Source organism: Dermacentor albipictus, chromosome 1 (assembly GCF_038994185.2).
Source record: "Dermacentor albipictus isolate Rhodes 1998 colony chromosome 1, USDA_Dalb.pri_finalv2, whole genome shotgun sequence".
NCBI classification, from domain to species: domain Eukaryota; kingdom Metazoa; phylum Arthropoda; class Arachnida; order Ixodida; family Ixodidae; genus Dermacentor; species Dermacentor albipictus.
In genome coordinates this window covers 187,705,694-187,972,962 of record NC_091821.1, presented here as the reverse complement: position 1 = coordinate 187,972,962, position 267,269 = coordinate 187,705,694, and the positions used below count along the sequence as shown (strand labels likewise).

At 45.5% G+C, this 267,269-nt stretch overlaps 5 protein-coding genes and 1 pseudogene across 18 annotated transcripts; 4 read left to right on the top strand and 2 right to left on the bottom strand.

Annotated features, from left to right (window-relative positions):
* Positions 1 to 2,501: 2,501 nt before the first annotated feature.
* Caper (RNA-binding protein 39-like protein Caper) lies at positions 2,502 to 87,080 on the top strand. Of its 12 annotated transcripts, none has more exons than XM_070530657.1 (14): positions 2,502 to 2,632; positions 7,235 to 7,290; positions 7,625 to 7,683; positions 9,155 to 9,194; positions 9,589 to 9,674; positions 11,147 to 11,338; positions 21,971 to 22,021; positions 52,748 to 52,862; positions 62,696 to 62,788; positions 65,582 to 66,065; positions 66,166 to 66,180; positions 66,612 to 66,718; positions 68,352 to 68,512; positions 84,038 to 84,210. In XM_070530657.1, the coding sequence occupies exons 1-14, from the start codon at positions 2,524 to 2,526 to the stop codon at positions 84,069 to 84,071; spliced, it is 1,602 nt and encodes a 533-aa protein (XP_070386758.1). In that variant the 5' UTR covers positions 2,502 to 2,523; the 3' UTR covers positions 84,072 to 84,210. The 12 variants fall into 12 exon arrangements, 11 of the variants coding, with proteins under 11 accessions (XP_070386758.1, XP_070386761.1, XP_070386760.1 ...); XM_070530660.1 differs by lacking the exon at positions 84,038 to 84,210 and adding an exon at positions 71,618 to 71,642 and having other exon boundaries at positions 2,503 to 2,632; XM_070530659.1 differs by lacking the exon at positions 66,166 to 66,180 and having other exon boundaries at positions 2,504 to 2,632.
* LOC139054934 (uncharacterized) lies at positions 25,424 to 27,586 on the top strand (annotated as a pseudogene).
* An 11,609-nt stretch (positions 87,081 to 98,689) lies between the features above and the next one.
* Positions 98,690 to 102,241, bottom strand: LOC139060424 (uncharacterized). The gene is made up of 2 exons (XM_070539571.1): positions 100,808 to 102,241; positions 98,690 to 98,944 (listed from the first exon to the last, which is right to left on the bottom strand). Exons 1-2 carry the CDS (start codon positions 102,239 to 102,241, stop codon positions 98,690 to 98,692), a joined length of 1,689 nt encoding a protein of 562 aa, XP_070395672.1.
* Positions 102,242 to 125,300: 23,059 nt separating this feature from the next.
* dpa (disc proliferation abnormal) lies at positions 125,301 to 259,278 on the bottom strand. Of its 3 annotated transcripts, none has more exons than XM_070530649.1 (22): positions 259,142 to 259,278; positions 257,314 to 257,395; positions 254,750 to 254,773; positions 234,049 to 234,066; positions 233,058 to 233,081; positions 229,165 to 229,290; positions 224,792 to 224,870; positions 224,197 to 224,278; positions 221,921 to 222,130; positions 206,813 to 207,047; positions 197,197 to 197,439; positions 193,454 to 193,538; positions 192,099 to 192,245; positions 179,854 to 179,945; positions 179,686 to 179,788; positions 164,401 to 164,577; positions 158,197 to 158,290; positions 157,961 to 158,115; positions 145,971 to 146,088; positions 141,649 to 141,890; positions 128,006 to 128,216; positions 125,301 to 125,587 (listed from the first exon to the last, which is right to left on the bottom strand). In XM_070530649.1, exons 2-22 carry the CDS (start codon positions 257,375 to 257,377, stop codon positions 125,492 to 125,494), a joined length of 2,625 nt encoding a protein of 874 aa, XP_070386750.1. In that variant the 5' UTR covers positions 257,378 to 257,395; positions 259,142 to 259,278; the 3' UTR covers positions 125,301 to 125,491. The 3 variants fall into 3 exon arrangements, with proteins under 3 accessions (XP_070386750.1, XP_070386749.1, XP_070386751.1); XM_070530648.1 differs by lacking the exon at positions 259,142 to 259,278 and adding an exon at positions 257,624 to 257,726; XM_070530650.1 differs by lacking the exon at positions 259,142 to 259,278 and adding an exon at positions 257,540 to 257,559.
* On the top strand, positions 211,623 to 212,654 carry LOC139054933 (tigger transposable element-derived protein 6-like). The gene has a single exon (XM_070532664.1). It carries the CDS (start codon positions 211,656 to 211,658, stop codon positions 212,652 to 212,654), a length of 999 nt encoding a protein of 332 aa, XP_070388765.1. The 5' UTR covers positions 211,623 to 211,655.
* Positions 258,635 to 266,531, top strand: LOC139054107 (uncharacterized). Its single transcript, XM_070530651.1, has one exon. The coding sequence runs from the start codon at positions 258,936 to 258,938 to the stop codon at positions 260,301 to 260,303; it is 1,368 nt and encodes a 455-aa protein (XP_070386752.1). The 5' UTR covers positions 258,635 to 258,935; the 3' UTR covers positions 260,304 to 266,531.
* Positions 266,532 to 267,269: the final 738 nt, after the last annotated feature.

Sequence of the window (267,269 nt, the reverse complement as noted above, 5' to 3'; positions counted from 1 at the left end):
TAGCGGGCTCGCCGCGTTAGAGAAAGGAAACGCAGGGAAGACGGATGACGATTATTGTTGTGGGACATGATACACTCTTAAAACGGTTGCACCCTTTGGGGTGTATATTTGTCCCACAACGATAATCGTCATCTGCCTTGCTGGCGTTTCCTTTCTCGAAACTCGGCGCTCGCTAAGCCCCAAAGGGTGTAAATTTTTCTAAGAGTGTGAGGAAAGTACACTCTTAGAAAAATATACACCCTTTGGGGCGTATCTTGTCCCACAACAATAATCGTCATCCGTGTTGCCCGCGTTTCCTATCTTTAACGCTGCGAGCCCGGCACTTTCCAGTCACGAATGGCATGCGCGTTATCAGTGTGACGCAGCATTCTCGACAGGAAAGTAGCGAGCGCCGAGTTTTCAGGAAAGGAAACTCAAGCAGGGCAGATGACGATTATTGTTGTGGGACAAATATACACCCCAAAGGGTGCAACCGTTTTAAGAGTGTACACTCTAAAAACAGTTGCACCCTTTGGGGTGTAAATTTGTCCCACAACAATAATCGTCATCTGCCTTGCTTGCGTTTCCTTTCCTGAAAACTCGGCGCTCGCTACTTTCCTGTCGAGAATGCTGCGTCACACTGATAACGCGCATGCCGTTCGTGACTGGGAAGTACCGGGTTCGCCGCATTAGAGAAAGGAAACGCGGCCAAGACGGATGACGATTATTGTTGTGGGACAAGATAAGCCCCAAAGGGTGTAAATTTTTCTAAGAGTGTAGCGAACGCCGAGTTTTCAGGAAAGGAAACGCAAGCTGGGCAGATGACGATTATTGTTGGGGGACGAATATACACCCCAAAGGGTGCAACCGTTTTTAGAGTGTGTATGGTATGGGCGCCGGTGTCACACGGCGCATGCACTTTTGAATACGAACAAGCCCGATCCGGATTGAATTTCTTGGTCGTGATCGGCTCGCAAGCTGCGTGAGGGAGCCAATCGCAGTTGAGAATTTCGGTGCGATCAAAGTGGTCGTGGGACACCGGTATGACCGCTCGATCACTTAATCACTACCTCACAATCTACACTCTTAGAAAAAATTACACCCTTTGAGGCGTATCTTGTCCCACAACAATAATCGTCATCCGTGCTGCCCGCGTTTCCTCTCTTTAACGCTGCGAGCCCGGTACTTCCCAGTCACGAACGGCATGCGCGTTATCAGTGTGACGCAGCATTCTCGACAGGAAAGTAGCGAGCGCCGAGTTTTCAAGAAAGGAAACGCAAGGCAGATGACGATTATCGTTGTGGGACAAATATACACCCCAAAGGGTGCAAACTGTTTATAGAGTGTATTTTCCGCTGCAGTCTTTTTTTTTTCATTTAACCCTTGCACCGCGCCCGATCCTTGGCCGATCCCCCAATTAAGTTGGTTGCGCCGGGTCAACAGTTCTGTCCCTCTGGCACTGTAAATTGGGGTTCGGCATGCGCGATTGCATACTTTTCAGCTAATTGCTATTGTCAGCTAGGAGAGCGCGCGTTCTCACTTTTATCTGAACTTTTCTTAGAGTGTACACTCTTACACTCTTAGAAAAGTTTACACCCTTTGGGGCTTATCTTGTCCCTCAACAATAATCGTCATCCGTCTTGCCCGCGTTTCCTTTCTCTATAACGCGGCGAGCCCGGTACTTCCCAGTCACGAACGGCATGCGCGTTATCAGTGTGACGCAGCATTCTCGACAGGAAAGTAGCGAGCGCCGAGTTTTCAGGAAAGGAAACGCAAGCAAGGCAGATGACGATTATTGTTGTGGGACAAATTTACACCCCAAAGGGTGCAACAGTTTTAAGAGTGCAGGCAAAGTTACACCCTTTGGAATGTATCTCTGCCACACAGTAATCGTCATCTGCGTTGCTTGCGTTTCCTTTCTTGAAAACGCCGCGCCCGCTACTTTCCTGCCGAGAATGCTGCGTCACACTGATAACGCGCATGCCGTTCGTTACTGGAAAGTACCGGGCTCGCAGCGTTAAAAAAAGCAAACGCATCAAGGCAGATGACGATTATCGTTGTGTGCACTCTAAGAACAGTTTACACCCTTTGGCTTGCCCCTTCTGCCACACAAAAATAATCGTCATCTGCCTTGATGCGTTTCCTTTCTTTATCGCTGCAAGCCCGGAACTTTCCAGTGACGAACGGTACGCGCGTTATCAGAAGAGGCACTCCAAAGAGTATAAACTGTTCTATGCTGATAACGCGCGTGCCGTTCGTTACTGGAAAGTTCCGGGCTCGCAGCGATAAAGAAAGGAAACGCATCAAGGCAGATGACGATTATTTTTGTGTGGCAGAAGGGGCAAGCCAAAGGGTGTAAACTGTTCTTAGAGTGTGGCAGAAGGGGCACGCCAAAGGGTGTAAACTGTTCTTAGAGTGACATTAAATTGCCATTTTCTAGCACTGATTGAAAATAAGAGCTGCGATGGAAAGGCCATATGCTCAGAGGGATCTATCTTGCGTTTTCTACATGAACTAAATTGAGCACTAGCGAGACATGTTCGCATGAAAGTTATTGACTTGCTATCAGGTGCACTTAAAGTTGAGGTCATCAGCGCTTCTTCAGCCAATGCTTCAGCTTTCCTCGCTCGTCGTTGGTGTCGTCGTCGTCGAGGTTTGTCTGTTTGTCCCCTTCTGCCACATGGAGAGACCCCGTCGATTTCGCTGGCGGCCGCCATTTTGTTTGGTTGTTTGTGAGCTGCAGTGAACGCCGTGCTTTGCACCTAACTACTATTCTGCCCATATTCCTAAATCAATCTTTTGTGGGAGGTATGAAAGAAAACCTTCATTCAATTCCCGTTTGCAAGTGTGCTGTGTAGAGAATTCTATCTTCTAAATGAGATCGATAGCTCGTGACGGGATTTGTGATGTGCCGTGAAAACTTTATTACTGTTGCTAGTACCAATCTTTCTGGTATTTTTTGTTCATTGAAACTGGCAAATCAAGGATATTAGCTTCCACTTAAACCTGTGTAACCTGTGAAGGTAACCATAAAGAGCCAACAGCTTTGTAAAACTGTTGCTCGGTGACTACCCGAAGAAGTACGCAATACCTGAACTTGATTCATGATTGTACTGCTCATATGCGGTGTCGACCATTTTGTAATAGGAATATCATGTGTGTAGTGGACTTGCTAATTTCATCACTGTCATCGAAATGTGATGAACTTGGCATATATTTGTGCATTTGGCGGTACGACTGCATGTATGAGCCGCAGAGTGAAATATCCAAATTTGACGGTGAAGTAATAGATACGTGTCAAAGTTCGTTTGCTTGCGCTGCTGGTAATATTTGCAATTTCACTGCCAGCAGTCGTGCCCCTTCATGTCATATGACTTGTCATAGTATGTGAAACGCTTTGTTCCATCAAGTGACTTAGCGCGTCCTTTTTCCCCTCTAAATCGCGATGCTTTCTTAACCAGTCTCAAAAGCACGTGTTCAAACATTATTCGTGGTGGTGACCAGTGAACTGCTTTTTTAGTGAAAATGCTTTTTGAGGGTACCTCCAGCACAGAAAGTAAAAGAAATCGCAAAAAAAAACAATCAGTCTTCATTGAATACTGAAGTAAAAATATGAAAAACTGTGTAATGGGACACCCACAATATGTTCAAAAGCTTTTGATATGTTACTGCTTGATAAGGTAGTTGCTGCAAAAATACTTGCTCGTAAACCTTGCCAATCACACTACTTGCAACTGAACTATTAATAGCAGTATGCTATTTATACAGCAGCTAATGCATCAGCCAAACATTGCACTTAAAAAATCTGGAAATTACATTCTTTTTTTCACTGAAATGTAAGGGCACTAATAGAGCTTGTACCCTTTTTTGAGACTAGTCAGGCTTATAATTACTTTTGTGCTCTATCTGCAGTAGTGTCCTCCAGTGTGTGATTGACAGTGGCTTGATATCACATTTGTGACAGTGCACCAACTCCTACCATAACTGTGTTTTGCTTTGGGGCAGGATGCAAGATATCAAATCATTAGTCCAATAGTTTATTATTGAGATGTCTGCAGGCTGTTAATAAGGCTGCTACATAATAAGCTTAAAGGGCACTGACAACCAATGCTCATGGTACTTTTTTTTCGTCCGTGTAATGCACTGATTTTGTCCAGGGTGACCAATCTTTCAGCATTTATGCTGTAGAACAATTTCTCATTACAAATTCTCGGATGTCTGCTTACCATATGCCAAAAACAGTTGTAAGTTAGTGTGATGGCACTTATACGACAGAGCGTAAAGAAAAAGTGTGGCCCTAGCTTTGAAAAATTGATAATTTATTTGATGAAGGCGATCCTCGTGTGCTTTCAGAACTGTTAGATAACAGTGCAGTTTGGCAGCATTTTGTATGTCGCAGGCAGGCTACAGGATGTTGGTGAACTCATAAGCTCACACACATACAAAAGTGCTTAAGCACAACGCCAGGCATTGAGGGATGCCAATGTTCTGCCATTCCACTTGTTGCCATGAACACAGTACTAGTTATAAATGTGAATGTTCCTTACATCTTATTAGGTGTATAAGATGTAACAAATGGTTCTCTAAACTAAGTTCGGCGCAGTTTAGGAGGGCTAACCTAAGTGCTCCAATTTTTATGATCCCATGAGTGGGCTGTATCTACAGTACCAGTTTCACCATATAGTGTCATGGCATGCAGTTTAGTGCAACATGGTGTCAGTTTAAAATTATAATTATTCTTTAAACCACTAACGTTCTCATATCTGCCAACTTTTATGATTTTATTGTGAAACGCCCGATTTTTAGAGCTCCTTTATGATTGCTGTATTGACACCAATAATTTTTCATTTGCATTCCATTCAGGGTAACATGTACTTTAAACAATACAGGACAGTCCCCAGCCGAGTTACTAGCATGTCTTCTTTTTACCTGCTGGCATATACGAACCTACCCACATCAGTACCACTCACTCATTGAATCAGTGCACAGGGGCAACTGAATTTTTAGCTGCCACCATGTGAATGTTTATGAATAAGTGTTTGTTTTTGTCTGTAGTACAGACCATGAAAAGTGCCTGTGAATAGTGCCCCTGCTGAACAAACTCCATTTTTTTAAATAAACAGACAGTACCATGAGTAATAAAACAATGTTTTGTATTTTTTGCCATATTGCAGTATTTTTTTGCTTAGACTGTAGTATTTCTAACTGTAAATGTTAGCAGGTCTGCATCCTGTTTGAGTCTAGTGATATAAAGCAAATTTTCAGTGCTACCATAATCTGGTGGCACAGTTTAGTCAGTTATTCATTCCTTTAATATATAACTTTGCGTTCATGCACTATGCCCACTATATGCCTTTAGCACATTTTGCAGTTGCTCTTGTGAACATATTGCAGTAAAAAGAACACTAGACTAACATAGTTTAGTGCAGTGGATAAGCCTAAATGTGCGATAGGAATAAGCTCTCTCAGCAGCTAAGCCACATTTTACATTCCGGAGGATAAGTCATGTGGTTCCCTATACGTGCTGTGAAGGCAGTATGTACATTTCTCACTATACTAGGTTTTCATAAGGGCATTGCTTGATAGGCTTGTGTTTTCCTGTAGTTGTCAACATGTGGCATGCACCATGCACAATATTCTGAATGTGTATCAAGGGCCCTGAAGTGCAGTGTCACTTGTGTGTGGATGTGTGCACAAGCTAGCACAGGTTGAGGCTTGTGCTAAGGTAATCTTTAAGCTTGGATTTTTATGGGAGCAGTTGCATGAATGTTGCCCTGGGGCTTGTCAGACGAGTTTAATGAGATGCCTTGGATTGAACACTCATGCAGGATGTAATGCTCGTGTAGCCCTTGGCGAATGGTTGAATTCTAGGGTTTTGCGTGCTAAAGCCATGATTTGATTATGAGGCATGCCATAGTGGGGGACTGTGGGTTAATTTTGACCGCCAGGGGACCTTTAAGGTGGCCCCATTGCACAGCACACGGGTGTTTTTGCATTTTGCCCCCGTCGAAATGCGGCTGCCGTGGCCTATGACCCTTGGTACTGAGCCAGTGATGGTACAAATGATGCATGTTGAATGCAAACAAAGACGGGGATACCAAAGGGAGCACTTTTCATTGTGTTCTGTGCACCTCTTTAGTTGTTCACATTTCAATGGGGGTGAAATGAAAAAAATGCTCAATTCTGTTGGGTGCATTTTAAAAAACCCCAGGTGGTCAAAATTAATTTGGAGTCTCCCACTAGTGAGCCTCATTATCATATTGTGGTTTGGCACGTAAAGCCCCAGTATTGAATTGCTGTCATTCGTAGCACATTCCAGTACATGTAGACAAAGACAACGGTAAGCGCAGTCACCTCAGTGGCTGTGGCAGCCTGCTAAGTAGCCACATTCTGATGGTTGTGGAAAGCAAGAAAGCTTGTGTATTTAATTTATGTGTTCATTTATGTGCTTATATTTATGTACTTATGTTTACGTGCTCGGAGGAGGGATGAAATCTAAAGCTACACGACAGTGCTCTTGCATCGTGCTTCCTTATTTGCACTCACTGTATATTCATTGTCATCATTGTTCTCATGTTTACTGTTCTTTTTCATCATCAGGGTGTGTATTTTTAGTTTACATTGGTGTTCATAGATTCTTCAGTCAAGATACTGTTTTCAATTGTGAGAGACGATTTAGTTTCCAGTTTGACAGGGGGGTGCCAAGTTTTCATTATATGGTGATCTCCGATTGTCTTGTTTCTTGTGTGTGAAATCATGCAAGGACTTCCTTAGGGGTGACGCTCGGCACCTTAATGATGCTGCCTAGCCTATCTTGTTTGAGGCATGAGTGTGTAGTTTTACCCGATATACAGCTGTACATGACCTGTGTAATTGGGTAGCTGCCATTGCCCCCTGGGGGGTGGGGGCCATGTCATCTCTTGTCCCTCGTACTTGCATCAAGCTTGGGGTGCGCATGTGTGGGAGTAAACAGCAGCGTGTTGCTTGTCATTTATTGAGCATTGTCTTTTTGTCAAAGTCCATGCTTCTCAACCCTATAAATTTGAACTGGACACTGAAGTAGTCGCAACACCATGTTGTCCAGCTTTGGTTTTGTTTATTCTTGTCGCTTCAATTCTATACAAGGCTTCAAACATATTTTTAGCTCTGCTGAAGAAAATGTGTATGCTTATATTCTTGTGAATATAGTGCCTATGCATGCAATCTGTGCGACTCATCGATCAAAATAAGTCTCTTCTTAAAATGTGTTCAACAGGTATCATGGCAGATGACCTTGACGTGGAGGCCTTGCTGGAGGCACCTTATCGAAAGGTGATTTTTCCTTCCATTGCTTTATGTTTGGGAAAGCAGAAACAGCCATATGTTTGAACGCTGATATGTTGCTAAAGCCTTTTAGATACTAAATTTGTGCAGATAACATGTGTCTAATATTGTCAAGTTAAGGTTAACTGTCAGATCATTGCAGTTAGAGTACTCTTACAAATTTTAGTCCTTGTTAAGCATGACACTAGCTTATGCCAACATGTGTTGTCATAATTACCTAGTATGATACACATTCTTTGTCAGGCATTATTCTCGATGTTTGCTGTTGAAACTGCCACTGGGGCGTCGCCTCTACATAATGTGTCCGCTTTGTGTCTTATAGACCCCCCACACTAGACACCAGCACTTCTTCCCTAGCTACCATTGGGACACTGCAAGAAGGTAGTAACCTCTGAAGGGCATCATCACTTGACCTGTTCTTTTATTTTATTTTATTTTTTGATTATTCTTATTTTTGTTATTTTACTTTGCTTTGATCTAAGAGCACATTTTAACTAATTTAGAATAAAAGTGCTTAGCATATTTTTGCTAATGCAAATGCATATGTAAAGTACTGATAGTGATAGTAATGTCAGTATAATGCATATAACGTAATGTGCAGTTCATGTCAGGACAGGCCCAAGTCTTGTCCGTAGTCACTGTGAACTACTGCTATGCTACATTTTGTCATGATTTGACGCAAGGATCATTTCCTTGTTATCAGGCAGTGTGAGGCTTTTGGCGCGCCTGTTGCACAGCCGACGTCGACCAGGGTCACGCTTCTGAAATGGTGTACCATTCCTCTTGTCTCAGGGATGGCTGGGAAAAGATGGCTGCCGCCCCTCCCCCACGTTTGAAACTCTTCAGCGAAGCCATTTTCCTTGGAGGCTGATTTCTCGCAAAACAAAACGAAAGCATTTGTGAACAAAGACATTCGCGACTTTTTCTCCTTTGGAGACTTTTTTTTTTTTCTCTTCTCTCCCTCTAGGTCATTTCAAGAACAGATTATTCTCCTTCTCTCTCTGTCTCTCTCTCTTTGTGTAAATGTGCTTGTATGTATGTGGACTGATTGTATGTATGTTTGCGCAGATCTTGTAGGCTTGGCTCCCTTATGCTGCAAGCTATTCTGTCATCTTGTGGACAGATGTTTTGCTTACAAAAGTACAGATCTGAAGCTAATGAAGCTATTGTGAGAGTGAGAAGGCTGTAGTTCAAGTATTGCAAAAAGTGTGCAGCAAAGGAAGTTCAATGCAAGCCTTACTCATTACCAAACCTTACCTTTTATTGTGGTGTTTAAAAAAGTTTCAAATGCATTCCCTTCACAAGCGTAGCACCGATTTCTGTTTTGCATAGCTTTAAAGGAAAAATGTGCATTTGTTTAAGGTGATGGTGCAGCACAGCAACATTTGTAGAATAAAATTACTTTTGAGGCTATGCAAGTATTTTATTCTTCATGAATAAGTCTATATCAGATAAGCCTCACTCAGTGTAAGCACTGGTTTATAGCACTGTTCATTTGGTTTAGCGTGATCCACTTGCATGTCACACACATATCAAATGTGAAGTAATATTAAAATAATACATTACCTAAATGTAATTGCAAGCTGGCGTAATGCACACTCAAGGTCTATTGCATTTTGCCTCATGGTGCACAGGAAGTATTTGCATGTAGCTGAAAATATCCAGATTGTGTGGTTGGGCTGAATGTGCATGAATGGGTGTGGATGGCATGAGTGTGTTTGGTCCCATCTTTTGCAGGTATTCCAGGATGATGTATCAGGTAATATTGAAAAATTGTAGTGTCTTTGTATTTTCGTTCATTTTTAAAGGTGGTACTGCATTATATTTTGTGATTCTTGAACATCTGATGCAGGGCTGAGCTGAATGGTGGCGCTGCAAGTTGGTTACAGTCGGTGATTGTGCCTTGTGATACTCTTTGCTGATTTTACCCCTTAGCCTCCCTTCTTACCTTAGCATTAATAAAGAAAAAGCTTTTTTTACACGTAAGGAAGGGGCTTGCCTACTTGTTGGCCTGTTCAAAAAAGGAAGCCGAATAGCTCCACCAGCTTCTGAGCATTGTCTCCATGCTTTAGACTGGTGGCAGGGTGCTCCTTTTCTTTGCCCCTTGTAAGATAGTTCTTGCTCATTTTGTGCTCTTCCCCCCTTTTTTGCCCTCACCCCTGCCCCTTCACTGTTGAACAACGTACACATCAACGGCCCTGACCAATCGACTTCTGGCCTGGCGGATACGGCGGGTGTCTTGGTGCTGCTTTTTTGATCCTCTCCGTGCTCACAAAATCTCAACAGGAGGAGGTGAATGGTGCAGGAAGCCTTCATCAAGCAAGTTCATCTGGAGAAGGCGCTAAGGGCTCAGCTGACAAGGAGAACAGGCAGTAAGTATTGTGTGCATTGGCGTAACATGCTACTGGCTTCCTTGCATATAGAGAATAGTTGCATACCATTGTCGACCAGTTGATCCTTTAGGTTTGGTTTATAGACTGTTGGGATAATTGGGAGCCACTATTTTTGGACATCGTACAGAGACTGGCTCACCTTTGCAGGTAATTTGGGACCATAGATGAGAACTGCCACACTACGTTTTGTAGCGGTATGGTGCAGTAAGGCCACAGCTCGTCATGAGTAATTGTCACTTTTGGCGCATGACAAGCTGTGGTTGTGGTGCCAAACATCAAATGACATTTTTTTCTTTTGCACAACATAGAAGGTGGTAAACATCCTGTCATCATTTTATTAAGATTTTCCACACTAAATGGTGATAAGTGTTCCTTGTCTGTAGAGAGCCTTCATTTGCACACTTGCTCTACCACTGTGGGCTAGCGTAAGAAGGCTCCCTACTTATGCAAGATAACTCCAAAATCAGAATTTGTCTGCTTCAATCTGTTCCAGAATTAAATTTGTATCTGCTACAAAAATTGCTTCAAAGTGACTGAACATTCCCACTATTGCAAGACTTGCATTGTCCTTGCGACTTCGGCAAGCTTACGTTTGGGCTCCTCGAATTCAGTGTGGGTGAACAGCTTCTTGTAGTGGAGCATTTTGGTGAGAAGTTTTGGTGGACACTCAGCGAGAATAGCTTCAGCATGAAATGCTGACAAAACATGCTGAGCTGGTGGGAATCTAGTGACTAAGTAAGCACATTGTTGTTTCAAGACGGTGATAGGAAACCGAGACGAAATTGAGCTGGTGGACAACACCAAAATATGATGCCAGGATGCCGCCAGAGCGAAACATGGCGCTCATTTTGCACCACCTGAAGCAGGGAACACAAGTGCATTTGGGTGATAGCCTATTAAATGTGTGCAGTGTCCTTGCTACGTCGCATGTGCTGTGAAACAGGTGAAGATGCTTATTGCAATGGATTAGTGGTGATAGCTGTGAATGGTGACAAGTGATCCGCAAGGAGATTTGCTGGTACCAAAATAGGAAACAGTGCGTGGCGGCATTTTCATGTTACACGAAAGGGGAGTTCGGCAGGGAAGCTGCTGTTGCAGGCTCATGCTGTTCGCAATTATGACTGCCTTGCACCTTTTCTTGTTTGCATGGGATCTAGTGGGCGGAAAACATATCATACAATTGTAATTTGGCGATATATTGAATGTTCGTTCTGAGAGGTGTTTTTTGGGAACATATTAACCGGTAAAAGTGAAGCATAACTGTATTGGGTCACTTTTGCGTTGTTGATTGCAAACGTAGGCACCAGGAAATCGTATGAAACAGGGTCGTATCAAAGAGGTTCTGCTGTACGTCATGAATGCTTTGTCTCCAAATAAACTTGGGAGGTATGTTTTATACAGCAGCCACAACATTTTTTAAACATGTCTCGGCTGTCTTTTGTTGTCTGCAGTGGCAGCAGCAGCAGCAAGAAAAGGCGCAGTCGGAGCCGCAGCCGGAGCCGAGGTCATGGACGTCACAGGAGCCGAAGCCGTGGCAGGGAGAAGCGCCGTTCCCGGTCCCGGTCCCGAGAGCGAAGAAGGCGGCGTTCGCGCAGTCCTGGACGTCGACGAGGACCACCCCTGCCTCCCCGGCCACGGAGCCGGTTAGCATTTGGTTATTTTTTGTACTGGTGAAACGAATGAGATCTGACGTCCGCCCGTGTGGTCATTTGTTAAAAGTTTTTTTTCTTGAAAACAAAATGGCGCTTTCAAGCACCCGTAAATTTTGTCTATTGCTGTTTACAAGGATTTTGTGCCATCTGGCTGAGTTTGGGCCAAAAGAGGGCCTTACTGGGTGCGCTGCTAAGGGAAGTTGAGGGTGGCAGAAAACTAGGTGAGGTGTTTAAATGAGGAAATTTGCAGGTGCAACTTGGAATCAGCTAGCGCGAGACAAGGGTAATTGGAGATCGCAGGAAGAGGCTTTTGTCCTGCAGTGGACATAAAAATATGCTGCTGATGATGATGAGCTTCCTGATGTCATTGCGAAATGGAAATTGGAGCGTCCAGACGTTTTACGTCATACACCCACATGATTATCCCCGTTACATTCTTCACATGATTTGCAGATCAGCTAAAGACATCACAATGTGTCATTAATTAAAGGAACAAAGGCAAATGCGAATTGTTTGTTTGGTAGATCACACAAGTGGCTTTTTTTTACTACCGAGTAAATGTGTGTATCCACGATGGTGGACATTGGGGCTCTTAAAGTAGTGCCTCTGAATTTGATTTTGGTATGCATTAGCTGACTGGCTGCTCAGTTTGCTGCTAAAGGGGGACACAGGCTGTGGTGACGATGACGTTCCAGGCCCCCCCCCTCCCCGAAAAAAAGAAGCTGATTCCAAGTACACTAATCCGAACGTTGAAAGCCCTACATTTACTTATAATTGACATCAGGAGCACTACAGGCTACCATAACCCTGGCTGCTCCAAAAAGACACAACAACAACACATTAAACATTGTGTGTTGTGCATCTCTGCATTCAGATTGATTGTTGTTCTTTACTAAAATTAACTTGAAATGATGACAATAATGATAATAAGAATGTAAGCCCCACCATGTTTTACTTTGAAACCTGTTTTATCTAAAGTAACAAAAGATAGAATATTTACATAAAACTGTGGAAAAGATGGTAATTTGTGTGCAGCAAAATTATTCGATTTTCTTCTGATCTACTTATTTAGAGTCCCAGTGTCCACTTGGATGTACATTAATTTTTATTTGAACCAGAAGCACATAAAAACATTGCTTCATAAATAGTTCGAGTCCCTGCAATGAGTTCTCGTGACACAAACTCGCTCTTTGTTAGCATCTACATTATGATACGTCCACTGCTAAAAAGAACACCTAACAAGTAATAAACACAATGTAACTGGTAACGGCGTAAACTCTTTCCCAACTGTGGGGAAAATGCCTGTATTTTTGTAGGTTGCATTGCTTTTTTTTTTTCCCGAAGAAACTATTGCACTTTGTTTTATGCAATACGTGAAAGCAAAGCAGAATGAATGCGCTCTTCAGGCATACAACTTTTATTAACAAGATTTATGTAATAAAGAAATATAAATTACCGAGAAATGCTAAAAATGTTTTAATATGTACGAAAATGTTTTCCTACGTAATAGCCACTATATGCAAAGAAATCAATCTTTTTCCTTGAAAAACCTTGCAGTACTAGATTTCAACTGGAAGCCCTACAGTTGGGCATGCCGTGCAGCAAAGCAGTTCCTCAATCTGAAACATGGGGAATGTGGCAAGTCTTGCAGTTTTGCTGCTGTAGCATTGCAGTTTCGGTAAATCTCTGTGTTAGCTGCATAGTACTGAGTGGCTTCACTTGGTGGAGAAGCACGAACTAGCAGTGCATCCTCAAGTTCCGGGTTCATTTATGTTGTTGTTCTCAAAACAAAGTAGATGAAGAGCTTATCGACAGCTTGCTGTTGGCTGAGCTGTCGATAAAATCAGCCACAAAAGCACTGGAGTCGTGAGATCTACAATGTTTTGGAACGCGCTTGCTGCTCCTGGAGGCAGATGTTTTCACTGTCAACTCTGATGAGCTTGCGCACATCTTTCGAACTCATTCCATAGATGCGCCAGTGGCGTGGTGGTGGGAAAGTTAAAAGGATCACACTACTGTTTATTGTGGGACTTTAAGTACAGGTGCCCTGACTTACTAGTAGCAAAGCTGCTATCATTGCCTCCATAGAGGCTTATCAATCGAAGACTTTAGCTACAAAAACAGACCAGAGGTCACTGCGTTTACAGTGGAACATATGCGTACGTAGCTGGTGGAACCACAGCATAAGTACAGTCGCCGACCGATTTTCCGGACTCCAAAAATTCGGACATGCCCGATTATTCGGTCAGCTTCGCGGCACCGCCATTCTCCCCATAGACCATAATGTATAACAACTGCCGAAAGTTCAGACACCTTGCAACCCCTCGTCTGATTTTTCGGACACTCCTTGAGCCTACTCGATCGAGGGCATCATGCACCGACTCTGACCGGCGCATAGTTTGACTTGCTGAACGCCATTTTTGTTTTGAACGGAGCCTCCTTGCTGCTCCACGAAGTGGCGCTACTGGAAATCCCCGCTCATCATCATCGTTTCTGCCTGGTTTGATAGAGTGGTTGTACAGCAGTTTCGGTTTCAGCTTAGTAAGCCACGTCAAGACAATCCAGCAGCTGGTTTCTTTCTTTCGCGCACGACGCTGCGAGCAGCACGTTTTTTGTTTGTGCGACTGGTGTCGGCACGGTGGTGTTTGCGTTGTGTGCTGTATCAAGGTTTCGGTGATCCAACGCGGCGTACGGAAACATCGCGTTAAGTGTCTAATGGCGCCGACAGTGCCCGCGCAGACTGCGCTGGGGAATGCCGGCTAGCGGGTGCCGGGAGGCCCAAGATTTGTCTCCTTCCGATGTGCTTCCTACTGATGCGGAAAATATTCTGCTGAGACCTGCGCAGTGGTTGCATTGCGATTCCGGACACCGTCTCATTTGACAGTTTCACAAGTGCTGACACTGCTGTACTGACATGCGCAGAACTCGACAACGGCGAGATCGTTCGTCAGGTTTCTGCTGCTCCGCCGGACGAGTACTCCGAGTCAAAAGATGACGCACCATGTGCTACGCTGCCGTCGCATGCGGAGTGTGCACAAGCAGTGACTGTGCTTTCAGCCGCCTATAGTGACCGTTCGACCCTCTCCGAGATTCAGGCTTATCTGATTGCACGTAAACTGAACAGCGTGCAACGGCGCATTCACGATTTCTTCAAGCCTACTGCCGAGCCCGAATAAGTGCGTGCAAATAAAGGATTTCATTTTTTTTTCTTAATCTGCTTTTTCGGACACCTGTTGATTCGGACATTTCCGCGGTCCGCGTGAGGTCCGAATAAACGGTCGGCGACTGTATACACTAAAAGGTAGTACAGTCAAGGCTTGTTACAACAACTTGCAATTCAACTAGAATGGTCTGTTACATTCAAAGTCCAAAATCAGGCGCTGCACGCTTGCCCGATCTTGGAGATTGTGTGTATGGGTGCGCACATGATACTTTTTAAATTGGAGCTGTCTTTGCTTCTTCTCCCGACTTTAATGGTGCTGGCTGCTGGTTCTTGCTGTGTTGCCGATTATACGACACCTTGTGCCACTGGGCATTTTTCCTAATAGGCAAATAGAACAAAAGGCAAGAGGTGAAGGATTCGACAAGAAAAGCAGAGTGTGGAGAAAGAAGTAAAGGGAACAAAATTGTACCAGAATGCAGGCATGGCGTGAGGAGTGTTGTACTACATAGAAACACAGAAGTGGAGTGAAGACACTTCAGTAAATGTCAAAGAAAGCTTTGTTTTTCACTTATTGACGTTTATGCATGGTATCCAATAATTCTTTCCCCAAATTTTCATGCTCTAAAGTGGGGGTGCAGGTGTTACACATAAGTAAATACGATACATATTTATATTGAAGCTTCCCTGCCCCCGCACTGCCTGAACTGTACATGGGTGCTATTTACTCGCATTCCATTCATGTATTGCATGAAACCCTGGCAGTTTTTGTCATTATGCAACCTAAGGGATGGCTCTAGGTACAAGCCACCACTGGGGACGGCTTCACCTTTGGACAGTGTGCTTCCAGTGTATTAGACTTCGGTTGCTCCAGTACCGTGGTTATGGTCCAGTGACAACAAATGAGGCAATAGATAAAGATTAACAAGGCTTCCCAAGGTCGTCACATTATTTGGAGACCACATGTTTTTAAAAGCAGATACACATTTTAGCTGAACCACAATATGATTAACATAGGTAAAGTCTACTCCTGTTAATTTGACCCTTGCGGGACCACGAGATTTGGTTGAATTAACAAAAACGAGGCAAAATGAACTGCAGTCGAACTCATAACGATACTGGTTTTAACAATATACATGTATCAGTTATAACAATGAGAAGCTGCTGCACCGTCAACATTTGTATGTTTTCCATGATGAAATAACCCGCTTACTACAATGCCCAGTTGCCGCATTATCGGCTATAATGATGAAGTGTGGCTGCTGGGTGTCAGAGCCAAAAGGTAGTGAAATGCGAAATCCTCGAAGTGAAAAAAAAAAGAACACGAGAAATTTGAGCTGCTGCACGACGGGCCGCTGCTTCAACAGGCGCCGCATGGCCATTTTCCAGCACGTATTTCAGCCATCTCCACGCGCTTCTCTCCCGTCGCCTTTCCACCCCTCCGAACACGAATGGACTGTGTCCATAGCTCTAAGCTGCCCGACCCTCCGAAACAAGAATGCACCGCGCCAACTGCGCTGCTCGCAGATTGCTTGCATGTTGTTCGCTGGCTCCTCATTCAGCGCTGTTCTGCAAACAGCTTAATTGCTCGCATTCGTCTGTGTTGGTTACGTCGAAATCGTTCCTGGCCACGTAGTTTCTCAGCCTTGTTTGGTGAACAGTTTGACTTGTCACCGAAACGGAAGATGGCTGATGCGCCTGCTGATCATTGGAAATGTGCGACATTGCCCGTGAAAAGAAAGCGCACAGCTGTAGATTTGGAAACTAAGTGCTTCTAGCTGAGGTGATAGTCGCGAACGTGCTTGCGTCAGATAGCGGCGGCTACGCCAGGAGCGATGACGTGGTAGGGCAAGCTGCCTGCGTTGTTCTTAGAGGAGGCCCAGTAGATGATTCAGTCTCTCTGAAGTTTTGTTATCGCGAGGAACCATCCGCTGCACTATGTGGAGCATCTAGAAGCCTTGGAGAATGATGTTGGCAAGCTTCACATAAAGTATGCAAGGCTGACGGACCTCTGGTTTTCTTGTGCAAGCTAGTGAGAAGTACATGGCGAGATGCTTGTGGTGATCCCGCCTCAGCATTTCTTCTGGATTTATCAAGCTGACAGGCTGCCGCGGCAGCCTTCTCACAATTTTTAGAAGTCCCCTTTGAGGCCACTAAAGCGATGCCTCGGCGGTGCTCGCATATCGCTTGCCACCCGTGACACCTCTTTGCAGTTGTTACAGCAGTGCCATTCTTTAACGCCAACAGCCGCTGCTTGTTACACGCGATCGGAGCGCCCAGGAAGCAGTTAAATGAGTGAACACAATCAGCAGCCAGATGGAGGAAGATGGTGGGGAGGAGAACTGGCCTCCCCGCCATTATAGTTTTCACACATCAGGTCTGCCATCCGCCTATTTTGATTTTTTCATGCAAATGGGTTGTAACAATTATCGGTTCTAACAATGGAATTGTCGTGGCACTTGAATACAGTCGCCGACTGATTTTCCGGACTCCAAAAATTCGGACATGCCCAATTATTCGGTCAGCTTCGCGGCACTGCCATTCTCCCCATAGACCATAATGTGTAACAACTGCTGAAAGTTCGGACACCTTGCAACCTCTCGTCCGATTTTTCGGACACTCCTTGAGCCAACTCGGTCGAGAGCACCATGCACCGACTCTGACTGGTGCATGGTTCGACTTGCTGAACGCCATTTTTGACGTTCAGCAAGTTTGGCGTTCAGTTTTGCTGTACGCCAAACGACGCTGCGAGCAGGCCACGTTTTTTTGTTTGTGTGACTGGTGTCGGCACGGTGGTGTTTGCTTTGTGTGCTGTGTCGAGGTTTCGGTGATCCAACACGGCATATGGAAACATCGCGTCAAGTCTCTAATGGCGCCGACAGTGCCCGCGCAGACTGCGCTGGGGAATGCCGGCAAGCGGGTGCCAGGAGGCTAGGATTTGTCGCCTTCCGATGTGCACGCTACGGATGCCGAAAATGTTCTGCCGAGGCCTGCGCAGTGGTTCCGGACACCGTCTCATTTGACAGTTTCACAGGTGCTCACGCTCCTGTACTGACATGCGCAGAATTCGATGACGGCGAGATCATTCGTCAGGTTTCTGCTACACCGCCGGACGATGACTCTTGAGTCGGAAGATGACGCATCATGTGCTACGCTACCGTCGCATGCAGAGCGTGTACAAGCAGTGACTGTGCTTTCAGCCGCCTATAGTGACCGTATGACCCTCTCCGAGATTCAGGCATATCTGATTGCGCGTAAATGGAACAGCGTGCAACGGCGCATTCACGATTTCTTCAAGCCTACTGCCGAGCCCGAATAAATAAAGGATTTCATTTTTTTTCTTAATCTGCTTTTTCGGACACTTGTTTATTCGGACATTTCCGCAGTCCCCGTGAAGTCCGAATAAACGGTCGGCGACTGTATTGTTATAAGTAGGTTCGACTGTATTTCACTTCTGTTTTATTGCCTGAAGTAGCTTGTAGTGTCTTTTTTGCCTCTTGCTCTTCGAGTGAGACTCAACCACCATGTGGCAAAAAGCACCAGCATATTTAAATGCTTCTCCACCGTTGGACTGAAAATAAAGTTTCACAGCGTAAAGCCCAGCCTCACCATCAGCTTGGCTATGGTGTTGGGCTGCTGAGCACGAGGTCGCGGGATCGAATACCGGCCACGGCGGCCGCATTTCGATGGGGGCGAAATGTGAAAACACCCGTGTGCTTAGATTTAGGTGCACGTTAAAGAACCCCAGGTAGTCAAAATTTCCGGAGTCCTCCACTACGGCGTGCCTCATAATCAGAAAGTGGTTTTGGCACGTAAAACCCCAAATATTATTATTATTATTCACCATCAGCTTCACTCAGTGGCTCCAGTGGGTTGTAGTCAGTAACATCGTCAGAGTTGCTCTCGTTGTTGGTCAGTGTCCCATAAACCTTAAAACTGCCGTTGGTGCTCACAAAATCTTGAAAAAAGACATTGGGACATCGCGGAAGTCGTCATCACCACTGCAGGACAGGTTTCTGCTGTCCTTTGCAAAAAAACAGGCTTCACGCCTAAGGAGGCAGTAAGCACACTCTGCTGAATTTCTTGTGCTTTCAAGCTTTTAGTAACTGATGCGTGCATGAGGGGGCACCACGGGAGGTTGAATTAATCAAAGTGGCATGCTTTCCTGTAGTACTAAACAAGTTCTCCTTCCATAGCCGATGTAGTGTTTCTTGCTGGGACGTTTTAGTGCATTCGAGTTAAGTGAAATGTCAAATTTATCAAGGTTGAATTAATAGGAGTTAACTTTATAAGGAAGGATCAGATATAAAAGAGTAAATATTATATTTTAATGAGTATTTATACTGCTATAACAACGCCATAAAAGCAAAATTTGTGACTATATTGTCCCTGGTGAATCAAATTTTGTGCACATGGCTCAAAATGGGTCAAATACAGGCACCAATGCATTTTTAAATCGCCTGATTTTTGAGCTGTGCGATTATTCTATCTTCCTGCCGGGCTGCCACCTACGCCTAGAGCTCATATACAGTCAAACCCACTTATAATGATCCCAGATATAACAATCTATCAGTTATAATGACCACATTTCGATGCACTTATGATTTTCCAACCCTGCTTATTGAAACTGCTCCCATATATAAGGAACTTTCTTTAAATCGCCGTACTGTTACAACGAATGTTTCGAACTTAGTGATGGTAAAAAGAGGGCGCATGCGAAGTACGAAAGCATGGAAGCGCGACCAAACTGGGTGCATGGCAGTGTAAAGTTTGGTCTGCGACGATGTTGCAGCCTTCGAGGTGAGTGAGTGACGGCCGCACACGGGCTTTGGAAGCCCGAAAGAAGGGCCCTCAGTTTGAGGCACTCCTCAAGGGAGGAGGAGGAGGAGACAGACAGCATAAACAGCATGATGCATGCGCTGGTGCGATATTGGATGCCACGACGACAGCACTCTTATTTCTGTGCAATTGTCTGTGCGGCACCTCGTGCATTATGCCTATTTCAATTATTAGGAACGATCATCTATGTCCTTCCACTATAGGAACAATGACTGCTCAAGTATTCGTGTTGTTGCTGTTGATATTCACATGGCCCTCAATGTTACAAAGGATCGGCAGTTACTATGTCGCCATCAAGAATCACGGTTTGGTGACACTTCATTTACGCGTTGCTAATTGTTGATAACGGTTTGCAGTGACATTCTAACTTTTGAATATAGAATTTTCTTTTTGCCCGAAGCAACATAGATAACATTATTTAACGGTTCTTGTGTGGCTGATGCGCAGTCATAATGCCAAGACAACGATGCCCAAGACTTTCGCAGAATGGCGGCATGCTGCAGTATTTTCTGAAGTTAACATTCTGGCCATCTAGAATGCTTCGATCTCATATGCAGAATATGGTCATGTCCCACTAGTAGTGATCCCAGGTGGTCGAATCCCAGGTCGTCTATCTCAGGTGGTCGAAATTTCCGGAGTTCTCCACTACGGCGTGCCTCATTATCAAAAAGTGGTTTTGGCACGTAAAACCCTATAATTTATTTATATTTTAATAGTGAAATATATCACAAGCTCTCGAATAAAGAGTGTTGGCTGTGCTTGCAGTATTGAAATGGCAGGTGATCGCAACCGGGCGCTGTTTTGAAAGAGCTATGCGGCACCGCATTTTGTTTTTTAAATAGATGTTTCGAATGGAAATTTGCAGCTAGATGCGGGAACAGACCAGGAACAAAAATGGCACTAAAAATATGGTTTTCAGACCAAAGTGCTGCCAATGTGTAACTACTGATGCCAGCTTTAGTGCAGTCACTTTTTGAGCGTTTTCAAGGCCGAGGCTATATAGGGGGTGAGGACTTGCGGAGTCACCATCTGTCGGAAGCGCCTCCCTTGTGTTCTCTCAAAGCTAGGAAAGTTTTTACTGTCGAAGTAATAATCTTGAGCAAACTGAAAGCACAGAATTGTTTACACATGTTATCTATTTACAGAATATGTACAGTGAATGCCACTGCGTGTGGTCGCCACGATCGAATCTCCCGAACCAGCTTCTTGCGTGAAAAGCAGGCAGATGCTGAGAGTAAACTATGTGGCGTATGTTCTTATAGTGCGCGGTCTGGCACATAACAGAACGAAGCCTCAATGCATGCAGCGATCGCATGGGTTCGCGGCGACTGACTGTGCGTCTACATGCATGTCCGCGCACAGTATTTCGTTTTCACTGAGTGTTTTCGTACCGTGCTGTAAGCTTTAGGCCGCAGCATGTAAGCATTTGACAGTCCACAAGAAACCATTGTTGCGTGAGCGATATCAGAGCTGGTCAGAGACAATTTCGTTTTAACAAGGGACTTCAGCGCCTACGGCGACTGTTATGTGCCGTCGCGAAGATTCTTGGATGTTTTATTATGATTTCTAACGTTGCGTCGCACTGTATGCAGTCAGCAGGCGATTTCGCGCTGCTTCTTTTTTGTAATCCAGTGCGTTAATTCATAACACGAACATGACCATATGCCATGCCTTTTTTTAATGTGCGTGTTACCGCTCCCTTAAGTTCCAGTGAACTTGGCAGTATCTAGCATCAACAAGTTCATTGACTAAACCGTCATGACAGTAGTCGAGCAGTGGGCCTGGGCGAGCGTCTCGGTGTGCGTTTTCTGTTACTCACTGAACATCGCACAGTCCCGGCGTTGTAGCAGAAATGTTACTCGCGTCTGTGCTTGCTGCATACCCGAGTTGTAGCCAATGGCTGTTTGCCGGTTCTAAGTTTCGCCAGCCAAGCTTCACGCAGCTCCTTGCATTGCAGCTACGTGTGAATAAGGCTGACACCGAGCTCCGTTGTGTGCGTCCGGCACTGCAGCACCGAGCAGTAGCCTACCATGCTGCACGCCTCCAAAGGCAGCCACTACCTATTATAGTGATTTCAAATTTTGTGAAGCAGATACCCAAGGCGGAAAAGCCTCACCACTTAATCAGAACCGCGATGCAGGTGGGACTTTAAACTTTCGTTTTCAGCTCGCTTCGGCACTTCCGAAGCAGCCTCTGTGTCCACGTGATCCCTCATGCCACGTCACGCCGGCGGTGGCGCCAGCTTTTCCAGTGGTGGAGCTCGCCCCCAATATATAACGAACTACTGATAGAACGACTACTTTTCACGGAGCTATTGAGTTCGCTATAAATGGGTTTGACTGTATAACAGCCGCCAAAATTTTGAATACCACACAGCATGCCTATAAATTTTCCGCACATATATGCACGTGTTCCTTGCCAACATGACGACATGGCACCAAATTGTAACCTGATGAACAGCTGCTGTTTAGGCCTAGCAGGGCCTGGCAAAGCCACTGTTTAGGAGCTGCATTTTGTGGCCAAGTTCCTGTGAAACTTAGTCATGATTATACAACAACTTGAAATCTGCAGAAAAAAAGTAACCATAAATGACGGTGACCATAAATGAGGCACCTTTGTTTCAGGAGTCGCAGCCGAGACAGGCGGAGACGGCGTTCTATTTCACCCAGGCGAAGGTGCGTTCACTCTTCTCTTCTCTCAGCAATGGAGATACCGTATTTACTCGCATAATGATCGCACTTTCTTGTCAGAAAAATTCAAGCAAGATCAGGGGTGCGATTATTACGCGGGTTAAATTTTCCACGAAAAGAAAAAAAAAAATTTTTTCGTCCCACGCTAGCTGCGGGACACCAAAACAAAAATTGCATCCGGCGGAGCAAGCCGAACGTGCCGAACACAATTTTTTTTTTCTCGTAGTACATTACGTGCATTGAAACAGTTTCTTCCGTATCAGTAATGAATAAAATCGTTAATATCGGTAAGTTTTCGGCAATAACGTAGCCATGTCCACTTTGAGGGGACAGAAACAGATGGGCGTGCTTAGCTGCCAGTGACATAGAAACACACGGCCGGCATGCTGTGGAAACTGCAGCATCTGTCTTCACTACTATCCTAATGCGGCACGTTTCCGCTAAGGGTGGGTGAATATCTTAGCTGTGTTACAAGCGCCGGCGTATGAATAGGGCACACTTTTAGTGTATCAGTGTAAACGTGGCTACTATCATTGCTGCTCGCAATTTGTTGCGTGCCCACGATTGCAGATGAGAAGAATCGAAAGGCGCCTTTTTGTTTTTGTTGAGCACAACCCTTATAATGCCTACACATAATAAAGGCAAGTTTTGTTGCAGCTTTTTTTAGTCATGGAAGTGCGGAAAGTGATGAAAGTAATGAAATGAGGCATCTACTTAAGAATGTTTGGTGTGTGCAGACCGCTTGGTTTGTTTTGAAGAGTCGTTCGCGTAGCATTAGACAGATGGTACACGCGATCAATATTAGCTAGACTTGGCACACGACATATCGCTGCGGCAAGTTCGGGGTGCGATCATTAGACGGGAAATAAAAAAAATCGAATTTTGACGACAAAATTCAGGGGTGCGATCATTACGCGAGGGCGATCATTATGCGAGTAAATACGGTAGCTGTGGTGCTGAAATGCAAGCTGCTCTAGTGGGTAGGGTTGTACGCACACCAGAGATATTGTCATCCATTATTTCCAGTGCCATCTTTCTCATATTGTTGCCCTTGTAAGATACCAACCACAGCTGTTTTGGAGTTGGCTCCAGCATTTGAAGATGCAATGTATACAGGGAATCATTCCCAGGCAATTAATATGAGCATTGTACTCCTGCAGAAAGCTATGATATTCTTTTATAGAATGGGTAATTTTGATTTCCTTGTGGAGATCATATCTGGTATTAAAGCGTTGATGCTTACTATAACAGGAGCAGACCGGAAAGCTCAACTGTAAGTAGTCATTATGAAGGTTGTTTTCCTTTCTTTTACAAGCGTCAAGCAGTGGCATCAAGGATGCCACTGTTTTAGGATAGAATAGATGCTTGTAGGCTGCTTGGGGAAGGCATAGGATGTGTGCAAAGCCTGATGAATGTAGTCAAAAGCAACAAACTTTGGAATTAACTGCAAAGGAAGGCATTTTCCTGGGACATGCAGCTTCACACATCCGAACAGTTTTCGGCTGCCGCTTTTCTTGCATGTTGTGGTCTACAGTCCCTTGGTATTTCTCCATCACACATTTGCATCTGTGTAAAAGTGGCTTGCACTCTGACTTTTTGAGAGAGTGATGCAGCATCTTGTTCCCAGACACCAGATGTGTCTGTTTGGCAAGCTTTGTTTGGTGTTTCAAACAGCTACAGCAGTGGCATCTATAAATTTAAATGCTGGACAAAAGTGATTCAAGAATACTTGAGAAATTTAGCACTGCTTCTGGCACACACATGGCATAATGTTTGGGAAAAAAGCTTCAAAGAATGCACGTCCAGGGTGACAGCAAATGCAGCAGTGTGTGCAAAAGTGTATGCTCTAAACGTCTATTCTGATTTTTATGAATGACACCTTCGGAGGGTTGTTTTTGAGCACTCTAAAGCACTCCCAAATGAACAATACTCTTCAAATGGTCGAAAACGGGCGCTCTGGCTACATTCAGATGGTTCTTTCTGATGGCTCGATTCCAGATAAGAGTGTTGACAGGTGCTCCCAGTATTGCCATCGGAGCAGCTGAGGAGACTGGTCACTTTTCAATAACATTATCCCGTCCTTTTCTGTGGTTAGGCCGAGGAAGACGACTTTCGCTCCTCTTATAGGGACGACGATTATTGGTGATGATAATCATTGGCAGCGCCATGCAGCCTGTATCCATAGCTTGCTCCCCTTTCACTGCTCCAAACTGCAGCCAGCTGTTCAGCTGGCGCAAGATATCTATCTCCTCCTTAGATTCAGAGTGCAGCCAGCTGTTCAGCTGGTGCAAGATATCTATCTCCTCCTTGGATTCAGAGTGCTTCCAGAATCAGTCCGCTCAGATTCGGACGATGACAGCGACCATCCGAAGGTGCCATAAAATTGAGCCAGTGGTTAAAAAAAGTTGCAGTTTCGCCCCAAAGGCGAAGCATTGATTGCGATAGCAAATTAGTAGATTGCTATACGAAGTAAGGATAGTAGCTTTATTGGCCGTATAAACTTGGAAACATTCGCTCACTATCATATTTACTTGCATAATGATCGCACCGCTGAATTTGTCATCAAAATTCGATTTCTTTTCTTTCCCGTGTAATGATTGCACCCTGAACTTGCCGCAGCGATATTTTGTGTGCCAAGTCTAGCTAATGATTATCGCACTTTCCATCTGTCGAATGCTGTTGAATGCTACGCGAACGACTTTTCAAGACATACCAAGCGGTCTGCACGCACCACAAAACCACCAAAATTGTGAAAAAGTCGATTTTTGGAAAACCACATATTCGAGCAGTATGTCTTATAAACTACCATTTCTGTAAATGTCAACATCTAATTCATCGCAAAACTATTTCAAATAAAGCTTATAACGAGCTGCGGCAACCCTCGAGCGGCGAGCGAGCGCTCCAAATACACTTCTTTGGCGCGAACGGCATTTCTCCTCTGCTCGCCTGAGCGCCGACATTTTCGTGTTGTTTTATTCGTGCATTCTTGTGCTTTTTTTTTTTCTCACCACCTGTGGCGGCGGCGGCGTGGGAGAGGCGTAAATCTCTCATGTTTGGAGGGCTCGCGAGAGCTTTCAAGTTTCCCACGGCTGAGACTCGAAGCTGAGAATGGGCGAAGAGTGCGGTCCTCAAGGATGCGGGGGAGCCCGCCACTCCCATTGGCTGCTGCACGCGATGACATAGTGGTCTTCTGCATAATGCATCTGGCTGTCATCTGCTTCGGTTCCTCCATCGCCAGCGCCCTTTGTGTGTTTCGCTTGTCATCGTCTGTCTGTGTAGCCGTTCGCATATTCTCCAAATTTCTACCGTCTTTACGAGACGATTTTCAACCGTCTTTACTAGACCGTTGTTGCATTTTGCCTGCCGATTGTTGTGTGTTTGGCCACGATGCGCCCAAAGAAACTCAAGACGCTACACGCGTTTGGTGCAAGGAACCGTTCTATGAAGCTTGCCCGCATGGCAAAGCTCGCCGCTCGCCCGCGTGCCAACGATGATCGCACCAATGGTTCCTGTGGGGCAGCTTCTGCTTCATCTACGCAAGAGCGTGGTTGCATTGACGCTTCTAACAACGTGGCTCCTGCTCCTCCGGTGAAAGAATTTGTCTTGACGAGTGCGCCAGGTGTCTCGTGATTATCGACAGCGGCTTCCACATCCTCTCTTTAATCAGCCTCGGACAGTGCGATCACGTCGTCCACTGTGCACTTAAAAACACGTTTCCTGATGTGTGAGGAGAAAGAGGCGACGGATAAAAAACTCGCTGCTGTGCAATAAGGACTTCGTGCTATGTCAGCAACGGAGCGAAACTTTCAAGCAATGGAGCGCGATCCTGAAGCTGCCACCGTTACAAGTGAAGGCGAAAAATTTCTGCTTGTGCAAATGGATGCCCTAGGTGACTTGCTATCCGGGACCTCATGCCAGCGGTGCTTCGCAACTGGGATGAAGGTTCAAGGAGGCACCCAACTTGGACTTGCAACAAAGCTTGAACTGCTATGTTTACATAGTGGAGTAGTTGCAAGCTCGTGGAGTTCTGCTCGTCAGGATGACTCAATGGACTTTGACGTGAATATAAGAGCCATTGTGGCAACAAAACAGATAGCAAAGGGACGAACAGCCCTCAATGACTTTTGGGCAGCGATGAACGTGCCCCACCGTGGCCTGCATCATAAGACTTTTCAGAAGCGCTTGAAGAAATTCAGAGAACCGCAGACACAGTGCATGGACAAGTTCTATGCAGAATCTGCTTCTGCTGTGAAAACCACCTACAAGGAAATGGATCCATACTACAGCAGAGATATAGTGGAACATGATGGAACATGGCACAAGCGTGGCCACACGCCCCATACTGGAGTTGGTGCAGTAATTGAATATCATACGGGCGTAATCTTTGATGCCATTGTTTTATCGAACAGGTGCCTTGGTTTCCAAGTAGGACCAAAGCCTGGAGACCTAGGCTACGCAAGCTGGCAGGAGGATCATGTGTGCCAGAAAAACACTGACTCTAAGTCTGGGAGGATGGAGGTTGAGACAGCTGTCATCCTTTTTTCACGTTCGGTGCCAAAGTACAACCTCTGTTACACAACACTAGTGTCTGACGAAGATACTGCCACTTTCTCTGCCCTTGTGCAAGAAAATGTTTATGGACTGGTCCCCATTCTGAAAGAGCAACGCCTGAACTACGTCCAGAAGAGGATGGGGACAGCACTGCGCAACCTTGTGCAGAAAAGTGACAAGGCTTTAGGAGGAAGGGCAGGCTGACAAAGGCCCTGATGGACAAGTTGACCGACCATTATGGCTGCGCCCTATGGAACAATTCCGATGTGGCTGCAATGCAGCGTGCAGTGAAGGCATAGTACCACGACGTGACATCAACGGACGAGGATCCTCACCACGACTTGTGCCGTGAGGGTGCGGACTCGTGGTGTCGTCATAACGCCAGCAAGAGTGATGGTGTGCCACCTCCGAAGCATCAGTACGGTCTTCCAGGCTATGTTGCAGAAGCACTGCTACCTGTTTATGAGCGCCTCTCACAGGCTTCTCTTCTGCAACGCTGCCTGGGAGCAAAGACCCAGAACGCATCAGAATCATTTCACTCCATGCTGAGGTCCCTGATGGCCAAAGAGCAGCATGCATTGCTGATTGCTATGGAGACAGCACTGCATGAGGCAGTTTTAAGATATAATGCTGGCTGCAACAGGGCCACCCAAGAGCTATGTTCACGAGTAGGGCTAACACCTGGCCACCTGGCGATTGAATGGGCAGCTGAGAAAGATTATCTGCGCTTGAAAAAGGCCAAGAAGCGATCGCAAGAGAAGGTGGAAAGGTGGAAAAAGAAGAAATTGCCTAAGTACATCTCCAGTTAAGCTGCAGGGTCATTTTAGACCAATATATGTGCTCAAAACTTTCAAAGCTCATTTTCTCAATATGACTTTTTTGGCTGGTGAGGCTGCTTGTTCCAGCCATATCTCTTTAACTGCTCATCAGATTTCCATGTTTCTTTTTTATTGTGTATCTGAATAAATTTCTGAGGGCAGGACAAGCCCATTTCATTTATATATTGTCTTTGATTTGTTATATTTAATAAAAATTTGATTGATAAAATCTTAATCACCAACACTAAATTCAGTGGTCTGCTCGAATTTTTCAGCAAGGAAATAAAAAATAAAGGGCTCTGTCTTGCCCTGGGGTATCCATCTGGGAATCATCGTACTGAATTTCACAGTTGCAGCACCTTTTGAAAATTCTCCAGGCCGGGAATGAGAAAACCATGTGCACTATTCTGCCATATTGCTGCAACTTAAGAATCAGTGAACATAACTGCATGAACTTTTGTAGTTCTACTAATGCTTTTGCTATGAGTCTATCCTGAAAATTTCATTAAGATATCTCAATAAACAAAAAAGTTCGCATCTGAGGGTAGCCTCCCCCCATTTCGTGCCCCCCATGGGGCAGATGCCCCATTTCATTTCTTTCATCACTTTCTGCACTCTCATGAAAAAAAAAAGCAACAACCAAACTTGCCTTGACTTTATTATATGTAGGCTTTATAATGGTTGTGGTCAACAACAACAACAAAAAAGGCGCCTTTCGATTCTTCTCGTCTGTACTTGTGGACACGCAACAAATCGTGAGCGCCAACGATAGTAGCCACGTTTACACCGATACATTACAAGTCTACCCCATTCATATGCCGACGCTTGTAACACAGCTAAGATATTCGCCCTCCCTTAGCGGAAACGTGCCTTATTAGGATAGCAGTGAAGACAAATGCCACAGTTTCTGCAGCATGCCCGCCATGTGTTTCTGTGTCACTGGCAGCTAAGCATGCCCATCTCCGTTTCTGTCCCCTCTAAGTGGACATGGCTACGTTATTGCCGAAAACTTGCCGATATTAACGATTTTATTCATTACTGTTACGGAAGAAATTTTCAATGCACATAATGCACTCGCGAGAAGAAAAAAAAATCCTGTTCAGTGTGTTCAGCTTGTTCTGCCGGCTCCCTGTCACGAATTTCAGCTCTCCAGAAATGGACAGACACACAAATGAAATATGGTAAAGAACATTTATCTCGAAGAAAAAAAATAACAAAAGAAAAAAAGGACTAACTATTCTGGCACACTATAAACACAATATACACCAGACACACTCCAAGAACTAGCTACAATGAAACCTTGTTAAACCGTAGTTGACCTGAGCTCGGATTTAAAAGAATGTACTAAACTGTAGTACTGCTTAACCGAAATAGCATGAGATCACCCACTTACCTGTCAAAAACAGAACTCGGAGAGACTGCGATGAACGGCGAAAAAAGATGCAGTATTTATTCAGTTCGCGCGACAAAAGGGTTATTTTCGTTTGATGCCACAGCGGCCTAGCACCGAAGACAGCGGCCTCAAACTTACTGATTTTCAGCCAGCCCCCTCTTCTCGGCAAACACTCGCATGGCAGATTTTTCGTTAGTGTTACGTATTCTCTGTGCACGTGCGCGGTAGCACTGCAGAAGTTGCGGGGCACAGTTTTTATTGTGGGATGCTGTTCTCGTCGCGACGATTGCATTCGTGAGGCTGGCGTAACGCGCAGTTTCTGCCACTGTTGGCCCTGAATCACCCGTACTGTCCCTTTCTGTGTCGTCCTCATCAATGTCCCTAGTTGACACTTTGGCAACGACAGAGGCAACGATGGCAAAAAGTCGAAGCTTGTAGCCGACATCTCTTCGCGGTTGCCACAGTGCCGGCGAGCAACTTCTTCGTATTTCAAATGCCACACACTGTAGTCAACAGTAGATCCTGGTTGCGTGCCAGCGCCGACTTCTTAGTGTCACGTTCGATAGTACGAACATTGCACGAACAATGGCTAATTTTTCTTCTATGCTGAGCATAGAGCTGAGCTGAGTCAGGCCTGAATCACCCGTGCTGTCCCTTTCTGTGTCGTCCTCATCACTGTCGCTAGTCGACACTTAGCAACGACAGAGGCAACGATGGCAAAAAGTTGAAGCTCGTAGCCGACATCTCTTCACGGTCGCCATCGTGCCGGCGAGCAACTTCTTTGCATTCCAAATGCCACACACCGTAGTCAACAGCAGATCCCGGTTGCGTGCCAGCGCCTACTTCTTAGTGTCACGTTCGATAGTACGAACATTGCATGAAAAATGTCGAATTTTTTTTCTATGCTGAGCACCCGGCGTCTTCTTTATGCGAGCTTCAGCTTGACGTGAGTCCTTGATTGCACGACGCCACAACGCTCTCTGGCACGGTGCCGAAATGATGTTGATGTTGATGTGACTTCATGCACAAACGCACAGGGTGGAGGCCGTTGTTCCGATCTCTGAGGCTTGTTCTGCTGGGCCGCCCGAAGGAGACTACGCACTGCCGTGTTTGCGCGACGAAAAGTGGAAATGCCATGTGTTAACCGAAACGTACGCAGTAAGCTGGTACGGTTTATGCAGATACAGAACACAATATTTTCAATGGCCGCTGAGTCGGGGATTTGACTTTACTACTTTTGAAACGAAACTACTCTTTATGCGGGTACGGTTTAATGAGGTTTTACTGTATACAGATCAAAAACAAACAAGCCCTCAACTACATGTTGTTCCTCCACTCGACTAACCAAAGCGACGTCACGTGCAAACGAACGTTCTGACCATTGCCAGTCGTGTCAGACTCCAGCCCAGCATAGCAAAAGGACGTTGGCCAGCATGGTTCCGACGCAGCCTGGGCGTTGACCTCCAATGAGAGTGATGAGGTTGTAGTCTTCCGCAGAGACCCGCGTGGCACCCAACGCGATCTGGGCCAGTTGGTCATTGTGCCGCTGACGTGGCCAGGTGATTGCCTTCGTGTCATGGGACAGCAACTGGTTACGGCAGTGTAAGGTTGGACTGGGGCCGCGGAACACAGCCACAGTGATGCAGTCGAGGCTCAGGAGCTGGAGTTGTCGCTGGCCAACTCACGAACGTCTCCTCTCCGGTCCGTGGTCCCCGCAGCTGCTATCTCCCGTCTTCAGAGCACAGCTGGAGAAGCCACTGTCTTGCTTCTCGATCACGTCAGCAATGCCAGCTCATCTCTGCCTGCGTCTCCTTTTTCTTCATTTCTTCTTTCGCGCTTCACGTGCTTCTCACCTGCGGGTCCCTTCTTCATTTCGTCGACAGGTGTCTTCGTCTTTTTCACATTGTCATACAGGTCTTGCCGGTGACTCGTGTCACCACCATTATTGTTTTGGTGTCCCGCACTGTTACAGCAGCAGCCGGCGGTTTTGTTGACCTGTTGTCATCCCTCAGCAATTGTGGGGTGAAAAAAATTTTTGTTCTTTTCGCCGGAAATTTAATCCGTGTAATGATTGCACCCCTGAATTTGCGTCAATTTTTATTTTACAAGAAAGTGCAATCATTATGCGAGTAAATATGGTAAGTGAATGAACAAGCATGGTGTCAGCTTGGACAAACAAACATGAACACATTACACTCAATGAGCGCAGACGCTCGCTGTGAAAACGCTGGTGTGAGGAAGTGCAGCAGCAGCAGCGAGTGAAGTGACCTATGTGCGGTCTGTCACTTCGATGCAAGAGCGGCGAGAACACAAAGTGTACAAAGGTATGACCTGTTTGTAGATTCCTTTCAAGATATGGCGCGCGCTACTGTGTAAAATATGCGCTTGTTGGCAGAGTCGAAGCCACCCCCACCCCCCCCTCCCTCTTGCGCTGCCTCCCCAGTTTCCTCCATATATGGTGTGATCCTCAGTTTCCCTTATGCCTGGTTGCGAAATGCATAGTTGCTGCCGGAGCATATTGCCGCCCGCCCTCCCCCCCTCTCCCCCCCCCCCCCTCCGCCTTTCGTGTGACTTAATGTAAGTGGCATTGTGTGTCGAACCCTTTCTGTACCATAATGTGTGCAAGAGAAAGGAATTTCAAATGGCGGTTGGTACCTAAAGGAATACAATCATATGGTTAAATTACAAGTGACTACTTGTGAATGAATGCACCTCAAATTGCGCACTGTGAGACCAAGAACTGCCAAAGCAGAGCAGCGTCATGTTCCGTATAAAGTCCAATTGCAATAAGATCATGTCATGCCCTGCGAGCTGTGTGTTTTGGGTGCGAGTGAAAGCATGCGAGGGTGAACCAAGAAGGATTGTGGCTTGATCAGAGCAATCTTCCTACAGGAGAAAGGGGGAGGGGAGGGGGGGCATCTCTGTCAGCACGGCTGAGCACACACGAGTGTAAAGAGTTGCATGCCGAGATGACGTGGCATCATGTGTGCTGTCTTCCCGCGCATTTAGTATTGGAGGTTGCATAATCAAGAGTTTCAGATACACATTAAAGTGAGAGGCAGACAAATCATTCGCTCCCTGCTGCTGGCGCTTTTCATGATAGCGTTGTCCCACATTAGGCGGACACTATCACCCAGGATGGCAAAGTGGACGTGAAAGCATAGCTGGCTTTGCTTCGTACCGCCAATGTGAAGACATCGTCGACACTGCATGACATTGTATCTTTTGTCGCCGACACTCAAAAAAAAAAGAAAAAGTCCTGATTAAAATTTACGGTCTCTCCCATGTGAGAATATCGATCGCCAACTGTACTTATTTGCATAAAGCTTTGAATTTCAATGTAACGAAATTTTGATGCAGCAAGGCAAATTGCTGATTTTAACAACTTCATTACATCAAGGTTTAACTGTGGTTGATCAGTCTTATAAGAGCCCTGGCCTGCAAGTCAAGACTGTCGCTTTAGTGTACTGTACCTTTAGGTTAACACAAGCATTCTCATTGACCTCAGTGTCGGAAGCCTTATTTTAACTCTTGTAGTGAGTCACTGATTGAACAAAGAATAATTGTTCATTTACTGTTATGAATTGCCCACTTCACTCCTTGCAACATCGTGGAAAAGATTGCTTTGATTCTAGTGCTCCTCTACTAGCACTGTGCAAAGTACTGCAGTCTACCACCGGCATGATAACCCTCAAAACACTGTACTCTAAGTGGTCTTTCTCACACTACCTATACCAAATCCTTGTTTTCATGCAAATGCTCTTCCTGCTGCTGTCTTATTTCAAGCAGCAGACGGTACAACAGCATGTCCGTGCCGGGATCACTAGCTATCATGTATACTCTGTTTCATACATAGCAGGCAACACTACGACCAAAAAATAGAGCGCCACATATGAAAGATAGTTGTACGTGCCATTTTAATGTAAAAGGATTGTATTTTTTTGTGTATAGCCCACGTCCCCAATGACAACACCCTGAAAAAAAAAAAAAAGTACTGCACGTGTAACTCCAGAAAATAATTGCATACAACAATGCTCATGTCTTTTTAAAAACAGTCTATATTAAAAGCTTGGTAATTCGAATTCTACGGGTATGCTACGAAAATTCAAATTATACAAAATTCGAACTAATGAAAGTCAGAAAAAATAGTAGTTTTATCGGCCGTATAAACGTGTAAACATTCACTTACTAACTAAATTAACAAGGTATCATGCGCGCATAAGTAAACTTGAACACATCAAGCTCGTTGACCGTGGAAACTCGCTGAAAAATGCTGGAGTGAGGAATCGCGAGTAGCAACGAGCGAATTGACCTTTGTACAGCTCTCGCTTCAACGCGAACGAAATAGAAATCACATCGCATACGAAGATACCGGCACTATTCGCACTCTGCGAACGTCGCAGATTGCTTTGAAGATTAGCCAATCCCCCCACCTCTTGCCTGCCCCCCTACCCTAGCCCATCCCTCATCCACCCTTACCGAGCAATGGGAGACCTTGCTGACCAGCCCCGCCCTGGAAGACCAGCTCGTCCTGATCTCCAGGGGCCAGGTGGCTAGGGAAGCATATGGGTCCCGTGAAGAGGGAACCACTTCCATTGACGGCGTCTAAGAAGATGTCGAGCTTGGCTCATTAAAGTTGTTTCTCTCTCATTCTTTCCACGTGGGCGTGTACTTTGGCCACGTTGCAGACCGCTTTCAAGATACGGCGCCTGCATGGCCCCGCCGTAAGCAGCAGCCGCAGGAGAACTTCTCCCCCTCTCTCCCTCCCTCTGCCTCACCCCAACGCCACCTAGACTGAATTTCCTCTAGGTGGCATTGCTCACCCCCGTGTCTCGCACATGACAGGAGAGGGCACGCATCCGCCCACCTTCCTCACCCACGCACGTGAGATTGAGCCGCATTCACTGACTCGCCTTCGGACGCTTTCGCTCGCACATACAGCATACGGCGCAGGGCGACGATTTTATCGCCCTTGAGCTTGTAGGGACCCTCATGGGAGAGAAGTGACCTGTAACAGAGGCATTGGCCATGCCATGGCCAGGCGCAAATGCCTCTCTCCCCAGTCAGGCCTAAGCAAAGGGCCACATATGGGAAAAGCAAAGCTGCGTGGCTCGTGTGGCGACGCCAGCATTGCCAACATGCTCCTGCATATGAGCACTCTCCCCATCCACGATGGCGCGGAGTTCAAATTATCGGTGGCGGTGTGAATTTCAGTGTGGATTAGCTGGATGTGTTGCATATTGCTTTCAATACATTGCTGGACGGACCGCAGTGGCTATTTCGAATTAATGAGTTGTGAGTTAACGAGGTTTTACTGTATTTGCAGATTGACAAATTGTACATATCATATTTTCGGCGAGTAACTGTCTTCCCAACCTCTTCAATGACACTGATAATCCCCTGCTTCTGCTGTGCTGTGAAGGTGCCATTGGCACTATTTGCTTAGTCATAGGCCAAATAACAGTTATACAATGGAGTGGTGGGAGGTACAGCTCACCTGCTCTGAACTGGCAAGACAAAAGTCCTTAAGACAGTGCGTTTGCTTTCCGCTTTCTTCGTTTGTGCATGCCAGATTGAGCTGCAATCATTGGCTTCCCTCGCATGCTTTCACTCGCACATACAGCATACGATGCGCGGCAACAGTGTTATTGCCTTTGGACTTTCTATGGAACATCATGGCGACGTCGGCGACAATGGCAGAAATGCATCTGGAGTGTCCATATATTTCCTGTCACAGTAAAATTGACATACATAGGCTGTGTCTTGGTGTGCAAATACATGGTAAATTGTTGAGATCAAATCAAAACAGATGGATGAGTGGCAGAATCTAATATCACATTGAGTGTTTTTGATTAATATGCAGCCTTTTTCACCATTATAATGATGTTCACATCCTAGTATTTCGCAGATCAAATTTCTGTCATTACACTGCACATGATGAAGCATGCTTTACCAAATGCACATGTGAAGCATAAGGAGCAAACAAGTAGTTTCTTTAAACATGTCGTCGTGCTTTGTCATTCAACTTCAAAAGGCAATCTTGTGAGGCCATTAAGACTAGAACAAATTCACGTCATCTACAGTGATAGTAGGGCGAAAAGGGCACTTTTTCTCAGGTTTAGAATAACTACAGAAAATGGTGTCACCATCTCTGTTATGTCTCACTTAACTGCACTGTAGAACCTCGTTGATGCGATGCTGTTACATATGATTTCCCTGCTCTACCGTTCACTACTAAGAACACAAAAAGTTGCCCAATACCGATAGGCTCTCTTTTTACTGATTTATATGTTTCTGGAAAAAACACTTCTTCGGTACCAATGTTCGTTACATTGCCACACTGCGAGCATGTGATGCGTTTCTGGCCACTAGATCTCTTATGTAACCAAGAAAAGGTTCAACGCACGTGCAATGAGAACCTTAGCAGCCCGCTGCAACAGTTTCCCTGCAATACTTAGATGCCCATCTTGCATGAAAATGTGGGTGTGCACTTGTTTTTTTATACTAGTACCAGGAAATTGTCTGCTTTTTCTTCCCATGTCGCATTCACAGCTATCACCACCAACCCTACTGCAATAAGCATCTTCACCTATCTGTTTCACAGCATGTGGGGTATAGTGCTGTTCGAAGCGTACTGCATGCTTTCAGTATGTGATAACCCAAACTCACTGCAGTTCCCTGCTGCATGCATCATGAAGTGAGCATTATGTTTCACTCTGGCACATCACATGCATCGTTTTCCGGCGTCGCCAACCAGTTCGATTTCATTTCGGTTTCTCACTGCTATGAAAACGTGCATCTCGGGGTCGCTTGGGCATCGCTGGCTTATGCGTCGTGGGCATCTGGCCTGTGCTGCAATAATTCCTGCTGAGTGGGCACGTCAAAACTGCACTTCCTTCTGAAGTGCCTCACTCGAAGAAGCTCCTGACACAGGTCGAATTCGAGTAGTGCAAACAAAAGTTGCTGAAGCTGCAAGGATGACAACTTGCCTCTCAAGCCGCTCAGACCCCACCAGCTTGGTGCACAAGGGCATTTTGTGCTGCAGTGATTCGCGAAACGTCTCGCATTATGTAGATGTCAACTACAGACGAGTTTGTGAAGTTTTTAAAAGACTTTGGATCATACGTTTGCCCAGTTAGCACATTTTTTCTTGCATTTTTTTAAAAGACACATTGTTACGAAGAGAGGTTTAAAATATATTTACAGGGTAGTTACAACACGTCCACTAGGATACAAGGCATGCAATACGGAAGCCAGTTCATGCGACATCAGCAAATGTTGTCGTCTTCTGTACTGTCCTCAGCTTCGGCTCTGGCATTGCTTGGTAACATGACCCCTGGCAGTGAAGGCATCGTCCCAGCGCTTGCTAGAGCTTCGGGAGTGGTACCGCTTGAGGCGGGTCATGTGGACAAAATCGGTGGAAGGTCGAGACATGGTGGAATCAAGAGGTATGATTTCATATGTGATGTCGGTTACTTGGCGCAAGACACATTATGGGCCAGAGTAAGGTGAAATCAACTTTTCGTGAAGGCCAACTTGCGGTGGTGGTGTCTACTAAAGAAGGACCATATCATCAGGGTATCAGGGCATCGTGATGGTGGGCATCATTGAAGTGTCGTTGCTTTTCCTGTGAAGCGGTGAGGCGCAGGTGTGCAATCAAGTGCGCCTCTACAGCTCTGAAGATGGTGTCACGGCCGTATTTTGACAACGTGTGAAGAAAGGCGGGAAGGTGTGTGTCAAATGGCAGTTAGGGATTTCTTCCGTACAAGAGATAGAACGGCGAAAAACCTACAGAGTCATGTAGGGAGGAATTGTAGGCAAATGTTACCGCAGGCAGAATGGCGTCCCAGTCATGATGGTTGGCAGAAACGCATAGCAAGCATGTCGTTGATAGTTATAATAAAGGGATAGACAACTACTCAAAACATGAATCGAGATAACCCTGCTGATGGAATGACTCCCTATCGTAGTGGCTAAAACGAGCCATGTTTTTCTCATTAAATGTGAATTTGTATATTTACTTCATTACTAAAAGTTGCGAAAAATTACCTTTGGCGCCTCACGTGGCAAAAACATGAAGCTGCATAAGAGGCCTACCATGTGACCTTTTACTAGTATACGGGGCTCCTGGTCATTTTATTAGTATTGAAATGCAGTGTGCTTTATATTTAAGTTCTTCCTGACTTACAGTGTACAGATAAGTGAGCAGAAAAGTGACGCTGCCTTCACCTTCATTATCGATAAGTTGGCTTGGCTCGTCTATCGACAGAACAACGTTGACGGGGGCCAGTCAGCCATGATGTAAGTGCGGTACAAATATAAGAAATGTCTGCACAGCAGCATGAACTTATTGCACCAGCTTTTTATTTTCAAAAGTGGTTGAAAAGGTCGAAATGCAGGTGGTTAACCACATTTACACTCACTCCTGTGAAAGCAGAATGATGGGTGGCTTTGACAATTTGCGAGGTGGGCTATCGACATCGCTCTCGCTTCTCAGCGTTGCTGGAGGAGGGACTCTTACTTTTTTTAGACGCTGCTCAGATTGAAAAATTCTGTTAAATATCCACGCTCTTTTGAAGGTAACCGCTGTAGATGTAAACACTACTGAGGGTGAGCTTTGCATTGTTTCATAAAAACTAAGTCCTTAAATATCAGTTGTCAGTCCCTTTAAGACGCTCTGTGAGGCCATTGGTCTGAGGGTGGTACGCCGTTGTCAATTTGTGTTTTGTAGCGCAGGAGTGCAAGAGATCTTGGACAACCTTTGATGTCAAATAGCAGCCCCAATATGTGAGGAGCTGTCAAGGAGAGCACCATGGTGAAGTATAACGTCTTTGAAAAGGAAGCCGGCGATGTCAGTTGTGCAGCTGGTTGGGAGAGCTTGAGTGGTTGCGTACCGGGTCGTGTAGTCGGTAGCAATTGCTATCCACTTATTGCCGCAGGCAGGTAGTGGATGACCACGCTGAATCTGGGCAAAGAAAGCGCCAATGCCGTGACCACTAGCATGTGTACGGATTTCAGGGGGTGCTGAAGGGTCAAAATTGGCTAAAATTGGGGAGCTTGTCAAAAGTCTGACGAGTGCTGTGAAGGCTATGTTCGGCCTGCCGCTGTCCCCACGCGAAAGCGACATCATTCTTTAAAAGCTCGGTGAGAGGGCGCATAATGTCAGCCAAATTTTGAGCAAAGCAATGAAAGTATGAGCATAATCCTATGAAGCTGTGAATGTCCTTAACTGAGCACGGAACAGTGAAGTCTTGCACGGCTTGAACTTTAGCCAGGTCAGGTTGAATTTCATTGGCGTTTACAAGTTGCCCGAGAATGGTTAGTTCACCATGACTGAAGTGACACTTTGACGAGTTGAGCTGAAGTTTTGCAGCGCGATACACAGCAAGGGCAGTCGTGAGACGCTCAATGTGGATTTCAGAGGTTGAAGCAAACACTATTACGTTGTCGAGATAACGTAGGCAGATAGTCCACATCAAGCCTCGGAGAAAGGTGTCCATCATTCTCTCGATCGTTGTTGGGGCATTGCAAAACCCAAAGGGCATGACTGAATTGAAAAAGTCCATCCGACGTAATAAAGGCCATCTTCTCGCGATCCTTCTAAGCAATAGCGATCTGCCAGTAGCCCGGGCGGGGATCAATCAGTGAAAAATATTTCGCCCCATGTAGACAGTCAAGTGGGTCATCGATACAAGGCAGTGGATACACATCCTTCTTGGTGATTTTGTTCAGGTGGTGATAATCAACACTAAATCTGCAGGTTTTGTCTTTTTTCTTGACCGGAACAACTGGTGAGGCTAACGGGCTAGTGGAAGACTCGATGATGTTCTTCAGCATCATTGCAACTTCGCTTTGAATGATAATGCTCTCTGCAGTAGCCACGCAGTAGGGGCGGCGATGGACGGGACTTGCGTCACTGGTGTGGATCTGATGAGTGACTATGGCTGTCTGGCCGAGTGGGCGGTCATCGAAATAAATGATATTGCGATAACTAAACAGAATACACCTAAGGTCTTCAGTTTGAGCTGGAGAGAGGTCGGTAGCAATCTTTTTATCGAAGTTGGGGTAGGGTGACAAAACTAAACAGGAACATGTGATAATGGGGCTGACAGAGGCAGCAATAGTGGGCGTGAGTGAAAATATCTGGTACTTGTGCACAGGTGTCAGACGAGCCACTGCCACATTACCGGGAAGAACATGTGCAACCGGCCCAAAGTTGAGAAAGAGAAGCCAAGTAAAATTATCAACAATGGTTACCACGGTACGTAGGAGCAAGATGCCATGTTGTAGAACGTCGACAAGCGGAGAGACGATGTAGTCGCCATCAGGAACATGTGGTCGAGCATTAAAAGGTACAGCAGTAGCGGCTTGAGGCGGCTACCGAGAGAATTCAGCAGAAGACAGGGACCGATGATGTGCATCAGAAACAAAGTAGCTGTTGGAAGGTACAACTGCATGACATCTGTAGTGTAGTCTATTAGGGCAGAATGGGTCGAAAGAAAGTCCAGCCCTAAAATCAGGTCGTGTGGACAATGCTCTAACACAATAAATAAGATGGTGGTTTGATAGCCTGCAATCATTACTCATGCTGTACACATGCTGACAACCGGTGGCTTACTGCCATTGGCAACTCGTACTGTGCACGGTGTGGCAGGCATGAGGTCTTTCCAAGTCTTTTGTGAAGGGCGGCAATCATTACAGACATCTGCACACCGGTGTCGACAAGGGACTTGAGTGGGACTCCATCCACCTCAACGTCTAATATACTTCCAAGGGTAGGCAATGGGATCAGAGGATTTGCATGCTGGGTCGTTGATGCAGCGTCATGTCTGGGAGCCGCACCGATTAGTTTTCCTGTGGCACGAACGCGGGGGAAGAACAACAGCGGGCCTGTGGTGAATGAGACCGATGACTAATACCCCTGTCACGCGGGAAGCTTTAATGTCATTCGAATCAAATGGCATTCGGTGCATCAAATGCCATTCTGTCTCTTGCGGTGCTACACAGTAAAATATAATGGCATTCACAAATGATAGCAATGACGATCTGGAACCAAATTTGTGAAATTCAAAAAAATTTTGTGCCTATTAAACGCGTTTGAGAACTTTTGCGAGTACTTTTAAAACGGGCGATAACATTTTGACACCAATTACTCACAGCTAAAAGCACTTCGATCAACACATTCAATGTGGCTGACCACCACGACAAACTCCTGATGCAAAGAGTAATAACGCTTGAGCACAGCCTGTGGTGAAAATATCATCACGGCAAAAATAATTATTCCTTTTTATAAGTCTAAAAAAATATCTTCTGACTTTGCTGATGCACGCATTATTTTTTCGTGTCGCGTGTTGCTGTTGTCTATCTGGGGTCAAGAGTATACATTCGGTTCGAAATCGAATGCGAATGAGTTCCCCTAATTCATTCGATGGCAAATGTGATCCTATTCGAATGACATTAAACTTTCCTGTGTAAATCCTGATTAGTGGGATTATATGCGAATGCCATTCCATTTGAATGACATTAAATCTTCCCGTGTGACAGGGGGGGGTATGGGCGATGGTGACCTGCTGGTTCAGAAGGTCATAGGTACGTTGTCGGTATTCATAGGGGGAGGCACAAAGAAACGGGGGGCACCTTGATCTGGACGGTCAGACGGGAAGCTCCACCTAGGGAGCGTTGACCAACGATTGTGGCAATGACAAGCGATATGCCCAACACGCGAGCAATTGAAACAGTTTGTTCTGTCGTCCAGTGTTCTCCAGTCAGCCAGGTTACGACGGCGAGTTGTAACCGCTGAAAACGTGGAAGCAGTGGCTGGGCGGAGCTGGACCTGACTGACAGCGGCATCACAAATGGGGCAGAGATAGGAGAACTAAATTTGCCATCTCTTGTCTGAGAACAGCCTGTGTAAGCGAGATATAAGATGCATTGTCTAGGAAATGCCGATGAGGAACAGCTAGAGGCGTAGCTTCGAGCTCGTGATGAGTTAACCACGTCAATTTTTCTTGTCTGGACAGAGGAGGTCCACGGGGCTGTTTCTCACACGAAAACATCGAAGCTGTATTTGGTAGCCTGTTGAACTGCTGCATAATGCGGCGACTCTGCATCAGTTCAAAATTGCGGCACACTCGATGATCGCATCCACATACCTGCCAACCCTCCCGATTTGCCTGGCAGACCCCCGATTTTTTACTGAACTTTCCGATTGTACGATCACTGTCTTATATCTCCTGAAAAGTGGTCTCTGTTCGTGCAATAATGGTTTTTGCGAAACCAGCACCGTGGAATGTACAGACACATCGTAATCGTCAGCATCACCAACAACAGCTGCACTAGCACCATCGGTATCATAGACTAAACAGCCGATTATGGTGCCTAGTAAGCTGACCAAAGCCAGAGCCAATGTAACTCCTGTATTTCATGCAAGCCGTCCTCCATGGCGCATCTTATTGCTGCTGCTTGTGTGTATGATTAGTGTTGGCTAGGCTATGTGTGTGCAGTACACCGTGTAAAGTTACAATCCTCGTGTGGTGCTTGATGCCATGGCGCTATCAAAGCCCAAGATAAGGTATTTGCAGAAGTTTTTGCGATGTTACACATATGAATTTCCGTGCTTTTGGACATCAAGAAAAGAACATTTTGCATTTTGTACGTGTGCATGCGACGTCAGCGTGTCTCACGATGGCAAAGGTGACTTGAAACTGCATGTTTCCATGGCGAACCATGAAAGCGGTGCGAATATAGTATGACAACTGCGACAACAGTGTCATACGTCTGGAATGCCTGTTTACGGGATTCCTCGTCGAACACAACCTACCCCCTTAATGCCAGCTACCATGTTGGGCCTCTTCTACGGAAAATGTTTCCGAAATGTGACGAGGCGAAGCATTATGAATGTGGATGCAACTCTGAAACGCAACTCTGAAGAATGCGGAGGTGGCCAACCTGAAATTTATTTCACAGGCAACGCTCTTGAGTCTTCGTTTATTCAGAGTTTCCCTCAGCTGCTGCGCCGAGATTCCAATGAGTCTGCTGAAGATGCTTTAGATGCTCTTAAAGCTGAGTTTGCCACACTACAGGCGTACAGTCTTCAAGAGGACATTCTGAATGAAAAAAGGTGGGACATGCAGTGGTCTATGGTTGGGAAAATTAAAAATACTGATGGAAACATGTCTCATCAAGTTGCTAAGGGGATGCTCGATTTACTCGTGATACCGCATAGCAAGGCAGATGGTGAGAGGATTTTTAGCACAGTGCAACCCTCCAACATCTGCTGCTAGTGAAGGGCAGTCAGTCTGGGCCATGTTTTAAGCAAAGCTACTCCGACAACTTTTTAAAGTGAGCAAAGTCTGGTACTGCAAAGTCTCTGCAAAAGGACTCATCGAACACCGCCTGACAGTTGAACGAAACAACCCCGGTCCCACCGGAAATTAAAACAGTGACTGCACCCCCCCCCCCCCCACCTTGCGTTGGCGCGAATAAAAAGGCCCCAGATTTTTTATCTCGCCAGGTTGGCAGGTATGCATCCACCGAGTCATAGTTCTTGCCAATAAGCAGGTTGAATGCATCATCTGCTATGCCCTTCAGGATGTGTCTAATCTTGTTATGTCTTGTTCGTGTCTTTGTCATCTTTACAACAGAGCGCGAGGACATCTTGAATATATGCCACGTAAGATTCTGTCAATGTTTGAGCACAGGTCGATAGCTCCTTCTTTGCTGCCAGCTGACAGCCTAAAGGCTTTCCAAAGAGGCCTAGAAGCTTCTGCTTGCAGACGTCCCAACTCGTTATGTTGTGTTTGTGGGTCTTGTACCATGATAGTGCTGTGTCTCAGAGATAGAATATCACATTCGCTAGCGTTAGTGTTGGGTCCCACCGATTATTTTTGCTTACATGCTCATACCAGGAAACCCAGTCTTCAATGTCCGTACCATCTATGCCATTGAAGGTCCCAGCGTCTCCCAGCTGGGACAACACGATGGAAGTCATAATCTGCGGCACCATAGGTGGGCGGTCGGTCATTGTGGTGCTTTGGCTGTTGATCATCGTGTCAGAGCTCATGCAGGGACTGCTGCAGAGCTCCGTGTTGGTACCCCGCACGTCCACCAAAATGTTGCGAGGTGGAGACAAGCACGAATGTTGTTTATGCAAGGCGAATGCTGAAGGCACCAGCTGACACTAGAACACGGTGGCTGAAGCTCCCCAGCAACAACACTTCTTCGTCATCATCTCTTGTCTCCATGTCCTGTTCTGCATCGCGGCAATATTATGTTGGAAATAAATTTTTTTATTGGAAAAAAAATTGACCGACGAGTATGATACTTCCTAATGAAAATTTTGAGCACAGCTGTGTACATGTTTTGAAATCGCGATGTATTGTGGCAGACAACTTGATTCTGAATGACAGGGTCCTCTAACAGCAGCACTGAGCCTCTGTGACAGACGAAGCACTTCCACCAGTTGTGTCGCTCATTGTTCAGAAAGAACTGCCTTTGTATTATGATTTATATTGTCGTATGGTAGTGGTAGTGGTAATATTCACAACAGAGTTGCGGAGTGGGGTTCTCCGTTCCATTCCAACTCCATTCCGGAGAGTGGAGAGCCTTTGTAATTCCACTCCTTTTAACTCCTTGAAATGGTGAGAGTTGGACGGCACCCACTCTTGTAGTCACTTATCTGGAACATTCCATTTTTCTAATTCCAGTGAAGGAAATGCTTACTCTATAATTGTTTACTTCTTGAGCTTGCATACTTCATAACAAGAAAACTCGAGGTGGGAGAATATAGACTTTTTCGAATACGAATAGTAAGTATTGAATATAGAATAGTGAAACAGATATGCTTATATTTAGAGCACAAATATTTATTTCAGCATAGGTAATTCCATAACACACTTGCAGTTACCAGCGAAAAATAAACTGCTGATTATATCATAGGCAATAAATAAGCACACAATACAGTCTACACTCGTTACAACAGACTCGCGTACAACAGACTTTCGGATACAACATACCATATATCAGCCTTAATTTTTTCTACATATTTTATCAATGCAACGAAGTTCGCTTTTAACGGACTGTGCTACAACGGACTATCGGCTATAGCGGACGAAATTAGCGTCAATTTTTTTCAAAATCTGGCATATAAAACGGACTTTGGTCGTGTCGACATGGGCTGATAACTGACTTGCGAAGGTCAGCCAATGATCGCGGCTCAACATTACATGGGCGAGAGAGGAAGGCGGGGCAAAAATTCGGCACACTGTCTTCTTTCGCGCACAAGGCACAGGCACAGCGAGATCGAGAGAGAGCAGGTTATACTCCGGTGGCTGCTGCTTATGACGTGGCTGCGGTATCTTGAAAGTGATCTGCGATGTAAACAAAGTGTGTGCCCGTGCGGGCCTCATCTTCAAGATGATCTGTGATGTGGACAAAGTGCGCCCAGTGCTGGTAGCTTCGTATGCGCTGTGTTTTTGACGTTCAGTTCGTGTTGATCCGATAGACAGCACGAAGGTCAATTCACTTGCTGCTGCCCTTATCTTTCTTAATTTGCTATCGTAATCGATGCTTCGCCTTTCGGCCGAAACTGTGACTTTTTTGTTTGTTTTTTTACTGGGGGTGTCATCACTCACTCTTTGCAATAAAGTTGTTAGACATCGCAACAAAAGCCGGGGAAGTGAGGTGTTTTGGACATTACGGACTTCAGATAAAACGGACATTTTTTGTCGCATTATCAGGGGCCGTTGTAGCCAGAGTGTCGGGTTCGTCGGACGATCCTACCGCTGTCAAGCAGATATAGGACTCGTCGGACTACCTCGCCGCTGCCACCATTTGAAGGAGTCGGAGGTCGTAGATGAGGAACTCGGTTAACAGGATTTATTTACTGGATTAACATATTTTAAGACAAGATACATAGGCAGTCTAGCGCGACTCCCATATGGAGCCCGCAAGATTAACATTCAGCAAAACAGCATTCGAGCACACAGCTCACTACTACATTTTGGCATAACATCGAGCACTCAGCTCCTTACGACGAGCACGACATGAGCACGAGCACGCTCTAGCCGTCGGCAAACGCTGCTTATAAGCCTCCGCTTGACGTCATAGTTCGACGTCATCGTTCGGCGTGGACGGAGCACGAATGGTCGGGAATGTGCGTCCAATCATGGTAAACTTGCCGCCGCCCCGCAGTACAGCCCACACACACAAAGGCTAACACGTTCGAGCCTACACACACAAAGGCTAACGCGTTCGAGGGCTTTGTAGAACTCTCGGTACAGCATAGCCCGCGGTGTCGTCGACCGAGGCCCTCGCAGAACTTTGCGCCGTCCCGGGTGGCGCGGCGGCGCACCACATTCCAGAGCTGACCGCGCGCCACGTGGCCGCCTGTCATCCGTAGTTCTCAGAAGGCGCCTCGTCTGGGGGGGTTGGAACACGCGCAGCGGGCTGAAAGCTGGCACGTCGCCACCCCCGTACGGCCATTCCTAACAGCTCCTCCATGGCCCGGAAAATCTCGCCTGGCCAGTGCTGGCAACCGCTGGGCAGGAAGAGAATGGCTGGCGAGCAAGATGACGGCTTTGCTCTCTGCAACCCCTGCGTACTTGGAATGCCTTCAACCATCTCACAACAACTGGCACAGAAGAGTCGACCCGGCAACACAATACCGCTCAGCGTTCAAACGCCCGGAATTAGCTGCTAACCCACCAGGCCTCCTATCACAATTTTCATGCAAGTCACTCAACTGGGAATCCCAAATTTTGCCCCAAAATTTCGTGCCACCAAAGCGAGCGTTCACGTTCCTCCTGAGTTCGACCAAACCCGGCCGTCGCGCTGCTCAAGAGTAAAGGGTTACGCAGAATTAAACCGAATGCTTTCAAACACCAATACTCAAACATAACTCCAGCAGCCTAACTTCGCGAACAGCCTGTTACTACCCTATCACAGTGGCGTACTTATCTCATGTACTGCTGCCACTGAACCGTCTGGCCAACTCTACAGGTACGTCATCACAAACGCGCTAAGTTTGAGGTCCCTATTCCGAACTCGTGCTTGCATCTTACAAAGTTTTCATCACGCTGACTCACATTTGTTCCTTTAATCCACACAGGACACGTTCCTTAAACAACCACTCTTGCGTAACTTACGCAACACAGAGGAACCTTTGAACAAATGTGTCTTTTACTAACTAGCTCTTCGCACGCGTACTAGAGAAGTCAGAATACGGCTGCCCTCGACACACACGAGCAACCCAGTCAAAAACCTTCTGCTTCCTTCCGTCCGCACAGGACACGCGCTAATAGACCTAAGAGCTTTTCTCAGTGCAAATCACGCACTTACTGAAAATTTACGCGCTTAACCTTAAAATTCAAAAAAACACTTAAAAAGAAAGAAGGTTAAATAACACACACGCACGTTACGATAGGCCTCTCAACGATAACCTTGACCTTCAGGTTACTCACATACACACAAAAAAAGAAAGCCTATATACTTATTAGTGAACATCTCGCGAGACTACAGGTTTACATAAAACGCGTCTTTCAAATCACGGAGCTTCTCAAACGAAAACACAAAGCTCAAACCTTACATATTGAAAGAACTCCTAGTCCCAAATCGCGAAAATTTGCAAATGTTCAAAAATAAAACAAAACACGTTTCACTTCTGTGGAAGCTCTCTTGGCTTCCCGTTCCCGATGGCTTGCGACTGACTCATACTTTCAGCCGGACCCGTGGTGGTCGCACTTTACAAGTTACTCTGGCTACGGAGGAACAACAAAAGGGCTGACTCACTATGAGCTCCCCCAAGACGTTACGGTCTCCGGCCAATTTGCGTCCTCCCGCCCCGCTTTCAACAGGACCTCGACTGACCGCGTCGCTACTCCCCACCTGGTCCCGTCTTGCCACCTTGCGCTTCTTTGAACTGCACGCTGAGCTTCGAAGAGAACGACGGAACGACGAGGAATTTGACTGCCCCGTGCCCTTTGTCCGCGTCCGTGCAGAACAAGCTTCTCGGTCCCCCTTTGACCGGTGGCTCGAACTTGTTCGATGCGTCAACATCGTCCGTGACGACCGCACCTTTCTTTTCTCCGCGCCCTGCCTTCTCGCGCTTGTCGCCGTCTTTGGCTTCGCTACATTAGTCACCGCATTCCGATCTTTTCGGCGCTTCTTTCTGCGGCGCTTTCTCCTCGAACTCTCTTTCATGCCGTCATCTCGCGCCTCGTGCTGGCCGTTACACATCTCGTCGGCCCAGATCGGTCTCTTACCCGCACAGTCTGATTGATTTTCATTTAAATCAACATTATCTCTGCCTCGACTGGCGGACAGCTCAACCGACTCTGGCACAATGCAGCAGGCTTTACTCGAGTTAGACAACTCGCACTCTTGCGAACTGCCCTCTACTACATTGCCCAGCGCACGCTGTGCATCGGCACACAGCCCGTCGGTATCGATCGCTGTCTCACGCGCACAGTCCGAATGATTAATAACTGAATCATCCCTCTCTAGGCTACCTAGACTGGCGGAGAGCCGCACCGATCCCTGGACAATGCAGTTGTTCTCTAGTGAGCTACGGGGCTCGCCATCCCGAGAACTACTCTCAACTGCACCGTCCAGCTGGCACTTCTCTTCTGCACGCAGATCTGACTCGACATGGGTGCTCGCGTCTGTCAAGTCAACAGTACCCTGTACCTCGCTAACGACCTCGATACCATGAGATGCGACGCACACACGCGGTAACTGTGTCAATTTGTTCGCAGCTGGCCTAGCTGTCTCTACAGTCCTCTGTTGGCACAGCACCTCGTCGCTCTCACTCTGGCCTTTAACGGCCTCTGCTGCCACTAAGGCATCGTTAGCTGCTAGCACTTCGAGTTCACCTATGAACATGCTGCTATTCTCACAGGTACTACTACTCTCGGCTTTCGACTGAAATCTGCTGTCGACATCCTGCCACTTTCGCTGCGTCCAGCCTACAGATTTTTCAAGCCGCTGTTGACTTTGTTCGATTAACTGCTCGAAACCTTCAATCTTTATGGTCAATGCCTCAATGTACTGCCTTCTTACTTCTGTTAGGCCTTTTTCCTGTGAAATGCTTTTCAGTTCCTGCCTAGCTTCTTCCTGTTCTTGCTTAAATTCTTCCTGTTCCTGGCTAATTGCTTCCTGTTCCCGCTTTTTGCTTAGAATTCGTTTGCCCATTTGTTCTATGAATTTTGAATCATTGTTGCTTTCTAGAATTGCCTTACGAATTTCTGCTTCCGTCAAGTCCTCCTCTACGTTTACCTCGATCTCCTCACACAACCACAACAGGTCAGCTCTCGTCAAACACATTGGGACCATGGTCGCTACTTTAAGCTTTGGTTCTGCTGTCACACAATACTTGTTGCGATACCCACGCAAATCAAAATACAAGTAAAAGATCCCCAGCGAATCAAATCCAAAAACACAGTGAAATTGAAGCCTGGTAAATCTTACAGCCAAAACCAAACGCTTACCCACTGAAGCAGCACCATATCACCAGTCCTTCCCCGCCGTATCCAGTCAGTTGCAAGAGGTGGTCGCCCAAGTCGCCTCCAACTTGATCAGGATGCCGGTCGGTCACCATGTGCCAACGTCCGTCAGCTGCCGTTGTTGTCTCCCGAGTCGTAGGCCGATCTAGGAGCCGTAGTCGGATCCCTCCGCTGCCATTCAGTTGTCGGAGTTGTCGGAGGTCGTAGATGAGGAACTCGGTTAACAGGATTTATTTACTGGATTAACATATTTTAAGACAAGATACATAGGCAGTCTAGCGCGACTCCCATATGGAGCCCGCAAGATTAACATTCAGCAAAACAGCATTCGAGCACACAGCTCACTACTACATTTTGGCATAACATCGAGCACTCAGCTCCTTACGACGAGCACGACACGAGCACGAGCACGCTCTAGCCGTCGGCAAACGCTGCTTATAAGCCTCCGCTTGACGTCATAGTTCGACGTCATCGTTCGGCGTGGACGGAGCACGAATGGTCGGGAATGTGCGTCCAATCATGGTAAACTTGCCGCCGCCCCGCAGTACAGCCCACACACACAAAGGCTAACACGTTCGAGCCTACACACACAAAGGCTAACGCGTTCGAGGGCTTTGTAGAACTCTCGGTACAGCATAGCCCGCGGTGTCGTCGACCGAGGCCCTCGCAGAACTTTGCGCCGTCCCGGGTGGCGCGGCGGCGCACCACATTCCAGAGCTGACCGCGCGCCGCGTGGCCGCCTGTCATCCGTAGTTCTCAGAAGGCGCCTCGTCTGGGGGGGTTGGAACACGCGCAGCGGGCTGAAAGCTGGCACGTCGCCACCCCCGTACGGCCATTCCTAACAAGAGTCAACTTTATAATTGCCTTAAGAGAACTGCATGAATAGCTGCTGAACATCTTCAGAGCCTGATTGCAAACAAGCTGTCCTATAATGACAGGCTGCTGTATGATGTACTTTTCAAAACGCCCAGTAAATGGTTGTTTAAAAAATGAGAAGTTGAAAAAATAAAGAAAAGGCTGCTCAAGTATTTATGTGCCATGGACACAATAAAGGGCCTGTTATAAGGAAAACATCACTTTTTGTAGCGTAAAAGACAATAGTGCTACCTGGCTAGGCTGCAAGGAACACTAATTGGCAAACCAGAAGAAAGAATAACTGGTTGTTATGTAATGGGTGAGAAGAAGGGGAACCGGGTGACCCGATTTTTGTTGGTCACAGTCATACAAAGCAAACAGGTAATGTAAAAAAGTAAAGCACACGAAAAAATATTTATAGTATTCAATTGAAGTGTAGAAATTTTGAGCTAGAAGGAAACGAAAGTGTAAGAAAAGACATGTTGTCACTGGTGGGAACGGAACCCAAAACCTCCGCATTCCGCACTCGTTGCACTACCGATTGTGCTATGGCATAGCGTTTCCCACGGCCACATTCTTGGGTATTTATGTATGTGTACAAGATCTAGCCCAAAGAGTGTTAGCCAGGTCCACGCTTCTGACACGAAACTGAAAACAAAGCTAAATGATTTTGTTTCTGCATTGCTATGAAAACTTGTTTTTCTTATGATAATTTGGATACTTTGTGGGTGCAGGGGAGAACAGTGACCCGAGTTTAACAGCTTGTTGCAAAATATTTTGTTAGTTTCGATATTCGAAAATTAAGAATGGTTAATTTTTAAATATTAATCGTATTACACACTAACTGCAGTCAATGGCCAATTTTTCAGACTCCCTAGAGAACGTGAAAATGTCTGGAAAATTTGGCAGTTCAAAAGAACGAATGCATGCCTTTAACTGCCCTCAAGGGCTCAAATCTCCACAACAATGTCTGAAATAGCTTTAAAGGCCTACCAGTACAATTATTAGGTATTACAGTGCTCATACTGTAACAGGAGACAACAGGTGCGCATGTGTATAATTAGGAACACGTGTTATGTCCCGTAACAGTGGCCCCTTTGCAGTCTTGGTATGCATTGTTGCAATACATTGTATATACTTGACCGATAACAAAGCTGTATTGCAACAAAGCTGATTTTCAGGAACCGACATGCAACGCTTCTAGGCCCTTGCTGTGCTTTCTACAATTTGATGACGAAGGCAGTGTTGGCGCCATTGTCATTATCAACACCGGCGCATCCTTTAAATGGAAAACTCTGCACCAAACAGTAGGAAGCTTGATAGCGAACATCAAAGCAGCTAGGTGTACTGACTAGCCAGCATATTGGTGTTCGATAACGTCAGTTCAAGGCTGCGAGATAATCAAAATGGCGCCGGTGGTGGCTTCAACGAATGCAGTTTTGTACCTGCGGTCATGATAAAAAGTCGAAGCGAAGGGTTTCAGTGTCCCGTGACTTCAGACATGCTTGTACATTGGCTCTAAGGGGTACATCGCAATGCTGAAAAATGGTCCGAATTATTAAGGTTGTCCAAAAACTCCGTCATTGAGTGTATTCATATTGGAAACTTCGAATATCCGCCCGTCCTGTCAAAAAAACTTTATTTTTTTTTACATTACAAACAAAGTTATGTACAGTTCTTTTGCACAAGAAACATACTTTGTGGTCTGTTAATTTGCCTGCGCATTGTTGCCTGTAACATCTCTAATATCTACTGTTTTTAAAGAAACTATTTCCTTATTATGGTTTCGGCAAAAATTTGCTCAGCTTATGTGCTGTGAAAGCGATCATGAGCCCACAAAAGCTTTGTGCAAATTCTTCAATGGTATAACATGTGCCTGGTCAGTTTAGTAGTCGGTTAAGGGACCTTATTTCACAAACACATATAGAAGATGAGTAATCAAGACAATTGCACACATAACTAGACAACGAAACACAAAAACAACCTAACATGAATTTTATTTATTTATTTTTTTCCTAATAGCTTTAACAAAGGTATGTTAGCTTGTTCGGAGTAACAAATACGTGACGTGATTGCCAAATGCGAGGGGCATCCAAAAGAAACCGGAATAGTGCTGCGCTGGGTGGAGCTACCGTAGTGCATATTTATGATGAGGCAAGCGTTGCGCCATTCATTTTGAGTTCATTGCATTCACTCGGTGGCTTCTCTTCTCCCAGGAAGGTTTTCTCCAGGTACAATGAGTTTTTTTTCATGAAATCAGTTTCGCACGTTCTTCATTTCTTCTCTGATGGTCCACCTAAGTGAACAGCATATGGCTATGAAATGTTGTTTCTTGGTCGGGAAAGATACCGTACAAACTGTTGAGACTTACAAGGATGGTGCTATGGGAAAACTTCAATGTACGAGTGGTTTTCTTGGTTCAAAAAAGGCTAAATGTTCATTCATGACAAACCTCGTTCTGGACGTCTGACAACTTCACGAATGGGTGAAAATGTCGAAAAGGTTCGGGCGCTTGCGTTTGAAGACCGATGATGAACCATTGAAGAGTTTGAGAAGTTATCAAGTATACCTTCGAGCTCAGTTCAACGAACTTTAGCAGAAGATTTGGAAATTAAAAGGGTCGCTGCGAAGTTTGTGCCTAGAATTTTGATAGACGAGCAAAAAGATTGTCAAGTGGAAGCATGCCGTGCTTTGAAAGAACAGCTCCAAAGCAGTCCAGACTTTTTTTCCAAGGTTGTTATTGGTGACGTGACATGGTGACCAAACATCAATCAAGCCAGTGCAGGACGCCATTGTCACTTTGCTCCAAAAAACATGCCATGTGAAGCCAAACAAGACCATGCTCTTTTTTTTTTTTTTTTTGATGTGAAAGGGGTAGTGCATTCAGAGTTTGTTCCACCAGGTCAGACTGTTCATCAAGCTTTTTATTTAGAAGTACTGAAGAGATTGCGTAACAGTGTGTGACAAAAGGTGCCTGATTGGTGGAAGTCGGAGTACTGGTTTTTCTACCACAATGCACCAGGTCACACAGCCATCTCAGCGGGCCAGATTTTGGCAAAAGAAATAGCATGACTTCCTTGACCCCTTATTCACCTGACACCGCTTCCTGCAACTTTTTTTTTTTTAGTCAAATGAGCATGAAAGGACTGAATGCTAGGACAATGAAGTGAAATTATATTTTCACGGTGGGCGGTGGGGGAACCCTTGTTCTGATGTAATTCTATGTTTCTTCGTTTATTGGATCTAACTGCTAGTACATTTAGATGGAATATTTAATACTGTAAAACAGAAAGTGGGCACCTGAAATAGTCAACACTGCATAAAAGTAAGTTACCACCTCATTATAATCAGCTGTTGAGTGTAATTATTACAAGTTGGTTGCGGAATCTAGGTAGTACAACATTCACTTGCTTTTGAGGACTGAAGCAAGTAGAGTCAAAACTATGTCCTATATGTAGACTTGGCCAGGATGTCCTAGAATTACCCTTTTTGGCTAGCTTTGTATTGTTGTAATCTTTCTTTCTTTAACCAAAGGTAGTAAGCCTAAAAATGTGCAGTAATTCAGATAAACTTAATTTTTATTTGATGTATGTAGGGGCTTGGATGACATCACACCTGAGGAGCGAGACATGCGGACGGTCTTCTGCATGCAGCTTTCTCAACGCATTCGTGCACGGGACTTGGAGGAGTTTTTTTCAGCTGTAGGCAAGGTGAGGCAGTTTTCATATCTTCTGCATATCTTCTGGAATTCACTCTTGTCTTATATGTGCTCCTGGAATGCAATGTTATGGTGAATATTGCCTGTTGTGGACATGACCATAACAAGTGACATTTCTTGGGATGGCAAGGTGTGGCTGATCTTACGGAAACTGCTGTATGTGTGAAACCAATTTCTTTATGTACAGTCGCCGACCGTTTATTCGGACCTCACGGGGACTGCGAAAATGTCCGAATAAACAGGTGTCCGAAAAAGCAGATTAAGAAAAAAAATTAAATCCTTTATTTCCACGCACTTATTCAGGCGTGGCAGTAGGCTTGGAAGAAATAGTGAATGCGCCGTTGCACGCTGTTCTGTCTACGCCCACTCGGATAAGCCTGAATCTCGGAGAGAGTCGTACGGTCACTATTAGCCGCTAAAACCACAGTCACTGCTTGTACACGCTCCGCATGCCACGGCAGCGCAGCACATGGTGCGTCATCTTCCGACTCTGAGTCATCGTCCGGCGGTGCAGCAGAAACCGGACGAATGAGCTTGCCGTCGTCGAGTTCTGCGCATGTCAATACAGCAGTGTCAGCACCTATGAAACTGTCAAATGAGACGGTGTCCAGAATCGCAATGCAACCACTGCGCAGGTCTCGGCAGAACATTTTCCGCGTCAGTAGGGAGCACATCGGAAGTCGACAAGTCTTGGGCCTCCCGGCAACCGCTTGCCGGCATTGCCCAGCGCAGTCTGCGCGGGCACTGTCTGCGCCATTAGACCCTGGACGCGATGTTTACGTGTGCCGCGTTGGATCACCGAAACCTCGGCACAGAACACAAAGCAAACACCACCGTGCCGACACCAGTCGCACAAACGAAAAACTCGGCCTGCTCGCAGCGCCTTGCGCGAAGAAACAAATCAGCTGCTGGATTGTCTTGACATGGCTTACTAAGCTGAAACCGGAACTGCTGCAGAGCCACTCTATCTAACCAGGCAGAAACGATGATGATGAGCGGGGATTTCCAGTAGCGCCACTTCGTGGGACAGCAAGGAAGCTCCGTTCAAAACAAAAATGGCGTTCAACAAGTCGAACCATGCACCGGTCAGAGTCAGTGCATGGTGCTCTCGACCGAGTTGGCTCAGGGAGTGTCCGAAAAATCAGACGAGAGGTTGCAAGGTGTCTGAACTTTCGGCAGTTGTTATACATTATGGTCTATGGGGAGAATGGCGGTGCCGCGAAGCTGACCGAATAATCGGGCATGTCCGAATTTTTGGAGTCCGGAAAATCGGTCGGCGACTGTACTCCACAATCCTATCTTAGGAACTTCTTTTACGTTGGCAAACCTATTTTCAGATTTCTTGAATGTGCGTACATGCCTGCCAACTCTCCGGAATTTTTCTCATAGCACAATTTTACTAATGTTGCGTCAAGCTTTATGAGAAATAGGTTGTTTGCAAAAAGGTTTTGAAAATGTTTTAAGGTGAAGCTTCCAAAGATTGCAAGTAGGCAAAATCGGCAGCAGCAGTGTTGCTGTGATCTGAAGGCAGTGTATTGCTTTTCAGTTTCTACTGTTGTTCTGGTACAGCCTATGCTCATGGACAAGCGTACAACAGACTTTCAGATATAACGAAACATATTTCAGCCTTGGCTTGTCCTACCTGTTTTATGAATGCAACGAAGTTTGCTTTTAACGGACCGCGCTACAACGGACTATCGGCTAAGCGGACGAAACCTGTGGCAATTTTTTTCAAAATTGGGTGTATAAAACAAACTTTGGCCATGTCGACATGTGCCGACAACTGACTTGCGAGGGTCAGCTGACGATCGCGGCTCAATATTGCGCACGCAAGTCAAGAAAGCAGGGTGAAAACGCGCCGCCTTTGAGGTGAGAGAGAGGGTGTTCTACTCTGGCAGCTGCTGCTTACGGAACCGCCACCGTGTCTTGGAAAGCGATCTGCAGTGTGGACAAAGTGCTTGCCCACGCGAGCACCGTATCTTGAAAGCAATCTGCGACGTGGACAGAGTGCACGCCTGTGCGGGCGCCATATCTTGAAAGCGATCTGCGATGTGGAGAAAGTACGCCCAGTGCCAGTAGCTTTGCGTGCTCTGTGCTTTGGACGTTTAATCAATTTGCTCGCTGCTGTTGCTGCGTTTATATTGCTTAATTTGCTGCCGCAATCTATGCTTCGCCTTTCGGATGAAACTGCGATATTTTTTGTTTTGTTTTTTACTTTGGAAGTTCTTCACTCACTCATTGCAATAGAATTGTTAGACATCGCGACGAAAGTTTTGGAAGTGAGGCGTTTTGGATATTACGGACTTCAGATAAAACGGATGTTTTTTGTTGAAATTATCCGGGTATATTGTAACGAGAGTCTATTGTATTTTGATAACTGATGACTATGTCCATAAGTATCCCACAAAATGTATGAGCTAATAGCAAGCTTTGATGAAATGCAGGCTACAGAAAACTTTGCTATAACGAAGTTGAGAAATGCTTCATTGGGTCCATTATTACATGTAGTGCAATATGAATCCCTTTAAGAATTTCAAGGGGACTTTCACTTACTTCGTTATATCGATTATTTTGTTGTATCCCATTTTGTCATGATGAGGTTTTAAATGTATTATGTCCTCCCTCCCCCCCTTATAATGTCCACAGATTTGATTTTTATGAATTTTAAAGTTCGTAGATTGGCAGGTATGAGGTATGTAAAGGATGTTGCCAAAGGCATGGACGCTGAAAGGTCATTTCCCTTCCTAGAATTGTGGGAGGTCGCCGTTTTCGGGCTTAGCCGAGAGTAAAGCCAGCTGGGCGCTTTGGTAATGAGTCGGGAGACGCTCTTTGACGGCAGATAGCCCGCGCCGACGCGTCGGGACATTTTAACCTGTCACGCGTGCGGGCAAAGCGTCGTTAGGGCGTCAATGGTCATGCCGGGGGGGTACAAAGCGGCAGCTTAAAACCCGAGGGATCGGTGACCCGACGTGCAGTCTCTTGAAAGGTAGGCTGGCACCACCGAGACAAATCCATTGGTGCACTTAGCTTTACGGGCCCGCCGGACGAGACGAACAATGCACAAGACAGCATTGTGAATCGGCGGGCGCACGTCGGCAGGGGTGTCCTTTGCGGCACGCAGTGCGCGATGGGATTAGTTAAGGCGCAAGGACGGGGCGACGCAGATGGCCGTTCCCCGTAAGTGTTTTTCAAAGTGTCGGGAGACTTTTCCATATATGTCGCGGAGGCGAAACGGTTGGGATGTTATTTGTTTATTTGTTGTTTGGTGGTTACTTTCTCTCCCTCTATCTCTCTGAATGTTCCGAGGAACGCAGGGAGAGGGTAAGAGAGAGAGTGCCCAATGAGTGACAGCCCAGTTGACCCAATCAGGTCACTGGGGTGTCGTGATTTGCCGTGAGGGGATTCGGGAGGGGCAACCGAAGGTTTAAAACCTGGCTCCCGACCTCTCACAGGGGTTCCGGGCGCAGGAAAGGTCTCTGCACTTTCGGCTCTGCCGAGTTAAGGCGCCGGTCCCAGTGTAACCCAAGGGTCTTGACGTACGAACGGTGCTATGTACTATCGGCTATGTCGAGTTGATACGTCAGACCCACTGTAAATAGCTGTCAATGTATATAATGTGTACATAAAGTCTATTCTCCAAGTGCAACGTCTATGGCGTCCCATCTCTGATGGAAGAGGAGAAACGACGACAGCTGAAGCAAAGTTTTCTCTACCAAGTAAGCTGGTTACGCCAGCTTGGAGGCACTCTGTGCCACGAAAGTAAGAAGAGAAGGTAAAGAAAATTTACTAGGTATATAACTTTTTCACAACACCACTTCGGGCTTCATGAACTGGAGTCTCCTAATGAGCCAAATCAAGTCAAGCAAAATTTTCAGACATGCCAAAAGAAACTAAAGGGCTCAGTTGGTTCTCCATAAACACAATGTTTGAAAAAATTGTGTGAATTTCTTCATTTCAGTCTGTTGTTTAACCTGAAGGCTCACTGCAACTGCTCTCACTGGTGATTCTTAAACGTAGCACCCTTAAGCAGCCACTATTGCTAGAGTGCTTCATTCTGATGCTGTCTACCTTCTGTGATTGCCTTTTGTGTAGTATGAAAAAAAAATTCGTGCAGTTATGCAGGTTCATGATAACAATGCGGTGAGATGAGAACTTTGTGCTCTTGCAAATTAGGAATGGAGATAAAAAGTTGCTGAACTTTGACATGCCTTGAAACAAGACAGTTCAGAAGAAAGGCCAGCATGCTAATAAGGTCAACGGGCACAAAGAAGCAAATGGTAAGAGTTGTGGGTGTGGTGACTGTGGAAGGGCTCTGTTGTCCTTTTCATACGAAAGACTCTGCCATGGCTAACCTTTCCTTGTGGAATCTATGTTTGGGTGCAATAAGAGAGCTGCATGATCACCGAGTTTATACTGGACTGGATCACCACCAGGAGCACTTCTTCCCATCGCTGCCTGTTCTGGACAATGTTCTCGGGCATCTTATGGAAGCTGTCGGGAAGGAACTGAAAGAACTATGCATGTGCATTGCATCAATTCTGGCCAACCTTACATCAACGCTGCAGCCACTGGACATTTCCTTAAATAAGCCATTCAAGGACAACATTAAGAGGCTGTAAGCCAACTGGATGCATGAGGTTGATCATCCTCTGGCAAGGCAAGATTAAGAGCTTGCCGAAGGGATTGTAATGTGCATGGATACTAGAGGTGTGAAGGATGACTTCTGATGATGACTTCTCATGACATTTGCATCAAAAGCATTTAGAGTGCTGACATCTCAAACTCGCCTGACGCCACTGAGGACTACCTGTTATAGAATAACACTATAGAAATTGAAGTGGCCGTAGAGGCATTTGGAAGTGTGGATTCCTTGTTGACAGATTGTGATTTTGAATGAATGTCTTCAAGATGAGAAAATAAAGGACTGGGCTTGTCATAACTTACGCCTATGTTTCATTTATTGGTAGATCGCATTTGGATGCAATCTTAGTGCACTGTAGGTTAGGCTTAGTGGTGGCCGCAGAAAAAATACCAAATATTGAATGTACCCCCCAACTTTGCATCAATGTCTTATGGAAAAAATAAGTGTGTGTGTTTATTATGCAAGTAAATATGGCATTCGTGCATTTGTAGTTGGAGCCGAAAACCACTCGTGCAACTGTCTGAACTGTTGGGATTCTCATCTAAGCATGGCCGCAGCCGGTCCATAGGCATCCTTGGGCTACTGCTGGCCATTCACTTGCTGTACTGCTTTGTACCACACTGTACCAGCTGGTTTTTTAGGCAGACCAGTGTCTCCCGACCCCAGCCCACTACAGTCAAACGCACTCATAATGATCCCAGGTATAACAATCTGTCGGTTATAACAACCACATTTCACGGCATTTAAAATTTTTTCACCCTGTCTATTGAAACTGCGTCAGATATAATGAACATTTTGAAAAGCGTCGTACTGTTACAACAAACGCTGCAAACCCGGTCGCTCTAAAAGGAGCCATCGATATTCATAAAGCCTGAGCCAGTGTGAATGCTGCATGATGTGCCACTGCCATGCAAAGCTTTCAAGAGTCGACTGTTGCGGTTCATCGACACTTTGTTTATCTTCGTATTTTTTTCTCTAAAGCAACATAAAAAACAACTTCGTGGCTCTCGACACATTTTTTGCTGGCATGCCACAGTAGTTTCCGTTTCCAGCCAACCAGAATGCTTCGCTGTTGTATACACAATCCACGAATATCTCGTTGATAGTAAAATAATACCACCAGCTATGGAAAAACAAAAAACAGCCTTTAAATAAAGCCCAAGCAGATGACAAGTGCATTTAGTGGTGAGTGGTACTGATGCATATATGGCGAAATTCCCAGAATCGTACACGATGCTGATCTCTCAGTTTTGCCTAGGCGCCCAGACACTTCACTTGCTCAACATTTGCAAGTTCATGGGCATCTCTCTCGGCATGCTTTCTCGTTCCGCATGTGATTTGAGCTGTTCAAGAAAGCCGTAGTGTTGCATGGCCGTCGGCTGCTCGAACACATACTCAAACACGAGCGATGGCTGTGCCATACACAACGCTGCACAGAAAAAGGCAGAACAAATTTTTATTTTCCCAGCATTTGGGGCGCAAGCATGCACCACACTGCAGTAAGCAAGTGCGATGCGAACCAACCAACGCACATAAAGCATGTAAACTGCATGTGACGAAGTTACAGAGACCACATTTTGTGAGCACACTTTCCTGTGGAAGATATGCTTGTCAAATACGTTCTTGAGATGACTATAAGCACTGTAGGCTGCGATGGAGCACAAAAAGTAAGTGTAAGGATGCGTCGAAGTAGGCGAATGAAAGCCTTTCTGACACAGCACCAGAAACACTGTCGGCAGGAAACGACACGCTGCATTTCTTGTGAAGGACAATGCAATGTGGTGCCGATGGTGTAGATGCTGCAGCGAACAATGCCCAAATATGATGCGGCCAACACGAAACTTTTCCACAGCTGGGCACCGGCCGTGACTTTAATGTGCACTTTGCTCCGAGCCTCACCTACTTGTCATTCTTACTACAGATGGCAGTAGTTGCCCACTTGGTCGACTGTGTCTAAGGTAGCTAAGGTGTAAGGTGAAATATAATTTGGTGTTTCTGGCTGTGATGGAATAAAGGCGCACTCACACTAGCGGGAGACTTTCCGCAGCGGCACAGCGTCAACGTCAACGCTGCGTCATAGCTCCTCCGAATGATGCTCACACTGCGTGCGTTTCCTCACTGTGGTTGTCTTGGAATGTAGAGAGAGGAGGCGTTGAGAGAGGACCCTAACGAGCAGAGAGAGAAAGGGATAGTCACGTGACACCAGAGAAGACTGGAAAGCGCGCTCTTGCGTCGTCGTCTTGATCGCCTGCTAGCTCTCCTCCCGTCGCCCTTTTTGTCACGAGGATGGCTGGTTCGAACGATGAGCTGTTGGCTACGGTAAACGTACTCATACTTGCTTGTTCACTGCTTCTGCACCGTCGCCTCAAGTCGCATGTTCATGCTGGCAAAGCAACCGCCGAGTGTTCTGCAGCATGCGCGCAGCCTCCGCCTCCGCTGACGGGGTCACTGAACTGGCACCGACGTCACGGTTCACGGTCGGCCCCCATAGGCTGTTCTCGTCAGCGGCGCGGGAAAAATAGCTACCGGACCCATTGCTCTGCGGGACGGCACAGCAGCGTGTCTGCGGGAGAAAAACCGGTTTGTGCGGGAAGCGGCGCGCGGAATACGTTCTGCGTTGCGCGTTTTCCCGCCACTGTGAACGCGCCTTAAGAGAGGTTTGGGACCAGGACCCGCTCCAAGGATCGCAGTCTACACCCGGGTGCATACACAACACAGAAACTACTGTATTTACTCGCATAATGACCCCACTTTTTTGTCAAAAAAATTGGTGAAAATTCAGTGGTGCAATCATTACACAGTTAAATTTTCCGTGAAAAGAAAAAACAAACATTTTATTTCATCCCACATTTGCTGCGGGATGACAACAGGTCAACAAACAGCCGGCTACCGCTGTAACAGTGTGGGACACCAAAATGAAAATGGCGGCCAGCGGAGGAAGCCGAACACAATTTTTTGTTCTTCTCGTGAGTACATTACGTGCATTGAACAGTTTATTCCGTATCAGTAATGAATAATATTGTTAATATTGGCAAGTTTGCAGCAATAACGCAGCCATGTCCACTTTGAGGGGACAGAAAGAGATGGGCGTGCTTAGCTTCCAGTGACATAGAAACACATGGCGGGCGTGCTGCAAAAAATGCAGAATCTTCACTACTATGCTAATACGGCACGTTTCTGCTAGGGGTGGGCCAATATCTTAGCTGTGTTACAAGCTTCGGCACATGAATAGGGTACACCCCTAACGTATCAGTGTAAACATGGCTACTGTCGTTGTTGCTCGCGATTTGTTGCATGCCCACGAGTGCAGATGAGAAGAACCGAAAGGTGCCCTTTATGTTGTTGCTGTTGACCAAAACCATTATGAAGCCTACAAATGATAAAGCCGAGGCAAGTTTGGTTGTAGTTTTTTTTTTTTTCATGGAAGTGTGGAAAGTGATGAAAGGAATGAAATGGGCTATCTGCCTAAGCATGTTTGGTGCGTGCAGACCACTTGGTATGTCTTAAAGAGTCGTTTGCGTAGCATTGGACAGATGGTAAGCGCGATCATCATTAGCTAGACTTGGCACACGAAATATAGCTGCAGCAAGTTCGGGGTGCGATCGTTACACGGGAAAGAAAAAAAATTAATTTTTATGACAAAATTCAGGGGTGCAATCATTCGCAAGTAAATTCCATACCTGCCAACCCTCCCGATTCACCCGGGAGACTCCCGATTTTTTACTGAACTTTCCGATTGTACGATCGCTGTCTTTTATCTCCCGAAAAGTGGTCTCTGTTCACGCAGTAATGGTTTTTGCGAAACCGGCACTGCGAAATCTGCAGCCACATCGCAATCGTCAGCATCACCGACAACGGCAGCACTAGCACCATCGGTATCATCGACTAAGCAGCTGACTACGGTGCCTAGTAAGCCGACCAAAGCCAGAGCCAATGTAGCTCTTGCATTTCATGCAGACCTTCCTCCATGGTGCATCTTGTTGCTGTTGCTTGCAAGGCGTTGCTGCTTGTGTGTATGATTAGTGTTGGCTAGGCTGTGTGTATGTGGTGCACTGTGTAAAGTTACAATCCTCGTGTGCTTGATGCCATGGGCCTATCAAAGCCCAAGAAAAGGTATTTGCAGAAATAGCGTGCCCGACGCAAAACCCAAATGCAGTTTGCGTCTCGTGCATGCGCAGTGGCTGCGACGCTGTTTCTTAGGGGCCCAAAACATCTGGGGCCCCTATTCTAAAACTCTCTAATAAATCTTTTATGAGTGAGAAGCACATTCATTTTGCTTTTTCTTTATGTATTACATAAAATATTGAGTTAATAGGGGGAGTATTTTGAAGGCGACCACATTGAGGTACCTGGTAGTTCATAAAATGAATTTTTGTAAATGTATTGCACAAACTTTTGGGACAAACTTTATAGTCAGAAATTATGCCAGTGTGCTAAGCTAGCGGCACCTTGTCTTAACGTGGCAATAAATAGGTCTGTGGACAGCATACTTACGTGTGCATCAAAAGAGCGAAATATGGAAGGTTTGTGTGTCACTACAAGCTCTCGTCTGAATTTATGGAGTGCCATCAGTGTGCATTTTGACATAATAGTTTCTACTAGTATAACAAGGCAGCGCGGAAAAACAAGGACAAAGAAGGGACATGTAAATGGTATAGGCGTGTTTTCTCGCACTGCCTGTCTATATTAAAAGAATGAACCAACCAGCACAAACCAAAGTTTTATTCCAACAAGTTTCTAGGAATGTGCATTGAAATGCGATTGTAGTTAATTTCATTGTGGTCAATAAAGGTATTTGTGCATCGAGCAATCGTTTGCTTGTTTTCCACTGGTAGTGTGCAGCACTCCACATAAGCACACACAACGTTACCGTCATTCTGCTTCTTTTCATTAGTTGATACCCTAGAACTCTTGAACGGTGCCTAAGTGACCTATACAATGTGGTCTTCTACAACATGCATTCTAAATTAAAATTCGCTGTCCCCCAAGAATACTGATGCATTGAAACTGCACAAATTTTTTCCATGAGTAGCCAGGCTATTGGCTGAGGCATGCGTCCAAGATGCAGTCATTCTACTCTTACATATTTGCTGACTGCTGTTTGCAAGTAATTTTGTCTTTAGAACACTTCTTCAAACGTTCCAAGAAATTGTATTCATTTCTTATTTTTATGTTGCATGCAGGTTCGAGATGTACGGCTGATCATGGACAACAAGACACGGAGGTCCAAGGGCATTGCATATGTTGAATTTCAAGATGTAGAGTCTGTACCATTGGTGAGTTGCCATTAGTGTGTATTTTTAGTGTTCTCGTATTAAGAAAAAGCATTCACACAGAGGACAGAATGGTCAACTGGTGACTAAAGAGAAGGTGCACAAATGCGTGCTCTCCTTTTAGCAACTGATTAGAGAGTGCAACAGGCTTCAACTATGTAGTTGCTGCCTGTTGATTGATTGATTTGGCTTTTACAGCTGTCTCCTAATAAACCCAACCCGGGTAAACTAAAGTTTCAGTTTCGGATATGCAAAAAGATAGAGCGCTGTTGGTTCTTCACAAACACAGTGTTTAAAATAGTATGAACACCCCTTTAGTTTTTTTTGCCATATGCCACCCCCCAGGGTCGAATTTTATTATTGCAGATTTTGAAATCTTTAGATGGACCTACCGTATTTACTCGAATCTAATGCGCACTTATTTTCCTATAAAATGGGTACAAAAGTTGCGTGTGCGTTAGAATTGAGTACGACCCGAAATCTGCATTACCATATTGCCATTGGCATTTCAAAATGGCCGCCTTGTACGCATTTCAAGCCTAGCTGCTGTAGCTTCCTCCATGTGCAGTAGTACGTGTGCTTAGGCAATGCTTCCTTTGGCTTACGTTAGTCCACCATCCGTCTTCCCGTTTTCTGCGTCTGCTCTATCAGCATGGAAGTGCCGACTGCAAAGACATGCCGAGTTGGTCACGATGCCGCGATTAAAAGGAAAGCGATCACGTGTGCGGAGATGGATGGAAATTGGGCTGCATCACGGGTGTTCGGAGTTCCCGAAACTTGCGTGTGGGACTGGCACAAGCAGGACAGGCGTTCTACATGGGTGGCTGCTACATACGGCCGCCTGGCCCCTATCGTTAAAGTGATCTGCGACGGAGACAAGAGTCTACGCATCTAGGCACACTGTGATGTGTTCTCCTCGCTTAGCTCACGTTGAAGCGAGAGGCCGCACAAAGGTCATTTCCCTCGCTCCTGCTACCGCACTTCTTCACTCTAGTGTGTTGATAAAGACTTTTCGTGGTCATTGAGTGAGATAGGTTCACGTTTGCTTGTGCACGCGTGACACCATGCTTGTTAATTTAGTTAGTAAGTGAATGTTTATGCGGCTAATAAAACTACTATCCTTACTTTTCATATGGCTATGTAATCGATACTTTGCCTTTCAGGCGAAACTGGAACTTTTTTTATTTATCGCAACTTTAGTGCATTGCAGGTAAATCTGTTTTTTCCAAATGAGAGAAAGTTTTATTTCTGTATGAAAGAATGAGGACTTTTATTTTTTTTAGGTCACGGCAAACGGGTGTGCGTTACAATCGACGGTGGTTTTTTTTCCCCCCTTTTTTTTTTGGTCATGGAAAACGGGTGCGCGTGACAATTGAGGGCGTGTTAGAATCGAGTAAATATGGTATTTTTAACATTTAATGCAATTTTATGAGCGACCATAAAGTGACAAAAATATTTTCTGTAGGTAAACCTGCATTGTTTATTCATGAATACAGATGGGCTTCCGTAAATAATACCTATAAGAATAAAAAAGTAGATACATTGAAATAGATATATTGTCTGATTCTCCACTTGGGTTGTCCGCAGCCGAGTAATCATAGCTTGACTCACTCGCAGCAGAGCAGCCAATGTGCATGCACGTGCCCATAGTGTAATCGAACAGTCTATGTGAGCGCACATAAGGAAACTCTATGGTTGTGTGCCCGTCAGGAAAACTAAAGGAGTCAGAAATTCGCTGTAATCCTTTCTACTATCACCAATGAGGGGCAACCAGTTTTCGTGGGTTAAGTCTCGAAAAGGGAAATGCAGGCATGGCAGCTAGCATCGTTTGTATACGGTGGCATCATTTGTATATAGCAGCACCCGCCTGTAAACATATGTAATCACACCCCTGTGAGCAATAGACAAGTGAGCATCTAGAGGTGACGCTTTGAAAGATTAGAAACCAGATAGACATCAGTTTTTAGGAGCGCAGCGAATGGAAACAGCCCACCAGACGAAACCAAAACTAACCACTGCTTCCTCTCTCACACACGGATGCGTGAGTAGTCGCTGAAATACCATTGTAAAAAAAGCCGTGGAATGGAAACCATGAAACTATGTAGAAAAAAAAATAATTAGATTCACATAGGGTGGCAGCACTTGCTAGGCAAAAAATAGTTGAAAAATTGGCACATTTCTCAAACATACAGACTGCAACGTCAATATATAGCATTGACCACTTGGGATATGTTTGCGGTGCCACATATTTACGCTCTTAACCCTCAAAGGGTTAAATGTATCCACTCTGAGCACTCACTGTTGCTAGAGTGCAGCATTCTGGTGCCGTGCACGGTCTTTGAGGTTGAAAGCATATTATTCGAGTGAAGTTCTTCAAAGGAAAAAAAAGAGATCTATTTAGTGGCACTTTGTGTATGCTGCTAATAAAAACAAGGATGGGCAAAAGTACAGACACGTCAGTTTGAGTGGAAGCTTTACTATGGCAAGTAACATTAGACTCGCAGCCCAACCGATCAGTCATCAGCTCACAAGAGGGCATTGCATAAGTTGCTGTGAGGTCGTTGAGAATTCCTACAGATATAAACCTGATTAGTACAAACCTTTGTGTTTATCTCTTTTGTGCTTGTAACTGAAGACACCTATGTCAGTCCTTGTGCATTTATCAGTTAAGTTCAAAATTTTTTCCATCAGGTTGACCATGAAAAATGGCTGCACTTGCGGTTTTTTTTTTCTGCGTTTTTGTAAATGCTAATTGTAATTTTGTAGTTCAAGAATTGTTTTCTTATTTTAATGCAGGCCATGGGATTGAATGGGCAGAAGTTGTTTGGCATCCCCATAGTGGTCCAGCCAACACAAGCAGAGAGGAACCGGGCTGCTGCACAAAATGCCAGCACAAGCAGCAGCACTTTGCAACGAGGAAATGTTGGGCCAATGCGCCTTTATGTTGGCTCATTGCATTTCAACATCACTGAAGACATGCTCAAGGGCATCTTTGAACCATTTGGCAAAATTGACAAGATAGAGCTCATCAAGGATATGGAGACCAACCGCTCCAAGGGCTATGGTTTCATAACATTCCATGACTCGGAAGATGCAAAAAAGGCTTTGGAGCAGTTGAATGGCTTTGAACTGGCAGGCCGACCCATGAAAGTGGGTCATGTGACAGAGCGCACTGATGTGTCTCAGGCACCCAGCTTCTTGGACAGTGAGGAGCTGGACCGAAGTGGCATTGACCTTGGTGCTACTGGACGTCTGCAGCTGATGGCGAAACTAGCAGAAGGTGAGCCTTATGCCATATGATTTCGATACTGTGTACACCTCTTTGGCAGTGGATGCTTTAGTGAACAGTACGCTGCTGGCTATTTTATTTACTCCTGCAGTTTTATCGATAGCACGTAAGTAATAAGAAAATTGAATTTGGACATTTTTCCTGACCTAGTATTGTTGATTTCTTTTATATGCATCACCTCCATCTGAAATAGCAAGCCCTGAATGTAACAGTGCTGTCATGAACTTTCATTATTCCAGCGACTGACCTTGAGCCCTAGTTGAATAGCCACTTCATTGTTAAGGCAGCAGGGCAGAAGCCACTGTTTTGTCAGTGCAATAATTTGGGCAAGTTGCGTTCCATGGTATGTTTGCGAACTGACCTTTTTGAAAAGATGTAATACATTGGGTGGGTTAGCATACATTTTCTTCGTCCCTCTTTTACATAATTCGTCCTGCAGCTTCTTTTCATGCATTTATAATGAAGCCTGATGTGAATGCTGTCATACAGAGTATATGGTGTGGAAGGTTAAATTAAAAGAAAAAAAAATCTTCATAGGAGCTGTGCTGGGCTATGCTACTCTGGAGCCAACCCAACTTTTGCCAATCACCCAGCTCGTCTTTGTCGTCCTTTTCCTTCACTTCGTCTTGTGCACTGCATGCAGTGTGAGTTCTTCACTGCCCACTTATGCCTTTTTATGTCTAGTCTTACGGCGTCCCTCATAACTTACTGTGGAGTTTTTGGATATGAAACTTTACTGTGTTATTTCCAGGCAATCGTACCTAAAATGTACTGGCTACCATAGGGCTAGGCACCCGGCCTCAGCAATGTGTCAACCACAATTGATCCACTCCAGTGTTTTTGCAACTTTCTGGGACTGGTCAATATCTTGCTTTATTTTAGTGGTTGTTTCGTCATTTTATTTTTTGGAAATGCATTCCTCGAAGGTCACATTCTTTTATTGCACATTTAAATTCTTCAGGGCAACTCGTTTAAAGAAAAACAAGGAAATAACTTTTTAGGTAACGATAAAGCGACAAAAATATTTTAAGGTGTGCAGTCTTATACATGGTTTATTGTTGCATGCAACTATAAACTAGTGTAATTTTTTACAAATGTGATAATATTCACACAACTTATTTGTATGTTTTAAAAAGGTTTTGCACAACTAGAGCCCACATTTTCAATTGTTCCACGTCATTTTTTATATTTGTGTCTTGCTGAGGGTGCCATCCCAGCAAACATAGAGATGCAGCGGCCTTCGATCTACATCCAAACCATTAACGAAGGGTCAGAAAAAAGGAAACTAACATGAATCATTAGAGAATGTGGCCCCAGAGACGCACGGCCATAGCAAAAGTGAGACATGCCATGTGAGCGCCTGCTAGCATGCTCAGTGGTGTGCGCCCATCCAAAAAAAAATGAAGCGAGAAACTTGCTGTAATGAAATGCTAGATTGCTATTAGACTAGATTTTATAAGCCCTCATGTACTTCGCAAAAAAAGGTCGCACCCATGGCAATATCACCGATTTGCAAGTATCTGCTTTTAAACCTAGTACAATCGCAGCCTGTGGGGAGAGCCATGCGGTCGAGCACCTTGCGGTAGTGCTGCAGTAGTACTTCGAATGATAAGAAGTGAGATAAAAATCTGTTTTCTCAATGCCATTAACAGGAAATGTATGCGCGAGAATGCGGATTACAGTAGAACCTAATTTATACGATCCCGTTTTGTAAGATTTCCTGGCACCAATGTTTACGATCGAGAACACTGAAAATGACCCAGGACGGTTATGGTGCTTTTTATCGTTCGATACATTCCCAGAAAACAGCCCTCTATCACCAACGTTCAGATCACCACCAAAAAGCGATCATATGATATGTTTCCCAGCCACTGGACCCCATGTAAACAAGGAAAGGTGCGATCGAGAGCAGTAGCTTCCTCGCAGTACTTGCCTGCCCTTGTCGTAAAAACACCAGCGTGTGCTCACTTTTCTGTTTCAGTACGAGCAAATCACACAGGTCGTAGCATGGTGCATTCGCCACTTCGCTGCCAACCTTGTCACGATAAGCATCTTCACTTATCTGTTTGACAGTGCATGTGGCGCAGTGCTGTTGGTGCCGTGGGAAGCATACTGCACGCATTTAATAGGTGATAACCCGAACACGCTGCCGTTCCTTACTGTAGGCGACATGGAGTGATTGTCAGTTTTAGCTCTGTTGGCATCATATTCCGGTGCCGCCCGCCAGCTTGATTTTGTTTTGGTTTCCTGCCGCCTTCTTAAAACACTACACAATAGGAAAGCGCCAATGGGCATCTCGAGCTGCTTGGGCCCCACCAGCTCAGCAAGCGTCAGCGTCTCGTGCCACATTTCTCAGCGAGTGGCCATGTTAAAACTTCCCTCCAAAATGCCCTGCCCGAAGAAGCTGCTGACCTTGACCAAGTTCGAGGAGCACAAACGTAAGCTCGCCGAGGCCACAAAAACAAAAATGCGCATTTTGGTACCGCTCAGGGCACCACCGGCTTGATGCACATCGGCGTCTCGTACTGCAACAATTCGCTTCGTATTGCTTGGATGTCAACTGAACTTGAGTCTGCCAGATTTTTTAGTGACTGTGGATAACACGTTTTCCTGGTTAGTAGGTTTTCTCGCACATTTTTTTTCATGACGTACGAACGAGATTTTACTGTAATAATTATGCAAGCACGAGCTTGAACACATGGCAGTAAGCTTGACTAATTGGAAATAAATACTGCCAAATTACTGTGGTGGCTGACACCTTAGAGTGAAGCGATAAGTCAGTTTTGACGGAAGCCGAGGGCTGGCTGCAGGGTATGGATTTTTAGTAGAAGTCGCCGAAGGTTGCAGCACCTCCATACCTATGTTATAGACTGCACTTCACACTGAAACAACGCATTTGAATGTTTTGACCCTGAGAGGGTTAATGCCCATCTTCTGTTCTCTGTTGGCTTGCTTGTTGGAATGGGAGGTTCAAGATTAAATGAAAAAGCTGCTTGCGTGATTTGTGAAAGGCAAAACCTCAGTGCAAAGAAAAGACATGTTTTGTGCTGATGTACGGAGCAGTTGCCAGTTCAACAGGGAATATGTCTCATTGCTGGACCATTTGATGCATTACGCTGCCCTGTCACTTGACCATGGCATAGATCATGAAGAATGCTGATCAGTAATTAGCTTTCCTAAAATCAGTTTGTGGATCCTGTGTATTTAAAAAAAAAAAATTGTTACCATACTGGTGGCAGCATGTAGCACACACTGAGCTCATTGGTCCAATCTATCAACATGTAGCATTGTTGTACGTGCTAATTTGGAATACATCCTAAGGGGCCCTGAAACACTTCTCAAACATAGTAAGTAGGCGTTGTCAGTCTGTCTTTGAGGCTGCTGTGAACATGTGAGCCAAATATTACCGCGCTGCATACAGCAGGGAATTTACAATCTCATGTCAAAAACAGCAAAAAATCATTTACTCTTGCTTCTGCATAGCCGTTATGCAGTGTCATCTAAAGCACCTGGCTCACCAGTGCTATTGGCTGATTTCGTGATCTCGAGGGTATACTCAGTAATGCATAATCACTAATTTTGTGTTAAATAAATGAAAAATATATGTCTGCGATTTCACAAAGACAGAAAAATAGTTTCATGTTTGCCATGTCTGTAGCCAGACGTGGACTTCGAGATGGCAGTGGTGTCCTGTTTAGCATAGCCTACCGCGGCCCGCATGGGATGCCACGACAAGACCTTTCACTGCTGCAGCCCTCAACTTTTGTCCGGGGCTTTGCCTTCTTGTCTTCTCTGCTTTGTAGCTTCCAGCGCTCTAGCAGAGACAAAAAAGAGAGAGAAAGTTGGGTGTTGTTGCATAAACTCCACTTCTGGTTGAAGGAATAGAAAATTTTTTAATGCGGGAGATTCATGAGATGTTTTCAATAGTGAGGCCATTTCATGATTAGCTAGAAAAGTGTTTCAAGGTGCCTTAAAGCGATAGCTTTTCTTTGAGGAATGTTAAGATGTATTAGCAGGTTATTCTTAATGGCAAAATAGTCACGCTTACTGTGAGAGGAGGAGACTTGGTTCGCTGTACCAGTGCGTTGATAGTCATACACGCTAACTTGCTTGCATGCAATATCTGTTTCTACCTCAACCTGAACGAAAACGCACCACAGGCATCTTGAAGCGCTCGAGGTGCACCGTCGTCTCGCGTCCGAGCAATGTGGGCTTTTAGGGTTAGCATTGCAATAGTATATCAACGACTAAAGCATGTGCGACTTGTGACATTTGAATGCTACAAAATAAGTAAAGTTTTGTCTGTTTGACACTGCCTTGAAGAAGCAAATCAATAAATTCTTGCTTTTCACGATTCTTGGGAAACTGCCCGAGATGTGCGGAAGCTTCAGATAAGAACTATTTCACAATCCCCTTGAAATTTTATATATCCAGGATTCATTGTACTACACGACTATGCTGGCCATGGTTAGTAACACAACAATTCTGATATGAGGCTTCTTCACGACAGGGGTTATTATTCAGTCATAGACAGTATGAATGCTGTATAAATGACGGTATGAATACCCATGTGTGACAGCACGCTTGTAAGTTCTCATAATTTTTATTAATTGTGAAAAACACATTTGTTAAGTTTTCAGCAAGCTACAATTTGAATGGTTGAAGCAACACTGTCAGTGTGCAGAAAAAGTTGCAGTTTCGCCCAAAAGGCGAAGCATCGATTGCAACAGCAAATTAGTGGACAGCTATACGAAGTAAGAACAGTAGTTCTATCGGCCAACTTGTAAATGCGTGCACAAGCAAACATGAACGCATCTCGCTTGATCGTGGAAACTTGCTGCCAAAGTGCTGGAGTAAGAAAGCACGGCAGCAGTAGCGACCGAATTGACCTTCGTGCTGCCTCTCGCAGCAATGCAAACTAAGACGTGAAAACGTAGCGCATGGCAGACTCTGCCCCCATCGCAGATGACTTTCAAGATACAGTGGACCAGGCGTGCACACGTGCGCAGCCACCCAGAGTAGAATGCGCCCTCCCCTCCCTAATCTGCCCCCGGAGCTTTGCGTGCGATTGAAGACGTCACACTTGCTCCCCGCTTTCCCCCATTGCGTGCTACACTTCTACTCGCACAAACAGCATACGGCGCGTGGCGACAATTTAATCGCCCGTGGACTTTATGCGGAATCTCCCAACAGCAATGGCCGAAATGCACCTGGAGTGTCCATATAATTGCTATCGCAATAAAATATTCAAGCCACACGCGAATGGAGCTGCCGGTCCACTACGGTGCTATCGTCGTGTGGTTCCTGCTGATATGCAGCACGGACAAATCCCTCTAGCATATTCCGGAACGTTAGCGTGACGCTCAACTGCATACAGTAAACTCAGTTGTACGAACGTCGGTTTATCAAATATTTCAGAATAACGAACTTTTTAAAAATCCCCGGCAGTTTTTTTATAGATTCTACGCAAAAATGTTTCACCTAAACGAATTTCGGAACAGTCAATATTTTAGTTTAACGAAGTTTTGCGCTCTGCACTGCAGGCGCAACTGATGCCCGCCCTCATGAAACTGCCGCTCCAGCGGCATTGTAATGTCGCTGGCGCTACAGCGTCCCTGGGGAAAAGCGGCGGCGCGGAAAATGAACGGCAACGAGGCACGGCCTCCGAGGTCGCCCGCACAAGATGAGCATGCATGTAATCTCGGAGGCCATAAACAAAGTAACATCGCTGGCGCTTACAATGCCGCCAGAGCAAAGTGGCGATCTGTCACACCACAAACCACATGGTGTGTGTTTTTTTCCGACCGGCTAGTCGTGGCATGGTCGTCGTCTTTTTCTTTCCAGTCTCGTCGGTTCCGCGAGTGCACGCAAAGGCAGCATTATAACTGTTATGAACCTTGTACTTGTTGATATGTACAAATTCTATTTCACACATTTCTAACACTATGGATGCCATGTCTTTTGCTCCATGAATTGCACTTCAAACTTTTGACTCTGTATGCCATGTCTTATGTTGGTCTAGTGAATATTCAGTTTAGTGAACTTTCAGTTAAGTGAACTATTTCCTTCGGTCCCTTGAAGTTCACTCAAATGAGAGTTCACTGTATAAGCATATAAAATTTGACACCCTAATGTAATGCTTCAAGCTTACAATGGTTCTTTTTTTTTTTTGTAAGAGGTAAGCAGGAACAGGGAATTTTGCTTGAATTAACAATATGAATAACCATGTAGTTGAGCAATTACCCGTTGCAGTATGTGTACAATGGATACGTCGCAATGCACATCCCACACAAGCCTTAGTGGATGCAGCAAGTCATAACAAAACTCATCCACTTCAATCGGCCCCCACCTCTCCGGAGACAAGGCTCCTCACAGAAAAAGAACACATTCGGCGCGCCACGCGAGCACTTCTCCCACCGTGTGGCACCGACCTCCCTGGCAGCCTAGCGCGCTGGGAAGAGGTCTTGCTATGAAGGTTACGCCTCCCTGTCGCCCTTACCCCTGCGGTAACCTGGTTGTGGTCGGCACAGTACCATGCCTTCATCAACGATTCCTGCCCCTTCTGCCCCACTCCTGTCTGCGAGGTGGACACTGGGCACCTCCTCTGGACTTGTCCCTCTCTACATGCCCTCCGCCAGAAACACCTGCTTCAGTGTTGACCACCCCCAGGTCGGTCACCAAATGTAGACAGTTGGATCTGTGGGCCCCACCACCGGACACTGCTGGACTTCCTCCGAGAATCCGGCGTGTATCTACATGTGTAAATAATTCTTTATGCCAGAAAGCACGCTGTCGCAATAAATTTTAAAAAATGTCCTTTCTCCATTGGAATGCATGCGGCTATGACGGGACCATAAAGTCAGTTATAATTAGAAATTGTCTTGATTCCACTGTCTCTGATAAGCACTAGAAATTGGAACGGAGCAGCTTTTTGCATCAACATCCTCTGTGTTTCACATTCTGCTACTGGGCAACCTTGTCTTTGTGGGTATATGTATTTATTTATGGTAAATCATTACTATTGTGCGGAACTTCGTTTTGTGATAGCAGGCAGCCTTAAAAACACAGCAGGAGACCAATCTAAAAGAAGTACTGTAGAATATATGCTACAAAAATGGTCATTCTTTATTTCATTAAATGCTCCAATATTGGGCTCATCTGCTCCAAAAGTGACATTTTTTTTTCCGCCATTATGATGCTTTAAAAACGCCTTTCTTCTTTGCTAACTTGCAGCAAGTTCAAAATTTTCAGTTCATAAACCTAGTTCTCCAAAAGCTGTTACAGCAATTGCACCCGTAATTAAACTATTGCAGAAGTACTTTACCAGTCTACGGTGACTTGTTTTTTAGAAATGCTCCTTGACTCCTTTAACTGAAGATGACAACGTAACTTGCCATCGAGCGTCCTCTGGTGCTGATGACGACTTAATTCATGGCACTTTGGCAATTTTTCCACATGTGTACGCGTTCAGTTACTTGTAATTTTGTCAAGAAAATATTACATAGTACACAACAACTTTTGCCAATTATTTTTGCGTTTCTAAAAAAAAATTTTGTTTTTCACGGCAGTTAAAAGGTTTGGATAGCCTGAACGGTGGTGCATGACATTGCAGACACCCACTAAGCAGCGCACGAACACATACTGTGTAGGCCTAACATGTCTTATAACAAAGGCACATTTTCCTTTGTTGCTCAGCAGCTATGGCATTCTGCTGCAGAGTGCAGGTTTGTGGGTTTACCAGGTGTAGACATTCTGAGTAGGGTAAAATGTGAAAAAACTTCCGCGCACATGTGGGTACTCCAAGTGGTTAATGTGGGAAACGTTTCTTTAAAAAATTGGCTTTTCAAGATCAGGGATGATGGTGTTTATGGGCTTGCCCTAATTGGGAACTTGTTGGCATGTAAATTGTGTTATTCTTAAATAAAATTTCTTACTCAAATTTCTTCCTGCAGCGTTGTAGAAAATTTGCTGAATAGTGTAGGATTCGGGGGTCGTTGCCTCAGAGTCTGGCGTGACACTGAGTGTTGCTCTCTAGCCTACGCCGCTGGTGCGGCTCATAACGAGTAGCTGGCCTATGCTACTGGGGCGTAACACAGAAGTTAAGTGGGCCCACGCCATTGTACGAGCTTCCTTTATGAGGCTTACTTCTTTAGTGAAGAGTACGAGGTCGAGATATTGAGGAACGGAACATGCAATTTATTTACATAGGAGAGGCACACTTATTTACAGAATAAGGGTTACTCGTGCTGGCTGGAGCACAGAGCGCACTACATTGTTCCCATAGTCTGAGCTGCATGTCAGAGCGGACTACATCTTTTCTGGGAGAGCACGTCGGGACACGTCAGCACTCACCCACTGCATCAAAGGTGTCCGCTTTTAAAATAGTTGTCTTCTCTAGGTGACTAGATTGGGGAATCTGCTGATTGTGTCTCGGCCAATCGTAATCATCGAATCTTTCACAAAATCCTTCCCATGACGTCGTACCGTTCTGCGGGAAGTTGCCACAAGTGTGGCACAATCGCCCCCGCATAAGGCGCATATATGTGGCAATCTAGGAACCTGATGTTCAAGCCATTCCCACGGAAGACGTTGGCCCCTTGCACCAATTAGTGGATTCTGCATGACGGTCAGCTTAAAGGGAGCTGATTTTTTGCAGGAGAGCAGGGGAGGCTTGAAGGTCGCTGCCCCCACTAGCCCATCATAACAACAGTTCTTCCTGAAATAATCACTCATAGTTTCTGCAGACAACAAGAAGTGTGCTAAAGGATGTCAAGGCGCTCAATTCTCTCGTGTTCTCTTGCATTCATCTTTCCCGCACGACTACCGTGACTGCGGATGTCTGGAATTCTTATGACACAGATGCGATAGGGGGAATTGGTGTCGTAGTTACGCAGTTATGAAGGCAGATGGCATAAATGTTCCAATGCCACTGCCACTTGATGGAATAGATAACTTGGTTTGAAAGGAACATGGTTCCTCCTCTTGGGCTGCGAGACTGTCTCACAAAAGGCTTCGCATTTAGGTTTCAGAGTGCTGCACAGGCATGTGCTAACACGACTACTCGGGTGCACTTTAGCGCACAAGGCTACACCCATGAACTGCCTCTACCTTGGAGCCTGGCATACGTCAACATTTGCTCGCTATCCTTGCATGGCGAGTCTAATTTCAATTCCTCAGCATGTCTCAATCAAAGAACCATTTCTTGTAGTATACTTTGGCTAGATGGCACTCTTATATAAAAAGAGCAATAAATGCCCTTCTTGCATGAGTGTACTACAATGTTGTTTACTCTTTTAGGACTTTTTTAACCCCACCAAAAGTATTCAGCAAGTTATGCATTGGAATCATGAAAATGTGGTATCTATTTTACCTTTTGCAATTTTATCATTTTGGGAGGAATGTTTGCTAACATTATTGCATTAATAAAGCTTCCAGCTTCTGAAGACAACAAGAATACTGTATTTACTCGCATAATGATCGCACCTCTAGATTTTGTAGTAAAAATTCATTTTTTTTCCTTTCCCGCCTAATGATCTCACCCCGAACTTGTCGCAGCGATATGTCGTGTGCAAAGTCTAGCTTATAATGATCGCGCTTACCATCTGTCGAATGCTGTCAAATGCTCCGCGAACGACTCTTGAAGACATACCGAGCGGTCTGCACGCACCAAACATTCTTAAGCAGATGCCCCATTTCATTCCTTACATCACTTTCCACACTTCCGTGACAAAAAAAAAAAAAAAGCTACAGCCAAACTTGCCTTGGCTTTATTACTTGTAGACTTCATAATGGTTTTGGCGAACAACAACATAAAAGGCGCCTTTCGATTCTTCTCGTCTGCGCTCGTGGGCACGCAACGAATCGCGAGCGGAAAATACCGTGGCCACGTTTACACAGATACATTAGGAGTGCGCCCTATTCATAGGCTGATGCTTGTAACACAGCTAAGATAGTCGCACCCACCCTTAGCGGAAACGTGCCGTATTAGGATAGTAATGAAGACAAATGCCGCAGTTTCCGCAGCATGCCTGCCTTGTGTTTCTATGTCACTGGCAGCTACGCGCGCCCATCTCTGTTTCTGTCCCGTGAAAGCAGACATGGGTCTGTTATTGTCGCAAACTTGCCGATATTAACAACATTATTTATTACTGATACGGAAGAAAGTGTTTCAGTGCGTGGAATGTACTCACGAGAAGAACAAAAATTCCGTTCGGCGCATTCGGCTTGCTACACCAGCGACCTGCTTGTTGACCTGCTGTCATCCCGCAACAAACGCGGGATGAAAAATATATATATATTTTTGCGGGAAATTTAACCCGCGTAATGATCGCACCCCTGAATTTGCTTCAATTTTTTTTACAGAAAAGTGCGGTCATTATGCGAGTAAATACGGTAGTTGAAATTAGTGCACAGAAGCTGAGAAAAGCGTGTCAGAAGATTGCAAGGCATCAAAAAACAAAAACAAATTCACAAGAAAAAAGCGAAATTTATTCAGCCATTCTTGCTGATAGGGAAAAAAAAAATGCTTATATTGTTGTTGTCGTCGACATTTTCCTGCCTGTAAATAAAATTGGCAATGGCTTAGCTCGGCTATTCCAGCATATATGTAGCGAAAGCTAGGGCATAGCATGGTTAGCCTTGGTTCATCTTGATTGCAAGTCCAGGTTAGCCTGGTGGTCTAGCTATGCTAGTGTTTAGCCAGTCGTTCGGCGCGCTGTTTGTCTGTTTACAGGGCGATTGGTTTCCTCTTCATCTCGTTCCGATGTCGATTCCAGGCCTCCACCTGCTTATCAAAATTGTTGCCGTTCATACTGCCGCCTCAACTGTGGTTGCGGCGCATGCGAGCTCTCCTTTTCAATCCTCCGACATGTTATCAGGCATGCGGCGCAGCTGGCGAAGCGAGCGGAGGCGAGCGCAACTACGAGGAACGCGTGTGACGTCAGGCGCGGCGCTGCGCAATGGCGGAACACCTGTGGCTGAGTGCTACTAGTGGCGCATGCGCAGTAGTGACTAGGGAGCGAGAGAGAGAGAAATATCTGCGGCGAGGTGCACATTGTGAGGTCATGTGCCTCCTCGGAGCACCGCCAGGGTGAAATCGCAAGTTTGCAGCCAGTAAAGTTTTCGCTTTAAAACTGCACGCAGCCTTTTGAAGCAACCTCATAACCACACATATCAACATCTTGCACTTGTGTGGGGGCGATACTACAGTTGACAGATTGTATCACCTGCCAGGCAAATTGGACATATTGTGTGTGCTCCCTGCACCATTTATGCTGTGATAGCAGGAAAAGAACATGATCAGCTAGTGCATTGAGGCTTCAGTAGAAGAGAAGAGAAAAATTTAACTAGGGGGCTTAAGCATAGAGCAACAATGTCTCATAGTTACCGTATCAGCTTTGTGTATGTAACCTTATCTGCACTTCATCAATTAGCTAGCAGCTAGGTGCAGCTTGGCACGTGATAAGACAACAATGTTAATGCACTTTTGCTTTGTTTATGTGTCCTAGCAAATGATGATGCAGAGCAGCACTTTTGTACATAGTGGTTGCCTGTACGCTAATTGCCCTTTCCACAACTTGCCAAACAAGCGCTGCTGTGTTACCCTTCCAACGTATGAGTTTTAATTATGTGACACGCATAAATTGTGGGGCTATACTCTGTTTCAGTAGTTCCTCTCGGCAGATCCAAAGCTGTCAGGACTGTGAGCACACATACTTACGCAGCGCAATGTAGTGCCATAGTTTAGAGCCAGCTGCTTGACTAAAGGGCCTTTACATGTGGTCTCATTGGCAGCTGTTAACAGATGCTACTCTTCAGGTCACAGCTGCGGTTTTCTGCAAGATTTTACTTCACGTCTTAATAAAATATTTATTGAGGCTGTACAATTGTGAAAATAGAGTTCTCCAATTCTTTAAGTGAAAATACACAAAGATCAAAAGAAATCAGTGCAATGCTGCCATATAGACATTAATTTGCATTTAATGAATACAAACCCTTAATTGCTTTGACACTGGTTAAATTCATATGTGTAGTCGGCACAGTCATAGCACTGTGGAGAGCTCCCACCTAGGAAGTGCTTTGTTTTTGCAAAAAATCCGCAGGCTTTCCTTTGCTAAGTATTGTTCCAAGCTGCTCTTTTATGCAAAAGAAACGAAGCAGCTGGCGTTAAATGTGCTTGGAACAATGTGGAAGGCGTGTGACAGAAATGCAAGCACAAACTGTAATTAAGAGAATGACTGCACTTATGAATGTCAGCGAGCAAACTTTGTACTATACTCGCGGACAACTTGGCTATGAAGCGAAAGCTATGGGGGCGGAGCTTCTGCACATGACTGTATTCGTACGCAATGTAGTCCGGGCAGGCTGGGCACCGGTTTCGGTTTTGCCAACCTCGCACTACCTCTTTACCTTAGTCAAGGCAGATAAAATTACATGGCGAGAATCAATGTTTGTTCTCACCCAATATGTGCCAAGTTCTAAACAGTGAGCATCTCAACCTGCGTCGGAGCTCCGAAGCAGCCGTATGGCATTGGTTAGGACGTGCTACTGACTCTGGCATCGGTAGAGGTGGCACCGCAGTCAGCTGGCTCACTCCTTTGTACATGCTGATGGTTGCGATTTCCAGATGGTTTCGCGTGGTTTCTGCACAGATGCTGGAAAACCTTTTTTTGTGTGCTTCAATAGTCTTTTGTTGCTAAAGTTGGCCAACAGCCGCTCAGGGGACTTGATTGATGGGACTGCAAGCGACGAACACTCACCAAAATACATGGGCATCATTTTGCGTTTGATGGTCGTGCCAAACGTGCAACGGTCTCAGGTGTGCTAAAACTTGAAAGAGCAAACTAAATATACAACAAAATACCAATAGCTGACTGGTGAATGTTACGTATTGTTTCAAATTAGGTGCTGTAAAAAACAAAAAAAGTATTGTTTTCTATTTCCCACTTAAAAAAAAAAAGATTGTGAGCAAAACTGTGGGGTTACTTTTAATGGTGGTCAAAGAGGCACGCTTAGTGTCCGTAGCCTTTGCTTCATAGCCAAGAAAAGTTGTCCACGAGTATGGTACCCACCATGGTGGCTTAACGGCTACGGTGTTGCACTGCTAAGCACGCGGTCTTGGGATCAAATCCTTGCTGCGGCAGCCATATTTCGATGGGGGCGAAATGGAAAAAAGCCCATGTCTCATGCATTGGGGGACACCCTGTTATACATTCAGCCTGTAACTTAGCACTATCCTGAACTTGTAATGGATCCATGCCAACTCACCAAAATGCCAGCCCAGCTACTGTTCAGGAATGCTGTGACGATCCATGCATGACACTGCCATCCACCAGAACTCAGTGCAGCACCGCATCGGTTACAAAAATCTCATTTACGAGCATATTCTTGGGCACTTTGCTTTCTGCTGCTTGTTTAGTGCTTTTCTATAAATTTGGCTTCTCCCTGCTCGATGTTAACAGGACAGCACCTCCATGGACGCTGATCCTCACAATAAAATTGCAACCAATAAAAAGCAACTGCATTGCTTTGCGGCAGCCAACAACTAATAGCGGAGCTGAATCATACCTTTTGTCTCTTTTTTGGTAAATCAGCCTCCTGTGCTCATCTGGCATGTGTGGAATCTGAGGCATTGCTTTTTCAAGTGAGACGGAAATGGCCATGCTATGTCATCTTTTTTCAATATCACAAGTGACACAATTTTTTTTTTCCCCCTCTCCTTGCTGTGAGCAATCTTGCTGGAAATGCTACTCTACCTGACAGTTTCTCAAAAGCCACTGGTTATTGAGCCAGCTTCCTATCATTTGGCAAAATTGAAACAATTTCTTTTTGCAGTTTTTTCCCTTCACTAACCTGGCTAATTTTAATATCAAATTGGATGTCTGCACAGTGACTATCTGAACTTCGTTATAGCTTTGCAATAGTGCTAGGCCTGTGCACTCAAATTGTGACATCACATGCGTAGGCTGATGCTCCCAACACCAACTCGGTAACCATAACCCTGTGCTCCACGCTTGGATGTTTCGAAGTGCATCAACAGCCCATACAAATGTGGGAGTGGTGTTCAGTGGCAATGCTCATCACATTCATGGATTAGTCATGGTGTGCTAACAAAGCAAATATTGATCCACTTGGACTATTGATTGTGCCTCGAATTGCACAAGCCTTGTGCTGTAAAGCTCCTGTTGTAAACTGTACTATGAAAAAATGATAGATGATCCAAGTGTCTGCAGTATCCTTTTTTGATTCCATTGACTGTCAGCCTACATATACGCAATTGTGGTTCTATATGCATGGCTATATCTATCTGGTTGGTCAAAGGCTATTGAAAGCAAGTTTACATGACAGTTTTGTAAGCTAGTCAGTAGATATTAATATGAAGGGCATGAAAAGCAGAGAAATGTTAAAGGGCTGCATAAAAATTTCTCTCAAATGCAACAAAGTGCTAGCTATTGCCTCTCATAATGCTTTAGAACTATGCTGCACAGCAGCAAAAGTGAAAGAGAAAAATGTGAATCAGACAAGCTGGAATGCTTGTCAGATTTGGCAATGCATTAGTACAAGAAACTTTTTTTTTTGTTCTTTTGCACCTCTTTTTGCATAAATCCAACACATGAGCCCTAAAGCTATGACTTACTGACAAATATGCTGTACGCTTTCCAGTACAGTCAGTAACATGATGCTTGCAAGAGACTTTCACACCTAAATGCTTTCATGCAGTGCTATGAACACTAGCCACTAGTGCTTTTTATTTAATGGTGTTGCAGTCAAACATCTGTAACAATTGTCAGTGCATTTGTAGATTTAAATGTTGTGCTCTTTACACAGTTCTTCATACCTGGCACATTAGAATTACCTTGTACCAGTTAGGAAAGAATGGTCAGGTAGCACCACTCCTGCAACTTGCTTTCATTTTAAAACCAAATAACTGTTCCCGTCTTTTTGTCTGCAATTTTCTTAGCCTTAAACTGAGTTTAGTGGTTTTTGCTGCCACAAGGACCTAATTTTCTATGGCTTTGGCTGCATTTAATCACATTTGTCATTGTTGTATTTGAAGTGCGAAACCATTTATCTTTTTTGGGGATGGCTGATAAGAGAAAAAGTGAACTTCCTGGCTGATGGGGTCGTTTAAAACATCAACTATAAGCAGGTTTAACATTGTTTTTTACATGGCACAACTATAAGCAGGTTTAACATTGTTTTTTGCATGGCAATTGAGTAAAGAACCATTTGGGGCTATAGAAGCTCACACTGTGTGCCAATTTTTTTAGGTATTCACAATGGTATGGACCAGTTCTCCAGAGCCAGCAGAAGAGGTCTTCACTCATTTGTAATTAACCACCATGCTGGGCATGCAAGGACTGAATTTGGAGTTGGTTCCACACCTGAAGCTGAGGCATCTTATAGTAATGAACAATGCTGAATATTTTAATCCAATTCCCATCTCTATAAGGATAGCCTCCGAGTTGCCTGCGCTGGTTTCCAGAAGCAGTGGAAGCAGATGGGCTGGTTAAATTACAAAGAAAAGTGCAGGCACCACAACCATCCTCTTTTTTGTTGTAGTAAAAGTGAGATAAGGGTAAAAGTTACGCATATCACTATGGTGTTACAGTAAGAATTCAAAAAACACTGTGTTGGCTCACCTTGATGGCTCGGTACCTGCAGTACTGTGCTGCTGTGGGCGCATGGTCACCAGTTTGATTGTTCACTGAATTGCTTGGTGCCTTAGTCATCAATCTTAGGTGCCTTATGTCATTGAAGTGGGCATAACTTAATTTGTAGTGTAGCATAGAGTCTATGCTCTCTCTGGTTGCAGAAGTGTAGCAGTGAAAATTGGTGTACATTGTTTGATCATGAAGGCCAGGTGAAGAAAGCATGATTGATTGAACTGGTGTCATTTCAGTCAGTCTACCAACACTTTTTGTTGCAAAGTCATGCCACTTTTGCTAGTTAATTTCTTTGCGTATACAGCTGAGAAAATGTCCTTACAAAGATGAAAATCGGGATGCAGGCCCTGGCTGCTTCTAAAATGTTCAAGTAGTGTATGCTGTTGAAAAGAAAAACATCTCTGTGTGTTCCAGTTGAGGCGCTGATAAACCAGTGTTGTACATTATATTCATTTAACAGTATTTTTCAGGTTCAATTTCAATTGCGGAAGAAGGGATTTCATGTGAAACATATTTTACATTAGCAAGTTAACCTGACACTGAGTGTAGTGTGCACTAAAAGTTCAAAGTATAATAACAAAATCTAGTAAGCCACAAAATGTCACCCACTGAGTGTCATATAGTTTTCTTACTTGCTACTTTTGCAGTAAATTTTAGACGTCACTTTTTGTATTTGTCGCATGGGCACATTCGAGTGTGCTCTAGTTAGTGCAGCCCAAGGCCAGCAAAAGTTTATTGTTGTTAATGACATTCTTAGTACAGTCAATTTCGAGTACCTTCTTTTCTGTGGCACAGTTGAAAGACGTGTTGAAAGTGGCTATACCTGCAGTAATTAGTATGGAAAGTGCAAACAAAAATAATTTGATGCCAGCAATATTCATAACTGAAAGTGATGGTGATAATGCATTGCAAAAATCGAAGAAATGGACCATTATCACAATGCTTCTTTTACTTAATGTATATGAAGCCAATAGACAATGAACTCAAAAGAACAGAAAAGACAGTGAACCCAAAGCAAAAATTCACTAGCTTTTCCCCCCATACTTGCAATCTGTGCATGGCGCATGCATTGTTCTGCTCATTGAGCTGCAGCGGCTGCTGTCCTGTGCACTTTTTTTGGGTATGTATATAAATGTATGTATAACGTTGCCCGAAGTATGTTTCCAGCATGACTCGCAGCCATGACGGGAGATATAGAATGCCCATAAAACAGCAGGTGTCATGTAATAGGTGATCTTACAACCAGGTGACTGGCGTCCAAGTCCTTGTATGCTACATCAAGGATGCCAGAGTCGATACTCATGCTATGCAATGAGTGAGAACAAGCCCCTCAGCTGCCTTGTTTTTTTCTGTGATTGGCAATTCCCACAATGTCTTGCTATCATGCCAATCCTTTATAATACATGACAGCTGACCAAAGTTGGGTCTTCAAGGAAATGAGTACGCGTGAGAAGTTTTGTGAAAATTGGGTCTTGACACAAGTGCAACTTTTTCAGCAAGGAAAGTAGTTGTGGTTGAACTACGCAAATGCATTGTATGCAAACATCTGAAATATGTAACTGGCCCCTCTGATAGCTTATGAGCTAATATGCAGACAGTTTTCTGTCTTTGTGATTCTGATGTTTATCGGGCACCTTAAGGCATGGTTACATCTGCTCCTTATTTGCTTGTTTTGGGTTTCCTGCCTAAAATGAATCAGAACTTTTCGTGCCAATATGCTTTAACCCCAGAGCCCAATGTATCATTTTTGAAACACTGTATGATGCCTCTTAATTCTATTAAATGCAGGAAACATGGCTGTAGCCCATAGTAACATTTCTGATATATGCTAGAGTGAAGTTTCAGTCAGTTGTGGATTGTTCAATAAATTATTAGCTTGTACTCAATTACCTTCTTTTGACGAATCTACTCTCCATGGTCAAAAATTAATGTGAACAAGTCATATAGTTTACCTTAATGTAGAATGTTCGAACTTCGTGGTGTTAAGTAAGAACTTTTTGTCATTTTACTAAGCTGAATTGTGAAGAGCTCGTCATTGGCTACAAATCTCCATTTGGCATTGACAGCCTAACAGTGATGATTACGAAGTTATTGAGGAAATATTCAGTAATCAACAAAATAAATAATCTGTGTAGGAATTCTTGTTAGTCTGCTGCAGCTGTGAATCTTGGCCAGCAAAAGCTATCATTGTGTCTGGAATCCCCTAATGTTAATAATTGCTCATTGCTGACACGCCTACTATGTACACAGTCATGCATTTGCAGCAGAGTCACTGAGATGAGTTGTTCTTACTTGTAGGCACAGGGTTCCAGATACCACAAGCTGCAGTTAATGCCCTTCAAATGAACCCCACTGTACTGCCAGGACAGCCCCAAGCAGCTGCTGTGGCAGCAGCAGCTGCACCAACAATAGCCACCCAGTGTTTCCTGCTGTCCAACATGTTTGACCCTTTGACGGAAACAAATCCTTCTTGGGATGAGGAGATTCGACGAGATGTGATTGAAGAGTGCCGCAAGCATGGTGGAGTTCTGCATGTCTACGTAGATCGGGCATCACCTGAGGGACATGTGTACGTCAAGTGCCCAACCATTGCCTCAGCAGTAGCCTCTGTCAATGCGCTGCATGGGCGCTGGTTTGCTGGTGAGTCCATCTTCCCTTCTTTGCATAACAGTTGGGCATGTGTGTCAGATTTTCATGTGATAGAAGTGTACAATTTAAACTTTGCCTTTGCCATTCTAGGAGACGTACAGTAAACCCTCGTTACAGGAACCACACTTTGTTTTAAGTGGTATTTCGTGAAATGCAGCGAGTTTCTAAAGGAGCCAGAGTATATAAGATGTGCACTCCAACAATGTGTGAGCTTGTAAAACATATGGAAACACATCCACACTCAGTAGTGGGCTCTTGAAGAAGAAATTCTTAAAACACCCATGGGGTGCTGCTGCCTTGTTTGTTGGTTATCATCATGTGATACAGTTAGGCTGGAGCTGCTGCCAGGTTGAGTGGCCTCAATGACGCTGTTTCATTCTCCAGGTCGATACAAAAGGTGACCGTGTATGCTGCACCATGCAGTCCCGAGCAGATTTTCTGCTTCACACTTAATACAAAGCAAACTTTGGGGCTGCTGCACTTTAAGTATTCCAGTCCAACATACACTGGTTAGAGCCCCGAAATTTTCGAATGAAGTGATATTTCGGATTAAGAAATGACATTGTTTATCCTTGGCACAAGAATTTACTGTAGGTTCTCAGTAGAGCAACTTGTGAGGTGAGAGCGCTGGAGCAGGGAAAGGAGGAGCAGTGGAGTGGTGTGATGTAAAAAGGCACAGTGGTTTCGTGGAAGTTCAGCAGGCGTGCTGGATTGCACAACCTCGCCACCAGAGTGTTGATCGGAAACTTTTTTTCATTTGTTCGTTTTCATTCTGACTGAGCAAAAACGGTTCAGTTTTGGCCCCTTAGGTGCCCAGGAGATCCTGTGCCGCCTGTTTTATTGTTATCGCAGGTGCTCTCCTGAGGCTTCCGTTTTCCGGTACTATTTTTGTTTTCGCATGCTATGCACTCCCCAGCAAGCATAGCAAAGGAGCTTCTACTAGGGATACTTGCAGTGTACTATGTACAGGGTGTATCTCTACAAGAAGCCCAAATCCCAAAGCACAGATACGCGATGGCAGTGTGTTTCACGTCCCTTCCGTGTGGCATCGCTGGAGTCTCGGCTGTACTGGGAGTAGGTTGACATATAAGCTTCATCGTACAATTACTGTTGATGACTGTGAAGATGTGAACTCCGCTGCTTAGCTCTTTACCGACCGCACCCATCGCACATTGTCAGCCCACTATCGATGCTTTGAAATGCCGCTTTTAAGACCTTCCACACCGCTCACAAGCACACTGTGCTATCAGACTTGAAGGAAGAGAATTAGTTTTTTTTCCCCCTATGCAGTTCGCTTTTTTCCCACCTGCCGGTAATTTTTGAATGCTCCTCAAAGTTTCGCGATCATCAAAGTAGAAAGCAAAAATGGCCACCTCCGGTAGCAGCGCACACGCTTCGAAATATAGCACGTTTCGCGATTCCACTGCGTCTGCGGCTGGTTTTATTGGTTGGTCGAGCAGCAGTGAATCTGAAGATGCTGACTTTTCGTCAGACTTTGACTCTGAGAGCGACGACGATGCAAACCAGCCCAGAACATCGGTGGCCACAGCCTGCCACGCCCAGCTGTAGTCCTTGCAGTTAAAGTTAATTAGGATTTTTTTCGGAGCTAGTGCCTATTAGACGGCAATGCATTTTGTGTATCTAATAATTCTTGTTATATTTTTTTCTTAGTAGATACAAGCATGTCTTTACAAACATTGTTCAGTTTTATCCTACAATCTTAATTCTGGCAATTTATGCCTTCTTTTTTATAAGATACATCTCGTTAATAAAACTTTTGTTTACGTATTACATAAAATATTGAGTGCAGTAGTTCCTTCAGAAAAAAAAAAATCTGGCATAACCTACAAAAAACGCTTATTTCCCCCATGGTAGGGAAAGATTCAGTTTCCATTGGATAATTACGCCGCTTTGTTGTTTATTTTATTTATTTATTTATTTATTTATTTATTTATTTATTTATTTATTTATTGCGGCACTCTGCATGTCCTGTGAATTCTCCTAATTAATCTGGTTTTGATACTATACATAACGCATACTTTTGCCTGGCCCAGAGGGCGAGTCCAAATTAACGAGGGTCGAAATAACGGTTTTTATATACCACAAATGCGAATTTTATTGAATGTGCCTTTTACCAATGCGTATTCCAATGCACAATGCATTACCAATGCACAGTAACTGGCTCTACCAGCTACTGTTCAGCTGAGTTTTAACTATACGTGACATATATATTTTAACTTCTGCATCAGAAGCACTTGTGAATGGACCAGTTATGTTTTCCTGCATAAAACGTCAAATTGCAGCTGTATTACTGACAATAAATGAGATGCTTGTAAAATTAGTTTGCTTATTTTTCAGAAACATAATTGCCATTTGTGCTGTTGGCTTCATTTCAGGTCGAATCATTACAGCTGCGTATGTCCCAGTCATGAGTTACCACACCCTCTTCCCGGACTCTGCAACGACAAATACCCTGTTGTGAATGAAAGAGGCCGACGGTTGTGCATGGACATCGTCGCCTCCATCTTTCCCGCCTCTTTTCTTTACACATAAGTTAGAAAACTTTGTCATTGCATAAGCTGCAATCTTTTGTTCACCCTCTTTGTTTTATGTTGCCCATTGTAAATGTACATAGCAGAGTACATGATGCTTTCAAGTGCACACAGTAATAAATCACTTGTGTATATATATATATGCAGACTGCAATTATTGCTAAAGCTGACAGGGAAAGATGGTACAGTACAATGATACCTGCTTGCAAGATTATCCATATTTAGTTCTTTGCCAACTGCAGTGGCTTAGCAGCAGTGGCAGTCAGATGCTCCCTCCAGTGAGATTGATTCGTGGCTGCATTTTTATGGAATCAGAATGCAGAAATGGCAGCACTAAGATTTCAGTGCACGTTAAAAGACCTAGTGGCCAAAATTATGGGGACCCTGCAGAATCCTTAGAGTGATGGTAAGTAAACGTGCCAAGTCATCATATGGTAGCATCTCTAACACATTAGCTAAATAGTGCTCCTCTTCATGAAGCACGAAACTTGCATTAGAGATATAAAACAAGCGGGTTTCATATGCTAGAAATGGCAGCAGTAGCACCAAATTTATATCTAATTTTGCTCAAAAAGCTGTCCTTTTCTGCAGCTCCTTGAAGTCCCTGCCATCCTTAGGTATTTGTGACATAAAAAATATTTAGAATTGAAGAACCATCACTTTGGATGTGCAATGAAATGGTAAACCACCACTGCACACGGGCAGAAAGCAAACCAGATATTGCCTTCGCACTTAAGCTCTGTGTCAAACTCAAAATAAATAGCATGTGTCCGGAAAACCAAAAGCCTTCATGGCAGCATAAATTACATCCAGGACTTGCCCATCTGTTTTCACATGCATTTAGAGATAGTTTTTCAAGCATCTAGGAGTGGGGCCTGAAGGAAAGTGGCTTAACTAGAGGAGATACTAGCTACATCAGTATATGTGCATCCCTTTGTGTCATCATTTTTCATCAGTATTTTTTACCCCTTTACTCCTTCCCCTATGCAGAGTAGCAGGCCAGAGTACACTAGCCCAGGCCAACTTCTCTGCCTTTTCTATAATAAATTGTCTATATATTTGGCGATGTTATGTCACCCATACTCGTCTCCCTTCTTCCCAACACATTACTCAAATGCCTTCATTGCATTCAGTTTCTATGATGAATTGTTTGATCTAAGGCTTGCAGTTGTGATGAATGGCTTGTAGTTAAGGAGAAAATGCATTATGCATGACACAAGGATGGCAGCACAGTACAAAGGGCAGTCAGGAGAAGTAACTGGTCAGTAACGTGGATCAGCCCTACACAGTTACATATTCAAGGATTACATGATAGATGTCTCAGATTTGACTACAGCTCCAGGCCAAGCATGACGCTATTGATACCATCAAACATCAGATACACATGTATTCCGATTCTTGGGAGTGCCATATTCAGCTCAAGTGAATAAAGGTTCATTGCTGTGTCAGAAAATAAGCTTCACAACTACTATGTACACCGTAAGAAAGCTCTGACCCTTTCAGTAACGTGGCAGATAAAAGAGACACCTAACATAAATACTCGTCAAATAAACAAGCAAGCGGCTGCATGAAGAGGAGGTCAATACAAGGCAAACCATAGGTGAAAGGTACGAGATCAAACAAATTGGCACAATGTCTATACAGCCTCCTCATTTCTCATCTATCTCGGAAATCGATACATAGTGCTGATGATGTAGCCCAGCCGCAAGCTGACCAGCTTTCACTTATCCTTTATGGTAGGTGACTTTGCTCAGAACCTCTTGAAAGAAATTGATGATTGATGAGAAAAAGACTGGTGTACTGTATTTCAAGAGTCAAACTTGCTTCGGGCTTGCAGTAAGCATTATGCAAACAACAATCCACAGAGAAGCTTCCAGGCATGGTACTATAGAGAACACATACACCGTCCAACCGCAGAAGTAGAAGCCTCAGCGACAATTGAAAGGATCATACTAACGCCCCTGGAAAGCAGTGGGGATAATACTATTAGGAAAACTTAGGGACAAAAAGAGAATGTTTGGAACATTGCGATAGACTGTGGGAACAGACAGCTACATATAACATAGCTCAGAACAACAACACTACCAATCAACAGTCTGCCATTTGCTGTGCATAAATATCCGGCAATATGGCACCGAGGTTAAAATTTCATTAATCTGCCAACAGCAGATAGATTATTCTTTCCTATCATTCTAGTTTGCAATGGTCACTCCAATGTGGTGTTGGCTCACTGCAAGTACAGCTGCATGCTTCCTCATTGATCAAGTTACCACCCTGTTGTACATACAGCTAAAAATGTTATCACGTCCTCTCCATTATGTTTCTAATTAACTGCATGCTGGACATGCTATTACAGGCCCGATATCAAAAGCAAGTGCTCCCACATGACAATGTCCCACCATTCTGCGCCCATGCGAAGATTTTGCAGTTCCTGTCCATGAACGTGCTGACCTGTTTTTCACACCAGAACTTTGTTTTGTCAATCTTTGCTTTCCGAACAATTGGGAAACATTTTTGTGTCGCAAAAGAAAAGGAACCGGAAAACCACGAGCATGCACGGACCCCGTATGTTGCAGCGGTGGTACCGTTTATTCAGTGAACAACTCGGCTTTACATTCTGTCATTGACAGTCAGCTCTGCCACACCCGACCGTTCACTCCACTTGTTCTGCCTTCACAAGGCACCTTATACCGCCATAACATGCATCCCGACAACCCTAAATGCCTCCTCCTCCTGTCTGCCCATCTGCAGTCGGCTGTCCTGTGCCAGCTTCACGATGAATCCACTGCTGGGCACCTTGGTGTCACCCGCACTTATGATCTCGTCAGGTTCCATTTTTTCTGGCCTGGCCTCTACCACTCCGTGCAACAATATGTTGCTAGCTGTGACCAATGCCAACGCTGCAACCGGCCAGCTATGCTACCTTCCGGTCTGCTGCACCCTATCGACGTTCCTGCTGAACCATTTTTTCTTTTGTGTTGGGCTCGACCTTCCTGGTCCCTTTCCAAGCTCAACATCAGGCAACAAGCGGGTTACCGTCGCAATCAACTACGCGACACGTTATGCCATTACCTGCACCCTGCCAACCAACCGTGCTATGGATGTCACAGACTTTCTTCATGACATCTTGCATCATGGTGCTCCTTGACAGCTTCTGACCGATCAAGGCAAGTACTTTTTGTCTTGCGTCATTGAAGGCATCCTTCGTTCATGCTTTACCGGCCGCAAGTGCACAACTGCTTTTTACCCACGAACGAATGGACTCGTAGAGCTCCTGAATTGAACTATGACTGATGTGCTTTCAATGTACGTCTACGCCAACCACCGTGATTGGGACGATACTTTGCCGTATGTCTCGCAGTGTCCCAGGCTTCCCAAAAAGTCCTGTATAACAGTCGCCATAGAGATGTTACTTCACAGATGCCCTTGTGCTACTGTGGTCTTCATACCACCATATCTGTCTCTCCGAAAAGCTGTTCTCCAGCTATGACAGTCCTTGCAGGGTGCTACGTCAAGTCACCGTCGTCACATACAAAATCGAATGAGTCGAGCCAGCGCTTTGTACACCACTGTGATGAGCATGTGACATCCCTTCGGCAAAATCTTCGTCAGCCCGCCAGGCTCGGAGGACAACATTGTTCACCGCGCAAAATAAACACCGATGAGCACAGCTGCTCGCGGTCAGTCATCGTTCACCACCACCACCACGCTGCGGAGCGTCTGGTGCCTCACATTGGCGTAGCCAGGGAGTTAGGGGGGGGTGAAATTTCGTGCCGGAACACCCCCCCCCCCTTTGCTGCAGAACAAACTTTCAGGAGGTGGGCTCCGAAAGAGCGGCGTGGTTGAAAGCGCAAGCTTGAAAGTGAAAGCAAGGCGAGGGCTAGTTGCGGTCTGAAGAGGGAGGAGGGGGTTGCATGTCATCATACATTAGCCTCTTGACAGCTGTAATTACCCGTGACCTCCCGCGAGACCACTGCAGAAATTGCAGCGCTTACCTGTTTACTATACCGAAGTCCAGAGGGAAGCTGGATAGAATTGTACAGAGTATGGGAGGGGGGGGGGGGGGGCAGGGAATGGGTATAACGGGCGCAGTCGTGAAATTAGTGAACAGCCTTGCCACTCCGCTCGCAGTTCCCATAGAAGGCGGGACGGGTGGAGGGGGAGGGGATAAGGAAAAGGTGATGCAAGAAGGCAAGGAAACGCTGCTACTATTTACATGACAGTGGTTGCGGGGAAACTGGATAAACATGGCGATCGACGGGGAGCTCCAGAGGGTATTGTACACCTTCGAGATAGTGCAAAAGTCAAAACTAGTTCCTCACATCTTTCCTCTCTGCCACACTCCTTCCCACCCCCGACACGAGCAAACATTCGGGGAAAAAAAATAACCTTTGCTATAAAAGAACGCTGAATTGCACGCGGCAAAATATATCAAGGACGGAGGTGCTGGGCCAGAGAAGCTAAGAGACCGCCACGACAAATATGTGGGAGGGCAGGTAGGAGAACGACCTCAAAGTCCACTCAAACAGAAATATAGGAATGTTAGCGGCCGCTGCGTCGTTCAATGCACCGGTAAATGTTCACGAATGTGACAATGCCTAACGGAAAAGAATCGTAAGAAGGGGAGCAGAATGATTTATGCGAGGGGAGGGCATGCATATAAGGCGTCAAGAACGAAGTTGGCATGGCCGCTTATTATAGACGTATGGAGAGCGTCTTGTCACTGCATGAATGCTCAACACCAGACAGCTGTGGCCAGTCGCCCAGCTGAAGCGCACCTACCCTGTCGCAACCCATGCTGCTTGCTGTGGAGAACCCATCCCAACTAAACGTCTCTGGAATTTTCAGAGTAGACTGGTGTGAGGCGACGCGACACTTTCAAATCTCTCGGAGCTTCAGGCCCTTATTTTACTGCGAACAACGGATGCCGTAATTTTCACAAAGGCTTCTAAATAGGAAGCAGCCCTGCTTCGGACTGTCTGCCTTGTCAGTTACTGAGTGTAACCAAACAATATGCGCCGCGTGACGACTACAATACTGTGATCGCAAGTTACTTCCAAACATCTCTTCAAACAAGTCAGACAGCAGCTCACAAAAAGTGAGTGAAACATTATCGGAAGTTTTAGCGTAAAGCTTCGTTCCTATAATATAGAATAATATAGCGTGCCCACAATGCTGAACGTGCGATTGGGTGATGGGAAACTTGCAAAATAGTGCCCGCCCTCCCCCATTAGTACCTGTGGCTGTACCATGGACTCGCTAGAAGGTCTGGCTGAAAAACAACGGTGATCGCCATTACCTGGTCTGCAACAAGTCTGGTCTCCAAACGAGAAGACGTGTGATACAGTGCGCTGTCTTGTTTTTGTTTAGCCCTGCTTTTAGCGCTGTTCATCTTACCAAGTAATGTACCAGCTAGGTCATCGACATACATTATATAAATGCATCAATTCGTAAACAAAATATTGTTTTTAAAACTAGCATAATGATGATAGCAAAATTAAAATTTGATGCAAAGTGGCTGCAAAATGTGCGTCCTCTTTGTTAAAGCATTCTTGTCCAGGGAGTGCTAGGAGTTTGCCTTTGCATGCGTACTGTACAACCTCTCCTCCCCCCATATCTCTCTCTCTCTCTCTCTCTCTCTCTCTCTCTCTCTCTCTCTCTCTATATATATATATATATATATATATATATATATATATATATATATATATATATATATATATATATATGTATATATATATATATGAGAAAAAGTGAAAAAGAGGAAGGTGTGGTAGTTGGCGCTTTAGAAGATCAACACCTGCCTGTGAAGTGCTACTTTGCATCGGGCCCTAATATACAGAGGTGTGTTGTCTATGGCATTGACCCAGAAGACACCCCTGAGATAATATGTTGTGAATTGACCTCCACGACACACAAGATGCTCGCAGCTAGATTCATGGGCAAAAGCCGTACATGCTTAGTGACGGTACAGGGCCCTCAATGTATCCCGGAACGGTTTTATTACTATGGTTGCATATTTCGACCTAAACCCTACCTCCCTCGAGCAATATTCTGCTACCGCTGCTTTCAACGTGGACACATGCAGGCATTTTGCCCACAGCGTACTATTGATCCAGAAAAGCTCACACCAGAAGGCCAACCACGATATCGATGTGGCTTATGTAAATCTGATGAGCACGATATGACAAGCACAAATTGTCCGACTAAACAGAAGGCCACAATACGGATACGAAAGGCTATACCAAAAACGACTATAGTAACAACACACAATCGTTATGAGGTTCTTGCAGAAGAGCCAGAGATGCTCCTGGCAGAAGAAGAAAAAGCCCCAGAAGCACAAGTGTATTCTTCTGTTCTTAAACGTGGCAAGCAGTCGCAGACAAAGAAACAAATTACCGGAACCTCTGCATCAGTCAGATGATGACCATGATGACATTGACGCTCGGATAGATGCACTGGCCAGAGAGATTGAGCGACTACGCAAACATAAAGAATTGGTAATTCTGCGTCGTCAGAAAATAGGACCGACACGTGACGCATCAACCACTGCGAATGCCACCGTTACGCCTGAATCCCGTCCCGCACCACAGGTCAACCAAGCTGTTTGGACAGCAGTTTTAGATCAACTTGCTCAACTAACGTTGCTCATTCAGAATTGCCTACATCATGGATAATTCTATGCAGCAGCTGTCACAGGATGGAATTCTACACTGGAATTGTCGGGGCCTAAACTCCAAGTTAGGAGAAATTAAAACCAAGCTTCAATACAATAAGCTACATGTATGGGCACTGCTTATTCAAGAGCATAATAAGCTATATATGCTCCTTATCCAATTTTAATGGGTATCATAACCCATCTATTATTGATAGACGTGCTACTACAATGGCTTCAGCTCCGGGAAAAGCTGCAGTTTAAATATCATCGCATATTGCTCACACAGTGATTGACCTGAAGCCATGGTGTAGTGGTAATCAAGAAGTTGTCGGGGTCCTGACACGACCAGTGAAGACTTCTGTCATTCTAGTGTCATTCTACGCCAGACCGCAGCGCACATGTTTGAACTTGGGGTGGATAGCCCATCTCCGGTCTACGTACCCGGGAATTCCTATTCTCGTGGGTGGAGACTTCAATGCCCCACATACAGAATGGGGGTACGAGTACAACTCCCGAAGAGGATACCAAGTTAAAAACATCATGAGCGATGCCACCTTTACACTGCTGAACCATCATGCTGTGGCTACCTGTGCTGTACCCGCAGTATCTAGAACAAACGCTCCAGACCTCACGTGGTGGTTGGGTCCTGGAATGCCGCAGTGGCGGGTGGAACCAGATACATGGGGCAGTGATCATATGGCAATAATGATTGGTTTGTACAGAACGTGCATAAAGAAAATTTGACGACGAGTAACAGTCACGCATTGGGATAAGTTTCGGGAATCATCGATTGATAAAGTACCCTCAGAGCCCTCAGAAATTCTTCCCGCTTTGAAAGAGCTGCTGCGGAGGAATACCACTGTAACCACAGTTAATTGACGAGGAACAACCTCAACCGGACCTCAACCGGACCTCAACCTTTTGCAACTTTGGGCAAAGCGACGTCAGGCAGAATTGTATGCGTCGAGGAATCCCGATGCACCAGGTAGCCGTGCACGTGCTAACCATATAGCGGCAAAGGCGCGTCAGCACGAAAAGCAGCTTTCTCGACGACGATGGTATGAGTGGTGCGAGAATCTTGGATCGGGCATTGGAAACAGAGCACTTTGGCCTACGTTCCGGTCAATGGAACGCGGTCACAAGCAACCTGACCCTGCAGCGAGCGTTAGGTTAGCGATGCAGAGTTCGCCGCATCAATTTGCAGAACACGCTGCTAGAGCGTTTTTCCCGAAATACGACCAAGCGTCACCTATAAACTGCCCCGAAATTGATGAGTCTGACACAACCTCCAAATCCGATATATCCAGCCCTTTCAGCATGGCCGAACTAATAGCGGCGATTGAAACTTCGAAGCAACGAACAACACCTGGTCCCGATGGTATTCCTTATGAGGTTTTCAAGAACATGGAAGGAGCAGCTCTCGACGCACTTCTTCAGGCTATTAATAAAGTATGGGAGACTGGAAACGTTCCACCTGATTGGAAGCATTCAATTGTTGTCGCGATTCCGAAACCAGGAAAGTCTCCAAATAGCCTGCAGTCTTTACGCCCAATTTCACTAACCTCAACTGTCTGCAAACTCGCTGAAAAGATGCCGGCCACACGAGTTTCCTGGTGGCTTGAACGCCACGATAAATATCATCCTGCTCAAATTGGATTCCGTTCTTACTTGGGAACTGAAGACGGACTTTCTATGTTATCAGACGATGTTTTACAGGTTTCTCCACACAGTCACGCTGTGCGCACGGTAGTAGCAACAGACATAACGAAAGCTTATGACAATATAGACCATGAAATCATTATAGCCAACCTCATCGACCTGGGACTTCCACCGCGGGTGATAAGATTCATCTACTCATTCCTTCAGAATCGCACATTTGCGATTAGAGTAGATGGAAGGCAAGAAGGATACTTCACATCGAACAGAGGAGTCCCACAAGGTTCGGTTCTGGCTCCTCTTCTCTTCAACGTTGCTCTAATACCTCTAGCCTGGCAACTACATCGGATTCCAGATGTGAGGTTCTTAATCTATGCGGATGACGTCACTTTGTGGTCCGTGCATAAAGATATATCTAGACAAACTCAACAGCTTCAAGAAGCCCTTGATGTGCTGAACAACTACGCTCGGAAAGCAGGATTGGACATTTCCGCCCAAAAATCAAGCTATGTTGTGGTGGCCAACAAGAAAGGACGCACAAGAATCACGCAGCACCCCTTTACATTTAGACTCGGCGCAGTGACAATCCCTGAGGCTTCTGAGGTCCGCATACTGGGTCTCGATATTCACCAATCCTGCAGTGGTGCACACTGGCTCCGTAAAACCAGACAGAGTTCGACAAAAACACTTCACCTGATTCGTCGCATTGCAGCAAAAGCAGCTGGAGCTCGTACTGACGTAGCTCGACGGTTGGTGCGTGCAGTCTTGCAGCCACGAATTTTATATCAAGCACAATTTCAACGGCTGACTTTGGCACAGCTGGCACAGTTGGAGACGATTAATCGCGATGCTTTGCGCACAATCACAGCACTGCCCCGCATCACTCCGATACCAACCTTACAGGAAGATGCCCAGCTCAACACAATTGCAGAGCTAATTTTGCAACGTGAAAAAGCACGTGAAATAAAAAAGCAACTTATTCCGGCTGTCGCTGCGTTGCATGCTCATTTTCACCGCGGCTCTCGGATTGACAGTCAGCCCTATCCAATTCCTCCCTGGGACTTCACCAGCATCACAACTAATAAGCCAACGAAGTTACGACGCAGCGATACAACAGGTACTATTGACGAACACAACATCGTCGATGCATCATGCGTTAACACCTGCAAAGTCTATACGGATGCTGCCATTCTCCCAGACGGCGGAAGGACATCATTCCTGAGTGCTACGCATAATTTCATCAGCGGCCACCAGCGCTACTTATCTACGGAAGCCAGCGCTCTAGTAATGGAACTTCAAGCCATCCACGACGCTGTGCAAGATGCGACATCTAAGCTGCCTACCATCAAGCAACTAGATATCTTCACTGATTCTTTAGCGGCTATTCAGGAACTCAAGAAGGTTGATAAGGCGATGGAAATCTGCGAGAGAATACACTCTATGAATAGTAAGACAGCTACTTGCGTCAAGGTACACTGGATTCAAGGCCATTCAGCGAACCCTCACAACATTTCTGCTGACCAGCAGGCACACTGCCCTCCTAATCCTGATCCTCCACCTATTCCCCTACCACCCCAACCCCGTAACACGCTGCGAGCCCGTAAAAATGTTCGCCGGCAGGACACACGCACTCTTATCCCACCGTGTGTCTGCTCCCTCCCCCTTCACCTTACTAGGGCGGAGGATGGTGGTGGTAGAAACATTTATTGCCAATGATATGAATGGTGGGGGCGAAGCCCCCTACATGGCACTTGAGTGCTCCCTTACTATGAGGGGGCACCCTTACAAAGCAAAGGAGAGTCCTTGAAGCGCAATCCTTCTTATTGCACTGGAGATGATCCGGCACTGGTCTTGAGCGGAAGTGCAGGTCAGAAGAGTCTCCCAGTAAGACACCGCCACGGCAGGTGATGGGGGATGAGGGAAGGTGGGGCACGTGAGGAGGGTGTGCAGGAAGTCTCCTGGTTTGTCGCAAAGTTTGCATGTTGAGGGGAATTGGTCTGGGTATCTGGCATGTAGTAGTATGGGGTATGGAGCAGTCCGAGTTTGTAGTCGACGCCAGTGTGCGGCCTGCTCTATGGTGAGGGATGGGGCTGGGGGTGTGTATTCCCTTCGTTTGTCCCGGTAGTACGAGAGAATATCACGGAAGGAGAGCAGGCACTCCCCGGCCCGTAGAGGGGGCTCGGCTCCCACTGCCCGGAATGTGAGACCTCGGGCGAAGGAGTGAGCCTCCTCGTTGCCGGGGAGGCCAGCATGTGCTGGCGTCCAGATTAGCGTTATGCGGCGCCGGGGCTGCCAGGAGCGTAGTAAGCGCGCAGCGGTGCGGGATATGTAGCCATTGGCATAGTTGAGAATGGCGGATTTGGAGTCAGTGATAATTTTGGTGGCAGATGAAGAGATGAGAGCAAGCGCGATGGCTGCCTCTTCTGCCTCTGTGGTGGAATTGGTGATGATTGAAATGGAGGTTAGAAGCTTTGCTCGATTGTCGGCTACCGCCAGGGCCATACGGGAGCCTGACGTATATTCCGCTGCGTCCACGTAGACCACCTCATGGTCCTCGCCATACTGTTTGTGGAGGGCCCGAGCCCTTGCTCTTCGGCGGTTCCCGTCTCGCTCAGGGTTCATGTTCTTGGGGACAGGGAGTATGTTGAGGTTAGAGCGGAGGATAGGTGAAAGGGGGACGCTCTCGGTAGGGTGTGTAATAGGGGTTAGGTTTAATTGGGATAACAGAGTGCGGCCAGGCTCTGAGTTAGACAGACGGGATATTTGTGCCGTAAAGGTGGCTTCTCTGAGTTCCTCAAAGGTGTTGTGGACACCGAGTTTGAGGAGTCGGTCATTGGATGTGCTGGGAGGAAGGCGTAGAGCTGCTTTCGTGCAACTCCGTAGGAGCGCGTTTACTCGATCTCTCTCCTTCTGTCGAAGGGGTAGGTAAGGAAGAGCATATGCGGTGCGGCTTATTATGTAAGCCTGGGTGAGGCGAAGCGTGTTTTCCTCGCGTAAGCCAGCCCGGCGGTTCGCTATGCGGCGAATCAGTCGGGTGGTCTGTTGAGCGTGTGCTTGGAGAGTTTTTATGACTTCTCCGTGCGCGCCATGAGAGTGGATAACTAGCCCTAGCACTCGGATTTTTGATACTAGTGGGATGGGGTGAGTACCTAGCGTAAGGGTGATGGGAGGAACGACTGAATCGTGTTGCTTGTGGCGGTATAGAAAGAGCTCCGATTTTGAGGGGGAGCAGGTCAGGCCACGCTCTCGTACATATGTGTCGATGGTGGTTAGTGCCAATTGTAGGTGTTGTTCTATTTCGGCGTTACTGCCTCGGTTTGTCCAGACAGTGATGTCGTCGGCGTAGAGGCTAAAATGGATGTCGGGGATTTTAGCTAGTTGTTGAGGTAGGTGAAGGAGTGCTATATTGAATAATATAGGGGAAAGGACGGCTCCCTAGGGCGTACCTCGAGCCCCGATTGTGATACCTGGGAGGCTGTGGTCACCGAAAGTAAGTGTGGCTGTGCGGTGGCTGAGGAAGTCTCGGATGTAGTTGTACATCCTGGCTCCGACTCCCAAGGTTGTAAGGTTTTGTAGGATAGCTGAGTGTGTAACGTTGTCAAATGCCTTAGTAAGATCCACACCTAGAATAGCTTTGGTGTCGTTGGTTTGAGAGTCTAGAATGTGATGTTTTAGCTGTAGGAAGACGTCCTGTGTGGAAAGTCCAGGACGAAATCCAAACATGCAGGTGGGCATCAGATCATTGCTTTCTAGGTAACGGCAGAGCCTGGTCTGGAGTACGTGTTCCATCAATTTGCCCACCGAAGATGTCAAAGAGATGGGTCTGAGGTTAGAGGTGAGCAGAGGTTTCCCGGGTTTAGGTATGAAGACGACTTTGGCCTCTTTCCATTGCGATGGGAGGGTGCCCTTTTGCCAGCACCCGTTAAAGTATTCGGTAAGGGCCGTAATGGATTCGGCGTCGAGATTCCGGAGTGCCTTGTTATGTACCCCGTCCGGACCGGGGGTTGAGCACGTGTTAAGTCTCTGGAGTTCAGCCTGAACTTCTGCTTCTGTAATAGGTTGGTCGATGAAGTCGTTAGGGGGGCCTGCATAGTCGGGGTGTGTTAAAGGAAGGTGTGTGGGGAAGTACAGATTTCGAAGTTCTTGAAGGAGTTCCAATGGAGGTGTATCGGAAGTATGTATGAGTTTGGTGAGGTTGTGTCTTTGTGTAGTCTTAGACTGTGTGGAGTCTATTAAGTGTCTAAAGAGGTTCCAGGTCTGAGGTAAACTCATATTGCCATCTAGCTTGTTGCATAGTGATTCCCAGTTTTGTCGTGAAAGAGTCGCTGCGTGTGTCTCTATCTCTTTATTGAGACGGGCGAGGCGGCGTCTAAGTGTCCGGTTCCAACGCTGCCTTTGCCAGCGTCGTTCTAGGCTTGCTTTAGCTTCCCATAAATGTAGAAGGTGGGAGTCAACTGTGTCGCTGGGGTAGTCCTCCCATAGGGGACGAGTTACGAGTCGGACATCACTTTGTAGTTGTTTGGACCATTCGGTGATGTCCTTGATGGGGGCGGAGGTGCGGGCTGCTCTACATGATCGGAAAGAGTCCCACTTCGTGAAAGTGGAGCCTCTGGGAGGTCTGCGGGGTAGTTGAATGTTTAAGAGAATTTCGATGATGCAATGGTCACTACCCAAATTCTCTTGTGTGTTGCACCATGTGGCGTGAGGGAGGCGATGTGCGAACGTAAGGTCTGGCGTAGTGTCTCTACAGACGCTGGTTCCCGTGCGTGTAGGAGAGGTAGGGTCGGTGAGTAGAGAGAGACCGGCTTGTTGCGCTGCTAACCACACACGACGGCCTTTCGGTGTGTCATGTGGGTAACCCCAAGCCGTATGCGGGGCATTAAAGTCTCCTACAACGAGTAAGGGGCACTTGTTTGCTATGCGCTTCGCAAGTGTAAAGAGGCGTTCGAAGTTGCTTTGTAGGCACTTTGGGTGGCTATATACATTTAGGATGAAGAGACTGTTCGCTCGAGCGTATTACGGCACAAGCTCAATTAGAAGGTGATCAATGTCTTGAATCGGTAGGGTATGGGAGATGGTGGTGATTGAGCGACTAACTAGAAATGCTACCCGGGAGGGTAGGGGAGATGTGGGCAAAATAGGAGTATAGCCAGGGAGGGTAAGTGGGTTGGAGGGTTCCTGCAGGGCAAGGATGTCGGGCCCCGTTGCACAGGACAGCAGTTGGTGGACCACATGACGCTTCTGGCGAAAGCCCCGGCAGTTCCACTGCCAGAGTGTAAGATTACGGTTTGGAGCTGCCATCATGAGAATCGATAGCAGGGGAAGGAATAACGGGGGGGGGGGGGAGTCGTGAGCTATGACAGGCATAGGGTTGTCGTTTCCCTCCGTTGCTTTAGCCTTCTTGCGTCTATTTGGGGTGGGGTCCCGCTTCGGGAGGGCGGTTGAGTAAGAATTGAGCTGGGACTCAAGATCGCTACATCGGTCAGAGAAGCCTTGGGTTAGCACGTCTAATCGTTGGTTAAAAGAAGTATTATCTTGCGTTAAGTGAATTACCGCGTTTTTGAGCGTTGCACATTCCTGGTTGATGTGAGTAATAGCGGCCTGCAATTTTGCCTCAAAGCGAGCAGCGAAGGACTCAAGCAGGGTTGGAATGTCGTCTCGTGAGGTAGCGGTGGGGGGAGTGGGTGCTGTGCATGCAGTTGAATTTACGGAGGGTTCGGTGTCAGCTTCCATTGCTAGCAAATCAGGAGAGGAAGTAGGGTTGGAGTGACTGGGTAAGGTATGGGCGGTGGGTGGGTTGGGGGTGGGAGGCTGGTATGCGGCAGGAGCGGGAGCAGGTGGAATGGGAGATCCAGAGGCAAGAGCACTTATCTGGGTTTCCAGTTTGGCGATATGTTGATGAAGGGCGGCGGCTTCTTTCCGGGCTGCTGTAGCTTCTGCTTTGGCCGCCGCTGCCTCCTCCTGGGATTTTGCAAGGGCGTGTTGCAGATTGGGAGTCGCCGTCATGGATGGCATGTGCTTGTGAGAAGAGAGGGGAGTGTCCCAGGCTTGCTTCAACGGCGCTGTCCAGGCTTGCTTGTGTTGATTGGGCGACAACTGGGGAAAATTGTCCCCGGATGTGATCAATTCTTGATGCCGCGTTTGTGGGTGGCTCGGCTGTTTCCGTGTCTGGTGAAGGTTTCGTCCCTTGCAGGATCCCGTGCCGGTAAGGTGAGGGCCCTCGCACAGAATGCAATTAGGCGTGCAAGGAGGTTCTTGTTGCGGATGTTGTATCCCACAGCGGGGGCAGAGATTGGTCTTGGGGCTTGGGCATACGTCATGGCGGTGACCCGGTCGGGCTGCTAATATGGTGTGCTCTGGATTTCTTCTGACCAGGTCTTGGTAGAGTTGCATTGGGGTCTCGTCGTCATAGGCGTTTGCGATGACTCCTCTGGTAGCCCCCGGTGGGGGTGCCACGTAAGCTGCGCACGGGTAGGTTCGGTCTCCAATGGTGAGGGAGGTCAGCGTCTTCAGAGTCTCGGCAGTTGGGAAATGTGTTGTTGCCATGGTGAAAGTATTGTTGGTGGGGTGGATGCGAAGGCAGAAGTCGTCCGGTAGAGTGATTTGGAGCTGGGTCTGCACTGCCTTACTGAGTCGAGGTGTTGGGATGTCAAGGAGTCGCACTTCACCTCGCGGGCGAACGACCACTCTAATAGCGTTGGGTGGGAGTGGCGGCAGTTGCCTGCTGCGTTGCACTGTGAGGCGAGCCTCCTTGGTTGCTGGTGGTAGGCGGGCCGGCGTCTTGCCGCTGCTAGTTGCGGCTGCTGCGTCGGGCGCCGCGTTCCTGGCGTTCGGGTTTGCTGCCTCGGAGGTAGCGTTGTCTGAGCGTTGAGGTGGTTTCGGCGAATTGGCCGGTCGGGAGGCATAGGCTTTATATATAACTGGTGTCCAATCGTCTGACTGGAGCTCTTGTGCGGTTACGGTGTGTCCTTCAACCGTTACTTCCATGTTAACGGCTGGCGTCGCAGGCGGAGTGGCGGAGTCCGAGTGAGGCTTAGGTCTCTCCGGAGCTGGGGAGCCGGAGTCCGGCACCTCGGGAGGCCCGGGCGGGGGGCGAGGGGCAAAGCTCGCGCCTCGGGAGGCCCGGGCAGGGGGCGACGGGCAAAGTACACGTCGGATAGGTTCGGAGTGCGCGCCGACGGCACGTACGCTCTCTTCGGGCAGATTTCGGGGTCCGGAGAGCGCCGACGGCACGTCCGCTCACTTCGGGTGGCTGTGGTCGACTCCCCGGGCGGAGGAAGTTGTGCTTAGGAGGCTTCGGGCCGGGGTGGCCCTTACACCGGCTGTTGTCTCAAGGTGGAACTGGTCGCATTTACCACTGGGTGCTACGTGTCCATACTGCTCCGTTCCTGTGGTGGAATCAGATGCACACCACCTAATATGGACATGTACGGGTTTACAATCGGAACGCTCGCGTCTCCTACTGCAAGCCGGCCTCCGCTACAGTGGGTCAACCAGCTATGACCGCTGGATACATGACAGCAGATTCCACAAAACACTGCTTCAATTCATACACAACACAGGCCTCACAGCACACATATAATACACATATACGCTCCAAGAATTATGCCTTAAGGGTAAGCCTTCATCGCATTAAAAAAAAAAAGTCTGCAAGGCAGCCGAAACATCGGCTCGCCGCCAAGAAACTTGGGAGCGAGGTCAAAAGCAAGTAGACACCATTCGCAATGTATGCTCGAATCCAAAAATGGCGCAAGCCGTACAGATGCTTCAAGTGCGGACGCACGCATCAGCCTAGAGACTGTCCCGCGTACGTACGAACGTGCAGAAAATGCCAAAGGAGAAACCACTTTGCGATTTGCTGCAGAGCCACCCAGCTGGTCGGTGAAATTCAAGATCACGAAGATGACTTCAGCGTCTTAGAGGTGTCTGCAAGAGCCGTCATAAGTGAACGCGACTGGATGGTTCGAATGAACGTCAATAACGTTTAGGTCGAACTAAAAGTCGATACAGCGGGTCTCAGGTCAATTTGATGCCCGTTGGAATATGCAAAAGGATGCGCCCAAGCCCTGAAAAGAAGCAAAGTAGCGTGGTGCTACATTCGTACGGTGGAGACACGATCAAACATCTTGGAGTCATCCAAACGGAAGTAACGCTGGGTGACCGAACTGTCCCTCTCGAATTTTTTGTAATGCGCAAAGGTCGCGCAATCCTAGGCCTACAAGCAACCGAGCGACTTGGACTGCTCTCGCGCGTCCACAGCGTACCACAGGACGACTGTGAAGAAATCGTGAAAGAATTTCGTCACATTTTCGCTGGGACAGGCTGCGTGAACAAAGTGTATCACATGGTTCTTCGAGACAACGCCGAGCCAGTCATTCAACCAGTTCGACGCGTACCGTTGGCCCTGACAGAACCATCACGGGGTGAACTTGAGAGGATGGAGCACGCCGGAATCATCACAAGTTCACCCCGTGATGGTTCTGTCAGGGCCAACGGTACGCTTCGAACTGGTTGAATGACTGGCTACTGATGACCGAGCCTACTGACTGGGTGAGTCCCTTGGTGATTGCTAGAAAAAAGAATGGGAAAATTCGTCTCTGCATTGACCCTCGGAAAATCGATGAGTGCATAAAGAGGGAGCACTACATGATGCTGCGACGAGAAGATATAGAAGCTGAGTTAGCTGGTGCACCTGTATTTTCCCGCTTAGACACTAACTCTGGATTCCACCAAATCTCCTTGGATGACTCGACATCGCGCGTTTGCACGTTCTCAACCCCATTTGGTCGTTACCCGCTTTTTACGATTACCCTTCGGCATATCGTCCGCCCCTGAGGTGTTCCAAAAAACGCTGAATGAAATTTTCGAAGGCCTTCCCGGCGTGAAAATATACGTGGACGACATTCTGGTATGGGGCTCGTCGGTAGAAGAGCACAATGAACGTCTGAAATCTGTGCTGCTAGCAGCAACACGCGCCGGCTTAACCTTCAATCCTGATAAGTGCAGTATCGGCGTCCATGAAATCGAGTTTCTTGGAGATGTCATCGATAAAGCAGGCATCAGGCCGAGCCAGGCGCTGATTAATTGCATGCTGCACATGCCGACCCCAGAAGACAAGCTCGCGGTGCAAAAGATGCTAGGTGTCGTCAATTATTTCGGTAAGTTTCTTCCATGTTTATCTCAAAGAACAGCTCTTCTGAGGAGCTTGATCAGACAAGACGTTGTCTTTGAATGGACCAATAACCACGAAAAGGAATGGCGAGAACTATGTGACTACCTCAGCACACAGCCCATGTTGTCGGTATTCGATCCGGCCAAAGCAAAAAAGTGTCATGCGATGCATCCCGAGACGGAATCGGAGCCGCTTTGTTGCAGTGTCACAACGACACATGGAAGCCCGTGGCATATGCATCGTGAGCGCTTACCGAAACGCAACAGCGTTATTCTCAAATTTAGAAAGAAGCTATGGCCGTGGTCTTTGGCTGCGAAAGATTTAATCATTTCGTCTATGGTCGACAATTTACTGCTGAAACAGACCACCGCCCTTTGATCGCTATCCCGCAGAAGGTGATTGGTGATATGCCGCCGAGGTTGCAAAGATTTTTTCTGAGATTGCTGCGGTATGACGTTCAATTAAAATTTGTTCCAGGTAAGCAGCTCCTCCTAGCCGACATGCTGTCCCGTGCCACAACCAAGACAACGGCCTGCGACCTCGACAGCAACGATGTAGAGGTGCATGCCGTGAGTACGGTTTCCTCACTTGTTAATGAGAACACATGGAGGCGGCTGGCTGCGGAAACGGCGCGTGACGAACAGCTAATAAGAAACGTGCTGCGAGATCTAGAAGCTGGAAAATGCTTGGAGGGGCTGTGGAAACGATTCGAAGGCGAATTATCACACGTGAAAGGAGTGTTGCTCAAAGACTGCAAAGTAAATATTCCGGCTAGCATGAAAAGACACTGGAAAGAATTCATCAAGGGCACTTGGGAATCAACTAGAGCAAAGCCAGGGCATGACAGTTATGTTTCTGGCCAGGAATGAACTCGGACATAGACTCTTTCGTGCACACATGTTCTATCTGCAAAACGTATGCATATAGCCAACCTCGAGAGCCTCTACTGATGCGCCCTGTGCCGGACCAACCTTGGTACCGTGTCGGCATTGACATTTTTGAATACGGCGGGAGGTCGTACCTGTGCGTTTACGACGCCCTGTCCAACTTTCCCGAAGTGGAACTACTCAAAGACACCACGGCCAAAACAGTGGTTGACGCAACAAGTTCGATCTTTGCTAGACACGGCATTCCCATAGAAGTTTGTTCTGACAATGGCCCTCAATTTTCATGTCGCGAATTCGCGTTATTCTCACAATTGTACGATTTTAGGCATGTCACGTCTACCCCGGGATACCCACGTTCTAATGGGTTGGCAGAAAAATGTGTTCAGATAACTAAGCGTATCCTCAAGAAAACGACTGAAGCGAAACAAAATTTCTGGTTGGGACTGCTCGCTTTCAGGACAACTCCACTCGAGTGCGGCGCATCGCCCGCTGAGCTGCTGATGGGGCGAAGGCTCCGCACAACAATTCCCAACGTTCAAGGCAACACCAGTCACGAGGTGATCCGGCGCCTTCAGACACACCACTCTAGGGGATCAGTGGCACGCCTGAGCCCTGGAGATACAATCCGGATCAAGAAAGGTGCATGGGGCACGAAAGCAAAGGTTCTCAAGCCTGCTGGTTACCCGAGGTCGTATACAGTCGTCACAGAAAACGGCACGGTGTTGAGGCGCAACCGACAGCACCTGCTACTGACCCGGCAGCCCTTCCGACGCAGCGTACAGGAAGACGACGACGATGACTTCGAGGGAAACTCGGGCCAAAGAAATGGATCGGCACCTAGCTACACAGAATGTACAGCCCCGTCTATTCCCTCTGAGCCCTGTGCCCCAATTAGTGTCTCGTCCACACCAGCCCCAAGGAGGTCGCTCAGACAACGTCGACCGCCTCAACGTCTGGCCTACGACGAGAACTTCGCGCAAGTGCCTTGAACTAAAGTGCCTGACACTTTTCATTAATGTTCTTTTCCCATTTCTTGTTTTGTTTTTCGTACAAAGGAAGATGTATCGTATCTTGGGCGCCGAGCGCCACACGTGTTCCGCGCAAGCGCATTGTATGTCAATACGCATGCACCATGTGCATGCTGTGCAAACAACTTATCTGTTCTTGATAAAAAGACACACCAGTTCCTAAAACCCATATATGTACACATGTTCAATAAATCGCAGTTCAATAATCGCAGTTCAATAATCGCAGTTCAATAAATCGACGCTGCTGGGCCGAAACTGGATTCACGCATTAGGCTTCGTCTGCCGCAGTACCAGCAAGCCGTCCTGCATCAGCATAGAACAGTTTACACCCTTTGGAGTGCCCCTTCTGATAACGCGCGTGCCGTTCGTTACTGGAAAGTTCCGGGCTCGCAGCGTTAAAGAAAGGAAGCGCATCAAGGCAGATGACGACTATCGTTGTTTGATAGAAGGGGCGCGCCAAAGGGTGTAAACTGTTCTATGCTGATGCAGGACGGCTTGCTGGTACTACGGCAGACGAATCCTAATGCGTGAATCCAGTTTTTTTGACGTCCGTCGGGCGTCAAAAACGGTGCGCCCTGCTCTCATGCCCGAAGAGGAAGCGCGCCGCCTTCTGTCACGCGCGATAAATCGGCGGGAGTTGGAAGAAAGTGGGGTGGGGGTCTTTGGATTCTGTGATCTGTGATTGCGCAACATGTTTATTTGCCTTGTTTGACGTATCATATACAGTGACTTTTTTAAAGATACGTAGATTTATTGGAGACTTGTATATATATATATATTGTTACGTAAGGAAGGGCAATGTCCCAGTCGTGGTGGTCCTTGGAAACATACTTGGCCAGCATATCGGTAAGAGTACGGTTTAACCGCTCTGTCAGGCCATTGGTTTGAGGATGGTATGAAGTAGTCAGTTTGTGTTGAATGGAGCAGGAACGCACAATGTCAGCGATAACTTTCGAGAGGAAGTTTCGACCACGGTCAGTAACCAGCTGTCGCGGGGCGCCATGAAGCAAGATAATGTCACGCAAGAGAAAGTCCGCGACGTCAGTGGCGCAGCTGGTAGGGAGAGCCCGAGTGATAGCGTATCGGGTGGCGTAATCAGTCGCGACGGCTACCCATTTGTTCCCAGAGGATGACGTGGGAAAGGGACCGAGCAGGTCTAATCCAACACGAAAGAACGGTTCCACAGGGACGGTGATCGGCTGGAGATAACCGGCAGGTAGCACCTGAGGTGTCTTCCGACGCTGGCAGGGATCACAGGCAGCACCATAGCGTCGAACGGAGCGAGCGAGACCAGGCCAATAGAAGCGGCGGCGGACGCGGTCGTACGTGCGGGTTACCCCAAGATGTCCTGCAGTGGGTGCGTCATGCATCTCAAAGAGCACAGTCTGTCGTAGATGTTTTGGCACGATTAAGAAGAAGATCAGGGCCATCAGGGAGGAAGCTCCTTCGGTACAGAATGCCGCCCTGGAGGACATATCGGCGAACGGATGCGTCGGTAGGTGTAGAGCGCAGACGCTCGATGAGTACTCGCAGCGATAGGTCTCTGTACTGCTCATCGGCGATGTTAGCGAAGGCAGACACAGAGAAAATGCCGTCGGCGGTACTACTGGTACTACTGTCGGCGTCGTCAGGCTCGTCTACCGGGTAGCGAGACAGGCAGTCAGCGTCCTTGTGTAGTCGGCCAGATTTGCAGGTGACAGAGAACGAATATTGACACGTGTATTTATATTTATCGGGCGACCAGGTTTCACCGCCTAACAAATCTTATCGCACAGCGCGGGACGCGCTTGCATGTATCCGAAGTTTCTGGAAAGTTATCGATGCTTCTATCCGCAGTCTGTTGTTGCCGAACCTTGTGTTATCTGATTTATTCGCCTGACGCGAATGATGTAGAACTTTATGGAAGGCACGCGGGTCCCAACGATTAGTCTGGAACATTCGACGATTGTGTATAAAAGCTGACGCGCTTGAACCGCTGATCAGATTTTCGACGATCGCCGACCGTGTTCGCCGCTATCGTTGTGCTATAAGTGTCGCCTGTTTTGTGGGCACAGGTTCGCCCAATAAAAGTTAGTTTTGTCTATCACAGTATTGCTACTGTGTTCTTAACGTCACCACCACGTGACAATATTCTTGGAGGCGTAAGGCCCAGCGACCAAGTCTTCCTGAAGGGTCTTTCAATGAGCATAACCAACAAAGCGCGTGATGGTCTGTGACAACGGAAAAGGATCGGCCGTATAAGTATGGGCGGAATTTCGCAACCGCCCAAACTAGGGCCAGACGCTCACGCTCAGTGATGGAATAGTTGCGCTCCGCGGGTGAGAGGAGCCTGCTGGCGTAAGCGATAACACGGTCGTGGCCACGCTGGGGTGTTGGGCATACGGGCAAACTGCTGGTAAATACGTCGGCTTTTGGCGAGTTCCAGGCGGCGGCACTCTTTTATAACAGCATCCACGGTGGCTACGTTGTTGCAAACGAGCAAGTTGAAGGCGTCATCGGCAATGCCTTTGAGGACGTGGGAAACCTTGTCTGACTCAGTCATGTGGGTGTCGACTTTGCGGCACAGAGCCAAGACGTCCTGAATGTACGTGACATAGGGCTCGGTTGACGTCTGCACACGGCCGGAAAGCGCCTTCTGCGCGGCAAGTTGTTGACCGTAGGGGTTGCCGAACAAGTCGCGAAGCTGTGTCTTAAGTGAATCCCAACTGGTGAGCTCATCTTCGTGCGAGCGATACCAAACTCGAGGTGTGCCACCGAGGTAAAAGACTACGTTGGCGAGCATAATAGTAGGGTCCCACCGGTTATTGCGGCTGACGTGTTCGTACAGGCTGATCCAGTCCTCGACGTCTTCACCATCTTTGCCCGAGAATATGCCAGGATCACCAGGAGCAAGGAGAGGGATGTAGGTCGTAGAAGTGGCAGCAGGTGTCGGAGGCGGCTGAGTCGAGTTGTCATTGCTGGGAGCTGTGGAGGAAGGCTTTACGTACCATCCACTGTGAAGCTCCGTGGCGAGGTACAGCGAACGTCCACCTCCACCAGATATGTTACGTAAGAAGACGCAGATGAAAAGCTATATACAAGTATATTTACAAGGAAAATACGCTGCGCTTGGCCAAGAGGCAGCAGCCCGCGCTCGCTTCTAATCGTCGTCGTCGTCTTCACACTGCTGGCCTTTCGTGATCGCACATATATTGTGCCGTAGCAACATATATATATATATATATATATATATATATATATATATATATATATATATATATATATATATATAATTGCGAGGTGTTGAGTATACGTGCAGTGAACTTTCTTTCCAGTGACACTTCTTTCCTTTAACAATTAGTTGTATTTTCGCATTTGTAATGTACGAGGGTGAGTCGAATGAAAGTGAGCCAACCCACCCCGTGCAATAATGTTTCAGTTCATCATCCGCGAGGCATGCGCACACATACATCTCCCATTTAGAAATGTGACCCGCAAGTGTGAGGATAAATGTTCTTTAATGTTCTCATACACTGGGCTGAACATGGTTGCGTGACATAATGGACGCTCCAAAAGTTGAACAGCGTGGTGTCGTGGGGTTATTGACAGCTGAAGGTGTTTCCCCCAAAAAATTAGTCGCCGCGGTATGGCTGCCGTGTACGTTGACCATTGCATTTTATAGGCCACTATGAAACATTTCATCTCCAACGGGTGTAGGTTTCCGTCGCCGCTTCCCTTCGCGGTCGCGCCCGCGTTCAGTTGGCGCTGCGCGCGAAACGTCTCTTGTTTGCGACGGCGCCTTTCGAATAACCGGAAATTATTATTGTGTTGTTAACTGTCACGACAGCAATGTAAACATGATATGGTTGATGCCACCAGTGAAATTCTGCCGATTCACAAGAAAATGGTACGAAAGAAGCAGACGACAGACATGGATTACTGCGGTGCGCCGAGCGAAGTAAACAACTGGCAAACGAAGCGAGCTTGTTCATTGATCACTCCTGAATGTATGACGGTTTCTATATGTAACCCACGTGAATTTAATAATTACTCGGTACATAATCCTTTTATTCATATAAAAACTTTAAGTTCAACGAGCGCTTGTCCTGTCTTCTTTCTCGTGTTTCGTTTGTGTGTGCGCTGCCCAAGAATGGAAACCACGTCTGTTGTATGCCTAGCAGTGGCCGAAGTTCACGCGTGCCGAGAAATTTAATATGTGCATGATGCATTGAACATGACCAGAGTTCATTCCCGCTTCACCACTGCACCGATCGATCGGGTTACTGGACGATACACACCCGCGTCGTGGTCGCGCCGGCATTGCTGAAGCAGGAATGATTAATAATACTGTCAACTTCCGTCTCTTGAGTACTGTTAAAAAATGGCCAAGCTGTCTACATTGCTGCCTCTATTCCATATTGTAGGAGACGTACTAGTTAAAGTTGTGTGCGCATGTCGTACTTGTGCTATGCAGCGATATATCTTGTTTATTTCCGCACAGTGTCGATAGAAGTCCGTTGACCGACGATTTTTCCGGCGGCACATACGATGTCGTTTCCAATTACCTGCTCAGCGTCAAGCAACATGGTCAAGCAGACGCTGCCCTTTCGCCGCATTGCAGCCATAAAAATAATCGTCAAGCGTACCGACCTTAATTCTTAAAGGCAAATATAGCGTGTGCAGTTTGTTTCACACTAAGGGGAAAACTCAGAACGTATTGCATCGCGATGCGGCAAGCAATGGAGTCGTGCGGCGGCAGCAGCTCGAGCAGGCGCACACGCTTGAGGGGCGGTGTCGTGATCTGCGTCGTCTGCTACGGCGGCGCGCGCTGGCCGCATTTTCGGGAAGCGTGGTACTGTCAGGGGCAGTGCACCGATTTCATCGGTACTGCGAGAACTGAGCTGATATTCTTTACTAAACGTTGTGCGTCACCCAACTCTGATCCTTCATTGGCGATAATGGAGTTCCACAAACTTCTTTTGACAGCATGGTTCATTTGTTCTTTCGAAAGGCCGGAGTACTGAGCGTGTGCACGTATATTTCTTCACTGTGTGTGCTACCGTAATGAGCAGCGACAAAACGCACCAAGATGTGCGCGCAACGTGCTCAGTCTTTGTTTGGCTCGAAAGGAAAACGGCACTCAACAATGGGAGTCGAACACGATGAAACAAACGGATACGATTAAATGAAAGTTTTAGGTTCAGACAATGAGCTGGAAGTGATTTTTCTCGACAATCATTCGCTACACCAGACAGACCCTCCCCGCCGGTGGGGAATTGGACACGTCACGCTCGGAACTTCAGTTAGTATCTCGTCATGTCCCCAGCGGCAGCGATGACAGCGCTCATCCTGGAAGGCAGTGAAGTGTAGAATGACTTGATCAGGGATGTGTTCATTCGCAGCACGTCTCAGTCGCTGACGATGGTGGATCGAAGCCTATCCTAGGGCGACTGATAGAGGGGATGTTGCGCCAGCGATACTTTCAACGAGCCCCAGACATTTTAAATGATGTTGGCGCCCGGGGATTGAGGCGGCCGCTCCAAGAGAGTGACTGCGCGCTCTTCTAGCAGTCCTTGCACAGCACGAGCTGTGTGGATCGGCGTCCTATCGCGTTAGAATATATAGTCGCCTTCCGGAAACGGGCCGTCAAGAATGTATGGAATCAGTACGTCGTCTATGACTGCCCTGCAGCGATGAACTTACATTCGAGGCGTATCAGTGGGCTTCGCGCAACGCTTAGCAAAGAATACCGGCTCATTTCACGCAGTAACGATGTGATCGGCGCCCTGCACCTGACAGTTGAACGTTTCCCGACAATGCGGCCAGCGTGCGCCGCCGTAGCAGACGACGCCGTTCAAGATCCCGCCCCTCGAACACCTGCGCGAGCTGCTGCCGCCGCCTGACTCAAGCGCTCGCCGCATCGCGATGCAATGCGCTTCGAGTTTTCCCCTAAATGTGAAACAGACTGTACACCGCCCTTCGAAAGAAATGTCCACGCGCACACACGTAGGCACACACGTCTATAGACCGCGCGCGGCACGAAACGTGCCCAAATACGCGCAGCGCAGGAGGCAATCAAGGCGGCGCGAACGAGAGATGGGAGAGGGGTACCACCCGCTAATAGAATTTTGCTTCGCATGCGGCGCTCTCAACGCCGGCGCAGCAGCGCCGCTCTCGGTGCCGTTCTTGTCTATATATTGGAACGAAGGACAACGTTATTGAAATTTTCCCCCGGCCGTTGCATATGTGCAAAAGTGTAAACAAGGTTCTTGAATGACAAAGTTTCATTAAAATATTTGTCCTGGAGAGCATTCAAGCTCAAGCATTGCGCACATGTTTGGGCCTCCCACGATGCACGTCAACCAATGGAACAATAGCGGAAGCTGGTGCTTGTCCTATTGGGGTATACTTGCTCTGCGAGCCTCTTCGAATGTACCTTCGCGTGTTGACCCGACACAGGCACCATCCTCTGTCATCGCTCCCTACCACCCACCCAGGTTCCAGCTTTTCAAGGACTATATCGCGCCATCAGAGTGTTTTGCCGTCAAGATTTTCTCCCGCCTGTATTCTGAGAATACCCCCGTGGGTTCTGCCTAAACCTGTCGTTATATTGCAGATCCCTGGAATTACTAAAGCCATCCGTTGCATCTATTGGCCTCAGGCAACTCACCCTGTTGCACATTTCTGCAGAGTACGGAGATACTGTACACGTGTATTGTTGGATCTGGAGGACAATCCCAATTGCTGTTCCCCAGATTTTTGACCTTGCAATTGGGTGCGGGAGTTGGCCGAGGTTGAGGAGGACTTTGAGATGAAAACTAGAGGTTTATTTACATTATTTACAGTGCAGAGTACAAAGAAATGAACAGTCATGAAGTCATTACGGGCCCGCAGCAACTCGGACGCTGCAGCCTGTGGCAAAAAGCTCGAAATAAATGAATGAAGGAATGCTCCTCGCTGCTCCCGGTCTCTGGCTTTTAACCCCTTCAATGTATCGAAGTCACGTCATTTTCGGCCAATGGTAGGCGCTCGTGCGAGTGCAAGTCACACCCGGCGCAGAGGGTTGCTCCATTGTCTCCACCTGTCCAAGGGATTACTTGTCTCCGGTATTGCCTTCTTGGTTTGCAACTGCCGTCACAAAGGCGGATGGGGGGGGGGGGGTTGCTGCCAGGGCTTCACGGTGCATTACAGCCGTCTTGCCTCGCGACTTGCAAGCGCTCAGAGGGGCCAGGTAGTATGTTCTCGAGCGACCCTTCAGAGCCGCAAAGCAGCTTTGCTCGGGACCTACGTTACCTGGAACCGTGCCAGGCTCCCGCTACACTTTTGGCAAGAGTCAAGTAGTGAATAGCTCCACATGCGGCGCACGAGGTGGGGGATGCCAACATGTTTGGGACGTGCCGCGCCTCGGGAACGTGGTAGATGTGCTTCTGCGCTCCTTAATTAGGTGTGACGCAATTCGATGTGGTCAGGTGAACTCGAAGGAGGCTCAGGAAAAGGTCCCGTATCTAACAGTATACCGATGGCTCTGTCACACCATATGCCTCCACTGCAGCCTTCGTCATTCCACATATGATCATCGCTCGGCGGTTTAAACTAGGCCATAGCTTAACATCAACTGCCGCAGAACTTGTTGCTATCCGGGAGGCACTTCGATTTCTCTCCGAAGAGCTTCCTCACGCATGGACGATATTCTGCGATTGCAAGCCAGCTCTTCAAACGACTGACTGTGTCCTCAGACGGGGCCCGTATTATTCTATGGCTATAGAAATTACAGAGCGTCTCGACCGCGCAACTAGAAATGGCCACAATGTCACCTTTCAGTGGATACCCTCACACTGTGGCCTGATCGGGAACGAACAGGCAGACGCTGAAGCAAAAACTGCTTTAGATAATGCTTGTGAAGTACGCATTCCGTTCTCACGAACAGACACAAACGCCCTACTTCGTCGCGTAAATCGCAACTCTACGTTGGAACACTGGACCCAACCAGATCGACGACAAAAGCGATTACACAAATGGGACCAAGAAATGAAATTTCATATGCCTCACAAGTTCAAAAGAAGCCACGCGAGAGCATGGTGCACCGGATTCGCTTTGGGTGTCGCATTCACCAACCGTTATAGACATATGATAGGTGCCAGTGATACTAGCCCAAACTGTGAATGCTGTGAGGTGCCAGAAACACTTGAACATATACTTTGCGTGTGTCCCGCGTATGCGCAAAAACGACAGCAACGTGTCTCTTCCATTGCAAAGATCCATGAGAGACCGCTATCAGCCGAGTTTCCTTTAGGTCCTTGGCCTAATGCAAACAGCGCAGCCCTGGTAACAAGAGCCGCTGTAGCTTTTCTCCAAGCCACTGGACTGGACGCACGGCTTTAGAGATGCCACAACTCTGTGAATTTGTATATACGCATCTCTTCCTTATACCATCATCATTCATAAGCCCTTTCCCTCCCCGTCCCTTTTCCCCAGTGTATATAGTAGCAGGCCAGAGCAAGTTATAGCTCAGGCCGACCTCTCTGCCTTCCTGTAAATAAATTTCTCTCTCTCTCTCTCTTGTCCTCAACTTCTTCACTTCACGGCCTTTACATTTTTCATATCAGCGGCATGCACTTCTTTGCTGGTTTCGAACTGATATTATTCCCATCGCTTTTATTCCCATCCCCTCCATCAATGTAATGGTGATGGAAATAAATCATTATATATATATATATATATATATATATATATATATATATATATATATATATATATATATATATATATAGTTCTAAATTTCGCGTGATATTTTCTTTACCTACTAAATATACAAGAGCACAGAAACACTGATATAAGTTACTTTGGGCAAAATTTTCGGGACATACAAGTACATTCTTTTATGAAAAAATACATATTTTACTTCTCTTTACAGTGCGTAGCGTTCAAGAATCTTTGCAGCACCTTTTGCAATGGCATTGCAGTTATTATTCATGTATTTGATCCCTCGACAAATTCTATAAGGAGGAGCCCGAGCTGTAACGTGAGCCCCCGAGCGAAATTTCTGGCTACGCCACTGGAGCACGCACGCACGCACGCACGCGCGCGCACACGCACACACACAAAGGTGCAGAAACCACCGTCGATGAATGTCAGTGCAAGTGAATAGCCCGAACGAGCGAGTGAACGAAAGAACGAGATAGAGCGAGCGAAATATAGCTGGCGAGAGAGCGAGCGAACAAACGAACGAAGGTCCTCCTTGCAGATCAACAATACGACTGACCATCGATCAACCATAAAAACAGCCGGAGACGGAAAGCTATTCGCTGTAATATTCCTGGAACTCAATGGTATGGGATCGCCACGCTTGGGTGCAACCGATCGTCTCTAAAAGGGCCCCTCGGCAGGTCACATAGCAAATTTTGGTTATACGCTGGAAGCTATTACGTTTCCTTCAGGGCGCGTTCTGCCGCAAAAATTTTTCAGATCGGCTCATTAATAGCCGACATAGAAATATTTCAGTGACGCGAACCGATGATTTCAGGAGGCGAGCTCCACTGCCATGCGAAACTCTCTCCAAGCTTCCGAGAGCGAAATTCAGTCCCTGCATTATTCCATAGCGGATGACCGGACCTCGACGATCGCACTACGCATACGTCACGGGCCCCGCCTTCATTTTTTTTCTCCTCGCATTTTTTTTTTTTTTTGCGGTACGGCGCACTGTCGCTGACGGCGTCGCACGCGAGATGTTGTCGTTTCGCGTAGCTCATGATTTTGCGCTCTGTGCACGAGGACACCTGATTATCGGTACAAGTCAGTGCTACACGAACACTGATGCAGACACAAGTGAATCACAGGGCATGATCGCGCGCAGGAACGCGATAGAAAGTGGCATAGTTTCGGTGTCAGCACGCGCGACTGCACGACATTGGAACGAGCAGACGAAACGGAAGTACATCTCTCTTGCTGCGGTGCGAAGTAAAACAAAAAACACGCAGACATTCGGTTTGTGTGTTTTAATATTTATCTATGCTTTAATTCGTCTATTCAAGCAACATATTACACAAATAACAGACGTTGCCTTGAATAATTCTCGAGGTCACGTGTTGCCACGAGCGACGTCACAGCGCACACACGTGCTAAAAATTATATTATGGGGTTTTATGTGCCAAAACCACTTTCCGATTATTAGGCACGCCGTAGTGGGGGATTCCAGAAATTTCGACCACCTGGGTTTCTTTAACGTGCACCTAAATCTAAGCACACGGGTGTTTTCGCATTTAACCCCCATCGAAATGCGACCGCAGTGGCCGGGATTCGATCCGGCGATCTCGTGCTTAGCAGCCCAACACCACAGCCACTAAGGAACCACGGCGGGTGCAAACACGTGTACGTAGACGAATTAGCATGTGTACGTTGCCCTCCGGCTTGGAGCGTGGCCGCCGTGAGCAGAAGGGCAAACGGCGTTCAGTTTGAAATTTCAGATCTTTCTGCGGCGCCCAGCTATGTAATACTTCACAGACATGATAGTTACCGCGCATTGTATACATATGCTCTGCACTTGTCATCTCAATATGGTCAGACATGGTGAGAGGTCCTTTAACACGCGGTAACCAAAATGATGCGGCACTGACGGCGTTCGAAATGAAAGGGGGAATTGAAAGGCCTGCGAAATACACAGTGGCAACTCCCAGTTCACCGCTGTTGCTTGAGACGGAGTGACACATTGAGCAAGCAAGCCAGCGCGCGAAAGAATAACGAAAGAGAGGGCGGCGTCTGGCTATGCGCGACATGGTTCACAGTCGATAAACAGAAACGCGCACGACACGCGTTTCATTGCAAGCTGCAAAAATTTGGAAGAGGGGCCTGCCCACTTATCTGGCAAACATAACGAGAGGAAGCACTTTAAGTTCAGTGGTATTAAGTGAAGAGTGACATGAGAACCATCTTGAAATGCAGCGCAACAGGACAGTACAACAGACAAGGAGACGAACACAGGCGCCTGTGTTCGTCTTCCTTTCCGTTGTGCCGTTCTGTTGCGCTGTATTTCAGGATGATTCTCATGCCAAAGTAGCAACTAGCCCTGCATTCAACTCGCTTAAAGTGAAGCGTGTGCGCCTACATGTGCCAGCGCTGGTATGAGGGCAAGTCGTTCAAGTGAAGCCACTGCATTCAAAGCATCTCAACTGCACATCGCGCCCCTTCCCCGCAATATGCACCCCGCAAACAACGTCGGCAGACGTCGGGCCAGGGGTACAGCTCTACTCGAGCATGCCCGCAATAACCACATTGAGGCAAGCTCAGTGGCGTAGCAACAGGGGGGGGGGGGGGGGGGGGGGGGCGTGGGCCCCGGGTGCAAGGGACCAGTGGGAGGGGGGAGTATCATATACGCCTGAAGACACCCGAAACTTGTTGATATCCTCGCCTTCCTCGACTACAGCCGCGGGGGGGGGGGGGGGTGACAGAAGACTTATGGGCCCCGGGTGCCAGACGACCTAGCTACGCCCCTGGGCAAGCTTCGTGGATGCCGCGGCATATGTCCATCAAGAGGCATTCGCCGTCTCCAATTCAAGGCTCACTTGCTGCGCTACGGTACGCACTTCGAGGCCCGTGGTAGCCGAACAGGTTGCAATCGCGCTGGCTGTGCTCGATGGTCGAAGATAGGCAATATATAGCGATTCCAAGGCAGCCATAAGGCCTACCAAACCGGTATGGTCCCCTCCCCCCCCCCCCCCCCACCCAGGCCCTCCGCATTCTCCAAAGCGCCAAAAGTATCTCTCCGCATTCTCTCACTTGGTTTGCCGCTCACTTGGGGTCGATTGACGAGGGCGCGCACGAGGCCGCGCGAGGACTCACTGACCGCGCCGCCTCAGCATTCCCCCTGCCCCGTGGGGAACCCTTGCTCACGTTTAAAGGGACCTGAAACGCTTTTGACGATTTTCTACAAACGTACTGAATCGTTAGAGTAGGTCCTTCTGATCATTAATTGACACATCTAAGTGCTCTGCGTAAAGCGTGTAATTTATTATAAGGTTTTGAAAATGCACATCGCTGCCGATCGCAGCGCACTGCTCGGCGGAATTTTAAGCCGCCCCTACCCATATGATGGAAATCACCCATATGACGTCAGTGGGGCGAGCTATCCGATTGGCTGACCAGGGGGCGTGATCGATAATTTTTCCAACTTTATGGTAAACAAATGATCTTCGTAATAGTTGGAATGTTAGTTAATTTGTTTTTATAAAAAGAAAGTAGCATAAAGAGAATGCACAAGAACAATTTTTCAGTACACTTGAGTACTTCCGGCACACAGCAAGTGTCGTCTGCTTGTGTTACAACGTACTCCATTTTGACGAGCTCCGCGGTCAGAGTTGGTCTCAGTCTTTTCGCGAGCACCATGATTCGACTTTGTTGCCTTGTGGACTGCAAGCGTACGTAGCGACTGGCAATATGTCAAGCTGCGACATCGTGTCCCTCTGCAAGGCAGCGTACGAGCGAACTGGCTGCTGCGCATCGGACTGCCGCTATACGATCGGCGCCAGGATTTGCGCGTTTGTGGCCGTCACTTTACACCGGAAGATTACTAACGCAATAGCGTTTCGCGAGTCCCGTATTAGAACAAACATAAGCGCAAGGGGTCAGGGTCTGGCCGCTTGACTGTGCCGTAACGGGATGAGCCGAGATGAGCAGAAGGGCAAATGTGAATGGTCTGCACGGTGCAGCCACCTGGTGGCATAGAGCTCAACCATACACAGTAGCAGCAACGAAGCGTATTCTTCTTTGGTACTGGTGCGTATTTTTCGCAGGAGTGTAATCATCAACACGTTGTTTTTATAAATGTTTAAAATGTTTTACACTTGGTTAGAGCAATATTAGCGCTTTGTTTGGCTGGTTAAGCGCTGCGCCAACAAGTGTCTGGACCGTGCAGACCGATCAGGCCGCTCACGTACGTCTACGCCAAAGTTCCTTCATCAGCTTGAGTTTATGCCTCCAGTCATTTGCCGAAATGACCAGCTTGCCTGTGGTTAACGGAATACCAGACACGTTCGGCGCTACGACAAAATGCTCGCAACGCACGCTGCTTCGATAGCTCTCGCTTGGGGTCGACAGCCAAGCGGCTAGCGGAGAAGTTTCGCGCGGGCGGGGGCGGGCTCCAAAACAACCGGAAGTGGACGATGTGACGTCGCATCGTGACGCAGGACCAGTGAAGGCGGAGCTTGGCCCCGCTAGCTCGGCGAACGAGTTAAGGAGGAAAAGCGTGGCTGGGGAGGAGGGCAACTTCTAATCGCTTGTAGCTCCATTAATACGTAACGCTTCACTTAAATTGTGGTGCGAATGTTCTACTTAAGCTGTACCCTACGCGTCTACAAAATTTGTCCGAACCGTTTCAGGGGCCCTGTAATGAAATCACCACACCCTACTATCTGTCAAGACGGGTATTCCCCCTCCCGCACCTCGCCTTATACAGGGCGCGGGCGGTGACCTTTCGACGTGTACAAGCCCGTGCGTACCCTAACCTCGCGGTTCTTCATGCAATACACCCTCAAAGATATCCCAGTGCGGACTGCCCTGCCTGTGGACTAAGGGCAACATTGGACCATGTGTTGTCGGAGTGTGAAGGCTCCTCCTTCAGCGAGGATAGGTGGGCTGCGCTCTTGTGCAGCCCCGAACTCAACGACCAAACCCTGGCCGTCCAGAGTGCCCGCGATCGCGCCGTCAAGTTCGGCTTGGCGGTCCCTACGTGGAACTATAGCCGGGTGGCGCGGAGTCTCCCCTGCGTCTTCTCTGGATCGAAATAAAGTTATTTCACTCACTCACTCACCAGCGTAGTGCAAAATACATCTCCACTTTGACGAAATGGAGCACCAGTGCAAATATCTGGGCATACTTGTCCAAGGCAGCAAGTGTGTCTAAATTGAAAACATTTCAAGAACCAGCATGTACGGCTGTTCCATTGCCAGCGGAACTGCAGAATACAAAGTATATGGTGTCTTCCAAGCTGTTCATCAATGGAACTCTGCCTGGACTGTGTGCCAAATATTGTTGCATGGGAAAGTGGGGGTGAACTGGTAAAGCATTTGCTCGGAGCTACATGGGTGAAAGATTTTTGTCATTCAGAGTGCTTTTTACAGCAAAGCTGTGCGCCCCTTGTTGGTCGGCATTTTTTGTGTCCGTGTCCGTTAGCAAAAATGTGGGCGATCGCGGCGGCAGTGCAGGGACAGAAGCAATGGCTAGTACCCCCGCAAGTCAGAGGCTTCAAGCACTTAGCGAAGTGAAGCGCACAGTGCATACATTCTTTCGAATCACGGATACAACATACCGAACAGTGTACCATTCAATAAACAAGCGCAAAGCAAGCATCCGAGCCACATAACTGATGATAATGTGCGTCTAGTAACAATGCAAAGCACGTAGCGTTCCCCGCATACCTCTTCCGGGAGCGATTAGTACTGCCGCTGCACCTTCTTCGAATTTCCACTGGTTACAAGGTACGCTCGAGGTGATGAGGCATTGCATATACAGGGTGGCCAGCTTTTCTAGAACAATCTTCCCACCATCCTTCAACAAATCTGCTGTTACCTGATCCCGTCTTCGACCTGCAGTTGTTCTTGCGCTTCGGAGAATGCAGGCAAGACCGACGGAACAGCGCTACGGGAAAGCATTGCTTTGAAAGGCACTCCACACGACTTCAGTAAGTCGGCGTTGAACGCGTAATCCTCTGGACGAAAGTGCAGCGAGCACACTATGCAATTTTTCGGCTCTTTTCCAACGCGCTGTGGCAGAGGTACGGCACTTTACTTCGAACGGAGAGGTTCACTCGTTGGCACAGAGTGATAAGTAACGTTGGATTCGCCACTGCAACTGCCCTTGGCCAAATTCCGCGAACCGTTCGCGCATCCCACGACATCACATGGACGTGGCATTCTCGCTGCTTGTTTCAAATTCAAGTTTCGCGAGCCAGCAGAACCAGCGCAGCACGACGCGATAACCAAACAGCTTAAAATCTAAGGCGCGCGCAGCGCAGAGTCGAGCGAAAACGAAACCTTTCGACCACCCATACTACTGAGGGGTAACGTCAAAATGTTTTTTCTTAGAATCGAACAGACGTAGACAAGTGGCATTTTCTTCCGTCTTATAACCTAATGAAAATATCTTTTTAATACGAGTATTTGAGTACTAGTGACATAAATTATGATGAGGAGTGCTTCGTCATCGGGATAGTACCGGAATGTTGCTGGAGGGGTCTCAAATCGTGTCATGCATTTGCCTCAATTTCTCGGTTACTAAAGCTCTGTTCACGATTATACTGACGCCTTAGACGTTCTAAAGCATTGTTTTATCACTTTAATTTGACTTCACAGTAACCTTTAGGGTCCCTTGAAGCTTTCAGGTCAAGGTACATATAATGTGGACCTGTGCCCTATTTCGAATTTGTTGCGACTAAGCTGTTAGTAGTCAACAAGTTTATGTAGAATTGTCTAGTCAGCAGTTGCACAAATGGTCAGGTCAGGCAATTCATTGGTGGTTCTTTGTCAATATAGAATGATCAAGGATTGATTTTCTGCTAGAGTATGTTTGTGGTCATGATGTGCTTATTCAAAGATAGGGCAGCCTGCTTATACTATTCTGAAAACTCTCCAACATTAAACAGTGTAATTAATTAAACTAGGAGATACTAAGAAATAATGTAATTACAGGTGTCATGGCTAAAATCTGAGAAAAGTTGCCATTCAAATCTTTACTGTCTGAGCCTAACACATTACTGCAGACAGTATTGTATTTGCAGAAACATTTCACCATCTCACAAGGCAATTATTCTCTGAAAGTTTTTACTAGTTTAGCAAAAGCAGTTTATTCCACGGCAAATAAGTTCTGCAGAATGCAGCAAGATGGAGGAAGGTTCATTAAAAAAAAAAAAACCTTATTATCCATCCGAATGTAGCACGAAGCCACAAAGGAAACCCAATACAGGTTTCAGAAAGAAAGCTTCACAATTGAAGAAAAATTCATTCCAGTCCATAAATTCGAACCCAGGACCAATGCTTTTCGGAGGCGGTTGTTCTACTATCTAAGCTAACCAGGCAACTAACAGATCGCAGTGAAAGTGCAAATTAATCGACAACTCGAACCATAGGGACACAGAATATTCAAATCAGTTCTTTTAAATTATGGGGTATTACGTGCCAAAACCACTTTCTGATTATGAGGCACGCCGTAGTGGAGTACTCCGGAAATTTTGACCACCTGGGGTTCTTTAACGTGCACCTAAATCTAAGTACACGGGTGTTTTCGCATTTCGCCCCCATCGAAATGCGGCCGCCATGGCCGGGATTCGATCCCGCGACCTCGTGCTCAGCAGCGCAAATCAGTTCTGTGGAATCCTGCAAGGCAGAGGAAGGTCCATGAAAGGGAATTGTCATTCACCCGAATGTAGCATGAAGCTACAAAAGAAGCCCAATACAGGTTTCCCGGAAAGGAAGTTCCACAGTTAAAAATTTGCCCTGGCTTGGGATTCAAACTCAGGACCAGCACCTTTCTGGGGCAATAGCCTACCATCTGAGCTAACTACGCGGCTAGTAGGTCACAGTGCAAGGGTGAACTAATGGACAACTCCATTTAATGGACAACTCCCATTGGTCCCAGGATTGATACCTGGACCAGGAGAAATCCTTCAACTTCAACACTTTCTGAGAAACCTGTATTGGATTTCCTTTTTTTACTTCGTGCAACATTCTGGATGAATGACAATTTCCTTTCAAGTTTATTTCATGCTGCAATACCTGTTGCAAGACCAGATGTTCTTGGAATTGGTAAACCTAATTTACAATTTCATGCTACACTTGATTAAATGACATATCGAAAAGTGAACAGCTACAAAAAAGCATTTACGAGGCAGAATATGATGTAATTGAAAAACTTCCTAGATACTGGTTTCTGTCAAACATGTACAATTGCGAAACAAGAAGGAAAGGCCAAACCAAAACTTAGAAGTGTACTTGCAGTTGAAATGGGGGAACTATTATGAGCAAAGTTGATTAATATATTTTATTGTAATGAGGTGTTACTTAAGCATATATGTGTGAAGTCAATTATTCGGATCCATAGTAAAGTTCAGCAGAAAGGTTCAGCAGAAGGTCATAAAAACATTGATTCCAAAATGCATCATTGAGCACCTCTTAATTCAGTGTCATAGTTGGAGGTGTTTTCTCGTCTCCTCAGAATGAAAGATAATCCCCAAACTAAGGCTTCGTTAAAACATTAAATGGCAATAGCAAATTAATAAAGAGTTGCTGTGATCTAAAGACAATGTGCTCATCAATCTTTCAGGATCGAAGTCTGCTGCTGCATGCGTGCTGCATCTAAAGGTAGGTCATCATTAATAAAGCCCGTATATATCTTAAATCACGTGTGCTTAGAGCAATGTTAGAAAAAAATTAAATGTGTGCTACGCTATGTCCAAATGCCTTTCCATTCATTTTGTCACAGAAAGCAATGGAGAATTCTCTACTGAGATGTCCTATCCATCTAGAGATATCCACAATTCAGTAATAGTAGCCTCTAAATGAGCGATTTTTCTATTGGTACAGGAAATTACACAAAATGACACAAGAAAAAACTGTGGCAGCCTCCGTGCAGACAAACTGAAACATGAATCGACTATTTGCCCAGCAATATCTGGCATGCTGCGCCATCATCTTCTTTTTCCCAGTGTATTTCATAGCAAGGGCAGTATAAACACACACAATGAGGACATACAATGCCACATTAGGTATTGTAGCAGCCTATGACGTATAGAATGTACTGCATAGACACAATCTAATTGTAGTACAGTCAAAACTCGATCTAATGAAACCCGATTTTATGAGGTCCCCATGTAACGAAATTTCCACTCCCCGGCAGGTACCCATTGGATTCAATGTTGTCACCCAAACGAATTAACGAAACTGAATTGGCCGAACTCGATTTAACAAAGTTTTTGCTGAAATAAATGAGTAAAAGAAGTGTTGATTTCCCTCTAATGTTGACACAGATGGTTGTTTTCTTGAGCGTGTGTTCTAAAGCTAATTACTGTAATGCGTTAAAACATGTAGGTGCACTAGTCATGGCCCTAGCTTTATTTTGGACGAGGCTGCACGCTGTGCCCTGCACGTAATAGTGGACTCAACACCACCTTAGTAGGGGTGCCTGCAGTGTTTGCTTTTGTTATTTAATGGTTTATGTAACAGATGGCTGAATTAGCGGCAAATACAATGCCGCGAAAGCTTTTGCATGTCGCTACGTTACAATTTTAGAATTTGAAGGACTGAAAAATTCCTTTCTCGATTTTACAAACTTCCCGATTTAACAAATTAATTCGAGTGTGATCATCACTTCGTTAAATTCAGTTACAACTGTATATCATTTTCTATAAACAAAGCATTTGTTTTTGTGCCACACTGCCTACTCTCCTTCATCAGAGTTTCCTCACCTACACACAACTTCGGGAAAACTTACTAAAAATAATTAACTTAAAAATTGGGCAGAGACTATTAGAGGACGAATGTCAGTCAAGCTATAGCTTCCTGGTGGATGCGCTGAGACAGGTTGCCGGGGAAACTTGCTGGTTATACAACTATTGTTTAATGCCTTGAGGCATGTGGGTGCTGCGACAATGTAATGCCTACAAGATTGGCTCATGTTACAAACCACATTAAAAAACCCTTGTGAAGACAAGCATTGTGCACTGGTACCAGCATTGGCCCACCTTTGCTTACACAGGCTCAAGGAATGGCCCAGTCTATTCAGTCACGCAGCTGTCCACGTAAAGTGGGGGGACGAACCAAACAAAGCTTTTATTCAAACTTTTCTTTTTCTTTCCTGTTTTCCATTCTATGCATATCAAAGTCATGCTTGTTCTGTCTGAATATGAAAGGTACAGGAATATGAATTAAACAGACATGGAAACTATTTTCTTTACATTGCATTTCAATTAGATGAACGGGAATAAAGCACCACAGCACTTTAACTCTAAAACTTTTATTAAACAAATGTACAAAGCCATGACATATATGAGAGGGGTATAGAGAAGTTATATCAATTAAGAAAAAAAATAAAATAAAAGGGACTGCCAGTGTAGAATGAGTTCCACCACTACAGAGGTGGCTACCATAGTGCACAGGGTTAAAATGTAACTCAGGTAAATAGCCATACACTAGCAAAGCTTAATAGACGTCTTCCCAACCACAACAAGAAAACCATCATCCTGCAAGTCCTTCAAGGTATCCTCAAACATCTCTCGTGTGATCATCTGCAAAAAAATTGCCATATTATAGAAGTACAACATCATGGACATGCACCATCACTTAGTCTAAGCCGTGCATGAGAACCTAAGTACAATAGTCGTATTAGCATTAACGTTTAGTTCAGCTGGCACTGCATACTAAGACCATCTTATTCAAGCACTTGCACTAAATTTAGAGCATGGTGCCAAATATGCATCACAATAGTGCAATTACAGCAGCATTGCTTTATTTTACCATATCATACCATTTACATTGCTGCTTGCCTTCTAGCAATACACATGTGCAAAAACAATTGTGCTGGACCCCTTTTGCACAGCAAGACCCTTTTGATTGATTGATGTATGGGGTTTTATGGTGCAAGGGCCAGATATGGCAAAAGGGCGCCACACACATGGTGATGGTTAATGGAGAATTGTACTTTGAATGGTATATGTAGTATGGCTGTAAATAGGCCTAAAATCAGTAGCTTTAAATTACGTAAAATATATGGGTATTAAAACAATGACCAGAGATGTGAACTATGACCATAAATGTTTTGTTATGCATGGATTACATAATAAAACATGTAGGTGAACATAGCACTACTGCCTCATCACAGCCCTTGAATGCAAGGGCCTGGAGACACGTGCTGTACTAGGTGTACCTAATGCAGCAGCAGCTTCTGGTAAGAGGCCATACTACTTAACTTTCGGACTGATAATGTACAATGTAAGAGTGTCATTTAAAAATTTAATACATATATGGTGTCAAATAATGGGTTTGTGTCAAGAAACTGTGCTGTATGTGAAGGGATATGCTGTCGATAAGCTAAAGGAAATTGCTTTTTCTTCTTGGTTTCCGTTTCCTGACAATCCACAAGGACGTGGTTGACGGTCAGTCTTTCACCACATTTACTACTTGTAGGAAGTTCGTCACCAGTCAGCAAGAAGTTGTGTCTACCGTATGTACGCCCTATTCTTAGTCAACAGAATAGGACATCAGTTTCTCGTGATTTTATTACCGATGGGGAAGTGCTTAACTGTGGCTTAATCAGATGAAGTTTATTTGAGGTCTGGGTGTCCCACAAGCATTGCCAGTAGTCTCTTCATTTTTTCCAAACAAAAGGTTTCAAATCTATGGTGGGGACAGCTATGAAAGTGTTCAAATCTTTTGTTGCTGCAGATGTGGCTATTTTGCTGGCGAGCACATTACTGTCAATGCCTGTGTGGCAAGACCATTTTAAACCCGTCCATAGTTAGAAAGGCCTGGCTTTTCAGTTGCTGTCTTTGCAGGTTGCCATCTTACCTAGTGTACACCCATGAAAAGCTAGGTGTACCTTTCTATTGCGACAGCAATTATATGGACACTCGGGGTGCATTTTTGCTGTTGTCATGATGTTCTGTGTAAAGTTCAAGGGCGATAACACCATCGCCGTGCGCCGTATGCTGTATGTGTGAGTGAAAGCATGCAAGGGTGAGCCGATGATCATGGCTCAATCTTGCATGCAAGGGAAAAAAGCGGGAAGGAAGCACACAATCTTCCATAGAGTGCAAGGCACCAAAGGCAGGGGAGGGAGGTAGGGCACTCTACTTTTATCTTGAAAGCAATCTGCTCTAGGGGCAGAGTCTAGGTGGGTCAACAGCTAGTAGCTTTGCGTGATGTGTTCTCGCCACTCAGTTTGCATTGAAGCGAGACAGCCCGCAGGTCACTTCACTCGCTGTTGCTCTTCCTCACACCAGCATTTTGATAGCAAGTGTCCATGGACATTGAGTGCGATGTGTGAATGTTTGCCTGTGCGCGGTGACACCCTGCTTGTTAATTTAGTTAGTAAGCAAATGTTTACAAGTCTATACGGTCAATAAAACTACTATCCTTACTTCAAATGACTGTCTACTAAGTTGCTATTGCAAATGATGTTTCGCCTATCACGTGAAACTGCAACTTTTCTTAATTGCAGCCACAAATTGAATGGTACAATGCACAGCACATGTTGAACGAATGCAGTGCATTTCCTAATTCTATTCTGCACTATCAAACGAGAAGGGAATGTAAATGTTTAGTTGAAGCAATAGCAGTTCCTCAAACTTTTGCTCAAATGGCACATGGTGCACACTGAACATTCTTAAGCAGCAAAACTGTTTCATTAGCCTTTGTGCTTAAATTTAAGCCTATTCTACATGTGCACTCATTGCTCACTCTTGATCTCTTCTATTTTCCCCTCCCTTACTCCCTGTGAAGGGTAGAAACTAGATGCTTGTCTGGTTGACCTCGCTGCCTTTCCTCCTGTTTTTTCTCTCCTTTTCCACACTGCTGTTAAGTGCTGAATTCACTGTGGAATTTTCCATGTCCTGTGGCAAACAGATAGCCCTGCACCCCGATCAGAACTAGTGGACCGCACTAGCACAAGCCCTCAAAAGTTAAGTAAGGAAAGCGTTATAACTTACCACATCTGACTGGTTCTTAAAATCTGCAAAGACCTTGTTGTATGGAAGGCTCTGAGCCTTGGTTCTGCTTTCAAGCATTTTGCGCAATGCAGACGCCATCTGCGCACGTCTCTGACGAGAGGAAGCACTAATTCCAGTTGTAAGAATAGAGATATCAATCTTCCCCGAGGCAGGATCAGTGGCTGATTGCTTGAGAGCTTCTCGATGCAGCCTGTCAATCAAATCAGAACATGATCACTAAATATGTCACTTAGGCATTTTTCTTTTATTTTAAGTGAAGGCCTAAATTCTGGTAAAAAATTCTGGAAAGCCTCAGAGCACCCTCGCTTACTCGGTTGTCCGTTATGCTACAACAGCGAGCCTCAAAATGAGTACCAGTATAGGATGCTACAGAATGAGCTGGAGTGAGTGCCATAACGCTGCAATCAAGGATGAAAGAAATAATTAGGAGAGAGCCTTGCACAACACGATTAAAGCCAAACGTACTGGCCTAATGTGTGATCATCATAGAGCCTGCTCTGACTTGATGATGAATTAAAAAAAAGAAATTTTTCACACAAGAAGAAAGAAAACACCAGACAAGTATGCAAACATGAGTGCTCCTGCTCGGCAGGCAGATCTATAGGGCAGGGCAGCCAAACAAGCGCACATAGATGAAAAACTACCGGGAACCAAACATTCCCAGCCAATGTGCCGAGTCTCGGAGGTCATGTGTTGCGCCGATACTGTGATGGATAAAGCTAAGGGAATGGCTTTGAAGAGAGTTCGGTTGCCAAGGCTGGCTGCGTGATGTTATGCTCTCTCCTAGTTTTATTTCCTTCCTCCATGGCTGCAATGTCCTGCTCCTATGTGACCACTTTCTGCATAATGACATAACGACATAGTCACAACAATGCATTGATTTGGGCGAGTTGGTTCATATAACAGCACTAAGGATGAGGACAAAAAGAACACATGTGATAAGTTGGGCGGCGCTGAACTTCCAACTTGCATTTATTTAAAAAATACGGCTATTTATACACACTGTATGTACAGTCGCGTTCATAAATTTGGAGACCATGCGAGCCCGTGGCCACGTGCATGCGCGCGCTGTCTGGCGGCTCGGTGCCTGCTGTCGAGAGTATCGCAGTGCGCATGCGCGTCTATCCTATCTCTCTGGCCTGCTCGCTCTCTTGCTGTGCACCCGCGAGAGACTGGCTGTAGAAAAGCTATCATATTAAATTATTTAGGACATTCTGAGGCTTGGCAGTATTTTTAAGAATGCCAATTTTTAAAACTTCTCCCTAAAGAGTGGTGCTACTAGCCCATGCCATTTCGGAGCAGCCTTTGGAGCAGCCAAAGATGCATTTTGAATGGCTTTTTGGAGCAGGTTCATCAGGCAATTAGAAACTATATATGGAGCTTTTACAGTGGGCAAACCATGAGAAGGCAGTAAGTGGTCGTTTGTTCATAAACTCAATCTGAAAAAAAAAGAAGAAAAAAAAAGGGAATGTTGAGAATACAGCAGAGCCCAATGTAATAGGCGCACTCTCCTTTGCCTCCCCAAATGAAATTAGCGATTATTTTTATTTTTGCATTGTTGTCACAACACTGTTATCTCCAGATTATACAAGTCCTCCAAACATGGGTAATTTTGATAAATCAATGGTTATCTAAGCAAATAATTGCTTGCGTAGATAGTTTGTCTGCTGTGGCATACACAGCTTCTGAAAACAAGCAGGGTCTTCCAATAATTATTTTTGTTAATTAGTTTGCTATTTGTTATACAGGTTGTTTCACATAACTTGAGCCAAGACTTCAAAAATGAAAGCCACTTCAAACATGAATCCAGCCAAACATAGAGTGTTGGCAATAGCATAGAGTAACTCAAGCTATTTTTATTTTTGCCACAAATAATTATTTAATTACATTTAGTTATTCAACCTTTTAATTAATGGCTTAAGACAGCAAGTGAGGACATTCAGAAACCGCCTAATAAATTGTTTTCTACCCAATAAATATGTCTAGCATTGTTTTTTTTTTCATATGTCAAAAAAAAGCTTGCGAAATACAAAAAATGCCACACGATGGGGCGCTTGCACACTGTCATTGGGCTGCGCTCAAGTGTGCAATGGGTGAACAAGCATGGCTGCAGCCTGATTATGGCTTTATCGCCGCTTTATCGCTTCAGCAGCCCTCGGCTAGTAGCATGCATTTGCACCGTAAAGTGACAAGAGCTGGAAGCCCAGATGCCTACAACCGGTGTAGCGGCCTCTCACTTCCCTGTGGCCACTTGCTTGTTCACCTATGGCATGGCTGAGCGCAGCACAATAGCACTGCGTAATATCCCTAGTTACTCCAGGCTATTGCCAACACTATATGCTCGGTTCAATTCGTTTCGCTTTTCGTTTTATTGTGAAAGCATTAAATGTCCCATGAGCCAGAAAATCCGGCGTGATCAAGCAATCGTACCGAAAATCATTGTCATCAGCGTCTTGTATGATGTCAGTAGTAATACAGAAGATAGCAAATGGTATAACAATGCAATTAGTAGTAATCATGGGTAATTCATGTGAATTGAAGTGAATTACGGTGAATTAGAGTGAAGTGCATTAAAGTTAGAACAAGTTAAAGTAAGGTGACTTCAGGTGGAGTAAAGTGAATGAAGGTGAAATAAAGTGGATTAAGGTTGGTACAAATTAAAGCAAGGTAGCTAAAGGTGGATGAAAGTTGACTAAGGTTTGTACAAATTAGAGCTAAGGGGATTGAGGTAGAGTTGTGAAGGACACGAGACACCGTATGACGTCACGTATCATGGACGTAACCAATTAATTAGAGATGTCATGATGCTTTTGCATCCAAAGCAAGTAAGGATACTTAAGTGACTAAATTTTTTGAAGTCTTAGCTCAAGTTACATGGGACAACCTGTATATGCTTAAATAAAGAACTTGAGTGATCAATTCGATGACAAATTCATTTTATTTGATGCTTCAAGAATGCTTCCATTCCAAGATACTCATCAAATTTGACACTCAGGTTAATTTCCCACTCATATATAGGCGGGGTCTAGGCAGACCCCCCTCCCCCAACCCCTTAATTGACCTCACTTATTGTGTGGAAATGTCAGCCATAGCGCAGCTGCCCTCAGCTCTGCCGGGCTTCTAGGCTGGTGTGCTAAATTGTTACCCAAGTCATATGGTGGCTTCATCTTTGTGTAGGGACTTTTGCTTTCGATGTGAAATTAGCATACTGCAGAGTGTCAAACTTGATGAAAACAGTCGCAGACAGATTTCCAAGTTTCTACCAAAAATGTTCGTATAATCACTCGGGCAGCTGAAAAATGATTTCATTGCTTTTTACAATGCCAGCAGTATGAAAAATTTACTGAATTTTGTGCTGTCCGCCACTGATATACCACCTACTTTAAATACTGCGATGGTCAACACCATGGGGCAGTGCTTTCGCTCATCACATAGCTTGAGGCACGACCTTTGACTGTGCAACACTGTCAGATTAGGCTGTGATGTGTGAATTCAGTTTGGAGATCTCTGCCTACACATGAGCTTTCACCATTCCGCCCAGTAAATGCAAAAACAAACTACTTCGGGAAAGCATTCGTGGTAGTTTCCGGTATGTCACTCGTGGACCCAATCTCGGCTTCCGGTGACCAGTTTAGCCCGTGATCTCACACCTGTAGCGCACTACGACGTGCCATTATGGTTTGGTCACAAAACATGATGACGACACGCCCAGCACGCTGACAGTGCCTGAGCAGTGAAATCGACGGAATTAGGCTGCCGCCTGACTGAGTGAGCTCGGCTAAGCTATAATTTGTGTGACGCCAGGCTCCAGCGTCTGCCTGGTTTTTCTTCACCCACAAATTGGTCACTCCGGACTTCGCGCTATCGCTCTCAGCTCTCGGTGCATCAGCCACTTCGCTGGGTTTACCACCGCATCGAGCTCCAGCACCGTCGCCTTCGCAGTACGCCTTCTATCTAGTCAGCCATAGCCTTGGATTCTACTGATTAAGTACTGCTGCAATCTACCACAATCCAGAGGTTTCCGCTCTCAAGCACCCGGAGTTCTGGTTGTCGGACTCGGAACTTTGGTTCATTATCATCTGATCCTTGTTCCGTCGCCACCGCCTAAGGTCACAGTTGACCATGTTTGACCCCGTCGTTGGAGCGCTTCCACCTACTACTGCTGCGATTGTTCTCGATGTTCTATGCTCCCCGCCTATCGACCACCCCTATGGGCATCTTGAGGCGACATTTATTCAGTGCACCATAGAAATGGAGCAGCATTGATTACAGCAACTTCTTACATTGGAGGAGCTCGGCGATTGCAAACCTACCGACTTATTGCGTCGCAAGCAAGTCCTGGCTGGAGATCTGGCTTTTTCAACTGACAGTGCACTTCTTCAAGAACTTTTCCTGCAGCACCTTCTACTGCAGGCGCGCATGATCCTGACCGCATCTTTATTCTCAACGTTGGAATCTCTGGGCCATATGGGCGACAAGATTATGGATGTCTATTTTCCCTCTGTGGCCACAGTTCATCGGCCTACTGACCTTTCGTCCCACGGTGCAGCCACTGGCGACAGCGATGTGTGTCTCCTTGAAGCTAACTAGGGGCTCACACAACAAGTAGCCCGACTGACAGCTATGGTCTCTGCCATCCAAACATGTTGGCCGCGTTTTTCATCACGACCTCGTCACCCCAGCCCGAGTTACTCTGAATGGCATTCTCCTCCTCCAGTTACGAATTGCTGGTACCACCGTCGCTATGACTCTCGTGCAAACCAGCGCCGCTAGCACTGCTTCTACGCTGGAAACGGCCACTGACAACGACTGCTGTTCCCGGCCCAAGGTCCAGTCCCCTTTTCCACATCAGTGACCGCGTCACCCGATTCCGATATCTCGTCGACACTGGCGCCAGGATTTGCATCCTTCCTCCTATGTTAGCTGAGCGCCGCCATCCTCCCGACTCGCCTCCTCTCACTGCAGTCAACAGATCAACCATCTGGACCAACAGACAAAAGTCGGTGACTCTTGACATCTGCCTCAGACATACCTTTCGCTGGATCTTTGTCATTGCGGTCGTGCGCCAGCTCATCATCGGAGATTACTTTCTTAAGCACTACAAGCTCGACATCGACATGTGGCACAGCCGTATCTTCGACTCCGAGATGAGCTTAACAGTCCAAAGAGTTTGTTGTTGTGCTCCACTGCTTCGGCTTCTCCAGGCACACATGGCCGTTCCCGACCCTTGGTCGGCCGTCCTTGCAGAGTTTCCGGACTTCATCCGACCCCCCCTCCTTTCAGTCCTCGGTCGCTCACAGCGTGACGCATCATATCGTCATGACTGGCCCTCCAGTGTTCGCTCGGGCTCGTCGCCTCGCGCCGGATCATCTAGCTTTTGCCAAAAAGGAGTTAGAACACATGCTTGACCTTGGCTTCATTCGTCCCTCCTGCAGTCCTTGGGCCTCGCAACTCCATTTGGTGCCCAAGAAGAACGGTGACTGGTGCTCCTGAAGCAATTACCGTGCTCTCAACAAGGCCACTGTCCCGGACCGGTACCCAATACCTCACATTTAGGACTTTATGACGACACTGCACCGCGGCTGCACCATTTTGAGCAAGGTCGATCTTGTGAAAGCCTACCACCAGATTCCTGTGGAATCCTCAGATATCCCCAAGACCGCCATTATAACACCCTTCGGCCGGTTCGAATATCTGCGCATGCCTTTCAGTCTTCATAATGCGGCCCAGGCCTTTCAGCGTTTTGTTGACCAAGCATTACATGGCTTGACGTGCCGTTTTGCCTATCTTGACGACATCCTCGTCTACAGCACCACTGCTGAAGCTCACAAGCTCCATCTACGTCAAGTGCTCACTAGACTTGGCAAGTTTGGTCTTATCATGAACAGTCCGAAGAGCGAATTTGGTGTTATGGAGTTGGATTTCCTTGGCCATCGCGTATACTTACACGGCATTCGTTTACTTTCGACCCGCGTCACAGCCATCTGTGAATTTCTTCAGCCATTGACCACCAGGCAATTGTGTGAATTTCGTGGCTTCACCAACTATTACCGTTGCTTCATTCCCAATTGTGCCAATATACTCCTCTACATGACCTTCTCTCACGCCTCAAGACACTGAATACTCCCATGACCTGGAACGACACTGCTGACCGCGCATTTAGAGGCCTCAAAGAAGCCATTGCCGGTGCTACGCCCCAACATCTGTCATGGTTGACGCATCGGACACCACTGTCGGCACAATCTTGCAGCAGTTCATTGCTGGTGCTTGGCAGCACATCACCTTTTTTCCCAAGAAGCTTGCACTCCCTGAGCACCGCTACAGCACATTTGACCGAGAGCTGCTTGCCATCTATTTGGCCGGGAAGCACTTTCAACATTTTCGTGAGGGACGCTCCTTCCATGTCCTTACCGACCATAAACCACTGACTTCTGCCCTAGTGTCCAGCAGCACCTCCTAGACTCCCCGCGAAATCAGACAGCTTGCCAACATTTCTGAATTAGGCAGCGATATTTTTCACTTCAGCGAAAAATCTAATGCTGTTGCTGACGCACTTTCTCACACCGCCATCCATGCAACAGACCATGGCCGACTGGTCATCGACTTCATGGCCATGGCTACCGCCCAGCGTGTCAACGCCGAACTCCAGCTGCTCCGCATGAACTGTACCTCTCTGGTGTATCAAGATATCTTGCTTCCAAACTGCAACGTGCCCCTCGTTTGGGATGTCCTCGTCCTTATGTGCCTAGCCCATACTGCCGGGCCGTCTTGAATGCCCTTCATTCTTTGGCTCATCCTGGCATTTACGCAACACAGAAACTCGTCACTTTTTGTTACGTGTGGCCCAGTATCAACGTAGACGTTCATCGCTGGTCATGCGCGTGCCTCAAGTGCCAACAGTCTAAAGTGCATTGCAACACTGCGACTCCTCTTGACACATTTCCGTCCCCGGACAGCAGCTCCAGCCATCTGCACATCAACATTGTCGGCCCCCTTCCTCCCTAAGGAAACCATTGCCACCTGTTAACCTGCACTGACAGGTTCACCAGATGGCCTGAAGCATAGAGTTTCTAAATAAATACCCTAGAGGGAAATGTGACGCTAGTGTCTACGGGGGCTCTCATGAGCGTTGCCTCAACCTACATGGGAATGATGGGAAGTACAGGCTTCGGATTGACTTCGATCTTTAGACTAATGGCAATTGCTTGCAGTGTAGTAAACGAAGCTATGTTCAAATATCACGTAAAATTAAATTTTATTTCTGCAGCATGTTATATAATGTACAACACGTTACATAAGCTTTGTATGACTTTGAGATGGAAGCGCAGTTCACTATGGTTTATCACCAGGACACGCCAGGGTATGCATTTTTGTGAAATTCTGTTCCCGATTTCACGCCAGAGAAGAATTATTTATTTATTTTTACAACAGCAGTAACAACTGTGCATGTACTTATATTGCCAGAGTTGTCAGACGACCCCACCGCTGTCAACCAGATGTAGGAGTCGTCGGACGATCTCGCCGCTGCCACTACTTGAAGGAGTTGTAGGTCGTAGAGAGGAACTCGGTGAAAAGGATTTATTTACGTTATTTACATCTTAGACCAGACATATATCGACAGTCTAGCGTGACTCCCATATGGAGCACGCAAGACGACGCATACAGCAAACAGCATACGAGCACACAGCTCACTTGACAACGGGCACGCAGCTCACTAGTACATCTCGAGCACGACAACAAGCACACAACGAGCACGCACTAGCAGCCGACAATCGCTGCTTATAAACACTTTGTCCCCCCTTGATTCCAAGCAGATGGAAATGTTCGTCCAGTCATCGTTCGACATCACCGTTCGACGTCACCGAAGATGACCCGCCCTTTTGGAGATGGAGGAGGGCTCACATACACATGCCGCACAAACACACACTGGTGTAAAGGTCCGGAGCCAACGTCAAAGGGGCTTCGTAGAACTCTGCTCCATCCCGGGTGGCACGCTGGGTAGCACATTGTCTGTTGTCTCGAAAAGCTCATGAGGAGGTTCCACCAATTACCTCCCCTCAAGAATTCCCCTGAGCTGACCCCGTGCCACGTGGCTGCCGGTTATTCACAGTTCTCTGAAGTGCGCCCCGTCCGGTTGGATTGGAACACGTGTAGCAGGCTGAAATAGCTGGCACTTTGTCACCCCGTACGGTCATTCCTAACAGCTCCTCCATGGCCCAGAAAATCTCGCCTGGCCAGTGCTGGCAACCGCTGGGCAGGAAGAGCATGGCTGGAGAGCAAGATGATGACTTTGCTCTCTGCAACCCCTGCGTACTTGGAATGCCTTCAACCATCTCACAACAACTGGCACAGGAGAGTCGACCCGGCAACACAATACCGCTCAGCATTCAAACGTCCGGAATCAGCTGTTAATCCACCAGGCCTCCCATCACAATTTCAATGCAAGTCACTCAACTGGGAAATCCCAAAGTTTGCCCCAAAATGTTGTGCCGCCAAAGCGAGCATTCACGTTCCCCCTGAGTTTAACCAGATCTGACTGTCATGCTGCACAAGAGTAAAGGTTTACGCAGAATCAAACTGAAGGCTCTTAACCACCAATACCCGAACATAACTTAAGCAGCCTACGTTCACTAACAGCCTGTTCTTATCCTATCACAGTGGCGTACTTATCTCGCGTACTGTTGCCACTTGAACAGTCTGGCCAACTCCACAGGTATGTAATTACAAACGCGCTAGCTTTGTGGTCTCTATTCAGAACGCATACTTGCGTCATACAAAGTTTTCATCACGCTTACATTTGTTCCTTTAGTCCCTACAGGACACGTTCCTTAAACGAACAACCAAACTTGCGTAGCTTACGCAACACAGAGGAACCTTTGAACAAATGTGTCTTCTAATAACTATCTCTAGGCACGCGTACTAGAGAAGTCAGAATACGGCTGCCCTCAACACACTCAAGCAACCCAGTCGTTAACGATCTGCTTCCTTCCATCCGCACAGGACACGCGCTAAAGGACCTAAGAGTTTTTCTCAGTGCAAATCACGCACTTACTGGAAATCTACGCGGTTAACCTTAGAAAATAAAAAAAAACACACATAAAAAAGGAAGGTTAACTAAAACACACTCGCGTTACCATAGGCCTCTCAGCGATAATTTTGTTCTTCAGGTTACTCACTCACACACACACAAAAAAAAGCCTGTCTACTTATTAATGAACACCTCGCGATACTACATGTTTACAAAAAAACGCGTCTTTCAAATCTCGAGCTTCTCAAATAATAAATAATAAAAAATAGAACAAAACAACACGTTTTCCTTCTACGGAAGCTCTCTTGGCCTCTCTTTTCAAATGCTTACGTCTGACTCATACTTTGAGCTGTACCCGAGATGGTCGCGGTCCGAAAGCTACTTTGGCTGCCGAGGAACAACAAAAGGGCTGACACACTATCAGCTCCCCCACGACGTTACAGTCTCCTGCCAATTTGCGTCCTGGCGCCTCGCTTTCAACACGAACTCGACTAACCGCATCGCCACTCCCTATCACCTGGTCTCGTCTTGCCACCTTGCGCTCCCTCGTACTACACGCTGAGCTTCAAAAAGAACGACGGAACGACGAGGAATATAACTGCCTCGTGCCCTTTCTCCGCGTCCGTGCAAAACTTCCTTCTCGGTCTCTCTGACCCGTGGCTCGAACGTGCTTAATGCGCACACGTCGTCAATGACAACCACACCTTTTTCTTCGCGCCCTGCCTTTTCGCGCCTGTCGCCGTCTTTGGCTTTGCTACATTAACCACTGCATTCCGATCTTTACGGCGCTTCTTTCTACGCGTTTTCTCTTCGCACTCACTTTCATGCCGTCCTCTGGCGTCTCGTGCTGGCCGGTACACATCTCTTCGGCCCGGATCGGTCTCTTACCCGCACAGTCCGAATGATCCTTAACTAAATCATTCCTCTCTTGGCTACCTAGACTGGCGGAGGGCCGCACCGATCCCTGAATGCAGTTGTTCTTTCATGAGCTACGGAGCTCGCCATCCTGAGAACTACTCTCAACTGCATCGTCCAGCTCGTAGATCACTGCGCCATGCAGATCTGACTCGACATGGGTGCTCGTGTCTGTCGGGTCAACAGTACCCTGTACCTCGCTAACGACCTCGCGACCATGAGATGCGACGCACACGCGCGGTAGCTGTGCCAATTTGTTCGCAGCTGGCCTAGCTGTCTCTACACTCCTCTGTTGGCACAGCACCTCGTCGCTCTCACTCTGGCCTTTAACAGCCTCTGTTGCCACTAAGGCATCGTTAGCTGCTAGCACTTCGAGTTCACCTGTGAACGTGCTGCTACTCTCACAGGTACTACTTCTGTCGGCTTTCGATTGAAATCTGCTGTCTACTCCCTCCCACTTTCGCTGCGTCCAGCCTACAGATTTCTCCAGCCGCTGTTGACTTCGCTCGATTTCCTGCTCCAAACCTTGAATCTCTTCGTTCAATTCATCAATGTATTGCCTCGTTACTTCTGTTAGGCCTTCTTCCTGAGAAATTCTTTTTAGTTCCTGCCTAGCTTTTTCCTGTTCTTGCATAAGTTCTTCCTGCTCTTGCCTAAATGCTTCCTGTTCCCGTTTTTTGTATAGAATTCGTTTACTCATTTGTTCTATGAATTTCGAATCATTGTTACTTTCTAGAATTGTCTTACCAATTTCCGATTCCTTCAAGTCCTCCTCTACATCTACCTCGACCTCCTCACACAACCACAACAGGTCAGCCCCCGTCAAACACATTAGGACCATGGTCGCTACTTTAAGCTTTGGCTCTGCTGTCACACAATACTTGCTGCGATACCCACGCAAATCAGAATACAAGTAAAAGATCCCAGCAAATCAAATCCACAAACACAGAGAAATTGAAGCCTGGTAAATCTAACAGCCAAAACCAAACGCTTACCCACTGAAGCAGCACCATATCAACAGTCCTTCTCTGCCGTACCCAGTCAGTTGCAAGAGGTGGTCAATCTCACGTCACCTCCAACTAGATCAGGATACCGGTCCGTCACCATGTGCCAACGTCCGCCAGCTGCCGTTGCTGTCTCCGAGTCGTAGGCCGATCTAGGAGCCGTAGGCAAATCTCACCGCTGCCATTCAGTTGTCAGATTTGGCAGTTGTAGCTGTAGGAAGGAGCTTGACTCTTCGTCGGGACTTAGGAGAGCAGAATTTATTTACATTATTTACATCTTAGACCAGACATCTATCAACAGTCTAGCGTGACTCCCATATGGAGCACGCAAGACAACGCATACAGCAAACAGCATACGAGCACACAGCTCACTAATACATTTCAAGCACGACAACGAGCACACGAGCACACAACGAGCACGCACTAGCAGCCGACAATCGCTGCTTATAAGCACTTGGTCCCCCCTTGATTCCAAGCGGACGGAAACGTTCGTCCGGTCATCGTTCGACGTCACCGAAAATGACCCGCCCTTTTGGAGGTGGAGGAGGGCTCACATACACGTGCCGCACACACACACTGGTGTAAAGGTCCGGAGCCAACGTCAGAGGCTTCGTAGAACTCTGCTCCGTCCCAGGTGGCACGCTGGGTAGCACATTGTCTGTTGTCTCGAAAAGCTCATGGGGAGGTTCCGCCAATTACCTCCCCTCGAGAACTCCCCTGAGCTGACCCCGCGCCATGTGGCTGCCGGTTATTCGCAGTTCTCTGAAGTGCGTCCCGTCCGGTTGGATTGGAACATGTGCATCGAGCTGAAATAGCTGGCACGTTGTCACCCCGTATGGCCATTCTTAACAATATAAAGATACTCATCAAGTATTTATGGAAATAAAATTGTTCTGTTGTGAGAAAGTATTGCGCCCTTGAGAGGAATGCTACAAGTGTCGTCTGCTACGACGCCTGCTCGCTACCAACGCTAGACTTTTCTCGCAGAAGACAGGCACTTGCGAAGTCTCTCGCTGATTCGAAAGGCTGCGTTGGCTGTCACGATTGATGAACGTCTTCAAGGACTTTTAAGCACATCTGCTGCAGTGCTAGCTAGGACGCTTGTGGCCTCCTACAAGTATGCTTCATTATATTTTATACTGACGTACCGCTTCCGAAGTGTTATGACGTAGCTTTGCACTTACCCATTTTGCGACACTAGACTACAGCCAGGAAGCAGCAACCTTTCCTACCACAAATAAGTTCTAAAAAAGTCCTAAAACACGCATTTCAATGAGCACATAAACGAGCAATGCATAATAAAGCCCTCGATAAAATTTGATTGTCCAGCCACTAGAAGTACAACTGTCTATGTTTTGTATCAGTAGTGCCTTCTTTTTCCTATGCTGAAGTTTTATAAAGCAAGTAACGCTACACTGTCAACCTAAGACACTTAACAAACCAAGGTCCAAACGGTCAAAACTTGTTCTTTCCATGCTTACGATTTTTGGAAAGATTGGATGCACTTTGTAGACGATCACAAGGAAGGAACCGGGCAGCGTGCCTGTCCTGTCTCCTTCCTTATAATCGTCTATAAAGCGCATCCAATCTTACCAAATACAATGAACCAACTTGCCCAACAACGCATCCTGCTAAACGTTTACGATGCCGTCGCTTTCTCGTCAGGGCTTCGGCACCACACCGCGACACAAACATAGTCCCAGCCACTGGTCCAGCACGCTACCGCCACTTCGAGCAACAGAACAAAGCCAGATAGCTTTGCGTTGCACTGTCCCACTGCAGATTATAGCAATTGCGCTTGGAGGGAAACCAAAACTGCCAATACTTGTAGGCTAGTTTGTCAGTCAACAGAATGCCAATCCGAAGCCTGTACTTCCCATCATTCCCATGATGGCTGAACAATCGCAGCGCCAGATTTCCCTCTAGTTATACTAATATGAAACTCTGTGGCCTCAAGCAATGCACCTCCTGGACATAACGGCGGAGTCAATAGCTCAAGCACTCATCACGCTCTGGATTAGCCGCTACAGTGTCCCTTCCACCATTACGACTGACTGTGGTTGTAAATTCAACTCCATATTGTTCGCCAATATATCTCGGTTACTCAGCATCAATCACATCAAGACTACCTCCCGATATCCAATGGGACCATTGACCATTTGCGCCACCAATTGAAGACTTCACTCATGGCTTCGACTTTTCCTTCATGCTGGATTGAGCGCCTTCCTTTCGTTATGCTTGGCATCCGCACCGTTCTTTGCAGCGACTCTTCCGCCAACGCTGCTGAGCTTACGTTTGGCACCACTCTAAGAGTCCCTGGCGAATTCTTCATCGCCTCTCCCACCGTGCCTGCTGATATTTCCAATTACACCTACCACCTACGCAGCGCTATGCATACTGTACACCTAAATATAAAAAAATGCCCACTATGACATTTGTGAAATCACTCTTGTACCAGATCTGAGTTAATTGGCAAGGAGGTTATCATGCAAAATTCAAAACAAAGAAGTTTGGCATTTTTTTCTTCAGTAATAATTAACCTTTTCTCACCAAATGAACGGAAACGAAGTTTGGAAGGAATGCTTTACTAGTCTAAACTGATTTAGTGTTACTCTTTATATGCTGCACAATACTAGATCACATATGAACTGCCCTAAATGAGTAAGGACACTTGCCTTTTGGCTTCTTCAACATCCACCAGCTCAACAACATTTGAAAAACGGACTTTTGCGTGTGCTTCAGAAAGGCGAATCAGGGACTCCAGTTGCCGAGGGTAGGCTGACACTTGGCCACGACCACTACCAGCTCGTCGCATGTCTACATAGGCTTCTATCAAGGCTTGACCAGCCTCTTCACTCATTTGGGGTTGCACATAGGTCCGTGCATATGCAATGTAGTCCTTCATCAGCCCCAACTCCTGAAAGTGAAAATATAAACTTTGTTGACAAAATTTCAGAAGAGCACGAGTTCTCGTTTTCATGCTTGAGAAAAGCTTGCTTACTCAGTATTATACAGGGTGTCCCGGCAAATTTGGACCAAGATTTTGAAAAAACCTATGTGTTCTTCAGAACAGAAATCGCGTGAATGTTGTTAGCGTTTATCTAAACTTACAGTACTATTTTTTTGCTCGTCGTTTTTTTGGTAATTAGCCGAGATAAATTAACATTTTAAATATAGCTTGAAACGTCCAGGCGTCAATAGGAAAGTTGTGGAGCTTCACAAATATTGCCCAACCCAGGTGCTTTCAACGAGGTAGACTTCGCATGCCCATGTTTATTCGGGAAAAACGAAAGCCCGCAGAGTTTCAAAGACATCACGTGACAGCACGCTCTGTGTGCCTGAATGCGCCACGATTACAGCGCTATCAACCGTGCTTTGTAAAAAACAGTGCTCGCTTTGCGCCTTTCGTCCTGCCCACGACAGAGCTTCGCGTTGTGCTTGGTTCCGAGATAAACGCCAGTAGGTTCAGGCGGCAGTTGAAATTCAGCGCGGGTCCCGTTTCTGCAGCGATAATTGCGCTCTCACGCTAGCAGAGTGCATGCAGAGGAAAAATGACAAGCTCATGAGTTTAAATTTGGGAGCAAGACCTCAACAAGCAAACACGCATTATAACAAGCTTGACAACGTCGTGTGAATTACGCTGGTTGTCACAAAAGGAAGAATTGTAAACTGACACGAAAGGTTGTTTTTTAGGTTCCTGTCCATTTCTTATCGGCAGAGAATTTGTAATTTCATATTACTTACGTGCCTTTTCCATGTCGTACAAAAGTTTCACACAGACGGCTCTTTTCATGGATGACGGTTGTAGAGATTTATTCGCTATGATGTCTGTCTAAAGAATGTGTTCCAACAAATCGCCCTCTGCCATAATACAATATTGGCACCTTTTCAGTACGTCCAATGTAGCTCTTTTGATGACGCAAAACGGTATCTCGCTGCAGGCCTCAGCAAACTCTGCCTTTAGTGCTTCTGGTGCAGTTGTAGGTTTGCAGTATACTCGGTCTTTCACATGTCCCCACAAGAAGAAGTCAAGAGGTGTCAAGTTCGGTGACCTTGCAGGCCATGCCACTGGTCCATGCCGACCGACCCACTGGCGTTTGAAGGCTTCGCCAAGCCAGGCTCGGGCGACGCTGCTGCTGCGAGCTGGTGCACCGTCGTGCTGATACCAAGTTCGCTTTAAAAACGCAAGAGAAAGATCACAGCGAAATTCTTCTACTGGGCCTCCCAAGATGTCGTTCACATACCGCTGAGCAGTGAGCATGTGGTCAAAAAATATGGGGCCAATTATTCTTCCGTCAAAGACATACCGCACTACACACTGAATGACCATTGCTACTGGTGTCTGGTCTGCGCCACACAATGCGGGTTCGTATCGCTCCAGTAATACGCATTAAGGATGCTGACTTGAGAATTTCTGGAGAAGGTTGCCTCATCTGTCCAAGGCACTTTGTCAACAAAATCTGGCACTATTGCGTCACTGTTCACAAAGATCTAATTTGAGAAATCAAGCCACCATTGAAAGTCTCTTTCTTGCAGCTTTTGATGTAGTTGGAGGTGACACGAATGCATTTCAGCCTTTTTAAGAACTCTTGACACAGCAGACTGTGAAGTGCCGACCTCACCACTCATATCACACATACTGGAATGAGGGTTTGCAGTCATGAAAGCCAAAATGTCTCCTTCAGCTTCTTCACTGTTCTTGAAGCTACCTGTTTTTTAAAGCATCAAGTAACTCCTCATAATTGTGTTCGTGCTAGGTCTTCCCTCCCATTGCCAATTTCGGTATACCTTGGCAGCTTTCCTCTTGTCGCCCCGTGCCACTCCCAAGGCTAAGACCATGTTCGCCTTCTGCTCGCTTGAGTACGGCATGCTTTAGGCACAGCAAACAAAGCCTTTGAAATGGTTGCGCGGCATGACAGTAATACACAGTCGAACTCACATGCACCTAGCCAATGGCACAGCTTGGAGGAAAAGCGCCGTTGTAACAAATGATGCCCTCTCTCGCACAGGTTCCAGATGTATGATGCATGTTTTGTGTGTATTTTTCTATTCCGCATTGACTTGAACGCTGGAAAAAAAATTGCTCTTCTCGTCATATCGGAATAAACGGCTGATGACGCCGTGTTCTTTGGAGACAAGCGCGCGGATGCTGACGAAGCGCTTTTCCGAGCGCCGTCGTCGCCAGCCACTGCTGGTAATGTCAGAGCCAAGCAAAGGTTGAAGCCCTTTCTAGTAAGTGAAGGGAAGGTGTGGCGCTGGTGATGTTTTTACAAATCACTCATGAGAGCACTCTAATCGTGGCGCATTCGGGTGCAAGAGCGCGCTGTCATGTGATGTTTTTGAAACTCTGCGGGCTTTCGTTTTTCCCGAATAAACATGGGCATGCGAAGTCTACCTCGTTGAAAGCACCTGGGTTGGGCAATATTTGTGAAGCTCCACAACTTTCCTATTGACGCCTGGACGTTTCAAGCTATATTTAAAATGTTAATTTATCTCGGCTAATTACCAAAAAAACGACGAGCAAGAAAATGGTACTGTAAGTTTAGATAAACGCTAACAACATTCACGCGATTTCTGTTCTGAAGAACACATAGGTTTTTTCAAAATCTTGGTCCAAGTTAGCTGGGACACCCTGTATACAACACAAGCATTTCGTTTGTCTATCAGAAAGGAGTCCTGCAGCATATGAACAGATTACCATATATTCTTCTGGAAGGGCTGCACTCCTAAATTTGGCTCCACATATTTAACCCTATTAGGGTCAATGACGTAAATATATGGCACCGTCTGTACGTTTAAAAAGCGAGCCAATTTCCTAACTACTTCTTTTCTGTTATGTGCTGCCACTATGTGGGAATGCAGGGAATTTCTTCTCGCGCCTCCCTCTCGGTTTTCGTTGCATGGTTTATTTTAGAGCTAGTTTGCTCCTGCGCGTCTATATACAACTGCTCGCGCAATGGTGGGCACGTGGGTGGGCAGCGGTTTGGGTTTTGTTCCGCGGGCGGTTTCGGCTTCTTGCGCTTGCAAAACTCATGGCTATCTTGTTACTAATTCCTCAAAGGGCGACCGCATGTTTGTTGCTCGTTTAGTGCTCACAGGGGTGAGCATAGGAAGGATGCCAACGTGCATGGGTTTCCGTTTTTTTCTTCTTCGTCTTCTTTTTTTTTTTTGAGACTCGCGAGAACGCCTCGGTTGGCAATTAGATGAAGATCAGCGGAAGTTCGTCACATGTCTTGCTTTTTTTGATGGGCACACAACCACACAGTTTTCCTGAGTGCGCACACACACCTACGCAGTTCGATTACGCTATGGACGTAAATATTAGTGTAAGAGCAGGAACATTTGAGTTCTGCGAAATATTCCCGTGTGCACATTTTCAAAGCCTTGAACTATTTGTATAACAATGCATCAAATTTTCATTTCTAACAAGTTAATTCCCTTTCTTTATTGTTGTTATTCATGAATGAAGAGTACATATATACCAATGCAAAATATCTTTTTCTCACTTTGCGGTCACCCTTGAAAAATTATGGCCATTTTTTTTTCGAAGTAGGTCCCTAAGAATTGGAATCTGCAATTAAAAAAAAAAAAAAAAAACGACCCTGGGCGGTCGCATATAGCGAAAAAAAAAAATACCCTCAAAGGGTTAAAGGTTGTTTGGAACCCTTTCTCTCGGCACATGGCACGGCACCATCGATGGAAACTTGGTTGGCCGCCCGGACCCCCGACTTCGCAATAGTGGTAGTCAGCGGTGAGATTCACCTCACGGAACTTGGGACGTGCTGACCATTGCAACACTACACAGTAAAATTCTCATAGACTGCTATGTACTTATGTGTAGTTCTATGTTCTTGCGGCTGTATCATTTTCCTAACTGCTGCGTCATTTTTGCATTGTCCCGTCTCCAAGATATCAGCAGTGCTCTGCACATTTCGTAACTATGAGACTAATGAAAGGGCGACATTTGCGGCTATAGAGTAAGATTAACACTTCTCACCATTTGCTCCTCTTCTGCTTCTTCTGGTTTTTTGTAGTACAAGGAAACAAGGTGTTGGGCCAGTTTTCTATCATAGCGTTGGTCTTGTGGATCCAGCATGAGAAAAATGAGATCAAACCTAAAGGGGTGGGGGGGGGGGGGAGAAAAAAGATAACTAAATTAGATAGCTTTAACAGTTATCCTTCACACAACCTAGACACAAGCAGAGGTACACAAGCTACTTAACTGTTCTTAGAGGAGTCCTGGCCTGTCCTTCAGCTTTATCTGAAGGCTCTTAACATAATACGTCTTTTGGCTAATTACTGATGTAAGACATTATCCTGCTTTAACCTGTAACTGCAAAGTTCTTATATTTCAGATAGATAGTCAATTTACACCACATATAGTGCTATAATGACCTACAAAATTTACTTTCTTCACTGGGCTTGACTGTGAAGGAGAAAATAGTAAATATAACATATTTGAGGAGGTTTGGCAAGTTACAACATACACCTGTTGTTCAAGATATAAGCATAGCAGTGCACTAGTGCTGTGATGAGATATCTTACTCTGGGTCTCAGATGAGCTTTTAAATACAGATTAAATGGCTGTCCCAAGACCATGAAAGTTAGAACATGGGACAAGTCCAGGAACAATGGCAGCCCTCCGCAACAAACTTATAGAATGCCAACATAATCGTTAAAAAAACTAATGTGAGCACGTCACTCGAAAATGTCACTGTAAAAATGTCCCTAGAAAAATAAGGGGGGGGGGGGGGGGTATGGCTATTCAGTGTCACAACCTGAGTAGCTACTATCAACGCCAGACATTAAAACCAGTGGGCCATTAGTAAATGTCTTACTATACAAATACAAAAAAGGTATTTTCCAACTAAAATACTCTCCACCCCTGACTAGAAGAAAGTATTCAGGGGAACTATGAAAAGAAAAATTTCTTCTGAAAGCCTCTGTGCTCATGCTTCCTTCCTGAGGGCATGGCACTTTGAAAAATGTAATCTATGGATGGGCTTTTGGTCGAAAAAAAAAAAAAAACCCTTGCTGGAAGACTAATATAGTTATTTAAAAATGGTCCACTGCCTATTACACACTTAAAGGGCCCCTCACCAGGTCTGGCCATTTTGAGCTGACAAGCGCAAAGCATACATTGCACGATATGATTGTGTCTGCAAATTATTATGACTGGCACGCGCCGCAGAAAGATCTAAAATTTCAAACTGAAGGTAGTTTTTCCTTCTCACGGTCACCGCACTCCAAGCAGGAGGATGTTGTACTCGCATGCCTGCGCCTACGTACTGGTGTCCGCAGTGTGACGTCACTTGAATTGAAGTGTGACGGCTTGAATTGACGAATTGAAGTTTAGAGAAATAATAAAACACATGAATGGAATGTCTGCGTGTTTTATTTTACTCCGCACCGAAGCAAGAGAGATTTACTTTTGCTTCGTATGCTTGTTCCCATGGTACTGCAGTCACGTGCGCAGGTACCGAAACTATGCCATTTTCTACTGCGTTCCAGCGCGTCATCACGCTCTGCGATGCGCTTCTTCTGCCTCAGTATTTGTGTAGCACTGAATTATACCACTAATCATGTTTCTTTGTGCACAGCGCGCAAAATCGCTCGCTGTGCGAACGAGACAACAGCTTGCGTGCGATGCTGTCAGCGGAAATGCATACAGCGGGGGGGGAAGAGGAGAAAAAAATTTAAGGCAGGGCTTGTGACGTATGCGTCACGCGATCTCGAGGTCCGGTATGGGAGAACGCAGGGAAGGAATTCCACTTGCCAAGGCTAGGGGGCGAGTGGAGAGAGCGTCTTGCTTGGCAGCGGAGCCTGCCTGGTTAAGTCATGGGCTTGCGGCACTGACACATTTCTATCTCGGCTATTAATGAGCCGATTTGAAAAATATTTGCGGCAGAACGCTCCCTAGAGGACACGTAACAACTTCCAGCGTATAACCCAAATTTGCTATGGGGCCTGGTGAAGGGCCCTTTAGAGGACTGCTCTTCCTGCAATACGGCAGAGCTGTTCGACCGCTGCAAAGGTATATTAGGACCAGGCACACTTATTTATTTTGTCCCAAAGTTATCTCCGTCATACTTCTCATGTTCCACATATAATGTTCCATGGTTGAATGCACATATTCATTTCATTGTAACTCACATCGCATAGTGTGACACAAAGAGGTTCCGTTTACCCTTTAGCCCATGCTACATTTTTATTATCTTTAAATTTTCAAGACAGTGGAAAATATTCTGTGATCATTCAGATATTCAGTCTTTTTCTAAAGGTTCATATACAATTATAAAATTTCCCTATTGTACTATTTCACTACTAATAATAATATATGGGGTTTTACGTGCCAAAACCACTTTCTGATTATGAGGCACGCCGTAGTGGGGGACTCCGGAAATTTTGACCACCTGGGGTTCTTTAACGTGCACCTAAATCTAAGCACACGGGTGTTTTCGCATTTCGCCCCCATCGGAATGCGGAATTTATCAAACAATGACGTCTTGCATGGTAACAGGACAATGACAAGGTCACAAGATCAACGAAACATCAGTGCTGATTGTGTCTTGATTATGGAAAAAGTGACCATAATTTGCGATTATTGGAAGAAAGAAGTAGTGCGCATCTCCCTTTGCGAGATGCAAAGGGGCGCATACCTATTTTGCAAGACAAAGACGCGTGATTAAGTCTTCGTGGTGCTTCATTTTTACTGTCAGTCATCGTGCAGCCTGGGATCTTTCTGTTGAAAAAGTGTTGCCTAAGCGGCACTATGCTGCATAATTGTTGTGTGCCGATGTGCACAAGCAACACAAATAAGGATCCAGGGATCCGCTGCCACGAGTTTCTGCCAAGCATAGAACAACGAGCAGCGTGGCTAAACAAGATATCCTGGTAAGGTATTTGGGGAAAGGAAGCAAATGGAATCGACTGGGCCGATCCCCAACCTCAGTCATCCCCCAATAGGACTGTGGTGCTGGCGCGCTTGCACAGTATGCACAAGTGAAAAGCACCCTAAATAAAGCAAGTTATAAAAGAATAGAACATTCTTGCTAGTGCCACAAGGACCTCTCAAAAGAATTATTATTAAGAACTTACTTCTGCAAAAAGCTTTGCTTGTTTTGTGAGGCCATGCTTTTCATGGGATACATATGCACTTTTAATATTAATGATCATTTACCCACAGATGCAGCACACAAGCAGCACCAAAGGCTGACAGTAATGTGTTGCTTGTCAGTGACAACCAACACTGTTTTTAGACCACAGTGACTTTTTCAGCGACATAGTTGTTGCCAAGTTTTAGGAACTTGTCTGAATGAAGTTGCTTGAAGCAAGTACCCCTCTGGTGTCTTCACCATCAGAAAACCTCGAAGAGTACAGCCGGAGATCAACGAGCAAAACATTTTTGCAAGCAAATTTTTTTCATAAGAATTTACGAAATATTTGTGATATCATTGGTATTTATAAACATTAAGAAAAATTCGGAAGAGTTGGTAGGTATGCTAGGGCTTCCCAGATGTGAAATTTAAAACCCTTGGTTAAAGGGGCTCTGGAATACTTTTCTAATATCATATGTTGAATTCCAATGGTAGATCCAGATCAAGTTTTTCTGCTCTGTACGGAACAATTCTATTAAAATGGCAGAATGAGAGCACGAGTTGTGTGCTCCAATGGCAGATTGGGACCAGCCACTGATTCCGGATCACTCTACGTAGCAAAAATATTTGCTCCGCTGAAATCGGCAGATTTGACCTTAAGTCCACATGACGTATTTCCTTCACCCGCCTCTGCTGCTTGCCATGGTCGCCCGTTTCCGGTCGCGGGCAGGTATGGTGTACGGGAATGGGGCAGTGTATTGTCTGTACAACAAAATAGGATAATCGTGGATGCTTCTGCCATGATGCCACCAGTAGAAAGCTGTGATCGACTGGTGTGCCTGGCGCATGAAATTTAAACATGTTGTGTAAAATTTTCTGCATTTATAAACTAAAATGCTCTCAAGACACAGTTGAAATTATTATAATTTGAAAAAGATAAATAATACAAGCTGTTAGGATACACCAATAATGCCGTCTAAGCTTGCACATTTCCAACCACAGATCATGCAGTGTTACTGATCATATGCTCAGCATTTCGGTTGCAAAAGACAAACACTCCTTTGCTCATTCTGTTCAATAATCGCTCATATGATTTTTTTATTATTTCAAAAGACACAAGAATGAGAAGCCCAGAAGGAGCACCTGCACTATGCCTGGTGGGTTGCACGTGATTTCTTTCATGTTGCATCAACCAGAAAAGCAGTCGCAAGGTTTCACTTAACGATATATATATATATATATATATACACTGGTCTGTGACGAATGCAGCCACAAATGTTTGTATATTTCACTCTGCAAAAGAGCACCAAGAGGCAAGATTACAACCAGCGTTCTCAATGTGCCCGATCTGAAGCAGCCCGGAGTTGTTCTCATCCTTATGCAGGAACCTCAATGCACACAATAAAGAAAAGACATTTACAATCCCAGCTCTTGCCGTGCACATAAAGAATGTGCTAACATGGTATGAAAAGCCACAGCAAGCAGTTAGCAGGCTCCGCACGTACATGCATGACGTGACAACCATAACTGCCAATCCCAGAGGCCCTGTGTTGCACCATTATTTTTCCTCTTGCCATCAATGACTCCAAGCTGCAGCGACAGATGGTGCTGCAGTAGACCAGCGTACTCCAACACCCCCGGCTGTCATCACAAAAAGAGATGTGTTTTTGCCGCCAGTCGACACACGGCCCTATTCCAGTACATTATAGCTATGGACGACATGGAAAACATGGATGCTACGTCGTGCCGTGTGTTTTTGTTCCTGCTCCTGGATAGGAACTCCGTCTCAGACACTGTAAGTTCCAAGTCCAGTGACGATTCTTCCAACACAGAAGAAAAACAAACGCACAGAATTCCAGGCTGACCCAGATGATGGTGGTGATGAAGCACGCATTCCATTCACAGATTTGACAAGAGCGATCTCAGTCGGAACAAGGCGCTCCCGTTCGTGATCCGGCCAAGCACTCACGATCTGCCATTGGAATTCAACAATAGACTGACCTGACTACTAAAGTATGTCGCCTCACAAATCATCTGCAACAAGAATTTTCGGAGGCCACGCAATCTGTTGCTATCTCAGAAGCCGTGCGCAGCAGACATGGCTACATGCAACTGTCGTGTGTAGACCGGCAGTGCCAAAATGATATTTTTGTCTTTTTGAGATTACAGACAAATACTTTTCCTTTTCTCAAGATTAGCAATAATAGCATTACTAAGAATGTTCTCGCGATAACAAAATCAGCTAACAGCTCTTGGTGGGCATCACTGCTTGGGATGACACTGCATTCCATTGCAGAGGCGAGAGTAACTAATTTTTCACCGTTTTTGAAACAAGATTGTAAATTCCCTGCTGCATGTAGTGCAATAATATTTGCCTCACATGTTCACAGGAACCTCCACTGCAGATCAGCAATGTTTCCTTACTATCTTCAAGAAGAGTTCTAGGACCCCTTTAATTACTAGCACAATGCAGATAAATGAATACTAATTGTGCGTTATGTTAGTAAGCTTGTACTTAAGAAACGCAATATATAAAGAGAATGGAATGTGCAAAATTTATGGAGCTGAAAATTCACCCAAATATTTTTTCCTACTCATTTGCTCCAGGTTGGTGCAGAGCATTTATTTTTGCTTGATTTGACCACTGCATCATCCTCAATTTATTTAGCCTTCACCATAACCACCATGAACATGCCATGATTTTCTTTTTCTCAAAACAGTATTTTTGGTGGTTTCACAGTTTTGGAGTGATAATATGTCAATTTCCTATTGCAATAATCTAGAATCGTAATTAGGGTGTCAAATAGCAGATTGCTGACACCATCCCGGCTGCCTTCCCTCCCTTGCACCATCCAAGCTTTGAAAACGCATCTCAGGTTTAACAGGGCTATTAGCTGGAGCGCAACCACCTTGGTTACGTCAAGTGAGCTGTGCGGGAAAGCCTGCTTAGATAACTTTACATATCCCCTATTGAAGAGTTAAGTAGGCCTCTAATATGAACAAAGGTATTGCAGAAAAATTTCAAAAAAGTAAACATATTTCCTGGGTGTTACTCGGGGTCATACCTTAAGTTTGCCATGCTCTAACTTGATATAAAATTGGCTTAGAACACTACCCTTGCTGTTTGGAACTCTTTGCTGGTTCCAGGTGTTTCTGAGTGTCAATCTTTATTACACACTATATAGTTTAGTAATCGCTCACCTACAAAGAAGTTAAGCAAAAAACTTCATTTTCTCAATTTCTAAAAAGTTACTCTACAAGAAAACTGAATATATACCTTAAATTAGTAAACTCAACTGCATAAGCTCAGCAAGTTTTATCTAACTCTACCAAGAAAAGAAAAGAAAAAAAAATGAAGTGCAGGTTCCACACATAAACAGAAACCATGTTCATGAGTGTGGCACCCCAAGTCAAGTCCAAGCTCACAGCTACAGAACTTTTTGAAGAGACAACTTCAGGAACACCAATGGCCGCTCTAGGCATAGGGACACTACTGCAAGTCACAATTTAAGTGTAAATTGAAACCAAAATAATGTCTGTTCAGGTCACATATCGCAACAAGCAGAAGTCTATTTTCAAAACAAATGCGTATTTCATTATTTACGTTGCATTAATTCATTTACTAACTTAGGAAATCTGCCACCACACCAAATAACAGAAAAAAGTTGTGAAACCTTCTTACAATGAACACCACATTAACGAACTGCGGAGATTAATGAACTTTTCAAAAATCCCACGCCACTGTCTTACAGTTTCAATCCCTGCAATATAAAGTTTCAATATAAAGATATTTCAGTACAACAAACTTCAAAATGCCTAATGTTTCTGAATAACAATCGTTATTCAATTCTTAGATTCCACTGTATCACGGTAATTTAAGCGGCAGGCCAGCAGATGACAAAGCACAGGAAGTGGAATCCTTGCAACTAGCTCGAGGCCTGGTGCTTGGGCTTAGAAAACCCGAGAGCGCACGAGACGAAAAAAAAAGTGAAAATCACCGGAAGGGGACTTCTTTTTTTCCTCTTACAGGGGCAACAACGAATCAGGTTTTGCAAGTTCATGCTGTGCCCAGACAAGTGTGGCCCAGTAACAAAAGCACATATACCATGTGCGTATCTTCCTCATGATGATTTATTAGCACTCCCTTCAAAAGAGAGCGGTGACAAAGTCACTCAGCCTGCTTGAGCTAATCAAGTAATATGTGGATATTAATCAGTATAGCATTTTGTCCATGTCTCCACAATCATTTCTCTCCCTTAAAACCTCTACCTTGTATAGTTACCTATGCCTGTAACGGATTTCGCACTCTCAATTTCTTCCTCATTTTTTTCCCTCACCAATCCTTCTGCCCTTTCTGCACGCCTCTTCTTTCACACGCTACATAGCCTGCCCTTTCTGGACGGTGTCATTTACACATGCTTGTGCTTTGGATATACAGTTGAGCACATCTACAACGAAATGACCTGTATACTGAAGGAATATTTTTGTCCCAGTTCCTTTGCGAGCGGTGCAGTGCGCGATCTGTACAACAAAGTGATCCGCAGAACGAATCAGTTTAGATGCCCCAAGCACTTCATCATAAAGGCGTTTGTAGTTTGGGTGTCATGGTGCTTCTTTGTGGGTATTTTTGTTGGCATCTCTTTCGCTTGTGCTACCGTTACTGCAGTGCAGTCTACTTATAGCAACACCACATAAATTTGAACCCACTTACAACGATCCCAGATATGACAACCTATTGGTTATAACGGACAAATTTCAGCGCATTTATGATTTTCCAACCCTTCCTATGAAAACTACCTCCAGATTTAACAAACGCTTTTTAAATCGCCGTACTGCTACAATGAACACTTCAAACCCAGTCACGGTAAAGAAAGGGCACACACAAAGTGCCAAGGCATGGAAGCACGATTAAACTGGGCACACAGCAGCGTGTGCCTTCCTTCAATCCAACTGCGACGATAATATAGCCTTCAAAATGAGCAAGCAACCGCCTCACGTAGATTTCGGAAGCCACGAAGAAGGTCACGCATTTTCAAGGCACACCTCCAGGGTGGAAGCGTGCCACATATTGCATAAACGGCATGGCATGGGGCATGCGCTGACGCGTGCGTTGGTGCGAAATCGGATGCCACGACGGCATCACTCATTCAGGAACAATTCTCCATGCGACACCATGTGCATGCCTGTTTCAATGATTTGGAACGACCGCCTATGGTATTTTCGCCATGGGAACAACGGCCGCTCAAGCATTCCCGTCGTCACAAGCCAAGTCGGCGAGAATGATGCACTGCACGCTTCCGCCACGCAAGATTGCAAAGGGTCGGCAGTTACTACACCATTATCAGGACATAACAGCTTGGTGGCGCTTCATTTACGCGTTGCGAATTGCTGATAACGGTTTACGGTGATGGTTTAGCTTTCCAATACTGCATTTTTTTTTTCGCCCAAAGCTACATAGATAATGCAATTTTACGGCTGACGTACAGTCGTGATGCTAAGACCAAGATGTCCGAGACTTTCGCAGAATGGCAGCATGCCGCAGTAGTTTCTGAAGTTTGCACTTCCTGCCAACTAGAACGCTTTGCTCTCATGTGCAGAATACAGTCACATCCCACTGGTAGTAAAATATATCACAAGCTCTCGAATAAGAAATGGCGGCTGCACTTGCAGTTTCGAAATGACAGGTAATCGAAACAGCACATCTATCGTCAGATGGACGTTTTTCATGAAAGTTTCCAGCTAGGTGCGAAAACACACCGTAAACAAAAATGACACTGAAAACTTGATTTTTGGACTAAGGTGCTGCAAAATTGTAAAAAATTATGGGGTTTTACGTGCAAAAACCACTTTCTGATTATGAGGCATGCCGTAGTGGAGGACTCCGGAAATTTCGACCACCTGGGGTTCTTTAATGTGCACCTAAATCTAAGTAGACGGGTGTTTTCGCATTTCACCCCCATCGAAATGCGGCCGCTGTGGCCAGGATTCGATCTTGCGACTTCGTGCTCAGCAGCCCAACACCATAGCCACTGAGCAACCGCGGCGGGTATGCCAAATTGTAGCTACTAACGCCAGCTTCAGTGCGGTTAATTTTTGAGTGTGTTTAAGGGCAGGTCCGTATATAACAAACTACTGACATAACCATTTTTCGCAGAACTATTGAGTTTGTTAAAAATGGGTTCGACCTCGCCACTTGTGCAGCAGAAAATGTCACTCCATGTTCTGGTGGCCATCTTGGTAACTGAGCAGGTATTTCGCTTTGCTGGCTTGTTTCTGACTGTATTCTTTACATAACAGAAAGGAGGCAATACAAGATGCACGGAAAGTATACCTAATTGGATCTTTTTGCTTGAGCACAGGACCTGTAATATCGTTAAAGGGCCCCTGACAAGTCCACATAGCAAATCATGGTTATACACAATTTTTCAAATTAGTGCATTAATAGCAGATACAGAAATATCTGAAGTGCCGTGAAATCATTATATGAGAAGGCGAGCATCGCCACCAACATAGACACTCTTTCCATTTGCCCCGTCTAGCCTCCACAAGTGAAATTCCTTCCCTGCGTTCTCTCATGCTGGAGCCGGAGGATTGTGTAACAAATGCATCATGGCCCCACCTTATTATTTTTTCTCTTTCTCTCTTTCTCTTTCATTTTTGTGGAGTGGCACACTTCCGGTGACGGTTTCACGTGCGAGCTGTTGCGCTTGTCTAGTTTCGCGCAGTGGACGATTTTGCGCACTCTGCATGAGAACTCCTGATTAGTGGTATAAGTCAGTGCCATAATCACGAGTAGAGAGGCAGGAGTGAGATGGTGAAAGAGCATGACTGCGGTGCTGGAACATGGCAGAAAATTAGTTTTGTTCTCTGCGTATGCGACTGCATGACATCGAAACAAACAGACGAAACGGAAGTACAGCTAAACCTCGATATAATGAAGTTAGTAAAATAGGCAATTTGCTTCGTTTTATCAAAATTTCGTTGTATTGAAGTTCAACCTTTTATGCAAACAAGTACAGCCGCCGATAGATTTTCCTTGCATTTTCAGAATTATCGGGCAATAGAATAAAGCAAACTTGAATGAGAAAACAATTCATTTTGATATATTTAGGAGTCGGTGGAAAATGATACTGTTTCACACCACTTACGTGGACGATATCTTCACATCGGCGGTACAAATTAAGCAAAGCCAGCCACGCTTTCACGTGCACTCCGCCCCCGCGGCTGATAGCGTCTCCCGCACTGGGACAATGCTATCAGGAAAAGTGCCAGCAGCGGGGAGCAAATGCTTCGTCTGCCTCTCGCTTCAACTGGTTACCGAAACTTGAGATTACACAACCTCTAATACTAAACATGCGGGAAGACAGCTTACAAGGTGCCAAGTCCCGTCGGAACGCTCACTCTTTGTGCATGCGGCAGATTACCTCTAACGCAGGGTGCGCGGCTGCATATGCGCTCAGCCACGCTTACAGCCATGTGCAGCCATGGCCGAGACATGCGCCAACCCCCCCCCCCCCCCCCCCCCCCCCCCCCCCCCACTTCCTCGCCCACGCTTGATCAAGTTACCATGAGCTTAGTCCCCTCCCCCTCTTTGCCTTTGCTTGAGTGGGAAGACGGCACTCGTGAAGCCACCATCTTTCTTGTCTCATCCTCCCACACTTTCACTGGCACCTAAAGCACACAGTGCGAGGGGTGCAATAGGATCGTATCACACTTGGACTTTATACGGGACATGATACAGCTCCACTTAGGAGGTCACTTTTCTTGCAGTGCACAAATTGAGAGGTGCACTTTCAAGCAGCTACTTGTAGCCATTTGAACACAGATTCGAGTTATTGTCTCGACATTCCATTGCAGCGGCAGTGAGATTTCGTTATATTGAAATCACATACACACTTCGTTATAATGAGGTTCTAAATACATGGTGTTCTATGGACCAGAGGTTATGAGAAGTTAAATACTTCGTTTTACTGAGAATTTCGTTATATCGAGGTTTAACTGTACATACATCTCTCTTGCTACGGCAAGAAGTAAAACAAGAACACACAGACATGCAGTTTTTACATTTTGATATATTTTTAAACTTCAATTCGTCTATTGAAGCAACAGATTAAACAAATAACTGATGGTGCCTCCAATAATTCTCAGTCAAATGTCACTATGAGTGATGTCGGAGCACTACCATGTACGTGGGCGCACTTGCACAACTGACGTCGACCCTCCAGCTGGGAACGCGGCACCCGTAAAGAGAAGGGCAAACGGCATTTGATTTTAAATTTAAGCTCTTTCCGCAGGGCATAGAGATAATATTTAGCAGACATGATCATTAGCGCACAATGCATGCACTGCGCTTGTCAGTTCAAAATGGCCAGACCTGGCGAGGGGCCCTTTCAAGCTCGATGTCATATGCCTTTGGTACCAACAATGCTTACCATTCTCCATTGCTCGTTTGACAGCAACAGCCTATATAAATGCTTGTGCACTTCATTCTATGGAAAGCAAAACATTTTTTCTTTTGTCATTTGCAAAATTCATGCATCTGGCATCTGATCTCCCGGCACCTGACCATAGTTGTGTTGAGGAAGCATCATTCCTCTGTGATTGCAGTGGCACAGAGCGAAGACTAAAATGGGAAGTGGTGTAGTAGATGACACACGAATTCGCAATCCACCTATTATGGCAGTATAAACTTTCTCTGTCAACTTGGAATCGTTGACAGGAATGCAATATTTGTGAACTTTTTTTTTATGAACTATATTTGGCGTATGTTATCAATGTAAATAAAAGAGTGCTGACTATGTTCACATACGTTCATGAAATAATTAATGAAGTCACACTCAATGATTACACACATGAAAATTCAGGAGTAATAACTGCTTGAGTGCCTCACCTGGACAACAGAGTGTGTGGCAACTGAATGTTTTCAATTATAGTCTTGTTAGTGTTCCACTGAGATTCTACTGGGTTTGCAGCAGCCAGAACTGATGTTCGTGCGTTCAGCTGACATATGATTCCAGCCTTAGCAATGGATAAGGTTTGTTGTTCCTGTCAGAAAAGAGAATAAAATCTGCAATCTCTCCTATTGCTCGAAAATGTGACAAAGAAATATCAAACTGTGAAACTCACCATTACTTCATGGAGAATTGACCTTGTTGAGTCGCTCATCTTGTCAAACTCGTCAATGCAACAAATTCCATTGTCACTCAACACCAAGGCACCCCTAAAGCAAGTAACATACAATTTTAAGGCATATACCAAAATTTCCTGAGCGCTACTAGACACACTCTCACTAGTTCAGAAAAAAAAAAAATGTATGTGTATACTTTAAAGAGAATAATTCAGCACTCCCCAATTTTAGACCCATTTATCACTGCCATATAACAGTTGTTTCACTTATTTGATCCAAGCTTAAAAAAAGTGGTGCACCTCAGGCGTGAGACCAACAGCATACTGTTGAGTTTATTCTGACTACTGAACTAAACTCTAGGGTAAGTTAAGATTCAAGGATTTAAAAAAAGATAAAAACGCAGCAGTTTTTATTTGAAAATAAGAAATAGTTAACGCCATCTAGAAAAGTCAGTATCGCAGCTGCTACTAGCCGCGCCAGTAGCCAACTGAAGTACATGAGCCAACGTTGCCATTTTGACTTGTGTTGTATCAGCGTGTGGCATGGCATTATTGTAATGGCCCCAAACAGGTGATGCCACTATAGTGCCGCTTTCAAACGAAAAGTTGTGCTAGCTGCAGAGGCATTGTCAAACATTCAAGCCAGATGACACTTTAGCATCGATGAGAAAAACGTCCGTCGTTGGAGGGGGTGACGAGAGACACTTTTCTGTGTGTGCCGCAATGAGATGACACCGATAAGGAAGATAGCGACAACACTAGCAGCAATGATGACGTAGAGTGAGCTCGGCATGTTCCTACTGAATAAAATGTTGTTTTCATTTTGTGAACGCCAATTTTTTGTTTGGCCTACATTCGAGATGCTTTCTTTTTTTCGGACATTCGGGGATTGGCTTAGAATCGGGGCTGGCCTACATTTGAGTAAATACGGTAATGTGAAACGCTTCCCATAAATTGTGGTGCGAATGATTTACTGTAACTGTTTCAGGGACTCTTTAAATCCAAGGTTACTTCAGGCACTCTACTACACTATAGTTTATATTTTAGAGATTCAAGCAATAATTAAAAGTGGCTAAATAGAAACAGTTATATTTAGTGATGAAAAACTGGTAAGTACACACGGCTACTGTCAATATGCAGTTGGTACGATTTCTCTAGAGCTCTTGGTTTATTTATGATTTCGTGGTCCAAGTTAGCTGGGATGAGACACCCGGTATATAGCGTCTGAGCTAACATTAGCCAAGCTGTTCAGAAAAGAGATTACAAAAAAAGAAACAAATAACCGCAAAGGCTACACCAGAGCGGGGTGGTGCACAACACTTCATCTACTGAGCGTGACACTGTGGTGCGAAGTTCAAATTTGATTTTGGATCTTGGGGGTACTCACCCGTGCTTTTGGGACAAGGGAACAATACAGTAGTGCAAACAATCACAAGGGCATTTATTGCACAAATCAAGGAAGTCCGACTCGCTGCGACTGGATATCGAGCGAATATGTTCGCCGCATGCTGGACACCAGTGCATGGTCGTTCGCATGTACAGTCATGTGAACGGTGGCATGTTCGAACGATCATGCTTGTCCACTTTGGTGTCCTGCTCCTAGGCCTCGCGAGATGGTCTCGCAGAGGCATGGGCATGCGCAGAGCGTCACTTTGGCTCGCCAACCCCGAGCCAAAGAGGAACAGCATTCTTCCTCTTGCGCCCAAGTAACCATGCCGTTAGGTGGCGTTAGCAGCGCAACATTCGTGCCATCTCTCGTACTATAGTCTGAAACCACACCGACCGCCACTGTAGAGCCATGCGGCAAAGCCAGACAGGGTGTCTACCAAGTTGACATTTCCAAATTCCCTGAGTTTTACCGGCTTTCCCTGAATGAATTTGCGATATTCCCTGAGTAACACAGAACTTTGCTTTATCTCAAGACGGGCACCCTACATTATGTTGCTTAATGGTCTTACTCTCCAGTAAGCAAGTTAAAAAAAAAAACTTAATCCAGTTTGAATAGTAAGGGGTAGTGTTTATTTTATTCAAAAAGAAAATAGAAGGGAGGGGTTAGTAAAATGCACAGCGAATAAAATATCTTCGAAAGAAATAGTTAAACCCATTGCAAATCGAGTGGAACATTCTCAAATACGAATAAGAAAGATGCATGCAGAATATTTTTGAATATGAGCGATTTCTATCAACTGATAGCAAGCTAATTGGTATGAGGCCCGAACTTTATCCCTTGTGAGATTATCTGGCAACAGCTGGTAAGTCAACCTCAACTGTCCTGACATAATCTAAGCCTGCACACAACGCCTCAGTGTTGCATTTCACTACATTAAATAGTTTTTTTGCTTGGATGAGGGACACCTCCATCTCGGCATCAGCCAACACTTTGCTTTTAGGGTGTACTAAGCTCCTTCAAAAAAGTGGTCGTATGCTTCCTTTTCTGTTCATTTCTGTATGCGTAGGTCCTTTGTCTTCTTGTTCTAATTCGGCTGTGCGTTCACCACACGGACTATTTGAAGCATCTTCTGGACAATTGTACAGTCGGCGTCCGATTTTTCGGACTCCCTAGAGGCCGCGAAAACGTCCGAAAGAAAAATGAATCCATATCGTTTACAGCCCTTAAGGGTTTAAATCGCCACAGACACGTCCGAAAAATCGCTGAAGGCCTGCCAGTACACTTATTAGGTATATCGGTACTTGTACTGTGACAGGAAATGGCGGGTGCACGCGTGTATAACTAAGGAATGCATACTGTGTCCCGTGACCGTTCCCCCTTTTCACACTTTTTATGCTTCACAGCGTAACATTACTGTATTTAGGCGCAGCTGACATTCAGGAACCGGCATTATGCAATGCACTGTGCTTTCCGAACTTCGAAGCCAATCGCGATGACCACGGAGGCGGTATCGGTGCCATTGCTGACTGCGGCGAATTCTTTCAATGAAAAACACGGCACAGAACGGCAAGAAGCTTAATATCGAACCTCAAGGCAGCTATAGGCGTAGCATTGCCGCGGTGGTGGCTACGGCTGCAGGCAGATCTGCGTGCGCGTGTGCCGGGTTGAGGCAGCGAGGTTATCAAAATGACAGCGGTGGTGCTTTTGATTAATGCCATTTCAGACCTGCAGCCACGGCAAAAAGTCCCAAAAATCGGACGGCGAAGGGTTCTTGTGTCCGAAATTTCAGACGTTCTTATAGTACACTGACCCGTAGTTGTGCCAAGAAGCCGTCTGAATTATCTGGCGCCCGGAAGTCAGTCGTTGACTGTACTCTGGCAACTCCTCCAGCCGACGCGGCGTCAAACAACATTCGTTACGATTCCTCTCTGTTGCTCGAGCCAGCATAACCACGACTTTCGTTCCCTTTCAATAAAATCACAGCTAATTTTCCCTGATAGAAGCACAAATTCCCTGAGTTTTTCCAGACTACTCCAAATCCCCGAGAATTCCCGGTTTCCCCGGTTTTCCCGGTTGGTAGACACTCTGCCAGATTACAGGAGCCATGCAGGGAAAACAACATCAGGGGATGCGTGAGAGTCACACATCCCCACAATGCTCATATCGATGCCACTGCTTCTAATTTTGGCACCTACAACACGCCAAACTCTGAGGCTATCCCTCAGCTTACGGATGAGCTCATGGTATCTCATCCCTTTGCTGTGCTACGGTGTACTAGATAGCTATGCGCAGTTATCCTTGCACCAAGTGACATAAGTAGCACATTTCCTTTCGCACCCCCCTCCCTTATCTCTATGACAATTACCCAATTTCTGAGCCGAACAAATTTCATTTTCATGTTCGCTCCTGCAAGTACGTTGGCAGATCGCACATCGGCTAAGCAGTGGACTCGTGTTGAAAGGATTCCTAACAAAAGCTTACACCATGATGGCGACAGACCATGATGGCGACAGACCCTGAGGGCGTGCAAGTCGGGAAGCAGACAACCTGTTGATCAGATGTTGGCACTCGGGCCTTGTGGCATGTCACCAACAGATACCAATCAGAGCACGCTTTTGCCCTCAGTGAGCCACAACGAGCTCAGCAAGTGCGCTCGTCACAGCCCTCTGCGGCAGCCACAGTATCTACGCTACACTGCTGGCGCCGCTACATGCAACTGCAGTGGCTAACTATGTGCACAACAAGGCTGGAGTGAACACTTCCACTCACATGCTCCAGTCTAGCTGTGCTATTTGGTGCGGAGCAGCATTGTTCTGTGCCAGCTTGACAGATGTATAGTAGCCCCATCAATATTGCGCATTTTGCAATAGCTCAGAACAAAGCGAAGTCTGCTAAGGCATCTAGCCAGGAGCAACAAGGAGTGAGCACACACTGGCAGGCATCTGATTTTAGGTTCCCCATGGTTTGAGGGTAGCTTAGTGTTTAAAACTAAACAAAATTAGCAAGACCTGATGGCTACAACACTGATAAGCAGTGTGGCTAAAGTTTCATTCCTACACGGCCAAGCGTTGGCGGCCATAGTTTATAGTATGATATGATGAATTAGGGGAAACCTCGTTGACCTTTCAAGTTCGGTTTATGCAGTGAGGGCCAATTTCAGGATCAAGACAACGAAAGCTCTGGCTCCTAGAAATGCACGAGCACTGGCTGGGGCCTTCTGTTGTGATTGAATTAAAGGGAGCCTGAAACGATTTTGATGATTATTTACAAACGTACTTAGTCGTTAGAGTAGGTCCTTCTGATCATTAATTGACACGTCTAAGTGCTCCGCATAAAGTGTAATTTATTATAAGGTTTTAAATATGCACATCGCTGCCGATCGTAGCACACTGCTCGGCGTAATTTTAAGCCGTCCCTACCCATATGACGGAAATCACCCATACGACATCAGTGGGGCGAGCTATCCGACTGGCTGACCAGGGCGCGTAATAATTTTTCCAACTTTACGGTTAACAAATGATGTTTATAATAGTTGGAATGTTCGTTAACTAGTTTTTATAAAAAGAAAGTAACATAAAGAGAATGCACAAGAACAATTTTTCAGTACACTTAAGCACTTCCGGCACACAGAAAATGTCATCTGCTTGTGTTACAACGTGCTCTGTCTTTGACGAGAACTCCGCCGTCAGTGTCAGTCTGTCTTTTCGCGAGCGCTATGATTAGACTTTGTTGCGCTGTGGACTGCAAACGTAGCGACTGGCAATATGTCAAGCTGCGACATCGTGTGCCTCTGCAAGCCAGTAGACCAGCGGACTGGCTGCAGCGCATTGGACTGCCGCTAACCGATCGGCGCCAGGATTTGCGCGATTGCGACCATCACTTTACACCATAAGATTACTAACGCAATAGCGTTTCGCGAGACCGGTATTAGAGTAAATGCATGCGCAATGGGACAGCACCTGGCCGTGTCATCTTGCGTGTCGTTTCAGGGGATGAACAGAAGTGCGAATGTGGTCTGCACGGTGCAGCCAGCTGGTGGCATAGAGCTCAACCACACACAGTAGCAGTAACAAAATGTATTCTTCTTTGCTGCTGGTGTAAGTTTTTCGCAGGAGTGTAATCGTTAACACGTTGTTTTTGTAAATGTTTAAGATGTTTTACACTTGGTTAGAGCAATATTAGCTCTTTCTTTGGCTGGTTAAGCTCTGCGCCATGGGTGGCTGGACCGTGGAGACCGATCAGGCAGCTCACATACGTCTAAGCTAAAGTTTCTTCATCAGCTTGAGTTTATGCCTTCACCATGCCGTTGAAACGTTCTGCTAATGTGTGATTACTGGAATACCAGACACGTTCAGTGCTACGACAGAATGTTCGCGACGCAGGCTGCTTCGATAGCTCTCGCTTGGGGTTGACGGCCAAGCCGCTAGTGGAGACGTTTCATGCGGGCGGGGGCGGGCTCAGAAAAAACCGGGAGTGGACGATGTGATGTCACATCGTGACGCAGAACCAGTGAAGGCGGAGCTTAGCCCCGATCACTCGGCGAACGAGCTGAGGAGAAAAAGCATGGCTAGGGAGGAAGGTAACTTGTAATCGCTTGTAGCTCCATTAATACACAACACTTGACGCGAATGTTCTACTTAAGGTGTACCTTACGTGTCTACAAAATTTGTCCGAACCGTTTCAAGGGCCCTTTAACGAATAAATCTATTTAGCCACAGTGGAATAAACAAAAGACTACTGCATAGCATTTACAAAAGACCAAAAATGAACAAGTGTGGTTCACACCACTAGGCAAAACAAGAAGATACGCTTACGTTTGCAAGACCAGCTGCTTAGTCTCTGGGTCCTTGGTAACATATGCAGTCAGACCTACAGCACTGGAGCCCTTTCCAGAAGTGTACTGGCCACGTGGCACCAAGTGGTACACATACTGCAACAGCTGCGACTTGCTTGTTCCTGGGTCCCCGCAAAGGAGGATGTTTATTTCGGACCTGCACAAAAGATAAGCACACAATGGAAACCTCATCATGAATAATCCACTTTCTAAAGAGAACCATCTGTCAGATATGTCAAAAACAATTTCTCTTTTACTGCTATTAAACCACATGGACATGCAGAAACAGAATAGGATATAAGCATCTTGCCCAAAACCTGCCACCACATTGGTTATTATCTGCAAATGCACCACACTAAAGGACAAGGCTGTTATAAATCTCTTATCAAAGGCTTACAAGAGCAATGACAGAAATTTTGGACCTCATCTTTTTTGTTGTAGTAATTAGCAAATGACTAAGTTATCACAAAACAACAGCTTGTTTACTACAGTGCAACACGGTTAATCATTTAGAGCCTTGTTTATAGTGCCTAGCATAAGTTTTGATTTCAGAGAGCAATGGCAGAGACAGTAGGTTTGCAAACACAGCTGGTCATGTGATCGCACAAAACTGTGACACAAACGTTGGCACACGAGACTAGTTATTGCTACTCGTTTTTCTCTATTTAGATATACATGTGCTGCATAATGTCCTCGCAATCCTTGTCGTCCATATTTCATCGTCCAGTGGCAACGAATTTCTGCTCATGGGAACGGCCACCATACTAGATGAGGCCGATCACTTTTAGGCATAAGCACCTTCAAATTAACTGCGTTTCACATGTGGCAAACCTGCTGGAATGCCTGCTTTGCTTTTAGTAGCTAACAGACGACGACCAAGGTCCATGCTAGCGCAGTCCTCGTAACGACTGGCTTTCCCACAAGGCAAATTCACATTGTTTTTTTTTTTCTTAAAAACCAGGCAAGTGATACCCCTGTCACAAAGGTACCCTTAACCACAGTTAAGTATGATTACAGTTTGTGGATTTAACTGCAGTTTCAGCAACGTGGAGTTACTGTTGGCCACACGGACTTGGTTAGAAAAAGGAACATGATCACGTGGCAATTGCATCGGAAAATTTTTGCTACAAATTTAGCGATTTCTAAAAAAATAACATATTTAAGTTCTAAATTTGGGCAACAATTAATTATCTGTTCCAACAAATAATAGCATAAAATAGTACATAAACCGCCTGCTAACCACTATGCGAAATTAAAAACCAGTCTTTTAACTCTGGCTTGGTGAAATCAGTAGGACAGCCAAGACAATCCATTGTTTGTTATTGAGTCGATTGGCAGTATTGCTATTTTTTGAGGTCGATTTGTCTGAGTTTTTTGTGCCGCTGGGTTTTCTCAAATGCCTAATAGTGCCCACGTGCATCTGGTCAGTTAATGCACTTGAGGCGCAAGACATTGGACGATGCTGCTGCATTCACAACTGCTATGGTATCCGCCATCCTGTGGTTCTCTGTTTGCGAAGAGAAACCAAGGTTGCAAAGCTTGATTTGTGATAACCATGGTTAAAATAACTAAATACGGTTATGTCAGCTGTGTAGCGAGCAGTAATCACGGTCAGGAGCAACTGTAGTTAGCTTAACCACACGGCTGTCCTTGTGACAGGGGTATAAGACTGTCATGTGGTATAATGAACCACCCAAACAATATAATGCAATCTTTCTGCAAATTTTCAGTAAGGGAAAGCACAGGTAAGCGCAAAATTATATTTTTCTGTGCTCGAAATGAGGTAAACAAATGCGGCTGCTCATCAGCAGGGCCCACTACTTGTGGTCAGTGGGGTGCACTCAGTCCACTTCTGTTGCTGAAGGCAATTGCGAGGAAACCTATGCATGACTAACCAGCTCTGAATGCATTGCGCAGAAGTCAACGACACATTATGCACCCGACACAGCTGTACTCGCGTTTTCTGCATGTTCAGTGAAGCATGGTCAACACAGATAGTGCAGGAAATCTCAACTCAACGGACATGACAAAAACTGTTGCAACAACATAGGGAGCATCCCATTATGACTAACAACCGAGGAAGACTTGGATTGTAGCAATGAAGGGCTAGGTCATGGGAAAGGCAAGAGCACATACAAGGAGCATGGTAGCCAACACAAACTTTTGACGTAGTGCTGCTGTTCTTATGCTCTGGGCTGTTACAAACCCACATTTTTGACGTCAATGCCGCGAGGTGCTGCGCGTTACAGTTTTCTACGTGCACATACTCTAAAAACTGATCTTAAAATAGTTTTTAGGATACATTCACCATTTATATTTTGTAGATGTGTGTCTACATAGAAATAGATCTCATAAGCGATTTGACTTCAGAATTTTGTGTCAGTACTCCTTAAGTGCCTCCCTTTGCACATAGTTCATCACACTACAGTGCAGGCCACTGATAACGTAACCACTTTTAGTGCGGCACCAGTTATAGTGTGGGTTTTTCGACCACAGGTAATACCTCCCATAGAACTCAATGTATAGGCAGACTGTTTATTGCGTAGGCACGCTATACAGAATACCAGTTATAGCGCGGTTCCTTTAAGCACGCGACCATGAAAGCGGCGCATGGAGCCCGGCCTTTTCTCGGAAGCGTTGAGCACGGCCCGCATGGCCACGCAGATCTTGGGCGCACAAACGCGGAGACCAGCGGCGAAAAGCGAAACAAAAAGGAGAAGGGCAGGAGACTTTAGAGGAAGGAAGGCGAGTGTTTTCGTCACTATAGCAGCATCCAAATCAAGGTGTGCGCTGCGCGGAGTGCGATAGCGGCAACAGAGCACTCCCCCCCCCTGCATTTGGTGTGTTCATGTCATGACCTCGTCGTGTCGTAGTTGTCCTCTGTGCACGTGTGCTGTCGGGCTTTTGTCACCATGACGTCAGCGGCATCTTCAAGTAGTGTGAGAATGAGGCATGCCTTATTGCTGGAGACAAAGGAATGCATTATAAGGGACATAGAAAGTGGGCTGAAAAAGGCGGCGGTGGCGGCCAAATACGGCATTTCCGACACAACCATGTAGACCATATACAATAACAATGAGAAATTGTGGCAGCAACAGCAGCAAGATTCATCTTCCCTGTCACGGAAGAGAATACGAATATCGAAGTACGAAGACGTGGACGCAGCGCTCTTCAGATGGTTCCGTGAAGTTAGGGCTCAGAGCATACCAGTAAGTGGCCCCACGCTCCAACAAAAAGCCAGGTCTACTGGTGCTCTTTTAGGCCACGATGACTTCAACCCACTTAATGCATGATGCAGCGATTCAAGGATCGCCATGGCATCAGCTGCAAAGTGGTGTGCGGTGAAAGCGGTGATGTCAACGACGAGTCCATCAAAGTCTGGCTTCGCTTAAATTTGGAAACCATGCTGTCCACGTATACGGACAGAGATGTATACCATGCCGACGAAGCTGGCGTATTTTAGAACCTTCTGCCCAACCGCACTCTTGCGCTGAGAGGCGAAGCCTGCTCTGGCCGCAAGGCCTCAAAAGAGCGCATAACTGTGTTGTTCTGCGCTAATATGGATGGAAGCGACAAGTGCCGCCTGTTTGTCATTGGAAAATCAGCGAGGCCATGTTGCTTTAGAAAGCGAGAGTGCCTGCCAGTGACATACAAGTCCCACAAAAAGGCGTGGATGACACAAGACGTGTTCACAAGCTGGCTTTGCAACTTCGATGAAGACTTGGTGGCATAGAAGTGACGAGTCGTGCTCATTCTCGACAATTGCATAGCCCACAACAACAAGCCAAAGTTGACTGCAGACAAGTTAAAGTTTCTGCCTGCCAACACGTTTGCAAAATGTCAGCCGCTCGACCAGGGTGTCATCGCAACCGTAAAGGCACTTTACAAAAAACGCATCTGCAAAAGAGTTTTGGTCAGCATGCAGCAGCATCAGCCTCTTAAAGTGAATTTAAGGGGTTTTACTGCCACTTTATGGTGGCAGGTAAAAGTCACTACAATAAGCAAGTGCTTCAACAAAGCAGGCTTTGTGCGCAATGCAGAGGCTCTTGACGTTGATGAGCCGAGCAACAATACTGCCAATGAGACGGTCAACACCGACGACGTATGGTCCGGCCTCATTGAAAGCGAGTTTGTTTCTGCCACAGACAACTTCCAAGAATATGTCGATGCCGGTGAGTCGGAGCTTCCTGTCTGCGAGGAAGCAAGCACGGATGATGCGATTGTTGCAGCGGTGCGCAGTAGCGCAGAGCTTGCAACGGAAGACGAGTCGGACGATGAAGTCGAGCCGATGCCAGACCTAGATGTCTCACGCAAGGAAGCTTTGGAATACCTATACAATGTAAAGATGTACTGTGCAAAGAACAGTTTTGAGTGAGAAAGTGCTTCAGTGCTTAAGCCTTGCAGAGAACGAAATTGTTCGAAGCGCTGTTAAAAAAAATCTCCAGACGAAAATAACAGCGTCCTTCCGCTGATGCTGCACTTGTCGGAAGAACTTGGTTTCTGTGCTGTTTTGCGATTGTGTTGCATGTGTGTGTGAGTGAAATATGTAATAAATTGTGTTTGAAAGGTGGGTGGTCTGTTTGGCATAGGCAAAAGCCAAAAAAAGTGTGCTTTGGTTATAACGCGGTACCGCTTATCGCACGGATTTTTACAACTTCCGCAACTTATGTTATAAGCGGTCTACACGGTAAAAAGTGGATGGAGTAAAATTAATAAGGAACAATTTTCACCCAAATACTAGAGGTGCATTTATGTTCATTTTGACAAACATGACGAGAAAGCAAGGACAAGTTGGCATCGGGCGGTTACATAATTTGTGCACACTCCTAGTGACACTGCTCCGCCATATTTAAGAGGAAAAATGCCTGTTTAAACGGCATTTATGGACCATGTCAGGGTAAGGGCAATTATTATGTTCCCGAGAGCTTCCTGTCACGCATCTGATAGTAGAATTTATCTGCAAATTAAAAAATCATTTTAAATAGCCAATAAATCTCAGAAACAAAACCGAAATCTGGCCGAGCAGTCAAGCAAACCTCTTCGTGTGATGTAACTTTGGCTACACCAGTGCAGAGAAAGACAAAGATTACATGCTCAGCTGATTTGCGACAGCGCCGAACTATTGGCACAATACCTTTGGGTGAACCAAGTTTTTGGAGCTGTCAAACAGTGACAGCTGCAAGTCCAACGAATTCAATAGCTACAAATTGCTGTTCGCTTTCAACCCACCACCATGAGAGTCAGCGTCCAGCATAGCACGCTGCACTGCAACATGAAGACCAAAGGTAGCCCTCACCACTGATTTGATATGTACTGCTTGCAAATATTTTAGGTGTTTTACCCCTTGTCAAAAAAGTATTTTCCATACTCACTATAACACGTCTTGTAGCACTGCTTTCCCCATTTGTATGTCTATTTATAGAGTGCGCAGTTTCCCCTAAAGAGCAATGCTGACAGTCCAAGCAGCAATCGGTGCATGCATTCCTGTCGAAAGTACAGCGATCATTTATAATGTAACCGCTTATGCTGCAGGACCGGATAAACTGTCTAAACTATGTTCCGCAAATTCGTGAGTTCGGAACTGTCGACATGTGAGCGTTCGCTGTTCCTAACAGAATGCGCGCACACAAGCTTTTGCTATACACACTCACGATAGTTACCAGCTGATTAACCATGAACTCCGCTTCACGCGCACTACAGCCTGTGCGCCTCATATCGTGCCAGATCGCTTGGTATTCATCTATGGGTACAATGATATATCAAGGGCTAGATTTTTGTGACCTCATGCCACCCGAATCTTCTGCAAGCTAGGCCTAGCCAGCACCATCTCGTAGGGAGTCAGCGGCCAAAGTTGCACTTTGGTGCAGAATCAACAAAATGCTTCACAGTGGTTGTACGGCACTGTGAAGCACGCCAAAACGCCTACAATCGCCACCATTGTGACACATATTTTTCACCAGGCTCTCTCGTGCTACTTTGGTCCCCTTGCTGCCGAGTGGGGCTCTCCGAGAAACTCCTTCCGTGCTACAAAGGTCCTTACCGTGTTCTATGTCAAGTGACCAATGTCACTTACAAGATAATCCCCGAGACCTTCGTCATGCCACCCGGTTCTACATCACCTGAGGTCGTACACGTCGCTCGGCTTAAGCCGTGCTATGCCCTTACCGACGACTCCACCGTCTGAAGCACCGGAACGGTGCTTTTTCTGCCGGGGATCGTGTTACGGTGGAAAAGAGGACAAGGTCGTCGATGGTAAAGAGAATGAAGTGGCAACAGCCTCTCGGGATTCTCGGCTGCTGTTTATATATGCCTTGTAAATACATCTTGTAAATAGTTTTATACCCGTGACAATATGTATAAATACACCCACGTATGTAGGGACATTTTATTATGGAAGCACTGGCAAAGGTGAGTGACAGCCATCGAGAACAGCAATGTACTGATGTTGATAATGGGCCGTGTCACTGCTTCCTTTTTTTTTTTGTGCGGACTGTATGAGGTAAAAAATGGTTGATTTCAAATCTGTGTGGTCAAAACTGAACTATAATAGCAGTTTTCTTCATCCTAATGGCTAAAGCTTCAGGTCTGTCCATAGGTAGCAGACGCACGGATTCGGTGATTGTGATAGGCCTAACCACAGCTAAATGAGATTGACATCAGCTCAAACTGTGTGCGCAGCTGGCAAAAGCTGAAGTTCCTGCAGCCCGAAATGCAACCTCACTTGCCACCCATCGCTTGCCCACCTTTGTTGCGACAGTAACTTTGCATGCCAAACACTATTTATCGCTCACGATCGTCAATTCCGCAACTCTGTCGTCTGCTATTCATTGTGCCATTCAGCATGCTCTGAGTATACACCTTGATGGAACATGGTTTTAACGGCGCGTTTTGAGGACAGGACACAGAAAGAATGCACACACGACTGACGCATTCTTTCTGTGTCCTGGCCTCAAAACGCGCCGTTATAACCATGCTCCATTGAGCCAGTCACCAACTAGGCCATCTAAGTCTGTTAGTCGTGTATTGGCCTCAAGCTCCACCACTGGAAAAGCTGGCGCCACCGTCGGCGTGACGTGCTAGGAGGGATCACGTGGACATAGCGGCCGTGTCGGCTGCTTCGGGAGCGCCGAAGCGAGCTGAAAACGAGGTTAAATTCTCTCGTACGCTGCGGTCCTCATTAAGTGGCGAAATTTTCGCGCTTCGAGTGTATCCTTTACAACGCTTGACAGCACTACAATAGGTAGTGGCTGCCTTTGAAGGCGCGCAACATAGTAGGCTACTGCTCAGTGCCGCAGGGCCAAACGCACGTAACAGAGGCCGGTGTCAGCTTTATTCACACGTAGCCGCAGGACAAGAAGCTGCGTGAAGCTTGGCTCGCAAAACATAAAACCGACAAACAGTCATCGGCTACAACTCGGGTATGCAGCAAGCACAGACGCGAGGAAGATTTCTGCTACGGCGCCCGGTCTGCGATGTTCTGAAAACGTGCACTGAGACGCTCGCCCGACTAATGTGATGACGGTTTGGTCTATGAACTTGTCGATGCTATAGATACTGGCAAGTTGAGTGGAGTGGAAAGGCAGCGGTAAGAAGGACACTAAAAAAAGCCTGGCATATGGTCATGTTTGTGTTATGAATTAATGCATGCACTGGATTACAAAAAAAGAGCAGCGGGAAATTGCACGCTGAGAACACCGAAAAACATACAGTGCAACGCAACTCGAGAAATAATATTGAAAGGTCAAAGAATTTAGAAGAAAAAAAAGATTGAATCGTCGCGACGGCACATCACAGTCTCCGTAGGCGTCGAAGTCTCTACAATGAAGTTATCTTTGAACAGCTCTGATAGCACCCACGCAACAATGGTTGCTTGTATTCTGTCAAATGCTCATATTCTGCGGCCTAAAGCTCATGGCGCGGTGCGAAAACGCGCGCGCGGAGAAAGCGAAACAGTGCGCGGACAAGCATCCAGACCTGCCGGTCGCTGGGAATCTGCGCGATCGCTGCATTGAAGCTTCGTTCTATTACGCTCAATTAAGTTATACAAACACTATAAGAACATATTTCACATAGCTTCCTCTCAGCGTTTAACAACCTTTCAAGCAAGAAGCTGGTTCGGGAGACTCCACTGGGCGACCGCGCGCAGTGGCGTTCACGGTACGTATTCAGTAAAGAGATAGCGTCTGTAAACGATTGTGTGCTTTCAGTTTGCCCAAGGTTATTATTTAGACAGTAAAAAACTTCTCTCGTTTCGAAAGTACTTACAGAAATGTCCGGGAGAGCTCGCGCGTGCTGTTTTCAGTGAGCGCTGACAGCAAAACCTATGAGGAGCGCGCCACGTGATCCCTCATACTACGCCAGCGAGGCGCTTCCGCTAGATGGCGACTCCGTAACTCCTCGCCGCCAATACCACTCTTTACATCATAACACAATGTGGCCAGTAGCTGAGGAGGAGGCAAGGCAGGTGGTTCGAGGCACTTAATGAAATTCATTTGTAAAAATTCTGCGCAACTCTCAAGCCTATTTTGAAGAAATTATGCAAGTGAGTAGAGAAATGTCAGGATGTCTACCAAGTTAACATTTCCAAATTCCTTGAGTTTTCCAGGTTTACCCTGTGTGCCTTTGCAAACTCCCTGAGTGACACAGAACTTTGTTTTATGTCAAGAAGGCCGGACACCATGTCGCCCAATGCTTTCACTCTCTAGTAAGCATGTTAAAAAATAAAAAATGACTTAATCCAGTTCGAATAGTAAGTAGCGTTTATTTCATTTAAAAAGAAAACAGAAGCGAGGGATTAGTAAAGTGCACAGTGAATAAAATATCCTCGAAAAAAGTGGTAAAGCCCATTGCAAATCGAGTCAAACATTTTCAAATACGAATAAAAAGAGATGCATAAAACAGCAAATATTTTCGAATATGAGCTATTTCCATCAACTGCTAGAAAGCTCATTGGTATGAGGCTCAAACAATCTCACAAGTTAGATTCTGGCACAACACTGGAAAAGACAACCTCAACCGTCCTGGCATACTCTCAGCCTGCGCACAATGCCTCAGTGTTGCGTTTCACTGCTTTAAAAAGTTTATTTTGGTTTATATCAGGGACACCTGCATCCTGGCATCAGCCAACACTGATTTTTGGGCTCAAGCTCCTTTAAAGAACCGGCAGCACATTTCCTTTCCCGTTCATTCCTCAAAGCATAGGTCCTTTCTGTTCTCGTCCTCCTTCCGCCGCGCATTCACCACACGGACCATTTGAAGCATCCTCTTGGTCGGTTGTACAGTTAATGTCTGATTTTTCCGACTCCCTAGCGGCGGTCAGAAATTTTTCACGTTCAGCTTGGCGAGCAGGGTTTTGCAAATAAAAAAATGTGTTTGCATAGGAGACGAAAAGCTGGCTATAGCAAGCGCACGTGGGTGCGCAGCAAAGGCGTTCTTGCGTGTCAGCATCCCTACTGTTTACAACCTGAAAAAACTATTAACCACTGAAGACAGACATGTTTGTCACGGACAAGATACACATGGAAGCAACTGCTGCACATTTTGTAATTGCAAAGGCCTTTTGTTGCAGGCAACTTGCGTGTTCTGCCGCACTCAGAAAAAGCACATGCAAGGAGACGTGTTTAGGAAAAAAGAACGGCAAGCACAGAGACCAAAAAAAAAAAACCCGAAAAATCTCAAGAGGAAAGCAGTGAGGGCAGCAGCAGCAAGAATTGCATTTTTTTACAGTATCAAGAAGTTGAATGAGCAGTTGTCAGCTAAGGATTCCATGCAGTTGAATAAAGCACTTGAATTGCTGCCACAAATACAGCAGCTGGCTTTCGAGACATCTACGAGGCAAGTGCAAACCAAAGGGACCCAAGGGATGTGATATACACGGATGTAGGTGATGAACTGCCTGCTACTCCGCATTGCAAGTCCGAAAGCATATGGTTTACTTCACAGCATGAAACTTCTCGCACTTCTCACAAGCAGCCGGCTCAATTGGATAGTTTCAGGAGTACCTTACGTATACATGTATGGCCATAATTCAGTTGCCCTTGAAACAATTCGCATCTTCTTCAAGGACAAGCCAGCTGTGCAGAGGTTTGGGACACTCATACTCGATGAAATTAAACTAAAAGAGTAAGTCGACTGTAACAGCTCAACTTATAAGTTTGATGGATTTGTTCTTTTCGACTCCAGAAGGACAAAGCAGTGATATCTGCGAACCATGCATTAGTTATTATGTTCATCCCACTGTTCCACATGCGGGTGAAGCCAGTGGCAAGTTTTGCCACAAGAGGTTCGGCTCCTGGTTTTGTGCTTGCTAAGCTGGTTCTAGAATGTGTTTTGCAGCTTGAACATCACAGTGCATAAATTGTTGCTGCGGTCAGTGAAGACGCTGGGAACAATAGCTCAATGTGGAGTTTCAGGCAAGCTGGCCAGTCCAGTTAACAAAATTAGGCACCCTACCCTTGAAGATGGATGTTTCCTTCAATTCCTCTGTGATGTACCGCATATCATCAAGTGGATGAGGAGTCATGTTTTGTCAGATACATATGCGAAGGTAATAGTCACAAAATCTTTGAAACATTTCGAACGGCATAAATGTACTGTGCATTTTTCATATCTTGTTGAATCTGTTTTCAGGCGGGCCCCGACTGCATCAATTACAAGCATTATCAGCAACCTTATGAAACTGAGAAACAGGTGCAGTTGAAAGTTGTCCCTAAGCTCACAGCCTCCAAATGTCAACTCGGGAAAATTGGAGAAACTGAAATGTGCGACTTGCAACCACGAGTATGCTCCTTTTGCCTCTCAGCATTTCTTCGCATGCCTTATACCCCTGACATACGGGCAAAAGTAAAGTCCTTTCCAGTAAACCCCTTTTGCTACTCTGAAGGACCCTTTGCAGAAAGGAGTTGCGCCGATGACACACGGCACCACACTGAACTTCTTTAGGTAGTTCCTCAGATGAACGCCGCAAGAAAAATAGCGCTGGCTGTTAAAGCCACAAGAAAGAAAACATTCTTAAAAAGCTGCGTATTTAATTACACTTAGCTACTGTAGAACCTAAAAATATATTTTTTTTATTGTTGATGGCCAATAATGCTTATAGTCGTTTATTTTATTTGCGTTTTTGCATTGTTAGCAGCCATTTAACTTGGTCCAGCAACTAAGAGCAGCCGGTGTTTTGCTGTGCGTGCTGTTTATTCTGGTGATGCCCACGTTTCTGTCGTCCTTTTTCACGTCTTTGTCGTCCCTTCCTTTGTGCGCGCAGGCGTAACGCGTCTTATTCAATATGTTATTCCAACAACTGTGGTTTCTTCTGGGTATTTCCTGCGGGCGCAGGAAATATTGGGTATTGGGTATATATTGGGTATATTGGGTCTATATTGGGTATATGGGTATTTCCTGCGGGCGCAGCAAACGACGACGACACTGCCAGAATTCAACATGGCGGCACTAGCAACGTTATGCAAGCGTTTGAGAGTATAGCTAGAGGAAATCTTCACTATTCGACAAATTGTATTACCGCTAGCAATTGAAACACTTTCGCAAGGTAAAAAAAAAAAAAAAAAAAAAAAACCTATGGGCACCGTAGTTGTGTGGCAGGTTTCCTTCTATTGACGAGTTGTGCACGCTGTGTGCGAGAGTAACTCCTTTTCCGCTCGAAAAGTAGTTGCGCGATCTCCTTTCCCGAAAAGGAACTTTGCCGTAAAGGAGATACTTCTTTGTCGTGTGTCACTGCACTTGAGCGCCTTTCCGGTAGATGTCCCCTTACCTAAAGGACTTTAGAGTGCCCGTGTGTCAGGGGTATTAATCCTGAAGTACAGGAGAACCTCCCTTGATATTTACTCATCAGATGCCTTAAGACAATTTCTTGTCGTGAATTTTATTTCGGCTATTCAGTAGGAGTGTTGCCATTGGACTGAAGTTCTACAGAGAGCGAGAGCCAGGGTTGGAAGGGACTGAGGGCACAGAGAAGTTTACGCTGCTGATGAACGAGTTGTTCAATGCTCTGAATGCTAAGTGTCCCATTCAAGGCATTCGCAGAAACTCTCCGAAGATAAAAGTAAGTTTTCTTATGGTTATTGTAGCTGAAATCGTTAAACAGTACTGGAAGGCTATCAAGCTATCTTGTACTCTTTTGTGTTCCTTTTCCCTACATTTCTCAAGATACACAAAAAGGCATCTCATTCGAACACATTGCCATTACTTTAAATAGGTGCCCCACAATGCTTTAGTACTCTCTTTGTAGGTCATTAGAGACTTCCTTGACCTTCTAGACATGGCAGAAACAGTATTCGAGAAAATACAAAACTGTTCGCATCACAGCAAACAACTGAGTCACTTCGTGTGACCCTTATGTCTATTTTGGATATCATCACTCTGCTGCATCATAAGGAAATTGTGTACGTGCTCACAGCAAAGCTGAATCAAGACCCTCTGGAAGTGAGTGACAGCAGCAATTTTTTTTTTTTGTGCATATAAGACTCTTTGCAACAAATCTTAAAACTCTGTACTCTTATTTACAGAGTTTCTTTGGAGTCACGAGAAGCTTTGGTGGCAATGAAGATCACCCCACAATGGCACATTTTAGTCAGATCTTCAGGCTTCTTGAGCCTCTTCACACCACAAAAGATGGCAACAAAAGGGAACTGTACCAGTGATGCAGACCCTGTACTCATTTCTTTTGAGGAGAGCCTCAACGCAGGCCAGTTGGCAGCTCATGCCCAGAAGCAGGCTCAGCAAGAAAGGCTGGCTGGTATTCTTCATAACATTCAACTACGGGAGCATGAGCCCGATGATGAATTCCAGCACAACTACAAGTGGCCCACCGCAAAAGATGCAGTCTTATATTATCTTGCAGGGTACGTTGTAAATAAAGCAAGGAAATTCTCCAGCTGCACTGACTGTCTCAGTACTCTTGTGGGCACCTGCTAGGTTCTACCAGCAGCAATCCTGACCAAAATGCGGTCATATGTACCTGGTGCCCTGCAACAACCGTCAAGTGCCCTGACCTGCATGCTTGCGGAATTTGAGCATATCATTGAAGAAAAGACGCGATCTAAGGAGGTGTTTGAGGACCTATTTCGGTCCAATGTCGAAGAACTTGGCCAGGACACTCTTGTGCAAGTTGGATACTGTGTGAATTTTGAGGAGTTTACTGCCCGTATGATCAAATTTTATTTGCTGACACGACTGCATTTTTATGCACAGTTCCTTCAGAGAGAACGTGCCTTGAATGTGCAAGTGAAGTCTGCGCGCAAGAGAGCTAAAGCTCATGTAGGTGTAAATATTGCACCTGTGGGTGTGTTGGTCTGATGAAAGTAGCTTTATTTTTTCTTTCATCCCGAAATAAAGTGCTAAAAGTATGTAGGTGCTTCATATTTATTCTTGCTCTTTTGAAAGAAGTTCACTGATTGGCGTGCTGACTGTTACTTCACGGCTTCGTCCGCGATTAAGAATAGTAAGTTTGAAAATAATAATTAGCAATTTTCTGCAAAGTACAGTTAACTGTGCCTGACGAACGTGTAGTGCATTTTCAAGCCCATTACTCCTAAGATGGCGCTCTTTGGCCATAACTGGCCCTTGCACCAATAAAAACCACACATTCATTCACTCCTAAGATACCATGGCATATTATACTCATACTGAGAATAAAGTAAACAAACGAAATTTGAAAACCACCTTTGGCATCTCAGTGACCAAGGATGAAATGTTATGAAAATCTTGACCATGCTGCTAAGCTAAACATGCGAGAACCAGCAACAGCTGGATTAGTAGAGCGCAGCAGGCGGCCAGTGTGCAGTGGCCATTGACGAGACTCCAACCGCAGACTCTGGGGTACCACAGCAGCATTTTCAGAAATAAGTAACGTTCTGCAAACAATCTGCTAAATACGAGGCTATACAAGCATTTAAAAACGGCATCGGTGGTTGCATTTGTAAATTGCTAAATGTAGGAATCGGCACTGCTAACTCAGAGCTGCACCCACGTAGAGCCACCTGCAGTGCTCCCGCCATCTGGCGACCAGGCAAGGAATGGAGGCACCTGCAATACACGGTGCCTGCAGAGAGTTCAACAAGTGAACCTAGTCTAGTAACGTTGGTGCGCACATTATAATTAAGGAATACATAGTGGGCCCCATGACAATCACTCCTTCCCACACTTGTTAAGGTTCTCCGCAATAGAGTGTTTTAGTTGAGTGTCGTTACGGTATGCTCCGCTCCGAGCTGCCCTGCTAAGCCACAGCGAAGCGGCGGGCGATTTTCACGTTTTAGTTATACGTTTAGCGTAGCGGAGCGGACCTTTCGTAGTTGCAGCGCCCCCTGGCCAAATTCAGGGTAATGAAAGAAAATAAATACACTTATTGATCACCCTTATACAGTAAAACGTATATATCTATATATATAACTTATTTCTCCATGAAGTATCTAGACGTGCGCTTGTAATGCGTTACCGGTCCATTTTATCCAATGGAAAATAAACCGCCGTCTTGGGGAACGCCACGTGATAGCCAGCGCGCTTGCTTTTTGCATCCAATCCAATCCTTCCCGACGCCAACGCTAGCCAAAGCGCTGTGCGGCACGCTCGGCTCAGGCAGCTTTTAAGCGGACCATGTTCCTTGCTGCGCTAGCTCGTTTACGGCTAAGCGGACGGTGCATGCGCATTCGCGCTTCCACTCTGCTTAGCGGAGTGCAAACACGCTCAAATAAAACACTAATACTTCGCATGTGCTTCACCCCGTAACACTACTGTATTGAGGCGAAGCTTACTTTCGGAAACCAGCATTGTGCAAAGCATCATACTTTTCGAGCTTCGAAGCCATTGGCGAGGACTATAAAGGCCGAGTCGGCACCATTGCTAACAGAGGCAAATTGCTAACAGTAGAGAACATCGAAGTAGCTAGCCTAGCGTTGCTGTGGTGGTGGCTACGGTTGCCAGTGGATCTGCATGCGAGAGCACCGTTTCAAGGCAGTGAGATAATCAAAATGGCGGCAGTGGTGGCTTTGACCAATGCCGTGTCGGACCTGCGGTCACAGCAAAGGGTCCGGAAAATCGGACGGCGAAGAATTCTTGCGTCCGAAATTTCATACGTCCTTATACATTGACTTTATAGGGTAAGTAGTGGTGTTGCGAAGCTGTACGAATTATCAGGCATGCCCCAAAAATCAGGCGTCTGGAAAATTTTAAGCATTAACTAGCCTGCAAGTAATGTCTCCACCTACTTCCCTTTCAGTAGTCCCAAAGTCAGTGCATATATGCAAGTAAAGCATACCTAAACTTTCCTCGTCCTGTATCAGCAAAGTCCTTCCGAGTGCCACCAAACAGCTGTAGCAGGATTCCTTTCTTAATGTCTTCATTCTCATATATGCTCGGTGCTGCATCAGACAGACATATGATGTGTGTTAAATGCATCAACAAAAGTACATCAAAATGCTCTTACCTAAAGCTCTTGCGAGGCGCTCATAAATATCAGGAAGTCGGGACAAACGCTTCAGCTGCTCAATTCTTTCAGGAGTAAAGTGGCAGTCCTTGCTGTAAAAATATACATCCCAAATGTTTACATTTACGTATGAAAATGTGATAGGAACCATGGTATGAGGACTTAAATACTATTATGGCTGCTGTACTTTTCTGCTAGCATTCAAGTATTACGGTCCCAAAACACTCCACACATTACACTTGGCTATTCACAAGTACCATTATACAGCAGTACTCCATCCCTTTGAAGGGCATCACACCACCTAATTTCTATGTTGTGCATGAACACCGATATCCCACAGCACTACATTCAACAACTGTTATTTCTGATGAAGTTATGTGTAATGCAGATGAAACCAGAGCAAATTTTCCTATAGTAGAGAAGACAGTGGTACTCGGAGAGCTAACTTATTTTTCTTTGCTGCTGAGCATATGCAGAATGAATACCTAATCAAGATGGAACAAATTACAAGAAAAGTTACTAGAACACTGACAAAAGGCAGCAAGAAATGAAGATTAAATAAATAGCACAACTACAACTGCTTACTAAACATAACAAAAAATGTGGCTTATAACACAGACAGGAGAATGTATAAGTGTATGATAACTACGGATTGAATTTTTCAAATTTCTTCAAATTGGCAACATTTCAGCAGGCATTTATTGGCACGAATATTTTATGTAACATTGTCTTTATTGGCTCATGCATTTTATACCTTTTGGGCACTTCCCACTATATTGTATGAATGTTAGCATACAACAATAACAACAATCTTTATTCACAACATTCAGCACAAAACATAATGCAGTCCCTTGAAGTGCAACTCATGTGCACTGGTGGGCAGACTATAAACACAAGTACAAGTTTCAGTATACATTTGATTCGCACCTTATGTATAAAATCCAGTCTCCCCACATTTTGTCTTCAGTATGCTAAAGGCTTTTGCATGTAACATATATGAAACAAAATTTCAACACACGCTTTCATGCGAATTAAATTAGTCTTTTTAAAATTAAGTTACAGGCCTTCATATCAGCATCTGCAAGGTTTCGGCTTAATGTGCCCTGTACACAACATTATTTCCTTTTGCCACATGTACAACTGTACAGACCAAGGTTACACGTAAGAAATACAGCGGCCAAGGAAAACTATTTTAAAGTGTGCAGCCATATTTCCATTTATGTGGTGTGTACGTCCAAAACTGGTTATTTAACAGGCAGACGTAAATATGAATACTTCCAGGCAAAGCAACCAGCTACACTCACACAAACCAGCAGATATGCTGTATTTATTCATGTAAAATCCACACTCCCTACTTTTGAGGTCAAACATTTGAAAAAGTTTCGCAGAAATTGTATTTTGAATGCATGGTGCTTGGTATCTGTTGATGCAGTCTGTTTAGCACAGGAGCCGAGGGACGAGGCAGACTACTTGCAAGTGGAAACCAAAAAACAAAATCTTTCTTCTCTCTCCCCAAAGCCCCTTATATACACGATACTTTCTGTGGATTGTAGTGCCACCTTATGGCCACTTGCTACAAGGCACACCGGCAACAACCTCTACATAGCTGCTTTTCACATTTTATGGTGCAGGTCCCTACAAGTCCAACCGTAACGGTGGTCTTACTACACGACCGCCGCGAGTCTGTGTCGCCGTTTCCTGCAGCGTTCCTTCTGGCTGTGTTGGATCTTCTCGAGGTGCAGGTCACATGATCTCGGGAGGGACAGGCGGAGAAGTTGCCAGTTGAGTTAGAGTTGCTTCCAATGAATGAAGTAACAGGAGTAGACAATTATGCTGAAGGACGCCTCTGGGGGGTTTGAACAAGGTAGGACCATGGACATTGAGCCTGTGAGAGTACTTCACCACTATAGCATGTGTTGGTAACCCATACATAGTCTCCAGGACTCGGAGGGGCCAGCTGGCTTGAAGAACGACGGCGCTTGTAGTTCATCACTTGCCATGCTCTGTCCCAGGAGTCCTTTTCTCTGAAACTCATGTGGCATGGCAACAAAGGAACCAGTTGTTCCGGTAGTCTCAGGAGATGGGTTTGCAATTTCCTTCCCACCAAGGCTTAGCCAGGGAAATGCCGTTGGGACCGAGCGTGTCACGGTATAACAGCAATGCGAGGTAGGGATCATGGCCTTCGAAGAGCAAGTCTTTCACGTGCGCACCATGTGCTGTGCCTCTCCATTGCTCTGTAGGTATCTCGGACTGCTGGTTTCGCGACGGAAGCCGTATGACCATGCAAACTCTGCGAACTCGTTGGACACAAAATGCGGTCTGTTGCTCCTTCGGACAATGTCTGGTATGGCAAAACAAGCAATGCAGCTCTTGATTTCCGAGATGACTGCTGGTGCCATGGTGGACCCACAGAGACTACTTCGGGAAACCTGGAATAATAATCAACAACCGGGACCTAATTACGCCCTCTAAGTTGAAACAGATCAAAGCCAAGGTGCTGCCATGGCGTGTTGGGTGTAATTGTTGGCAACATAGGCTCAGAACGCTGAACTCGAGTCTCGGCGCATATAGCAGATTGGGTCAACATATGCTCAACATGCATGTTACAGTTAGGCCACCAAACAGACTCCCTGACCCGTGCTAGGCAGCGGTGAACTCCCTGATGCCCTTCATGCAAGAGGGCAAAAATGTCCTGGCACAAGGCTGAACGAATGACAAGTCGGCAGTCCAGCAGGAGGATGCCGTCGTATATGCTAAATATGTGCAACTCCTTCCAAAATGGAGTGATTTGCAGAGGCACCTTGTTTTTGTCTGACCATCCTTTCATGCAGTACGTCATGACCGCAGAGCAGACTCCATCTTGGGCATGGTGTATGCAGACATCTTCTAGTCGTCTTGCTACAAGAAACGGTAATTCCTTGAACACTTCATCGACAAACAACTCCACAGCGTCTACCTTGCGAGTAGCTGGCAAATCAGAGGGCGCTCGTGACAAAGTGCCTCAAGCACATATTTCACCACATACTGATAATGAATCAGTTTTATATGCATTCATTGTATGCAGGGCGGCACGAGTTGTAGGGCCTTGTTACCCAAAAGGGTGACCAGGGGCCGAATCTTATAACGGTTCGTTTGGGGAACCGTTCGTTTGGCCTCACCTGATTGGCCAAAATTTTGGTTACGTCACAGGTCGTCAGAGGCAGCAGGGCGGTATCGCAATCTACGAATACGCCTTGCATCTGTCAATCATTAAAGCGAACCGGTCGTAGGAACCAGCGAAGGGGTAGTTCACTTTGGGTTACATTGCTGTGGCTTGGCTGTTGGCTTGCGACCCTGGCTTCGCCCCGGTCACGCGGCCCCGGAGACACGCGGGCGTTGCGCGCGCATGCGGTGGTTGCTTCGGAGGCTATTGCTTGCCTTCGTCGCCTGCTCGGCTTTGCTCTTTCGGTGTCGCCCACGGCTGGAAATGTGATACGCTTTCGAAGAAGTGATGGATAATGAGTTGCACCGCCCTTGCCGGCTTTCTAAGTAGACCTTTTGCAGGCTACGCTATCAAATGGAGGAGACTTGGGTGCAAGTGTACCAGTGGTTATTCCACGCAGAGGAAGTAATATTGCGCGCTGCAGCTCATCGCCACCGGCCTGCAGTCATCGGAATGCAAGAATTCATTGGAATGGCCTAGATCTCTGCTGCCGACACTGCCCACAAAGTGGCTCTCGCAACTACTGTGTTGGCCTGTAGAAGGGCTGGGTAATCTTTCCCGTGACCTCCGCTTCAAAGCCAATGCCAAGGAGATATTTGCATGGTGAGATCGAATTCCCAGTGCTATTTGCCAGCATGAATAGCTCGCAGATTGCCGTTCAGCAATCAGAAGGGTTCAACCTAGGCTGGTTCAGCGGTTCCTTCATTCGGCTGATAAAACTATACAGTCAGGATGGGAAGATATTGTGGGGATCTCTTATTTGGCTGCCCTCTTTTTTCTAGTTTAGGAGTGCTGCACTTTGTTCCTCAATTTCACAGCACAGCGCGCACCGTCAGCACCACGCTCTTTGATTTTACTTCGCGCAGGCAATGCAGGGCCCGCATATCATGATGTTCGATTTCAAGTTCCATTGCTTCTATCACATGACGCACCGTTGTGCAGATCGCAGGGATAGCGACAGCGTGGCGGCAAGCAAGTCATGCCCGAGACGATGATGAAGGGCGAAAAAAGAAGGAAAATTGACATAGTCGGCTAGTAAAGGTGTTCCTAGGAACCAGTTCACGGTTTTGTCGCGCTCGCCACTTAAAGGGGTGGAGACATCAAAATTTTCGTTCATGTGTTTGATTCAAACGTTGTGTCATGCTTCAGGGAGCACGATACACACAGCGGGATTCATATATATCCGATAAACAATTTAATAATAGCATTATTAAACCGAGCGATTTCGGTTTTGGTTTCTGGGCTCCGGGGGATGCTATGACGTCACAGAGGAGGAAACGCAACATGGCTTGGTCACGTGGGCCACAAAAAATAGTGACGTAAACTATGCTGCGTCGTCTGCTCGCGCATCCGCGTGCTCTGCCAGCAGAGGTCAACTGGTGATTCGAAGTGCATGTCACGATTATTATAATTATTGCGAAGAGCGACAACAACGGTAAGAAAATATTGCGGCTTGTGAGAGTCGGTGATTCATTCCGAAGCGCCGTAAGCTTTAACTTCGAAGTGAACCGGAAAAGGCCTAGCCACGATATCGGCGGCGCCGAACGATCGGAGGCGGTGAAGCTGCCGTCGGTGTGCAGAGTGACCACTCCTCAGACGCTGATTGGCCGCTTCGCCGTACGGCTGCCGCACAAATGGGTCCCGGGCCCGTGCTCTCTACGGCTAGGAAATCTCGCCGTTCGCGAGCAAAACCGCTGTCGCACGGGGGCCCGTGAACGGCAAACGGCGTGCGGCGAGTTTCCGTGCCGGTAACGTGGACAGGCCTTCACATTGAGAAAGGCCAAGCGAAGGAGAGACCGCTCCGAGCTGCCGAACTATGCGACTATGCGAGGAGAGAAGCAGACAACACGAACGCCGCATATCCTGGTCCCTTTCGGAGTCGGCCGGCGGCTGTTTTACACTCAAACGCGCAAAGGCCCACCGGCACGGCAACTCGCCGCACGCAGTTTGCCATTCGCGGGCTGCCGTGCGGCGTTCGTGTTGTCCACTTCTCTCCTCCTGTGTCCGTGTCTGCACGCTTTACCCCTTCTTTGCATTAAGAAAGGATTTCTATATGCCTGTAGGTCATGGTGGAGGCTATGCTCGGTCACTCGGCTCAGCAGGCTCCGTAATCGGCATTTCATCGCTACTCATCATACGTCACGTTTTTGTGCTGGTGTGCTATGACGTCAATATTTTCGTTCCTCCTCTGTGACGTAGTAGCTGCCGCGCTAGCGATAGGTCTCGACTACGAGAAGGAGTTTTTAATGACTTTTTGGAGCTGAATTAAAATTATTTTGAAATGTTTGCAGCGTCCAATACCTCGTTCTGGGTGTCCTTGCATACGGAAGCAGCCTACAACATGCTTTTTATAGCCTCAAAATTTGGTGTCCCAACCCCTTTAAGTGATGGCAGTGCGTTCCTGTCACGTGCATCGTGCGAGCTCCTGGTAGCAGACGACATAGCGCTGCACTCTGCCGACTCATCTACGCTTACGATACCGCCTGTCTGCTGAAAATGAAAAAGAATGACATTAATAAATTACTTCTGCATTGCGTAAACACCCGGCACCACACGTTTATACTTCAGAACTTGGCGTATAATACTTAATTTATATTTTACATTTATTTAGCAAGCAGAAACATTCTGCAATTCCTCGATTAGCTCGTCATATAATGACGTACACTTCAGAGATGGCACCCTCTCATCTATTGGTTGCGTCCTCCCCTTCTTCCACCACAGGCTTGGGAGTGGCACATCTAGTGACGTAAGCGGCGAAGCGAATGGTTCGTATTTCGAAACGTTATAATATTCGGCCCCAGAGGAAGGTGATCTGTGTCTACCTCGAAGCTTAGCCCAGAAAGGAACTGGTCATACCATAAAATTGCCCAAGTCACTGTGAGACATTCCTTCTCTGTTTAGCTATAATGTGCTTCCGTCGGAGTGAGTACCCTTGAAGTATACGCTACAGCCCGTCGAGTACCCTCAGGCTGGTCCTGTAGCGGTACAGCTCCCAGACTGCAGGATACTACATCTACGGATACTACAGTGTGGTAGCAATAATCTTATTTTGCCATGCACGTGTCAGAGCTCAACAGCAACTTGCGGCGTGAGAAGGCCTTTTCTCAACTGGGACCCCAAGTCCAGGTGCTGTTCTTGTTTAGAAGAGACCGAATGGGCTCCGTAACGTCGGATAAGTGAGGTATAAACTGTGTGATGTGATTGGTCATTCCCAGCAATCATTGTACTCCGCTGACGTCGGTTGGCGGCGGCAGATCCCCAACAGCATTCACCTTGTTCGGGTCTGGCGAGATACCGTTCGCCCCAATCACTACTCCAAGGAACTTGACTGAGCAGACCCAAAACACACACTTCTTTTCGTTGAGGGTGATGCCCCCCTTTTTAAGGTGGGTTAGGACTGCAGCCAGATACTCATCATGCTCTTGATCTTTTCCAAAGATTAGAGTGTCATCAACCATGTCCACAAACCCAGGCAAGCGCTGAAGAATCCTCGACATTAACTGCTGGAAATACTCTGACGCTGTAGCAATACCAAAAGGGAGTCTCTTGTAACAGTACCAACCGAACGGTGTTATAAAAGTCGTGCGAGTTCCTGGCTGTCGACGCTCAGCTTAACCCAATGGAAACTAGAATGCGCGTCCAACTTGGAGAATATTCGTGCTCCACCCAGCTGGCTGAGAATCTGTTCCACTGTCAGCAAGATGAAGCACTCCCTTTCGATGACTTCACTCAGCTTCATCAGATCAACGCAGATTCTGTAGCCGCCTGATGATTTGGGCACGATTACAAGTCCACAGCACCAGTCGGTTGGCGCATCTACCTTCCTTATGACATCCTGTGACTCCAAATCAGCCAGCTCTTTCTTGATAATGTCATTTAAAGGAATTGAAATCTGCCTTGGTGTGCTCAAGGAATGTGATGGATGAGCACCGGGTTTAATGCGAATGCAATATTTGACTTATTAAAATTTTCCCAACCCTTGGAAAATCTTAGCTTTGAGGGAATGCATGCACTTGGCAGAATCCAAGAATTGAACGACACTAAGGGCTTCAATTGCAGGAAGCCCAAGCAAGTGTACTGATGATCAACCACGTACAAAGTTTGGACTGTGGACTTGACACCCCACTGTAAGGCTGCTTTAAAGGTACCAAGAATGCGCAGACTCTGTTTGCCAGGGCCCAAGACTTCCCCTTCAATTTCATCTAACAGCCGCGGTCGGCATGAAAAAGACTACGAGACAACAGTGACTTCCACACCAGAGTCTATCTTCAACTCAGCTGGGTGCCCATTCACGAGTGTGTCTATGTACCTTGCTCGTCGAGAATTCATGTTGTACAGTTCGATGGAACCCAGAAGCTCATTTCTGTTCCTTCATGCACACTTCGGCAAAATGTCCTCACTTTCTAAAGTAATGGCAAACTTGATTTTCTGGCTTGGCAGTCTTTCTGAGTGATGCTGGCATCGACAAAAGCCACACGATAAACGAGCCAGGTGCTCAAACTGGTAGCGAAAGCGAGGCGAAGGGGTGGGCGTATCTTTTTCCCGAGCCGAGTCAATGTTCAGCATTTCGGCAAGAGCATTATCCATAGTCAATCTAGTGCATGGTGACTGCTCTTTTTCTGCGTCTTTGTCTATGTGGGCTTGTCACAGTACATCCCAGGCACGTACCCAGGATTTTTTTTCGGGGGGGGGGGCCCACCACCTCTATCATCATCACTATCATCATCATCATCATCATGTTTTATGTCCACTGCAGGACGAAGGCCTCTCCCTGCGATCTCCATTTACCCCTGACCTGCGCCAACCGATTCCAACTAGCGCCCGCGAATTTCCTAATTGCATCGCTCCACTTAGTGTTTTGTCGTCCTCGATTACGTTTTCCTTCTCTTGGTACCCATTCTGTAACCATAATGGTCCAACGGTTATCTAACCGGCGCATTGCATGACCTGCCCAGCAACATTTTTTCCCCTTGATGTCAATTAGAATATCGTCTATACCCGTTCGCTCTCTTATCCAAATGGCTCTCTTAACGTTATGCCTAGCAATCTTCATTCGATCGCTCTTTGCGCGGTCCTTAACTCATTCTCAAGTCTCTGCCCCATATGTCAGCACTGGCAAAATGCACTGATTGCACACCTTACTTTTCAATAATAATGGTAAGCTTCCAGTCAGGAGCTGGGAATGTCTGCCGTATGCGATCCAACCTATTTTTATTCTTCTGTGAATTTCCTTCTCATGATCAGGGTTCCATGTGATTAATTGACCTAGGTAAACGTACTCCTTCACAGTCTCTAGTGGCCGACTGGCGATCCTGATTTCTTGTTCCTTTGCCCGGCAATTTATCATTATCGTCATCATCTGCATATTAATATTCAACCCCACTCTTACACTCTCTCTGTTAAGGTCTCCAATCATTTGTTGTAACTCGTCTGCATTGTTGTTGAATAGAACAATGTCATCGGCAAACCGAAGGTTGCCGAGATATTTGCCGTCGATCTTTACTCCTAAGCGTTCCCAGTTTAATAGCTTGAATTCTTCTAAGCACGCAGTGAATAGCTTTGGAGAAATTGTCTCTCCCTGTCTGAGCCATTTTTCTATAGGTATCTCCCTGCTTTTTTGTGTAGAATTAAGGTAGCTGTAGAACCTCTGTATATATTCTTACGCGAAGGACGAGTCAGTAAGACGAGAAACTATTTACAGATTATATTTACAACGGTTGCAGCGCTGACTGTTTAGATTCACAGCGTGAGCCCAGTTCGTTCTTCCTCCTCTTTTCTGGAGTGATGGAGCCCACGCACTTCGTTCAAACAAACAAATACCACACGCATGTAGCAATATTTTTGAAGCTTTTTACGTAAGCGTTCTGTAGTCCTTGATTACGTAGTGCCTCTAGATTGCTGGTATCTCTACTGAATCAAATGCATTTTCGTAATCTATATAAGCCACATAGAGATGCTTATTGTACTCTGCAGATTTCGCGATAACCTGATTGATGACATGGATGTGATCCATTGTAAGGTATCCCTTCCTGAAGCCAGCCTGTTCCCTTGGTTGACAAAATCCAGCGTTGCCCTCATTCTATTGGCGATTATTTTGGCAAATATCTTATATAATACTGGGAGCAAGCTAATGGTCCTATAATTTTTCAATTCTTTAACGTCTCCTTTTTTGTGGATTAGTATAATGTCTGCATTCTTCCAGTTTTCTGGGACCCTTGCAGTCGATATACACTTCGTATAAAGAGCCGCCAGTTTTCCAAGCATTATGTCTCCTCCATCTTCGATTGAATGGACTGTTATTCCACCTTCTCCTCCCGCTCTTCATCGTTTCATGTCTTGCAGGGCCCTTCTCACCTCATCGCTAGTTATAGGATAGTTTTTGTAGCCTGTTCATTACTGTTTCTAAGTGAACTATCATGACTCCTCTGGGTACTGTATACAGGTCAGCTTAGAATTTTTCCGCTGCTGTTACTGTATCTTCGAGATTGCTTATGATATTATCCTTCTTATCTTTTAGTGCATACATCATGTTTTGTCCTATGCCAGGTTTCTTTTTTACTGATTTCAGGCTGCGTTTATTTTTTTGCGGCTTCTTCAGTCTTTCTCATGTTATAGTTTCGAATATCAGTTATTTTCGTCTTGTGGATCAGTTTTGACGGTTCCGCGAATTGCGTAACGCTGTGCGGCCGCCAGTCCCATACAACCGCGTAGATCGCAGGACTCTGAGATTCTAGACGTACTGCGCTCACCGAGAAAGGTTAGAAAAACACCCACATAAGCACAGCAGAGAAGTGGCTACGTGAGGCGGTTCGACCAATAACTGTAGAAGCGTCATTCAAAGCAAGTAATTATTCTCCACTTCTGGTGGCGTGACCTCTACTTCCTTTTTAAATAAAAAGATGTTGATCCATAAATATTCTCATAAACAACGGTTACCATTTTTGGTTGTTGCGTTGGCTCTCTCCCATAGTAGATCGCTTAATTTCTCAGCTCCTTGCGATTTTTGTTTCCAGTTGCCAATCTTGCATGAAAAGTGCTATACAATTAGGGAAAAAACAGACGAGGTAACGGGCGACAGTCATCTTACTTATGGGTTTAAGGGTTATTGCAGGGTTTCATGATGGACGCTCTTTCACATTATTTCCCACCTTATTTAACCCATATCACGTGTATATGGTTCCGGGCATCGGCCAGCGTCGCGGCGAGCCGTAACTCAAGTAAATAATGAAGCAAAGGGAAAAGTTAAACGCAATTGGCGTTTTCTCCGGCCGCAACTCGTTCCATGAGAGTATACAGACCAGCTGAGTAACAGCCACATCCCTCTCCTGGTCCCAGGATCAGCCTAAACAAAGAAGGTTAAACTAACAAAAGCAACAGCTATGCGCGTGATGGTTGAATAGATGGTGACAACTGAACGCATCTCGAGTTAATCGCGCGGGTGCGGAATCTATGAGAAAACTGTCCTTCACATTACAAGAGATGCCGATAGCTACCGCAATCTAAAAGGAGGGAAAAAGGCAGCATAAGGCTGACCGATGAACAGCTGCCAAGTCTCAACATTAATCTGGCGGCGCTTTAGGAATGTGTGAGGAGTGGTGGCGTGGGTGGGGAGGGGGGGGGGGGTAAGCCACTTGATTTCGGGGGGGGGGGGGCCCGGGCCCCCCCGGGGCCCCCCCCCTGGGTACGTGCCTGGTACATCCGCAGCGATAAGTTTTGTGCAAGGGCACAATTCATCAGACAGTTTTTTATCACATATGCCTACGACAAATCTGTCGCGAACAAGGCGGACCTTGACAAGCGGGCTGTTATAGCTACAGTGCTTTACCAAGTTGCGTAATGCTGTAAAAAGTCATCCACAGATTCGCCTGGCTGCTGAGTGCGGCGACAGAAACAATGACTTTCATATATCTCATCTACTGGATGCACAAAGTGCAAATCCAACTTTTCTCTGATAGCAGTGAAAGAAAGCGCTGACGGTGTTCACACACCCAAGGATGAAAAAATGGTCCTGGCTTGCGGTCCCATACAGTAAAGAAGTGCTCATACCTGGGCCTCGTTGCTGGCACTGTGGAGGCCAGCCACGAAAGCGCAATTCTCGAACATTGAAATCCACGTTGGCAAATCTCCCGGGTTTAAAAACATGAAGTTCTCCGGTGGGTGCAGACCAGATGCGACAGCGTGAACAATGTGCACTTTTGGTTCTGTGGTCTAAGCGGGGGTGGTCATGTCAGCGTTAACGGCGAGATCCCACTTCTGACAACATGTTCAGCACAGGAGCAGAGGGATGAGGCAGACTACTGGCAAGCGAAAACCAAAAAACAAAATCTTTATTCCCTCTACCCAAAGCCCCTTATATATGTGGCCCTTTCCGTAGATTGCAGCACCACCTTATGGCCACTTGCTACAAGGCATACTGGTGGCAACCTCTGCACAGTCTCTAAATGTTTCAATCCTGCTGGAATATCTAACAGCATGGACGGCACCGATGACAACCACCTTTGGAAATACGAATGTGAAGTTGAGGTAATAAGCTGTGCTGAGAATGGGCGCAACATCAAGAGCAATGAATGAAGAGTAACTTGATCAGTAGTGCTGAGCCTTGAATAAATGTGTGTGTAGCCAATGTTTACATTACTCTATACATGTGGCCTTGTTGCGATATTATCGGCCAAAGAGACAGGCCTTGCCAAGACTTCAATAATAATAATAATAATAATAATAATAATAATAATAATAATAATGAAGTGTGGGTCCTACACAAGTTAATACGGTATGAAACCTACAATGCCACTTGTCTTGGCTGCCAAAGAAAAAAGTAAAATTTACAGTAATTTGGGTTAATGAGATGCAGTGAAAATGTACACTGCGTCACTTACGGTTTTTTAATGTACGCCAAGATGCCAGTAACAAGCTTTTCCGCACTGACCCTATAGGAATGCAGCTTGTGCACCCCAACCTGTAATCAGCTCCAGGACATCACAACCACTGCGCCAGGCAATCGGGATAGAGGAGAATGACAAAAGTACCACTTAGGAATACTTACGCATCTTCAGAGTCTTCATAAAGACGTTTGTTGTCAAGTTTGCGGAAGTGCACAGCATCAATGTGGGTCTTGTACACAGCCTTCACACTCCGCTGTCGAGGATTTACTCTGACTGCAGATGCTCTATAAATGCCCGTCACAGTAATCCTAAAAAGTGAAGGGAGAAAGATAAGCTTGAGTAAACCTAGCAATGTGAGCTTTGTATATAGATGTTTACACTGATGAAAGAAGTTAAAATGAGCAGTACATATACAGGGTCCTGAATATTTCACTACATGTGTTTGAAAAAAGGCTTTGCACTCACTGCTGCACTATTCTTGCTCAAAGTTTGCAGAACGATCGCGTTTTGGCATCGACTTCGTTTAGTATAAGCCTTGGCACAGTTATAATTGCCCTGTTTTGAAGAAGAAACTGCAAATTTGCCTGCGCTTATGGGAATGCGAGCTGCTGCTGCGACGGCGCAAGCATAACTTGTGTCGCTACCTACAGTCATGTGTAGAAAGCAGCGTTTCAGGGATGGCTGCCACATGTCGCTCGCTCCTGGAACAGGTGACTCCTGAACAGGTGTCGCTCGCTCCTGAAACAAGCACTGGCCACGTGACGTAACGTCACGTGGCCAGTGCTTCACCAACGTGATGTAGCGTCTATGCGCGCGCACTCATGCTATGTCGGACTATATACAAGCCTTAACGGAGCAATTTTTTCTCAGACTTTTATTAGTTCGAATTTTATATAATTCGAATTCTCGTAGCATCCCCATGGGATTCCAATTAACAAGCTTTTACTGTATGAGCATCATCTGAAACAGTCAAATAAAAAATTCATAATTAATTGTTTTTTCTTTCTTGTAATGTCCCCAATGCAGCATTTGGACTGCTCTGAATGCTCCATGCTTCTGGTTTTCCTGGCTTTCTATGTATGCACAGAACTCAAGCCTTGCAGATGTGGCAAGTCATGAGGTCCTTTGTTAGAGAGATAAAGAAAATGCCGCCAGCGTTGTCAACTGCACTGCAGGTACTTTCTGCACTATCTATAAGAGAGTGTTCAGATTTTTCTAGACATGCAAAGATTCATACAGAAGAACTTCTTGACAAATGTCTGGCCATAATTGATGCTAGGCAGCATTTTACCCCCTTACACAGCTCAGACTACAGGGACCTTACTTCACATAGTCACAGAAAGAAGGACCTACACTGTTGAACCACTAGGAAAAAAGGGGAGGTTTGTTGTTCCACTTCAAAAATAGCAAGAACAGCAAGTGGTCGAGGCCTCATATTTCAGATACTGATGGAGCATGTAAACAAAAACTGCATTTCAATTATGTAATGTGCAAAGCAAAATATTTAAGCACAAACCTGTCACCGGGCTGCACAGCATCAACAAGATCATTGTGAGCATAAATGAGTGCTGTGTGTGGTGTCTGTCCAGCAGGCATATCCTCTGTAAAATAAAGCAAGATGTAAGTAACAGGCAAAATACCACTGATCATTTTAGAACAAGTAACAGTAATATCTCCGAATTGTGCTAAACATTACTCGGTCCAGAGCTGTGTCAACAATAAATAAATAAAAAAATACTCATTATTTTGTTGTTTCCCTAGAGTAGATATTTTTATGTGTTCTCTTGTTATACAAAAGCATTAATACATTCACATACCTGCTAACCTGTGAACACTCAAATTCATGGAAATTCTCCAAACACAACAGGGGAGAGAAGACAGACTCTCCACCCTGTCATATCTGCAGGGATATCAGAATGCTTTTTAACAGCCCTAAGCAGATACATATTTTCGTGTTGGATACATATGCACTCTATTATTGATAATTTGCGTTCAGATGCGTACACAAGCAGCCACAAGCTTTGAACAATAGATATTGACAAGATAGTATTTTAGATCGTAGCGACTTTTTCAGTGACATTGCTTGCCGATATGTCTTGCTTCAGTTCAGAAAAGGAACTTGTCTTAATGAATTGTTTGAAGCACGTACCCCTTCGGCACATGGCATTTGTGGCTGCCACAAGAGGACGGTACTGATAGCATGACTTCTTTGTTGTGCAGACATTTTGCAATCTTGTGTCGCCCCATCTTTCAACACCTTGAACTTTTTCACAAGCAGAATTTATTTTTTGTAAAACTTCATGCTAAATCAGTAAAATCATACGAGAAGTTTACGAAAACAGGTATGCATTCAGGAAAAAAAAAAGCTGGGACCAAGATCCTATCGCCTGCAGTAGCAAAATATGGCAGGTTCCTAGAAGGCACCAAATGGAAGTTATGCTTATGTGCTAAACATTATGCTTATGTGCGACTAATATACCTGGCAACCTGGGGACCCCGAATTTCGGGAGGTTCACCGAGAGGAGGGGGGACGACGAAAAAAAAAAAAAAGATTTTTTTCTGAGCCACAAGAACATTAGAAATAGCCCTGAATAGCTGCCAGTACAGTTATTAGACATCTCAGTGCTTATAGTGTGACTGGAAACAGCCCACATGCAAGTGTAAAATTTAGGAACGCATATTAGGCCCCGTTACAGTCTTATGTGAGGGGTGCAAAAGGTGGCCGAAAGCAGTGCTCAAATCATCACAATGTCAGAAACAGCTCTTAATAGCTGCTAGTACAGTTATTAGACATCTACATGCGTAAACTGTGACCGGAGACAGCATGTGTATAGTTAAGGAACAGACAGAATGTCCTGTAACAGTGGCCCCTTTCTACTCCTAAAATGCTTCCCCAAATGACACAGGTGTGAAATGGCAAAGCTGATTTAAGAGAACCGGTCATTATGCAATACACATTAGACCTTTGCATCATGCGCACTCCACAATGCATGTCTCAGTCTGACGCAGATTCAGTTAAGCTTACACTGTCTCCACACAAATAGCTTGGATTTCTCTGACTTTGGCTAACTACATAGCACATAATGGTGGCTGTGCTGTATGACGAGGGAGTTTCTCTCTCTCTCTCTCTTTTGCGGTGGGTCTGGGTAAGTCTCCAGGAGATTTATGGCTGTGCCTGTGCAATCGGGAGCACTAGTCAGAATTCGCGAGCCTCCCCAGCAAATTGCGAAAGCTAGCAGGCACTTTTTTGTACTGCCACAGCTAGGCACTTGCGAAGCACACATGAGAAATGTGCCTAAGTATGCACAAACAGCTTGCTTGGGGAGAAGTACGCTTAAAGATTGTGCGAGCACGTATGTTTTCAATGACATATGACGACTACAGCAGGTTACCACCAGGACATACAATCCAAATAAATACCATGTCTCTTTTACTACTTCTATTAAATATGTCTATCTATGCAGTTTCACATGAAGCAGCAGTGAAGTTTAGTAGTCTTCTTTTTTTTTTTGCCATTGTGTTTGCAGTTTGCTTCAAGATGAAATACGATGGGCTTACCTGTTATCTCTGGGGGCACAGAACTAATTTTTATGCATATTCACCCACTGACACCACCTTCTATTATACAATATAAACTGACTTTTTCTTTTAAATACCTGCAGCAGATAAGTACAATTGTGCCTCTTCATCACAATGAGCAATTACATAATTAATAAAATCTGAATTTCTTTTTGATTTAAGCTATGTGTTGACTACAATACAAAAACCAGTTATTGTTCAGGCATGTGTATTTATTTACTAGTAAATTTGAAACTAGCAATGCCTTTGAGACGTTTTATGCCCCATATTTGTGCTGAAATGGGCTGGAATTCTCGACAATGGAATGTCGCTGCACTACAATTCCGCATCAACGAAATTTGCCGGAACGTAACCTCGCATATTACCAACTCGCGCATGGCTAGCAGGCCTCCGAATGAGCTCGAATGTGATTGCTTTGCACTGAAATTGTGTAAAATACCGCCACATTACACTTGCATGGGCGCCGGCATTTTTATGTACAAAAGCAACCAAGCACCACAAGTGATTGTGCCGAAAACACGTTATGGCCATCATCTTGTTCGTTTATCACCCACTGAAGCGGCAACATGTTGCTACTGACATGTGACGATGGTTTTTGCACACCTAGTGCAGTGCATAATGCGCACCTCACTGAGAAAAATGCAGCGAAGATACGGAAATCCACGTCCCACCGACGTAGAATTGTTTATGGCGCTTTATATGGAGGTCACAGCATGTAGTGCCACGCATCGGGCCATGACTGAGCAATCGTCCAGGAATACACATTCCTTGCTTCAAGAACACTGGTTATGGCGGCACCCAACAGGCATAGCGTGCAGATTCAAAGTTGGACATAGATTTGCACAAAGGGGCCGTAATCTCAATCAACAGCTTTTGGGTATACAAGATACGATCACTTTTGTGCTCGGCACCGGATGTGTTGGTGCTTACGGGCGACAGCGTGTGCTGGAGAAATGCTGCTGCATGCGTGGAGCACTGTTGCTCTGGGTCCGATGCAGAGTTGCAGAAAATTTCGCAAAAGTGATCATATCTCAGAGAGCAATTGACCGAGAATATTGCTCTATGGCAGTGCTGCCACTGCTGATCGACGCATGCGGTACACTTTGTACTGTCAGCAATGCGGTTCTATATCCTTGAGCAAGCTTGCCAAAGTCGGTTAACGGAATTTTGACAGTAAAGTTTCTTTCTGCGATGCATTACCCATCTGCGCTGTCTCATTTCAACACTAAATTCTCGCAAAAGTGAATTTTTTCGCATTGCCCACCGATTTGATTATTGCAAGGTTCAACTTATTACATGATGATACTGAAATCTAAGTTTATTTGCATTCTGTACTAAAATATTATACAAGTTGGCAAGCAATATTTTACATTGCAACACAGATTAGAATAATGAATAAGGGCTCCATGCACAACATACTGCTTGCCTTCAAAACGTGTAACATCGACAAAAATGCAATTATAGAAAGGAAAGCTATAAAAATTGGCAAGTACCATTTTCTTGTACAATATGCATGATGATTAGTAACAGAGGGCTAAGTTAAATAAAATGCCTTCTTTTGCAAGTTTGTACAAAAAAATTACCTACGTAATGTTACAGAGGGGACTTATAATAATTATTAAGTGCTTTTCATGCTTTAACAGTTGGGACAACAATAAACCTGAGAAATACAGCACTAACCTGGTGCTTCCTGTAGTTTAACCATCTGCTTGTCTGAGAACTGAGAACGGTTATGAATCAGAGTGCAGCTGTACTTGGCTGAGCAATGGCGACAGGTCACAGGCTCGGCAATGCGGCCTCGGTCAATTTCCACAGCCTCAACAAATGCACAAGCCGTGCAACGAAAAAAAGCTTCCCGCATTTCAGGGATCAGATTGGAAGTGCGGATGATCATGCCACTGATAGTAACCAGTTGGTCAATATCTGAAAGACAAGGTCAAATCTAATGATCTGAAACTAATAATAACAATAACAGTAATAATAAGAAGAATACAGTCAACATCCACTAATTTGACTCCAATTAATTCGATATTTCGGTTAATTCAATCCAGAACGAAGGCTCCACCAACACCCATGCATTTCTATGAGCTCAAACTTTCATTATTTCGACTGTGAAATTGGCCTTTACCAGATCATTTGAACTTGAACAGTCAGCACACACGTGCCTGACCCCTATTGTGACCCCAATAGCGACCCACTTTAGTGCCAGCGGCTGTTTCAGGGAAGTTTAGGGGACAGTGAATGCAGTGAACTTATGCAAAAAGAAATCTCCCGTCGAAAACGCCTACTTTCGGCTTGCCCTAGGATTTTCCAACAATAACCATAGCTCACAATGTCTCAGTCTGGCATTTAACCACTAATAATGCATGCCTTTTTTTTTTTTCAGGAAAAATAAGCCGGAAATTGCCTGCGCAAGGCAACCGCACAAGAAAACAAAACTGCCCTCACATGCTTTACCATGTAACCCAAATGCATTGCGGCGAAGTTAATTAAAAGAAATAGCTGTGCAGCGAAGCTGACTTTAGGAAACCAGCCATTATTATGCAACACATATTGCCCATCATTCTTGCTAAACAATTGGGTGCACATTCAATCAGTACTTTGTTTCTGAGCCTTAATGTGACTTCTACATTTTACACTTTGGGCACAAAGGAAGTGGGAGCGCATTTGATTCAAGGGCAAATACTGCCAAATGAATCAGTGGCAAGTTTTCGAGTTTTTTTTTCTGCATGTAGATTAATTCAACCTTCTGGATAATTCCTTGAGTCTCACGAGGGTCGAATTAATGGAAATCGACTGTAATAATAATAATAATAATAATAATAATAATAATAATAATAATAATAATAATAAAGTGAACTCATCAAACACATAGTTGCACTGAATGACAACAGAGTTGTAATATGTATCTCACAAAATTACAATAGAAATGATGCACAGCACATAACAAGCAGAATAATTCAACAGACAAATTTTGAAGATTAATGAAAAGCATAATTATCAGAAGTTACCCACAGCGGCTTCTACTACAATACTTAAAAAGGTAAGAGCTTAAGAAGTACAGATCAACTTCGTTATAACGAAGTCGCATCCGACATAACTATACCTTTATTAAAACCAACATTCTTTATAAGTATATATTCATTACATGCTAATTTGCAAGATAATTCTTCATTTGCTTTGTTACTTCTAATAATTTGTTGTATTTGTGTTTGTTATACTAAGGTTTGACTATCTTCCCTTTTTATAGGTTTATGAATGTGTATTGTTTAGTGGCGCAAGGGCCAAGTATGGCCAAAGAGCGCCATGACTGATAATGTTGTGTTAAGTGCCGATTTGTGAGTTGCGATGGTGGGATGTGACATGGCTGTAAAGTGGCCTAAAATCAATCCGTATCATAAAAGCGTAAAATGATATATAATATAAAATTATGATAGTGATACAACTAGATGTCTATGGATCTAGTACGCGTGATCAGTGGTCGTGGAGCTAAAATGGAAAAATGTGGAAATACCACCTAAGCCTCCGGGAGGCCTTTGAGCCCAAAGGCTGGGAGGCAGGTGCTTTCTTTTAGTGCAGTTATCGCAGCAGAAACCTCAGTTAAGAGGCCGTGCTACGGATTTCCTGGTGATATGACATGAAAACTGTGTACACCTTTTAAAAATGCGAACAAGTGTTGATATTTAAAGAGTGGTTCCATACCTATGATCATAAGAGGATGAAGGGGAATTTGTTGACGGTGTGGTAATGGAAAATGCTTTTTCCTATTAGCGTCTAATTCAGTGCATTGCAGCAGGATGTGAAGCACAGTAAGTGGCTCACCACATTTATCACACATGGGTGGATCGCCACCGGACAAGAGGTATGCGTGTGTGCTGTATGTGTGTCCTATCCTGAGTCTGCAAAGTGTTACTTCTGTGTGGCGGTTCTTTGATACCGGCGGCCAGTTGCCAAGATACGGCTTGATAACATGTAGTTTATTTCCTGTTTGTTCGTCCCACAAGCACTGCCAGAAAGCCCTTAGCTTTTTTCTTATTGAGGGCTTGAGGTCATTTACAGGGACAGTCGTGGAAGTGTTGGAGGCGTTCGCGTTGACGGATGTGGCTAGCTCGTCAGCCAACACGTTTCCCTCTATCTCTCGGTGCCCTGGCACCCAGCATACGACGATATGCTGTTTGGACTGATAGATTGTGCATAAGGCTGAGTAAAGAGATAGAATTACAGGGTTTTTATATTTCCTGACAGTTTTCAAAGCATTTACAACACTCAAAGAGTCTGTGTATATAACTGCCTTGGGGATATGAGATTCATTAATGTGTTTAACGGCAGCCAATATCGCGTAGGCCTCTGCTGTGAAAATACTTGTGTTAGGGTGCAGAACACCGGCATCTGAAAAAGATGGACCGACCGCTGCGTAAGATACGCCAAAATTACACTTCGATGCGTCTGTAAAGAATTCAGGAGAGGAGTATTTGTGCTGTAATTCGAGGAAGTACATTCGTATATGCGCGACAGGCGCGTGCTTTGTGACAGCTACGAAAGATGTATCACAGTCTATTGGTTGCCACTGCCACGGCGGGGGCCGTATAGCAGGGGACATAAGGTGGTATTCAAGCAGTGGAACCCTTGTTTCTTCAGCCATGTCTCTAACACGCATGGAGAAAGGCTGTGCCACTCTGGGCCGGTTGCGGAAAAGTTGGCAGCTGGACAAATCGTTTACGGTGTAATACGCGGGATGCTGACTGTTTGCGTTCACTCTAAGAAAATACATGAAAGACGAATATGTTCTCTGCAGATGCAGTGACCACTCATCCGACTCAACGTAGAGGCTTTCCACTGGGCTTGTTCTAAAGGCGCCTGTGGACAGGCGAATTCCTAAGTGGTGAACACCGTTAAGCATCTTTAGAGCAGTTGGAGTAGCCGACTGGTAAACTATGGCTCCATAGTCTAGTCGTGTGCGTATGAGGCTTTTGTACAAGTTCAAGAGGCATTTTCTATCACTGCCCCAGGTTGTGCGTGAGAGCACCTTTAAGATATTCATTGTTTTCATGCACTTGTCTTTAAGATATTTTATGTGCTTTACAAAGGTTAGTTTCGCGTCTAAAATTATGCCTAAAAATTTATGTTCCTTGTTTACAGGCAGACGCTCATCATGCAACACAATTTCAGGATTGGGGTGCAGGCCTCTTTTTCTAGAGAAAATGACACAGGTGCTTTTTTGTGGGTTCAGTCTGAACCCGTTCACATCAGCCCATTTGGAGACCCTGTTAAGACAAAGCTGGATCTGTCGCTCACAGATAGCAAGAGAACTTGATTGAAAACCTATCTGCACATCGTCAACATACGTTGAATAGAAGATGTTATGTGGTATGTGTAGACGAAGGGAATTCATTTTTACTATAAAGAGCGTGCAGCTGAGCACCCCGCCCTGCGGCACTCCAGTTTCCTGTACAAATTTCTGTGACAGAACAGTGCCCACTCGAACACGGAATGTCCGATTCGACAGATAACTTTCGATAACATTGAACATATTTCCGTGTACACCTAACTGTGAGAGGTCTCTCAAAATACCAAACCGCCACGTTGTATCATAGGCTTTCTCCATATCTAAGAATACTGATAAGAAAAACTGCTTATGCACAAAAGCTTCACGGATACGTGCCTCGATACGTATGAGATGGTCAGTAGTGGATCGACCCTCCCGAAACCCGCACTGGTATGGGTCCAGCAATTTGTTTGATTCTAGGAAGTGCAGGAGGCGACAGTTAATCATTTTTTCGAATACTTTGCAGAGGCAACTTGTTAATGCTATAGGCCTGTAACTCGATACCGAGGAAGGATCCTTTCCGGGTTTTAGGATTGGAATTACAATAGCCTCCTTCCAAACAGAGGGGATCTCGCCGGAAGACCAAATAACGTTGTATAGGTAAAGGAGGGTTTTCTGTGTTTCGGATGGTAGTTGTTTTAACATCTCATATATTACGCGGTCTGAACCTGGGGCGGATGTATTACAACAGTTTAGTGCTGCCTGCAGTTCTGCTATACAGAATGGATCGTTGTACGCAGCACTTTTAGCAGATTTCCTTTCTAATTTTTGCTGTTCTATTTGTGTTTTGTATTTTAGGAAGGTTTCGGAGTAGTGTGAAGAGCTCGATATGTATTCAAAATGTGCACCGAGAAAGTTGGCTTGGTCTTCAAGGCTTTCTCCGTGGCTATTTACTAGAGGTAAGGAATACGTTTGTTGCCCATTAACTTTCTTCACTCTATTCCATACTTTGCTCTCATCTGTGTACGAGTTGATGCTTGCTATATACTTCGCCCAACTCTCTCGTCTTGCTTGTCGGCGCGTTCTCCTTGCCTGTGATTTGATATGTTTAAAGTTTTCTAGGTTTTCTGCTGTTGGAGAATCGCGAAATATGGCCCACGCTTTGTTCTGGTTCCTCCGTGCTTGCCTGCATGCATCATTCCACCAGGGAACACGCCGCTTGGAACCCATGCCGCTCGTTTCCGTAATACATTTACAGGCGGCATCCAGTATAAAAGCTGTAAAATACGCAACTGCATCATCTATGGCTATACCAGACATCTCAGTCCACGTCATGTGAGTAAGAGTTTGGTACCGTTCCCAATCGGCTGAGTCAATCTTCCACCGAGGGAGCTGCGGGGGAAGTTGATCTTGTTTCGGAGTGGTTAGGATTATTGGGAAGTGGTCACTCCCATACGGGTTGTTAAGTACATTAAATTTAAAATAGGGTAAAAGCGTCGGCGATAAAATGCTAAGATCTATGGCAGAGTATGACTTGTTGGCTAGGTTAAAATATGTGGGCTCCTTTGTATTCAAGAGGCATGCTCCAGAAGAGAAAAGCATTTGTTCAATGACGCGACCTCGCGCATCACAGCGTGGATCGTCCCACAAACTACTGTGTGCGTTAAAATCACCGAGAATCATATAGGGTTCTGGGAGCTCATCTATTAATGATTCTAAATCGCGTCTGTGAAGCTGATAATGTGGTGGTATGTACAAAGAGCAGATGGTAATTAGTTTATTTAAAAGTATGGCTCGAACGGCCACGGCCTGAAGGGCCGTTTGGAGCTTTAGATGCTGACACGCTACACTTTTGTCAGCAATAATAGCTACACCGCCAGATGCTGTGACAGCATCTTCGCGGTCTCTGCGAAACGTAACGTGCTTTCGGAGAAAGTTTGTGTGTGTAGATTTTAAGTGTGTCTCCTGTAAACACAGCACTTTTGGATTGTGTTTGTGGATGAGTTCTTGAACATCATCAAGGTTTCTAAGGAGACCTCTGATGTTCCATTGAATGATTTGTGTATCCATCTTTAAGGTAAATTGGTGCTGTGTTTACGGAAACGGAGTGGATGCCTTATATTACAGAGCCCTTTCGAGGCCCTGTAATAGGTGTTTTGTTCTTTCTGAAGCGTTCGAGCGATTCTCGACGCTCCTTAGGCGTTTGGTGCGCCTTGGGGTCAGGTGTAGTGTCCATTGCCTCGTGTGAGGCGCCGGACAAGCGCTCTTGCGAGCGAGATGTTTTCAGAGGGAGTCCCGCCTTGGAGGGCAAGACCCCTGCGCCCACCAGCCCGGAGGTCGATGGGGTTCCCTGAGGGATTTGGCTGCGCTGGACGTTGCCAGCGCTGGAAGGGGCCTCGGAGGTTGGGGCAGCCTCGGCTGCACCCACCTTTGGGGTGGATGGTCCCTTCTCCTCGGTTGACGGAGCAGCGCTAGCTGCAACCGCCGCGGGGGCAGATGGCGTAACTGCCGACTCACTGCCTGTGGGTCGGACAGCCGCCGGAGGCCGTTGCGACGCTGCCCCCTTACGCGCCACATCGGCAAAGCTGCTCTTAGACAGGTATGACACCCGCCTACGTGCCTCCTTGAAAGATATATTTTCTTTGACTTTGATTGTCACAATCTCTTTTTCTCTTTTCCAGGACGGGCAGGCGCGCGAGTATGCGGCGTGCTCGCCATCACAGTTGACACAATGTGGAGTCTTCTGGCATGTTTCGGAGGAATGTTCAGTGTCACTACACTTGGCACATGTCAGCCGGCCTCGACAGTTCTGTGAACTGTGGCCGAACCTTTGGCACTTAAAGCATCTGAGAGGATTTGGCACGTATGGCCTAACACGAAGTTTGATATAACCGGCCTCGATGGACTCGGGGAGGACACTTGAACCGAACGTGAGTATCAGGTGTTTCGTGTTGATCTCTTTACCGTCTCGCCTGATCTTAATTCGCTTAACATTTATTACATTCTGTTCACTGAAGCCCTCCAAGAGTTCAGCTTCAGTGAGCTCTAGCATGTCATCGTCCGAGACAACGCCTCGGGTAGTGTTCATGGTACGGTGCGGGGATACTGTTATTTGGGTCTCCCCAAATGAGACAAGTTTCGGCAGTTTCTCGTACTGCTTCTTATCGTGGAGCTCCAAAAGAAGATCACCACTTGTCATTCTCGATGCCTTATATCCTGTTCCAAAAACTTCAGTTAAAGACTTCGAAACAAGGAACGGTGAAATGTTGCGCACTAGTTTGTCTGGGTTTTCCGAGTGAATAACATGGTATCTAGGATAGTTCTGGACTTGTTGTCCGAAAAATTGAAAAACTTCTTCGGTGCGCCCTCGTTTATGAGGGCGATCAGGTAGTTTAGGAAAAGCATGTTCCATAAGTAATATTGGGTTTTCGGCCGCGATGCCGACCACCCACCATGGAGCCCAACAGGGGGACGTGACAGGAGTTCCTGCTAGAGAAACCCTGCCAACGCCAGCCGTACATCGCTGCTATAACCAAATACAGCATAACCAAGGCTGGCTAGCTACACAAGGTTAACCCTTGCCGCCGGGAAACTAGGAAGTGAGGAGAAGTGATGAGAAGACAGGAAAGATGAAAAAGGCGAGAGAGAAAGACGAAGATTGGAGAGGAGGACAGGAAAAGGCGACTGCCGGTTTCCCCCGGGTGGGTCAGTCCGGGGGTGCCGTCTATGTGAAGCAGAGGCCAAAGGGGTGTGTTGCCTCCGCCGGGGGGCCTTAAAGGTCCAAACACCCAGAATTGGCTCAACCCCCAGGATCCCCTTTTCCCCAGACACGGCTAAGCCGCGCACGGCTACACGCGGGAGGGTCCAACCCTCATGTGCTCGGGTCCGTGGTGTCGCAACACACCAAACGCCTGCTTGCGCAGACGCCCCTGCGGGGGTTTTTATAGGTTTATGTCTGTTTAAAAAACTGGTTAAAACTTTCAGATTATTGAATTGAATTCTGGGGTTTTAAGTCCCAAAACCATGATTTGATTATGAGGCACGCCGTAGTGGTGGACTCCAGATTAATTTTGACCACCAGGGGATCTTTAACATGCCCCCCAATGCACTGGACATGCATTTTTAGATTTCGCCCCCATCGAAATGCAGCCGTCGCGGCCTCAGATTATTCAGTACTACCGTATATTCTTAAGGGCCGAACTGGTGTAGAGGCAGCAGTCCTGAAGTTGAGCCTAAATATTGCAGAAAAAAATATGTGCATGGGCCATACCTCCTTTCACCCATGCGCACACCTCAACGGGTATGCAGTACCTATGCGGTACACGGATACATATTGGTTTACTCTTTGGTTCTAAACATAGTTGATTATCTCAGGAAGTTTGTTGACTTCACCAGTGCCATCATAAAATTTGTTCAGCGGCACCCCATCGCATTTTCCGACCACAATGTCTTTAATAGATAGCTGTGCACTGCTGTGTGCACACATAGTGCACATGAAACTTTCAGTGTTTAACGCATAAATGTCACTCCCATGCTACTATAAAGTATGTGGGTGTTTGGCTGCAACATTCCATTCACATTTCACATAAAGACTTACCGCAGAACCTCATGGCAGTGTCACCACTGAGCCTGCATATGAGGAAGACTTCACCTTTTAGCAGCACTATGTCCGCTTGGAACATGGGGACCTACTGCACAGTGTATCAGTCTCTTCCTCAGTTGCTTCTGCAGTCGTTAACTAAGCACTGGTAAAATTCCTATCCGGGCGCTGTGTATGCATTTGGGAAACGTATGCATGCTACATAGGATGTAGTCCACAGGCTCTGCAGTTTGTGTGCATTGTACGCAGTATGTGCGCATTGTTTGTGCAGTTACCTTTCAGTGCTCTTGCACCAGCTGAAACATGTGGGCGCTACTGACTGCAATGCTCCGTTCATATTTTGCGTGAAAGCTCTTGTAGTTTACTCATAAGGCAACCTTACATGTCGCGCATTAAAGTTTAAGTCTGAGTCCAAGGTTGCCTTCATGTTACCAGCTCACTTGCAGTGAACCACAACCTAGCTCCATGGCCACATGTCAGCGACAATGAATGACATCGCAAAAAAGAGCTAAAATAAAACCTTCCCAAAGCTGTCGCACACAAAAGCAGGCACATCAGTTGATTAAAGCAGTTAAACTTTATTTACCTTTACTCAGTGCATGGGTCGCACCTAAGAAATTCTAGAACAATTTTTATGAATAAAGAAAAGTGGCCCTTGCATGAGAATATACGATAATTAGAGAAGGGGAGATGCTCCATTACACTGCTTGTGCCTTGTGCTGATTATTTGGCACCTTGTGGTTCTGTTAGAAGCATGGCAAGGACACAGCACTGTTGGAGTCCTCGTGTCTCATCAAACTGCCAGCAGGTTTGGATAGAGAGGGGAATCCTTTTCTTGGGCAGTGCACGGGAATCATAAGCACTATCAGCGCCATCGGTAGTGTCACATGACATCCCTATGCCCAAGCCTCTTTGGTCACCAGCAAGCGACGAATGCAGAAGGCTTTGTCGTTAACTTGTTTTTCCGCACATGGTTAATCAACCACACTTTTGCCGTGGCATTTGCCATGGACACACGTACTCCAGCTGGTAAGTCTGAAGGCCCTCTTTACCCAGCGTAACTTCAATGGGATTCTCAGTGATGTAAACTATAGCTAGCTGGCCTGCTTGAAATGTTAGTTGCAATCGTAATAAAAGTTTTCGAAAGTTCATGCATGGTTGTCATCCATTGTTTCCTTCAGCTTGTGTGGAACCGCAGTTGATGGACAGGCATGCCCTAAGCGTGGTGCACGGTGTGCCAAGGCGTAGTGCTGTTGGCATCCCCACTTATCCCCTACAGCAATTACAAAGGTTCACTAAAGTTCACTAAAAAATTCGCACAAAAGCTACTTGTGTCACACGAAACCTACAACTGTCAAGTGTCACATGCAAGGCACACATGCTTACTTGAATCTAAAGAGGCAAACTCCGCATACGAATGGCAAACTGACCTTCTGGGTTGAGTGCTCTCATGCTCTGAGTCTTCTCAGAGTTGAATGGCCGAACTTGAATCTGATGTGGTAATTGGGCATCAGGGTACTTTTCAAAAAACACTTCATTGGCAGCCATATCAAATGTGGGAATCACTTCCTGGGGATAGCACTTGAGCTGTCTGTACAAATCAGCATCGAAGTTGGCCACATGCTGACAGTTTACATTTAGAAATGGCTCCTCCAGCATGTATAACTGTTGGAAAGGAGAAAAGAGAAGAAAAAAAATTACAGAACTCCTGATGACTGTCGATGGTAATGTGATTAGCATTCGAGCAGTGTAATTTATCTGATACACCATCTTCTGAAGTCATGTTTATTTAACATGTGTAGTGGTTGTTCTGAGACTTTCATTTGTTTGGCTATATGCAACATACACCGATAGCTTCCCACTTTGCTGTGGCTCTCACTTGCCGAGGTTGCCGATTAGTATGGTGGAATTATGAGCGTATGACGCCAACACAATGACGACAGTGGAATGACATCAATACAGTGAAACCTCGTTCAACTGTAGTTGGCCAGAGCTCGGAGAAAATATGTACTAAACGGTAGTACTGTTTAACCAAAATAGCATCAGATCGCCCACTTACCTGTAGAAAACGGAACACGGAACTCAGATAGACTGCGATGAATGAAGAAAAAGACATGCAGTATTTATTCACTTCATGCGAAAAAAGTGTTATTTTCATTTGATGCCGCGGTGGCCTAGCACTACGACAGCGGCCTCAAACTTACTGAAGCTGCGTGCCAGTTTTCCAGCCAGCCCCCTTTTCTCGGTAAACACTCGCATGGCAGATTCCTCGTCGGCGTTATACATTCTCCGTGCAAGCGCGCGGTATTGCTGCAGAAGTCCCGGGGCGCCTCTTTCATTGCCGGGTGCTGTTCTCGTTGCGACGATTGCATTCATGAGGCTGACGTAACATGCAGCTTCTGCCACTGTCGGGCCTGAATCGCCCGTGCTGTCGCCTTCCGTGTGGTCCTCATCACTGTCGCTAGCCGACACTTCAGCAACAGCAGAGGCAACGATCGTGAAAAGTCGAAGCTCGTAGTCGACATCTCTGCACAGTCGCAGCAGCGCTGCCGAGCAACTTCGCATTCCAAATGTCACACGCCGTAGTCAACAGCAGATCCCTGTTGTGTGCCAGCACCGACTTCTTCGTGTTGCGTTCTATAGCAGGAACGATGTCCAATTTTTCTTCTATGCTTAGCACCCGGCGTCTTTTTTATCCAAGCTTCGGCATGACGCGAGTCCTCGCTTGCTTGATGCTACAACGCTCTCTCATAGAAGAACGCTCTCTGGCATGGCGCCGAAATGATGTTCATGTGGCTTCACGCACAAATGCACAGGGTGCTTGGAGGCCGTTGTTCTGATCTGTGAGGCTTGTTCTGCCGCCTGATGGAGACGACGCACCACCGTGTTTACGCGACGAAAAGTGCAAACGCTACGTTTTAGCTGATACGTACACAATAAGCTGGTACGGTTTATGCGGATACAAAACACATTAAGTTCGATGGCTGCTAAGTTGGGGATTTGACTTTACTACTTTTAACACGAAACTACTGTTTAAACGGGTAAAGTTTAACAAGGTTTTACTGTGGAACGACAAAGGCGACATGACGAAGATGGCATGAGGACTTTGAGATGTCGATTTATAAATGACAACAATGGTATAATGCTAAGAGCGCAACGACGATATGAGGGCAGTGAGGTGATGACGAGTATATGACAACGGTGGTTCGATAACAGTATGACAATAACCGGATGACGAAGCTAGAATGAATGGCAGAACCAACCTGACAACAATGGTATGACAATGGATGCATGATAGCGACTCTGATAAGAACGTAATGAAGACGGCATGGCAAGGGCAGCATAAGCAGAATTGAGTGATGAGAGCAGGATTACGATAGAGTGATGAACAAGGTATGACAGTGATGGATTGATGAAAATGGTATGGCATTACTGAAGTGATGACGATAGTAAAACAACCGCATGACGACAATGGTATAACGACGGTACAGTCGAACCCCGCTACAACGAACGCCGCTTCAACGAATAATTCTCAGTTCCCCGTCAGCTGCCCATAGGAGTCAACGCATAAATATCCTCACCACAACGAACACTTTTTCTTATGCCTTCCGCTTTAACGAAATCTGACGAAGTAATTCCAGGCTTGAAACTTAATTTGCCGCGCAGGAAACGTAATTTCGAACATTTTGCACATAAAAAAGCGTCTGCAAAGTTATCATCGCGTGTTGGCACCACAAGCACGGCCGCTCAATGGAACGCACTTGGTGCGGCCCGTCGCGTCGGCCGAGAGAGGCATGACGCGCCTAGTTCCCATCGCCACCGCCGCAGCGCCACTGCTCCGGGACAGTTGCGGGGAGAGAGCTGTGCTCCGCCCGCCGCGGCCGCGCGGTCAGCGCTTGATTTGTTCCGATAAAGAGCTGTGTAGCGGTGTTTCACAAAATATGAATGGTAATGTCAACTGGCCATTTGCTACTGATAGCAGTACGTCAGCATCGCTGCAGTTGTCAGCGACAGTTTGTGTCGGAACTCTAATAAATCTGGTCCACAATTAGAGCCGATGATTAACGCTGTTTTACGTTTCTGGATATGCAGAAATGTACTGCATTATAGTTCAGCCGGTTCACGGGTATATGCGGGAAATATTTTGCACATGGGCACTACTAGCATAGATCAATGGTCGGAAAGAAAACAATAAAGCCAGAAGTCAGTAGGTTCAGTCCAGTTTTTCTTTTCATTTCAAAGTTCATGTACACAGAATCTTAAAGCGTTACAGGCGTAGAACTTTCCTCGAGAGAGGTTTATGTGTAAGCAAAATTTCTTTCCACTGTCGAATTCAGGTTGCTAGCCCAGTTCGTCAACAATGGTCTTATGAGCTTGCTCAAAAACACTCTGCAGAGGTCCTCAGCGTGGTTGAGATCCTCTTTTTCACAAGTCAGCGCCGGAGGTTGTGTGAAATGAGGAAGTAGTGCTGACATCAAGGTGTTGCATAGCCTGCTGGTTCGTCTCAGGTCTGAGCACTTCATGACTTTGGTGACGAAGGTGCATACTAGCTTACACAGGCCAACTGCTTCTATTGTTGGGTACCTTAGCCATCCATCTTCAACGTTGCGGATAAATCTATAAATTGCTGCAGCTGGCCTCGCTGCTTGAAAAAGGAGTTTGCAGGAATTACAAGCCACCAGAAGACGAGCACATTTAGCTTGAAAAACAGTACTAAAATAACATAATGTAATATATTCGTAATGAAATCGACCACAGACATATTTCAGTATATGTGTGTGTGTGTGTGTGTGTGAGTGTGTGTGTGTGTGTGTGAACTAGTCGCTTAAATGAAGGACGAAAGAATGCACGCCTAATCAAATTTTTAAACTTGTAACACAACTGTACCTTTTCCTCACATGCGCGTGCAACGTAGCCGGCCAGGTGTGCAATTGGTGCTAACTCTGTATCAGCTACTAGCTCACTCCGCATAGTGATGAATTCAAGCTCACTCGAGAGCTCACTGGCTGCAGATGAGATGGCAGCTGGCAAGACAAGTTTCACCATCCTGAATGGGAAGTTTAACGGCTGTTTTCGCCAACCATGGCGAAACCATGTTCTTCAACCATGCTGCCCGCCGTTGAGGATCGCACGGAAATTCATAATGTCGGATCTTTCCTTGCGTTGGTGCTGCACAGCGGCACACAGCAGTTGCGTGGCATGGTACCGTCTGTGCTAGCATCTGTTCACACCGTACACGATCACACACGTGCGCAGATCCAGTAGGGCAGTCGTATATCATAAAGAAACCCGCTGTGTCGCGTGAGACCCACTGGCTCTGCGGTGCTCGGGCGCTCTTCCTCCTGCAAAGCATCCCGGAGCAGTGGCGCCCCGACGGCGGAAACTGTAAACTCTCGCATCACGCCCTCGCCCAGTAAAACCGGTGCGACGCGACGGGCCGCACCAAGTGCGTTTCCATTGAGCGGCCGTGCCACAAGAAACTGCCGTTGATGACCGAGCATGGTGGCCGCCATTGCTCGATGGCGACAGCGATGAGACTGGCCTACCTTTGGGATTGGCTTGAAACTTTTTAGCCGCAGACAATCCAAAGCCGACGCTCAGTCGTCTCGTCAGTCCATGCTGCATCTCAGCGCCGTTGGTGTGTAATTATAGTGCTAGTGCAATTGGCAGTTCGTGTTGTGCACGTGTTGCGGTGTTCGATTTGATCAGAGAAGCTGTTCTGTTTTAGCGTGCTTTCCGACATGGCACCGCCATGTCAAAAGTTTTTATCCCTGGAGGATAAAGCACGGATCCTGGCCGAAGTCGCAAGTGGAGAGAAGAAAGGCGACGTTGCGAAGAAGTTTGGGATTTCTCCCAGTTCGCTGTCCACCATCTTGAAGTCAAAAGAAGCAATAGCGCAAGCTCTTGCTTTTTGGCACATCAGCCAAGCGGAAGAAGCCGACGCCGTCGGCACACGAAGACCTCGACAAGGCCATGTACACGTGGTTTGTCGAGACGAGGGCGAAAAACATACCCATCAGTGGAAACGCCGTGCAGCAGAAGGCCCTGAATTACGCTTGCCTGCTGGGAATTGACGATTTCATGGCGAGCACAGGCTGGCTCAGCAGATTCAAGGCCCGCCATGACATTGTCGGCAAGACGCTCTCTGGCGAGTCGGCATCGGCAGACACAGGCAGCGCATCCGCCCGGATCTCTACAAACGTTTCGGCGTTGTTGAAAGACTATGCCAAGTGTGACATATACAACGCTGACGAGACAGGCCTGTTTTACGAGATGCTGCCGTCAAAAACCCTTGAAATGAAAGGTCAGCGTTGCCACGGTGGGAAACACAGTAAGAAGCGCGTGACCGTGCTGCTGTGCGCCAACGCGGACAGATCCGACAAGCGCCCACCGCTAGTCACTGGGAAGAGTGCGAGGCCCCGTTGCTTTAAAGGTAACAGGAGCCTTCCCGTAAAATATGTCGCCAACAGCTGCTCCTGGATGACGCGGGCCATTTTCTCCGAGTGGGTCTGGTCATTTGACTGCGACATGAGGAGGCAGGGCCGGCGGGTGTGCTTATTGCTGGACAATTGCTCCGCCCATCATATCCTGGATGTGGAGCTCACAACTGTGGAGCTGAAGTACTTTCCGCCAAACTGCACTTCGATCATACAGCCATGTGACCAAGGTGTCATTAGAAGTCTGAAGTGCGCCTACCGCCAGCGAGTGATGCAGCGTCTCCTATTGAATGTGGAGACTGGTCGCGACACAAAGTTAGACCTGTACATGGCGCTGCAGATGATGGCTGCTGTGTGGGCTGCAACTGGACGGCCAGTTATCGCGAACTGCTTCACGCACGCTGGCTTCAAGCTCAGAGACCCAGACATCGACTCCGCTGAGGATGCTGCTGACTGCAACGGAGCAGTGCAACCGCCAGCAGACGTAATTGCGTCCTGGGCGGCCCTTCAAGGTGCCGAAAGTGTGCCATCCAGTGTCGAGCTGGACGACTTCATCGACGCTGACGTCAATGTGATCGCCCGTGAAGAATTGAGCGATGAGGACATCATAAAAAGTGTCCGCGACGACGGGGTGAAGTCGGATGACGACGAAGTGCCAGACCTGCATCCACCGGCCACATCTCGCGTACAGGATGCGTTCAATGTCATCAGAAACAGCGTGGCTGTGCATGATGATGACGTCGCGATGCAGCTACTCGCCGAATGCGAAAATTGCGTCATGATGCTCCTAGGAAAAAAAGGGAAGCAGTCCACACTGCTTGATTTCTGGAAATAAAAGTTTGTTTGTGGTTTACCAGTTCAGGTTAGCCATATTTTTGTGAATTTCACAACAATAAAATTTTCGCTTCTACGAATTTTTTTTCGTGCACCGTCAATTTTGTTGTAGCGGGACTCGACTGTATCACAATATATGTATGACTGTAGCATGACGATGGCATGACAACGGCATGAGGACAATAGCATATCGGCGAGCGTATGATGACAATGGCATGACGACTGTATCACGAAGCCTGCATGACGATGATGCCATGACAACGAAAGCATGACTACAATGGTCTGACAATGGATGCATGAGAGCGTCTCTCTGATGATGATGGCATGAGAACGTTGGCTAATCAAGATTTAATGATGACAGTATGATTACAATAGAATGACGATGAAAGATGGATGTCGATGGAACAGCAAAGGATCAGATCAGATGATGATGATCAGATCAGATGATCAGATCAATCAGATGATGTTACTGGCGTTCCAACGGCAGTGTCACAATGATGGCATGGCAACAATGGTATGCTGAAGACTAACGACAAAGATGTGACGACGACAGTGTGACGAAAGTTAGATGAAGAAGTACGGATTATGACAATGAAATGACCATCACGGCATCACGATGGCAGAGTGGCAATGAATGCACGACTGTACAATGACAGTGTCATGACAATGACGGCATGATGAGATCACGAGATCAAGCATACACCTAGTGTCCCAAGCTATTACACAACTTAAGCCATTGGGTTGAAGTATGCGTAACGATGACATCATAACGAGTCAAACCACGAAGCTGGAATGACAACGACTGAATGACCATGATGGCATCACGACGGTGGTGTGACAACGAATGCGTGACAACAACAGCACGACGCAAATCGGATGACAAAGATGCAATGATAACGATGGCAACACAATAATGAGCACATACCCAGTGGCTCAAGCTACCGTAAAAACCGGAATATAGGTCGAACCTTTTTTTCAAAAAACCATCGCGAAAAGTCGACCCTCGACATATACCGGACATTGGCGGAAAAACTACGGAAGTCTTGCAACAATGGGCGAATGAAGTAAACAGCCGCTGTAGGGGTTGGGGGACGGACTTCGGGATGAAAACCCAAACTTGGGAGTATTTATTCTACATTATTTACAAGGAGGTGAGCGTCAATTAACAGTCGTACTGTCATTACGGGCCGGCAGCAACTCGGACGCTGCGGCCCGCGGCAAGAAGTTCGAGAGAGGTGAATCAGGGAATCAAGGAATGTCCCAGCATGCTCAGGTCTCTCTGGAAGGCTTCTTATAAACCCTTCGAGCACTGTAAGTCACGTCATGTTTGACCAATGGGAGAGTCCGCTCCGATGACGCCACTTTCAGCCAATGGTAGGCGCCCGTGTCGCGGTGTCACACCTGGCGGCTCTCTGTGGTCTTGCCTCGCAGACTGGCAATGCACTTCTAACGAGGAGAAGGGGAGGGCTGCTCATGCTCCATTGTCGGAGGCCCACCTGCTAATCCCGGCGGCGCACGAACTTGTTGGCACGTGAACTTGTTGCCTTAAACTTGTTTGCTCGGCCGCTCCTCTGGAATGTGCTTTCCTGCTTCGGCATTCCTCAATTAGCTGTGCTGCGACTCGAAGTGGTTTGGGGAACTCGAAGTAATCGCAGGAAACAGCTCCATATCTAACACCGCCATCGCCATCAGCAGCAGCGCGGCATGGCGACATTGTGGCACCGGCACTTTGCGTTTCCACTGCCGCAAAGTTATATTAATTAAAGGCTGCATTTTCATTTTGTTTCAAAATGAGCGGAAACCGACGTCAATTCACCGTCGCCTTCAAGAAAAAGGCGATTGAGTACGCGGAAGCCCATGGCAACCTGGCAGCACAGCGCGAACTTGGAGTATCTGAAAAGAGCATTCGGTAGTGGCGGAGGCAAAAGCAACGTATTACAACTTGCAGCAACCAAAAGAAAACGTCATTTCGTGGCCGGATCGCAGCGGACTGCAGAACTGTAAGGAAAGGTTGCGGAGTCCGTCCGAGAGCTGCGTGTAAGATCGCTGCCTGTTGTCAAATGCATTCGTTTGAAAGCGGTAGAGATCGCACGCGCCTATGGACTGGGCAGCGAGAAGCACTCGTCGTCCGACTCTGATCAAAGGTGTTGCTCTGATTCGGAGTAGCGCTTGCAGACTTCAAGCCCTTCTGTGTACTGTACACCCGACGAATTTTTAACAGTATCGCACGACCGTCGACTTGCGTGTTTGTCAACACCTTATCACGGCACGGAGCGGCGAAATAGCGAATGCGCGTATCTCGTTTGTTTCGCTGCTCAGCACCGTTAATACGGTGTTGACAAGCACGCGGGTCAATGGTCGCACGATACCGCTAAAAGTTTGGCCAAGTGCACATGCGAGCAGCATTTAAATAAATACTGTCACCATTGTGCGACCCGCTGAGTCGCATTTGTTTCTAGGTAAGGGTGTCATGTCTTTCGGTACTTTTGCCACTGAAAAAGATTTTTTTCATTTTTAGAATTCGTTAGTTGGGGGATCGACCTATATTCCGGTCCGACCGATAGTCCGGTTTTTAAGGTATTATAGTATAACTTGGGCTACTGGCTCAGGTTAGAAGGCGTGATGATAACGGCATAATGAGAGTCGGATCACTTAACTGGATTTACGATGAAACGACCTCAACGACATCAAGACCACGAGCACGGCCACTAATGGGCAAGCTATTAGATAACTTGGGCCACCAGAGTGGAGTACAAGGCATGAGGATGACAGTATGACGAGAGTTTGATCACAAAGGTGGAATGACCACAGCTGAACGACCACGACGGCATCAAAAACAGCGGTGTGGCAATGCATGACGAGTCGGGCGACAACGATGCAACAACCACGATGGCATCACGACCATAAGCACACACCTAGTGGCACAAGCAATTGTACAATTTGGGCCACTGCATCAGGTAAGAGGGTGTGACAATGATGGAATGACCACGATGGCATCATGATTACGACACATAGTGTTTACTCTAACGCGCAGTTTTTTTCACAAAAACCGATCCAAAAATATTGTGCCCATTAGAATCAAGTACGAGACTAAATCTGCGTTACCACATTGCCAACAGCAATTCAATATAGCCACCTCGTACGTGCTTTGAGCCTAGCTGCCGTAGCTTCCTCCATGTGCTGTAGTATGTGTGCTTAGGTTAGTCCACCCTATAGAGTGAGAAACTCTACGAGTCCACCATCTGTCTTCCCCATTTTCTGCGTCTGCTCTATCAGCATGGAAGTGCCGACTGCAAAGACACCAGCTTTATCATGATGCCGCATTTAAAACGGAAGTGATCACGCCTGCTGAGAGGGGCGAAATTCGGGCAGCAACACGGATGTTCAGAGTTCCGGAAACTTGCATGCGGGACTGGTGCAAACAGAAGGAGAGGTGTTCTACTCCTGCGGCTAGTGCGTATGGTACGACCACTCGGGCCCTACCTTGAAAGCAATCTGTAATGCGGACAGAGTCTACGCGTCTAGGCTGTGTGTCCTCATCACTTAGTTTGCGTTGAAGCGAGAAGCAGAATGAAGTTCAATTTACTCACTCCTGCTAAAGCACTTCCTCACTAGCCTTTTGATAGCGAGTTTCCACGGTCATTGAGTGAGACATGTTCATGTTTGCTTGTGCGCGGATGACACCATGCTTGTTAATTTAGTTAGTAAGCGAATGTTTACAAGTTTATATGGCTGATAAAGCTACTATCCTTACTTCGGATAGCTGTCTACTAATTTCCTACAGTCGAACCCGACTATATCGAATCCGCTTACATCGAATTATTCTATATATCGAACAATTTCTGGACAAGTTATAATTACAATGAGTATATATAGCAAAAATTCCGCTTACATCGAACAAAAATAGCAGCGACTCTCGATATATCGAACATCAAGTGGCGGAAAAATGCCCCCAGAAGTTGGCTTTCCCTCGCGCTGTTGGGGAAACCTGGCGGCAGGACTCCATCCAACCGCTCTCCCTACCGTGACCGCACTGCGGTGAGCGAGCCGTCGACACCTCCCTGCAATAAATGATCCTGGCCCACCCGCAGCGCTTGCTCAGACAGCCAATCAGAGGCTCTTGTGCCCTCATCGTGCAAGATGGCGGAAGTGCAAGTTGTCTCGCTGTTTTTCTGGTTTATTGTGTGTGCGTCTTGTGGGCCTTCTTCCGCACTGTTCCCGGGATGAAGCGGCAGAAGTCGCCTTTCATCGTGAAGCTTGAAATGATGAATCGGGACAAACGTGGTGACAAGTCGGATGTCCCCGCAGCGTGCAAGATTCCAAGGAGCACTCTCAACACAATCTTGAAGAATAAGGGGGAGATTAGGGCTAAAGCGGCCAAACTCGCGACCCAGTGCCCACGGTGCCCGACGCATACGCCCGGCCGTGTACGAGTGGTTCACCCGAAATTGCTTCAGCCGTGCCAGCTTCCGCGTGCTTGGCAATGACTGTAAATTCTGATGAATGCAACGAAGCTGTTGCCAGTGTTGCCGAACTTTGGAGCAAGCTGCCAGAATTTCCGAAAGCTTTTGGCGAATCAACGGTGGACGAGTTCGTGTGCGCAAATGATGGTGTCGCGACCACGGCAGAGCCAGAAAACGAAGACTACATTGCCGACATTGTACCGAGCACAAGTGAAATTGGGCACAATGAGAAAAGCAATGATGGTCCTTTGCCCACGTCCTCCGTAGTGATTGGTGTGCTTGCACTAGTCCGGTGCTTCTGCGCGAATGCAGAAGGTGGCGGCCTTAGCTGCTCCGACTCCTTAAACAATGTGGAGAAGTGCGTGCGTCACAGGCAGCAAAATTTCCCAAGAAGAAGAAAATGCAGGACTATTTCATGCGAAATTAAGCTAATTCCATTAATAAAGTGATCTGAAGCAAGACTGCGAGTCGGCCTAGTTGGAACAAATTCATATTAAAACTTATTGTGCGCAAACAAACAGGGACGAAGAATAGAAGAAACACAAGGACAAGCGCTTTCTAACAACAGTTGTTAGAAAGCGCTCGTCCTTGTGTTTCTTCTATTCTTCATTCCTGTTTGTTTGCGCACAATAAGTTTTAAAATAAAGTGATATTATAAATGGCACGTGCTTTTATGACATCCAGTTATTCAGCAGGCTAATATCGAATTATGCTCTATATCGAACTGATAGGCGTTTTTTTTGCGAGTTCAATATAGCTGGATTCGACTGTATCACAATTGGTGCTTAGCCTCAGCGACTTTATATTCATCGCAACTTTAGTGCACTGAGAGTAAACCTTTGTTCTTCCAAATGAGAAGAAAAGTTGTATTTCTGTATGAAAACATGAGGTGCTGGGTGCATGTTACAATCGATGGCGCATTAGAATAGAGTAAATATGGCAAGCCAATGGGTGCTTTCGTGGACACAAATTTCTCAGTCATAATGGCAATCGAGTGTACTGCGCAAAACAAGGAACAAAATAAAAAGCACAAGAATGTAATGAGGTAATGAGGTCACAGCGTTGTGTCCTCATTACATTATAAGTTTTCTTGTCCCTTGTTTTGCTGAGTGTGCTGACTACCATTATGAATGAACTGTTCCAACTCACCCAAATCAACACTCTTAAAATAAATAGCTATGCTAGCATCAATAATGAGGTGAAAAACTGCAGGACTGACACCATAGAAGCAGTAACTGAAGTCCTTAAAGTGCTCTTGCAGGCTGATAATTACGGTCAGGACAATGGCCAGGAGCCATAAGAACCAGTGGTGTTAATACATGATGCAATTGATAATGCCCTGGTGCATTTTTTTTAATATAAGTGCACCGAAGAATGTTTGAGCAGCTAGCTGAAAACTTGGTTTTTGTGGCATGCCACGTATTTGCAATGCACTGACAACCAACAATTACTCCATAGCTTTAGATAAGAGTGCTCCATGCACTCTGACCTAAATTATACTTTGTATCATATAAAATTAGGTTTAATTGCAAAAGGGATAACCAGTCCAGCAGCAGCGTCACAGCAGCAAGCAGCGCGAGCTCACTCGCAATCATAGTACGGGTTGTTGTCATCGTCTTCAAGCTAGCACCAAACATACGAGGTGTGTCTGATTCATTACATTGGCCCTGGGTGTGAAACGGGGCCATCCTGGGGACTCAGGGAGCAGACAAGATGAGGGTGTCGTAATAGGGCTTCAGGCGGTTAACATGCACTGTCTCGACCCCGACAAAGAAGGTCCGGCGACAGTGTGACGGGTTCAACGATATAGTTCACAGGTGAGGTGGCGTTGATGATACAGTGCAGACCGTGGTACCATGCAAGTAGTTTAAGAGAAAGGCCAGGGGGCTGAGGCGGTATCCAAAGTTGATCAAGGGAACCAGAAGAGAAGGTGGATGCGACCTGATTATTGTCATGTCGGGTCTTGTGACAACCCTTATCCTCGCTAGTCAATGACCGAGTTAGCTGGCAGCAATCTTTAGAGCATCGGGCGACTTCTGAAATTGTAGTGCACTCAGAGGCATCGAGTCAGTAGGGCAGTATCCAGTGGACAAAAAGGTGGTTGCTTGCGTTACGGTGTTATACATGAACGTAACAAACGGGAGTACGGTGCCCTAATTGTTGTGGTCGGACGAGACGTACATCCTCAATATGTGGCCAAGTGTTCGATTGAACCGCTCCGTGAGACCGTTTATTTCAGGGCGGTGTGCGCTCAATTTCTCGTGAATGATGTACTCGTGAAGGAGGGATTGTATTGCTTCTGAAAAGACACAACTCCTATCAATGACTGGTTCTCGTGGAGCACCATGGCGAAAGATGAAGTTATAAAGGCGCAATGTTGCATGCGGTCTCAGCGTAGCATGTCAGGTGATCGATACCTACAATAATCCAGCAGTTTCCACACCCGCTGTATAGAAGCGAGCCATAGAGGTCGCTGCCGATGCGGTCGAACAGGACACCATAGCAGGTGTAGTGCGCCAGCAGGGCACTGTCACGGGGGTCTTGCTTATTCGACAGGCAGTGCAAGACTGAACGTACTGCTGGACAAACTGGTACATTCCATGCCAGTAATATCATTGACACAGCCTTGTGTGGCCACTTTGAGGGTCGGCACGGAAGTATGCGCAGATATCAGAGTGCATGTGATGACGGTTAGCCAGAAGCCATTTCTGACCGTCGAGCATATAGTTGTGGCACTAGAGGGGGTGTTGTCTCGCACGGCAAAGTGGGCTGCATGACGGAGTAGCGTTTGTGTTGAAGGAATGACTGATGGAGCAGCAAGGTAGTCAAGCAGCAGGATAAGCAATAGGTCATTTGTTTCTCAGGGGGCATATCAATGCCGGTCAGTAGTGACGGGTCTGAGGTTGTAGAGGAAATGGAGAGAGAAGCCACATAAGGTGTCATTGGTGAGCGGGAAAGCGGGAGAGGGGAGAGCAGGCGAGGCACCCAACAGCCGAGGCAGCCCGATGGGTCTTTCAAGGAGGAGAGCCAACAAAGGGCGTGACTGATGGTCAGTGATGATTTTGAAAGGATGACCGTAGAGGTAAGGCCGAAACTTGCCCGATGCACAAATGATGGCTAAGCATTTTTTCTCTGTGACAGAGTACAGTCGCCGACCGATTTTCCGGACTCTAAAAATTCGGACATGCCCAATTATTCGGTCAGCTTCGCGGCACCGCCATTCTCCCCATACACCATAATGTATAACAACTGCCGAAAGTTCGGACACCTTGCAACCTCTCATCTGATTTTTCGGACACTCCTTGAGCCAACTCGATCGAGAGCACAATGCACCGACTCTGACGAGCGCATGGTTCGACTTGCTGAACGCCATTTTTGTTTTGAACGGAGCTTCCTTGCTGCCCCACGAAGTGGCGCTACTGGAAATCCCCGCTCATCATCATCGTTTCTACTGGTTCGATAGAGGGGCTCTACAACAGTTCCGGTTTCAGCTTAGTAAGCCATGTCAAGAGAATCCAGCAGCTGATTTGTTTCTTCGCGCATGACGCTGCGAGCAGGCCGCGTTTTTCGTTTGTGCGGCTGATGTCGGCACGGTGATGTTTGCTTTGTGCGCTGTGTCGAGGTTTCGGTGATCCAACGCGACATACGGAAACATCGCGTCAAGTGTCTAATGGCGCCGACAATGCCCGCACAGACTGCGCTGGGGAATGCCGGCAAGCGGGTGCCGGGAGGCCTAAGATTTGTCGCCTTCCGATGTGCTCCCTACTGACGCGGATAATGTTCTGCCGAGACCTGCGCAGTGGTTGCATTGCGACTCCGGACACCGTCTCATTTGTCAGTTTCACAGGTGCCGACACTGCTGTACTGACGTGCGCAGAACTCGACGACGGCGAGATCATTCGTCAAATTTCTGCTGCACCGCTGGACGATGACTCTTGAGTCGGAAGATGACGCACCATGTGCTACGCTGCCGTCGCATGCGGAGCGTGTACAAGCAGTGACTGTGCTTTCAGCCACCTATAGTGATCGTACGACCCTCTCCGAGATCAGGCTTATCTGATTGTGCGTAAACGGAAAAAACGGCGTGCAACGGCGCATTCACGATTTCTTCAAGCCTACTGCCGAGCCCGAATAAGTGCGTGGAAATAAAGGATTTCATTTTTTTTTTCTTAATCTGCTTTTTCGGACACCTGTTTATTCGGACATTTTCGCAGTCCCCGTGAGGTCCGAATAAATGGTCGGCGACTGTAATTCATCTCAGCTTCTTTTTAAGGGTACGGCTCACATAAGCCATGACACATCCTTCATTCGTGGCTTTCCGTTGGGCCAAGACCACACCAAGGCCAACACCACTGGAGCCGGTGAAGAATGGTGAAAAATCAGTGGTGAAGTCAACAACCCACGTAACTTTTCAAAGGCTTCATCGCATGCTGATGACCACCCAGAAATGCCTTTGCTTGTGGTCCGCTTACAACAAGCAAAAGCATTTCCGGGTGGTCATCAGCATGCGATGCTTGCGTCTGCTTCATTACAATTCAATAAGCTCAATAAATTCAGCAAATTCAATAAAGTCTATTTTTACATGTGCTTTTACTTTTTACTGCTGTTTCTTTTATTATTTTCTGTCGTGGATATTTGAGTGCAGCAGGAGCAGTAGATTTCGAGCTTTGTCGCTCACTTCTTTTAAGACAAACTTCTGATGAGACAGAGGGATTCTCATTGTCCTGCTGACTTTGTCTTATTGAGAGGCTACTGCATTTCAGTTTACTTAGATGGGAAAGAAAACAAAGAAAACAAAACCCACCTCTTCAAGTTTTTGCAGGTAGAGGGGTTGCACAGGGTCAACACCCTCCATAAGCTCATCAGTTGCAAGATTAGTTTCTGCAAAGCTGCGCAAGAACTGCTTGAACTTTTCCTTACAGTGGCTGACCACCACATCAGTGCCCCATATGACCAGCTGAGGGCCAGTTCCAGAATCGCTGGTGGCTACTGCACCCGTCTGCTCTCCTGCTTCCTGAAAATGACATACCCATAAAGCCAAAGGTTAGGCACAAACTTATCTGGTCACATAACATCTTGCAGGCATTGACCGAGTTAAGAAATAAGTGATGGTTCACCACCTGCGTGCAGTCCTGTCTCATTTTCTGTGTGCAAATCAATAACAAGCAAAATGAACATGAAAAAAACAGATTGCATGCTAAAATTTCCAGGTAAGATATTTACACTGAGGCATGATCTCATTACTTAAACACACTTACGACAAACTGCTTTGCAATGCAAAAAGTGCTTTCCGTAGACCTTTTTAATGGGAGCTCCCTGGTCCTCGCCATTATGCCCTATGAACTGCTGCGGGTCCACATAAGCACATGCTTTCATAAGCACAAAGAACAGCACTAGCAAGCAGACTATATACCCATGCACATAAGTCTACAGAGGGATGTTCTCTCACACCAATGGAAGAGTCTATAAAAGATTTTTGTAACAAATGTACTTGCCCTGAAATAAACATTGAAGAAGTAAACATGGAATGAGCATACGATGATCTTGTATGAAGTTAACCCTGTATGCACTACAAAAAGAATGCACATAAGTTTCTTTGCCAGGAACTTACACAGATATGCTATAGTTGGATTCACACATAGCGGCAGTTCATTGATTCAGCCCGCAGACAAGCACAACATGGCTAACTAACACAAATCACGCCAGTAACAGCTTGACTGCGGAATCCTTGTGTGCATAGTGATCCGGCGGCACTGAGCCACATCATACTCATCCACCGACTGAATCAGCAATCCATCCCATCATGTAAATCAAGCTTAACACAATTACCACATTCTCAAGCTTTGATGGACTGTCTACACACTATATGTAGCCAAATTAAAATATGTGGCGACACAGTGCATTAGATGTTCTGGTGCATCAGAAAACTTTATTGCCTTTGATAGCTAGGTGCAGGCGACTTCACAGTCACTCATGTGCACTTAGTATTCAAATGCATATGTATTGCCTATGGCATGTAGTCATGACTGTTAAAATAGGCATTAACCCTATGTTTAAGCCTGTCTTGCCTTTACTTTTATTTATGAATTCTCTGCGAGAGACAATTGCTGCTAAAGGGAGCACGAACCACAGACATGAAAGAAAATCACAGCCTGCAATCAAAAAGCGCAATCACAACTAACTCTCATATGTGGAATTTAGCAGGGATTCCCCTGGGTGATGCTGCAGCATCACAGTTCCTTTTAACTACACTGGTGCGAGGACAAGATAAGTGGGCAGTGTGCCATAGGACTTTACAGTGATAGCTGTTACGTACTAACTTCACTTGTCATTTTGATTTTCGCTGGGGTTGTGACGGTAGCAGTAATAGTACCAAAGTGGTTTGACAGAAGTTTAGAATGAAATAATAAATAACAAGCACACAGTGCCTTGCGAGAATTCAAATTCAAGACCCATAATGCATTAGTCAAGATTTTACTTCTCCGCTGATAATACAGCAGGAAATGATACTGCACCTAGAGAGCATACTTGTGCCAATAGCTGCTATGGTTTGCTGACACCATGCTCACCACTGGACACCACCACATCCACAAAGACAATTGGAACTAGAGGTTGCTTCCTTTTTAAAAGGAGATTGCTCACATGCATCTGTTGATGTTTATTCGAGTCTTACTGCACACAATGTTATGCCAAGAGTCTGCTCTAAGTGGGTCTGTTAAAAATTAGGCCTGTTTGTCTATTGTGTAGCTTCAACACGTATATTCTATCATAAAAAAGTAAACTACAGCCAGCTGTCGCCAGAAGTGTCAGACTGGGCTTCTCTTTTTCTCTCTCCCTCTCTCTGTGTGTGTGTGTGTGTGTGTGTGTGTGTGTGTGTGTGTGTGTGTGTGTGTGTGAGAGAGAGAGAGGCTGCACATGATGAAACTACTAATATCTTCAAGGGATTGTAAAGATTTATCAGGAAATACAAAAAAGGCTCATTATCCAGTTTGAAGCAAAACACTTCCGAAAGAATAGCAGTTTAGAACCCTACACTTGGCCACTCGCAATAACTATACTTCAACGTAAAAAATTACTCACTCCATCACTAGCACCAATGGCAACCTGGCGCATGCGGCGATCATTTCGAATATCAGTCCTGTGCCTAATTGGTGTTCCCCTCCTGAGAGCACACAAATGATAAGTTTCAAAATTAGACACTCCATTCATGCATAAAAGACACTTGAGCAATGTGTACCCGGTGCACGCCTCCAGCTGAACCTAAAGTGGAATGCTATGTAACCCCCCACCCTTACTGCTAGATAACAGTCTAAGAACAGCTTGCATTTTCGGTCCAATATTAACTAAAAAAGCATTAATACCAGAAAGTAACTTTAGCAAACAGCATGACTTCATAATTAAACAGGGAAATTCATGCAAATAAAATACAAGCATGTTTGAGTTAAGCAGCAAGTAGCATATGGGAACGAGAATGTACCCATATGCACCAATGTGCCTTAGCAAGTACACACATTAAGCCATTTCAGTGCATACATATTGTATACATATGCATACATATGCATACACATGCATATAGAACATATGCATGCATATGTTCACGTTACATAGCTCTTACACTCAAATTCAATACCAACTCCCGTAAGATTTTAAACTCGTGAATAAGTAACACACTTACACATTAGATCTAGGGGTCCCAGTCGCGGAGCTCGGTGTCCCATAGTGCAAAGGAGAGCTCAAATCCAACTCTGTAAAGGCTATTAAGAAAAACAGCCAATAAGTTCATCCTCCTTGAAAATGCACTCCAGCATCTCTGTTCAGGCACATACCCAGGACTTCTTTTTTTTTGGGGGGGGGGGGGAGGGGGGGTGCCTACCCAAGGTAACTTTTCAATAGGGAGGGGGGGGGGAGTACCCTTACTAGTAAAAATGTCAATAATGCCCCGCCATTTGCCATAATGACGCATAAACCCGCAAAAGAGAAATGAAATAAGGTTAATCTCATAGGTACGCCTGTGAGATGCACCGCTCCTCTACTTGGCAAACAAGGAACCACATCAAATGGACTTGCGCAGAAAAGAAGCGTAGGAAGAACACTGCCAAGAACAATTAAAAAAGTGAAAATGTAAAATAAAGATTGCTATGGTAGCATACAACTTACAAAAAACAGCAGTTGACAACCAAAGCCCACGGCCCACGCGGGGTTGTGTTACTCTGCCAGTCAATCACAGAAGAAAACAAAATTGTCATCATGCGGTCTTTTCAAAATGGCGTCATACTTTATACCTCCGGAGCGTCTGCTGTTCTTGAAGAGTCTTTTATTCAAAGGAAGCAATGAGGTGTGCAACAGACGTGGACAAAGTGTACAGAGTCTGAGCATTTCACTCTTCAAAAGTCTACCTGCCGTGGTTGCTTAGTGCCTATGGTGTTGAGCTGCTAAGCACGAGGTAGGAGGATAAAATCCCGGCCACGGCAGCCGTATTTTCGATCGGGGCGAAATGCAAAAACACCTGTGTACTTAGATTTAGGTGCGCATTAAAGAACCCCATTCAGTCCAAATTTCTGGAGTCCCCCACCTCGGCGTCCCTCATAATCTGATTGTGGTTTTGGCATGTAAACTCCATAATGAATTAATTAATTAAATCTTCAAAAGTCTGCAGCACAGTTCATTTCGCTGCTGAGCCCATTTTACTCATGAGATTCACTGCCAATTGAAGTGAAACTTAACAATGGATAGTCACAGCGATGCAAGCATTTTATTTCAGTTCAATAAAGAATTAGGCTTTCGCCATTCCACTATAATATAATATATCTAACCCATATCGTGGGTATATGGTTCCAAGGATCTGCCAGCGTCGCGGCGAGCCTTCACTAGAAGAAATAATGGAGCAAAAGGAAAAGTTAGACACAAATGGTGTTTTCTCCTACCGTAACTCGTTCCTCAAGCATACAGACCAGCTGACTATGGACCGAACCCCTTTCCTGTTCCGTGGATCAGTCTAAACAAAGAAGGTTGAACTAATAAGGAAGCAACAGCAATGCGCATGACCATTGAATAGGTGGTGACAACTGAACGCATCTCGAGTTAATCGCCCAGGCCCTGAATCGATGAGAATACTGGCCTTCACATCCCAAGACATGCCGATAACTACCACCATCCAAAAGGAGTGAAAAAGGCAGCAAAATATTGACTGCCGAAAAGCTGTCAAGTCTCAACAATGATTTGACAGTGCCTAAGGAATGTGTGTGAGGAGTGGTGGCATGGGTGGGGATGGGTGGGGGAGGGGGAGAGTCAGCTTATTTCGGGAGGGGGGGGGGGTACGTGCCTGTCTCTGTTCTAGACTACATGCATGAATGCAGCAGCCACAATCAGAGTGACTATTTCCTATGCACACCTTGTTATAGTTAAGTCACATCCAACACGGAAATGCCTTTGCTATTTTCTATTTTGATTACCAGCACATATTTGAAACATACTGATTTGGTGAGAGACATAAATTTACTTTGCTGTATCCACTGATTGATTATAATCCTGTTCATTATATAAAGAATCAACTGTACTATAGATTGACAAAGATATAAAAAATTCCCAGTCTAAAGTCAATTCCTGAAATGTTAGAATATTTCAGTACTACTAAATTCAAAACAACAGAGAATAGGGGGCTTACAAATACTCAAAGCATTCAAATAACTAAAACAATATTGTCCTACTCCAGGTCTTCCTAAACTGGGTATCATCAACAGCATTTTAGAGTTCTGCAAGTGGCCAAACAAAGCTGACCTCCATTCTCCCTTTGGTGGATGCTTACATTACATGTAAAATCATCATCATCATCATCATCATCATCATCATCATCATCAGCCTAGTTACGCCCACTGCAGGGCAAAGGTTTCTCCCATACTTCTCCTACTACCCCGGTCATGTACCAATTGTGGCCATGTTGTCCCTGCAAACGTCTTAATGTCATCCGGACACCTAACTTTCTGCCGCCCCCTGCTACGCTTCCCTTCCCTTGGAATCCAGTCCGTAATCCTTAATGGCCATCAGTTATCTTCCCTCCTCATTACATGTCTGGCCCATGCCCATTTCTTTTTCTTGATTTCAACTAAGATGTCATTTACCCGCATTTGTTGCCTCACCCAATCTGCTCTTTTCTTATCCCTTAACGTTACACCCATCATTTTTCTTTCCATAGCTTGTTGCGTCGTCCTCAATTTCAGCAGAACCCTTTTCGTAAGCCTCCAGCTTTCTGCCCCATATGTGAGTACTGGTAACACACAGCTGTTATACACTTTCCTTTTGAGGGATAGTGGCAACCTGCTGTTCATGATTTGAGAATGCCTGCAAAACGCACCCCAGCCCATTGTTATTCTTCTGTTTATTTCAGTCTCATGATCTGGATCCGTGGTCACTACCTGCCCTAAGTAGATGTATTCCCTTACCACTTCCAGTGCCTCGCTACCTATCGTAAACTGCTGTTCTCTTCCTAGACTGTTAAACATTACTTTAGTTTTCTGCAGATTAATTTTAAGACCCACCCTTCTGCTTTGCCTCTCCAGGTCAGTGAGCATGCATTGCAATTGGTCTCCTGAGTTACTAAGCAAGGCAATATCATCAGCGAATCGCAAGTTGCTAAGGTATTCTCCATCAACTTTTATCCCCAATTCTTCCCACTCCAGGTCTCTGAATACCTTCTCTAAACATGCTGTGAATAGCTTTGGAGAGATCGTATCTCCCTGTCTGACGCCTTTCTTTATTGGGATTTTGTTGCTTTCTTTGTGCAGGACTACTGTGGCTGTGGAGCCACTATAGATATCTTCCAGTATTCTTACATATGGCTCATCTACACCCTGATTCCGTAATGCCTCCATGACTGCTGAGGTTTCGACTGAATCAAACGCTTTCTCGTAATCAATGAAAGCTATATATAAGGGTTGGTTATATTCTGCACATTTCTCTATCACTTGATTGATAGTGTGAATATGGTCTATTGTTGAGTAGCCTTTACGGAATCCTGCCTGGTCTTTTGGTTGAGAGAAGTCTAAGGTGTTCCTGATTCTATTTGCAATTACCTTAGTAAATACTTTGTAGGCAACGGACAGTAAGCTGATCGGTCTATAATTTTTTAAGTCTTTGGCGTCCCCTTTCTTAGATTAGGTTTCTTGCATGTAAAATGAATTGAATTAAACCAGTGCATGCCCCATCTACACTTCGGTGTTTTTTGTGGGAAAGTCCATCATGGCAGCAGCATGAAAGTCTCATTCTGTGTGACTCAGGGGCCCAGTTTGCAGGCTGAACGCATTTCATTCGTGCTTGCAGATGGAAAGGTGGGGAGGGGACATGTAACACACTTAGCAGGAATGGATTCGATCTGCAAACTGAGGCCCGAATCTAGCAGTGTCTGTCTGGTCAACGCAGTGCCGACATATGATTTACGGTTGTTTAAACGATGCATTGTAACAGATACGCAGGGCAAGTTCATACGCATATCCATACAGGCTGATTTTCTTCCCCACTGCAACCGTTTTTACCTTATCCACAACAAAAAGCGCAACAAGCACTTTGACACACACCACGGTCCCATGCAGCTGAGCAACAAAGGCTTTTAAGGTTAGTGTTGTGATCACTTATCAAAGACCAATTCGTAGCTTGTGACATTTGTGTCCAAAAAATAAAGTAAGTCAACTTTTGTGTGTCCCACATTTAGTTTGAATTAGGACTGCTTATAGCAAAACGGTACCTAGAGCAGTAGCCGTACTGATGGCACACGCAACATTATGGTGCATGGAGCGGCATGCACCATAATGGCAGAATGTTTGTTGTTGTACTGCCGCCATAATTTCATGTTCTTGTTCATTTATGCTCTTCATGATCATTTTGATGCTCATGTACAACGAAGTAGCCAACAAGACGGTTATAACGGCATGTGGAATTATCTCTACTTCAATTTCAAAAACATTTCACATCAGATGCACTTAAAGGACATTGAAGAGCCAGCGCTGTGCTTTATTTTTTGGCTCAAACCACCCCTGTGAAGGAGGCACAAGCTACCTGTAAGATTTCTTTGATATGGGCTTGATGGAGGGACCTCACTAACTCCATCAGCAGATGACGGAACACCGGCCATGCCAGCACTTGCACCATCACTGGCAGCCCCATCCCTTTGCCTGCGAGAAGCTGAAAGAAGCCATAAAATATGTACATCAAACAGCAAACAGATCCTGTAGCACAGGCTACAGTAACAAAGAACAAAAAAATGTTTACATACTTTTCTTGCAATATTTATTTACAGTTCTGTTTAAGCCTAAATGCAACTCACGGTTGACCGGAAAAAAAGACTCTCTTACTATAGTATCTACCTATAAAGCACCAGCCAAATGTGCAGATATGAGAAAACTTTAGAAGTAAATTCGTTCAATAACTATGGAAGATTTCAGCAACTGTTCCAATTGCAGTTATCCAGAGGTAGCGTTTGTTCAAAGCAAAGTTGTCTCTTGTGTAGCTCGGCAAGGAAAGCCTGTTGAGCGGGGCTGGTGGCATCACCTCGATGCGATGGCTTTGTGCACTACATAGACAGGACATAATGTGTAAGAGTGCTGTTATGATCACTGGCTAAAAATATAATATGCAATTTACATTTGCAAGATACTGCAAGTAGTGAAAAACAAAAAGCTACAGCACTACGTTTTATGATTTCAAGTACTCCAGAGCGGCAGGCTAGATGTTGCAACCATCGAAACAACGCATCACGTGCCAAGCACTTTGGCGTGCCAACAGCTGCTTTGAAGAGACTGTTTTCACCATAAAAGTGGAGCCTTGGCCTCCAAGATTGAATCACGTGACACCTGTTCGCGGAGGCCATGGGAACGCCATGGAAGTCATCAACAGGCTGAACAGAGGCACATCAACTTTTGCTTATGCCCCAGCTGCTATTGGGTGGCACCATTTGACGTCATGGCAGAGTGAAATGTGCACCTAAAGCTACAAAATTTTGCTTGAATCTGAAGATCTTTCTGACCAATAAGTTGCATTTGTGTGGATCAATTTTCATAATTCCTCTTTCTCTCTTCTGATATACTGAGAATAGATCTAGAACAAATATAGTGACCTGAAACCGGCGCTGCAGGGCCACTTCAATGTGCGGAGAACAAGGCCACATTCAGTGCTACTGCTCTAGAAAGGTTGCCTCCTATTAGGACATCTGGTTTTAACTTTCTGACACTGTTTAACTCTTTCTCAATTTCACAATACTACATTCCCCAATTCATCAGAGGCTAGTACACATGTTTTCTAACACAGTCATGGTCCAGCCAGTTTAGGATTTGGAGCAATTTATGGAGCAAGAAAAATGTCGTTCTGGAACTTGAAAAAGGGGGTACCAGCGAAACACAAAGGACGCGCACACAAGGAAAAGGTGTTCGACACTTACGGACGCTGTACTTTCAACTGTACTTTATTGAAATTTACATTGCCGCACATAACCTCCAACGCATGCGCATCTTCAACTCCTCCCAAGACATGTGCACAGTTCTGGAGCAGTTTAGAAGCAGCAACACCGGCGTTTTGGGGCAGTTTGGGAGCAGAAAAATTGATCTTTTGGAACACTTGTAGTAGTACAGCAGCAATCTGTAGTTATTTGGCGAAGCTTGTTATTACATTACAATCAGTAAGTGCTTCTCAACAGTGAAGCAAACCACAAAGCCAACGACTAATTAAGCTTGACTTCCCACAGACAGTATGCCATGTAAGGTATGTTGCAAACATTCTTATTTGGGTCGGCAAGGAACTGAATTTTGTTAATTAAATAAAATTTTGTAGGCTAGCAAGAACTGAGATATGTGCCTGGGCACAAGACAGACATAAAATTACAAATATGTTATAACAATTTACGCCGTCAGGAAGACAAAAATGATGGCAAATGACTTATGTGCAATCCAAATGGAAGATGTGCTTTGACATGCTTTAGAGCACTAGACAAAATGTGTATTATACCAAATAACAATGCTAGAAGCTTGACAAGAGAGTAATGATATCTTAGACTGGTCGCCTACATACCCCGAAGCAGACTCGGGCAGATTCGGCGTTCCCCAAACTCAGAGGTAGAGGACAAATGCGCAAGCCAAACATGAGACATGCTATTGGAGGAAGAAATGGCAGGTGGATAACTACGGGTCTAATGACAACATCCGATGTTTCGCCTATCCAGAGCTTTCAGCGCTGCCAGGAAAACCAGTGGGCACACCAGTGGGACGAGCATTCATCGAGACGCCAGCATGCAGTGGCCTAGGTTGCCTAGGTTACAGCGGACCGTTGCCAACAGCAGCGACTCTGTGCTGTGATTATTATACGGGAAACACTTCAATCTTGCTGACTGCTCCAACAACAGGGCTCGGAGCGCCTCAGATCGTTCAAAGATGGAGGAGAGTAATCGAGAAGAACCAGTTGAACGCAGGACGCACACCCTCTTTCATCCAGCTGAAGACAACGCCGCTCACGAGAGCGCTCTAGAGCACTCAGAAACAACTAGCCGAAGATGCCAAAAGTGTCTATGAACAGCGTCAAGATGAGATGCCCCGCACGGTGTGTCACAAAGATAGTGATGGCAGTGGAGAACAATATTTGTACCACCCCGAGAACAATGTTCGTACCACCCCGTAGACTCGCTTTCGTTGTGAGGCGGTTTGTCAGCTTCCCATGTGTCACGTGGCCTCTGCAAATAGATAAGAAAACTGTAACTTCTTGCCGATACCTGACCGACCTTTTGAAGTACTGCTGATTAGGCCTAGCAGCCAAGGCATTGTGCAAAGGCGAAAATTGGCTTTTGGCCAATTTGACCAGTAAGCTTTCCACAAGCAGTCACGAAAACTTGCTGCTATGTTTGTATGAGTGGCTAACCGGCAATCAGTTCTGAGATCATGCATATGTGTTTTTGACAACCGTCAAAGCCGGCAACTACTGCAATTGTGGACAGAAGTTTCCAGGCTGACAGAAATTTCCGAATGGCATGTGCAAACACGTGAATCCATTACTTCTTGCATCAGTGAACATGATCGGAGCTCAATCTCATGCATGCAAGGGAGGAAGGCAGGGCAGAACCGCGCTGCCTTCTGTCATGCGTGGGGCATGGGGGAGGGGGGGAGGAAGGGGATTTTACTCCGGTGGCTGCTACTTATAGCGCGGCCACCGTATCTTGCAAGTGATCTGCGACGTGGACAAAGTGCATGCCCACGCGGGCCTCATCTTCAAAGTGATCTGCGATGTGGACAAAATACGCAGAGTGCTGGTAGCTTCGCATGCGCTGCGCTTTCCACGTTAACTTCACGTTGACGCGAGACAACGCGAAGGTCAGTTTGCTCACTGCTGCTGCCATGCTTCTTCACTCCAGCGTTTTGAAAGTGCGTTTCCGTGGTATCGAGCGAGATGTGTTCATGTTTACCTGTTCGTGAGTGACACTGCGCTTGTTTATTTAGTTAGTAGGCGAATGTTTGCAAGTTTATACGTGCAACAAAATCAACATCCTTACTTTGTATAGCTGTCTACCAATTTGCTATCGCAATCGATGTTTCGTCTTTTGGGCGAAACCGAGTTTTTTTCTACAGCGACAGCAAAAAAGTTTACGGTACCAGTCTCTTCATATTTTCATTATTTGTTTTTGCAGTTAACCAAAGGTCTGCCAAAGAATGCTGGTACAAACTATGAGGAAATGTTATGCATTTTAACATTGAACAAAATGAAACAATCACAAGGGCATTCATGGGCATTCCACTACAAGCCTGGTCATGGTCATGTACAATGTGATAAACGATGCGTAAGTGAATTTTAAAAAGCAGAGGAAATCAGGTACACGAAGAATATCACTGTCCTGGGCACAGCACATTATCATTTGAAAGAAAATACGAAGTTTATAGAATATCACCAAATGGTGAACTGGAGTGAGAACTTACGTGTTCCTCTTGCATTTCGAGATGCTGGACAAGGAAAAGAAAGGTATGTTGTAAAGGCAAGGACTACAGGGTATTTTTTCAATATTTCAATTTCCAACATTAAAAATTTTTCAATATTGATCACAAGTACTATAAGAAGGCGAAATTATGTCTAAGAACATAAATGATGAACAATAGCAAGAAGCAGCATTGTTACTGCATTAAAGCATACAGATATGCCAGTTTACCAACCTACAGAAATTAACATATTTACCCAGGGGAGTAAGCAATACTAAAATTTAGAGCAAGCAAGGCCATTTTAACAGCACTATAGAAGGGTATAGGAGCAATAAAACTATGGTTTGGGCTAGTTGGTTCATTCTTTAAGTATAGACAGGGCAGTGCAAAAAACATAGACTAAGAAGAGACATGTCAGAGCCCTCTCCTGTTTACATGTCCCTTCTTCGGCCGTGTTTTTTTTGCACTGCCCTGTCTACACTTCGTCTGCTTCATGTGCGTCGAGACTGCTTTTATTTTCAAGAGAAAGGTACACTGGGAAGCAGAGAAAAAAACTTGCATTTTGGGAGAGCTAGAAACAAGAAAAGGACGCGAGATAAAAAGACCCCGAAAGCGAAGGAACATTTCAGTGCTGACAAAAGAGCAGGACTTTGCCTAAGCGCAATGGATTGCTGCTGGGATGATGGGACCACCAACGTACTTTGCCACCGGCCCAAGCGGTGGCTGCAAAGGCAGGCATAAATGAACAGTTGCTACTATTTAAAGAATGTATTAGGTTTCAAATTTTTTTAGAATTAATTTGGTGTAAAATGATTTTAATTCACAGACATTCCTCAGCATTCTTTTTCAAAAAGCAGGTATTGAAATAAAAGGCGCCAATTAAGATCTCTACGGATAGCAAATCAATGTAAATTGTGGTACATGCAAATGGCAGAACACTCTGAAAATTAATGCAAAGCACAAATAAGTCCGATATGACAAAAATAGTACTTACGAGTGTTCTTCCTAGATGCTGAAAAAAAAAGATAAATAAATAAATAAAGCGAGAGAGACAGACTATATTAGACAGACTAGTGTTTCAGTTGTCTTAAAGCACTGTGCAACACATGTTAAGTGTTTCTAAGTGTTGCGAAAGTCATTCCTTGCACACTATTGGGTGGTGCTCTCCATGGTAATTGCAATGCTCTGCCCAGTGACAAGTAATTACACCACACTAGCACAATGTTTATACTGTATGCGTAATTCTGCTATAGTTGTTTCTTTGTGCAGAACCCACCATGTGCACTCACATTGTTTACACCACTACTCTATCTTTTTCATTACAGCAAATTACAATGGTAGATATGGAGCAGTTCCATAGCAACAATTTCAGCTCTTTTTAGAGCAAGGCAAAAGTAGCATTCGAGGCACTAGCCAAGTGTTCTTATCAAATTGTCAGCACCTGTCAAGCAATGCTCTCTGCACATAGCCACTAAAATTTCTCTACAATAATCACCATGGTGAATTAGAACAAGAACCAATTTGGCAGCACATCTCTTAGATGACGGACAATCCAAATGTAATCAGAGACTAGTCATAGACCGATTAATTTATAAGGAAAAAATCGAAGGCACCTCAGAAGCCTCCTTATTTCAGAAGCTAGCCAACAAATACCTTACACTTGGCCGAAGCCCAGGTTTTCTGCCCCCCCCCCCGCCCCCCCTAAGTATGAGGGCACGCCTGCCCCGGAGCTGGACGCCCCCTCCTCAGAAGCTGAGATCAGGGAAGTGCTACACAATATAAATGGAAGGTCTGCCCCAGGCCCCGATGAAATTTGGACGACAAAGCAATTCAAGCCTTAGTGAAGGAGATAAATGAGGTATGGGAGGAGGGCATTGTATCGGAGAGTTGGAAGAAGGCCACAGTGGTCCTAATAATCCCCAAGCCAGGTAAATCACCCAGCTTGGAAAACCTCTGTCCTATCTCCCTTACTGTTTGCATTAGCAAAGTAGCGGAACATGCAGTGCATAACAGGATATCGAGAGAGTGGAACGAACTATTTCGGTATAATATGGTTGGTTTCAGGCCCTTGCTTTCAACGCAGGATGCCATGCTCCTGCTCAAAATACAGATAATCAACTCCCAAAGCAAAGATGTAAAAGGGGTCCTCGCATTGGATCTATCCAAGGCCTTCGATACAATTACACATGACTATATCCTAAAGGAGATATCGGCCTTGAACTTAGGAGTTCAATTCTTCTCCTTCGTTGCATCTTTCCTCGAGAGCAGGACGGCGGCCATAAAGTTGAGGCAATCAGTCTCATAATCTTTCACACTCGAAAGAAGGGGTACTCCCCAAAGGACAGTTATCTCACCCCTTCTGTTTAATAATAGCAATGCGCAAGTTGTCGGAAAACCTTGCAGCAATTCCTTATGCAAGTCATGCATTATATGCTGACGATTTACAATCTGGTGTCCAGGAGGATTGGAAGCGACAGTCGAACAAGCTCTACAGGAGGCTCTGGATGTTACAGTTTTTCTTTGAAGGTACGGGATTGGCACTCTTGCCTGGAAAGTCAGAACTCCTGCTGTACAGACAGGCTTGACGAGGTGCTAGGGGACTCACACCACTTGATCAGGTGCCCATTAGCGTTCGTACCAGAGATGGGCACACTATCCCTAGAGTAGACAATCAAAATCCTAGGGCTTTCAATAGACTTAAAGGGCTGCAACACTAAGACTATGGCCCATCTCACCACGAAAACGAAGAACATTCTTAGATTAACTATAAGAGTGTCCAACAAGAAATGCGGCATAGGCAAAGATATACTCCTTAGGGCTCACCATGTTTTCCTCATGAGCCATGTCATTTACATAGTCGCGGCCCTCAATTAGACCAGAACGAAAAGAGATAAATTAGACACGCTCATGCGCAAAAGTGTCAAAAGGGTGCTCGGCATGCCAATCAAGGCTAGCACAGAGAAACTCATGACGTTGGGAGTATACAACACAACTTCGGAGTTATTATAAGCGCAAAGGATCGGCACAAATTATTAGGTTATCAAACCCGAAAGCAGGCAGAAGACTGCTGGATGCGGCAGGCCTCCGTCCTAGCTTCAATCAGGGAGATACCACGCAACTTGATATTCAAACAAGGAACTCCTTTTTTGTAGACCCTTTTCCAAGAAATGTCCACCCCCAACACAATAAAGGTCGAAGGTTAGCTAGGGCTACAGCTTTCTTAAAGAACATATCCGGAAGAGAGACCTTTGTTGACGCGGCGCGACACGCCAGTGCCAACAAGTTTTCCGTAGCAATAGTCAATGACAAGGGAGAACTCCTCTCGGCAGCCTGGCTGAAGACCTCCTCGGTCAACATGGCGGAACAGGCTGCTATAGCTCTCGCATTACTTGACACAAAATGCACTATGGTGTACACGGACTCCCGAGCAGCCGTTAGAATGTTCGCATCGGGATTGATAGCCAAAGAAGCAGCGAGGATTCTGAACGACAAACCCCCGGCTGACATTATTCACCACAGTCCGGTTTCAAGCTCACATGGGACCAGACGTATTACCGGGTCACCTGAACCCCAATGAGATAGCCTATGACGGTGCGCGAGGTTTCCTCTGCCGCAACGGGATGGTGTCTGGGTGAGTTCGGGAGAGCTCGTCCACAGTGATCCTCTAGTTACTTTTCACGAAATCACATCTCATTACAGAGGGAATAGGCAGACTTTTCCCTTCCCCTATCATAAGCTTAACAGACCACAAGCTAGCACGCTCCGCATGCTCCAGACGGGGTCCTACCCCTCTAGGAACTTTCTGAACATGCTCCACCTGGACACTGATCCACTCTGCCCAGATTGCGGTGCTGAATTTTGCTCATTAAGTCACATGCTCCGGCAGTGCCCTGTTACAGGATTTTAACCGAAAAGACTGGACGAAGGTCATCACAGACCCGAAACAAAACGTCTAGCTCCTCCCGGCTGTCCAGAGAGCCTGTGAACAAGCGGAGAGGCATGGCCTCTCTGTTCAGACCTGGGACTAATAACGGCTGGGTAGGGACCTACCTAGCAGGCCCCCTGCCTAGCTCCTCAGGACCCCAATAAAGTCGTTTAGTACTACTACATGTACTACTATTTCAAAACTTTTTGTGCGCAAACAGAGAGGGTCAAAGAAGAGGGGCAACACAAGGGCAAAGCGCTCGTCCTTGTGTTGCCCCTCTTCTTTGTCCTTGTCTGTTTGCACATAAAAAGTTTTTAAATAATGAACCTGGTCCAACTAGGCTGACTCGCAGTTATACTACTACTACTACCAATTTGGCACATGTGCTCTCCTGCCTCTTTGCTCCAAGAGGCTGGAGGTCGCATTTGAGTTTTTATGCACCAAGATAACTGAAGTTATTAATACAATCACGCCACCAGTGTGTGGCCAAGCACTACTATGGCACACTGGCAGGGTGTGCCGCGCATCTGAAAAACTTTTTGTCATTTGAAAAAGCAGACAAGTGTTCATTCCTCACTTCAGTTCGAGGAATGTCAGTACTTCAATATATGGTTATACACCCCTGCTTATTGAGGCTTTAAGTGTTCCATACGCAGATTTAGAGCAAGTGCTCTCCGTTGGAGGACGGTGCTTAGTGGCAGAGCTTGTACACCGCTCTGGATCTGCCATTGGAATTCAGCATAATTTAGAGTCAACACCCATGTAGGACCACCAACTTCAAATTTTTTTCATGTTATTCATAAAACAAAGAAATGAATAATAACTAAATCAACGAAATGCGTTCCCCTAGCCACACCAATAAGAAAGTGAAAGTTAATATAAAGGTGTATGTGCGCACACAGACACAGGTAAGCACACACATGTTCTGGGACCCAAAAGCTGGAAATATGCAGAGGCCATGACTTGGCGAGATAAGTGGCAAGTATACTTCTGCGTGATGTCCATGTATCATGTTTACTATGCAGTAGCCAATTTCTAGCTTGACAGTAGTAAAAAAAACTAGCTTTGAATCCAAGCCACTAGGGCACTTATAAAAGGGTTTATTTATGTGACTGCAGCACAGTGATGGAAGCGGCACTCGGTCTTTTGGAGCAGTTTACAGATTTTAAAAAATTGCAGTTTGGAGCAAAAGAACAAGATATTGGAGCAGTAACTTACTGCTCTGGTGCAAAAAGAAAGGTCTGTATAAGTTAGCACTTTCTGGAACATTGCACTCATTATGTATTTTACTAAAATGCAAGTATTTTTTCTTCAACTTACTGTTCCATTTTATTGTTGTTATACAAGATGACGAAGATAAGTGCAAACTGAATTCTAATTCACAGTTAATTCTGCATTTCAATAAAGAGTTAACCTTCCCCCCAAGCCGTCCTTGCTTCGTTATTCATTTTATCTGCTAGACAGTTTATCTGTTACAGCATTTCAGTCACTAAACAAGTTAATTACACACAGCCGTCCGATTCAGCATCATCATCATTTATTTACCCTTAAAGGGCCCCTGAAACGGTTCGGACAAATTTTGTAGGCGTGTAGGGTACAGCTTAAGTAGAACATTCGCACCACAATTTAAGTGAAGCGTTACGTATTAATGGAGCTGCAAGCAATTAGAAGTTGCCCTCCTCCCTAGCTATGCTTTTCCTCAACTCGCTCGCCGAGCGAGCGGCGCTAAGCTCCGCCTTCACTGGTTCAGCGTCACGATGCGACGTCACATCGTTCACTTCCGGTTGTTTTGGAGCACGCCCCCTCCCGCGCGAGACCTCTCCGCTAGCCGCTTGGCCGTCGACTGAGAGCTATCGAAGCAGCGTGCGTTGCGAGCATTCTGTCGTAGCGCCTAACGTGTCCGGTATTCCGGTAACCACAGGCAAGCTGGTCATTTCGGCAAATGACTGGAGGCATAAACTCAAGCTGATGAAGGAACTTCAGCGTAGACGTACGTGAGCAGCCTGATCGGTCTGCACGGTCCAGACACTTGCTGGCGCAGCCCTTAACCAGTCAAACAAAGCGCTAATATTGCTCTAACCAAGTGTAAAACATTTTAAACATTTATAAAAACAACGTGTTGATGATTACACTCCTGTGAAAAATACACACCAGCAGCAAAGAAGAATACACTTCGTTGCTGCTACTGTGTATGGTTGAGCTCTGTGCCACCAGGTGGCTGCACCGTGCAGACCATTCACATTTGCCCTTCTGCTCATCTCGTGGCTCATCCTGGCACAGTCAAGCGGCCAGACCCTGTCCCCTTGCGCTTGCGTTTGCCCTAATACCGGACTCGCGAAATGCTATTGCGTTAGTAATCTTCCGGTGTAAAGTGACGGCCACAAACGCGCAAATCCTGGCGCCGATCGGATACCGGCAGTCCGATGCGCAGCAGCCAGTTCGCTTGTATACAGCCTTGCAGAGGGACACGATGGCGCAGCTTGACATACTGCCAGTGGCTAGGTTTGCAGTCCACAAGGCAACAAAGTCGAATCATAGTGCTCGCGAAAAGACTGAGACCGACTCTCACCGCGGAGCTCTTGTCAAAATGGAGTACATTGTAACACAAGCAGACAACATTTGCTGTGTGCCGGAAGTGCTGAAGTGTAATGAAAAATTGTTCTTGTGCATTCTCTTTATGTTACCTTATTTTTATAAAAACAAATGCACTAACATTCCAACTATTACGAAGATTATTTGTTCACCATAAAGTTGGAAAAATTATCAATCACGCGCTCTGGTCAGCCAATCGGATAGCTCGCCCCACTGACGTCGTATGGGTGATTTCCGTCATATGGGTAGCGGCGGCTTAAAATTCCGCCGAGCAGCGTGCTGCGATCGGCAGCGATGTGCATTTTTAAAACCTTATAATAAATTACACGCTTTGCGCATAGCACTTAGATGTGTCAATTAATGATCAGAAGGACCTACTCTAACGACTCAGTACGTTTGTAGAAAATCGTCAAAATCATTTCAGGGTCCCTTTAAGGGCCCCAGATGGGACATTACATAAAGGGGAAGGGGGAGTAACAAATGGTAACCACGAGTCACAAAGATAAAACACATTAGTACAGATTGCAAGGACTGGTAAACACAGTAAACACATGAAAATGAAAAAGCCAATAAAAGCGCCTACTACTGGGGCTGTGGACAAAACTGGTGAAATAATAATAGTTTAAATTTTATAGAATTTGTTTCGCTGACGATAGCATCAGGAAGTACATTCCAATCCGATATCGCAGTCGGCAGAAACAATTTATTGAAAGCGTTAGTTGAACCATGAATGTCTTGAACACTGTGATAATTAAACAGACGTCATGATGGTCTCATGGACGGCAGAATTAGGCTCTCACGCAAATTAGGAAAATGATAATATAGCTTATGAAAAATTATGAAAAAGGCAGACACTTGCTATCTTACGACGGGATGCCATGGTGGTTAGACCAATCGAAGCTTTGATGTTAGTAACGCTCAACCAAGAATCATATTTAGATGTTATAAAACTCTCAAAGCAGCTAAATTTTGTATTGCCTCTAACGCCTGGATTAGGTACTCTTGATGGGGGTTCCAGATAGGGGATGCATGTTCAAATTTGGTACGGATGAAAGTTTCGTATATGATTAGTCTAACCGTGGGCGAAGCAAACATGAGTGAGCGTCTAAGGAAACCTAGTGATTTAGAAACGCTAGCAGAGAGCGACGTGATGTGCTTCAACCAGCTTACATTACTTATTTCTATGCCTAGATATTATAAGATTCCACTTGTGATAATGCGGCAGTGTTTAGCGTGTGTGAGAAGTGTAGGTTAGATTTTTTACAAGACACGTGCAATTCTTTATTAACTGGCACAAGCGCTGTATCCTCGTACATTATTAGTACTGCATAAGGATAAGCTCATGGGCTTAAAGCTCATGCTAGTCAAAGCATATGGTCTTCTAGGCTGTTCCAAGCAAGCAAGGATGGAAGCGGCCAAAAAAGTTTTGGAGCAGCTCTGGAGATGAAAAGTTGGTTTTCTAGCTATAAATACGTGTTTTGGAACAGCTTGGTAAGGTCAATATGAGTGAAATACAGGCATATGAAGAAAAGATGTTCATTATTTGACTTTGCAGAACATTATTATGTTAAGGCAGATCAGTTCTGCAGAAGCTCGCAAGGCGAGCAAAATTCATGACAGGGAAAAACTGTCATCCACCGGACAGTAGCATGAACCTACAAAGGAATCCTATACAGATTTCTCAGAAACGGTATCGGTATCAATACCGTTTCTTGATCTACTCGATCGTAGCAATTGCTACGAACGGTGGATGTCTGATTTTCCCTTTATTCATTACTTCTCTACACCTTGCGGGTTTCCGCAGAACTACTAAGTCAAACTCTTGCCTTTGCTTCGTGTTGTCAACAAATTTGACTTCGCCCTGCCATCTGCTAGCCGCCTGGTTAGCTCAGATGGTAGAGGGGCTGCCCCGGAAAGGCGGTGGTCCCGGGTTCGAGTCCTGGACCAGGACGAATTTTTCTTCAACCTTGAGGCTTTTCTTTCGGGGAACCTGTGTGGGTTTCCTTTGTAGCAATTGCTACGAACGGGTGGATGACTAATTTTCTCTTTATTCATTACTTCTCTCCACCTTGCAGGTTTCCGCAGAACTACTACGTCAAAGTCAATTCCTTGTGTCATCGGGAAGGCCAGGGTAGACGGGGTTCGAAAATATTTGTTTGCCAATGCGACGTCTGACGCCGGAAGCCGACACTGGATTTTCTGCAACACGGGCTCCCTAACGGTATCGCGTTAATACGTCAAGAAATTGCCAATAACAGCGTATATAGCGACCCAAGTCTTCCACAGTCCTTTTTGCAGGCAAGAACAAAAAGCCTGTGACATATTTGTTTTAAAGCCACGTGACGAGCCCCAGCATCCATAATATAAGTGTTCTCAGGCATAAATGTCGTTATCAGTGCGTTGTGTATATTATGAACATGCAAACCTGGGTCACCATCTTGTCACAGTTCAGAAAGCGAATCCCTACAAGATCACCCCATTTCGCATCTGATAGGGAACGAAGATGCGGGCCAAAAAGTGCTGACACAGCGAGAAAGAAGCGTGGCTGCTCGTTGCCAGTGCCCGTATTTGACGAGGTTTACGCAAAGAACGGTGCAATCTTTGGTGCGCAGAAGTGTTGTCATGGCCACAGCGGGTTTTTTATTATTATTTATTTCACGGGCTTCCTTTCTTGTTAAGAAAGGTCTTCATGAAACCTAGGTTGTGTTAAATGCGGTTATCGGTCATTTCTCAACGTCATCCACAATTTTTTCATTAACATCTCATTGATTACACAAATTAATAAATTTAGCTAATCAAATGTATTCGTGCATAATAAACGAGAAATATTCACAGAGGCCACCATGTGCAACACCCATCAAGGTACGACGCTGTTCACGTAGTGCCCTCAGGTAATTTTTAATTCTTGGCGACCTTCAGTTAAGATAGCAGAATACCACAGAATAAATGTGAAGTTGACGTACTAGTCATTGCACTTTGCCAGTATTTCACATCACTTGCCGAGAGAAAGCTCCAAGATATTTTCGAAATCAATAAAAGGACAAAAATGTTAACTGGTTTTCCACTCTGTGACCAATATTTTGAATAAGCTCAATTATTTGGGCTTATTCCCAGTTCCGCCATAGGCACCATAAAGACAGTGTAAAGTGGCAACCAATACTTTGTGCACCGAACAATAGTTTATTAAAATTTTTGTACTCGATCTGCGCAAGCCACGAACGCCATTTCGAAGGTTTGCGACTTTGCCAAACGTTTTACCATGACCACAATTTGGCCACTAAGGTTGACAAAATATGAAACTTTACATCCTTGGTTTGCTTTACATCCTTGGATGTTTATGATTAAGAAGTTTCATGATAGAAAGCCAGTAGTTTGTTGGTGTGCCATGCACACTATCATCCCGGTAGCCGGAAGTGGTGCACGTACAAAACAGATTCAGAACGTCACATGTCTGACGTTCGCCCATTAATCTACGTAGATGTGCCAATAGGGCACCAAACCGAGTGCTCAAATTTATAATGAAACTGACGAGCCACACGTTGAGCAGACTGTACGGCCTTATTCGTTCAGCGCAGTTTTCATTCCAGAATGAAAAGAGCACCAGTTCAAATCATCTTTAGCTGGTCCGCATATATGCAAACGCATGAGACATAGAAAACATTCGTAACACATTGTATAGCACAACACGGTTTTCATTTTTTTCAGTTACTATAATGCCACCAAACACACCACACTCCAAAGACGCCGACGCTGAAACGGATTGTTTAGGCTTGGCTTGCATGTCTATGGCTGTGTGGTTGCCACTGAACATGTACCTCCTGCTAAATTTGGCAACTTCATTCGAAATTAGTGTTTTGGAGCAGGTTGGCACAGCTTGATGGTTTGGCGCAAGATAGTGCAATTGACGCAGAACTTCCATCCCTGGGCAGGGAACTGGTGCACAATGTTCAGAACTCAAGCGATGTTAATAAAGAATTGGGTAGCTGTACTTTATCGACACTATATATTCCTAAAATTGTAAATTACTAGCTGAGCAAGTTGGTAGTTGATCAGAAGTACGACTAGGCAGTACAAATTCAGATAGAACACACACTATGATACTATTCTGCTTCGTGACTACTTTCTTGTCCCGTTTAAGGTGGGGCACAGGCCTTATACGGGTGTCACATCTACACTTCTGATCGCATCACATCTACACTTCTGATTGCGATTGGGACCGATCCAGATCAAAATTCCGGACTGCGAGTGGCTCTCTCGCGCATTTTGTGCAAAGGAGCCAATCACTACCCAGAAAGTCGATCCGGATCAGGCTGGATCGCGATCAAAAGTGAGCCGTGTGACACCCGTATTAGAGACCGAAAAATCATGGAAAAATTAGTTCTTTGACAACATTGTCTTTGGATTCTACAGTCTGATGCATTATCTCAGAAATTTGCACGCATCTTGGACCAATATTTTGGTTGTAATGTCGCTTCGGTGAGCTCTATTTTTACTAAAAAGTGCGCAAAAAAGGGCCCTTCTTACGTGATGCGCAGTTGCCTTCTAAGTTTCTGATTCCAGCCATCTTGGTCTTGTTTGAAAGAGCCACTCTTGTTTAGTTTTCGTGCTACCACTACTCTGTGCGCTGAATGGCTATGAAGAAAAAGCCCATGAAAACGCAGTTCCCAAGCGCAATTCCACTCGTTGACTAAGACCAGTGACCATAAACGCCACGCAATTGGCGAAATTTCGCTGTCGTCTGCTCGGGCGTATGAAACTCGGCACAAAACAATGTCAAATTCAGTTTGCCTGAAGCCATAAATTCGGCGAACAAAAGAAGAAAAGAGGGGGTTTTAAATTTTCAGAAATGCACAGTAGCTTTGCAAAATGCCAGCAATCGTTTGCTAGCCGTGGCGAGCGCCGCTTGGGTTTACCCCCGTGACTGCGGAATAGGCTTAGCAGATGAACGTTTTTGGCAGTGGCCAGTGTTCATGCAGCATTCCAGCACTACCACTGCCACCCAATGATTTGGAGAAATTCAAGAAAGCTCGAGAAAAACTGCAATACTTTGCTTCAACGCGGCTACTAAGCGAAGACTGGATTTTCTTGCTCACACTGATGCAGCCGCAGCTGGCTCGGATGCTATGTAGACGCGCTTCGTTATTGTAAGCCTCGATCCTATAAATGCTCTGCCGTCTTGTGTAAAACTCAAGTTGCAGTGTGGTAGCAGGCAAAGGTGAACATGACTACGGTCTTGCCATAGAGATAATTTCGTGTGCAATCTGCGGCGATGTCGCGTCGGCGCGGAGTTCGCCGCGCTTGAGCAGCAGCCAAACGTCCAGCTCGTTCCTCGTGAACTCTCTCGCTGTGAAGGAAATGCGGAACACTGTTAATTGGCAAACGGCATTAAATGAATTCTTTTTTTTTTTGCCAATTAAAGATATTCATCTCCTGCACGATCTACGGTGGCGCCGCATCAACCAAAGGTGCAACCCATTCCTCGTGAACAACCGTGCTGCGCACGAAAAGCGGAGCACCAGTAATCGGCAAACGACTTTTACAGTGAAGCTGCATACCTCTACCGTCCAAGGAAATTTTCGTGTTGCTGGCGTGGTAAGAAAAAAAACTCCCCATACGTGGGTCGATCCTGGAGATAGTGCAATGCCGGGCCAACCCACGGTAGAGGTGAAACAGGCGTTAAGCACTCCCCCCACACGTGGACCGATCCCGAAGATAGTGCAATACTGGCCCTGCCTGTGGCAGAGGTGAAGCAGGCGTTCGCCCCATACTTGGACCAATCCTGAAGATAGTGCAAAGCTGGGCCAACCCGCAGCAGAGGTGAAGTAGGCGTTAAGCACTCCCCATGCGTGGGCCGATCCCAAAGATAGTGCAAAGCCAGGCCGACCCGCGGCGGAGCTGATGTTCACCATTAAGGGGGCCACATGGACAGATTTGCTGGTCATCCTTTTTCACAAAATCGAAGGGCACTGAGCTTATTTTTTTTTTTTTCGGTAAAGAACGTTTCACACTGGAGGATGCATGCTGGGGCATGTAAGCTAAATGCATTAAGCTTGAAGTTCTGCATGCAGATCACTATGGGGCTTACTAGTCAATTCTCAATGTAAATATGTAAATAGGTTTTGCTGTATAGCACTGAACAATGCATCAATATTGCACTGAGTAAAGTTTTTATTTTTTCTAGTTTTTTTCAAAACATGGTCTTTGGTCCCTTTGCTTGTTTGCTGTACCAATATCTTTAAATCTAGGACAGCTAGAGCTATTTTTTTGCAGCACCAGGGTGTCTACCAAGTGCGACATTTCCAAATTCCCCAGGTTTTCCCTGAGTGCCTTTGCAAAATTCCCCGAGTGACACAGAACTTCACTTTATGTCAAGACGGGTTGACACCATGTCGCCCGATGCTGCCACTCTGTGGTATGTTACAAAATATAAAAATGACTTAATACAGCTTGAATAGTAAGGACTAGTGTTTACTTTATTCAAAATGAAGACAGAATGGCGGGGTTAGTAACATGCCCACTGAATAAAATATCTTCAAAAAAAATGGTAAAAACCATTGCAAATCGAGTTGAGCATTCTCAAATACGAATAAAAAGGAGATGCATACAGAAGCAAATATTTTCGAACATGAGCTATATTTCTCAACTGACAGCAAGCTCATTGGTATGAGGCCTGAACATTGTCACAAGTGAGATTCTCTGAACAGTTGGTGCGCCAACCTCAACTGTCCTGACATACTTTCAGCCTGCGCACAAAACCTTAGTGTTGTGTTTCCCTGCTTTAAAGAGTTTAGTTTGGATGAGGGACACCTGCATCTCGGTGCCAGCCAATGTTTTTTGAGATCAAGCTCTTTCACAGAAGCAGCGGCACGCTTCCTTTCCTGTTTATTCCTCACTGCATAGGTCCTTTCTGTTCTCATTGTGCTTCCGCTGCATGGCACGTTCGCCCCATCGACCATTTGAAGCATTTTCTCAGTCAGTTGTACAGTCAACGTCCAATTTTTCAAACTCACTGGGGGCCGCGAAAATATCAGAAAAATCGGGCAGTTCGAAAAAAATGAATGCATGTCTTTCACGGCCCTTAAAAGCCCCCTTACCTGGCCACACAGCAAATTTCAATTATATACTGGAAATTGTTACGTGTCCTCTACGGAGCCTTCTGCCGGAAGAATTTTTCAAGTCGGTTCATTAATAGCCGAGATATAAATATTTCAGTGCCGCAAACCCATGACTTCAGAAGCCGAGGGCCACTGCCAAGAGAGACACTTTCTTCACTTTCCCCGTCTAGCCTCCAAATGATATTCCTTCCCTGCGTTCTCACATACCGGAGCTCAAGGATCGCGTGACGCATACGTCACGGGCCCCACCTTCATTTTTTTTTCCTAGCTTTTTTTGCTGCGGGGCGCATTTCTGCTGACAGCATCGCGCGCAAGCTGTTGCGTTTACCTCGTTTCACGCAGCACAAGATTTTGCAAGCTGCGCACAAGAACACCTGGCTAGCGGTATGAGCCTGTGCTATGTGAATACCAAGGCACTGCCCGACACAGACACAAGCAGTTCATAGAGCATGATCGCGTGATGGAACATGGTAGAAAATGACATACTTTCGCTGTCTGCATTCGCGACTGCACGTGGGAAGAAGCAGACAAAACGGAATTACATCTCTCTTACTGTGGTGCGAAGTAAAACAAGAACACAGAGGCATTTGGTCTGTGTATTTTATTATTTCTCTAAACTTTATTTCGTCTATTGAAGCAACAGACTACACAAATAATAGATGTTGCTTTGAATAATTCTCAAAGTCATGACGTCACAGCAGGGCAATATATGTAGGCATACCTGCGCAATAAACGTCAACTCTACGGCTGAGAGAGTGGCACCCGCGAGGAGGAGGGCAGACGGCATTCGGTTTAAAATTTCAGCTCTTTCCGCGGCCAGGAAAGAGCTAAAGTAGTTAGCAGACGCGATCGTTCGCGAGCATAATATGCACAACGCTTGTCAGCTCAATATGGACAGAATTGGTGAGGGGCCCTCAACCCTTTGAGGGTCAATGACATAAATATAAGGCCCCGCGAACAACTCCAAAAATGGTCGATGCCATATGGCGCCATCTGTACGTTTAAAAAGCGCGCCAATTTCCTAACTTTTTCTTTTCTGTCATGTGCTGCCACTATGTGGGAATTTCAGAGAATTTTTTCCGCGCACCTAGCTCTCTCAATTTTCGTTGCATGGTTTGTTTTAGCGCTAGTTCGCTCCCGCACGTCTGTATCGTACTGATCGCGCATTGGCGCTAGCATGGGTGGGCACAGGTTTGGGTTCTGTTCTGCTGGCGGTTTCGGCTTCTTTCGCTTGCAAAACTGATGGCTATCTCGTTACTAATCGCTCAAAGAGCGACCGCCTCTTTCTCACTCGTTTAGGGCTCACAGGGGTGGGCATATGAAGGATGCCGCTGTGCATGCGTTTCCGCTGGTTTTTTTTTTTTTGACACTCACGAAAACTATTTGCTTCCAGTTAGCGATAAGATGAAGATTAACGGAAGCTTGTCAAACGTTGTGCTTTTTGACGGGCACACAACCACACAGTTTTCTTGAATGCGTGCACCTACGTAGTTCGATTACGCTAGATGTACATATTAGATATTAGTGGAAGAGCAGGAACATTTCGGTCTTGCAAAATATTCTCGTATGCACTTTTTCAAGGCCTTGAATTTTGTGTATAAAAATGCACCAAATGTTTAATTCTTATAAGTTTATTTCCTTTTTTCATTGTTGTTATTTATGAATGAAGAGTACATATATACCAATGCAAAATACTTTTTTCTCACTTTACAGTCACCCTAGAAAAATTGCGGTAAATTTTTTTCGAAATAGGTCCCTAAAAAGAATTGGAATCTGCAATAAAAAAATCGACCCTGGGCGGTCACGTACGGCGAAAAACAACCCTCAAAGGGTTCAAATCACCACAGGCACACTCCAAAAAGCTCTGAAGGCCTGCCAGTACACTTATTAGGCATATCAATGCTCATACTGTGACAGGAGGTGGCGGGTGCACTCATGTATAATTAAGGAATACACACTGTGTCTTATGACAATTGCCCATTCCCACTCTTGTTGTGTCACCTCAATATGTTCACGTATGCTTCACCATGTAATATTGCTGTACAGAGACGAAGCTGATTTTCGGGAACCGGCATGCAAAATGTCGTGCTTTCTGTGCTTCGAAGTAATGCCAAGGGCCACAAAGGCAGAGTTGGTGCCTTTGCCGACAGTGGCGAATTCTTTCAATGAAAAACACAGCGCAGAACTTAACAGTGAACGTCGAAGCAGTTAGGCCTAGCGTTGCCGCGGTGGTGGCTACGGCTGCCAGCAAATCCGTGTGCGAGAGCGCCGGTTTGAGGCGGCAAGGTAATCAAAGTGGTGGTGATGATGGTGGCTTTGATTATTGTTGTTTCAGACCGGTGGTCACGGCAGAATGTTTGGAAAATGGGACAATGAAGGGTTCTCGCATCCAAAATTTCAGACGTTCTTATACATTGACTCTATGGTGCTGCGAAGCCATCCGAACTATCAGGCGTCCGGAAAGTCTGTAGTTGACCGTACACTGGCAACTCATCCAGGGGACGACACGGCGTCAAAAGGATTCATTACGATTCCTCTCTGTTACTCGAGCCAGCATTACCGTGACTTTCGTTCCCTTTCAATAAAATTACTGCTCATTTTCCCTGATAGACGCAGAAATTCCGAGTTTTCCCTGAGTATTTCCAAACTATTCAGAATCCCAGAGAATTCCCGGTTTTCCCGGTCGGTAGACACCCTGAGCACAAAGCTAAATGTATTGAGAACGCAACGCTGAGAGCAGATTTCTTTTATTTTCAGCTCCAAATGTTTTTTATTTACATTTACATTTGCTCTTACTGATACTGTGAACACAGAACTTCAATGGGCTGCAAAATGACAAATTGCTCAATTTAGAATCTGTTTCCCGCATTGCTATGCTTATGTACTGTATTATCCAACTATATGTTGTTTGCATTCTTCCCTTTAGCAGGTAAATTTTTATTGCTTCAACAAACAAGAGAAGGTAATTATTAATTATCTCGGCAACTACTATGTAGATGCATACCTGCCAGCCTGGCGAGATAAAAAATCGAGATTTTTTATTCGTGCCAGCAGGGGGGGGGGGGGGGTGCATTTGTTGTTTCAACTTCCGATGGGACCGGAGGGGAGGGGGGGGGGGGGGGCGTGTTTTGTTCAAACTTTCAGGTAGTGTTCGGCGAGTCCTTTGGCAGGGACCTTGCAGTAGCAGACTTTGCTCACTTCAAAAATTTGTCGGAGTAGCTTTGCTCAAAACATGGTCCAGAAGGGTTGTGTTGAACATCGATGAGCGGAATTCAGTCCTAGTTTTATGCGGCCTTTTTAAAATACTCTCACACACTGCGTAGCTATGCGGTATCACGAGTAAATCCAGCATCACCTTACCAACTCGGTGAAACATGTTTTCCATCAGTGTTTTTCCTTTTTCCAACCATGGACCACTGCACATCCCACATTTCTTCATTCAGAATGTCTTCTGCAAGACTGTACGCCTGTAGAGTGGCAAACTCAGCTTCGAGAGCTTCTAAAGTGTCTTCAGGAGATTCATTGGAATGTCGGGGCAGCAGCTGAGGGAAACTCTGAATAAAGAAACGAATACTCAAAAGCGATGCCTGTGAAATAAATTTCAAGTTGGCTATCTCCGCATTCTTCAGAGTTGCGTCCACATCCATAATGCTTCGCCTCATCGCATTTCAGAAACATTTTCCGTAGAAGAGGCCCAACGTGGTCGCTGATGCTATGGGGTAGATTGTGTTCAGGGAGGAATCTTGTAAACAGGCACTCCACACGTATGACACTGTCGTCGCAGTTGTTCCAGAGAAAGTTCACTATGTTGTCTTGTTACTCAGCGGTGCGAACATAGCTTTGATGCTTCGCCATAGAAATGTGCAGTTTCAAGTCGCCTTTGCCATCGTGAGGCACGCTGACGTAGCATCCGCACATTTTACAAAATGCAAAATGTTCCGCTTTTCTTGATGTCAAAAAGTACGGAAATTCAGAAGTGTAAGATCGCGAAAACCTTTGCAAATACCTTTTCTTGGGCTTTGATAGCGCCATGGCATCAAGCACACGATGTTTCTAACTTTACATGGTGCACCGCACACACGGCCTAGCCAACCCTTATCATACACACAAACAGCAGTAACAATGCACCATGGAGGAAGGCATGTGTGAAATGCAAGAGCTACATTGGCTCTGGCTTCAGTCGGCTTACTAGGCACCGTAGTCGGCTGCTTAGTCAATACCGATGGCGCTAGTGCAGCCATTGTTGGTGATGCTGACGATTATGATGCAGCTGCAGATTCCACGGTGTTGGTTTCGCAAAATCCATTATTGCGCGAACAGAGACAACATTTCAGGAGATATAAGACAGTGATCGTAAAATCGGAAAGTTCAGTAAAAAATCGGGAGTCTCCCGGGAGAATCAGGAAGGTTGGCAGGTATGTACACGCAAGATATAATTAGATATTTAAAATAAACACGAAATACTGAATGAGCATATGCAGTTTCATCAGATTTGATCAAAAAATGGCGAAAGTATGTCAACACACGTCCCCCCTTGAATTTTTTTTTTCCATGTTGGGGCTGCCTAGACGTAATTGAGCCTAACGCACTTGTCAATATATCACTAAGTGACCGCGAGAAAGGAGGCATGTCGAGCAGCTGTGCCCTTACAATTGTGGGTCACCATAATTATTTAACATAATTATTATTGCAATAGCAATTAAATGGAAACTCCACGCGAATTTCGGCGGTTATCGTCTGTGTCAACGTCGCCGTCAGTATAATGTCCAAGTGCAATAAGATGGCGGCCGCATGCCATATTGATGTAGCTGTGATCGAAAGTGTGCGAGGATGAGTTGTGAAGGATGGCTGCTTGATGCGTGGCACCTTCATGTGCAAAATATTCTTAATTAAAAGCAGGTGCATGCCAGCATAGGCCTGCCGCATTATCTGCTATAAATGACAATTTGGCGCTGCATGTAGAAGGATTTCCTTCCCAGCGCAGTTTGGCACAAAACTTCCATCACTGCAAGAGTGCCTTTCACTGAAAAGCACGAGTAATAACCTTTGGAAGTTGCTAAACTTATGCTTTAGTGCAATGAAATGGCGCTCTGTATTGTTTTGGACTCCAAAACACTTCATGCTGATCTTTTTTGCACATGCATGCACGTACACTGTGTGCACTATAATTAAATAAACAAACTTCCACAAAGAGGCAACAAGTTACCTTTATAGCTCAATTCGTATGTCACAACATGAAATTTATTGTGATTTTTAATCATAATGGTGAAATTATTTTATCTCTTATTTAATCTAATGTATCCATGTTTCTCTTCAAATTTTTAGAAATGCTAGTGATTTGGTGCACCTTCCTTGGTTTGAATTAGTAATAACAAGTAGGTTTGCACACAGTGACTTGTACTGGGGCCAGCAGCTTAACTCCAGGCAATACTGTGTTTTCTTACATGCATAACGCTCAGTAGCCCCTTTGCGGCCTGAACACACGCACAGCAGCACGCTAGGCGACAACTGACGCAGCCCTGTGGCTCACTAAGCTCGAACCCCCGGTGGTCGGTACTCCTGTGAGACCCTAGGACCCCTATAGATTCTACTGGTGTCTTGCAAGTACAAAATTTGTTGATATACTGCACTTAGCATTTGATCTTAAGCAATAATGCTACCACAATGATGTTTGCCTTGTTTGTCCAATATAAATGGAAAATAGCCATGCCCCAGCCCTCCATGGTATCTCTTTGACTTTCTCCTTGCAAGAGAGTGAGATCAGTCCATAGGGCTAGCCAATTTCAAGAGTCATATTCCCAGTTTATAGGAGGCTTTTCATTATTACCAGCCAAATCAGATGAGTGTAGATGCGAAGCAAGTTGAGTGAAATATATTGAAAGATGCAATGCAAATTTGCAACTCAACTGCTGAAAAGCAGGAGGAGCTGCGGGCTCATATACATAGGTAATATTGAGTAGCTGTGCATTTGTGCTTATGCTGTAGAGCCAAAATCTGCAATACAGTCGAACGCCAAATGCCTCTACAACAAAATGACCTGTCTAAAAAACTAAATAATTCACCCTTGATTCTATAGTGAGTGGTGCGATGCGCGACCTTTTTAACACGTGACGTGTATAACGAATAACTTCGAAGGTTGTAAAGCCCTTCGTTATAGAAACTTCCTATTGTACTTTGTTTCCACCAAAAGTAGCATTTCAAGCAAAGAAGCAGGTTGCAGATGGCACAATGAGACAAGATAAAGTGTTAGTAAATAAGGAAAGGCAGTGAGTTGGCGCAAGCTTATTAAACATGCTCCCTCTGCTTTAAATACAAGCTATGCATTCTAAGTGTGTAAGGAAATGCGAGTCTGCATGGGGGATAAACATGCTATATCACCAAGATCCACTAGAGGATCAGGCATCCTTTGTTCTCACCATGCAAAAAAAAAAAAAAAATAGTTGACTTTAGTCACTTTAGATACGCTAAAAAAGGATGAAGGCGTAAGCCTGGAAGCTCACAAGGCATTCATTAAATTACTTGACATTCTCATTCAGATGTGTTGCTACTTCCAATCACTTTTCTCCAACCAAAAGTCATCAGTTGCATTGCCTTCATTAACTCTACCATAATTAACTTCGACAATTAGCACCAAATGTCGTGGGTTTAACTCCCACCAATGGTCGTGGGTTCGACCATCAATGGTGACACCATCAATTATGGTTCATTGAATTTTGGTCCCACGAAAGGTCGAAAGTTCGACTCCCACCAAAGATTGTGGGTTAAGGTGCCTTAACACTAAAGGTTGTGGGTTCGACTCCCACCAAGGGTCGTGGGTTCGAGTGTCTTAAACTAACTATATCTTAATTACCTATGCCTTAACACCAAAGATTGTGTTCGACTCCCATCAATTTTGGTGCTATTGAATCTTGGTGCCATAACGCCGGACGGCCAATTTTTCAATAAAACGGGGCATCAAATTTTTCGACCAATTTTTCACCTTAAAGAAAAAATGCAAGGTGCTTTTCAAGTGGTGAAAGTGCCTGTGTGAATGTATGCTGGTATATGTTTAGATGAATGTGAACACCCAAAGTTCCCCAATGACTGTGCTGCTGAAAGCACCATATCACTAAGAGGAAAGAATGTGCTGCAGCATATTCTTTCCTCTTTGCAAACAGAATCTTATGATCTCATATTTTGGTAAATCAAAGGTTGCCTATCCTTTTCCCATTACAACCATTAACTCACAACCAGAATAGGTAACTTATAGCTATAGCTTAAAGATAAATAAAAAGACAAAATTCCAAGCAAGTTGTTGTCATGACAGCTTAGACTTTTCGTTAAAAATGGAGTGTTTTGGGCTGCAATTTGGCAACTGTCAAAAAAAGTTGCCAACACTGCTTTGCACTCGGTGCAAGTCAGGAACAAACTGGCCCAGTCAGATTGCAAACTGTGTACATGACCAGTGATAACGTTCCACCAGAATTCCTTTTATTTCAGTGCAATGCTAAAGCTCCTGCCACATCAAAAGCTTTGAAAGCGAGCTCTCCGAAACCTGTGAATGGAAGCGAAATTGAATTGCAGCAGGATACTGGTGCCATTTCAGGCTGGTTTCATTTTGCAAATCAAACCAATTACTTATTCACAGCTGAGAATATTGGACATGTCCTAACTAGAACAAGTAAATCAGACCCAACTACGATAATTTGCAAATGGAAGAAGCTGCAATTGGTCCCAACTACAACTGTAAATGTTTGTCATAAAACATTTAGACTGGAACCAGTTGGAACACCAGTGGAAAATTTTCACTTGGGAGGAAGTTAGCCATCCTGACTGCCTGCCGCAGGAGCAGTGATTTTTACATTACAGTACTTGTATTAAGCAAAGTTCAAAATACTTTTATTTTTCAACTTTTATGCAGGCAGAGATGACAAACAGCACATTAGTAAAGGGAAAACTCTGAAACATTAAAAAAAAAAATCTATTTTCTTTCCTAAAGCAGTGGCAGCAGAAAAAACGTGCAAATGTTAATACATAACAAATTATAAGACAGCCACCTATTTGCTCAAATGTTCACTACTCACGTGTGTTTCTGAGGCTTCTCGACGCTGAAAATGGAGGAAAAAAATTGCATGGTGGTCAACATATGGGACACAATGTCAAATATCATTAAAGCATGATTTGAGCTACATTAACCGCTTAATGTCTTACAACATACAAACATTTCAGATTTTTTCAGTTGCCATGCACAATATGAAGCTGAACATGAATAATGGACCTGAAAGGGCCAATGTGTACAGAATGCCATGAAAATCATATTAAGCAAACATATTGACGATACACACCACGAAGAAGCCCCAAACTCCAAAAACACTCCCAAGCTTTTTTCTGCACTTTTCTGGTCCCTTCTTTACACATGATCCCATCAGCACAAAACTGTCAATTAGTCAACAAGGAACAAGAGCACCAACATGACAAGCACCAGCTGTGTGTTCTGAGAAGAGAGAGGGGTTGCACATTATGTGCCTCTGACCCTTCCTTGAAACTTTCATTCTGATGGACTCACACAGAGGCCAATCAGAGGAGAACAAAGAGCTATTCTGGTTCCTCTGTCTTGCTTGGCTCAAACGATCTATAGTTTTTGCTGGTGAAACGGGGTACAGAGAAGTACAAAGCGAGGAGGAGAGCAATTGTGGGGAGGGTAGTGAAGGCAAGCGTGAAAACACAGCAGCCTCATAGTCGTTCATCAACACCTTTAACTTTGCTACTATGACATCATTTCAAGAAATTCTTGCAGCTGTACGTTCAGGGAAATTTTGGATGGGGGGGGGGGGGGGGGAGGGCCTTTAATCTCTAAAGGAGTGTTTTTCATACGAATAGCATTCTTGGCACTGTCAGACCAGTTTTATTTCTGGCTATCTAAATATTCCACCAATCATAGTACAGTCTAAAAATATAGGCCTAGCCTCTTTAACGGCACTGCTCAGTGAAACACAGACAAAAAATTCCTTTATAATTTTACTAGTGCCAAACAAAATCAAACCCCCATCACAGGGGTTCCTCATGTACAGCAGCTCAATGTTTAGCATACTGCAAATACCTGCAGGAAGGGAGGAATTAATTCTCATTGTTTGCAGGCACCGGCACGCCACACATCTTTGTTCAGATCATTCTCAGATCATTTAAGAGTGTTAAACTGAAAAATCTTACATTACATGAAGTGGAAATCTCGCTGCCAAAAACAATGTCAAATGATAGCACGATACAGTATGTTTTGTTATACTCAGTCAGCCTTAGTTGAAATTCCGTAGCAACCCCTACTATCCCTAATATCTAAGCTGCAACTTCTTTGCAATAGCTATCCATAAAAGCAGCCATGCTTGACGCAAAGATTCCTATAGCAGTGGGGTGCGATCGCTTTGATATATTTAAGGCTACATACCCCTAGTGTCACCTTGGCACATCTACTCGGGAGGACTGGCCAAGAATGGGCGCATATGGGCGCAAAACGCGCATATACCGAGTAAAACAAACGCCCAGTGACCCAAGTTTTCTAGTAGGCCAGACAGCAGCCAGCAGCAAGTTTTCTATTTGGCCACATACAAATTGGTCCCTGTCTGCTTGGCAAGACAGCCATCAGCACATACCTATTGACATAAGCTAGTAGACAACTTGAGTCAATGGGTGTATGACGTTAGATACAAATTGACAAGCAGGAAAATTGGTAAGTTCCCAAAGAATGCTGATCGCATCGAACTATTTTTCTAGAAGTGCCTTTTCTGCTCCCTGCCAACTTTGATGTACACCTGTGAGCAATAGTATAAAAAACAGGGGATTCTGCAATAAAACCAACTTTCTTAGATGGCTATGCAAGTACCTCGAAATTGAGAACTGCAGTCATTGCAAACTTTCCAGTGCACTCACCAATTTCAATTTTTTTTAACTGTGGTCCCTATGCTTTTGCTCATGGGCGTGCCTTTTCTAGGCACTACCAGTGTGCTTCAATACTTTGCATCATTAAAAGTATTGAATGACGCTGGTTCTACTTACCAGATTATAGTGAAGCTTTTACAGCCAATAGCCCATTAAATTATCAACAGTCTGAACTAGGAATATTAAAACATTCTTTATACTGCATTGGCAAAAACAATTTTTTAATCCAGAAGTTCTCTTTTTACAAGACGTGACTAGTGTGAGCCATTTTTTTAAACTAACATATGGAATAAAGCTGCCGATTCATCGTGTCATTATTTTCTCAGTAAAGGTACACTGAAACCTGGGTAAAATTAGGAGCACAATTACAGAAACTATAAAAAGGTACCGCTGCTATAACACTGCAGAAAATTAAGCCAAAGGGTATCCCAAATTAGCAAACAAAAATTTCGCGTTAACATATGACGTAGTATTTAAGATATAACGTTCAAAACCAGGGTGACCGATTTACGTCCTACCGTGTCCCTTTAAATGCGACCAGTTCCAGATGCAAGCAGCTGGCGGCAGTGGTTAACACTACGGTTCGACGCAAGTTTAAAAGGAACATACAACTGACATAAGAAGGCACTTGCGCACAAACAATATCAAAACCCTTCAAGTTGCACGCTTTCAAGTAGGCTGTTTGCACAGGAGTCGAAGGCATCGACCAACATACGTGTCCGCGGCTCTCGGCTCGTGCTTCTCGTGTTCCTCCGAGGTGTGCTTGAAGGTGACGACATCCTTCGCTTTCAGATTCACTGAAAATGAAAAAAAAAAGATGAGAAAATTAGCTGCGCGACGATCTGGTCCCCTCAAACTAAAGTTGCGCACTCCGGCCTCGCGGCTTTGTTCGCTACGATCGCAGCTTTAAATGGTCGTTTCAAAAGCGAAAGCGGGCATACTTGGAAATTTACAAGTATTCCAATTCATTATGCAAGTTTTTATAACCAAGTTAAGCAAGTGCAACTATCCGATTATAAGCTTACCACAACTTCCCGCTACAGCACACAACAGACTACCGGCATGCACTCAACGCACAGAATTTTGGCGCGAAAAGAACAGAGGTAAAGCAAAAACAACTAAAAGAACAGGTCACATGATGTTAAACGTCTTATTGCTACTAGTTGCATGGCCTCCGAGATCGACAACGACAACCCGGGTCTCTGATTTTCCAATGCCGGAGTTTCCTGAAGGACGAAGGTGCCGTATATGTTTTCTGCATCAGTTTCATAAGAGCGAATTTGTATTTAAGGACATGTACATCCAACAAATGAAACCATGATAGATTGTAATGATCATAATGAGCCGTTATCGAAACGAAAGTTGAGGTGTCCAAAACCCGACGTCTTACATGTTTTCGGCTCCCAAAATAACTTCCGCCTCATTCAACCAGCAAAACCATAGCCTTTAAGATGTGCATTATAAATTCAGTGTGCCAACCAATGAATTTCAATGAAACTTCTGTAGGAACGAGTTGGTACATGTCCAGTAAAAGAAAATAGTGCAAACCAGTGGACGACCACAAAATGAGAGGGCACACAGAGAAGCGCTGCAAACACACACATGGCTGCAAAGTAAGCGCAACGGCAAGAACGGTTTACCGAAGTTTCATTAAAGATGAAACCCGTGTAAGAATCTAGCCGCAGGTATGGCCAGTATGGCGTTGTGGGCATAGGAGTTTTTCAGGGGTAGATGGGGGGGGGGGGGGAAAGTTGGTGCTGTTGAAGGTGGTAAGCTGCAGCTGCCTACTTGAATGTTAACCAAGGTGAAGTATAGCAGAATTTTATGTGTCCTTCTCATTATATGGTCTTCCTGGTTTGCGCTATTCTCTTTTACTGTACTGTGCCAACCTATGGCGCATGTTTTGGACAACACCTATTAGTCTTCGAGCCATGACGCTATAACGGCTAGAACTTCTGCTGTTTCTGTCTCTCACAACCGGATAATTAATTTTCCTAAGGAAGAGAAAAAAAAAGAAAACTGCAACCCACTCTGGCGGATCAGGCATGGTGGTGAGCAGCGTAGCAGAGAGAGAAATTTGTTCTTAGGTGGCGCTAGCCACCATTCTGTTGCCTCAAAGCAAGCTGCAAACATGGCTGCGAAGTAAGTGCCACGGCAAGGTTTACCAAAGTGTCGTGAAACTCATGAAAGAATCCAGTCACAGGTATCGCGTTGTGGGCATAGTGTTTTGCGAGGGTAGGGAAGATGGGCGGGGGAAAGTTGGTGTTGTTGAAGGAGGTAAGCTGCAGCTGCCTACTTGAATGTTAACCAAGGTGAAAGTATAGCAGAATTTTAAAAATGCTGCTCCGCCGTAAAATTCCTTCGGGGAGCGGTGCAAGAGGACAGGCTAGTGCAAATGGCGACACAACGCAAGAGAAGTCGGAGAGTGAACTAGAAGACTGTCAACGTCTGTGTACTTCTGGGATATCATCAAAGCCCAAGATGAAGACAAACTTTTTCAAATCGCTGCGCGAACACTGGCGAAAGCGAAAAACGAAACTTGCTCTGCAGAATGGTGTTGAAGTTTGCTCAGGACCACCAGAGCCAAACAGTCGAAAAAGAGACGTGACCGTGTACTGCGCAAGGTCTTCGTCGTTAACTGCACCCGACTTGCATGAAGATTCACCCAATGACGCCAATGACAATTATGTTCGTGCCGGAGTTCGTTCGGATGGTGAAAGCGCGTGCAGTGATGCTGATGGCGAGACTGAATCCACGCGTCACGATCTGCCCTCATCTTCGTCGTTCGCAGCCCCTTCTGTACCTGACAGACAGGCAGGATTTGTCAGGGGTGTCGCAGAACATTTCACGCACAGCCAACTGAATTTCGAGCAGCGTGGAACATCATGCAATATTGAGGAAGGATTAGGGAGACAGCTTCCAGCAACAAGTAATCGATGCTTGTCTCAACCGGTCACTGTGCATGGCCACAGCTACACGAGTACAGCATGCGAAGATCATTGGAAAAGGACTGGCGCGCACGACGACACCACGCAGTCGGCAGGTGTTGCTGGAGGCACGGACAGATTACGTAGCGAAGCCTCCGTAATTTCATCTGCTGCGGAAGGACCGCAGGTTCCTCCTCGGCAGACCCTGTGCGACGGTACGCCGTCAGTGTTTGTCCCCGTGTTGCCGGAAACGGATGGTCGAGAAGACTCAAGGATCAGTAGTCTAAGTGAGGAATTGTTCAAGTTATCTAAGCACGGTTGGTACTGGGGGCCGATTACGCGGGGCGAAGCCGAAGAGAAGCTGGCTGACCAGCCAGACGGTGCTTTCCTTGTACGAGACAGCTCTGACGACAGATACTTGCTGAGTCTTACGTTTAAGTCATATGGCAAAACGTTGCATACGAGAATTGAGCACTGCAATGGTCTATTCAGCTTCTATGCTCAGTCTGGACCTGAGGGTCGTGCCTGCATTGTTGATCTTATCCAAGAATCCATGAACTATTCTCAGTCAGGTGTGTTTTGCTATTCACGGGGTCGAAGCCCTGGTGTTCCCTCTTTCCCAGTGCGCCTCATCAAACCTGTGTCACGACTTACTCATGTTCGGTCCTTACAATACCTTTGTCGCTTTGTGATCCGGCAGTACACACGCTTTGACCACATCCAAAGACTTCCACTACCATCTCGTATTAAGGGCTACCTTGAAGAGGGGCACTACTGAAAGCTACAAGTTCAGTCTACAGGCCCAGAAGCTCCAGGAGTATGGCCTGTTTGCTACCGGTACTGTTATGCAGTTATAGAGGCTCGTATATGACATGAGCCTAGCACACCATGCCACGAAATAATGATTTAGGTCAAGGTAGTCATGTTGTAAAGGCCTGCAGATGGTGTGAAAGCTCACAAACAGTTTTGTGCATCAGCATGCAGCCACTTACAGTTCACTGCCTAGAGTGGTGTTTGTTACTCTAGATATTTTGTTTACAAAGTGCAAGGGAAGTGCCCAGAGTGAAAGTTTTTTATATTGTGCTCAACATATTTTCTTAAGCCACAAGGTTGAGCACAGCTAGACTTCACATCAGCAACACTCTTTGGAGGATGCAGATGCCCTTGCTATTGTGTGTGTTAATTATCTTGCATGTGCACATTTTATCAGTTAAGGTGCCAGTGATTCTGTGCTCAAAGGATGTCTTACAGGTTCTTTGAATGGACATGTGTCCAAAAGCACAAATCAACGTACAGACAATTTTTTTACTGGGAAACTTGTTGGAAACAATTCAGGTTCTTGATAATGTAAACATTACATTATTTTTTTAGTGGAATCTATACATTTGTGCTTTTGGTAAATGTGCATGTTCACATTTGTTTTCAAGGTTTTTTTCCCCCTCTTATGTACATCTTTGCCTTAGGGCATGAAAGCTTGTCCTTTCTGAACAACCGTATGCAAGTTTACCAAGGCCATGTGCTGTTCCTAGTGTTTTTGAGCAGGCAGAACTTGCAGGTGTTGGGGAATATTAAGAATACTGGAAGCAAGCGTTGCCACAGAATATAATGACATAACATCATGTCTTGGCAACTTGTATGGTATTATGCACTATGGCAGTGTGGGGAAACTTGTGTAATATTTAATGCCCTTATTCAAGGGTGTCACTTGTTAGGAAACAGCTTCTGTACAACTGTGCGATCTTTCCTTTTTCTTTTTACTTCACTGCATTGCCATTGTCAGCAACTTGTTCATGTGTCAAAACATTGCTTGTCTCTTTGAAGCTGCATTATGTCATTACAAAACAGGTCTTATAAAACTGTCATAACTTTCCTCAAGGTATTCTCTACTTAGTGCACACATCTGTTGTCACTGTGCCATAAACAAATTTGTCCTGGGGTGTATTGCATGAATATGGTTTTGGGGCTAGGCCTGAATTAGCAACATTGCTGCTAATGTTTAAGTGTTCAACAAAAATATATTTGTCTTTATGTGTATATATACGAGCCTCTTAACTCTGGCCTTTAAATTTTAAGACCAGAGTATTGTATGAGCGAAATTTATGTTCTTTAACTTATTTTACTAAGTGTGGTGCTAAGAGAGAAACAGTGCTTTGTGTTTATGGCTATCAGTGATCGGCAGTCACAAAAGAAGAAGAAGAAAAAAACAGAACAAGAGAAAATGTGTTGCACCTTTGATACTTACATTAAACATTAAAATGCAAAAAGATTGACATTGCAATTTGTATTTTCAGACACTGTCTAAAGCAAATGCTACACTTTCGCTGCTACCTAGTTTTTCAGTTTATTTGCCTGCAACCTAACTTTTATGGTGGTATCTGTTCTGTATCTGCTGAACTTTGAAACTTTAATGGCAGAATACACCCGCTATGGTGTATGCACTTGTATGCGAAATGTTTGGTTCCTTTAATTGGTTGTTGTATTGTGTTAGCTGATTTGAATGTAAACATAGCCCCAATTGCTGTCAGTGGCTTTTTTTTTTTTTGTAGACATTTGGGCCTTGTGCAAGCGCATCCAAGTGTGCCCCATCAGTAGCAGCAATGCACCTAAGCTAAAGACATCCCTGGGTGGAGCAGTAACAAGTAAACATGTCTTTCTAGGAGAATTTAACGCTATGGTAGTAGTTACAACATTGATCAAGTGAGTGTTGTCTAACCACTGAATTAACAAGCCACTCAGAGGCTTAGCAGCTGATCAAGAAAGTGGTAACGAATCTAAAGAGCATACATACAGTGAGGCGTTGGGAAGGAAAATGATGAGGGTAACCTTTAGAGATAAGACAACAGTGTGGATTGGGAATCAAATGAGGGTTGATGATATGCTAGTCGAGATTAAGAGGAAGCTTTAGCTCGGGTGCTCCTATCTAAATACATGTAAAAGGAGAATTCGTTTTGCTTGGCAACCACTGCACCAAATTTGACGATGTTTGTTTTGTTTAAAAGAAAAACTTAATATCTAATGACGGTTGGTTTCGAATTTTTGATTTAGGCCCTCAATGTTTTCTTAAAAATTGAAAAAAAATCAAACATTTTCAAAAAACGAAACTATCAAATTTACAACTCGGAAACGAAACATGATAATACAATTCTGTTAATTGCGTCTAATAGTACATCTAAAGCAGACAAAATTGATATGCTATGCATGAATCTCAAAAAATTTAGTAATATTCAACTACAGCTTTTGCACAATCTTTGTAAACAACATGAACAATTCACGTAAGATATAAAATAACATATCGAATTTGTCCGCTTTCAATGGACTAATGGATGCCTTTTACGGAACTGGGATATCTGTTTTTGATGCAGAGTTATGGATTTGTAAACTTCGTTCTATTTTTTTCTATCTTTCGCATTTGTGAAAATTCCTTTAACAAAATTCAGGACATCAATCGAAATTCCGCTTCCAATAGTCACTAGAAATTAACTTTCTCTCTCGATTGCAACAAATTTCATTAAAATTGGTCCAGGGGTTATCTCAGAAAAACGTTTTTGCGTTTTACATGTATTTGAATAGGCTGCGTCGGAGTTGGGCCCGAGCTAAAGCTTCCTCTTAAGAGCGAGAACTGGAGTTGGATAGGTAATGTAATGCATGGAGCAGGTTGTCTCTTAGGGCAACAGAATGGGTGATTAGGGAAAGGGAATACAGTTGATTATAGCAGAACAGTGATATCCTCAATGGGGTGCTGAAATTAACAAATTTGTCGATATAGGGTGGGTTTTCATTCCCACATGGCAGGGATAATTGGAAGTGGCTGGGAGAGGCCTTTATCCAGCAAAATTGCCACGAGATGGATTTATGTTACTCGAAATAAACCAGTCACCAATCCCAAAACTTAGTGCTTGGTTGAAGGCACTAAGCGCATATTTTCCTAGCTTTTTACCTTTGAGAAAGCCGAGAATGAGTCAAAGGAACAATTGTACTGTTTAAGAGGCCACTGGGTTCCTGATGGCACTTTTCGTGGAACTCTGTGCCTCGTGCATACTGTGCTAGTGTTTTGCCATAGGCCATCAATGTGGTTGAAGCACATGCCATCCAAGCAAATATAGTTTAATGATGCTGGGAAATCGTCTTTTTAGTAAATATTATACAGAGCCAGTACCCTTTCATAACAAAAGCAACAGTTTTTCATCCACTTGCAACCAATGGTGTCTTGCTGTGTACATTTGTGCTTCCCTCTGCTGCTTAATCAATTCCTAAGTGTGATATCTCATCCAGTGCACATTATGATTTTATCATCCAGAGATAGGATTTCGCACTGTGCATTTAACCACCCAACATGTTGATATCCTCAGCTCCTCTTTTTATAATTTGGCCTTGGTTAATGTGATAAATTATTTTTGCAAATGATAAATTTTGTAATGCATACATGCTTTGTGCTTTTTCATTTCATGTGGTAAGGAACTTCACTTTTGCCATATGAGACAAGCATCACATTAGAATGACTACTTGCCTGATTAAGCTAATTATTGAAATAGCTGCAATGCAAGTTTTCGTATGGGCTAGTTGTTCAGACTGGATGTTTCATTTGTAAAGCTTTGGTGAACTTATAGCTACAGACACAAACATTATGTGGCTCACTTTTTTTTTTGCCTTTTTAGATAGCTGCTGAGTCACCAATCATGATAAAGCCTCAGTTCTTTGAAATGCAACAAACCATTAGATATATATATGTTATAATGCGACCAGTTCGAAACACGCAAGCAGAACATAACTTCACGGTATAGGGTGTTGAGCTGAACTTTTTGATACATCGTGTAAATCAGAAGTGTTGGTTGTGTGATATTGCAAACTACTGATGTGCATGTCAGTCAGCGTAGTGCAGTGGTTGCAGGCCATGCTGTGACTGTGTTGCTGAAAGGTGGGCATGCACCACCACATTAGGCATTCTTTTCTCTGTCACTATGCACTTCTCCACAATGACAATGAATGAGCCTGGTCATCTATTGTTGCTTCGCTTCTTGCGAAACATGGAACACGCCTCTTAAATTCTTTCCCCATATCGCATTGAGTGCCCGACAGTGAATGTGTCATGGTGTGGCTGTATGGCCTGCAACCACAGCCCTCGACTGACAGACTTGCACAACAGTGGTTTGCGACACCACATGATCATCACCTTCAGTTTTCATGATGTAATGAGGAAGGAAGCCTGTTCGGGACACTGGAAGCTGCGCTCCATTATGGGTGCATATTGAATTGGTTGCTTTAACACTTTAACCCACAAAATAATTCTGGAAAAACATATCAAATTACTATTGTTTTTTTATGTAGCCATGAATTTTTTCTATGTCATTCTGATTCTGAAAATATATTACTTGATACCTGATTACATGTTTTTCCAGACTTCTACTAACCTACAGTGTTGAAAATTGAACCTAGCGGCAATTGCTGACGGTAACTCATCTTTGGCAATGGGAGGAGCACATCGGGTTGAACGAGTGTGACTCGTCATTGGCAATATTGGTACAACCTCCCATGACGAGTATAGATCAGCATTGGGGGCTAAAGGGTTAAAGGATTATACAATTAGCGAACTATTGAAGGCAACTATACAAGAAAGCAAAGCAAGCGAAAAGTCTCGTGTAATACTACTTCAATTGGCACTAAATTTAGTACAATATGCCGAGTCTCCGCAAAGAAAAAACATCTCACCAGACATGCTGTGTCATGTGCTAATATTTAACCTGGTTAAGCCGAAATCATAGTGCATATTTAATTCTCGTCACCATGCATTAAGGCATCGGGTATGATTGACTGATTCATTAATTCACAGAGTTTAAAGTACCAAAGAAACACTGGCTATAAAGGAGGCCATTGTGGAGGGCTTCAAATTAATTTTGACCACCTGGGGTTTTGATGTCTTCAAACTCTGTAAAATTCATGCTACATGCACCCTTTTAAAAGCTGTTTAATCCATAGAGCATTCAGCATCTTCCCAGATGTTCTGCATTATGTGCAAGTGAAAATCAATACCACCAGTCCCGTGTTCCGAGTTGCAAGACATGACTTAAAGCACAACACTGTAGAATAGCTGTTTTGACAATTTCTCTAATTTAAAGTGTGGTTTTGTTGCAAATTAGTTAAAGATCGAACTGTTACTGCACAAATGGTGTAAATGTTCTGGCCTGTGTACATTGTTGCAAAAAACTGGTTGCAATGTAGCAACTTCACAACCTATGCTCTATTGAACATTCTATGATGTTGCATGTATGAACAGACATTTATTTTGCAGGGTTACCAACATCAAGCACAAAAAAAATTCACGGCCTGAGAATTTCACTGCACTATGTTGGGTTTTGCATTATGTTATCCCATGTTTAGCAAAGGCAACTGTATCGCCATGCTGCACATAAACAGGAGTGTGGAAACACTGTTCACATGTTAACGGTCCTGAACTATTTAGTGTGCAATCTTGTCTGCTGCATTGTGATAACAACAATAGTCAGTGTTTGAACTGTGTATATGATGTGTATTTTAAAATGTTGAAGTGACAAATAGCATCTCGCAAATGCATATCTACAGATTCTTGTTGCTGTTACACATTACTTGGCCTGAACTTTTTGTGTCAAGATAGAAGAGCAAACTTGATTTTTCTTCATGGATGCATGAAACTTATCACTAGATGTGAATGTTTGATGCACGTGTCCACAGTATAGTACAACGTGAAACTGTTTCTCATTAAAAGTGGGCTCATTTTGAATTGGCCACATTGTTTAACAATGCATTGTTACTGTGCTGAGTTAACTATCAGACGCTGCTAAAGCATTGCCTTATAAATGGTTATGGCCTTTGGAACTGTCAGTGCAGTGAATTTCACTTTTCTCTTGTTAGGTAATCATAGGTATTGTCTCACTGACATTGCAGCTGTGAACGGCTGGTCTTTTGTAGCATTTTTGTTGCAATACTAGGAACATTAAGATTACTGCAATAAAGGTTTGGGGTACAAGGTAAATTTTTCTTGCCATTCATGTATGCAAGTACGACGCAAAGATGTATTTCTTTTTGATTTTATGATGACCAATATACATTGTGTAATATTGCATGACAAACTTGTGCCCTCCTAATTAAACGACACCAGTTCAAGAAATAATATTCAATGTGTGTTCAGGGGACATATTCTGTGACGATCGCTTTCGGCGATAGTATCACCGTCAGACACGTGCTGATTGGCTGATTGAGCAAAATCGCATGAGCTGATTGGCTAGTTGAGCACTACGCTACGCGAGGGCAATAGTATCGCAGAAGTGATTGTCGCAGAATGCGTCACCTGGATGCAGTGGTCTACATCATGTGTCACAAATTCTTGCACATTGTGAAAGCAACTACACAACTATTAAAAAAGAGAAAGGGGGGAGTATTCTCGAGAACTGTCTGCATTTTTTTTTTTCAATAATCGCTTACACATATAGTGATGGTTACAGTGCACCACAGGTGTTGCCAGTATCATTATTGGCAAGTGCAGATGAGCCAGCAATTTAACAGTTGAAGAATGTGATATTAACATTCAGGATCAGGATTTCAAGCGTGTTGCATCTTTAAGAGTGGGAACTCTACAGCAGCTGTTTAAAGCTTTCTAGCACATAAATTCACTAAGAACTGTGGATGTTATCTTGGCTAGGGTTATAGCAATGTATATTTCCAGAGGCGGGTGGGGTGACTTAGGCAAGGTGATCAGAGCTGTTTAAAATTG

Excerpts from the sequence above, each read along its gene's own strand:
- Caper (XM_070530652.1), top strand. The coding sequence starts at position 2,524 with ATGAAAGTTATTGACTTGCTATCAGGTGCACTTAAAGTTGAGGTCATC. Across the intron at positions 9,195-9,588 it reads CTGCAAGTTGGTTACAGTCG|GAGGAGGTGAATGGTGCAGG; the intron begins GTGATTGTGCCT and ends AAATCTCAACAG. Across the intron at positions 9,675-11,146 it reads GCTGACAAGGAGAACAGGCA|TGGCAGCAGCAGCAGCAAGA; the intron begins GTAAGTATTGTG and ends TGTTGTCTGCAG.
- LOC139060424 (XM_070539571.1), bottom strand. The coding sequence starts at position 102,241 with ATGGAAGTAACGGTTGAAGGACACACCGTAACCGCACAAGAGCTCCAG. Across the intron at positions 98,945-100,807 it reads GTGCAACGCTCAAAAACGCG|GACGTCTTCCTACAGCTAAA; the intron begins GTAATTCACTTA and ends CTTTCCACACAG.
- LOC139054933 (XM_070532664.1), top strand. The coding sequence starts at position 211,656 with ATGCTGCCGTCAAAAACCCTTGAAATGAAAGGTCAGCGTTGCCACGGT.
- dpa (XM_070530649.1), bottom strand. The coding sequence starts at position 257,377 with ATGTCGTCACCTTCAAGCACACCTCGGAGGAACACGAGAAGCACGAGC. Across the intron at positions 179,946-192,098 it reads TATGAAGACTCTGAAGATGC|CAAGGACTGCCACTTTACTC; the intron begins GTAAGTATTCCT and ends ATATTTTTACAG. Across the intron at positions 158,116-158,196 it reads CAATTCTCCATGAAGTAATG|GAACAACAAACCTTATCCAT; the intron begins GTGAGTTTCACA and ends CTTTTCTGACAG.
- LOC139054107 (XM_070530651.1), top strand. The coding sequence starts at position 258,936 with ATGCTGCTCCGCCGTAAAATTCCTTCGGGGAGCGGTGCAAGAGGACAG.